General features: G+C 40.2%; 2 protein-coding genes across 3 annotated transcripts; one reads left to right on the top strand and one right to left on the bottom strand.

Annotated features, from left to right (window-relative positions):
- Positions 1 to 95,759: 95,759 nt before the first annotated feature.
- On the top strand, positions 95,760 to 234,086 carry ANO4 (anoctamin 4). 2 transcript variants are annotated; one of them, XM_075080070.1, is made up of 26 exons: positions 95,760 to 95,912; positions 121,063 to 121,199; positions 128,268 to 128,426; positions 155,415 to 155,515; positions 155,770 to 155,871; positions 158,776 to 158,820; positions 164,647 to 164,778; positions 176,838 to 176,944; positions 178,924 to 178,979; positions 179,515 to 179,636; positions 188,460 to 188,594; positions 189,333 to 189,429; positions 189,974 to 190,034; positions 196,102 to 196,184; positions 202,071 to 202,211; positions 204,871 to 205,035; positions 208,662 to 208,698; positions 211,273 to 211,384; positions 212,472 to 212,529; positions 215,214 to 215,311; positions 218,960 to 219,102; positions 220,122 to 220,274; positions 221,928 to 222,075; positions 224,511 to 224,630; positions 227,233 to 227,338; positions 230,115 to 234,086. In XM_075080070.1, the coding sequence occupies exons 1-26, from the start codon at positions 95,843 to 95,845 to the stop codon at positions 230,304 to 230,306; spliced, it is 2,880 nt and encodes a 959-aa protein (XP_074936171.1). In that variant the 5' UTR covers positions 95,760 to 95,842; the 3' UTR covers positions 230,307 to 234,086. The 2 variants fall into 2 exon arrangements, with proteins under 2 accessions (XP_074936171.1, XP_074936160.1); XM_075080059.1 differs by lacking the exons at positions 95,760 to 95,912; positions 121,063 to 121,199; positions 128,268 to 128,426; positions 155,415 to 155,515; positions 155,770 to 155,871 and having other exon boundaries at positions 158,726 to 158,820; positions 230,115 to 230,310; positions 233,420 to 234,086.
- Positions 234,087 to 237,064: 2,978 nt separating this feature from the next.
- Positions 237,065 to 263,962, bottom strand: SLC5A8 (solute carrier family 5 member 8). The gene is made up of 15 exons (XM_075080082.1): positions 263,370 to 263,962; positions 261,193 to 261,258; positions 257,223 to 257,274; positions 255,591 to 255,658; positions 254,642 to 254,796; positions 253,459 to 253,599; positions 248,982 to 249,111; positions 247,344 to 247,432; positions 245,377 to 245,489; positions 243,978 to 244,045; positions 243,575 to 243,661; positions 242,312 to 242,505; positions 241,025 to 241,128; positions 239,222 to 239,307; positions 237,065 to 237,736 (listed from the first exon to the last, which is right to left on the bottom strand). The coding sequence occupies exons 1-15, from the start codon at positions 263,700 to 263,702 to the stop codon at positions 237,605 to 237,607; spliced, it is 1,818 nt and encodes a 605-aa protein (XP_074936183.1). The 5' UTR covers positions 263,703 to 263,962; the 3' UTR covers positions 237,065 to 237,604.
- Between the last annotated feature and the right edge of the window lie 9,450 nt (positions 263,963 to 273,412).

The raw sequence follows: 273,412 nt of genomic DNA, 5'->3' as shown, positions 1-273,412 counted from the left end.
TTTTTTTCTCAAGGTCTATAGCAAACCCCATGTTATCCATTTGTCAGCGCTCACAAGGCTATTTTCTGAACACATTTCTCCTTTTTCTAGATATGAAAACTTAGTTTAGTGGAGAGACCTGGGTGAATTTCATACTGCTGTGAAGACTAATCTTTTATTCTCCACTTCCATAGTAAAAGGTAAAGCTTCTAGGGTTTATTTAACTTTTATTCAGCTAGAATATCCCAGTTACTGATGGGAAGAAAAGGTCTTAGGCTTGTGTGTTTTGGTACTATTAGATGTCAAAGCATTTAAAGGTTTCTTCCTGTGTAGGCTACGGAATGCAGCAAGCCAGTCTCTTCTTGAACTACTTGTCTATTCATTAAAATGCTAATACATATTACCAATAAAATATTGATTAAAAATTTAATACAAATAACTTAAAGGTTCACAACCTGCTGCTGGGAAAGAGAACAGCTAATAACTCCACATCTTTAGTTATATAGACTCCAGACTCTGAATACTTCCTGATAGAGCCTGTCCTTCATTGCCTTTGCCTTACTTGAAGGTACCTAGCAAATACATGGCACATGTAAGGACATGAACAACAGAGAATTAAAATAAAATTAGCAGAATGCTTTTTACTGTTAAATGCTTGAAAAGCCATTGAATTACAGGTGGAGTGATGACAAAAGAACTGAAGAGCTCTGTTCCTGCCTGGGCTCTAGCAAAATGCCTGGGTTTGTACCTGGGACTGTAAATCAGTGAGGGGAAAAATAATTGGGAGGAAGTGGGAGTCAGAGAATATTTCATACCATTTGCAGTGCTGGAGACTTAAGTGGATTTTAGCTCCAACAGAGGAGAGGAGTAAATGGCTTTTAGAGACTCTCATAAGCAGTGATTTTGCTATCTCTGTGAGATATGAAGGATGTGAGTAAGAAGAACTCCATTAGGCTGTGCATTAAGCAGTTTCAGGACAGATGTTTGTAATGATTGTTCTCCTGGGCTTTTTCTGCAGTGAGATTTTTAATGAAGTCACAGTCCCTGGTGTAGATATCAATTATTGTTGTAAATTAAATATTTTTCCCATGCAGTTTGCTCAAACTCTCCCCAGTTACTCTACTATGGTATGTCTATAGCAGGGATTTGGAATGCTCCTACCACATCTTGTGTAACGAAAAAGACTATGAAAAAATATCCATCCTGTCAATTCCACCACTGATATAGTGGACATCCATAACAGTCTACTGTATTGAGCTAACATGAAAAGACTCACCAAGGGTTCTCAATCAAGTTGAAGTCATCTGACAGATAAACACTGAGTCGATCATCTGAAGACCAAGGCTTTTGTTACTGATATACTGACATAGATCCTTCTGTGTGTAAGCAGAGCAAAAAATTTTCTTGTTATTTTCTTTTAGGTGTTTCCAAAACTGCTACTTCAACTCGCTCCTTCCATAGGAAGAGACTCAAAATCCTTAGTGAAGAAGACAAAGACCCTTCCCTCTCCCCTCCCCTCCCCTTCTGAACCCTTTGGCTGCTCTGGCTTTGCCAGGTGGTCTGGACACTGCTCTGCAGTGAGACCTGGTGAAACAACACCTTGTCCTTGATACCCTATTTTGCCTTGAGCTGCATAGATAGCCAGCATGATCTACATCATCTGCTTATGATTTACTCTCTGTCCTGATGTTGGTGCATCCTCCATGCAGAGGAGGACAAGCTGCAATGGTGGAGGCTGGTGCTTGCTTTTTCCCATAGAACTGGGAAATGCACTTGTGGAATCGCCTCTCCACAACAAGTTCCTCAGTGCTTATTGAATCCACCACAAATCAGAAGGAAACTGAATCAGAAAATGGATACTTGGGGTAATTGTTTACACTTCCCATCTGCAGGAAACTAATTTAGCCAGCTAAATTAGTTAGCCAGTTCCTTTGTGCTGTATCTGTACTTAATGGAGCCAGACAAAAGCTCTTATCGAGAATCATTCACAGACCACAGTTATGATCTTACTACAAATTGCTCTTGAGTTGATCCTTGCTCTCTCCATTTATTAGAGAAACTTATGGATACCAGCCATCTAACTCAGCTAACTGAAGTCAGGCAGTAAGAATATGCCCTTCTGCTGTATGTCATATGGTCTGCTGTGTGTCTCTTCTGTGACTAACCCAAAACTCTGTCCTTGGATGTGCATGTGTAGTCTTGACGTGAACCATAGGAAATGTCGTGCATGTCATCAGGTGCAATGTGGCCAGGGTATGCAATAATAATACTTCTCTATTTGTTGCTCAAATATATGCATAAATGGCACTTAGATCTTCAGTAGAAGAAACGTAAATTACTGTGTTTTATTTTTTACTGAAAGTTTGTGTAAATTTCAGTTCTTGTCCAGTTTAGATGGGAAGAAATTAATAACATCTATTGGACATCTGTGTTTCCCTTGAGTATGTATCCAAATGAAAGGCACCTAAAGGATAATTCCATTTCCGTAATGGGGAAAGGGTAGAGTGTTTGCCAAAATGTAAAAGTTACTAGCCACTTCAAATCCCTGTTAATATAGCATGGTCAAGTTGCTCTTTGTATCTGGTTAGGTGTTAGACAGTCTACCAGGTAACACCAGTATTTGAAAGCTGGACAAGGAGATGTTAAGCTCAAAAGCCTGAACTGGGGCATATATGGAGAGTTTAAGGCTAAAAGCGGCTTTTCTGCTTAACCCAAACTTTGAAAAAAGTCCCACGTATGCACTTTCAGGTTTATGCTGTGTGCAAATGTTAAATATGCTTAGCTGGAACAGAGTTTCTTGAAAGTAATTATTGTCATCCCATTTGCCTAAATATATTTTTATACATACCAGAAATATGCAAGACTAAAAAATGCTGATATAGACTTATGTGGGTTTTTTTATTTAAAGCCTAGTACCGTTGGTCTGTTATTGTGAATTTTGTTGCCAAGTTACCTATATGTCACCTATTCCCAAAATGTATCTTTCCAGTGGAAAGAAATACAAAGGTTTATTCAGAACAAATTATTTCAAAGAGGAAACTAAATTTTGAAATGACATTTCTAAACCCCTTCAACTGCTTAAAAGCATCAGAGAATATAGAGAATATATTCTGGTGTAGACATCCCTAGGAAGTATTTCAGGTCAGGTCTGTAAGCAACCTGAGCAGGCAGCAAGGCAAGCTCTGACCCCAGGCATGGTGGTCCTCCTGTTTTTCTCTCCCTCCCTGCATTGCAGAGCTTTTAATTAGCTGCCTGGGACAGACCCTGAGCTGTTACCAGGAGAGTTTTATCTCAGGAGAAAAGGGGTGTCCTTCCTTGCCTGGTCCAGCTATGACCAGCAGTGGCAGACCCTCCCCAGCTTGTTGAGGCCTTTCAGAAGGTTACCCCTCTGTTAGAGGAGTTCAGTGGGATGGTCTGGGAAGGGGTTTTAGGAGCTTCCAGCAAGCTGCGCACCCACAGGTGCGCTTAAGCTTTTGGAGGAAAGCAGCAGGGTGTGTGACTCAGGAGGCCACAGTCTCCCTCCTGTGGCCTTGGCGGCGGAGAGGAGCTGGCTGGGTCCTGACCCTGACTAAATATCAGGCCCAGCTCATCTGTTGGACTTTCTGCCCCCTGCTCTGAATGAGGGCACGTGAGGTGGGAGAGCATCTCAGGGGGTAATGCAGCAGTGAGACTTGTCACCCAAGTCTCTTGGACTCAGCTTTGTTTTGTTGTAGTGTGTACTATGCGGGGGCTTTCTCCCCATATATACACTTCTTTTTAATGTACATTTGGCCCATCCTGCAGCAGCCTCGTGTCCCCATGCAAGGTGTCTGTGTCTGGTTATCCTTTACCACCATGGCTCAGGGAGGGTTTTGCGCCGAGAAAGTGTTAGGTGAATAAACACACGTGTCTTCGCAAATCCTCCCACGCATGTTGGTGCCTTTTTCTGTTCCCTCCCCAAAGGAATTTGGTTCCCTACGGAGCAGCCTGGCTGGAGCAGCAGCCGCATGCACCACGTGAAGAGACAGCAGCTTGTGCTCCACCTCGGCTGCAGGAGGGGAAAGGTGTGCCTAATTGCTAGAATCAAGACTAGCTGGAGAAGTGTGAGAGGAGAGGAAGCAGGGTGGGGAAAAAAAAAGAGCTTTAAATGAGACAACTGAGCCTATAGCACGTGGCCAGCATGTGCCATACAGGCTTCAGGAGGCAGCAGGAGCACATGTGAGAGGCTCCGGCTGGGCAGCAGCAGGGAGGAGAAGAGGCATTGCAGGATGGGGGATTCCCGGACACCAGCAAACAGGAAGGGTTTGCAGGTGCACAAGGCACAGCTGACAGTTCGCTGTCACCCTGCGGCAAACTCAACTTGGAGCCCAGGTAGGGTGAATGCATGGACTGTGCAGGGTGTAATTTATTTTTTTCATCTCTTACATAGCTTTGGCTCATGATATTACGGGCAGAGGCAGGAGTTTACTGATTTATGTGGTTGCTGTATGGCATTACTGCGTTTGTGGGGGAGGAGGAATATTAGGGGATTGTTTTTGAGGATTACTGCTTCAGGAGGGTATACAAAAGTTTAGGTTTTCAGGGAGAATTTTTGGGCATGGTGGCGTCTGTGAGAGAGCAAGCCTGGGGGCAGTCAGGCACAGCAGAGAGAAAACTCAGAGATGCAAATCAACCACTTCACAGAAAACTGCAGAGAGAAAGGGAAACATCTGTAAAAGTCAAGGGACTGCATAAAAAGTGGTTGTCTGATAGGAGAACCTGAGGGACTGGGGTAGCCAGGTTTGTATCCATTTTCAAGCTTTAAGATTTACTCCTCAGGGCATTGCATCTGCAAAGCTCTGAGGGACTATCAAGCCCCTTTCAGCCCTCTTCACTGGGAGAAACCGTTCCAGGATATACAATTTAATTTAATTTCTATATTGCAAATAAAGGGTGTATGCGCTTGTTTTTTTCTGCAAAGCGTACTTGTATCTAAACACCTGGGAAAGTCATTAAGCTTGCGGCAGGAACCCTGTCTGCAGATTCCGAGGTGTCCCTGTGTTTCCAACCACAAGTCCTATTAGGCTGCTAAGCAGCCTCCTTCAGCACGTCTCAGCAACCCTTTCCCTGCCTTGCTGTCGAGAAGCTGTGTTGAAAGCTAGATACTGCTTTCCTTCACTGGTATAATTTTGAAACTCTTGGCACAACTTAAAAAATATATTAACACTGCAGAAGTTTCTTTTTCTTGATACTTTCTTCTGTTTCAGCTGTTGGTTTGCTGTCAGCTGGTAAAGCAAAGCAGGCAGAAACAGCCTGCGCACGTATCTTGTGCAGTCAAGCACATCTGTCTATACTGCTGCAGGGTCAGCCAGCGTTCCTTGCCTTTTGCAATGATCCATGGTGTTGTGCTTACCTTGAAAGATATGCTTTTGAACTCTGACAACTTCTTTAAGTGGCTTTTGCTTTTTTAAGTGCAACATCTTCAGAGCCTTCCACCCCTAAAATACACCCCCCCCCAAAAAAAAAACCAAACCCCACAACAAAAAAAGCCAAAACAAACCCAAAACCGACCAAGCTTCCTGCAACCTCCCCAAGCACAATCGAAACTACTGTTATGGCTTTGCAATTTAATAATTTAAAACTATGACATTTACTTTCTGAGTATCCCAGCTTCTCATACACACACACGCTCTTGTGCTTTCATGGGGGTGTGTGTGTGTGTATATATTAATATCTAAGTATACTTATATGTATCATCAATATGAATGTATTTCTGTATGATTAAGTTTTATTAGGCAATTATTTTAATGTGGCTACAAGAAGTGGTTATGGTGAAAGCTGTTATTAACTGATGGGACTAATGAGATTAAACAAAGTCAAAAACTCGGAGAGCTTGCCTTTACTCAAGAGTTCTGAGTAGTTTATAAATAAAACTTTTTATAGTCTAGCCTACTTTTTCAGTCTGTTTGTATATTATATGCCTACAGCTGCAGTATAAATAAGACAAGCATAAACAAGACAACTAAAAGTCCCTTTGATGTGATGTATCTGTGTTGGGATTTTTTTTCAGAAATTATCAATTCCATGTACTTTTAGATGAATTTATGGAATGTATCTTTATTGGTGAAAGAGAAAATCGATGTCTACCGGAAAAGATACCGGAGAAAGGAATGACTGCAAACGTATTTACAAAATGTGAACATGAAGTAGGATGCTAGAAGTGCTTATGGATTTTTCATTATTATATCAACAGTTAAAACAGCCATAAATTTCATATCCTATATACACACATACATATCAATGCTCTCATTCTTCTAAGAATTCATGATAAAGCAGTTAGGCGCTATGGAATAAATGTAGTCTTTAGTTAGTGGGTGTCTGTATACAAAGAAATCCAAATAACAACTAGGAAAGCTGAATAAAAAGCTGTGTCCTTTTAGGTACAGCCAAATCTACATGTTGCTAGCTCCACGTTCAGTATTATTGATAGGCTCCAATGAGTTGTGTGTTTGCAAGAGAAATATAATAATATATTGGCAGCTAACTCGCTAGAAAATCCATCAATTTTATGTTTCCAAAAAAGCATGAGCCAAAGTTTTGTATAAAGAAAAGGATGAAAGTAAGAAAAATGGGAGCTTGTTGTTAAACGTGATGTCTGCTGCAATACTGGATAGTATTGAACAATATTGTACTACAGTTCACTGAACTTTCTGCAGTACCACCCAGCTCTTTCTCTGGAGTGGACACACTTGAAAGCCCTTGATGTATCTATCTGTCTGTCTAGTGGGTAGCTCAAGTAACTTGGTGCACACATGTTTACTTGAAGAGGCTTATTTCTTAACTCCTAGAGAGTCCTCTTCTGAAAGATGTGATGAACAACTTCTGTTCTGTTATTCCCTTTTAACGGATCTACATGTAAACATCTGCCAATCGTCATGTGCATTTGTCTGATGCTTAGTTACAGTACCTGACAAAATTGCGTTTAGAGCAGCTAAAACGTAATATTACATTAGATACCCTCATATTGCTCTTGCAGAAGTTATGAGCCAGTAGTACGGCTTACCAGTTCCATTCAGGCATAGTCTACCACTAAATACTTTCTTTTCTGTAGAAGAATTCATTATATGATTGTGTCTGAAGTCTGAGTTGTTGCATTGCCTTTCAGTGCTTGACACAGCAGCACTTGTAGTATCAAGTGAGCATTGCCATAATTGCCTGAGGGTGCTTGTAGGACCATCACAGATTTGAAGCATTTGTCTGTATTTGAGAGTCCTGTTTAGTGCATGGGACATTTTGTATTAAGATGCTGCCAGTCTTGCAAATATCAGAAACCTAAGAGTTAAAAAGTAAGATAATACCTGTAGGAGAGACATATAGAAGTCCCCTTGTTTTGCAGTTATAGGTAATGAATGCTCCAAAGGGGCTGTCTTTTTTTTGTTATTGCTGTTTTTGTTTTTTGTTTGGTTTTTTCTTGGGTGGGGGGCGGGGGGAGGGCAGTGGAGGTGATATCACTTACAGCAGAATGATCTCTACAGGGCAGCTGTCCTCCACAGTCTTGTGGCATACTGTCATAGTAAGACCTATTGTTTTGTGTCACAATGTCATATCAGTTAAGCTATTAGTTAGATGCAACATAAGTCTTCAGAAAGTGCAAAAATACTTAAAAAGCACAAAACAAAGAGGAATTTAAAGAAAAACATTAAATAGATTGAAAAAATTCCAGGCCATGGGTGGATAAAAGAAGTGCTGAGGACCATAGCAGAAGAAGAGAGAGTTGCATCGGGGCAGAGTCTGTGCATCTAGCAGCAGAGTGGGCTCTGAAGTGGCAGTGGAATGGCGGTGCCTCCCACTTCCCAATTTCCACTGAGCTCTGAACCTCACGGGGGTAAGAACAATGGCAGAAAGATTTTGATTTACAAAAAAATTGATTTTAAACATTGGCTTTCCAGTCTCACTGAGAAACCTTCAGGTTGTAATGTGTGAGCGAGGCCCTGCAGAAATCTGCGTATAAGCAAGACCACAACAATTATAGGTTCACATTGGAGTTATGATGGCTTATTTCATATTAAATGCTGTCTTGTTCAGTATCACAGAATTACAGGTTGGAAGGGACCTCAGGGATCATCTAGTCCAACCTTTCTAGGAAGAGCACAGTCTAGGCAAGATGGCCCAGCACCCTGTCCAGCCGACTCTTGAAAGTGTCCAATGTGGCCGAGTCAACCACTTCCCTGGGGAGATTATTCCAATGGTTGACTGTCCTCAATGTGAAAAATTTCCCTCTCATATCCAATCGGAATCTCCCCTAGAGCAACTTGTGTCCATTCCCCATTGTCCTCTCCATGTGACTCTAAGGAGAACATGTACTGAAAGTATACTTTCGGCATTAATTACATCAGCATTACTGATAGTGAACCAGAATAAAATACAGCATTCATTTTCAAGGGACAGGCTAACTTAATGATCAAAACATGAATTGATATTACCTTATTATAGCTTCATTCTCCAAAATTGTAAGCTGTTACAATACAAGGGCACAGGTTTTTACTCCTGATGTTTGTTGTCAGGTTCTGATGCTCTTGGCCCTCTTGCGATAGGACTGCTTCGCTGGAAAAATCCATATGTGTATGGGAACCCTCACTTCGCTCTCGCCTTCCCCGAAGATGCCTGGGTTCCTGTATTTCAACGTTTTGCTACACAAAATGAGTTCTCATATCCATTATCCTGTCCAGCTTCACTTTCTATCACTCCAGTGCCTTCTTACAGCAGCAGTAGTCAAGAAACTTTGAGTCAAGACTCTACAGGTAAGTGATTACTTCTTTTTTACATGTCGGAGCTTAGCTTTTTACATGTCAGAGCTTAGTTTAATCACCAGTTTTAGTGCTCAGGTTAAATAGTTTCTGCTGCCAGACTGCTTTGACTGCTCCTAGGGAAGGATTAGACCACAGAAACTTCACAAAAGAACTTATGCTTACGCCAAGTAATCCTTATTCAAATAACTTGCCTCATGGTTTAAAAAATATCAGAAACAAAGACCATCATATTCCCAGCCACAATAATATAATTAGTGTATGTTTGCTTTAAAACTGGTAGACCTACTCTTTGATGAATGTGGATCCATGGTAGCATAGGGAGGCATTTGAGGACAATATCCTTTCTTTTGTGCCTGTCATAAAACTTTGCATGTTGGAGGATATCCTGATATGGCCATCATGTATCCAAAACGGTATGAACACCTGACTAATCACAAAGTAGAATGTACAAGGAGCATCTGGTTACATCCATGGGAATGCATTTGTGCTCCCACCCTGTTAAAAGGTTTATGTCTATCAGAAGCTATCAGAGATAGCAGCACGCTGGTCAGTGAAGAGGGGCTTCCAGACTGGAGTTTGGAGGTCTCTCAGGGTCTGCAGGAAAGGTGATGGCTGATAAAGGGTTGTGGTGGTAGGACAAATCACTTGACCCATAGTCTGCTCCCATTTATATCTGAGAATTTTATGATCACGATGGTGATAGGAAGTGGGTCATGAGCTCAGTGAATTTTCCAGGCTGGTGAATGAGACCCTGATCTGCATGCTTCCTAACTGAACCCCTGTAAAAAGATTTTAACTCGTGCTGCCTTTTTTGTGATGCTAAGTAAGAGAGATTAGCAAGGTTCTGCCTAGGTGCCAGGTAGCAGAAAGGTATATATGGAGAGTGGGGTCTTAGTGGATCCAGTATTGAAAGGGGTAACGCTGGAAAGAGGCTGTTCCAAATACCTAGTTCTGACCTAGTTCTTAAAATGTCTGTAATAATTGCTGACAACGGTGGCTGAATGTAATCTGTAGTAAAAATTATTATCAAATATGTATATTACTGTTATTTGTATAACAGCTTTTTTCATTGTAAGTATTGTAGTACATTAATGTAATTTAGTGTAACTGATGTAGTCATTATTGCATGTTGCCAAAAAATAATGGGCCTGCTGGAATCCAGAAAAAAATGATTTCTCCCTTCCCAGAGAAGATTTCTCATCCTCTGGAGCTGGCTGGGTGCTCATGGCAGCTGAAAATCCCAGGCTCCAACACTTCCAAGTACCATTCCTATTGCCTGCTCTGATGGTGACACTTGCAAATCAGGGGTGTTAGGGCAAATGCTAAACAATTCATGCAAGGTTAAATGTTGTGACTTTCATTCATCATTTTTCTGCTTCCAATTACGAGCAGTGTAAATCTGCACCTCCTGCTCGCATCCCAGAGTTCTTTGTAGGAACTCTGACTGCTGTAAGATCCTTAATATTTTCCCCATATGAGGAGTGACACCTCTGGTTTTAATTGTGAATTTGTTTTGGGATAGTGAGGTGGCAAGTGAACCTTACTGTGAGGTTCACCGGCACCTGCCACCTAGAGGTGATGTTGTGGAGAAGGGGAGAAAGGCTAGTTAAAATAAAATGGTGATAGTATAATAAAACTGTAATAAAACTTGATAAGGAGCTGCTAGCACAGCAGAGAAATTTCCCAGTTCTTAAGTATGGATGCATATAGCCAAAGGTGCCAACATGATATTATATTAGCCAGTCAGATACAAATGCCCAAATTTTGATCTTAATCTAAGAAGCTACAGGATCTTTCAAGAGTTCACAGTGAGATGTTTATGAAAGTACTGCACTGAAGAGTAGCATAGCAGTATGGTGACAGGTCAGCAGAGAAGTGATGTCCCTTTCCAACGGGGCTGGGAAGTCCTGGTGTAAAGCATGATGCAGAGCACAAGAAGATACAATCTTCATCCTGGGGAGTCAATGCCCTAATTTCTATATCCAGTGAAACAACTGGTAATCCATGGGTTTATTTTAAATATAAATGTGTCCTGCAGCAGAGGAGAGGGTACTGCCTGTGAGCAGGGTGGTGTTTCATATATACTGATTAGAAGTGCTGATAATCCATATCACTGGGCCTTATTATAATGCTTCTAATGCAAAGATTTTTAAGTTTTCAAATTGTTTTTTAAATGTTATCAGTTTTCATGACTGAAAAGCTTGTTTGCAGCAAAGATAAACAGCTGTTCAGCAGCATAGAGCACATCTGTGGAAGCTCAGGCAAGAGTACTGCATCAGCTGAAACAGGTGAATTTTTGAAAAGACGGGGTAACTCAGAGATTGATTAATGAGGTAGGGTATATCTTTAAGTTACATCCAGGCTCATTTATGTCCAAGATTACTTGATCAGCTCATTTACAGGATCCTGATATGCAAAAGAATACCGTGCCACAGGCATGCTGTGCTGCTTCTCTCCTGTGAATTTACATTGAACTCTCTGTAATATTTTAATAACAAATTCTTAAAAAACAAACTATACTAAACCACCAGTATATAATGCATACAATACATACATTGTAGTTTCAAAAGAATTCTTTTTTAACTACTGATGGTGGGAAAATTCTGGCTGCTTCCTCCTAAGCAGGGCACGTTTGGGGCCTTGTAATAAGCTGTGCTTGGGGATGTCTGAGCTGAATTTCCATGTTCAAAGCAACAAGATAGTGATGTGGAAAATAAGGTATCGACACAATAAAACTCCATGTATTAGGGTACACAGTATGAAGGAGATAGAACTGCAGCTAGTAGTATTTGGGGAGCCGGTCTTAGTGGGTGCTTTGCATCCTACTTGAAATAGTCTCAGTTTGGTTCTTTTGTGGCTTTGCAGCATTCTGCAGTGCTAGATAATTTACAGAGTAGTGTCAGATTTTGTCCTTGTATATAGGAGTACAATTGACATCAGAATCAATCAATTTCATGTACTCTGGAAGGGGACTATTGAACTTCTAATATTACTTGTGATTTGAAATAATGTTTTTGAGAGGATTGAACTGCTTAATAAAAACCATGCTTCTGTTGAGAATGGGACAAAATGTGAGGCATTATTCTGTACTGCTGTCCTGACCTGGAAGTCTTGTGAGGGAGTACCAGAGAGGAATGTAGTTGTGATAACTCTTTCATAACTACATATCAGTTTTTGAACTGAGTCCTGAAGAGTTCCTGTTGATTAACTTCATCTCCTCTTATGATCATTATCCAATGCTTAATTACACTGAACAATATATACCAGAATATCCAGAAGATTTTGCTAGACAACACCAGCTAGATAGAGAGTAATAGATCTGCACTGAGTAGGAATGAGTCAGGAGCTGAACAATACCTGTCAATTTTGTGTCATCTGCAAATTTTGAAGAAACACAAAATATCAAATTTCATGAAAATATTGACTATAACAAGACCTCTATGTCATCTTGAAATGGATTCCCATTTTTACCAACAATAATCTGAAACTTCTCTTTCAACCACTTCTGACCTGAAATTAGTGCACTTTGATCTAGACTGTATTTCTATTGTTTGTTCATTACAGCGACCTGTCCCCTTGTATGCTAGATCAGCTATTTGGAAAGCAATTGTATTGATTTGCCACGAATTGTTCCTGACAGATCTGTTGGCTCTTCGTTATCATCTTGTTTTCTTTAAGGTGCTTACAGACCACTTGATTTATTGCTTGCTTACTAACTTGTCACCATTTCTTTTCAAATATTGATGTTAGACTGACTGGGCTGTAATTACCTGAAGTACTTTATTTGCCCTTCTCTGCTGTTACGGGACCTTACTCCATCCTTACCTGGATGGAGGCTTCCTTAGAATGTATTTAAGTTCCTAAATCCCAGCAAGGCAACTGAAATGTGAAGTAGGCACGTATGTGTCTTCTAGGTCTGTGCCTGATCCCTGGTGTGTGAATCTATGGAATAGAATTCCTTCAGGAGAACCTGTGCTCCCAGCAGAGACAGGGAAAATGCAGAGTACTGGCATCAGATGGACAGTCTTCAGAGATGCACCTGGGACTGTCTTGTAGTTAGAAACACACACTTCTCAAAAAAATAGTATTCTTAATGATTGTGGTACACAACTTTTTGCAAACATTAGAAAATCTGAAAGAGTGTTCCAGCTTCATTGCTCAAATCTGTTGGAAGTCTGGCTGCAGCTCGAGTCCCCTGTTTTGTTTACGTAAATTCCTGCAATCTCTCAATTTTGCTGGTGCAATCATAGCATCAAACCTTCTCCCTTTGTTTATACACTGCAAGATATTGCCACCTGCTGTGAATGTTATACCTGACATAGGCAAAAATAAAATTATTTTGTTATGTATTTCTTGATTTGTATGTAAGTGCATACTTAAATGGATTATTTGATTCTGCAGCTTCCTTTTTTTTTTCACAGAGTTGTCTTGTCTCATGCAGCTTTTAAGGCTTGTTTTAAATCACACAGTAACAGTAAAAACCTATATAAAGAAATAATCTGCAACATTGACTACTTTTTATTATGGTGTAGTACTCCAGTTAAATTTATTTGATAAGCTGGATGCAAAGGAAGTGAGTGCAATAGATGTAATGTTAGCAGAATTTTGTAAAAGGAATAGTATTGACCTGTCTAGGAAGTTATTTGTTCACCTGGAGAAAAATTACACTTAGAAGAATTATAATGTTAATAAGGAGATGTCTGAGGGGGACACGACAACAGTCTTGGGAGGGGGAGTACTAAATGGGAGGAAGAATAATAGTGGAGTACCAATACTGATTTGGAAACAAGGTTAGTATTTTTATAGATGACTTCTGTCTGGAAAGGATGAGTGCATTGATGAGATGTGCTGATGAGTCTAAGCTCGGAGACATCTTCACTAGAGAGGAGAATCTGAATGCCAGGTAAGAAGATATGGATGGCCTTTGGGAACAGAATAAGGGAAAAGTGATGAAATACAATAGTGCAGGTTTCAAGACTCTGCATAACAGGATTTTTCTTTTCCCCTCTGATGAGCTGGGAGACCTCAGCTGGAAATAGCAGAGGAAGATAAATCCAGCTACTAATCGGAGGTGTGCTGCAGCTGTGAAAAAACAAATGGAAGCCCTGGATGTCTCAGGTGAAATATTTTTGAAGTTTAAAGTTGTTTACCCAAATTGACTGCTTATTTTCAAAAAGGATAGATATGTGCTGGAGCTTAAGCAGAGCAGAACTACCAGAACAATATGGGAGAGGAGAGGTCATCTTATAAGAGGAGAGTAAAAAAAGTGTGCTGTGTTGAGACTAGCAAAACAAAAGCTATTAAAAACAAACAAACTAACAAAAAAACCCCAAACAAAACCAAAAAACCCAAGACAGTAGGTTTCAGTTTCTTTTTTTTTTTTTTTAATAATTTAATGTTTATAAAGGTTGGGAAATAGCCGGTTCTGATCGGTTCACTTATGCTGACCAGCAGCCTTCGGAGTCTGAAGAAACTGCTGAGCAACTCTGGTGTTAGCACTTAGCGTTAACAGGTTCCAGTTGCAAATCTTAATTTGAAGGGTTTATAAACTGCCTATCTCCTGGCGATTGCTTACAAAAGTGAACGCCACAAGATGGTGCTGGCACTCCTTACTGTGGTTGAAAGCATTATCAAAGATGCAGAGCAATATGCAGTGGCCTGGGTGTAACCAGACAAAATTTCCGCGGAGCTCAGTCTGTATTAACCTGCAAACAAGTAACAAAGTCAGTGGCTCGATTCGGTCCACACTTTGAAGTTATGCATTGATTTTTGTTAAGGAGTCCTAATACATGCTCTGTATATTGGAGGGGAAGAGGGAGGTGAAGACAGAAAGAAGGAAATTGGAAAGGTAATGGTTATTTTTGAGGTTGTACCCTCTTTTTTGCTTGGCTTTCAGCTACAAAGGGATTGATGACTTTACAAAATTGAGAAATAGAAGGAAACCACATTTGTGTTATCTCTGATTAGAATCGTCACTTGAATTTCCATGCTCTTTCGCTGCCAAGGGCAAAATCTGCTGTACCTACAGTGTTGCTGACTGCTTGTGCTTCTCCACCTTTTTTCTTTTTATGTTTGCGTCGAGGCAGGGACCATTTTGGGAGGTTTGTTTGGTATTCTCTGTCAATGTCTTAAAAGGGAATGGAGTAGAGATATGTTTCAGCAGTTTATGACTGTCTAATAGAGAGCTCCTAGTAAGGTTAATAAAGAAGAAAAATATAATTTGCAAATATGTTACTTGGGAACTCTGAAGTCAGCTGAACTCGAGAAACAGTGGAGCCCAGCTGACATCTGCATAGACTTATCTCAGTGCCCTGACTGCAAGCAGCTCGCCTTCACTACTGTCCTGTCCGCTAATGCAGGCATTGTGACGCTGTTCATTAATTGGTGTGGCCATGAAGAGGTTTCTCCAGCCACCAGCAGAATCTCTGAGTGTTAGGAATGGCAACTGCTAACTACTTTTATCAAAATCGGGGGTGGGGAGCACAAGTTGTTACAGAATGGTTTTCCTGCAGTGCTGTGTCATCTTTTGCTCCTGAAGTGCAGTGTATGCTTTTTTCCCCTGAATAACATGAGACTAAATGTGTTTAATACTAAACCTGAAATCGCTACAAAGCAAAATGCATTTGATAAGTATGATGAATTAGGATCTTAAAAAGAACATTAAGTATTTTGGTAACATTAGTGTCCTTGCTGACTCTTGGGACAGAGCGTGCTATCAAGTCTATACTTCCAAAGATCTAAATACCTGTATTTAACCCATTTCAAGGCTCTGGCTACCAATAGGATTGCTTTTATGATTCAGAGATGTGTAATATTGGTTACGCAAAATTCTAGCTTACATAACATGCACTGATCATTCTAAAACACTCATGTTTAAAAGGAATTACATAAACACTGTGAAACTTCTGCAGCCTTCAGACCTTATCATAGGATTGGGCCTAGAAGCTGCTGAGCTGCCTAGTTCTAATCCAGAAAGCAATTAAGTGTATGCTTAATTCTGGACTTGAGAGTTGTGCCATTGAAATAAAATTATCTGATTCTCTAATGGTTCTTCCCACTTACCAGTGAGAAACCAAAATTCACCTAAGCACAATGACCTGGTAGTTCCTGTTATAACGCGTATTTAGAGTGATCATGTTCTGGTTGAAGGCATTTAACGCTGGCAATGCTAAATGTGCCTCCTGTAGCGCTGTATCAGTGTGCTCCAATCTTGTCTTTAGAGAGCATCTTTAGACCTGGAAGTCTTTATGGTTGGAAAACCATGAAGAAAATATAATTTTTTTAATGAGCTTTTTCAATCTGATATGGATAATGAAATCTTGGTCCTTTGAAAGAGAAAGGACATGTGTCAGAGTTTCAGATATCAAGCAGGAAGTGTTCATGTGTAGTGCTGTAGTACAGGACTGAGACAGAGAGCAAGAGCCGTATAATTAAAATGGAATGAACTATGAACAATAGCTCCAATAAAGCCCCTATTTATTTCCTTCCTCTGTCTTTAAAGCTTGGTTTAAGATAACTTGTTTTGTTTCCCATCACTCCTCTAATTAAAAGAAGGATAATCATTTTCCAGAAAAAAGCCTGGAGATGCCAATTTGAAAAATGCAATGCGGTCTACTCTTTCACCTACTGTATTTCCTTCTCTTTGCTAATTTTTCCTTGCATTTTTATATTTCTTCCACTTTAGTCAGCCCCCTAATACTAATTGTAGACCTCTAAATATCTCTATTTTCCTTCTCTTTCCTGCCCAGCTCTTTCTCCTGGGTACATACTGTGAATTTTTCTTCCCTTTCCTACATGTTGTCTTGCTTTCCTCATTTATAGAGTTTCCAGGCAAGAGGCACTTCCAGCTGTGTATCTCTGATTGCCCTCAGCCTGCTTCTGCTCAGCTCTGAGGAGCAGATAGCTGGAGGAAGCTCCATGTTGGCTTCCTCCCATGTTGGCTGCTGTAAGAGAAGTGGTTTCCCACCCACTGGCTCACAGGCGAGGCGCTTTGCTTACCTTCAGGAAAATAAAAGGTTAAAAATGAGGCCAATAAGGAGAGCAAACCATGGTGTTGCCTGTGGCTCCCACTTGGGCAGGATAGGTGTCTGTGGGCCCACGGAGGTGGCCCTAATCAGCCAGTCCAAAAGCCTGCCAAGGAGAGAGTGGATCACCACGCTCCAGAGAGCTGGACTGTAGCCAGCTTCCAACTGTGAAACTGTTTCTATAACAGGTAAGCAGGGGGCTTATTTGGCACTTGCTCATCTAGTGTCCAGTAGATTATCTGCTGCTTTGTGCTTGTGTCTGATTGGTTTTAATATTTCTGTGGCATTTATATCTAAGCAGTGTCTTTGGGTTGAGACGTCTGAGAAGTGTTTATTGGGGGGGGGGCAAAAAAACTCAGACAGAATTCCAAAGTCTACTGACTTGATCATAGTTGAATCCTAATTACCAGAGTGCAGGAGCCCCCTTGCTTTGATTTTTAGTTGGAAATTTAGGACTTTGTTTAAGCTCTGTTGGAATCAATGGAAGGACCCACTCAGGCTGCAGTATATGGTAATATAACCCAGGGTGAACAAAACTTTTACTCAAATGCAGTAAAACTTGTTTACACATATTGTAGAACCACCCCCTGCTGCCTTGTGTCAGTTCATGCATTTGCCTTTGGTACTTCTGTGTTTATAGACCAAGCCCTATTTTGCTGTTGTGCAACTGCTGTCTCTCTGCAGAGGCTATGCTTCCTTTTGTCCGTTGTTTCCTACCCCTTTGTTTCATTTCTATCCCTGAAATAAAGCTGCAGAAATCCCCTGAAATGGGCACTTACTCCCTGTTGATTGCATAGAATTACAATATGCACCTATCAGCTCCAGCTCCACTCTGGGGTTACAGAAGTAGTTGCTGCTTTGCAAATGACAGGTTCTCAAAGCCCAGTCATCTTTTGCACATCGAGTGAAAACTGCAAACATACCTCATGCGCAAATACCTACATGTTCCTTTCTTGTTTCTTTTAAATACTTCCCCTGGGTGCTTCTTTCTCCCTTGCCAAAAATACTGCCATTCACATACCTAAAAAACTTCAGTCTTTAAGGTGAAAAATACTGCAGAGTGAAAATAAATTATTGGAGATGAAGTTTGTGGGGGAAGGGAGAGCATCAGTGCAGCTCCATACACAAAGATAAGAATATGCGGCACCTAAAGCTTGGTGAAAACAGGCTTTTTTTTGCCTCTTTCTCTCCATAGGCAGATATTACACTACACTATTCTGTGGATGGTAGGTGAGGGAGGAAGAAAAAGAAAGGTAGAACAATTACCCAACTATTCTGCAAGGTCACAAGGGTAGTGTCTGATAGAGTCAGAGCAGAAGTCAGACCCCTCTAGGTCATCTTCAGGATAGCAGATGAAACAAAAATATTATTTGTTATTAGTAGACCTGATAGATTAGAACCTGTTTTAGTAAACACCCTCTGTTTCATTGGAGTAAAAGGCATCTTTGCCATAAATCATGAGCAAGCAATGAAGACATAACAGTAAAAATTTTTAGCTATATGTTTTGCTGGGTTATATATTAGTCTTGAACTGAGACCACAAGAGGGTAAGGATGAAATTAAATGAGTCATTGTTAAAAACAGGATGTGGATCTGAATTAGATGTTGAGTGTGCTGGGCAGCTGAATAGAGGATGCAGTTTGCTGTGCGGAATAGGCTGTGTCTGCACTATATAAATTTTGAATGCTACATAAACTTGTAGTGATTAGGTTACTGGTGATCTCAGTTGTAAAAACAGCTTGAAAACTGAAATTAGCTGGGAATTGTGTTTATTGTTACAACTGATACTGAGGGGACAAGAAAAGCATCTGACTGGTCTAGTGATAGGTGTTTCCTCCTATGCAAGATCAGGCGCGACACTTTTTAATCTTTCTATATGTTAAGTATCATGAGTGGGAAGTGTCTATGTAAGCTAAGTGGAAATAGCAAAAGTAAAAAGCAGCTATGTTGGTAAATATAGGAAATTATGATCTCAACTCGGTTTTAGGCTATAGTTGGTTAGAATGGGGTTTGTGTCATGGCTAGGTGGATGTGGTGGTTCAGTTTATAGGGTGGGGGAAGAAGTGATCACTTTTAATGGTGATAAAGATGGCAGGAAATTATGATGTCTGGCTATTAATGGGGACAGAATGCTTCAACAAGTGGACTTAGAAGGCTTCTAGTCTGACCCAGCACACCAAATTATAGGTTTTCTGACACAATTCAAAGCTGGAAAATGATGAGCTTGAGCAGTGGTTCACCTGCTTGTCCCTGTCATCCAGATGACTTTACAGAATTATTTGATGTATATTTTCATCAGAGTAGAGTAGCTACTAGTAACTCTGTTGGACAGGTGAGTTTTCATTAGATAAAAAGCAGCATGCATTATGCTGGTGCTGTGTGGGCATCCAAGTCCTCCACTTGGTTTAGATATTGGAGCGCAAAAAAAAAAGCACATTTCTCTAAGCTTATCTTGCATCCTAATTATAGCAATGGGTGGCACTCAAGAACAAGGTCTTCACAAAAACAAAACAGCAGAGGATACTCTGGTCACCGTGGAAACTAGGGTTTTGATGAAGAAGTTGTATATCTGGTAATGCTTTATACTGAGTTCTAATTACAATAAAGATCTGTGTTACTTTTTTCAAATTCTTCCCTTTCCTCTTTTGCTCTCTAGTTTACTTTTTGGATGACAGACAGGAGGAAACTGCAAAATATAGAGATTTGTCTTCAAAGTACAATAAAATACTTATTTCAGCAAAAGAGTAACCCATTTCGCTGAAACAAGGTTTTTATGTAAGGCTAGAACATGCAAATGGAAGCTATACCGAAGGAGTTCAGTGCTTAACAACTCTTTGGACATGCATCAAGTTTAAAGGCCAATTGCTTCAAACAATAAATGGAAAATTCTGTCAATAAAGCCGCGGTTAAAATTGGCCATTTGTAAAAATAATGCCTCTGCATTTGTAAACATCCAGACATCCAGCACAGTCTCATCATCCCAGTGAAGTTATTCATGCATGTTTGCACACTATGGGCTCTTACTCCAGAAACACTATCTTTGTATAACTTACCAACCCTGAATTTTGTGGTATGTTCGAAGTTTTTATTAAAAATATTATTGAAACTCTGTCAGTCCTGAGCTCATTTATATCAATCAGGTAGTAAATATTTGAAAGATGAATGAGAAGAACCATCAGTGGCTGAATAAAGATGGCTTTACGTAAAGATCTGGGCATTGACGGATGTAAGCTTCAGTGAAGCAGCTTCTGAGACGTTTCAGAATAAATCAGATAAACTTATCTTCACAGAAATGGGCCCCTGAAATTCTCATTTAATGGGCTTATGTATGTATGAGAATTGATACAGGACTGAGGTAGTTTCAGTGCATATTTTAAGATGCAGTATTTCCATTGTCTCAGTTTCATGAGCACAGTGATATTGTTCTTGGATCACGAACACACTATTCACTCTTATTTAGAGCAACCTACTAACTGAATATTAAAGTAATAGTAAATCCAACTCAGAAAAAATGTAATTTTTTTTTAACGTAAAATGCACATAAACTTGACTGGTAATATACATGTTTTTTTCTTTAAATAAGGACTCTATTATCAATTATTCTCAATAAATTCTTTAGGAATGTTTATTAAATTTATATCTTAATATAATTTTAATATACTACTATTTTAGTATAGTATTTTCTGATCAGGTGGTACAGTTCTGATCAGCAATATACATCTGACAACGACTCGGTCTTCTTTCACTACTTTGTGTGCATTCAAAGCCTCATCTTCCTCCCTTAACTGTGGAAAGTACTGTAGGATTTTGCCACACTAGTCTTTTGAATTTGAAAGGGTCTGCTGAGGTTCTGTAGAATGAGTTGCCCTGCACAACCTGTAGCTCAAGAGTAATAAACCATGTTTTTACTTTTTATTGATAGAATCCTTTTTTAGCGGAAGACTATAGTACCTTGTTTCATAACTCTTTTAAATACCTGTATGAATCTCAGGCATACACAGAGGAGGGTTTGGCTCAGAGAAAAAAAGCTTCATTTTTTCTTTTTAAGCATACTGTTTAAAATTGGCAACTGAGGAGACATGACATAAAAGGTTGCAAGACTTAATAGACGCTTTTTATTCTTAACATCATTTTACACTGATTTACATTTCATTCTGAAGGAACTTAAAGATGCATTTCACTTTAAGCATGCCAGTTATCTAGAGGTTGCTTGCACACATGATTATTTGTGTATAGGGATATTTCATTTAAAAATATGTTTATACCTCTGACAACAGCTGTGTGATAAACATTCATTTGACACTATAGGTCTTGTGTGTGGCTGTCTTTAAAAAAAAAACAAAGAACAAAAAAAACACACACACACACAAAAAAACCCAAACCACAAATCCAAACACAAACCAAAACGAAAACCTACCAAAAACCAAAGCCCTCTGGCTCTGTATGCAACAGTCATCTTTACAAAAGTATTTGTGTTATTGCATTTAAGATATTTATTTTTGTGTTAAGTTCCTCCTGTTCTTTCAACTTGTTCCTTCCATACAAGTAAAGATACTCGTGCTTTCTACAGTGTATTTGCTTAATAAATTTAGCATTTTCTATGATGGTGACAAATGCATTAATTTAATAAGCTGAGCTAATTTTCTATATTAGTATGCCTTTATGCAGAGCACTTTGGGAAAACTAAAATAGTTAATCAGCGTAAATGTATTAGTAAACCAGTCTGAAAATACTAATATCTGATTATTCGTGCTTACATTGTATAAAGTTATTAGAATAGTTGGGTTTTTTTTCTTTTCTAACCAAATTAAAACATAGGTAAAATTGAGGTCTAGATCTTATGTTAAGCCTTTGAAGGGGCCCTTAATTTTCTTAAATAAGTAAGCCAATTAATCATATGTACTGCTGAGACCATCATGGATGATCTAGCAAAACATTTTAGCTAATATGTGAGTAATCTTTTGACTTCAATGGTGCTTTCCTGTGCTTTAGGATTAATGTTAAAATATTTTGGATGATTAGGTCTTGAATGCTCAGTATCTTGGTTGATGCCCCTCCGGTGAGGACATTTGGTTCTCTGTGTACATGACCTCAGATTGCACCTTTGCTCATTGCAGGGAAACTTGTCAGCCGGAGACTTCCCGGAGGTTTTACTCATGAAAACTGTTTTAGCAGCTTAAGTGAAGAATGAACTTGGTCTGCATTGAAATATAAACAAAGACCTTTACTGGTGCTACAACTGTTCGCTAAGAGGTTGGACCTAATGGTCTCAAAATGCGTTTATTCTTAAGAAACTTTGATATTCTATAATGTTGGGTACCTGCAGAAACACTTGCAGGTATTTAAAAATGATGATGATTGACCTCTACTTTCAGACCTCAGAAGAAGCTTCCCCCACTCCCGCCCCTGCTTCATTTTATTCAATAACAACTTGCAGCTGAGAAACTCTGTGCTTGACCCTGCTGGCAGCCTATGTGTGGAGGGTGGTGTGCTGAGGAAGCTAGCCTGTACAAGAAAAACAAACTTGCCTGAATTGTGATTCAGTGGGACACCTGGAAGGCTCCTTTTGCATGCCAGACCTGTCCCCTCTATTTTTATTCTGCAGTGTGGTCACTGTTGAGGACTGAAAGCAAACAAAAAATGGAAAATTTTGTAAGGTAAGCGTATAACAAATATTCCTGATGGTCTATTTATTAAAAAGTGGGATGGTCCTGAGGGAACTGCAACCACCTGAAAAGTTACCTGAGCTTGGAACAATGTAGTAGAGAGCATGATGGCACTGTGTGATCAGAGATGGTGTAGGGACAGGAGGGGCCTCGATCCTGTGCTTTTGAATCCCAGAGTCTGGGGACGAGACTTGGAAAATGGTAGCCATGGTTATGAAGAGGAATGTGAAGCCAAGGTTGGCTTTCCCGCCTGTTAAGAAAGCAGATGAGAACAGCAGCAACAGAAAGGCAGGAAGGTGCGAATAAACGTGGGTATGAGATCTGGGAGGCTCTGCCTGGGCAGGACGCAAGTGGTTGGTGCACCAGCCCTGGTGCTGCCTGTAGCACTCAGCTCTGAGGGGATAAAATTGCCCCATTTTTCTTTCCCCTACAGCAAAAAAAGGTGCTTCGGGAGTTTCAAGTGACAGCTCAGAGAAGGATCTGTCATCTTGTAAAAGGGGTTTTGATTCTTTCGTTCTCCTCTGCAACTTTGTCATCAAGAACAAGCCTTTGGCTCTGACAGAATAAATTTGTACTGCTTTCACCTTTTCAATCTTGTTATTAAAAATGAATCCCAATGAAACTGGCAAACTTAATGTACGTTACTCCCCCAATTACAGTGAGTATGTATAGGCAGCCACTTGGGAGGTGTAAGAGGAGGGGATGGATGCGTTCTGCCAAGCTGCAAGGGCAGTGTAAGGACTGGTATCATGAGAGACCAAGTTACAGGGAGAAACTTTCCTGTCTGGCATAGATTAGTGTATCCTCACAAGCAGAGGTGGTTAAACTACCTCGGTCCTTCCTTGACCACTTCACATCATGTTTGAGAAATGGTGTTGCAGAAGCTGAAATGGCTTTACTTCCATCATGGGCTGCTGAGAGGCTTTGATTTTTGAATTGAGGAGACACCTGTGCTGCCCTGGCATCTTCAGTGGGATTTGTGGCTTGCAACCCCTTTCTCCCAGAGAAAGTGCTGCCGCTGTGGCAGAAGCAGGGCGGCCACGAGGGAGGAGGAGCAGTAACACTTTGTGAGGAGACCTGTGCCCTGGTGCTGCAGCGACGAAGGTGCCTGGCACCCTACTTCAGCTCACTGCCACATCTGCCTAGACAGAGATGGCAAAAACGTGCCGTTAAACGCGAGTGGGTGTAAGGGTCGCCGCTGCAAGGCTCGTGGTTGTGGTCTCCTGGTCACCTTCCTCACTGACCTGACTCAATGCTGGAGGGCAGTTTTGTAATTGCTTTGGTCAAATTCAGGCTGTGATCAGAAAATGGAGGTGTTTAATCTAGTCAGGAATTTATCACCTGAACTAGCATCTCTGAAAGGGAAACCTGTGATAAATTGGAAGATACTGGGGAGCAAAACCCATCTCACTCTCCTCCAGCCCACTCTGTAGCAGCGGTGATCAGGATAGCATCACCCCGCATTGTCCTGGGGGCACGTGAAAGTGTGAATGTAAGCTGACTTTAACTGTACACCAGGTCTGAGTACCTTTAAACTTAGAAACGTGTTTTTCTGAGTTTATGGCTATGAGACTAACTGTTCTGCTGCTTTATGGAAATGTAACAAAATCTTCCTTTCTGAGCCCCAGGCAATAAAGTGACTAAAATGTGAGGGAGGAAGGTGAAAGGGGGAAAAAAAAGAGAAAGTTTTCTAGTAAGAGTTGATATTACTCATTTGTTTCATTTATTTTCTGCATGTCACAGATTATTTTAGCCAATTGATCAGAGTCTTATTTAGTTTTCCTTATGTGTAGGTGAAAAAATAGCTTTTTTCCTGGCGTATCATTAGTTTTTGCTTTACAGCTACTTATGGTGATAGTTTCTTCTTAAGTCACCTCCTGATGGTCTTTGCTTAGTGTAGAAATTGCCATTAATCTGAATAACAAACAATTACTTCTTCCAGGGCCACACTAGCACTTCAAATCCACAACTGATAAGTATAAGAATGAGGCAAAACAGCAACATTAGAAAATCATTGTTCTGAATCTTTGGCTTTAGGAAACATGGACCATGTCAAAAAGTTGGTCTGGGGAATCTGTTGGTTTTAAGGAGCCTTTCTCACGCTAAGATGGGAAAGAGAACCAGAGCATGTCTGGATACAAAACCTCTTTCTGCTTTCAGGACTGTCTTCAAATAGTGTTTACCTCAGATGGTAATAGTATTTAGGCTGAAAAAATGTAAGTGGAAATGGTGGCTAATACTTCAAATGTGCACTGGTCATTAATTGGTCTTTGGTGGTGTTGGGGAAACTGAGGGTGGATCATGATAAGCAAGAAGTGTTTTAAGTTTGGTTTGTCTTTCTAGCCTCTCTTGCCCAGTTATCTCCTGTACTTTGCACATGACAACCCCCTCACAATAAGCACATGGGGAATACAGGTGAAATTTAGTGAATAATCTTATTTAAGCAGAACTGTTGCAATGTCCGTGCCTTTTTGATTTCGATATTTTCAGACTGGGGCATTTCACTTAGGAAATATTGGTATTTCCAAAAATATTGATCTCTTTGGTGCTTTTTTCCCCCTAGATTTAAAATTTTAGGCCTGTGAGAGATGTCCCCATACTTCCCTGAGTGGTACTGTGTGTCTGAGCAGCAGCTTTATGATTACGTGCAGGACCTGTTGCACTGCAGATCTGGCTTCTTAGTGCCTTGAGGTTATTAATTTCCCACCAGGCTCCCAAGATAGGTGCTGAAGGTGGATGTGCAGAGCACAGGGTCACACTACAAACATGCTCTTTCAAGGTCTCTCCTCCAAAAATGTGTTCTGAAATTTTGAAAACCACTTGTCAAACACCTTCCCCCCCCCCCCCCTTTTTTTTTTTACACCTACATCAAAAAAACCAAACCCACAGAAATTTAGGGGGCTGGGCAGGATCAATACAGGGGTTTCATAAGCCCAGAACTAAATAAAGCACTTCTGCCTGTTTAAGTCAAAGATGGCTTGTGCTGTCCCATAAAAATGGGATCCATAACAATCTTTACTTAATTAAGCCAGAAGAACTCATAAAAATATTGTTGACTCTGGTTTGTAGAAACCCTTTTTTTCTTTTCTCCCCTCTCCCCGCTGGCCCCTCTCCCCTCCCCTTTACCTGCCCAGCTGAATAAACAGTTGCATTGGCATCTTTAGGCTCTTGCTCTTTCGTGACTTCCTGCACTGGAAAGTCGACAATGGTCTAAAAGTATTAAATTCTGTGTTTTGGTTCAAACAGTTTTATATGTCACTGTAGTGTAGAGACGGATGGTCATCAGTCAATACACACAAAATACTGACTCTGTCACAAACAGATATTAAGTTTATTACATTTTGTCCATTATATTAGGTCTTATGTGCCATGTTACACCATTTATTTCTTGGTGGGGAGCCAGTTCTCTTGAGGTCTTTTCAAAAGATCTTTAACAAGGGGATGTGAGTTGCTGTTAAAAGGTTGTTTTGAAATACTGTTGTCAGTGGATGGCAGTATTTATGAATGTGGCCTGGAGTGATGCTTTTAAAAGTATAGTTCCAACCACTTCAGGATTTCTTTTTTCATTTCCTCTTGCTTTTGGTGTTGCAGAGATCCGACAGGAACATTAACAGTGACATTTCTAGAATTTCTTTTTCTTACATTAAAAATCCATTAAAAGATGGAAAACTTGACTAAATCATGAGTCTTTGTGGTTAATTTATGTCTGTTGCTCTTCTAACATTTGAAAGGTTGAGTGTCCAAAACCAGAGCCAGTTTAAATGGTCTGTGCTTCCGAATGTGCTGAAATAATGGACCAATTAAATAGGTAGGAAGTTAATTTAAAAACTACCTTCCCTTTCTGGGAGAACACTTAAAAATAATCCTATTACTATTTCTAAGATGCACTTAAAATATTTCTATAGAAGAAAACCTCCTTTAAACTTCAATAAAGGACTAGGACATGGGGAACTCATCCCAGCCTCAGTAGGCACAGTGACACTTAAAAAGTTGTTATTAGGGTCACTTTCCAGAGTGTGATCAGCCAATTTTTGGAACTACTTGGTGTGGGCCCCTTAATGTGGGGCCTTGCTGGGAGGAAGAACACAGGACAAAATTATCTTCTTTTCTTGATTCTGCCTGAAATACGAGTATTGGAGTAGTGTCTGTGTGGAAGAAACAGATAATCAGTCTCTTTATGATATGCGTGTGTACGTTCATCAGTGGTTATGATTATCAATTATAGTTATTAGTGGTTATCATCAATTTTGCTGCTGTTTCTACTTGAGAGATTTTTTTGGTTGGTGGGTTTTGGGTGGGTTTTTTTGTTTTGTTTTTTTTTTTGAGTTGCAGAGTAATTTCGGTTAGAAGGCATCTTGAGAAATCATCTGTCAAACACCCCACTGAAAACAGACAGCTTAGATCGGTGTAGACCAGTGTAGGTTTTGATTAGTTCAAATTAGGTTCATATCCTTTAATCAAGGAATGGTAAACCTCAAATCAAGAGTTAATAAACCACTTTGTCTCTTCACAGAGATCGTGCATTTTTAGTAACTAGGTCTTATTTCAAATTATTCTTCATCTAAACCTCTTAAAAGTTAGCAGAGAAGGTGCCAAGTGTTTAGATGATCAGCAACACTCTCTACTGTTGTAAACTCTGAAATGCTTGCATGTGTGCACATACGTCTCCTAATTGATAATGGTTTTGTGTTTACTTCATCATGTTGGGGTGTCTGACCCCAAAGGACCTGCCCTCCAAATCTCAGTGGCCTGTCTGTGGAATCAAATGCTTTCTCTGATTTCCCTGTGATATATTCTTAATATTCTGTTTGCAGCTACTCTCACAATCTATTTTGTAAATTGTGCTAGAAGTAGGATGGGATGCAGCTATGAAACTGTATCACAAAACTGTCTGTGTACTGGGTGCAGGGCACAATTTACCAGGTGATGCTCTGCTGGGGCCAGTGTGATATATCTGCCCCTACTGGGTCCTTCCTCTCTGCTTTGGCATTAACTTTAGTTCACTTTTCTGCTTTCATGAAGATGTATGATCAGCAGTTGCACCTCTGGTTTGAGTAATGATCTGGCACAGCTCTAAGCTACCTGCTTTAACAGTGGACTGGAAAGCCCTCATGGGTGTCTGGGTGCTTGTCTGTTCCTGGCATCTGGCCCTATGCTTTCTAGGTGGCATCTCTCCTCATTCCCCTCAGGAGTAGCTCAGTATTGCAGCCCCATCCTGCTCCGTGACCTGATGTAACACGCATGTCTCCTTGCAGCTGAAAAGGTCCTACCACTCCTCTCTGATCCACGATCAAAAATTAAAAAGGCATCTGGGGATCGATATGTGAAGAATATATATATATTTTTTTTTTAACATGGTTTGTTAAAGATTTGTCATGCTGATCCATCACAGCATACTGCCATCTCTGACTTGTTTGCCAACTTTTGGATCTCACCATCTTCTATTGCTGGTAATTCAGTGCTTAAAAACTTTTGTAGAATCCACCCTGTGTTTGAAAGGAGTTTTTTTTTCCTTTTTCTCCACCCTAAATTCCTAGTCTGTTGAAAGAAAAAGTTGTCACAGTCTTTAAAAATGCTCTTTTATTTTCCTCTTTGGGGGGAAGCAGATCTTCTAACTTTTGGCAGTAAAAGATAAGCAAACTTCAGTTTAACCTCCTATTGGACAGATTGCTGTCTCAGTGCTGTGCTTATCCATACTAGGAACTAACCCACAGGTTGAGCTTTGATTATGAGATTATGTCCTTTGTGTAGTCTACATCATCGCTTTCCAATGAATCATTCTGGAAAGGTTTGTCCTGTTTGTCTGTTTCAAATGAACAGCAAACTTTTCTGTTTGCATTGACAGTAAATTACGAAGATGTGTGGCAAAATGACTTCCTGTGCTTCTAAGGAAAAGCCTTAATAATTTTTTTTTTTTAAGCAGATTATCTCCTGTCCATCTGTTCTAGGTTTAGTACAAATAGAAGGATACATGCTTTGTTTAGAAGAGAGGTAATTTTATGGGCTGTCATAAGATTTGTTTTATTGATAGAAGCTTACTTTTATTAGTTAAGGAAATAGGTAGAAATAAATGGAACATTCTGTACCATTAAATTATGATCTGTTAAGAGTGTTTTAACTGCTTCATGTGGTGTGACTCTTGTCTTGATAAGGTCCATGGTAACTTCACATTTATTGCACAAAATAACATTACTATAGAGTTATGCAGTAGTAGCATAATTGACTTTAAAAGGTTTAAAAACGGTTAATTATTAAATAGTTAGTGTGGATTCCCCACTTTAAAAAGCAACATTAAATCAAGACTTCAGTTTGGTGGGGTCTGTATGTTCTTTGCTTATACCCACTAGCTTTGGCTTCAGGCTGCAATTGTTTTTTGTTATAGCTGCCTTGAGGATGCATTAATAAAACCTGTACTTTAAGAAAAATTACCTGTATATAGTTTTCTTGATTTATAGAAAAATCTTATTCTGAGGTTCTGAGTTAAAGACCAAATATGACACTGTAGATAGTGGAACCAGTAATGGTGTGCTTGGTATGAGTTGTATCCCTCAGCTACCCCTGCATGGCTTTGATTTTACTGTCCCCTTTGGGAAGCAGCATGCTCTCACATTGGTGGAAAATGAAATATATTGTAAATTTTTGCTTAAATTTGTCATTTTTGTTGTTGGAGGTAGGGTTTGGGGGTTTTTTGTTGTTATTTCTTTGTTTCTGTTTTTACAAATGTGGGTGCACAAACCTATGCCACCTTCCCACAATGAAGCTATCAGGAACAATTTCTTTTATATGAAAGAGCTATATAGGAAAATTCTCCAAAAGTGAAAAAAATCCCTGTGGGCAGCTTGCTATTATTCCCTAGACAAATTCTTGTAGGAAAGTTTCTAGAATGCAGACATGGTCACTACAGATTTTTCTACCAAACGATGGCTAGGAAACATAGGTTTTGGTTTTTGAGGGTTTTCTGGTTTTTGTTTTGTTTTGTTTTAAATGAACTGCTTTTCTTCAGAGGATTTTGGCCTGATCATTGAAAGGCACATATGTTCTTGTTCTTATAGAATAAGTCTTAGAAACTCTTGAATTAGAATTAGAGGTGCCGTAGTCAGCAGTAGTCATTTCTATCCACACAGTCTTGTCACTTACTTGTACTACTTCCCACCTGCATTCACCTGCATTAGACTTAAATTTATGTTGCAGCAATGAAAATCTCTTGAGTTGATTACTTATTATCTTCTCCTCTATCCGGATATTTTTAGTAGTTTAGAAATGGCTGTATGGATGACTTAAAATTATCCAAGGTAAAAATTATTAGTAGTAATTTTGATTTTGCTTAACCAACATCTTTTTCTCAAAGTCCACCATGTTTCTTAGTTTTCTTTCCATCTGTATGTGTAGTTCAGCCTCCTTTACACAGTGTCAGATGATGCATCAGCAGTATGAATGAAAGCTTGTGAAACCCCCACTTTTCTAGAAAAAAATTTAATAGAATTTCTACATGGATTGATACTGATAATTTCTGTTTCATTGTTAAAAGATTTGAAAACAAGCCATTTTTTTAATAATTAGGAATTGTTTATTTATCTGAAAGTAATTTAAGAATATTTTACTTTTTCCAAGGAAAGGGCATTTTGAAGAGTGAAATCTTGCTAAGAAAAGTATATTCATTATATAACTGAGATTAAAAATTATAAAATAGAAAAAAGTTTTGCTATAGTTACAGCCATATTAATGCGTGGCTGCTATAGTAGAAAATAGGTAAGGTGTCTCTTAAAGCCAGGAAAGCTTTTAAAGTATGTTAGGAATTAAATATTTACTTAAAATGCATTGATCTGTTATAGGCCTATTGTAGAAATAGTAGAATTTCCATAATAATATTAACAGCAGAAATATTCAGTAAATATTTCTGTTCTGCATTTAGGGTAAAAAAATTATATCATAACCTGAAAGACACTAACTCAATAGTTTTCTAACTTAGAAGACACAAATAAAATTATTTTAGAATCAGCAGAAAGATATCTTCTTTTAATATGTTTTAAAATAATTGGTTAAATTCTTACTTGATCTCAAAACAAAATGAAGTCCTGAAAAACTGCAAAAGATAAAAAGAACCCTTGTGATAGGCTAACAGACCAGAAAACATCTTAAACCTACAAAGATGATAACTAAGGAGAGATATTTTTCAGTGCTCAACAGATGAATGTAGAGGTTAAAATTTTGTTTACTGAAAGCACTTCAGTCTAATGAATAATAATAATAGCAAAATGCAAGACCAGGAAGTTGAAGGATGTTCAAACTAGGCAGTACCAAGTACTAATTTTCCTCGGTCACCTTTACCCAGGACAAAGTTATCAGCAACTTCCCTGCTTTTCGTTGTTCTCATCAAGCTCCTCAACACTGGGCTCCAGAGCTGTGCTTGAATGCCTTGGAGAGGTTCACAGGTACTCTGACCAAACAGGGAAGGAAAGTCTTACACATTTCTTACCTTCTTGGTTTTACTATTTCATTCTTGTCTGCTTCATTTAGTTCAGGGTGTGGAAATTTTCTTCTGCATGCAGGAGTCATCCTGGCAGCTTGGAGAAACAAAACACTCGCGCCTAAATTATCCATTGAAAATTTAAACACCTCACCCTGAAATCTATGTTTTATTCCTTTATACTTAATGCTGCTTCTTCCCTCTCCTGTCTGCATCGTGTCCTGTTCATACATTCACCTGTTGATGTACACTGCTGAGCTGGGACCTTCCTAAATCTAAATCTTCCACTTCTTTCTGAGCAGTTGGCAGTTGTTTGAGGCTCCAGGAGCGAGATCGGATCTGTATTAAATTCTGGGTATCACCTTTACCTTCCAGCTCAGGAATGTTGATTTGAACCGTTGTGCCATAAATTATTGGGAGGAATAGAGAGGACAGCTCTGGACCACCTAGTCCTGAGTTCGTTTTGTTTTTTGGAAAAACAGGTACATAGGTAGGATAAAACAAGCCCCAGTTTTGACTGGCAGCATGCTCTTGGCTCTCTCTCACAAAAAAAAAGGTAAGTGATCTTTTTCTCTCATTTAACTAGATGTAGAAGAACATCTGGTATCAGTAATTTTTTTCAGGCAGCATTTGTTTTACTGAAATAGAAGGGAGAATTATCTTTTTAGGGACATATGTGTGTTATTCCCCCCCAATACTCCTAATGCCTGAAATGGTTTGAAAGATAACACTTAAGCAGGTTGCCAGTGTCCCTGGCACATGGCTATGGCCTCACCAACCGCAGTTTGAGGCATATCGAGATGACCATCTGCAAATGAAGGAGGAGAAGAAAAATTAGGTTTCCAAGGGAATTTACTGCCATTCTCTTAGCTGTAATCAAAGCACCGCAAAGAAATTGGGATCTTTTGTTCACCAGAAATATAGAACCCGCACTAAATCCACTCTGAACATCTGTCAGAGACTTCTTCCAAATCCTCAAAGGTGGCCTCAATAGGAGCTTAAGCCTAAATTACTTGATTGTTCAATCCTCTGCTCTTAGCTGAAAGCTTGAATTAATTACTCTATTAGCCTTTCTTCATATCTTTTGGTTCGTTATAGCTGTCGCCAGAAAGCATCTGGATGGCATCACAGCAGCTTTTCTGTGGGTGCAGCCTCTTCTTGCATCTCCCATACTTACGTGGAAGAAGTGGGCGACAGACACCTCCCTGCCTGGTCCCTTCGTTTTTGCAAAGTTCAGATCCAGGTTTCGTTGCTATGAAACTCATTGCAAAATATTCATAGCATTGTCCACTAAATTCTGCCTATGACCTCGCTTGCTTCTCTCCAGAGAGTTGCTTGATTTGGTTGTTTGGTTTTTTCATGCATTCTTATAGGAGAAAAAGGGAATTGAGGGTTCTGTTTACAAGGGATTTGTCTCTAATTTCTCCTTTGTTTATTGCCCAGTCCAGGACCTTGGCTATATAATGTGGGGAATAAAACTATTATTTTTTGGCTGTGGAATGAATATTAAAACACGATCTTAGGGGTCTGTGTGGACAGTCTTTTTCTGTAACGGGTATCTTGAGACACTTTTTGAAGGACTCCCATACTCAGTTGCCTGAAACAGAAACTGCCAACTTCACCAAGCATGTGGTGTGTCAAATAGCAATCCTTCTGCTAGCATTGCAATATGTCTTGAAATCTTACTGCAGTGTTTAAATGTATTTTCCTCTCCTGCTTCCTCCTTTTCTTGTTGTCACTCTTATATTAGCAATATTTTTAATTTTTATTATTTATATGTAGATATATCCCATGTGCATTATGTGTGTATGGTGGTTGCCTTCCTTTTTTATAAATTCTTTTAAGCTGCCCTTCACCTGTGCCTTCTGTTTCTCCTAACAGTGATGTTGTGTTTTTTGAACTAATGGTGTTTATGAAAAGGAAGGAATAAACGTCATGCATGTTCAGTTGATAGCATGAAACAAGTCTATTAAAACCTAAATGAAATGCAGGAAAGTATCGGACCTTCCAGTACCCTGTCCTCTGAGGGGAAACTTTACTTAATCAAAATTATGTTTTTTTTCTTTTTTATGACCAACATGGTATGTCAGCCTGGTGAAGATCACTGCTGCCTGCTAGTGGAATTTGTATGCTTTTGTGCTATATTCACACTTTCAAACATTTCAGAACAGATGAGTTGTATTAAATTGTACTTTAGATCATTAGTCTGCACTTCAGGCCATAGAACCCCTGATTTCATCCCCCATCTGACCCCTGATAGGCCTATGTTGTTACCTGGTATGTTCTGCAAGTACTTGACAGTGATCAGATAATATGGGTACCACTGCTGGGAATGCTTTGAGGTTCGTTTTCCCCGCATTCCCCCCTTACACTATGTAGCCTTTTCATCTTCTGAAATGGGAATGTATGAGGGATGATATTCCTGTTTACTTTGCAATATGGCAGAAATCCAGGCTTGACTATTTTAAAATGTTTTGAAAAGGTAGGCATCTAACTTTGTCTACTGTCAGAGTGTCTGCTCTAAGTAAATGCAAATTTGCATCCTGTATTCAGATCCATTCCACTGTGGACTGCGTTGTGCAGTAGGACCAGAAGAATTTCTCCCCCATAGTCAAATGCAGGTATTTGTATTTTAGAATCAGGAGCGTCCCCTGAAAGTTACAGTCTTTGGCAGCTTTAATGGTGACTGCATCACTTTCCTGTGTGGATTTGTTCGATGGGTTAAATGCCATAGAAAGGTTTGTCTCCAGATCCTGGATATCCTTATTGTGAATGAAGTTGAGGTCTTCTTTTTGTTCTTGGTGGTTTTTTTTGTTTGTTTTGATGTACAATAGTATTATAGATAGCAGCACAAGCATTTAATCCAGTTGTCACCTTGGTGGGCTGGGGAAGAGGGACCATGGCTGTGTATTTTTTTGTGGATCTGGTGCTGTCAGGAGTCTATGATGTAATGTCAAAGCCAGCCCTGGCTGTAGCAAAGCAGTTCACAGCAGAGGGGATGTGCTGTAAAATCTCTTATAGGCTTCCTTCTCCTCCAAAAAGAAACCTTTGAAGAGGAAGCAAAGGTTAATATTTTATATAAAGAAGCTACCAGATAATAGATTGCAAGTTAAATGATGCTGATATTTAAACCTCCAAACTTTTCTTGCTTTTGTACTATTGCACAGATGTAGAAAACAGCCTGTCAGAACAACAACCCAGAAAAGCTTGTCGTTTTCAAGGCACTGCTCCGTGGAGGAGAAGGCGCAGTGCATGAAGACAGTTTGTTTGCATGTGGGTACAGAAAACATTGCTGAGGTTAAGAAGATGATCAGCCTGCCAGTGTTCTCGTGCAAGCCAGGAACTTGCTGGTGGCTGGCGCGCCAGGCTGCCCTGCGTTGGACAGCTGTCACGCTGGCACCGCTCAGTTCCTCTGATTGGGTACTCTCAGCGGCTGATTAAAAATGCTGATGCCGTTTCTGCGCTCCTTTCCACTTGGAGGAGAAATCTCTTTTCCCCACCCCCAAACCCACCTCTAGGATGTAAGTAATGGTGAGAAGATGAAGATGAAAACAGTGCGGTCTGAGTGACTGGAAATACAGCAGTCTGTTTTAGCTGCAGTGTTATGTAGGAGTCGACTTCAGACTTGTTACCTTTTGGTTTTTCAGCACAAACTGCTTGCAGGTTTTGGAAGGCTGTGAAAGGACTTACCATTTGTGTGTTAATGTTTTCTGTGTATCATCGTATTACCTTGTTTTTCCCTGGACAGCTGTGTTCAGAGCTTCATGTGGAAATCTTTCTGTTGAAGAGAGATAAAAAGGATCCTTAATCTGATTCTCTTTGGATCTTTCTATTTTTATGGTAAGTGCCAGCATGTATTGGCTGAGCATAGCTTCTTTGCTGCAGTGCTCGTGCTCTCTCTCGCTCTCGCTCTCTTTCTCCCTCCCTCCCCTTCCCCCATCTGTTTTTCTCCCCCTATATTATTAGATCAGCCCCGTGACCTTCACCTAATATCTAGTCATCATTTTCAGACTCTTCATAGCGGATGTTGGCTAACTAAAATACAAGTTTTCTCTTTATTTTGCTCTTTCCCCTCTCTGACCTGGAGCTCTGAAGTAGTGACTGCAATCTGAGTACTGCCTCTTTGTCCTTGAAACGGGAGGCTTGAGCATTGCTCGGATTGCCCGTGGCAGCAACAGGATAAGGTTCTGGGGAACAGGAATGGCATATTTGGTAAAGGTGACTCATCTCTGTAGGTCTGCACCGCTGTGCTGGAAGGGCACGTAAAGCCCCCTGCTTCACTAGCCATCTGGAAAACTCTGAAGCCCCTCAGTGTTCAAGTGTGGGGCATACATGTGGTTGGGGCGATATTTGCTGTCATTGGCACAGGAAGGACAGGCTCTTTCAGTATTTTCAGTATAAGCCTGTGTCATCAGGTATTTCTAAGTCGGACTTTTTGCATCTTACAAGTGCAGACTGGTTGGGACAAGAAGTTACAGAACAGGCAACCTAATAACCCTCTTCCCTCTCTGGTCTACACAATTGCAAATTCATAGCCTTTTGAAGTGCTTTTACAACTCTGCAGTAGAAAAGAAGTGCATTCAAATGTTTGAAAATCTGTACTTGCTTAATCCGTGCTCTAAGCCATTTTAACAGCTCTGATTTTGTAAATAGGAAAGGTAATTTTTTAGCCCACAGTGAACTGTGCCCGTAGACATCCTTTTTTTTTCCCTAGTTTGTTGCATGAGATTTAAAGTAAATGCAAATATATGATTTCTTATAGATAGATATATGCCTTTGCTTTTGGTATGAGAGAACTACAAAAATATTTATTTTAACTTAAATGTGTTTCATGTTGTGAATCCATTATGTGGATTGACGATGCATAGTCCTTACACACTGCAGGAATAATAAAGACTTTACTAAATCTTCAAAGGTCTGCTGAAGGCATAGATATAACACTGGCTCAAACTCACCACAGGCTGGTCTGCCTTCAGAGCAAGGCAAAGAGGTGATGTGTTCTTATACCTTTGTTTTACTAGGTAGGATAAGAATAAAGCTTTTATTCTGTCTCTGCATTGCCTTTTCTGGGTTTAAGCAAGAGATATGCTGATGTCTGAAAACTGTTTTCTTTGTTTAATGTGTCTTACGTTGTGGCTTAATAAAATTATTTTGTTGGTGGTTTATCCTGTAATTCAGAGGGGTTTGCTTTACATGAGCTGTTTAGTTCAAGAGAGTTTGTGTACCTCCTTCCCCCTCCCAAATGACTAAAAACTTTCAAACGCTGCAGCTATTTTAAGTACCCTTCATTTCTTTTCTGTACTTGGGTGTACCCACCTGGTTGTATTGATAGCGTGTATGCGTGTTTTGGGGAGGAAGCTCAGGGACCAGAGCAGGGTGCTCAGCATTAGGCGATTGCAAGAGGCACTGAGGTACTGGGGGGAGGAGGAGGTTTACACAGATCTGCAGGTAGAGGACTTCATGGTGCAGTGAGCTACCTGCTGCATTGCCTTTGCAAAAAAGCATTAGCAGCCAGCACGTAGCCCAGATGTCAGTGGCCCAAGCCATCTCCCCCATCAGACCATGTGTTTTGGCATCACATTCGCACCCGCTGGTGCGTCTGATCCCAAGACCTGTTTCTCTTCTCACAGACACAGTGAAGGCACACTGCAAACCTGCCTCCCTCCTGTTCTCTGGTAGGGAGCAGGTCTATCCTAGCACCTGAGCAGCTCAATGAACTGTTTAAAACCACTTACATCTGGAGCAGCCCTTACCACTATCTATTGCCAAAAGGCTTTGGCACTATGTCTTGTCTATGAGCAGGTTAATTTTTTAAAATGGGTAATGAAGGTGCCTGAGTTGGTTCTCTCCCGGTTTCAGTAAGGGCTGACACAATGACAGCAGCAAAGAAACTTTTCACTGTGAAATGATACCAGCAGGGGTCTTGTTAGCACACATGGAGAAGTGGTCCTAAGTGCCTGCAGGTTGTGACATTGCCTTGCAGAGACCAGGCTTAGACTTTTCTTGATTAAATACAACAAGTAGTTGTGTGTGTGCATCTGCACGCGGAGCTGTTTACTGTACCATTTTGTTCTATGTAAAATTACCGAAAATTTAAAAAACAAGAGGCTTTGCAAGATGCGTGCACAACCAAAAAAGCTCTGGAGATCACACAGTTAAGTATAGTACAGCGTATTTTTATTTTTAAAATTATTATTATAAAATCAGGTAGTCCTGTGCCTTGAAGTAATGTATGTTCTTACCTCACATTTAATCAAAAGGACTGTTGTCACTCAAAAAATGACTCATGTCTAAGTAAGACTATCTTGCAAAAGCTAATTTTTAACCTAAGTGCATAATCATATGTCTTTTTCAATGAAATTTTAAAAGCCGGAGTGCGTAATGTAATGTGCTTTCTGAATAGCCTTGAGGCAGAAGGAAGGGAGGAAAACCAATAATCCTGAAGTATTTTCTCCAGTTTAAACCACTTGAGCTTGCAATGGGACATTTACACTTGGAACCTGATGTCTATGGACTGCAACTGAGAAGTCTATGCACCTAAAATCCTTGTCAGCACATCCTGTTGCAGGCCAAGGGCTTAAAAAATAAAGATACAATCCTCTGTAAAAGCCTTGAGAGGTAGCGAGGAGAGTGAAATCCCTCAAATAACATGAAACTGAAGCAGGTAGATGTTCTTTGCATTTCTTAGGAATCCTATGAATGCTCTGATAAGGGGAATGCATGCACAGTACTTCCTTGTTTCACAGCATGGTGTCATGTTAATTCCTTTGCAGGGTGGCTGAAGACTGCATAGAAAACAACTGCAGGGGGGAAAAAAAAAAAAAAAACCTCTGTTCCTTAGCCAGCCAAAATCACCCAATGATCTGATGAAGTCACTGCATTATTTTTTTATTCCTGTGTATGTTCAGTATGTGTTCTTCACTTGACTTGTCTGTGGAAGCAAGTTCTTTAAAGCTTTATATTCCACAAATATTAAATCATATACATTTCTTGTGAATATAAAAAGGTATGTTTTTACTGAAAGCTCACTCATTTTTCATGCTGCTTCAGTAGTTTTATGCTTTCTATCTGCTTATATCCTTTCTGACAAAACCTGTGCAGGCAGCTATTGATTATCGCTGGCTGAAGAATCCAGGCAGATTAACCACGGCCCAACTTCCCCCTCTGCCCCAGACTGGAAAGTGATTCTGGGATATGCATGATGCAGAGCTCAAGTCATCAGTACCAGGAGGTGCTCTGGCTAGTGTTTTTTTTTAAAGCTCCTTCTGAAAACTGTTTAGAAATGTTGTCAAAGGTAATGTACTACATCATATTTTTACAAAGCATGTGTAACGATAAGTTACAGTATACATATTGTAGGTAGATATTAAATGTTCTATTGATTGTGGTTTTACCTGGCTGTTTTTTCATACGTGCTGACCCAAGCACAAGCACACACGGATAATCAAAGCTTGACTGCAATTTCTAGGCTTTCCCTGTTATTCATAGTTACCTTTTACAGCTTCCCTGGACACATTCTCTCATTTAGTCTACGGATTTTGTCCAGGATGATTTCAAGGACTTCAGAGTTCTAATGCTGCAAATATTACAAATCTTTCTCTCTGTGCCTGGAGACTGTAACAGGTGAGCTGTCTTCAGTCCAGTTGCTGCTTCTGCAGGTCGTGGATGTCTGGAAGTCCTGTGCGTGAATGCTGTGCTGCATAACTTGTCAGAAGTTTGGTGCTTTTGGGAAGTGTTTGGCAGGGTGTTGGTGCGCTACATGCTTTCTCTCTATCTATGGGGAAGGATTAGCTTTCAGGCATTGTTAAATGGGTTTCCTATTTTCTGTGCATACGCTGCTCTGTCAGTAAGTGCTTGCACTCTACACCTGTCATGTTTTGGGGGGAGTCCTATTTTCTGCATTTGTACAACTGCATAGCCCTTGTGTAGACCTGTCTTATTCTTCATGAAAACTGGCCTTTCAGCTCATGCTGTGCAGATTTGCTCACACACAATTTCTGCATAGGAAATACTGGACAATAAGGTGAGAGGTCTTCTGTACATTGAAGAACTTTCTCCTGCATAATGTAAATCACAATTAAGTTGTTGCAGATTCAATATGGTAATATAGGAGCAGCATTAAGCCTGCTTGCTTTAGGAAATATCAAAGGGCTGAAGCATTCCCGAGAGACCACTCTGTCTCATAGACTACTTTAGCACCTGAACATAAAATGTAATGAGAAATTTTAGAGGTAAAGTGTTTATTTTCAAGTGATTGTGGAAACATTCATAGCTTTTTTTGGTGGAAGGCGTGGAGAGGGCAAAACTCTATCCTAAATTGACTCAATCAACTTTAAGTCATCCTATTCTGATAATCTGAGGTAAATAGAATTGAGAACTTTGCATTGTTTTGTTTGCCATATAAAGTGAAATAATAATCTGGTTAAAAGTTATGGGCTAGTTCCTCAACATCCCAGTGGAAGGGACCTTGGCACTGGGCCAGGTAATGCAAATGTTCAATTTCTAAGAACAACGCCTCTGGACAGGATGAATATCATTAAAACTGCAATTAAATCCCCAAACAGGGAAGCTAATGGCACACAGCTTTCTGCACAATGATAGACTTTACCCAAGGAGAGCACAAGTCTGAGAGTATTTTCAGGAAAGCCTCATGTTTTTAAGAGCTGTGTGTAGATGCTGCTAATGCTGCAAGGCCCATCTCTTAAAATACCTTCCCTTTACCACCTCAGGAGGAGCTGCAGCAAGCACACCTCAAAAAGTGCTTCCAAGTGCAGCCCTGAGAGAAGACTGGTCCCCACCAGATGGTGAAGTTTGAACTTGAATTCAGAGATTTCCGGACTCTCTGTTTACAATCTGACTGTCCAAAGGCAGGCTTGCTGTCCAAGAATTTTATACAATTTGGTGCCTCAAAAGCCCGTACTACCCATGGATAATTTAAAAACAAAACAAAACATAACCCCACAAATTATTCTGAATACACTTCCTGGAATCACTCAGTATGGGTGTTAGCTCTTTGCACTGCTTTTTCCATGTCAGATCTGAGCTAGCAGGTCATCCACACGAGATCAGAGCCACCAGCATATCTGGGCACCAGTCTGGCACCATAAACGCAACCATTTTCAAACAGTCAATATTCAGATGACATCAGCCAGGATTAGAGTCACGTCATGCTGGGCATAAGTGTGCTCTAACGTCCCAGGATGATGAAGGTATTGATGATAATCGTAGGAGATGGGATCCTCATGCTCTCTAGAGGTAGAATAGCAGAAGTTAGTGCTTCTAGAGCATGGTTTGAAACATGTCTAAGATAGATGTCCCAGATCTCCTTTAGGAGCCTATTGCTGTTTGAAATGAAGCTAGGAAAAGTAGGCTTCTGTATAATTTGAGTTGTCCTTATGGTTTTTATCACTATTGCTAGGAGAAGGTTGAAACGATGTCTGTTTCAAGACAGCTTTTTAATTTCATCTATTTGCTCTTGTTTGTAGCCCCTGCAGTACTGACATTAATTTCTTATTTTATATGGTGCTTACAGCCTTCAAATATAGAAAAATGATTATGCTTCCCTTCATTTTTGGAGGAGGAACTTAATTAACAAAAATCACTTGAGAAGAGCAAGACTGAGTCTCCTCTGAGCCAGTTTGCTGTAGGGAAAAGCTAGCCTGGTGATTAGCTGTTTTGAATCACCAGGAGATATATTCCCATTTCAGATAATTTTCTTTGACAAAACTGTTTTTCATTAAAATTAGGCATAATACGTTACCCATGCTGTATTAGACTCCTGGAGACTTTTTCTAAATGAGCTTGGTACTTCTTCGAGAATCACTTCTGATAAAATGCTAGCTGAAGCCCACAGCTTTGTGAAGCCCATTGGTATGTCTCCATGTAAACCAGCAGACACGCAACCTCTGTCATGTTGTTCAGCTATCCACAAGGCTAATTTCAGATATTTTCTTGTTTGTGCTCTGTGTTACTGTCTCTCTCACTGTTTTCCCTTGACACATACATTTTTGCCTTTTCACATATTAATTTGCCTTCATATTTTTCTTAGTTTTGGTTTTCATTTGTTGGTTCTTCTTTGTTCCTCAGAGATGATTATCTGTGTTAGGTTGTTTGTAGTTTGTTTGTTTGTTTTTTTTTTTAAATACTGATTATCCTTTTACTGTTTGCTTTTTTTGGTTTTTTTTTTTTTTTTTTTAATCATACTAGTTGCTGCCCTATAGTGTGTCCAGTCTAGGCAGAGCCCTGGGGAACAGCAAATATTGTCTTTTCTAAATGACAAAGCTTGGGCCACGGTCCCAATATATCGTGAAGCTTGTGTAGAAAAATGGAGAACAGGAGGAAATGATAAGCAGATTTAGCAGGACAAAAGGGCTGGGACCTCAGAACCAAATAAAATGGCAGCCTCATTAGCACGAATACTCTTCTTCTGAATGTGCTAGGAAAGTACTATATTCCATAGTTGTGCAATCTGAGGTCAAAGAACCTTAATGAAGAATTAGGCAGACGATACTGGTCAGAGTTATTTCAAGCTCTCTGCAGTTTCACGCAGGCAACACTGCTTTGGTTTATGCGCAATGTTTTTGAGGTTATTTCCATAAAGATTCTTTATTTTAGATGAGAAGAGGAAAATTAATTAACTTGAAGGCTGCTTTGCCTTCAGGAGAAGGAAAAGAATACCTCTTCTAATTGTTTATTTTCCTTTGTTCCCATAGAAACACCTGTAGCATTTGATTTTCTAACCTATAATGAACTTTTCTAGAAATAGGTGGAGGAAAATTCCTGATCCCACTTAAATGAAATCTAAGGTAGTCAAGTTTCTACCCATGGACTTGTTTTTGGTTTGTGTTGTGCTGAGTGTTGGTAATAATTGTCCTGGTTTTCTCTCTCTGCATCTTTGTGTTGACCACCAGGTCACCTTAAGTGTAAGATGTTATTTCTGACTGTTCACGCTGAAATTGCTGTTGAGCCATAGACAGAATTTCCTTATTTTCCTTGATAACGTAGAATTTGTGTGACGTGAATTTCAGAAATGCCTTGGCAAAAGTTTGGATGAAGTTTACTTAGTTCACATTTCAAATAATGATGGATTCTCAATCATTCTGATTAATATATTATAGTAAAATTCTGGCTATGCAAACAACTTGTGAAGCTTATGTCAACACTCAATGCCCCACGCTGAAGTTGTCACTGCAACTTATTGTTGCACTATTGTCACCAGAATCAGTTTTGCAAACAATCTAGACATTCTTGTGTAAGAAAAATATTACTTTATTTTCCTTTTTTAACTAAAAAGCAGCATTACTCAATCGTTTTTTTATTAGTACGGAGACTTATATGCTGCAATGTAATTTATTTGTGACAAACTTTTAAGCCTGAATTATCCACTTGCTTTCCTTAAAGGTCAATCAGATCAGCATTCAGGTAACTCTTCCTCTGCTGTTTTAATTCTGCCTCTTCTTTTTCAGCTTCTGTCTCTGATGTTATTCCTTCTAATTCTCCATTTTGTTCTTCTGCTGCTTGCTGGACCTCCTGTCCTTTGACTCTTTTACAGGCTCTGTCCATTCACCCTCTAGCATTTCTCTTTCTGCTCCTTCTGTTCTTTACCTGCTCCTCAAGGCTATTTCACATCCCGGTGTTTATTTTTTCCCTCAAGTTCTGAGCTGTGAAAAAATTAACTCAGACCACCGAGTTAAGGTACTTCGGCAGTGCTTGTTGCGCAGGTTAGCGTTCTTTGCAACAGCAATAGCAAATAATGATTTTTTCCATTAATTGTTTGAGAAACAATGCAATGAAGGTGTTAAAACTCACATTATAATGTAGAAATGTATCAGAGCAGACGTGTGGTGTCAGACTTCGATATGATAATCTCATTTCCTGAACTTAAGGTAAAATGTTAGAATGGAAATTTAATATATGTTACAGTGCGGATACTGTATGATAACCTTTTGCTTGTCCTGATGCTTCTCATGTGAGACTCGTTGCTTAATGGTGTCACCTCTGCTCATGAGTTACATTGAGAAGGGAAATAGTGAGGAAGGAGGAGGTAGGCTTAGGATATGTGCTTCGTTTCAGTCCCAAGAGGGAGAAGAGTGAGAAGCAGCGAGATGGATATGGCATAGATTCACTGATTTTTGACGTTTTGCTTCAAGATGAGGTTGTGATGAAAGAAACTTTGCACATCTGGGAATTGCTATGTGCTTTCAGCTACCATGTGATAGCATGGCAATTACTGCACAGAAGCCTGTTCATTGTCAAATATTTAAGTGTCTTGCTCAAGGTCAAACAGAAATTCTATGTCTTAGTTGAACTCAGGACTCCTGAAACCCGTGCCAGCACCCTGCTCATGCCAGTCTAGCCTATTTTTTCCACCAGGACAGTATAGGGGAAAAGGGAATTTCAATACAGATAAACAATGTTCAGATAGGCTAGGTAAAGAAGAAAACTTATAATCTTCTATGTTCTAAACCAGATAAAAGTCCTCAGAGAAATTTTAGCAAAGAAAAATTGCCATATTATTACAGAATGTGGAGTAATAGGATATTTGCCAAATAACTTTGATATCGTTGCGGCTTGTCATTTCTTGTCTAAAATTTCCTAGTTGTCTGCTTTCCAGGGCATAGCATGGTGTCTGGTTAGATTTTGATGTGCTCTGAAGCTCTCACTTGCAGTCTGGTTGCAGTATACTCCGGGCTAAGTAACTTACAATTGACGTGGTGTTTCTGCTTCACTGTTGTCAAACATATGTCCTCTCTGCTTTTTATAGACTCCAGGGTAAAAACATGTTCTGGGGCCACACTGTTAGTGCTTACATCTTTTGAAATGCATTTTTAGAAACATCTGTAAGACTACAGATAGATTTTATACCTTGGGTATGGCTTTGTGAGTACTTCATCGCATTCTTGAGTACTAGCTCTGTGCAATCTAGATATGTTTTATTATGTTAAAAGCATGGGAGGGTGAAGCTTTGAGCATTTAAGAATTAATAAATGCCAGAATCTGGTTAGCTGCATTTATGCATTATCCTGGAGACTTTAGTCGTATGTTCACATGTATTGTTTTTCACTGTGTTCTCTTTGTTTCTTTTTGCTTTCCTTTTTAAGTAGTTTGTTCTGTCTTATAGTTCATAGAGCTGACTCTGCTCTATAGAGATCTATACTCTCAATAGAGTTTATAGATTAAACTGCACTCCAAATAAGAAACAAACAAATATTTCTTGATAGACATATTTTATGGCAATTGCCACAACTTCTGCTAATCTCTAGGTGGCAAATAATTCTCCTCCACAGAAACTATGAGTTGAGATGATACTATTTCCCCAGCTGATGTTGTCTGTTCTTATTACTTTGTAGATAAGGAGCTGAGGCTCAGCATGAAGAGTGAAATGCTCAGTGGTGTAGGGTGCTGAATGTGAAATGCCAAGGGCATGATTTTTAACAAGTCTTGAGCACATTATAGTGTTTTGTATAATCAGAATAAGGTTTGAATTGACATTGACTGTAGCTTTGAATGTGAATGCCGTAAGTTTGATCGTGTGTTGTAAGCTGGGTGCGTGGACAGTGACATACACCCACCGAAGTCACTTCCTTAGCAGCACTGAAGGCAGAGGTGGGTATGCAATCAAGTACCTCCAATTAAAATTCAAATTCTTTAATCCCGAGACCAACGTTTCTATTCATGCAGTTTCAAACTGTATTTCTGCATCTACCTCCCAGTACAGCTTCCCCTCTGTCCTGAGGCTGGGGAGAGGCCTCGTGGCACTGATGGTTATCTCAGAAGTGTGTGTCCCAAGCCCACACCGAGGATAAAAATTCTATGTGGTCAGGAATTCAAACCCATATTGTATTGCATAAGCACAAAAGTGCTGAGCGTATTTTGCAGATGCAGCCTTAATCCTGGCACTTCTTTAGGTCTGATGACTTGATATTGCAAACTCAACAGTCTTCTGATACTTTTATTATATGTCAACACCTAAATATTTTAAAAGATGATATAAATTTCAGAAATTTCATCTTCAGATACTGAGAAAAATGTTGGCTCTATATGTAGGACAGATACTTAAGAACTTAAATTTTCTTCTTGAAAGCTTGAAAAGCTTTGACCTTCTTATTAAGGTTTGAGCATAGTGTGGAGTCAGCCTGGTAGCTGTGGTTGTCTTTCCACAGCTGGTAGTGCAGTCAAAAAGGGGAAGTGCATCTTTTGCTACAAAGCTCCCTAATAATATGTGGAGGGTAGTTTAATGGAAGAAAGTGTCCTGTACTGCAGCATGCCTTTCTACCATGCTATTAGGGTAATTCTTCCTTCTTCACAATGCGGTGTGGCTGGAAGCCATGAGATCCCAGCAGAAGAGAGTGTCTCTGCTCTTTTACTCCTACTGTTGCAGTGACCCCCTTGAGCTATAAGAGGGACAAATGCAGGGGGAAATAATTGTCCTTATTAAAGTGTCCTTGACCACCACAGCATAATGATATTTTCATCCAGTCACCAGGAAGGAACAGGATAGGAACACAGCAGGGCAAGGGCAGGGGGATCTTAGACTATTTGGATGCCAAAATACAATAACCTTAACTGTACATGAGAAACATTCTTTCTGAAGCTTTTTTTGTGAGAATAATTTGGTAAGCCTGCCCTAATGGGATAATGAGCGTCTATCAAATACCAAATCTCTGCTTTATCATACAGAGAATATATTTTTTTGGCACATCAAAGTACGTTCCTTTTTACTTTTGTTATCCTAAGCAACTGAGTATCTTTTGCTTTAGAATTAGATAAACCAAAACTAAACAAGCCACTCAACCGACCAACAGTAAAAACTAGAATCGACTGTTTTGTCCAGAAGATACTTTGCCATGTCTATTGTTGAGAGGCAAAAAATCAAATAGTTTATAACTTTAGGTAATTTTTTTACCACAATGTCTATCTCTCTAGATACAGATAGATAGATGCTGATAGCATAAATCTTCAAATTTTCAGAATTGACTAGTGCTTTTCTGTGGCTAAGATGTTATAAACGAGCTTGAAATATTTAATATTCTCCTTGTGAATTTCAAGCAAAGTTGCTTTTAAATATATTAAAACAGATGTCTCCAGTCAGAAATGGCATTTTAAACTTTGAGGCACCTCTGTTTCTACGTTCATGGCTAGTGATTTTATAGCATATTCACTGATGTGGTTAATATTTGGAAGCTGCTGTTTTAAAAGAAAAATCAATGTTGATTAGCTATTGTGTCAGCACAAATTCTATCCTTACAGTTTCAGTGTTATAAGTAAATCCAATTAAATTGTGAAAATGTTTTCATTCTGCCTTATTAACAAAGTTTTTACTAAAGGGCATAATATAAAGAGTATAACTGCAGTTGGTCAAGTCCAAAAAGCCAAGAAAATCTTCTCCTGTTCTGTTTTAGGTGTCCTCAGTAAAGTGGCTAATACTTTACTCGTGCAACCTTGAAAATAGCACAGGCATTGTCTTGTTCCAGAAGCTCTGCCAGACAGTCTGGCCGGTGAGCCAAGGTTATGGGAATGCAAATTTTGAATCAGCAGTGCCCGCTAAATGCTGCTGGAGTGTGGATGGCAGGAAAATGTCACAGCATGGTGTCCTACATTGTCACCTTTGCTTTGATATCCCATGGCAAGAACAAGAATTGCATTTAATGCATAATCCCAGGAAAGGGCTTGACCCTGTCCCTGCCTGTTGGGCTTCAGGATACACCTTACTCTGACTTCAGCTGAAGGAAAACCATAAGTTAAATTTTCCATGCTTTAAAATAATTTTTTTCAATAACTTTAGATTCTTTCTAGATTGAGATATATCACTGGATATATCATGGGCCTAATATACTCTGAAGCCAAAGACAGAGAGTTGCAGAGCTCAGGAAACAGTGTTAAGGATGTTCCTCCAATTATCATTTATCACTTAAAAATATAACTTCAATGTATAATTTAAATGTTTTTACATGTAATCACACTTATGATTGTGTGCTAAAAATACTGACACTCAGAAGGTGGAGGCAGTCATTTGCATAAATAAAAGCATGGAGAGCAAGATGGTAGGTTTAGTTACTCTACATGGCAGTTTTAAGGCAGTAAGTACCTAATTTTGTGTCAAGGAAATTAAAGACTTACTGATTTCCACTGAAGGATATATAAAATGCTCATTTTCCCACAAAGACCATTTCTTTTCAGCATAAGCAGGCCCTTATTAGTTGATCTAGGAAAAGTCAGGCTTGCAACTTTCAATACCTACACAAAGGGTCACTTCTGTGTTGAATTTCACACTTTGGGAAAGTCTGGAGAAGTTTTTTCCATACTTTTCATATGAAAAGTCTGACACACCACTAATAATATACCCTGTTAACTGTCAGATGCTGAGCACTTTGGTGCAATGTTAATCCTTCTGGGTTTAGCATTGCTATTTTGCTGAGCAAGCTCAAACTGCAAGTGCAATGAAATAATTCAGAGGCAGGTGCTTTCGATAAATGAAGTCATGCAAGAGACATTGCAGAACTTCTGATCTCATATAAGAACATCAGTAGGAATTGATGTAATTGAAAATCTTTGAAAGAGTGAAATAGAACCTAGCACTGCAGTTTGTCAGGAAATCAATTGTAAGTAAAAATGCATGCTTTCCATTTTCATTCTGCTCTTGCACCAGGGTATTGCCTGGCTTAGGCAGAAGCTGCTGTTCAGCTGTAGTTAACAGCATCTCTCTGGTTGGAATTTGCAGCCTGCAGTAATACCTGTCTGCTTGATTTTAGAATAAATTTACAAAGAAGTTTAAAATTCAAAGTCTGAATTGGTGTAATATTTTTTGACTGTAGTCGCATCTTCCTTCATGAACTGGTATCAGTTTTTATAAAGTACATCTTATTATTTCAAAAGTTTTAGTAAATAGTCCATAAAATTAACAGTAGCAGGGAATGAGTGAGAGCAAATTAGGTTTGTTCCAATTCCTGCTTATCACATTAAGTGCATCCTAGTTTCACTCTCGTGCTTAATTTGTCTCCTCTATACAAAGAGAGTACACATCTGAGCAAGAGATTTTTGATTTTTAAAAGCATGTGATGTCTAGCACCTGGGATTGTGGAATCCTGACTGCAGTTGGGAACCAAATGATTTTTTGTGCCCTGTGCAGATTTCTAAGCCCCTAAAAATTTTTAGGCTGTTTTGAGTAACTTCAAAGTCTTGACAGAGAAATCTCCACTGCTTATTGAAATTCCCAAATAATACAAAGGTCAGCACAGCAGCCTGTGCAGTGGGGACAAGGATCGAGTCATTCTATGTCTGGTTTGAACAATGGATGGTTGCCTTAACCAGAAATTCTTTGTGGAGCTGAGATGTGAAATATCTCCTTGTTTCCATGCAAATTTTTGACTAATTATGATTCCTGGTGTTTGAAGAGGAATGACACTGCTAACGCAGTAGAAGTGAATGGCAGTAACAAGTGGAGGTGTGAACAATAAGTAGCAGAGTCAAGAGTTTTCTCAGCACAGTTTGCAATTTGTGAGCAGCAGATGTATTGAGCTCGGAGCTGGATCTTACTGAGGACATTCAAGAAATCAGGTGGGTGGGAAGCAGGCAGATTTTTTTTAATTTCTCTTGCCCATGCTGGAAGGATAACTTATGGCTGTTAATTAGCACTTACTTATGGTCATGACTGGGTCTCAGTCCATAGGTCATTTGGCCTCCTGGAGTCTCTGGGACTCCTCTTGCGTTAAGAAGCAACCCAGCCTCCTGTGCAGCCCCGGAGGCAGGACACTTTCTGATGCATACCAGCATAGTTGGCGTGGAACAGTTACCTGCTGTAGGGAAAGTGCGTAAGGCCAGGAAATTCAGAACTATGCCTTTTTGTGTTTAATTAGGCTTTTATATTCCTCAGGGTTAAAAATAAAATGGGGGAGGGGGAAGTGTTTTTCCCCTCTTCTTCCTTTAGAAAGAAATGTGTTTTGTTTTAAAGGGGAGTTAAAGGTAGAGAACAATGAACTAGGATAGGAAGTATGTTTTAGATGTAACATTTGCACAGAAAAATTAGAGAAGTGTGAATGAGGGTAGGATATAGTTTACTGAAACTTGCATTGTTCACTTCTGTGAAGCTCTAGCTTTAACTTGAGGGACATTTTTCTCTTTCAGAAACATACTCAAGCCAGCACAGAGAAATAGTTACATTATTACAGTCAAATAAATGGTCTGCATCCTCATGTTACAATTACAGAAGACCCATGGGTTTTATGGGTGCTAAATTCTATTTTGAGTTCTAAGGCTAAATTACTAGCAATAACAATGCTTTGCTTCAAGTTTATGGAATGGTCAGCTTAGAAAAGAAAAAAATCAATGCTGTTTAATAATAGTATTATTTCAGGATCATTGGATAGAAAGAGCCCCGAGTTAATAAACAGTTTAATTTGACAGTTAATTTTTAATGCGAGACATTAATTTGCAGACAGAAAAACCTTCTTGATTCTAGCTAGCTGACCCCCTGGAAGGAATTCCCATAGTTGCTTGTGTTATGGTTTCCAGGAGGTTAACATGGGGCAGCGCCTAATTCAGGATTGAAGTGGGAAGTGTTTCTTGCCATGGTTAAATCTGTGAGTAGCCGGGGCCTGCTTGGTTTGTAACAGCGGAGACTCTGAGGAGCCGTTATGAGGACTATAGTGGACGGTGTTTAGGAAACTGCAAACAAATGAAAGAGCTGATTCTACCATGACATGAAACGGAGGATAAAGGTGTCCATGTCTAGAGCTATTGATGCTGACTGGGCTTAGGTGAGACAGTCCTGACATGTTGACAACCCACAGGTGAACCTACGTTAGCATGAGCAAAAGCACCATTCAAACTGGGCAGGCTCAATGCTGATTTGATGCTGTGTAAACCAGCATTCAACTTGTGCAGAATTACTTTGAACAGAATTTAAGTAGTATCATTAGGAGGCTGAGCTTTTTTTTTTTCTTTTTTTTTTTCCCATGGTCATTTTTCAAAATTATCCAAAACAAGGTTCGGATTGTATCTCTTACTTCAGTGTTTTCATTTTTATACTGTCAGTGTGAAAAATAAATATGTGGGGGCAAACCTGACACTAAAAAATTGTGCTAAACAACTGCAATAAAAACCATTTTCTTTCTGTAAACAGCTCGAAGTGACTGGGGGAATTATACAGTGAATTATATAGTGAATGAACTAAACAAGGGAAGAAAAGTGGAAGACAATTGTGCAGTTTTCAAAAATACTGACTTTCCACACCAGGACTTTATCACAATCATAACAAGATACTATAAGGAATACAGAATATAAGTGCCAGTTTCAAGACAAAGGATCTTAGAAATTGTCAAAGTGAATGTTCTTGAAAACTAGGTTAGGTGAGTTTTAGTTGTCTAGCATTTCACGGAGCACTTCTGACAAAAACAGCTTTTTTTCAAACTTCTCTCTTTGACTGTAAGAAATAGTTTGTGATGATCATACTTAAATACAATTCCCATGGATATGATACTGGCTTGCAACTTTTCCAAAGAAGAAGAAAACAAAGTATTGTCATTTAGGCAAGGAATATAGGTAGTGATGAAAGAGTGTTTGAACTGCTTAATGAAACTCCATGTAGGATGTGTCTAGATACATGGGATTTTAGAGGAAATTCCAATACCCACTAGGATGCGATATATGCAGAAATCAAGCAGGCCCAATTGTGGGAACCACAGACAGGTAGTCTCTTCTTCAGGGATTCATCCCTAAGTGTAGCAAGAAATTCATATGATTTGAATCAGTTTCCCTAGAGTTAGTACTGCGTCTTTGGTTTTGAGTAGCTGCAGTGCAAACCGACCAGAACCCTTATCCTGCTCTTGCAACCCAAACCAAGAGGAGCTGCAGGGACACTGCACAGGCAGTCTGCAGGCTAGGTGAGAAAAGCACCGGCTTGGCAGAGGTAGCTTACTGTCTTGTGCTGAGATAATTTATTTGGGTTCTGTTAGCCAGACATAATGAACATAGAGTGTAAATTGCTGTGGGTCTGTAAACTTCACAGAAAACTCGGACAAACCTTTTTCATTAACACCACAGTTATATCAAACAGAATGAAACTGCATCAGTAACAGGATGGGGACAAAACTTTCCTAGTATTTCTGCAGACACAGGAAGATCCTGAATTTTGAAGTATGGGCTTCCTTGGGCTACTTTTAATAGAAAGCAAATATTTTCAACCAAATGCATTGTTAATAGATTTCTTCAGATTGATTTCCCATTACAATGAGATCAGTGTTTTGAACTGTAGTGAACCACTGTGGTTTTTCTTAATTATTTAACCACTCTTTTATTTTAAATATTTATTCTAGAGAGAAACAGAAAATGAGGTAGTGGACTGATCTCAGCACAGTACATCTGAAGGGTGGGGACTTCCTTTCTGATTCTGACAATATTTTTCAGTTTGACTTATGGTCAAATCACTTAGGCCTTGCCGATTACTTTGCTGATTAGGCTCAGTTACAGCCATTGCTGTAACTGCACCAGATCCATATGGGAATGAGCAGCACATACAGGCAAGGTATAGCTTTTCCCTTTCATCTTGTGAGGTCCATCAATGATGCTACACTGATGACTGAAATATAGGCAGCCCTTCATGTATTCTCTTCTTTCATGTGTGTAAAATCCATTTTTGTCTTGTAGGAAAGGTTTGAAAGATGGATTAGCCAAAGTTTGGAAATAGATTATAAATGTATACATTCAAAGTTGCAAGCTTCTATTGAAATATACTTTGGTTCTAAATTAAGGGGAAAATATCACAAGTTTACTTAATTATCTGACTACAGGCACGGTTATCTGTAATAAGTTTACCTGATCAGAATTTAGCACCTGCAGTGGAGTATGGGAATGAGAGTCGGAAGCAGGTCATTGGTGATGAAGTAATATGCAAGCTTGCAGGTTCAGCACTGTGCAGAGTATAATTCTCAAGTTTAAACTGGGGTTTATCACCTCACTTTCAGTGCATTTTTACTTCTGTTTGTGAGTTAGAGAAATGCTCTGCTGTGCTGTCAAACCCATGACGACCAAGAACATACTGAGCTTCTGATAAAATGAAATTGAAGGTCACATCTTCAGATCAGTAGGTTTACCTCTAATCCGGTGTGGTAAACTAAATTGACTGTGTATTTTGCAACAAGAGCAAAAGTTTCAGAAGGGCTGGAGTGTAGTGTCATCCATTGCTACAATAATACACAGTTGAAAGAATCGGGAGGAAAGGCCATAAGATTTCCATGATGTCTTAAAACTAGTGAACCTCCAGGAGAATGAGATTTTGCTTTGTCTTTCAGCTTAATGTCTGAGCTGTTCTGACAAATTCACTCAAAGTCAGGTGCTGTTTATGGCCACGTTGTTGCTAAGATCTCCATCACTACATTATTCTTACTGAGGAGGATATTGAAGGTTGTGTCCTTAACTTACTGTTGTATTCTGAAAAATATATCCAGGGGCATGAGCAAGCAAAATGTCTTTTACAGCTGAAGCCTATTGCTAAAGAGTGAAAAGATTCCCATCTTCTTAAGGAGAAATATTTAAAGTGTTGGTCCAGGTTTTCTCAAGTACCATTCTTTGCTTGGAAGAAGGGTAAAAACAGTTCCCAGTTCTTGCACTGCCCCATCCTGATACCTGACTTAGCAGATGCCTCTTCTTCGTCAGCACCAGTGAACTGCGGGCAAGGATTTCTGCCTTCCGCTGTAACCAGTTGCCCAGACCATGCAGGGCGTAGCGCTGGCTACCTTCCTGCCTGCTGAGCATTCCCCTCCATTGCTGCTGATCTCCATTTGGCAGCTAGGACCAGATTATGTCCTATTTGTACTTTTCAGATGATGCAGAGGGGAAAGAACTGACACTGCGGATTTATGCTTAGTTTGGTCAGGACCATTGGGAAACCTGGCATTTCTGTTCATTGATGCCACTGACGACAGAGGTTTATTCCACAGGAGAGTGCTGCTACCCCAGGGGCTGATCCAAAACATTTCTTATTCATTCCCAAAGTCAATTAAAAAATTAACATTGTGGCTCTTATCAGTGCACACACACAAAAAAATAAAATCTCTTGGAACGCGGTGCAGTTAGCTGCTAGCTGACTTCTCTTTATATGCTTAAAAGGGTAAGCAAAACAAAGGAGCACATTTCCAGCCTCTAGTTGAGTATAAAGCATATGATAAGCTTACGTTTCAATTTTGGATAGAAGTTGGTGGTTATTGCATTCATATTTCTGAAGCCTTCCTGATCAGCAAGGAAACACTGGCAAAATTTCAAAACAAGGTTGCTCCCCTGGGAAATGGTTCCTCTTGTGTCAAATGTCGACAGGGCAGCAAGGAAGGGGAGTTATGGGCAGTAAAATAGGGAGAAATTGGCTCAATTATGCTTTAAATCTTTTTATTCACATTTAGTTGTGGCAAAACACTGTTGTGAAGCTCCAGGAAAAATGGTCTGTGATTTTTATCCTTCTTGGTTACCTCTGCAGGTTTGGATGTTTTAATGTGTTGCCCTAGAGGCAAAGATGGTTGGAGACATTATGGTAGTACCTATGAAAACATCCACAGTGTAAAGACCAGTTTTCTAAGCCAGTTCACATAAGCGAGTAGACCTAACTGAGTAGTTAGCATTTATGGGGACATGTCAACTGGTTTCTGGATATTATTTTTTCCCTCGTTGGGTGTGTGTTGTAGTCTGGCCAAGGCTGGAGGTCACCTTCGTAGTGGTAGATGAGAAATGGACTGGTGGTTTTAACCTGGCTCCAGTCATGTTTAGCACCCATGTGGTCTGCACCAAGAACTCGAGAGCTGCCAGAACACTGACGTGTCTCTTCTAGCTTAGAGGCCATGAACTTGACCATTGGTGCTTATACTGCAGTGCTTAATATGTGACAGCTTTGACATCGCTGGAAATTGCCGACAGGAGGGATGCAGCAGTAAAGTGCCATATATTTCCATCTGGATTGTTTGGCTGCTCAGAAATGCAAGGCAATTGGCTTGGATGGTGCAAGATAACACCAATCCCTTTCACTTCATGAGGTGTTTGAGCCTGTTTGTAAGGTCTGGGAGTAAGTTCTGCAAGCACTTGATAAAGCTTCAATTAAGTGTTCATCTTGCAGCCAAGCACTAAATTACCTGTCTTTCCAGGTCACTAGCTATTTGCTGATTAAGCTCTGCTCTCCATTTTGAAAGGATTGCTGTCATTGAAACAACTGCTGTACCTTCAGGTAGCTGACATAGCACCTTCTCCATCCCTATGCTCTGCTCATCTCCAGGCAGGGAAGCCACAGGAGGTGGAGAGAGAGCAGGAAATATGCTTGTCTGGGACACTGCTGGGAGATGATGATGCATCCTCCTAACTAATTCCCTTCCTGGCTCTTTTAGGCATGGTGACGTCCAAAGAATCACTTCCATATAATAAAACTTGTGCTTGCTGCATAAGTATTGCAGCATGCATCAAAATTTTACGCAGGCATAAATTCAAAAAATCATTTTGCTAAATGAGGGGGCTGCATCCAGCTGTATCCTATCCAGGACAGCTGCAGCTGCACTGGGAGTGCAGAACACACAAGATCAGAAAGAAGGATTCGTGCAGGAGAAGACAGTGAAAAAAGGAGTCAGCACTGCTGGGAAACAAACCATAGACAGAGGGCTGTCCAGTGCAAATAGAATAAAACTGCTGAATAGACAGGAAATATTGTTTCTTTCCTCTAATCCTGCTCATCTTCAGTAGTCCCAAGCACTTCTTAAAGCAATGCCAATTTAATGTATAGCAGTGTAATTACAGAATGTCTCCGTACCCCCAAAAACCAAGGTCCTGATGGAAAACCTGAGATTATCACGTCAGTACTGCAAATTAAGCAAAACTATGAATGATTACAAAATGGAGCAGAAAGTGCTAAATCGCACCATTTCTTCATCTACTGCATTGCATTTGGCGATGGGCTGCTCTTAGTGCTATAGAGAACAATGAAGCTTCCTCATGATACATTTGGTTAATGCCATACTATGATGATACTTGAGAAAATAAGACCCTTTGAGGTAATTAGTTTATTTCTCTGAAGAACAAGGTCTATTTTCCCATGTGACATTGTCAGAACTTGCAAAATTACTAATACTTTGAAGTGATCCAGTGCATGCAGAAATCCTTATGTGCCATTGGCGCTGTCAATGCTTGTTTTTCCCTGAGTCCTGCAGGTTGTCAGTGTAATGAATTTAAAATGAGACAAAACCTCCTTATTGATCCCAGTGGCTTCAAGCAGCAGTTCTTAGTGTCGTCAGAAGTGTAAGAATCGAGGCAGGGATAGGAGAACAAACAACAGAGGATGGCTCATATGAACTGTCCTATATTTGCCTCAGCTGGCAGGACCCCTCTTTTCTGGAGTCTTTGCTCTGAGCTCAGAAGAAAGTGGCTTTCTTTCTCTTCCTTATGCTTCTCCAAGATTTCTGCATGCAGTTCTGAAGAGTCCTGGGACTTTTTCTTCTTGCTACCTTGCACCGAGTTGAAAACGGTACCACCACGCACCCCTGGGCAAGAGGCATGGGGGGATCTCTTCCCCTCTGAAAGCCCAGCTCTGAGGTGGAATGTGGCCCCTTCCACTCCACCAGCCTTGCAGAGAGACAGAAAAAAAGACGAGACAGGAGTTAATGCCTAGGATCTCAGAATAAGCATTTCCAAGCACGGAGTTATTTTAGAAAGAGCTGTTCTCCTTCCGTAGAAGAGCTCCCACGATGTGAGTTTATGAAAAGAAATGATCATCTGAAGTCTGTGGGGCTACTTTGGTAAGTCTTCAGCTGTGAACATTTAGGCTACTCTGCCTATCGATTTTTGTCTAGTAGCTGTTAGACCTGTAGTCAATCTTGCATTAAGTATATTCTGATTGATTCTTCTTGCCATTATTTTTCCTATGTTACTTTATTATTTGAACATCAAAATTTTGAATATAATGCTGTGAACAGAATAAGGTGTTCTGCAGCAAGTAACTTGTAGTCTAATTCAGGCACAGTGACATACAGGCATACATAATATACAGGATAAGGATGCAAATTCAAAGTAATAGAGGTGTCTGGGGAAAAATCAGTGCTGTAGGCTAATTTACTGCTCCTGAAGGGCTACTTGGCTGCAGAACATGGGGAAAATACTGAACAATACAAAAGATGCCTTTTCCCTTCTTCCTCTTCTTTCAAGATGTTCATTCCTAATGTGCTGTCAAACAGAGGGGAAACAGCCAAAGAAAATAGAGAGATAACAAGATAGGGATCCTGTCTATGTTCCTGTTTTCTGAACTGGAACACAGAAGAATGAATTGGAAATTTATTTTTTTTTTTAGTATGCCTTGTGAAATAAAAACTTAGTTAAAAACAAACAAACAAGCAAAACCCCCCAAAAACCCCAAGGTGGACTGAGCCTGGATTACAAACCAGCATTGATGTAATCTGAGCTTTGTTGGCAATGTACTGTGAGCTTTTGAAAATATATTTAGTCTGTTATTTGTCTTTATGTGTACCTGTAAAATTGAGACATTGGCCATTGATTATCTTGGAGAATGTAGCTGCAGACTGATGAGGTACTGAACATTTAAGGTATCAGGGGTACCCAAACTGAATGAATCCAGATTTTAATCTGTTCCCAATCTAGTCTAGTGGAGATCCAGGCAGTTTGTTGCACACATGAGCAAAATGTGGGAAGCAGTGATCCTATCAAATTTGCTGTCAGTCTTTTACTTTGCATTTACACTCTGTCTAAACCTTTATTTTGTGCCGTTTGTGGTTCTTCTGTTTCAGAAGTGGTATCCAACATTAGAGCCAGAGCATAGTCTTTTGGTACCACAAGTGTTTGTGGGTCTAATTCATATTTCATTTAAATGGTCGGCAATGGCAGTGAAGGAATCGTCAAACATACCTTCGTGTACTGAACTCGGCAACACCACATGGCAGTTTTGTCCCTGATACTAATCCTTCAAACTACAGCTGTGTCCGGCAGTGACCAGAAGGTCAGAAGCAGCAGAAGGAACACAGTCCAAACATGCATGGACAGAGAACTTTGCAAACTTGCAGGTGGTGGATGCAAGTGGGTGACACCATCTGCTCCTCTGACGTGCAGTGTGGTCTCAAACCACCAGCTTCTCAGGAAATACACTGGTGTCATGTAAAGAGAATTATTAAATACAGGACAGTGTTTGAAGGGTAACCATCTGAAATGCAAGTTTTGCACACACAGACATACAAACACATGTGTACCTGTGGATTATTTAAACACAGAAGCATAAATTAAGTTAGTTAATTCCAGAGAATTAACTAATTATTTCTAGAGAAATCAAGTGTACTGGTATTTTAGCATTTTGATAATGCTACAAGTGAGACTACACACTGAGAGTCAAGAGGTGTTTTAATTATGTTGGTGAGCCTGCAACTCAGAGCCTTGTGGTAGACGAGCTATTAGCATCACACAGCCTTGAACTTTTTACTTTTCTGAATAGTCTCATTTTCATTCTGCTAGATCTATAGGCTGAAAGTGATAGATTTAAGGAAGCTGGGTGGACAGGTTTTACAGTAGCTGTTCTGGATTGCCTGTAGCCGTCTAGTGTGACCATAGGGGTATCACAGAGGCTGTGTGCATCTAGTAGCATAAGGCTAGTAACTTTTCCATCTCATGTTTCTTTTTTTATGAGGATAAACCTGTTAAAGGCTTTGAGACATTCAGATCCTATGGGGCTGAGCCATATACCACTTTAAGATAGATTAATGCTAGGAACATAAGCACTATATCTTTCTGTGGCATCATTTCATGAGGTTGCAATATTTCTGTATTATGCTTTTTAAAAATATAAATGTAAATTATTAGAAACCCCACAAGACATCTATCATATTCTATGATTCTATGATCTTGTCTATTAATATTTTCTTACGTGTACTTGCCACTTCACATATATCAAGTTGTCAGTGAAGTACTCCCATCTTTCCTCAGGAGTAAGAATGTTTTATGACGCTCTGGTCAACAAAAGCCAGATGCCAAATAGTGATTTGAAAGTATTTCTTTTCTTTTGTACTTCCAGCACAAGTGGCAGCATCACACCATTGCATTTTTCTGTCAATGTATTGGTAAGTATTTTAGCACTGTGAAAACTAGAAATTGAAGAACAAGAGGATAAATGTTTATAAATACCTTTGAAAACAGCAGAGTTGTCTTTCTTTTATTTGATTAAGCCAGCATTTTAGAAGAGCAGAGCTTCCAGGTCTGTACCTTTGGAGATTAAGTAAATCATCTGGTTCTCAAAATAGCTGAGCATTTAGAGGTGTGCACGGAGTCCTGTAAGAGAGCAGGTAACTCTGTACCATGAGCATTTCAGAGACTCAGTCCTGCAGTCTGAAACAGTGCTCTTGGCAAATTGGGGTTGAAAAAACTGTACCCCAAAGTTAACAGATTTTTAAGTGAGAGCAAGGCAACAAACAACCACTGCAGACTCTTTAGCAGCAAAACAAATGCCCATCTGGTTCTTTGCATTGTGTGAGGGGAAACGTGCTGCAATTTTGCGAACAGAACATTTTTATTATTTAATTAGTCTCAAAAGCTAAGTGATTTAACAAAATAAACTGAGTCTATGAAAAAGAAAAAAAAAATTAATAACAGCAGGCCTGGTGCCTAAGGGCCTTACTCATGAATGTGAAGATGACTATTTTGTTACCAGCTGCGTGCTCTGGTAAATAATGGGCTTGAACTTGCAATTCCCTATTCATGTGAATATTTCTTCTATTTTTGTATTAGCCGAGATTACCCATGAGTTTATGAGTTTGCAAGACCAAGCCTGTTTCAAAGGTGAATATGATGGGGGATGGCATCCAGAACCTGGCTGCCTGGCACTACAAAGAGGAGTTCTGGGTTTCTACTTTTTCTTGCAGTGCCTGTCTTGCTGTGAGCCTTGGTCTGCCCTGCTTGGCATGTGAAGGCAATGCTCCTGTGGGGAATTAATATGCTGGAACATGTTACCCAGGGCATTACCAGTCCTGTAGGTTTTAAGCTGAGAGTCAGCTTCTAAGAAAGAAAAATTTGACTTATAAATGTGTATGGAAAGTCCATCAGGCTTGAGGATTATAAGGGCCTTAATGGAAATGGATCATTGTCTTCAATGCAAATACCATGGTCATTGTGAGGAACAGGTTTAGGTACCCACTGTCTAGTTTGCAGCATGTATGGTAAATGCAGTATTCCTCTCCTAGACTAGGAGTCCTTCTGGAAGTATTTTTTCATTTGCTTTGCAACTTTGCTATCAGTTTCATGGATTGGCGTGGCAGATCTGCATCTGAGCTGTTTGCTTATAGTAATGAGTTTGGATGTGCTGAGGTTACTCACCCAAGCAAGTTGTAGATGACAAACAAACAAACAAAAAAAGCACTTTGTTTTCTATATTGGCTGTTCCTGCTGTGAGATGTTGCAGGCCTAGACAAGTTGGAAAATGACTGTTGCTTTTTGGTACTAAATATTCATTATGTACTTCATCCTTGGTCACCCATACTCAAGAGATCTGACCTGTTGCTCAAGACAGATCTCCAAGAACTAGAGATAAAAGCAGTAGTAGCTGGGACAGCATGGGAGAAGTGATTTCCTTAGCCTTCTATAGAAAACTTTCTTAGGACCGCTTTCAGAAAGGCTTGCCTTTTGTACATTAGCATCAAAATTATTTTCAGGTAGTGATCATGAGGGTCCAAGTGTGGCAGCCACTGTCAGTAGTGAACTGTGAGTTAGGTAGTTGCTTGTCCTACTGGTGGAGGTTGCTAGGGGGCTGTTCTCAGCTACCCCCTGAGAGGAGAGCAGCACACTGAACCTTGGGCTGGGCTTAGCAGCTGCTGTTCCTTTTGACTGTGTTTGCGGTGCAAGCACACAACTCGTCTGACAGTACAGACAACATAATTCAGGTGTACAGTTCTTGTCCCTGGGGTTATGGCATGGGTCTGACAAAGTGAGTGCAGGTGGTCCCCACCTCCCCCTGTGAGTTTATTTGCTGTACTGCTCCTAAGTGCCTTTTCAACCTTTGTGGTCTTATAGCAATTTACTTTAGCTAGCTGTTGTATCCAGCAAAAAACTAAGAGAAAATTTGGATGAAGAAAGAAAGGGATGACGTAAAAATTGCAGGCAAGCTACAAATAAGAACAAAGGATACTTTGGATATAATGCATACCCGGTGCAGAAATTTGCAGGGCTGGAAAGGTATCTAGATAGTAATCATGGAGATGCTTAAAATGATGTTATTACAAGTAATTTAGCAGCAACTGCTGGAAGAGCGAGGCTTTCTTAACACAGTAGACATCCTTAGATTTTGATACTGCTTATATTTTTTTCAGTAGAGTATTTTTCATTCCCAAGTGACCCTACTGTATGCCCTAAGCAGACCATGTATTTGTTGCAGGATTGAGGAAAACCAGTGGTAATTTGAATAAATTGGAAACAGAAAACTCTTAAATATCTTCATGTTCTAAATAAATATTTAATCTTTTTGGACATAAAGCAGTGGCACCACAATTCAGCAGAGGTCCCTCTCACCTCTACTCCATAGCAAAACAAATGCTAATGACATGAAGCAGGCTGAAAGACAGTGGAAAGGCAGAGAGTTTAATCAGTATGTTGTTTCTCTGCTCCCCTAATTCCAGCAGCCGGGACTTACCTTGTTACTTCACCCTTTTTGCTGTCAGGGCTTCCTGAAGTGTAACTCCATTTGGCAAGGTAGAATGCTGCTTACTGGGAAAGGCCACAGGTTATCCAGGGAGAACCCAGGGAAAGCTGGCACTGCTGGTGCCTCTCTTACACCCTCTACCAGCTGCTCTTTTAATTTTTTTTCTCTGGTTGTTAAAACTTGTATTGAAAAATCAGGAGCTTCTGCAAATATTTTCTGTGCTTTAAGGAGACCAGATTTCTTACTATTTCTTTGTGCAGGTGTAGCTGTTGAAAAATAACATCCTGTCTCAGAGACTCCTGGTTTTCTCGTACAGTATATATCATCCTGAGTGGAGTGATCATTTTGTCTCTTTTTTGGAAGAAATGTGAATGTGACTAAATGCAGTATTCTTAGGCCATAACGACAGTAACAGTATTGCGTTAAACTACCTGTGTATTTCCTTTCTTGTCTAGCAAGTACATCATTTAATATCACTCATTCTTTTTCCCCATTCACTTTTGGTTTTGCTCCCCTCAGTTCCCATACCAAGGAGTTATCCATGACATTCCGGTTTAATGATCAATATAAGGCATGTAAGGTTCATAATAAGCCGGTCATACTGCAATCCATTAATGAAAATCTTTGACAACAGAGCTGAGTATTGCTGAAGTCTAGTCCTTACCCTGCGAGAACGTTTTCTGTATTTCATTCATGAATTGATACAAAAGAATTTGTTCTCCTAACAGCTGCCCTAAGGATGTATTTGGGAAATATTCACAACTGATTAAATTATTCACTGTGAATACCTGACCAAAATGATTATGGGTTTTTTTCAAAGTCCTGAAAAGTTGTAATCATAGTAGTCATTTTTTCAGTTAAATGGGCTGTGTACTGCAGAGTGCACGTATATCTTCCCAGAAGGAACAAGAATTTATTCCCTCAGGCAGCTTGGCTGTAAATAAATATAAGGTTATATATAACATTGCAGAAGGCAAGCAGAATCCAATTTAGTCAGTGAGGAGTAAAATAAATAAATAGGGAAGACCATTAGCTCTTTGGCAATATATTTGTATAATTTTAAGTTAATATGATGTAATGAGGATGAAAATGGCTTGGGAAGGAAGCTGTGCAAAACCAGGCACTTTCAGCCCACAGAATTAAAATGTCTGATGAAAAAGATTAATGCAAAGTACCAGAGCTAATCCAACATTTACTAGGAAAATTCAGGTCAAACCTGGGATTAGTGCTTTGTGTTCTCTACTGATATCCTTCATGTTTCCCTACTTACCTCCCTCAATCTTTTACAGTTACTTAAGCACCATATTTTTTACATTAAGAAAAAAACCCTATGTCTCTTAGAGTTGCTATCTCTTCTGTTAGCACCAACAGAACAGTGCTAGCCTGGTGCCCTGAAATTTTGGTGGAAATGGCTCCAGATGAGTAAGTGTCAGAGATGGCACTGAACAGCTGTTCTCTGGGTAAAACTCATCTGAACATCTGTGAGTAGTTGGGCTTTTTGTTATCTGATATCTGAGCAGCAGCAGCAAAGCCAGGGCGAAAGAAGATGGCAGATTTTTTGCCAAATGTTTTTACCTCTCCAAAGTTTCTGCTGAAGTGTTTAAGTTATTTTACATACCATTATAGAAATGTTGTGTTCTTAATGTTAATAAGGTCTTAATAATAATTCTGTTGAGCAGCTTTTGCAAATCTTTGCATTGTAGCAAATCTTTGTTTTGCAACAAATGCTTTTTGACAGGGTGTTATGTCCTTGCTGTTTTGATGAAAATTTTTCCATGTTTTGCTAAGATATAAAACCTTATAAAAATATAGACAAAGTGATAAAAATGTGCTTTGAGAAAACAGGGACACAAAGCAAACATTTCAGAGTTTATTTGCCCCAAAATAAATCATAATGTGTAATTTTAGGCTGATTTAAATGATTTGCAAATTTAAGTCAAATTCAGCATTTAGAGCTTCATGAAACATGGGAAGTATTTGAGGAGATGGCAGTCCCTTGTTTTAATAGAAGTGAGGCTCTTCGCCATTGCCTCATTCATTTCAGCATCAGAGTGTTGCTGTGTTATCAAGTGGAATAGAGATAATTTTTAAACCTTCCCCTCCCCAAATTCACAGACTCAGGCACTGATATGAAAAGGTTACATTGGAGGACAAATTGCATATTCAAAGGAGAGCATACCTCTCTCTTTCCCAACACCTACCATGTAAAATTCCAGACTCTCAATATTCTGGCACTTCAGAGGTAAGGGCTATGGCTAAGACTTCAATGTAAATTAAGCAAAGACACCTCTGAGCAAAGCATTACTAAGCCAGGCTAAAATGCCATGATAATGGAAGCTTTGGGTATGAGCAGCCACAACAGCAAAGGAGCAAAACTCAACCCATCAGCCTCGCCAGCCCTGTCTAAAAGCCGTCTGCTGCTTTTCTAGATGTTTCAAACCAAGCAGCCTTCCAGTGCAGAGTCCTAGTAGAAAGGAGTTACATTTTAAGCAACTAGGAGAGAGGTATTTTCAAAGGCAGAAGGAACAGAAAGAGGGGAGGCTGGCTTAAAAAGACCTATTTAGGGTAATGAGAGGGAGAGCACAATACTGGTGAGGTGGCTTGCCTGTTTTACAGTGCAGGCAGAGGAGTTAATTTGACCTTGATGTGTTAAAGAGGAATTATGGTCCATCAAGACAGTACAGGACTGTTTTACTAGGGGAAAAAAAGGGGGGCAAAATCTAGCACCTTTACAGAGGAAGAAAAGATGGAGCCAGGAAATTGTTGACTAGTTAGTTTAACATTAATCCCTGAAAAAAGACTGGGAAAAGCTACTAAGCAAGTAAGCTTTTGATACATATTTAGGAAATAACAAGGAGATGAGCAGCAGCCTTCGGATTATGTCAAGAAGAAATTGTGTGAAAGCCATCTGATTTTCTCCTGTGACAGAGTAACACGTTTTCTGGGTATGGGAGAAATAGTAGTTGACATATTTCTTGGATTCAGTAATGTTTTTTGACAAAGTCTTTCATGATGCTCTCATTTCCAAACTACTGAAGCCTAATACTTGTGAAACTCTTACAGGTGGGTACAATGTTGTTCTGAAAAAAACAGGCACAGGATAGATATTAAACCTGTTATCCTGAAAGGCTGTGTAGTACAGGACTTTTTAGGGAGGTGACCTGGTGTTTGGTACTGTACAGTAACTTTTTACAAATGGGGTGATAGGATATGATATACTCTAAATAAATTTACATATGACACAAACCTGTCAGAAATGCTGCGGTTATGTTGAAGGGCAGGAATCAAACTCAAAATGGTCATGATAAACTGGAGATATGGTCTGGAAAAAAATGGGATGCTATTCAGTTGACATGACCGCATTTAGGCAGAAAAAATCAGTTGCAACTGTGGAGGATAGGGAACAAGAAGTAGCTGTTTTCTGGAAAAAAGATCTGGGGGTGGGCGAGTTACAGTGATATAAAAACTGAGTGTGAGCCAATAATATTGTACTGCTGCAAAACAGGCAACATACTGGCATGTAGGAGGAGGGTAGCAGTCTGGAAGATACCTGGAGAAATTCCCCTTCTGTTGCTGGCACAAGGAAGATCTCAGCTGCAGTATTTTGCCGAGTTTGGGGCAGTACACTTCTAGGAAGAGGTGGAAAAGATGGGGAAAGAAATTTTGGGAGATAGCAGCAAGAGCAGTCAAGACCTGGAAAACAAGGTGTGCAAGAGTACAGCCAAGAAGCTGTTGGTGCTCTGCTGCAGCAGAGAAAAGGTAGAGGGTGCATGTTTGTCACATCAAAGGTGGTGGCAGACAGGAATAGTCTGTTGTCTCTGTCCACAGTGAGTAGATCAAGGAGAAGAGACCTTAACCGGCAGCAAAGAAGCTTTGGACAGTAAGGAGAACTTTCTAATTGTGAGGAGAGCGAGATCCTGGAGGAGGCTGCCTGGGAATGGGGCAGGGTCCTGCGTAATCTCTCCTGGAAGCTTTCCAGGGTGGGTTAAAGTGGCTTGTGTCCTGCATGACTTTGCTCCCAATATAGAAGGTAGAAGAGAGGCTGGGTGACCTCGTGAGCTCCTTTCCACCCTCTTTCCCATGTTGCTGTGACACTTGCCCTGATGAAGCAGAGTTTGCACTTCCCCACAAAGCCAAGTTGCCTGCTGAGCTCTGCAGTGAGACAGCTGAATGCAAGCATCACCCCACTGGGTGCTGTTGGAGGTATTGTGGTACTGTTTTAATGTCATTATAGGCATCACCTGCTCCTATTAAATGAACAAGGTCTCTGAGCATTTTTTGTAGTCCTGCAGAGCAGCTTTACATCAGGCTAGGCCCTGACTTTTTGAATCCAGACAAGTTGACGGGCTCTGAGCTAGGACCACTTTCATGCCTGTGGTCCTTGCGATGCTTTGTGTCTGTTAGGATTAGGACTCTAATTCCTGCTAATGTTTCAGGTTTGCAAGGCTATGTGTGAGACTTCTTTAGGATGTGTGTCTCCAGGTAATACTTTAAAAGAGCACCAGCTACTGTGTAACCTCATTTCACATAATGAGGTTTTTCTTATGTCTTACTTCTTAAATGTCTCTTGCTACATCTGAGAACAGCTGTGGGCTAAGAAATTGTGTCTTCCTGAAGTATTACAGTAGAACATCTCAATGAGAGCTTGGCTGCACCCACTGTCACTTGCACCTTGCTGCTAAACCACTCTACAACAATCTGCTGTTATGTGAGCATCAGTGTTTCAAAAGGGCTTGTATGGTTTAGAGTGGTCAAAATTTCTGAAACTGTTGAAGTATATCATCCAATTAAAGCTCATCACAGCATATCCTCAGTAAAACTGAACAGGTTTAAGCAAAATTATTAGCAATGCTCATGTGCTTTAAACAGGAAGGGGAATGGGTTCTAAGGATGTAAGGTGGTAAACGACAAAAAAACTAGTGCAATGAATTTGTGATAACATTTTAATTCAGAACTGTGCTCACTTGCCATCTCTTCCCATCTCTTCCCTGCCTCCTTCTCCTGTATAAGCTCAGTATCTACTATTAACTCTGGCTTGCTATTGTGAATCTGAAGGAAAGTTTTATAACATGCATAGAATTAGATAAGCAATGCACTGACGCTTTCAAGAACTGTATAGCAGAATCATGCAAGAGGCAATCCAGGTGGTAATTATGTAGTCAAAAATCACTCTAGTCAAATTAAAATGAATCTTCCTCTCTGAGGCAACTGATCACTGAAGAAGGCTCCATTAGTTCATTGTGTTCCAGAGCCCCCAGGTAACAGTATTTTTCACAAGGAAATTTGAACTTTGTTGCAAAGGATTTAGGAATAGTAATTTTTATTCTATTTAGGGTAGGTACAATTGGGCTAGAGAAAAAGATGTGCTCAAGAAGGGATGTCACATAAAAATGATAAATTTTCCCAGATTCTTTAGTACCAAATGAGTGGCTTTTTATTATGTCATTTCAAATCCTACATCTATGAGTCAAAACACTAAAAGACAGAAAAGTTTGGTTTGGTTTTTTTTTTTTAAAGTAATGTCTAAGTTGACTTCAGACAAATAATAACAAAAAAGAGGTTAATGTATAGTAAGACAGCAAATATCTGTGTCTTATGCTGGGAAAACGTGGATTTATTAAGAAAATTTTTGCAACGACAGTTTGGCATTCAGCCAGATCAACCTCGACTTCTACAGTCAAAAGCAAAGATAAATAAGGTGTTTGTATCTGCACTGAGAGTCATGACACACATACTGTGAGATATCACAATATCTTCAAGGGTTTTGCATGTTGTTACCAGGTTCCTTTAAAAAATACTAGGCGAGTGTTCAACTCTTCCATGTGTGTGACTAGTATCACTGATGATGTGGTTGGGGGCTTTGCAGCCCGTATTGCTCTGGTATCACAGCTTTCATGTGATAAAATAAAGCACTGAATGAAAAACATAATGAAACGTAATGCGGACAGATAATGTTCGCCATTGTGGTAGGACAGGAAACAGATAACCATGAGACTGACTGAAGCTTAGTCATTTTATACTGAAATTAGTATTCCTGAGGTCACTTCATTTCCTGGAATTTTAGACCTTTTATCTCATTCACCTCTGATCAATGTATAGATAGATATATGCCCCTCAGCTTATTTTAAAGAAGAAAGCCTTTCCACCTTTATACAAGAAAAATAAGAAATTCATGATGCAGTACAATTGCAAACACAATTAAAAATCATATGCTTTGGGAGTTTGGTATAAACAGAAGATACAAAAGAGCAATCTCTTTTTCATTACTTCCTCACAAAGAAAATGTATTTTGAAAATAAGTAATGAGGTGTCTTTCTCAGCCACGGAATGTAGTAGCCGATTCTTTGGTTGTTTAGTTGCTAATGAGCTCACTGTTAGAAAAGCAGAAGATGGGATTTGGAAATAAATCACAGATAATCTGTGACCATCAAAATAAAAACTGTACTGAGACTGAAAGAGTCACTTTGAAGTAAAAGATATAAAGATTCACCTAGGGTCTGGATTATCAGACCATGCTAATGTTAGATTTGCTGTTGCACTTTTAATGTGCGAATGAAGAGTTGTTGTTATGGAAATGTGGGATCGTGATGAGTTTTCATGGTGGTGCTTTTAAATGTACTCTCTTGTTTTGCATTTTTGGTAGACTGCAATGTTTATCTACATTGTCTGTGGCCCATAGCATTTTTGCTTTCTGCCTTGCAGCATACACTTCATGCGCATCTCTCTTAACCCGACAGGGTAACAGTTGAGTCAAGGCTTCATTTATTGACTTGGCCTGTCCACTTGCCTCCTTGACTTCTCTTAGTCTTTATACTTTTTATTAACGTAGGTGAGCTTACTTAAACGCTGCATATTTTTCTGCCTTGAGTTTGCTTTTTTGCAGTCCGTTGCGCAACAGCTGTGTGTTGAATATACCCGTGTCATTAGAAATGATCTGCTTTGCCAAGTACCGCCCAAGTTAACAGCCTCACGGGTAATCTTCAGCTCTGGTATCCTGTCTAGTTTTGTTTGGAAGTGTTGTTCTACCTTCCTTGTCATTATTCTTGCAAAATTTTTTGAAACAGATTGTCCTGAGGGAATTGTGTGGTATTGCTACATTTTACTGAAGCCTGGAAGATCTTCCTTCTCGCCATACTGTTCCCTAGGGAAATCAGGAATGTTAGTGTCGTTAGATTTAGAATATCATTATGACTGTATTTTGCAGAGATGGCAAGTACAGCTGCTACTGTAATAATACTTATGATGACTGATGACTTGTTAAATATATTTATGTGGGTTTTTTTCAAATGTATGTAAAAATACATACATAGAAATAGAAAGGCAGAAAAATCCTTGTTCTGCACATTCACTTTGGTTTGGTTTCCTGATTAATTTCCTATGGGTAGGACAGAGACTTGCAGCACGTGATTTTTATTATCTAGTAATTTTTTTTTAATGAGCTGGATCTTTATTGCTTTCATTTAAAGAAATGTCAGTAGTGCAAGTTTTGTCTGGAAGCCAGGTATGCAAACCTCTCTAGCTGTTTGAAGATGACTCCTGAATCAAACACATCGTGGTTGGAGTTCCCTGGAGCACCGCAGTCAGGGGAATGTCTGGTAATGGAATTTGCAACATTCTAATATCTTAAATGTTGCTAATTCCAGGAGCAGCTATGAAACATTTTAGTTGGTTTTAAGAGACTTAAATGATTTCTGCCTGAAATGCCAGAGAGTGCTATAGCATTTTGCTGAAAAGTAAGGGAGGTGCAGTCTCAGCCCCTGGGAATGAACTGAACAGAGAAGGTGAGCATGGCGTGGAAGCCATGAATGAAAACTACTGAAATTTGTCTGGCGCCTTGTCAATCCAGAATTGCTTTTCTACAAAAGAGAGATGGTTCACAGTGAAAAGGCAAACCAAAAATACACATTTCCAAGGTAGTTTGGGGCAAAGTAAAAGGTGCAAGGCAGGAGGACATTAGTCATAACTGGATGGCAGAGGCTTTTAACATGCACATGGGGAAGCAGGAAAGAGAGCAGACACTGCAGCTGGGAGACAACATTGACAGTCTCTGTGTAGGGTGAACACCTATGCAGCAACATTTACAGACGGTAAAGAATTATTTAGGTAAGGCAAAACTACAAAACACTCTACAAATCTCTAATGGGACCCAACAAAGTGAAGTTAATGGGCAGCATGATCGTAGATGGAATTCAAAGTAGATAGACCCCAAATTAGGTGAAATAATTTTAATTATTTGTAAGAAGTGATGTGCTAAGTCAACTATAATTCTTTAAAAGTAAAGCAAGTTTAATTTCCTTGGGTTTTAACTTCTTTTGCTTTTTAAATAAGAATTTTAGCCTTACCATGAGGATACTAGAGGAACCTTGGTGTTAAAATCCCAAGTGGAAACTGCTGTTTAAATGAGGAGTCTGCACTGATTTCCGGAAATCTGACCTACTAGAATAACATGCATTAGGCAATACCAAACGCAAGCTGGTATGCAATGTACCCAAATCTGTAGGCCTAAACTGTAAGCTGCTGCAGAATCCACATGCAAAACAAGTATTTAAGTTTGCATTTGTATCTTTCAAAGGGTGTAAGCCATCAGCTAGTAACCAGAATGACAATGTTGGCACCGGAGTCCTAGAGTCCTGCAGCTGGAATCCCCTAAGTGTGTATTATATTAATCCTTATATCTATACCTTTTGTCTGCAGTTATGGAGAAGGTATTCTGGTGGAGAAATTAATTTACTGACTCTAGTTAATAGCCAGACACTGGAAAGATATCACAGTCCATTGTTGGGTTGACCAGTTTGGCAGAGGTTAAACCCCCTTGCTTTCCAACCAACCTGAGATAATTCTGAGAGGTTGAGGGCGACTGGGCTTAACTTCTGATTAACTCCAATGTGTTATCGTGACTAGGTTGCTTTTACATTCTCGGAAACAGAATTAAGACTGAAAACGGAGTCAAGTGCCAAGTCACTTTATTTGGCCAGAAATAGGTACAGGAGAGAAAAGCAAAGAAAGAGAGAGAAAAAAAAAGGTGAAAAAGGGAATGAGAGGGAGAGGGTGGGACTGTTGCGATAGCTATCACCACGGATCTGCGGCAGTCTGTCCGGTCCGGGCGTCCGATGCATCTTTGAAGCCGGTGGAGGGGGTGATGTTCCAGAAAGTGCTGCCTCGTTGTCTCTGCTGTTTCTCCTTTTTTAAGGTTGCTGTCTTGCATAGTCAGTAACTGTTCTGCATACCCCTGCCTCCCACTCGGCGGTGGGGTGCAGGCCTAGTACTGTCACCAGGGGGTGCTTGAAAGTTCTAGAGGGTCCGAGCCCCCCTCCTCCCATATGTTGCCAGTCGGCCTTGGGCCCGGGTGTATGCGTGGAGGATGAGCACTCCGAGATAACGGGGCGCACATTCCTGCCGCATTGACCTTGGTGATGAAACTGTTCCATTCAGCTGTCATAGTGATCAAGCTTTAGTAGTGAAACTTTCCTGCCAACAATGTTGAGACAAGTTTCTAGTCCCTGAAAAAAGAAAATAACAGTGGTCTCTGATCTTTTCTGCTTTTTGCTGTAGTCTGAGGTAGGAATATGGTGTATATGGATTCACTACATAAGGACTTCCCTGCATGTCTGGAAAGCAGGACAGTGCTGACAGTGTGGCTGGAGAACAGACTTCTGTCCTATGTTGTACCATTCCCCGCAGTGCTATTTCCCAGCTGTTAGAGGAGAAGCAGGGGTTTGCTTTCATTAAATACTATACCTAAATACCATTTGGCATACTGGAATATTTGTGAATGACATACAGTTTACCACCTGCTGGAAGAATGTTTCTGAATACTGATTTTAAAATGTAATTAATAGATAGTTTTAGTGGGTGCAATTATATGAAGGTGTTTTTATTTTGTTTGGGAGTAAATTGCTTTTATTATGAAACCTACATTCATGATTTTAGCATTTAAGTGTTGTTTGTACCTCGATGTAAGACTTAAACAGTGGATTAAATCCACAGCATGCTTCAGTGCTACTTTCACAATGACAACTTCATTTCCAGCATAAGCTAAAAACCTTCCTATAATTATGCGATGTCCTGTAAATAAGCCATGTCCAGAAGGCTTTAAAGAATTAAATAACTGAGGCAATATACACTACAGCAAATAGCACTGCAAAGACATTGCACTGCAGTTGAACAGATGAAACTACATGAATTAAAAGATCAATGATAGAGGACATGGAGGAAAGTACCTTTTAAGGGAACTGAAAGGAAGCAGAGAATAAGTGAAGTGGGGAGCTTTTTTTAAAAGAAGGGAAATCTTTGAGTATCAAGATGAGATTGGGTGGGGAAAGGGTGACAGGCTCCCAAGAAGGAGGAGCTGCCAATGAAGCCTAAATATCCCCAGAGGTGATGAAGTACAGGCTGAAATTGAGCAAAGTGAGGGTCTAAGTGCCAGGAGGGCAGGGCTGGCTCCTGGCAGAGGTACCCCAGGCAGCTGCTGAGGGCTGCAGGAGGGAGCAGCCAGCCTTGCTTTTTCTGTGCTTGTGTCAAAGTCCTGGAAGGGCAGCCCATGGGCAAGACAAGGGGATGTTAAGCAGCAGCATTTGAGTTGAGATGTCTTCTCAGAAATGAGGTTGTTACTCCACCTCTTCATCATCTGGGTGGCAGCAGAGTGGCAGACCCCAGCTCTCCCTGTTTTGGGACTCGTTTGGCCCTCCCTTGGCTCAGCCCAAGCTCACATCGGCGATGGCATCAGTCCGGAGCCAGGGCTGCATGACGCTGTCAGCAGCTCATTGCAATGCCTTTGTTTCATGTGATGGTTTGTTTCTTATTGGTAGTGGTCATTGAGCCCACCAGAATGACACTGCCAGCTTCACTTTTTAAACAGTATTACCTGGAACTGGGCTGATTAACAGGAAGTGGCGTCGTTAATAGCTCGAGTAAAGCCTCTTCTGGGAAATGTGGCTACTTGCTACAATGGTCACTTGCCCATCATTTACTACTTTCTTTTTTTTTTCTTGTAAAAACCACAGGTCAACATTATTATACCATTAGCATGAAGCCCAGGTCAGTATGAAACCATAAATGTCTGCATTCAGAGCAAATTACAGTGTGTCAGTGGTGCTGTGTGATCTATTACGACGTGATGTTGCTTATGGTGTAACTCTGCTGAGGAAAAATGACTCTTCAGGATAAAAAATTATTACTGAGTGCTCAGACAAGTGAAATTTTTAACAAAACATGATAATTGTCAGGAATTTTGCTTTAGTTTGAGGTTTCCCTCTATTTGTGGGGAGGGGATCTCCCTCTCTTGGCTTAGAAGGTGGGTGACTTCCATAGGGAGATGTGTGAGACATATTATCAGATATTCACCTTCATCATTGATGCTTCTCTTGTTTCCTAAATAGTTTCGCAGTAAGTTTTCTGTTTCTTGTGATTCCAGGTAAACCCAGTGAAGAGCATGCGGTGAATGAAAACTACATCTGCTCTTAACTTTGCTGCAGTGTTGTGTAGTATTATTAATAATAATTGTAATATTTAATATGAGAGAGGTTTTTCACACTCTCTCTGACATTATACGTTGCAAGTTGTTGGATTAGTGCAAAATTGCCATAGCTCCAGAGCTGCTGGATACATGATTGAAGTTTCAAGCAGATTAGATACTTTTCATTGTATTTGATAATGCATTAGCAAGCATAAAAGTAGGGAAGAAAAACTTATTAAACTTATTAAAACTAGACAGAACTAAGAATGAATAATTACAGAAGTGGAATGCTGAAGGCGAAAAACCCCCACGTTTTGGAAAACTTAAGCTCACTTTTTTTAATAACTTTAATATTCCTTGTATTGAGTGTGTAGAAATAATGTTTTAATCTTTTCCAACAAGGAAAAGGAAACCACTATATTTTGTGAGTCATGTGACAGCATGCATCTGAATTAGTTATCTGCAGGGGTGTTGGAGGTATAGCCACAGTGCTAGCCACGGCTACATATGTTAACTGATCAGTCCTAGCCTGCTTTCTCCATAAGATCTGTTCCTCCCTCCAAGTGTTATGCAGGTTGCTACAGGTTAATGCTTTCATTTTTGTCATTGCAGGGTGGGTTTTGTGGGTTTGGGGTTTTTTTGTCTTTTTTTTTTTTTTTTTTTTTAAACAAATATTTGCTCTTTTGTTGAGGCCAGAGGTTGTTAGTGCTTTGCCTACCAGCCCAGACTATCTGATAGGCTTCAAATCCCTCTAAATAATCTCTCAGTGATCTGTCACTTCTATTTCATCTTTACAGGTGACAGTAAAATTCCTTCTGTCATCTCAGAGTTTCTCTGCCAGGTGACATGGCACTGGGCAGCTTCCCGCTGGCCCACTGTGGGGCTGGATTGCCTGTGTCAGACAAGTTGATGGCTGTCTCTAAGTTTACCTGATGCAGATATGGTACAGCTGCTATGCATCAGGTACAGCTACTGTGCAGCTACTTTGCAGTTGTCTTTGCTTTTGCCTCTGTCATTTTCCTGCACCAGTGGCTGTCTCCCAGTGTTACAGTTGCTAGCTGCTGGTTTTTAAAGTATTGCTTATTCTGTTGTGTGGCTACCTGACAACAGTGCTTGGAGTGGCACATCTCTGTGTAGTGGCCTCTGGCCTTCTCTCTCTTGTTGTAACAGTTCACTTGCCCAACGGGTACTCTCCTGGCTGTTCCTGTGGCATGTGCTTCACAGCTCAGCACTCCACCCTGCCCGCAACCAGTGCTGGGCTGCTGTGTGGTTCCTGGGAGTTTGCAGTGGAGTCATCCAGCTTTAAAAGATCTTGGTTCCTTCCTACTTGCCTTGCCTCTGCTATGAAGCTCTTTTTATTGCTGAATATCCAGGTGAAGATGATGTGTGCATAATTTCTGTTTGGGTTGAACTGTTTTGTTCTAGCATGTTGTATTTTGACTTGTCTTTTGAAGGTAGGATGTTGGATAGTACAACACCCACTTCCGTTTGCATATGATAATGCTAGCCAAAGGATCACAATGCCTTTGCATAGCCCAGGTCTCAGAATTTGGAGGAGTTACCTGCTGTTATTACATGCTTCCTGCCACTGAAAGTGAGGAGACCCTCTCCATTTTCTCGCAGGTTGATGAATCCCCCTTCTGCTCTGTTCCTCAACTTGCACTGTATGACACAGGCATACATCATGCCCCAGGACTGCTAACCTGACATATTACTTTGCTTTTCTCTGTTCTTTCATGTGAAGTGCTATTCAACTCAGGTTGTCATTCCTCAATTCTGCTGGGGCAGAACTGAAGTCCCCTCAGACAAAATCCAGTCTTGAGGGGGGATCTCATCTCTCAGCTGGCATGGAGAGGTGCAGGAGGTACATTTTGCCCCTTGCAATCTGCCTAGTCATGCAGTGTGAATAATTTTTGAGTGCCCATAATAGCTCTTCATTTCCACCATTTTCCCAGATTGCCTTTAGCCTTCAGCAAGGCATCTTAAGTTATTGACAGAGGCTGGAGTCTTTGTCTTCTGTTCCAAGGAACTATTCATGCGTCAATGTAGAAAACATGTGCTGTTTGGTATTTCTACTGGCAACAGTGACCAAGGTGTTTTCAGGCTCTATATAGAGCCTTCTGTATTGTCAAGACTGCTATCACACATGCTGAGCTATTGGCACCATGCTAAGACTACTGTGGTTGACTTCTCTGGCACAGTGGTGCAGCTCTGCCTAGTTTATGGGGGACCTCTTCACTAATATTAATCATAAACTAATATGCCAGGATTACTGCTTTGTTTATTACTTTGCTTACCCAGACAAGTGTCTGGTCCCAGGTCTTGGACCATGCTCACTCTTCACTGGCACATGCTAGCTGCATCGAGCACCCTCAGCATCTGCTAAGCTGTACGAAGGCTATGGAGGTATAACTGATCCTTACTTGAGTCCTTTTGTCTCCTTGGTCTGGGCATTTGCTGGAGGACTCAGCTGGAGTCTTTCAGATATTCTCAGATATTTGATGTTTGATAGAGAGACATATTCCCCCCCGCCCCCCCCCCCGGCTCCTGCCTCGATATTCTGCCCCAAGTACTTGTTAAGAATTGGGTGTAACCGTATCATGTTCCAGGACTGTCTCTACCTCAGCTCTGTTTCTCCTAGAAAAGTGTCCTTGCTGAAGCTTTGACACTTCATTCAGTTTACACTTAACCTCTAGATGCTGGCTGGTGTTTGCAGCAGATCAAAGTCAACAGCAGTTTTGACCTCTCTCTCAAATATACTGAGGAACCTCATCAGGACTTATCCACTTTCTGTGGCGTTGGAGAATGTTGCCCTACGGTAAATGGGGTTTTGTGTCCTTCACAGGTACTAAATAGGAATTATTCCTACTAAATAGTAATTTATATTCAGTGCTTTGATCCATGGTTTTAGGCCCGTGAGGGCTCTCTGCCACAGGGCTTCCTAGGTTGCTAGGATTGTTTCAGTATGCGTGATTGCATTACAGTCAGGCCAGTTACTTTTCGATGACTCCTCTGTGGGTAACACAATCAAGTGTTTCAGGAAGCTTGGGGCTGCACACAGAGAAAAAAGAAGATTTATTGCTTGAGCTGTAAGCATTCAGCACCTTGAGGGCACCGTGTTATCGTCCTCTTCTAATACTGCTCTCAGACCTTGGCTTACACTGCACTTCTGCCATGCAGTGTGGAGGATGTCCCTCATCTTTATTTCTACGAGCTTTGAATGGCAATGTCTGCTCTGTCACAGATATCCTAGGGGCCATATATTTGTGTAGCAGTCACAGATTGCTTCTATGGCATATTAACAGCACTTGGCCACAATTATTCAGTCTAATGGTGCCACTTAGCAGTGCTGCAGGAGATTACATTGCAGCGGCTCCCCCATCCAGCTGGAACTGAATTGGTCATATTGGTCTAATAGCAAAGTTGCAAATTTAGCAGCTGAATTGCTGGCAGCTTGCTCTGGTAGTGCAGGATACTGAGTCATTAAATTTGCTCCATTCAAACAGCAGCTTGCTCTCATCTGGAAATGATGGGGAAGGTACAACTATGGTCTGGATTGGAAGGGGACAGATTGACCAGTCACACTGCCCAGTGTTAATGGGAAAGGCACTGTGGGAAGCGAGGATGCTGTATTTTTCTTCTCCCTTTGCAGGTAAATTCATTCCTCTTTTCTCATGTCTGGGCTCTGTTAGTTTAAGCCTGATCTCCTTGTTCTGTGTTACTAGCACTCATCGTTTTGGTTCAGTCCCAGCGTGGCTCAGTTGGCCTTCCTATCTGGAGGCATCTCTGTGTTTAGATCTGTGTCTATGCAGTGCCTTTTTTGTAAACTGGAAACATCCACAAAAGTTTTGTCTCTAGTTAAATGTTTCCCTTATGTTTCCATGATTACCTATAGCATGGAATTTCCAAGTTCGTAATGAAAGTATCTATTTCTCATGCTGAGTCTTTTCCTCTTTTTGAGAGGAGGGTAAAAGAATCCAGTATCTGCTTTTATTCTCATCCTGTGCAAGATCAAAAATTGTCCAGAACTTTTACCACATATTCAAATGTTTTGGACACTGTACTCAGCAGTTGCATCTTCATTTGCTTCTTACCTTCATTTCCAGGTGAGCAAGCTCCTGGGAGAACCTCAGACAAGTTTTAAGGAGGGAAGGGAGACCACAACACAGTTCTAAGCTGGAGTGTGTCTGCCTGTGGTGGCCCAGGGATCTCTCTGGCTGGTTCTCCAGCCACCTGCCCACAGGTGCCATTTTCCCCTCCCTTATGTGCTAGGAACCCTTGAACTGATTTTTTTTTTTTTTTAAATGTGAGGAGCTAATTGTAACGTATTGGTGAAGTCACAAGGCAAACATCAGCACCTTGAGTGAGGGTGCTGAAGCAGAAGGTTCAGCTAAAACCACAACATTTTCTTTTGGTTTATTTGGTTCTTTTAGCCTTATCTTAGCTGAAGAACACACTTCCAACTCCAGGCAACATTTATGGTATCATGTTCTTTCACAGTTGTGCCCCCTTTGCCGGCAGCATCCTTCACAGTACAGTCATGTATTGCCTGCTTGTTCTGAGTGCTGATACCGTCCTAGTGAAGAACTTAAAGGACAACACTCAGTTTTCATCTACTTTCAAAAACAGACATCAGATACTTAACAGCTTTTATAATCTTCAAGTATTCCCTCTATGTGCCTTTGCCTGTTTGAAGACAATAATGCCAGTTAGATCAAGTTCTAAATTAAAACTTTCTGGACATTATTATTTATAAAACCCAGTACAAATTAATAATAAAGAATACTTACACAGAATGTGTTTGTTCATTTTTAACATGCTTATTGTGTTGCATGCTGCAGCTTGAACAGGTCAGCACTGGTCTTACCCTTTCAATGCACAACAGGTTCACAGCATTGACTGTGAGTGACTGAAATACCTTCCACTTTTTCTTCTGGCTGTTTTTGGTACTAGCTCCATGTCTTGTGGGAGTCCCAGATCTGCAGGTAAGGCCTGATCTTCTTCTCCCTCCTTCACTGCCAGCTAGTGCAGTATGCTGGACCACTAAAGCACTTCAGGGTACTTTGTCTGCAAGTTGTGATTTTGAAGTTGTGCATCATCTGATGCCTGTTGCAGACATGCTGTTGCCTTTCAAATAAAGTGACTGTTACAGACTTTGATGGTCTTTTATTGACTAGTATTTGGACTAGTTCCCACCTTGTTTATATACCTTCTAAGCAGTGGTGTTTCCAAAGCAATTCACAAACACTTCATTTCGGAAGAAACTGTTCTGCAATTTGCTGAAGCTGAGTAAAGGAGAAGCAAGTCATAGCCTAAGGACAATGTTAGTCAAAGGAAATGAAACACAGAGAGAGAAAAGGAAAGAGAAAAGGTACAAAGCATGTGAATGATGCTTCGCTACTGTTCTTAGTTAGCTTAGCTTACTCCTGAACACAAAATTAGTCTCAGCTTCCAAAGACATGTAATGGAGCAATTTAGCTCTGGTTATTCTCAGATTTGTTCTGAGCTAAAGGTGCTGCATGGAAATGTCTAGCAATTCCTCTGCTCCCAGATGTAGTTTGACCTTGTATCTGGAAGCAGCAGGCAAGGGCTGAATGGGGTTTTAGACCACTGAAAAAGGTTTTACAGGAATATTACCAATGCATAATGCCTCTCACCATCTCACCTCAGTCTCTTCCAGTGACATATGGTGCTTTCCAAGTCTGGTATGAACATTCGTATCTTTAAATGAAGATAAATCAAGAACACAGAAGCTGGTCTTTGGCTATGAGTAGCAAAACTGAGCAGTGGTGGAGTCCTTTTTCTCCCTTTTGGCGTTTCTTTCTCACTTCCACAAGTTCTGAGCCCAACAAGGGTACTGTGCGTGTCTGGAGTTTGAAAGCATATGATGATAGCAGCATGGGGTTGCTGATTGTCTCTCTGAAAAGCCCTTCTGGGGCTTCCTGGGACAAATATAATCTTCACCAAGAAGAAAATGGAGACATGTACTTTTTCAGATAAGCAACTTCTGACAATGTGCCACCTCTTGCAGTTTGAAGGAGTTAATATTTCAAATTCCTGCCTGGTTTTCACAGATCTCAACCTTTTTGTTTCTGGAGTTTTGTAGAATTTAGAAGTCCTGCATCTATTAAATCTGTAGTTTCGCTCTGTGGTGGTGTGAATGTGCACTCCTGAAATGACCTTTTGACAACATGTTTGTGGTTGTTTGGGTGGTTTTTTTTCACTGAGCCAAAAGCTGTGTACATGAGTTCATGGCTAGAGTAAAACCTCTTTGATGAAAATCACAGTAGGAAGATAGCACTTGGGGTGGGTTTGTTCTTGTTATGGCTAATCTCCACTCTGCCACCTCTCTTAGGACCGATGCTGGTAAATGCTGGTTTTCTTAACTGACTTAAATAAACTTGAAGACTCCTGGGCTTACTTCCAAAACAGTAGAGGAACACTGGAAACTATCAGTCTCTAAGGAGATTTGGGAAGTCCTAAGGTTGGGTTTCTGGAGTGTGGTTTTTCTCTATAGGTGTTAAAAAACCACCTTACTCAAGACTGAATATGGGGAATAGTTAGCAAATTATCTACTAGCTTTGTCTATAAAAATTAGTGTGTAAAAGAATGAACTTACCTGTTGATGACAGAGATAACAACCTTGAAATTCTTATATCAGTTTAGCTGTTTGCACATTGGACTCCAGTTTTCTCCTTGCTCAGCAAATGGGTTTTTCATGGCTTAAACTCTGTATGCTGCAAAATACAGTTCTGTTGGACTTCTTGTACATGGAAACCAACTGGACTTTCTTTAGGGAGCCAGGAGTTGCTGATAGATGTGATTCTTCCCTGTGAGAGGAGGCAAAAAGGCATGGGGACCAGTAGTTTAGGAGCAGCATTGCTGCTCTAGGGACTGGGGAACAAGAAGATGACTGTTTCCTACCCAGCTTCCGTTGTGTCATAAGTAATAACAGGTAAATACAAAGTGTGTATGGATTTGTTAAACTTTATGGTAATGACAGAGCAGCAGTGGTAACTATTTGTGTGTTCTGCCATTTTTAAATAGGTGATTTTTTTTCATTGTCGTAATGATCTTATCTGTTTAACTTGAAAATAATTTTATATAGCCTAGAATTTCTTACAATTGCCATGACTGATGAGACAGTGGTTCAAGAAAAGACTCTTTCCTGGGTAGTCATTCAAGCTAAAATGGGTGACACCCAGACACTGCACCACAGGAGTCTCAGCATGTTTTTCCTTCTCTCCATTTAAACAGTAGAGCTTTAAGGTCAAGCAAGTCTCTGAAGCAAATTTGATTGATTGTATTAAAATCAACTCTGTCTACGTCAGACATTTTAATTGTGCTTGTACAGATACTGCTGTCTAGTGAGATAAAATATTAAACACATAATGAATAATGCAGCTGTCTCACAGTACTGTGATCTTTATGTGAATAAGGAAGTCATAAATTGCCTGGGTATTGAACTGGCACAACACTTGATATTATTTCTGCAGTGACAGCTTATGCAGTGACAAGTTGCATGATGTAATGTTGAACATTGTATGTTTTTTAGAGAAGAAATGGTACTTTTCCATCTCTCACTGCAGGAACAGAGCTGTGCATTTGTCTGCTCCCTGGCAGCTAACACAGTTTTGTGGAAAGCCAAGGTTTAATGTAGCCCTGTGCAGCGTTGTGCAGAGGACAAGTCAATAGACGGAGAGATCCATGTGAAATTGCATCTTGAGCTGTGAAAAGAAAACTGAAGATGCCTTAGGTAAAGAGCTGTTCATTAATGACCTGTGGCTTCAAGACTCTTTCTTTGTGGATGCAGTTATCTTCTCTTTCCTGCCACGCAATGACACTCTCTCAGCTAACTGCTTTGCTGTTTTTCTCTGCTGAGATCCAGCTACCACTACTACCATTCCCTCCTTACTTTTCCTCCTTCCTTTCACTGGTATAACCTGACCTGCTGGCTGCAGTCAGACCGCTAGATGATGTTGCTTTTGTCCTTCAATTCTTTCTTCCGTGAATATTTTTTTTTAATTTTTAGGTAAAAGCAGGTATTTCCAATATTTTTCTGAAAATATTTCTGTTACTGAAGTTTCAGTTACACAGAGGCTATGTTCCTTAATCTTCAAGGTTAGGATGGGATTTTCATTCCCATTTGCCTTGCTGAGGACTGGGCCCTAGTAAGGAGCATTTCTTCTTTAAAGAAAAAACTTTAAAAGGGGAGAATTTCACTTTTAAAATTAATCACCATGGCAACCCTTACAGTGAATTTCCAAACATAGAAAGTTGCCTTTAAGAAACATGCTCGTCTAAGAGAAAGGTGAGTTTTTACAGCTTCTAACAATGCTCCCAGAGAATATAAGATTTTACAAGAATCAGTTAGAGGGACTTTTATATGCAGAAAGGAAAAGTTATATGATCCTGATGATGGGCTTTTTTAAGGATGCTGCATGCTAACTAATCTCATCATAATGCTGTCTTAAAATAGACTTGGAGAACTATATAGAGCCTGATGGTAATACTTGTGATAAGATATCACTAGATATCATCTAGGTGAATTTATAGTTGACAATTTGCCAATGTTTCCCTCATACTTAAAACATTATTTTTCCTTGTCCTAGTTCTGGGCTGCCTTTTCATGCATATTTAGAATCTTATTGGGGAATACTTTTTTTTAATAAAAAAAAAGTGAGGTAACAGAAGGGGGAGGGGGGCAAACAAGTTGCTCATGCATTAAATGAAGAAAATACCTCAAAGTATTGCAGTTCAGTGAAATGTAACTTTAGTACTCGTTTCTCTGATTTCTCTTAGTACTCAGATGGGTTATTTAATATCCTATTATCTGTGTGTATTAGATCCAAGGAACATGGATTTTTTTTCCCCTGAAATGAGAACTCTGGTGTTACATTCTGAAATCACCAAAATAACATTTTAGAATTAAACTTTCTATGCCCAAAGGAGGTGTGAGGCTGGGAGAAGGAGCTTACAGACGGAGAACCTCAGCCTCAGTGAAGATTTCAGAGGGTGGTAGGGAGGCTGGTGGACTGGCAAGAGACAGCTGCTTTTAATCAAATTGCAAAATTACCATGGAAAAAGTTCTGCTAAAAAATATTCTGGCCAGTCCTACCAAGGTTGAATATGATGATTCAAAAACGTATGAGCATGTGGGGGAATGTTCCCGCACTGCACGTAGGGAGCAGGAGGGCAGGTCAGTAGAGGGCTTTCCTTTTCTCCTTTCGTGCTGTCTGTGATTGTAACTGCGAGGTCTGAGCTGCCCACTGGTGGCTAGCTGAGCCGCACTGCCAATGTCCGGAGCGGGCACGGCACGCTTTGGCTGTACATTCACCACCTGGTCTTGTTTAGCTGTGTGTCCACGGTTCATTTGTATTTCACCGGTCTTGTCCCCAGCTTGGAGAAAGCAAGCTGGTTCTGTTGGAATTAGGGCTGGGTGATGCTGTCAGCACTCCGGAGGTATTTCTCTGTGCAGTGCATATGTGGAAGAAGCAGGGGAAAGTTTCGGAAAGACTTTTAAAAATTTATTTTATTAATGTATCAAGTCATTTAAAGGTGACAGCCTTAAGTTCAATACCTCAGTAGTTCAATTAAAAGTAAACGCAGTTAAAAATAAGCTCAATTACTGAACTATTCATGTTATGTAATATCTTTAGAAAAGTTTAACTTTTAGACCACAGTTAGCAATAAAGTTAGTAACAGTTATCTGAAGCATGTTCTTTTGAGATGTCTCTGCCATCATGCAGGGATATTTTTATTTCATGTGAAATGTGGGTAAAAGATTGCCTTTTATGCTTTTATAATGGAGGATGGGATCAATGTGATCTGAAGGGCTGTTCTTTTCTCTCCTGTGTACAGGGTCCTGTCAAGAACTTTATTTTAAATTCCAAATCAGCTGAAAGCTTGAGAAGGTGTTTGGTCAGCGAGCAGCTCAGCAAGCAGTACATTTAAAAAATACCACTGAGGCATGGGATTGTGTCTGCAAGAAAGCTGATAGCAGGTCATGCCAAGTGGTTGCAAATTGAACAAGGTCTTTCAAAAAAGAAGCGACTGTTGTGAATTACCATGATCAAGTTTCTGAAAAATTGGCTGAAGGATTGAGCTTATGCAGGTTGTCAGATGTTTTCCTTCCCCAGTGCTTCTGATAGATGGGATTATAGCCAGGTTAAAATATTTCTCGTACCATCCATCAGCATGTAGCAAAACCTAGTACCTAGTCTTTTATCTGAGACAGTTGGATTTGGGATTTGCAGCTGTCAGAGGTGCATCTATATTGTCATGTTTTTGCAGACAATACACGTTTACTTCTGTAGAAAAGGTGAATGGTAGACTTTCCCCATCATAAATTACAATTGTAGTTTTAAAATTAAGATAAGTTGTGGCATAGTGTAATAACAGGGGGAGAAAATAACTTTGTTTCATACATTTGTAGTCTCTTGCACTTATATAAATAAGAAAGAAAGCAGTCAGGGAATTATCACTTTGCATGAATTAAGAACATTTATAGTCTTTATGTTCAGTGAATGTGAATTTAGTGTCAGGGAGAATAATCACTGAATTCTAAACTGCAGATATCCACAGAGATTGGATTAAAGTAACTGCTTTGAGATTTTTTTTTTTTAATTGAAGATAATATATAAAACCTTTTGACATACACCATTACATTCTAAGAAAGAAAAAGAGGTTATAGAGCTGATAAGAGCTCCAAATATCTCGAGCACATTTGGACAGCAATTTTTAGAACTTATAATATTTATTTATTATATATATTTAGAACTTCTTATGTATCATCATTGTATTTAGTCTAATATTTAGGTTCTGATGTATTTACCTATAAAATGGATTGTTAACTGGAAAAGCTAAGAAGAAAAATAAAGGGAGGCTCAATATTTTTGGTGATAAACTTTCTGTATCTTGACTGGTTTAGATTTACATTTTAGAAGTCAAGGTGGAGACCCATAATTGAAAAATGCATTATGAGAGGAATAAGTTTGATAGTTGCAAAGGCAGGAGCAAAACCAAAACCCAGCAGTTTATGAAAAAGGGAGAGAGTGTAACAATAATTTTCTTGCCATGGCTTGATCACTGAAGGAGGTATTGTCAGTAGCCATAAAATAAGGATGATGCCCAATTTTCAACAAGGAGAGATGTCACATAAGGAGACTGAAAATGTCATGAACATTATCAGGAATTGAGAGGAAATACTGTCTAACATTATATTCTTATCTAACGTTCAGTTTCCAACAAACCCTCATCTACTCCAATTTTAACTCATCTACTTCTTTCACTCCTAGGCACATAATATACTTTATTGATTGAGGCATTAAAATCATCTTTGGAAATCTATTTCCAGATTGCTGTTCGTGCAATTGTAATTATGACTGCTGTGATCCATTAATAGCCTTTTGTAAGGCAGCTCATATTGCTTTGTAAATGAAGAAAAATGTTTCTAGTTGGTGGTTAACTCCTCATAGAAATTTAACAAAGACATTTTCTCTAAACCCAGCCTTTTCAGGATTTAGGCTTGTGTTCATAAAGGCTTAGAAGGAAGAGATGAGTCCAGTGGGACCCATGGTTTTCAGTGCCATTTTGATTCCGGGGCTTAGATCTAATATGAAGAGGTACACATTGCTTTCTTTCAGGGAGTATATAAGACAGCTTTATGTAGTTATGTGTAACCAGGCATTTACCCAGGGAAACTAGGTGGGTTGATTGGTTGTTTTTTATGTTATTGTGTGGGTTTGGGTGGGGTTTGGGTTTTTTTTTTAAATTTTGTTTTCTTTTGCTTTTTTGTAAAAAAAAAAAAAAAGGGGGGGGGGATTTTGCATTAAAAGGCTTTGATGTTATTTTTTTGTTTGGGTTTTTTTCATTGACTAGGCTGTCCATCAGTATTTGTACTTTTAAGTACCCTACTAATAGACTTTACTATTCTCTTGGTTTCACAATACATTGCTGCTCCTGTATTTGAGTTTTCTCTTTGTGGATGGTGTAACGTCATAGGAGCAGAGCACACAACCATCTTTAATTGTTCAGATGCTGCATATTGCTCAAAACCAGTCCCAGTTAATGATACATTAAGCTCTTCTCAGAATCACTACTAACAAGTTTCAGGATTGTATAGGCAGTTTTGGTCATGAAATTTCAGTTTAGGAATTGTTCATGAAGATTGCATTCTACACATCTGTTAGACTGCATGTTCTTGACTCTGGGAAAAATGGGATCTGTAAACAGAAACAGTCATTCTTCCTTAACTATCTGGTTGTTTTGAATCCTCAAAACACCTGTGGTATTCAGAACAAATTCTGTATCATTCCCAGACTGGAATGTTCTTACAAATAAAACTTTCAGTATATTTGCAACACTTACAAATATTGCAAATATTTGTAAGTTATGTTTATTACGTATATACGGTGTTTTTAATTTTTTTTTTTTACTTTCTGTTCATGGTTTTGAAAATTAATGAACAGTAATGGGACACTGAGTGGCAGAAGTATGAGTGAATAAAGGAAAAGTTTTATAAAAGAGTATTTGTGAAAGTCCTTTCACTGAGAAGGTGTCAATCACAAGAGCTAAATTTAGACACAAGGTTCTTTCTATAATCAAGCTGGTGTACGTGGATTCAGAAAATTTGTGTCTCTTCTGTTCTTCCTCTTAACCTTTAGGAACATCCAACTAACATCCAGTGTTTTATAAATCATAGCTTAAAGTCTGTCTTGCGTACTTTACACATTTTTCTGAATCGCTAATGTATCAGAGAATTTTTTACACATGAAGGAACAGTGGGCCTTGCCCTTGCGCAAGGCTGTTATTTAGTAAATGCGTTAGAGCATGGACTTTCTTTTACAAAAACAAACCTGTATGTCATAGACCTCACATCCTACAATGTAGTTACTGCATTTTTACAGCCTCCTACCATTTTTTCTGATTCTGCTTTGAAGAGCTCAAGAAATTAAAATGGTAGCGATCAGTAGAGCGCTTCTTTCCATCTCTATGTACTATCCTACCAAATTCTGACAATTGTTGTATGATTATTGTTTTCTTTCAGAGTTCATTGGTCTTCTGTCAGAAATACAATCTAGCTCAAAAGTGAAATAAGCAAGACCTGTGCTTTGTTCAATCCAGATCAGCATAAGTTGAGAACAATCAGTTGGATCCCTATGAGAAATGTATCTACAAACATGGCAGGTTTACATATTCCTTTCAATAGCATCTTGTTATTGTTAATTGCCTGGAGTCTTGCCAGAAAGATGAGGTGGCAGATGAACACTGATTTTCACTGGCATCTGCTGCACAGTATAGCTGCTATCTCCTCTGGGGATCACCCTCACTTTATGACCACTTAGGAAGCTTGGCACCATAGGTTTTATTACAACCAAAAGCATTACTTGCCAAGAGAGTGTGCTGGAAATAATGATGCACAAAAGATAGACAAGTAGTACACATGCCTCAAAATGTCTGATACAACTGGCCCTTATGTTAACATATCTTTTCCATGGAAGAGGCTGACATCAGACTTGGGTGTTTCAGCAAGCATGGCTGTGGAGGCTGGTGCTTCTTCCTTGCAAAGCAATGTTTTTCCAGGCTCTGCTAGAGCATACCACAGCAAGTCCACATAGGAGCCCTTTCCCCAGGAGGGGGTGGGAGGCTTCTGGGCCTCCCTCCAGCTGGGCTCCAGCATTAGACCCTTGACATGTGAGGTGCTGGGGTCTAGGATGTGCCTGTGGGTCCCAGGCTGTAGAAAGAGCCTGAATGTGTACAATGGACAGTCGTTTCCTCCTAGGCATTGGACTTGTCCCAGCACGTGACCTGTTTAGTCCAATATGCATACATCCAGATGCATGTTTACTTTAAAAGTATTTTATTCATGCAATATACTTTGCAATATGGGATATAAGATGATTTTTCCCATTTAGGGGAGGGGATAGAAAAAGTAACTTTTGTTGTCTTAGGCCCTGCCCCTGAAGACGTTGGCTGTATAGGGTCTAATGAAAATTAGTATCAAAGTAAAAGTCAATAAAGTTGTCTGCGGGCAGAGAGCGTTTTGACACCAAGCCTGTAAAAGGCCCCACAGTGGGGCACAGGCTGGGGGAAGGCAGGAGCAGACGTTTAACCTGCTGCTGCTTGCGGGTTTTCCTGGGAGCGGGGCCGGGGCTGGCCTGGATGCTGGAGCAGTGGGGGAGAAGTGCTGACAGAGAACGGGTCCCCTGCAACAGGACACAGAAAGACAAAGTTAAAATAAGACCAGTTGCTGTGCTGAAAATCATTACTGTCTGTGCCGTGGAAGCAGACACATTCAGACGTATCCTGAGCTATCTTTTTTTCCCGTCTGTGAAGTCTCCTGGGTTTTTTCTTGTTTCACAGATGATGTCTCGGATTGATTGCGCTATTCTGCATTATAGAGAATATCCGATTAAGTGAGATAAAATGAGACTTGTGGTATTTGAAATGTAGCAGTTGACATTCAGGCAGCACATTAAGGTGTAAAAAAAAAAAAGGAATTCTCTGCTTTGAAATCTACCTACACTGAAAGTATACCTGCATGGCTAGTGTTTTACTTCATTCTTTGGCCAGTAAAAAACATCTGGGACTTGACTTTGTGCTTTGTTTCACGGGGCATTGCAGTTTGCCCTGGCGTTTGTACTATCACTGCTGTGTGAGCAGTTACCTTTTACTGTATGTTATGGGCAAAAGGCTCAAAATCAGACATGAGAATGTCCTTGATTTTGAAAATCAGAGTAATAGCTGGCTGTTAAGAAAGAAAACAAATTTGAGTGCTGTGCTTAACACAAGTGAAAGTAAGTTTTAATTCATCTCGGTGTCCTGAGTCTATTTCTGGCTAGTAAGTGCTGTGCATATAGAATAAATTAAATAAGACACGAGTTACTGTGTAGTTTCTAAACCAGTAAGTGACTCTTCAGAAGACAGATCCAGTTTTCCAATTTTTTTTTTAAATAGATGTAGTCTCAAAGAAAGAAGGGTTGACATGGTGCTATTTATTATTACAGAAACTGATATGAATCTATTGTTTTTTGTATGAACCTACATTCATTCTAGTGCAAGTCTATTCCACTTCCTTATAGAGACAGTGAGTCAAAAGCCAGAACATCCAATCCACAGAAATTCTAATATTCTTTCAATTTTTTTCTCTTTGAATCTCTTTTAAGCACCTTCTGAAGTCACTTTTCAACATAATGCTTAAAATCAGAATTTGCTTCTGGGGAGTTGAAATATTTCATCTTGGTTGGACTTCTTGTTTTCACTATGTTTTGTTTTATTATTTTGATGTGTTTTCTGGTTTTAATTTTTATGTTTTGAATTATTTCTTACTATTTGTATACTACAGTAACATTAGTTGATGATTGGTATTACAGACGGTGTTTCAGTAAGTGAAATGAAAATTCTTTTCTGGCTTGCTCGGAGGCAACTGGAACTATAATTGACAATTTGTGTTCTATTTGATATGTTAGATTACATTTTTTAAAGTGTCAAGTTATTAGAAAGTAAAAAGCCAGGATATTCCAGTCCAGATAAGGTCAAATTTATTTTATAAAGAAAATTTTTAACAGCAACTCTTGACTTCTCTGTCAATTTTTTTTTTCTAACAAATTGACAGTTTTTGATAAAGAAATGTTCTACTGATGTTTTATTAGCCTCAGTTTTTGATGTCTGTTGTGTCTATCAGATTTCAGGAGAAGGTATTCTTTCTCATTCCTATTTACATTCTGGGGTAAGCAAAAAACCTTTTAAATTATTTTTTTTTTCCAAATTACTCTTCAGAATGCATATGGTTCTAATACTATTGAAAGTGCAGTTGTAACAATGAAGTAAACCAAAGCAGATACTAAACCAAAATAGTAAGGCAGTAAACACAACAACAAAAATGCAGACAACCCCAGTAAGTATTCAGTCATCTGGGATGGTCACAGATGACACTGATTGCAGCTTGCTGGGCAAACTGAAGGGGAGCATATATTACACACAGTTAGGTATTTATCCAAGTAGCCTGGGAAAAACAGCAGCATATATACACTCTACAGTATGTTTACTTTTTGTAGAGGGGAACTAAATAATGAATTGTTGGATGGAAATTGAAACACAAGACTTATAAATGAATCAAATTAGAAGTCTTGGGGAAAAAAGTTCCATTTATTTACCCAGGCTCTTAAGACTTGCATAGGCAGCACCTTGCATTTAGCATCATGGTCCTGCAACATGCCCTTGACAATCACTGACAAGTCAACAGCGAACAAAAAGAGCTTTATATTCATTTAGCCAAGCTTTTCTCTTCACTTATGCCTAAGGAAGAGAAGTGGTTTTTCAGACTGTCATGTAGACCATTAACGTAGGACTATTATGACTTTCTCCAAGATGTTTTCATGACTTCATGTTGTTATCCTGGATCTCTGAACACTACAGGAGTTTTTCAGTCATGCTAGATAATCACTGCTGAATGCTAGCTTGTTGTGATTTAATAAACTACCATCGGGGCTATGAAAACAACCTTTGATGGTCAGCCTAAGGTAAGCGTGATCTTTTTATTCATTAGGACTTTGACAGACTTAAATTAACATTGGTTCCAGATACAGTTATACTGCAGGTAATGTAGCCACTTTTGTAGAGGAGAATAAGCTATTCTGGCCTAAAGCACATTTGCAAGTGTAAACCTATGTCCCCCTGGAGTCTATGGCTCTTTAATTGTTAGTTTCTGTTAGTGTGTTCTAGTTCAGACACACCTTTGATCACAGTTCAAAGAGCAGCTCCTAACACCGCCAGTGACTGGCAGGCTCAGGATGATGCTACCCTCCTCCCATTGAAGGAGGGTAATTGAAAAAAAAAAATTGCGATAAGTTGCAGCAATAAGTAATACAGTGTTGTGATATTTGTTTTGCTGATACAAGAGGGGTGAACAGTGATGCACTTACGGAAGTGATAAGCATGAGACCTAGAAAGCAACTGAAGTGGAAAAGATGCAATGTACAAATGAGAGAAATGATGCAGTATCATTGTTTCCTGCAGTCTTTGCTTGACATAGGGACCTCAAGAAGGTGGGTTAGGAGGGAGATCCACGATTCACTGGAAAATAGCCTGAAGAGCTGGCAAATGAGACAGGGAGGGAGAGCCCACCTACAAGTATCTTGGGGCAAATTAAATTACAAGGGGAGGAACAAAACCAGGAACACCATTGTGCCACTGTGTAAATCCTTGTTAAAGGCACAGCCTGAATATTGTGGGCATTTCTGGTGCTACTTCTTGAAAATTTCTTAATGTGCATTTCAGATCTTCATTTCTTGAAAAAGGAAAGGAACAGAGAAGGAGGGAGTGACCAGGGATGATCAGAGGTACACAAGAGCTTATTGGTGAGAAGCAACAGTGTAAACCAGTCTCCTAAGCTTGGGAATGGAAATAACAGAGAGGGAATATGATAGAGCTCTATAGTATCATGAGTGGAATAGAGAGGTAAAGGGAAGTGGTAATTCATGATCTCTCCCAGTACAAAACTTCAGGAATGACATGTTTTGGATTTAAAAAAAAAAATAAAAGAGAGCTATATCTTCACAGGCCGTATATTTCTGCTGTGCGGTTTCTTTCTGTGGAAAATTATGTATGCTAAAAATTTATGTAAATTCGGAAGCCAGCTGGACAAATTTTTTGCTAGAAAATGGGAAAAAAAGTAACATTTAGGGAACAGTTTCTGAAACTACTGTGGGTCTTGAAAATCCCATCATCACTCCAATATTTGTAAGGGAGAGGGGAAAGACCTCAAAAGGCTCTGCAAAGCCTCAGAAAACTGAACACAGTGTTATTAAGTGGCTTTTTCTCCAACCAGTCCAGTTCTAGGGAAGTTCTATAACTAGTAACTTATCTGTTTGCTCGTTTAGAGGTTTGCAGTTGTAGGGTGTTTTTTTACATCCGATAGTCAGAAGTGTTTCAACATTTTCAAAGCTGTATTTGAAGCACAATCTGGGCTTAGATACAATTTCATCAGTCCTTTGTGTTACCAATGGCAAGGGACTTGATGCTGTGTTAGAGAGGTGATATTTAAACTTCTGAATAATGATGTAATCTAATGTGAGAATCCTAATGCTGTTGTAACATTCTTCCCCAAGGTGTAGAGAAAGATAGCCATGCTTTTCTGGATGTATTTTTATCCAAGTAGGGCACAGTGCGGGGAAAAAAGGGAACTGCCTTTAGACTGTGCTTTCAGGCATGTGTACAGGGAGCAGCAGGTGAATTTTTCTCTCATGCTCATTCATTTCCACCTAGGATTCAGAATAAGCAGAAGACTCCATCATGACACCAACCATAGCCGTCTCTCTCCTGAGTCTCAGATGAAACTGGTTTTGCATGAGAAACCTTGTATGTTGCTTGCCCTTTCTGAGCTCCCCCTTACCAATGCTAGCTTCAAAATGTGAAAAAGCTGAAGCTGTCTGCAGAGCAACATTGACTTTAATGGGAAATGTGACAATTCGCACAAGGTGAGGAAAGGGTGCTTAACTTTTTAAGGTGGACAAATTAGCTCACTTTCTCCTTTCCTGGATGTAAAAGTTGAAAGGAACTAAATGTGTAACTTGCCCGTTTAAATACTGCACGTTAAATCCACATTTTCTGCTGTCTTCCAACGTCTTTCCTTATGACCTTGCTTATCTGTGCCTTGATGACCGCAGGGTTTCCAGAGCTGCTTCACTTCTTGTGGCTCTACATGACACTGCAGCGAAGATTTTCTTCCTTACTTCTTGATCTGTGCTCCCCTGCACTTGCTCTACTCTGAAAAAGGCCTTGAAGAACAGGTCTTCCTCGCTCTGCTCCTAAGGCCTCTGCATAGGGCTAAAACAGAATAAAAGACCCACATAAAGAAGAGAAATAGCTGGAGTAATCTGTCTCCAGCCTGAGCACTGACAGTTGGATAATACCAAACCAAAAGGACTGATTGCACCTGCCAGCAGCAGTTTGTTATCCCAGAGAAGGTCTGCAAAGTGGGTCAGGGCACTTGAGGCTAATTAAGCACTGTTAGCTAATGGATTGTTTATAAAGCTTTGTAGCTCTGCATTGCATTATTATTGCTTATTCATGTTCATATTATCTCTAGCTAGAGAAAGACACATCAGGAAGGAACCTATAAATATCAGCTTGTACCCCAAAGTGGTACAGGTTGGAACAGACCTGGTGCTGACCCAAACCTGACAGTGGCTGCAGGGGGGTGCCTACCCAGGTGGAGAGGTGTCTCGCTCCTGGCAGAGTATAATTTGGATACAGTGCCTTGCTGACCCCAGTTCTGGCACCAGAGCCATCTCCACCAGTACCACAGCCACTGCGCTATGCTCAGTTGAATAGGGCAGGCACACTGGATGACGTCCACTTGGGTGCAGGTGTTGCTCTGTGCAGTGGTGTGTGGTGCACAACACCTGCTAGCCAGGGCTAAGGCATGACCAAAGCATATGCCTCATCAGATGCCTTGGCAGAGTGACTTCGGAGCTGCCCAGGATGTGGTCATTCATCACTGTAGCATCTGACAAGCCAACAAAACAGGTATCACCATCACATAAAACTTTGCATGCAGGGACACTGTAGTGCTTTCTACTTTTAGTAATTTCTCCATCTCTTCTCATCTTTATGTTTGATTTTATTGCTTCCTGACTTGGAAGTACTTTAGTACTCCATTTTTAATGTTCTCTATGCAGGTTTTATCTGGAGCATTATAAATTGTTTAGTGTTATAAGCATACTACCACTTCATAAGAGGCAAAATATGCTCAATGTAAAAGAAATGCTGATTTGGAAAAAATTATAATAAAAAGGCATAGCTGGGAGCAACAAAAGTTATCCAGAAGCAGGATAGAGGCTGCTCTTCCCTGCTGGCAAATTACACAGCTGCAGGGGGGTGGTAGGTAGGGAGTGAAGGTGTTTCTTTTACATGAATCTGCAAGCTCAAACAGAGGCATCAGAGAGAACAAAAGGACAGCAAGGAGAGCAGCTCCTCATAGGGACAAGAAGCTTGGATGAGGGAAAAAAGATAGAAATCTAGGTAAGGAAGAGAAAGGCATATGGAGATCTGAAAATACAGAGAAGGAATTTTGCTGCTTGCAGGAAAGGAAAAGAGCCAAGTGATACGTATAAAACTTGAAGGCTCAAATCGCATCCAGCTTCAAAACACTAAACTTCCACTTTTCACCCTTAAATACTTGGTTTGCAGCCAGCCAGGTGCAGGTGGCTGAGTCCTGTCCAGAAACTAGTCCTCCAAAGTGAACAGCTGGCTGTGGCTATTGGCGTAAGCCTTTCATTTGCTTCTGCACTGCAGTCTTGGGTTGAAATGGTGCTCATGATTCATTGTATTAAGCCAGGGGGAGAGGCAGGAGAAACTCCTGTGTTTTGTAGCATATATACTGCCTGTCAGAGCATGCCAGCGTGCTCATACCCGGCTACTGAGGCTGCCAGGCTCACTTAGAAATGACCATGCTGCAGGGACAGGTGCAGTCAGAGGCCACATAGCCAGGCATGCAGTGGGATTTTGGTGTCAGCAACTATATGGCCGAGCCTGAAGGCAGGAGAAAAACTCCACCAAACATAGTTAATTGAAGACCTAGTCTGCAGCGTACTGCTGCAGAGCTTGTCTGTCTTTCTGGATGTCTTGTCTGGGTGTTTTAACGCTGTAATAAGTAATGGATGTCAACTTCAACACCTACTCTTCAGAGGTCTCTGCACTGTTTTCTCACATCTCTGACCCACAAATCCCAGGATTCACTAGCAGAGTGGGTTATTTGCAGTAAGAATAGGAGCAGTTGACTCTTGAGTTTGCTTAGTGCCAATAGTTCATCTCCCATAAGGTTTTTATCTCCCATAAGCCACATGGTCTATTCCCAATAGCTTCTCTACCTCTGATTCCCCCTCCCTTTGTCTCTGCTTTTCTGCATGTTATCTGGGGATGCGTTTTCAACTGCCAGTATCTCTTTTAAAAGGACTTTCGCCCACGTGAAAACAAGGTAATACCGCAGCTTACTGCAATATTACTGTCTTACATTTTTACAGGCATTTACTTCCAGTTTAACAAAAGAAACATACATAGAAAAGCAAGATCTGGTCTTTCTCTGGGAAAAAACTGAAATGGTAATTAAACAAGGACACTTGCGTCTTTGTTCTTTACCTGATTCTTATGAAAATAATGGAAATTCACTCTCCTAGTCAAGAGAATGTCTTAGGTGGAGAAAATAACTGCAGTGGCAAGGTAAGTGTGGTGGAGGACTCTCAAATATATTCAGTATATTAGTGACACACCTTTGGTATACACTATGGTAGTTTTTGAGCACTTTTACGTTTTAAATACGTCCAAGGAATAATCTTTAAAAATTCTAATAATGCTGGCACATTCTTCCTCATGTAGTTTGGTGTTATCATTTTATAGCACCACTTTTTAGTGGAAGAAACAAAAGGTTACATATAACCAGAGTCAAATTGTTGATTGAACATAATTTTGGATGTGATCAATTTGCAAATTTTGCAGTCCTTAGGAGTAATGATTTGGCTGCAGTATCCTTTATTTGGATGACTGAAAATAAGTGCTGCACAAATAGTTTAGGAAGCTGAGTCACAGCTGCACAACGGTTTTTAGACTGTTTTCAGAATGCGAAAAAAAGCAATCTACTTGAACCTCAGAGAAATGTAGCAGTCAGTTTATGTTTGGAACCTGTTCCAAAAATAGATCACTCATTTCATGACCAAATGAAAGCACAGTCTTACTGAGATCCAGCTAGTAAGTATGTGCCCATGCCAGGTTCATGTTTAGTGTTGGTAGAACAACTTACTGACTTCATTGTAAGCTGTTATTTTAAATGATATGACAACCAGTGGTGATGCTAAAAGGAAACAGTTGCTGTTTGTTTTTTAATACCTTAGGGATAATTGCACAATATTTTGAGCATCACAGGGTTCTAGTGACTGCACAAGAAGTAAAGAGCTCATTTTGCAGCTGGGGCTTAGCTTCTCACTGGTTGAAGCCCCTTATGGCTAAGTTACGTGGCTAACGCAGGCAAAGAAATGTGTTGTCCAGGCAAGCTTGTTGTTATTCTGCTCACATGGATTTCTACGCTCCCTTTCCCCAGATGAAACAACTGAATAGGGTGACTGGGATTAGCTGTCTGTGTTGAAGATGTGATTTCAACAGACTTTAGAAACAGCTGCCAGTTGCATTAGCCCTGTAACTGGGAGGTATGTGAGCAGTTGCTGCAGGAGAGTCCTCATCTGTTCACGCTTCTTGCAGGAGATCAGCTCTGGTGAAGTGCAGCAAAGTCAGATAGCAAGTGTGCAAGTGTGCAGCTTCAATTCTGCAGAGCCATCTTAAAGGAAAGTATTTTGCACCAGCCTTTCTTCATGTGTGCAACCCCACTGTTTTCACCATTTGCCTGCAGAAGTGGCAGCTTTCTTCCCTTAGTAGTGTATTTTGGATCTAAGTGTATTAAGACTTCAGAGAGTCAAAACCTCTTCTGTGACCTGGCGGTTCACATACATTGACTTTGAGTGGAACCAGAAAACTAGAGTCATTAAGGCATTCTTGAATGTTTCAGTGCAGGACTCCTTTCACAAAAATGAGCAGTTTAATCAATCATGTCTAATGATTTTGAGTGACTGCAACTTAAAGTGTGCTTACAGTATCCGCATTTCCAGTTTTTAGGGTCTGCTTTTCCATCTGCTTCTCAGTTTGTCCATTTATATCTGGTTAGGTTTTTGTTGTTGTTTTTTTAAACAAAGAGTGGCTGCTGGTAAAAGCAGTGAGTCACAATTCAGTTAAGCGTAAAACAGTAGCAAAGTTATCATCCAGCTTTGTTGCCCAAAAGAGATTGTCTAAAGCTTTTCACCAGGGTATACTGAAAGTAATTCAAATCAAGTTGAAGTAATTGCATCAATGTGAACATCAGGAAGTCAGAATCAGCATTTTTTACTGTAAAAGTATCTCTTTCTAAGAGCGTACAATAGACGCATAGGAACTGTCAACTTTGCTTTTCTCTTTGGAAAAGTAAAGCCTGTTTTTCATCACAATTTCTATTTAAAAATTGGCTATGTGGCAAAGTTGGGAATGTTTGTCAGACAATTTGAAAGACAATTTCCGGTGTTGTAGGCAATGTTTCACAGGACTGGCAAAAGTGGATTTGTTTTTCAAGCTTAAGGTCATGTTATTGTGGCTTGTGGCCTTACATTTTCCCTCAAAACAGACCTTTATTTTTCCCTTAAAAGCTAGTTACTACCTGAAGCATGACACCTTTTCCATATGATGAGACTTCCTAACACTTGTGAATGCTCAGAAGAAAAGATTCCATTATTGCCAAGTTCTAGTCCATCAATCAGAAAACTGTCATTTAATAAACTCTGTGGTAGTTACCTCGTTAATATCGTCCTGTGTGAGCTGTGTGGGTTTTTTGAAGGAATGGAAGATAATTCCTCCTGCAGGCCAGTAATGCAGTAAACCATGACTGTGTATTAATTTAAATATCTATTAGTGTGGCTGACTCTGATGTCTGCAGCACAGCAGCAAAGATGTTCACATTTTTCATATTCATAGAAAATTCATGTTTTTATACTTGGGTTGGAATTTTCTTTTCCCCTCTTCAGGAAAGCTGTTACAGCTCCATTTTAAACTGTGGCAATTTTTGTATTTTAGTTATTCCATGCTGGTCTCTTGTATCTAACAGTACTAATTCTTATTCCTGTCAGGTATAAGTTTATCTATTCATGGGGCTGAAAAGCGTGTGCAAATCTGTCAGAGGAGAACTGCAGCAAGCTACCCAGTGTCACAGCGTCCGCCTGTGGTCGGGCATCCTTCACTCCCACAAGTCAGAAGGTCAATAAAAATGGAAGCCTCATCTTCTGGATCTAGTATTTCAGCAGTCACTGGTGGAAAAGCAAAAACCCATCAGCCAGGTAACGGCTTTGGTTTGACGTCTTTTTCAGTTTCATTTCTTGTGTGATGTGCCATAATGTTGTGAAGCTGGTATTAATAGCATCAGATCATGCTTGCATGGAGGTCAATCTATCGATCGTCAGAGCTGTTGATTGATGTTTTGTCTACGTTGGTGTGTTTTTGTCAGTTATAGAATATAGGAACTTGGGACAGCTGAAAGTGGGAAATAAAAATGTAAGTTTAATCATAAGAAAGCATACAACATGTAGTGCTATCCAAAATATTAATGCAGAGGTATCTTTGGGCTATTGTTTTTTTAATACCGCTCCCCTTATATATGTTTAATTTTGATAAACCCTGAGCTAATGGCAGTGCTCTAGAGGCTACAGGCATCCTCCTTGGAACTAGGTAATTGACACTAGTGTTGGTTTTGAACAAAGGCACAATCCAGGGCGTAGATCAAAGTCTTGCTACTAGAATGCAAACAAAAACTCTAGATCTGAGGGAGATTTTACAACATACGTTAACTGGTTAACAAAATGAAACTTTTTAAAAGAAAGCCAGAATCTCCTGGGAACCATCAAATTCTAATTGACATCATGAGTTCACTCCTTGTTATGTTAATTGCCAGAGCTATTTTAGAAGTATCTTTTCTTATAACAGGGGAGTACATTTGTGCTGGCCATGTTCAGTCATTCTTCACAGTGAAAATTAAACTCCAAATTTCTTCCCTGACTAGAGCAAATTAAGGCTGTCCATGAAGTCAGTTTTGTTGCTTCTGTATTGAAGGGTCTCAATAATCTTCCAGTGTTGCTGCCCAGGAAAGGGCATGGTGCACCCTGTATGCAGCTGGTTGGGTGCTGCGGGGCAGAGTCTATTTGTGTGAGGCAGTTCTGCCTGCAAACCCTCAATAGTGCTTCTATTACACTGCAGATCTAGTAAATGGTTTAATTTTTATAGAAGTTGAAAACTTAGATTATTTATTGTGGGTTGCTATGCAGGTCTATTGCCATGAGTTTCATGCACCCATACTATTTAGTCACCATAATCTTTGTCAACATAGATTAATTAAGAATTTACAGTGACTCACGACTGTGTGCTTTCTTTATTTCAGTTCCTCTGTTCACTTGTTTGTCCTATTTTTTCAGTTTCTATGTTTTTTCTTTGAAGTAAAAAAACTACTACTACAGAAATGTTGATGTTGCTAAAGATGCATAATCATGACTGCAGCATGTTAAAAGGCTGACAAAAAACCCCTGCATCACAGTTTGTGAAAAAAGTATTTTGAACATGCACAATCACTATGTTCATTTTGAGCTGCTACACATCCTACATCTATGTGTTGACAGATATGGCCTGTGCTTTAATACTAAATAATGTACAAGGAACATATGCTGGCTTCTGATTGAGAAAAAGATCCCTTTTCAGGTAGACCCCAGAGGTTTCCTAAAGTGGAGCTCATTAGTGAGCATCATTTGGATGATGATTCTCTGAGGAATTTAGCTTTCAGTACAGTCATATGAAATGAGTTTTGTCTGTCATAGCCTGCTCTTTAGACAATAACAGCATCTGTGATCTACAGAGAACATGCTTGGCAGCTTGGTTCAAGGAGGAATTTAGTATGATGACCTTCACTGAAGTTAAGAATTAAAGTACCCAGAGCCTTAAAGGCTGCAGATTTTTAGAAATAGGTTGTATGACAAGAGTCTTCTCTTAACCAGCTGAGACAGTCATTGTTTCATCTGGAATGAAACAATGTTTTTATTATTTGGGTCTTTTTCATTCTGTATAGGAGTACTAAATTTGTCTCTGTGTGCAGGTTAAATTACAACCATTTGAGCTGCATGTAAGTAGAGTCTAAGAAAGATTATGGTCAGGCAGCAATAGTAATAAAGAGCATTCCTAAGAGAAAATTTTAATTTAAACCTTAAATTATATGTTATTCCTTCTTACTGAGTCACAGATTAACAGCTGTAGCTTCAAAAATAATTAGCCTAATACACTAGTTGACCAATAGCAGTACCTTATCTAAAGCATTATAAACAGAAATAGTTTCGTATTTTAGACAAAAAAATGTTCTGATGTATATTGATTACTCAGGTAGCAGATCTTACACCACCATTTCCAAGCTACCCTCCTGCTATTGCATACGGTAAATTCTTCAGGTTTGTGCTCAGTCTAATTTTAAATATTTCATACAATATGGGTTCTTCCTTCTGTTGGAGTGCTCTTATTGCAATCAAGTAGGTCTCACTGTTGGAGTAGTATACATTATATTCAGTCTGAAATTTTCTTTGTCCAGTTAACAAATGCTCCAAATATGAAGGCAGTCTAGCATAATAGATTGTACAGAAAGTTATTTTGAGGACTTAAAATGGCATTTCTAATTCTTATCAATCAGAGAGGCCAGAACCATGGAAAGAAAAGATCCTTGATAAATGACAGAGGTATAAATGCCTGTATTTTTTCCCCCTAACAGCATACCGCTTCTGTTTTCTGCACACCACTTTGTTTCCTCCGGCCACTTTTCTTCTTTCCAGAATGACACCTTTTATTATTTATCATTACTTCTTTTTTAATTTACAGCTGTTTCCTTTGCCTGAAGTTCATAGGTACCTATGGGCTAAGAGGAACTACAGATACTGTTCAGTGTTACCGCACTCCTTTTCAGCTTGCTTCCCTGCCAGTTTTATTTGTAGCTGACAAGGAGCCTGAGGCTGACTTTTACTGTTACTCTGGGTGTTAGAGTAGCTAGTGAGCAGTAAGCTGTCTGTAATGTGCCTTATTAAAAAAAAAATAAATACAATTTTGTCTTGTGCCAACTGGCAAAGAAGTACTGCTCAGCCACAAGCAGAGAAACTTCTGAGCTTTGATTTTAAGCAGATCAGAAGATATCAAGTAACTGAAAACAAAACACAGAGGAAAATGGAGAAATGAGAGGAAGAAAATGGCTATTAATGGTGAAGTGAAGACTCCCGATACCGGAGTATCTCTTCCTGGACAAGGGAAGCGCTATGGATGACATCTATCTGGACTTCTGTAATGCCTTTGACACGGTCCCCCACAGCATCCTTCTCTCTAAACTGGGAAGGTATGGATTTGGTGGGTGGACTGTTCAGTGGATAAGGAATTGGTTGGATGGTCGCATCCAGAGGGTAGTGGCCAATGGCTCGATGTCCAGATGGAGACCGGTGACAAGTAGTGTCCTTCAAGGGTCCATGCTGGGACCAGTAGTATTGAATATCTTCATCAATGACACAGTGGGATTGAGCATACCCTCAGCAAGTTTGCAGATGACCAAGCTGGGTGGTGCAGTTGACATGCCAGAAGGATGGGACGTCATCCAAAGAGACCTAGACAAGCTGGAGGGGTGGGCCTGTGAGAACCTCATGAGGTTCAGCAAGGCCAAGTGCAAGGTCCTGCACCTGGGTCAGGGCAACCCCAGATATCAATAAAAGCTGGGGAATGAAGAGATTGAGAGCACCCCTGCAGAGAAGGATTTGGGGGTACTGGTGGACGAGAAGTTGGACAAGAGCCTACAATGTGCGCCTGCAGCCCAGAATGCCAACTGTATCTTAGGCTGCATCAAAAGCAGCATGGCCAGCAGGTCAAGAGAGGTGATTCTGCCCCTCTACTCTGCTCTGGTGAGACCCCACCTGGAGTACTGTGTCCAGCTCTGGAGCCCTCAGCACAAGGACATGGAACTGTTGGAAGAGGTCCAGAGGAGGGCCACAAAAATGATCAGAGGGCTGGAAAACCTTTCCTAGGAGGACAGGCTGAGTGTTGTAGCTGTTCAGCCTGGAGAAGAGAAGGCTGCAGGGAGACCTTATTGCAGCCTTATCGTACTTAAAGGGGGACTATAGAAAAGATGGGGGCAACCTCTTCAGCAAGGCCTGTTGTGACAGAACAAGGGGTAATGGTTTGAAACAAAAGGAAGGTAGATTTAGACTGTGTACAAGGAAAAAATAATTTAAAGTGAGGGTGGTGAAACACGGGAACATGTTGCCCAGAGAGGTGGTAGATGCCCAACCCTGGAAACATTCAAGGTCAGGTTGGACGGGGCTCTGAGCAACCTGATCTAGTTGAAGATGTCCCTGCTCAATGCAGGGGGGTTGGACTAGCTGACCCCTAAAGGTCCCTTCCAACACAAACCATTCTATGATTGGCAGGCACACCTGTATGAGAGAAGTTCCTCTTAAAAAGGAGAAAAGCAAAGACATTAAAAACAATCAGATAAGTTTAGAAGCAATGATATTCAGACAAATGTGCATTCCTTCCCAAATCAGGGAGGGACAGTATTTTTAGTTTTGAGAAACCTCTAGTTACCATCTCCCACTTATGTGAACAGTTGTGGTATATTGTGGCTAAGAGGGTACAAGGCAGCTGAAGTACATGGTTCAAAGCACTTGGGACAAACCTTCGGCTGCTGTAAATTGTTATAACTCTCCTGAAGATGGTTTGTGGTCGATGACTCTGTGTTGTGCATAGGAGGCTTATTTTGAAATGGATGGTAATCAGCCTTTAGGTTGTCTGTAAGAGCAGCAGAACTAAGTGCTGAACAAGCCTTAACAAGGAGGTTAAACTGTCCCTCAATGTCAGGGTTAGGCAAGTCTGGGGACAAAAAAAATGCTTTCCTCACTTCTGATGGCATTACACCTTTGCTGTAGAGTAAGTAGGACTTTAGTTTCTGGGTTTCTGCCTGCTCTTTCCATTGATACACTTTATTCCAGGTCAGGACAATGTTACCTTACTTCTTCCTGTTGGTGACAAAGTCCTTTATTCTCAGACTCTGCAGAACTTATCAAACCTAGTTTCTCTAGCAGTCATTACATTTGCTGGCTGTGGAAAAATTGCCTTATTTAATAAGTCTAAGCAGCAGTAAAGCGAATTCTTTCATTGTATGAAACTCTGGAATCTTCCTAGGTCTTTTCCACTTGCAATACTTGCTAACAATTGTTACTCATTCTGTAATAATAGGGATTCAGAGGATCCCCAGCAAGATTTTCTTTCTCTATGACTCCTGTAAAGGCCTCTGGTTAAATTTTAATGTGGTTTGAGTTTTATATAGAAGTGTACATATAATAATGTAGAAATTCATTTATATCACTTGTACAAATAATATCCACAGGCAATCTGCATATCCAACAGGAAGGGTTGTCTCTGAAATAATTTATTTCCAGAATTTAGTAAATATGTAAAAAGTCTTCACTCCAGGAAACATAAAAATATTCCAGAAGTTTTTTCTTTCAAGAGTTTACTGTTTAAAAATGTCTCCTTCAAAGACAAAGAATGGTACATTTTGGTATGGAGATTCCTTACTGCCTGAAATGATATAGGCATATCCATGATGTCTGGAAGAACTTTATGTTCAATGGCAAGGAAGTGCACCTACTAAAAAGGACTGGTTTCTGGCATTACGGTGGAAGTCTAGTGGGATTGGAATTCAGTGAGAATCTTTTTTTGGCAGTCCCTTGCCTTTTATGACAAATAGTATCTGATAGACATGCTAAAAATGTTAAAGGAAGATGTGTTTGCCTTAGGTATGCTTTTCTTTACTTTTGGATTCTCTTTTTTATTGCTCATCAAACTGTAGCATTTTTATTGATGCTTGTAGTTATTCGGCATGAAAATAAGAAAGAAGAGCTAATGGTGTTGGCCAACAGAACAACTGACTTAGGAGGTGAGGAAAAATGCATGGTTCTTGAAACTGTGGCAATCAAAGCTAAAGGGAAAAAGGAAACGTATGTTTAATGAGCTTAGTCACAACTTAATGAACTTTGAATCATCAAGGAAGCTAGAACTGAGTCCTTCAAAAGTGATAATTTGCTGTGCGAAAGATCCTTTTCTCATCACAGAATGTGCACATGCTTGTCAGCATTCACATTTGGTTGTGAATGGTCTTTAGGAGATCCGTGTTAGTTAGATGTGACTTGTTGGTTAAGTCACATTCTCTTTTTCTCTGCTGACTGGCAGGGCGTGTGGCATACATCTCTCTCAGATTAAAAGAATAAACTTCTGCACATAATCCTGCCAGAAAGCTCGGTCATGCAAACGTTTCTTGGCAGCAAACACATGCGTGGTGTGGGAATGGCTGATGTAAACTCACCTGAAAATTTGAATTCACACTGACAGTAATGATGTTATCTTACTTGTTATTAGGGGAGGAGTCTTTTTCAATATGCCTTCTGCTGGACATAGAACTTCCATGTGGAATGAAGCATGGAGAAAGCGAGCAGATTTCAAAGAAGTGTAATATTTCCTTCATTATGCTAATTTTCATGTTACAAAAATATGTTTACAAGAAATGTCCCTATGCAGAAGAGACACTAATGACAAAGATACCAGCCTGCATACTTTATCTACAGCCTGTATTCAATCCAATGCAAGTTTGATACACCAAACAAAATTTCTTCCTTGTCTGTATCTCAAGCGTGAGCTGAAAATACCTCCCTACTGAACAGACACAGTACATTCTCCTGACTGTTCGTGCTCTAGCGCCTCTGCAAAGCTCCTAAGATCACTTTACCTCAGTTACAATGAGGACCTTTTGTCACTGGGCTGAGTGACAGGTCGTCAGATGGTGATTATGCAGTACTTTGAACTTGAGAGCTGAACTAGCTAGCAGATGATGTAGAGCCTGAAATCCTCTATCATTTGCTTAGTCATTCAGCCCATTTCATTCATCGCTTTACTTTTCTAGGGCAAAAGACACTTCTTTGAAAATTTCTGTTCCTAAGCTATAGTCTCCTAAAGTATTCATTCTAGCAGTTTGGAGAACAGTGTTGCAAACAGCATGGTTTTTTTTTTAAAAAAAAAAAGGCTAGATGATAAAGCACTGTTTTTCAATGCTAACTATCTTGTTTAATTTTAAAATATTTAGGCAGAAGTTGCATCCCTCTGTATCAATTTGTGCTGCATGTGACATGCACAAGTACTGATCCTACCTGGGACCTGTGCACACCCTCAGTAAGGGGCTTCAAAATAATATTAATCTTAACTGGTGGCTTTGAGGGTGTTCTACTTCTCTGGGGAGTATGTATTTTTAAACTCATGTGTTTTCAAAGACTTCTTTTTTTCCTTCCTGCTTTGATCAGTCTCCTGTTTGCTGTTATAAAATGATCTTTCATTCACTCTTGCAATCAATTACGTATGGTTACTTTAAAATCAGTACAGCTCACCCTCAGATTTTGACTCCCATAGCTGCTGTTGTCAGTTTACAACATGTAGTCACCTCATGAAGGCTGCAAAGTCCTGCTTTCTGTGGATGTTCTCGATCGTTCCACCCTCAGAGAGTTTCCTTGGAAGGGGAAACCTGTCCAAAACAGAACAGGCAGCCAGATGTGGTTTGGCACCAAACATGGAGTATTGCTGATCCCAAGGCAAGGTTATAATGTTCTGAGACCAGTGTACCATAATTGTATTAAAGCAATTAAGAAAATTCTTGACCACTCTAGCTTTTGCTAAAGAAAATAGACAATATATATAAAATTTTGCAATGTTTCTGAGAAAGGAATGACTCATTTTATTTAAAAAATATCCTTCAGAAGCAATGAGAAGGGCTTTGAATAATCAGTTATTATGTTCCCATAATGCCTGACTGAAAAATGTGACTTTTTCTTAGCTCTGTAGTTCTTGCTTAAAGACACTTAGTATTATGTAAGCTTCTATTTCAATGTAAAATATGTTTCATATGTTCTAAGGAAAGATTCTTGCAGGTAGACTGTCAAAAGATGGAACAAACTAGCTTCTACTTTGGCAGAGATGCTTTTAAGATCAGAAAAGGGATTTGACTGTAACAGGGCTGCATGGCGTTACTCATTTCCACAAAAGGTTTGTTCCAGTCCAAAAGATAGCAAGACCTCTTTCCTAACACCAAGCCTGCTGGTTCATTCTGAAATCTCAGAATTAAGGCAGACCTTTCTTTATAATTAAAAATAAATAAAAAAGGGGGGGTGGAAGTTGCTCCTTTGGTGACACACGTACGTGCATCTAGGCATCAGAACCCACTAGCAATTCCAACCCATGCAATGTACTGTGGTGCCAAAAAAGCCCCCCAGAATTTCATAAAACTCAGTATCACAGCTTACAGCAGGCGTAAGGGCAGCAGCAAAGCAAAGGTGACATCAGTTTTGATCTCTTCCTTGTTCCAGAAGAGAACATCCTTTGGGTCATGCAGACCACTGCCCTTCCCTGTGCCATGAGTGGCTGGATGTCTCAGGAAAGCAGACGTGTTTTCTGTATGCTGGATAACGCCACAGAGGCACAATATTTGCTAGTCACATCCTTGGTGTATGCAGTTCTATACCATGCTGTGCTTCAGAGTTCCAATGGAGTACTAAACTTACGCATTTTTGAGGTCTTCATTACTGGCAGCATTTAGGGTATTTAAAATAGAAAAAGGTAGATAACACTGTAGTTTAATACTTTATTTAGACCTTGTTTTAGGAACACGCCTAGCACAGGAAAGGAATTCAGCACCTGACAGCATAAAGCAATAACCTGCACTTTGATGACACCGGAAGGCTTTTAAAGGTCATCAAAACTGCACATCCTTTCGAGGCCCTTTGTGCTGCCAGAATGCCTCAAAATTATGACCCTTGCTATTCAGATGCTCTCCTATTGCTTGCAAAGGAGACTCTGCTTAATGACATTTGCTGAAAATAATGTACAGGAAGGCATATTTCATGGGTCAACATGATAGCTCTTGTCTGAGATTAAAGAAAGAAAGGCTTTGTGGTAACAGTGAATTTCTGGGCTTCATGGCCCTAGCCTGGACGTCAGGGCTTACAATGACACTGTAACTGAGCAGCAGACCTAACAAAGGCTGGAAACAAGGCAAGTAAAAGGCGGGAGGGAAGAATACGACAGCTACCTGTTAGCTCACAAGTGACAGTGAGTATAAAAGGAACAGATTTGTAGAGGAAAAAGGCGTTGGTAGCCATGAATCATTATCATCTAGATGAAAACTTCCACTCCAGAAGTCTCTAAATCTCTGCAAGCTGGAAGGGACAGACGGGATAGACAGGATGTGCTTGCCCTGTTCATGTTCCCTTTGCCTAAACATCTGCTGTCAGAAATAGGGTCCTGCACTGGGTAGACCTCTGTTTTGCTGTCCTGTCTTTAGGATAAGCATTTTCACATTCCTATGCTATGTTCATTCCTCAGTGGCCTCAGGACAGCTGAAGTTCCCAAAATGGTTTAGCTGCTGGTACTTTCTGCAGGAATGAATTACCAGGATGTGTTTAGACTGTGAAGGCAGCAATAGGCTATGGTATAATGTGAGTCTGTAGAATTGGTTGTTACATTAAAATCCCCCTGGAAGAGACATCTGGTATCTTGTAAAAGCTTTTCTTGATGTCCCATGTTATAATGAAGTAAATCTTTGGTGCCCTGAAGTTATTTGCTAGGTCATGCCTCTTATCGTCATGCAGCTAGTTTTTCTGCTTGTCTCATCAGTAAACTGCTGACTTGAGAAATGGGCAAGCTTTTTGCAATAAACAGTTTATTCAGCAAATGTTTTTTTCCTCTCCTCTTTATGAATTGCCTGCTACCAAATCCTGATATTGTTAAAGGTAGATGGTAACTAAGGGTTGTATCAATCACAAGTAGTTAGATTTTTCAAACATGGACAAATGTTTGAACATATGCAATAGTGGTCTTCGATAGCTGTGTTTTTATATGTGCACTCACAGTATAAGAGGAAAGAGGTAGAACTAAAAGGCAATCATTCCTCCTGTCACCTTTATATAAATAAAAGTAATAGGAAATGGGCTGAATTGTTCAGTCCATTTAGATCTCAGACTTCTTTCTAGATTCTCATTTGCAACATAGAACTGTGCAGAAATGTCTCTGCTTAGCTACACACTGTGGCTTTGTGCCATTTTCAGACTGTCTACTGTGAATTCCTATCTCAGGCATTGTGGCACTTGAAAAGGATAGCTTTGGTCCCAGTAGGAGAGCACACACTTTGGTGCCCTGTCTCTTTGTATTATCAGTGAAAAGAAGTGCTTCTAGGGGGTAATGCCAAAGGCTCATTGTGCAACACTGTTCCTCTACTGATTGTGTAAGGATCTGCACAGGGGCCATGTAGAGCCAGGTAATTGGAAATATTAGGCAAACGAATATGTGACATACTATGCTTGGGGCTTCTGTGTGGACATTTGGGTCCTTTCAACTCTCAGAATATTGAGGCATTTTCTGAGTGTAGATGGGAAATAAAGAAGGAGGCTGTGTGTTTTTGCACAGCAATCCAATGATTTGGGTACTTGTCCAGGTGGGAGACGTGGATTATCAGCTCTCCTCAGCTGTTGTCCTGCTTGAACTTGCTGCTTAAGAGATGCCTCCCTCTTGACGATAAGAGCACAGTGTTGGTGGGTTTGACTGTCCCCATGCCTGCAATTCATACTGGGCAGTGACTGAAATGCAGGAAATTAGAAATGCAAGAATTGAGGGCTAGCAGGACCCTGTCCCCATACTCTAGTGTTCAGGCTATTTTGGCAGCAGAGGAGACTTTCAAGGTATGGCTTTGTACCAAGGGCTATCCATCCATGTTGCCTGTGGAAAAGGCATACACAGCATGACAGTGAGATAGAACAAGTGCTGAACACAGGACTCGCCACTTCTCTGTAGTTAATTGGTTGAGTGGACTTCTCTGTGTCTGATGCCAGCCAGGGTTTAATGGAGGGGGGAATGAACACCATGTGTCTTCCAAATATCTTAGTCTGTGATAAGTTAGTAATATTAGGTGTTTAAAAATCTCCCTTTAGCTACTGCTGCTTCTGGAAGATAAGAAGAGATTTTGTATTAACATAATTAAACATACATCATGTCTTACAGTGTATTGCAATACAAAGGGAAACTATTTTTAAATGGCCTTTCAAAAATAAATCCAGTATTGTTATTCCCATACCCTTGACATGACTATGCACAAAACCATCTATGGCATAGGTTCTTCATGCTAATCAGAATGATTTGGGTTTTGAATTTCTGGTTTGGTTTTTTTTCCCCTAACATTCATTGGACTTTCTTACGGAAAATGAAGTAGCCCTATGTATGTATTCCAATGACTTTCAAAACTACTAATAAGATATTTTTGTGCTTTTACACTCAGATTTTGGTTCTTGGACACTAACATGCAGACACATAATTTTGTCCATAATCAGTGAGACAACCATTAAGATAAATGGTGTTTTCTTCGTAGTGGAAAATTTGATTAGCTCTGCTGAATAGTGACAGAGTATACACTTTTTTTTTTAAGGTAACTGGTAAACCACTTCAGACTATCAAGAGTTATATCCAAGTCCTTATGTATTTATAGACATATATGGTAAACTACCAGGTCAGATGTTTTTCAAATGTCTGTAAATATTTTCACAGGACACCCAATCTTTTCAGTCTTGGAAGCACATCATCTATTAATGCTGATATGAGGGAATGCTTTGGCTTAAATCAGAAGTCTCTAAAGGCCTCTCTTTCAATGTGTATTGTTACTTATTATTTATAATTCTTCCAAAACTGTGGATGTGTTTTGTAGATAGATGGGGGCAAATCCTGTGACATACACAGGTAAAAGTACCTTAACGTAGGGAAAATTGGAGCCTTTAAGATACTCTCAATTTGTCACTACAAGTATATATGTGCTGATACTGCCACGCCATACAGAAGCTACTGCAGGTGTGATAGACAGCTGGTCTTAACCATCATATGTTGCACTATCTTAAATATACAGATATGTCAACAAGTTCTTAGAAACAGAGAATTAAACACATGACTTTTTCTGTCCATATCCCCACTGCCATCTTCAAAAGGAACCTGAGACTGGAAACAAGCATCAATATGAAAGACAAAGGGAACTCGTCACCCCCCATGTCCCGCCCTGCCTTGTAGAAATCTGAAATTGTGTTAAAGGTGTAAGGCAGAGGAAGCTTAGTGCTACTGGTAAGGGGCAAGGACAGAAAGAAAGCGTCTGGGTAATGATCTTGTTCCGGAAAGGAGTCAAGTGTTAGGCTGGTGGGCCAAGGAGTTGCAGGTTGAAAACGAAGCCTTTTCCTTCTGTGTGGGTAAGGGGCAGCTCAAGGTAGGACACAGGATATGTTCTGCATCATGTGTTGAGAAGATACTTGTGAAGAAGTCATGCAACCTTTGCACTGACTTAAGTGAGGCTTTTGATGGGAAACCATGCAGGTCTGAGGGAACTGTCCTCTTGTATGAGTGTATCTGCAGCCACCTTGCTGGTGTGCGGTGGTTCAGCTGGGAGCGAGGCCTCAAGAGTAGAGTTCATATGGGGAGCAAGGACCACAGGAGAAAGGTAAGCATGACTCAGCAGTGTTACTGCCCTGTGCATGGGTGGCTTGCAGATCATCAGTGTTAACCTGACCTCCCAAAAGACCTGCTGACATTTCCAGATATTCTTGTTCTTAAATCCCTGTGAGGAGGGGAAAAATAGGTCTTGAAAAAATGCTGGTATTGCAACTTCGCATCTCTGTTCAAGAGTGAGAAGCCAGTAGAAAATGTACCTGCAGGGGTGATCCTTCACCCCATGTTGACCTGGGGTTGCCTTTAGTGAAAAGGGCACCATGCCCAGCAGCTTTCTGCTTGCTGTAAAGAAGAGGCTCTGGTGAGAAGGAGCAACTTATCTGTAGAAACTACAGGCAGTACTTAATGTAGCAAAACAAAACTGCTCATATCAGAATTATATTTGCTCTTGCTAAATATTGCCCTGTTAGAGATAGATGGCACTGTGATAGGAGCACCTACTCACATGGCATGCTAGTTATTTGCTACTTGTATTTAATGTCCATGCTGAAGCACAACCATTGTGAAAGTACATATTTGCTGCCAAAATTATTTTTTTTAAAAAAATACTAAATCAGTTTACTATACTGATAGAAGGTGCTGGCTACCTGCCTTTTCAGAAAGATCCTTTGAAGCTGTAAATTTTTCTCTACAGAAGCTTCTAGAGCTGTAGACGAAACATTTGTTTTCACTTGTTGAGTTAACTGGAAACAAGGGAGGGCAAAGGAGAGTGACTGTGATTTCAGAAAGCAACTATGTCAAGTATTTCTATTCCAACCAACGAGCAGAATGTAAGTGGTAAAACTCTTGAGAAAGCCCTGGCTGCCTCAGTGAATTACAAAGATCAGCTCTGTTCTGATATGTCCATTCAAAAATATGGAGTAAATATGAACACTTTACTGTGCCTTGAGAAATAGCAGCAATTGTTCCATCAGCTTAATTTTATATTCTTTATTTTTGTGCCAAATACTGAAACAATACACATTTTTCTGTGCACCCAAGTGCTCATGCTCTGTTTTAGACCACAACATGAGGGTATCCAGCTACAAATATGATTTGCACATTGCAGTGCATGTGTAAAAATGTGCAGGCTTTCAAAATCTAGCTCCAGGTGTTTACACTGCAAGAAAATAGGCTTTTGCTTGTAAAGTCTAAAGAGCTGATTGTGATTATTGGCTAGATACTAAATACATGTAACAAGTTCTCATCCAGCAAAGAACCTGAGTATGTTCTTAATTTTAAGCAGACTCAAAATCTCTCTCACTGCAGTGAGAATGACCTTGTTCAACATTAGTGCCTTATTAACTACCTTGCTACATAATTTGCTTATCTGAGACATGTGATCATTTTAATATTTAGAAGTATGTTAAAATTCTGGTTTAGATCAAGCCATCTCATTCAGCTTCTAAAAATGAAATGCCTTTTTGAAATCTCATTTGTGTTTCTAACCTAATTAGTAAAGACCCTTCAAAACAAATAAAGGAAAAAGTATGCTGTTTTATGCACTACTTCACGCATTAATGAGTGAATCAGAGTGAATATCACGAGCTAGTTTAAAATATGAACTCAGTAGAACTAAAACGTCTCAGTAAGTTGAGAAAAATCTCAGACTGATCTTTTAATAAAATCAGATAACATTTGATAAATCTAATATTTACTTCACTTTTATTTGTGTTTACTTCTCATGTTTGTATGGAAAGAGGGTCTTTCCCTCCCAGCCTCCCAGGCAATATCGCTTAGAGTTTACTTAGTGGGACGTGTCACTGATAAAGCATAAATCAGCAGATGCTAAAGCAAGAAGGAAATGATAAAGCCAGGCTAGTGTTCCCTCAATAGCAACAGTGACACCAGATACCATCTTGGTTTGTTGTATTGGAGATCTGTGGTAAGATAAAGAAAATAAATCTCTTTTGAACATTGGATAGAGCTGCTGGACTGAAACCTCTGTCTGCCAACAAATCATCAAACATTAATTTGTCCAGTCCATGACCCAACACACAGGGGTTGTTTCAGCTAAAAAATGCAGTGCTCCCTCCTGCAGCGTGGGTGCTGAGGGAGAGGGAGGAGGGTAGAAGTAAATGTGCCCTGATTCAAGTCTCTCTATTTGATACCATGAAGATCATGGGAGAAGAAACTGTTCCTGCAACAACTTATTTAGAAGCTATGATGTTGGCAGATACATTTCTTTTTCACCTTGTGTTGTTGAAGGCAAGTTTGTGATTAACCATGCATTAAATCACAGATGACTGGTAGAAGATTATGCCTACAATTTTGACTGAAATCAAAGGATGATATTGTTGGTCTGGTACTTGTGCAGTGAGGCCAGATATTAAGGTTACTGTGAATCAGAGAAGCATACGACACTGTCGTTTGTAGATTGCTGGAAGCTCCCTGTACTGCAAATGAGTCAAATGCAGGAGAGGAGATTTGAATGCAGCAAAACTTGTCTTGGCTTTGTAGGCTGTGTTAGGCTGAACAACAGTCAGGTCTAGGCTGGACATTTTCTGACCACTTTCTAGACAGTATTTTTCATTAATTAAAAACTAGCTTTGAAATTGAATATATACCAACACATGAAGCTCCAGCAGCTTCATTTTATTAAGACGCCTGTGATTAGATAGTCCATCTGATATCAGCACCTCAGGACAGTCATTGCTGGCTGGCTGTCACTTCCTCTCTGCCTGGCCCAGTTAGTTCAGGTCTGTTGGAGATGCTGGAGGGATCCTGCTACCTTTGAGCGTCCTGAGGAGCAGTGATTTGGGTTTAACAAGGATGGAGGGCTTTGGGGAGGAGGGGGTATTTTATATTTGTTGGTATTGTCATTATTTTGCTCTAACAAGGGCTGAAATGGAGAAGAAAGGCTGGTGGATTTGAGAATGAAAATAAGTAATTGTATATGTTAGAAGTGGTAGTTGAGTATTTAACACGAAACTGAATTATATCACTTGCAAACCTGCTTTGCTGTCCCGGAGAGCTGAATTGTTGTCCATTGCTTACTTCTCTACCTCCATCCTACTGTTGATATGTCTTTTCCAGCAGCTGCAGTGTTTTTCCTTTGTCTCCAGAATTCTCTTCTGGGGCAAATCCTAGCCTCCCACTTCTGAGGCCATCTGCAGATTTCCCTAGGCTGCTATTATATGAATAATCAGCTGTCTCACTTAAGAAATTCTCTTTGTTCTACATCATTAAATGCTGACTCCTGCTGCTGCTATGACAGATCACTTTACAGGAATCTTCAAGGAGAGTTGTCTCTGATGTTAACAGTGGATCTTTGCTGTGGAACAAAAGAATACTCTGGGAAAAGCATGAGATGGTTTGAGTGTATAATATTTTAACATTGGGAAATAAAAAAGGCTGAAGCTGGTGTATGTATACCCATTTTGAGGTCTGTATTTCCAAAAAGTGAAGGAGGGTCTTTAAAATAGGATTGAGTGATTTGTGCCCAGGAATATAATGCATAGCTTTCGTCAAGGTGGTGGTGAGATATTCAGTTGGCGAGGGGAGGGGGAAGATGCGGTGGACTAGGAAGGAACTCAAAACAAGACCAGCTTGTTATAGGCAGGCTGCAGAAGGAAAATGCTTCCGTCAAAAGCATGAATAATGGCCACTAGTGAAGGCATGGTAATGGACTAAATGACCCGAAGGTTTCTTCTTCTACTATGGCCTTTTTGTTGTGAAGTCCTTTCCTAGATATCTCTCTGACCACTGCAGCTCTCTGCTGACTGTGTATTAATTACACAGTCTCTGTGTTAGAAGAGCATCACTTCTAACAGATGCCCTTGTGAAAGGTCAGGTTTACCGCTACTCTTTAAAACCGGCCATATGCCTGATAGCTCCCTCCTTGTGCCTGGCTGCATCAGAGCACCCTGTAGCCAGCAGCTTGAGCCCGTTTGCCCAGTACCGTTTCCTGTCAACTCTTGACATGCAGCTACCTTTGCATGGAAAGGGTGTGTTTTCAAAACTTCCTCCTTTCTTTGCTCATGTTGAAAGAACACTAAAATGGGCAAACCTTGTTCCTATTTACATGTGCAAATAGAATCATAGAATGGTTTAGGTTGGAAGGGACCTTTAGAGGTCATCTAGTCCAACCCCCCTGCATTGAGCAGGGACATCTTCAACTAGATCAGGTTGCTCAGAGCCCCATCCAACCTGACCTTGAATGTTTCCAGGGTTGGGGCATCTACCACCTCTCTGGGCAACCTGTTCCAGTGTTTCACTACCCTCATAGTAAAAAATATGTTTGCAACTACCTTTAAAGCAGGTTTGCTGTGACCTTCTAGCTTATGTTTTTGTTCTGCTGGGCTTTTAAACAGCAACCATTGCATACCAGTGTGACCCCCTTCGAAATAGACTGCAGTACCAGAGTACTTCCTAGACCATGCCATGCCATCAGCTTGGCATGTGAGAATGTGTGGTGTCCTGTGGCTAAAATATGCTAACTGTGCTCTTTTTGTCCTAATGGTTGTTTTCTGTCTTGAGACTTAATTAATCCTTTGTGTGTTAGTGTGTTTTATTTTAGCCTGGTTGGTCCTGTAGTGCTGTGTCATTTGTAACAATGCGTCTCGTCTGTTTCCACATTTTGGAGTTAGTTTGTAGATGGTATGGTGAGGGGATGCTCGTGGCATGGCAGCACGTATTCACTTGAATGAGGGACTCATCAGTGGTGACTCTGCATCATTCCTGATAGCAGAGAATGTTGTTGTTTCATTCTCTTCAGCTTTAAATCAGTCTATGTTCTATCTAAAGCTGTTTGGTTTGAAATAAAATTGGTTCTGCTGGGGGAAAAAAATGAAATAGCTTTATTCAATGTGTATATTCCCTCACCTGAAAGCCCCTTGGCTGGATTTTCTACTGTACTGTCACAAACCCCATCAATTTCTTGAATTTCTTCAGAAGGAAGAGAGGATTTGCAGGTTAACCAGCTGGAAACGCAAATATGGATAAAACCAGACATACAGAAGACAGATGTGGACTTTTCAGAAATTCTTAATGCAATACAAGAAAGTAAGTTATCCCTTGGATGCCAAATTGTGTTTATGGTAGAAGAATCAAATTGAGATGCATTGAAATTATAACTGAAGGAACATACAAAGTGATGAACTGAATGATAAGTGAGTATGTGTTACTAAAATCTCTGAGAAAGTTCAATGGGTTATTGAAGGCCAGTAAGAAATCTTTTACTATGAGAGAAGTCACAGTAAGATTTGAATTATTACGTGTCTAAGGATTCTAACAGTATATATTTCCTATGTAGAAATCATCAGAAATATTAAGATTCCTGTTGCTTTAATCCATTCTTTACACGCTTGAATGGCTGTGTGAACTAATAATGTCATGCAAATGCTGCAGTCTGGGATTCAAGACTGGATTTGAAGTTCCAACTGTTCCAAAGTGTTGGGGTACATTCACATTTTTGCAGCTGGTAATTTTTGGGGGCAGAAGTGATGAGCTTGTCACAACTGAAGGTTTGTGTATCTTAGGCACTGCATGAAACCATCTCTTTTCACATGTAATGTGCTGTGGACTAAGAATCAACTGGTCCACGCATCTTAAAGGTAACTGTGGAATGATCTCAAGGCTTGTGCTAGAAGAAACACTACCCTTGTTAACAACAGCAGAAGACACCCGTCCTACCCAAAACTGATGCAACTCTGGAATCCAAAAGAATCTGGAATTTCAGTGGGAATTTTCCATAATAGATTGAAAACTCTTATGCAGACTAAGAATCTAAATGCATGGCATTGCTTCCTGGTTTCCCTCTTTTCTGGTTTTATTTTAAACTGAGTGCTTTGTGTAGCAATTTTCTAAAGTGAGAAACAGCAACTTAAATTCTTGAATTATAAAAAATGTCTAAGAATGTGTAAAACCCTGTACTCTTCCTGATTTTTGCAATATGAAAAAGGAACCATACATTGGTAGTGTCAGGTCATTTGGTGGTGGTATTACTTGGGTAGTAGAAGGAAAACCGTCAGGTTAGTATAATTTGAAATTGAGTCACCTCGTTATGTAATCTATAAGTTTAGGGTGAACCTTAAGTTTTGTAACTTAAAAAGCTTTTTACATCAGGAAATCTTAATATGAGATTTTTGGTTTCTCCCCTCTTCTCCACACCCACACAGCCCAGATATAGGCCTGGGGTAGCTGGGATGTAGACTGGAGAGGCTGAAAAGGCACTGTAGTCTTTCAGAGGCTGAATAGGTGAGGTAGATAAACAAAGAAAAGCAAATTCAGGTTGGGAAGAGACCACATTTGAATACAAGAAGCAGTTATCATCTTCTCAATTTCAAGCATATGGCTGAGGAGAATAAAAATGGATGATTTGTTTAAAACTATTAGACGTCAAAATTAGATTTATTAACAGTGTTTGTCCACAGCAGCTTCTGTGTTTAATGTGTCTAAGACTCTACAATGGCCTGTAGTGCTTACGTGCAGAATTTAGCTCTGATGCAGTAGAAATGAGTTTTAAGTCTTTTATAACACTAGTATATTCACATAAAAGTAAATAATGAGATAGTAAATCTTTATCTTCAGTTGCAGCCTGAGAGATTAAAAAAAAAAGTAGCTTTAGAGCAAAATGTTTATTTTAAGTAACTAAAAAAAATAATCTCTGCTGTTGAATGGTCACTCTTGGAAGTCTACCAAACAGAAAGATATACCAGTTAGCTGAAGTTGCACAAGGCACCTCCTGAATAGGGAAATGCTCAGGAAACTCATGTTAGCAAGAAAAAAAATATGTGATCTTTAAAAGCATCATTATGCTATGCCTTTTCAAATTCTTATTAAATTCTAACAACAACTGAGAATAAAAGTAACAATGACTATTCAAGAGCAACCACCCTAGAAAGAATATTTAGGCATGTTTATCCTAATTATTTGATATTCACAACAGACTGCAGGTGACAAGGACTCAAAACAAGTCTTTGCAGAAAATTTCTTGGGTTTTCATACTTGAATTTTTCTGCTTTATGAGTCTCTGCAAAACAGGTGTTTTCTACTCAGGATTTTTATTAAGGGGTATTCTCCAGTATTGGTGCTTTTAAACCAAATAATTTTTTTCCACCCCCATTAACATGTGAAAATGCTCTATAATTATTATAGACATTGCCAGTAAGAATTTTTAAGGAAATTCACTCCTTTGTGTTACTAACAGGCCTAAAAGCTTCCAAAGAGCAGTTTCTGGAATATTGATCTTCAGCTTGCATTATCTAAAGCTAGAGTATACTTGACGGCTTGGTGTGACAAGTGGTAATAAAATGACAATTAAGTAGCAGAAACATGATCTCTGAGCATGTGTCATGGTTTAACCCCAGCCAGCAACCAAGCCCCACACAGCCACTTGCTCACACCCCCCCTGTGGGATGGGGAATAGAATCAGAAGAGTAAAAATGAGAAAACTCATGGGTTGAGACAAAGACAGTTTATAGGTAAAGCAAAAGCTGTACGCAATCAAGCAAAGCAAAATAAGGAATTCATTCACTACTTCCCATGGGCAGGCAGGTGTTCAGCCACCTCCAGGAAAGCAGGGCTCCATCATGCGTAATGGTTACTTGGGAAGACAAACGCCATCACTCCAAATGTTGCTCCCCTTCCTTCTCCTTCCATGCACTTTATGTACTGAGTACAATGTCATATGGTATGGAATATCCGTTTGGTCAGTTGGGGTCAGCTGTGCCAGCTGCGTCCCTTCCCAGATTCTTGTGCACCTCCAGCCCACTCCCTGGTGGCATGGCCAGAGAGGCAGCGTGTAAGCACTGCTCAGCAGTAATGAAAAAAACCCTGTATTATCAACACTGTTTCCAGCACAAATCCAAAGCACAGCCCCATACTACATACTGTCAAGAAAATAAACTCTACCTCAGCCAAAACCAACAGAGCATGCTTCCATGTTGCCACACAAAAACAGTCAAGTCCTATTTTTTTATGAAAATTCTTATTTTTAGGCACCTCAGTTTTTGAGGATCCATCTTCAGAAGGTTAAAGGAGTTATATTATCTTTGAGCCCTATCTAAATCAGCCTCTTGGTCCAAAGTGGCTTGTGGACCCACTGAGATTGTGCACAGATTCTTGCTCAGAATTTCCCAGCATTCAGTTTTGGGGATATTTGGGATAAAAATATTTGTATATCCATAATTTTTTAGCTTCTCAAGGGATTCTGAATTATCAAATCATTTGGGGTTTTCTTCCACAAAATGGAACATGAGGGGGAGAAAAGAGCTTGCATATTTAAGCTGATCTAAAACCAGAGGGGGTGTTCTTAGTATCTCCTGTAGCAACGTAGCAAAGTACTTGCTGCTCTGCATTGCTGTTAAATTTCACTGCTAAAAAGATATGACTATACACCAGCACCAGTCTGTCTCCCAAATAGCATATATATGATAAAACTATAATATAACATCCTGTTAAGGTAATTTGTGGATATGTGCATGTCATGATCCGAAGGTGACAGAAAAGATGGAGCCGTTGTTATGCCTTTAGCAACATTTGGCAGGATAGGTGTTCATGTCCATTGGAGTGGAATGGTTGGGCTAGCTACAGGCAGCAGGAGAGTTGGCTTGTAAGTACCATCACCATTATTAAAGCAAAGCAAACAGGATTTGCTTTTAAAATTATTTATTTAGTTCTGTGGAATAGTATTTTTTTTTTTTTTTAAGTATCCAATGAGACTTGGGCTAGAAGAATGTTCCCAGCAAATGTTAAGGCCCCATGTTTAATTTCAGTGATTGAAATACTAAGAGTGTATTTTCAAAAACATGCACAGCAAGGCAACTGCAGTGTAAAGAGCTCCATTTTCTCACCAGCAGCACACCTTTACTGCAACTGGAGGAAGGAAACAGACAACTGTAGTGCTGATGAGGTAGTTCATCACACCTCTTCACTGCTTATCCTATTTGCTGAAGCTACCAACTAGCATGCCAATTACCTGCATACTTCTGATATAAGCAATTTTTTACTACAGGCAATCTGGGCAGGTCCTGGTAGCTAATTTCACTAACCAGCTGAGATTCACTGCTTCCACATCTTGTAGACACTGCTGAGATGGGCTGGATTTCAGTGACCTTGAAATAAGATTTTTTGCTTCTCACAAGTCCTCAGAATAATCCAGTAATTCTTTGCTTGAAACCCCCAAATACGTTCATTCTCTTACACACCAAGTTGTGGATCTCAAAACACCCACTTAAAACCATCTATTTTGCAACCCAAAGCATTACTGGCACTTCAGGAAGCAGCAATTCTAGTCTCTCAAAGGCCTCATCTTTTATGTGAAGGCAGTCTTAATGGCAGGAAAATGCAAGTTCAAATTCCCTTGAGCATAGCATACAGGCAAAGCTTTTGTTTTTACATCTTTCATTGCCTCTGTCTGGAAGAGATATAGATCTTGCATAATCTTCAGAAAGCTCCACTATTTAATTATTTTTATATTTTCCACAGTTGTTTTCAGACTATATTGAGGTGTTGGTCACATACAGGTTCATGCGTCACTCTCATGAAGGCACTGCGTTGGGTTTCAGTTCAGTGAAGTTCAAAGTCATTCAAAATGTTTTCTGTTTCAGTAGTTCTTTCTGTTGAGTATTCAGATGAATTCTTCTCATATGAACATGTATGCAAAAGCTGGTCATGATCTACATCGAGATTACTACCTGATGAGATGGAATGTTTACAGTCTTGCCCTTTGAAACAGTAACAACAGTGAAGGACAGGTGGTGCGACTGTGCTGTCTTGCGCAGTTCCCCTGTCTTTTATAGGCATCTCTAGTATGATTTCTGTAGACTGAAAAGAATCAAGGTGGCAAATAGTTTTTTAACATTGCTGCTTCATGTGGTACAAATTGGAGTCTGTTTTTTGCCTTCTGAGCCTCCTGGAAACTCTGTAGTTTGTCCTAGGACAAATTGGATGCAGACACAGTGACATGGAGGAGCTGCAGGCTCTCCACATAAACAAAACACCAGGATGCTGTTCACACTCCACTCCTGTCAGTAAGCTCAACTATAACTGAGAACAGGATGGTGTGAAGCCAAGGCCAGTTTTAAAGTGGAAAACTCAATCCTGGATATTTGTCTCTAATGATATCCTGGCACTTTTCGCAAAAGAAGGGTAAGTAAAATAAATGGACTGATAGTAAAACAGCCTTAAAACAGCAAGAGAAACTTAGTATCTGCAAAAAAGAGGATTTCTATCTCTGATATATTCACAGACTATGATGATATGCACACTATAAAAGAAGGTGAAATGGGTGAAGCTATTACTCCCAGTATCTTTGTAAAAGCTGCTTGAGATCCTACAGAACAGAGGATGCTATCTAAAACTGACCAATTATGGTATGAAGTAAGGATTAAATATTGTGTGATTCTAATATTAGGATACAAAGAATAATAGATAGATTAGTCAGTATGCAACTCCAAAACTGCTAAACTTGGAGTAGTTTGTTACCCTAAAAACTGTAAATCTGGCACAGAATTTCTTATCATTATACTGTCTGGATGGAAAAAATGCTGTTAAAAGTATTAAAAACTCTGAATTTCTATTAAAAATTATGTTGCTTAGCTTAGTGCATTAGCTTAGTATCTAGAGTGGATTCATTTGGATGTGAAGACTTTTCTGTTGTTTCAGAAATTTTTAGTGGCTTTATAAGCAAAAATATTGCAATTGAAAATTTAATGCATTTTATGAACCCTGTCCTTATTTTATGCATGAAAATGAAGGAGTCATCCTTGAATATTTTGATAGGGTTTTCTTTTTTACCTATGTACACCTGTGTAGATGCTTCAAAAAGGTATGTACAAAAAGGGAGTAATCTCTTCTCCATGTTCGTGACTGGTTGTTGGGAAAAGAATAATATATTTAAGTGCAACATAGGTGCATATTCAGGACAAATATTAAGAAGAAAACCTTCTTCTGCTTGTGATAGTGAAAAATAGGCCACCTGCAGAGATTGTGGAGCATCGGAGATTTTTTTAAAAAGGTTTCTTAAACTGGGCCATAGCCCCTGAAGAAGGGAAAGGTGAAAAGGAGGTCACAAAATGTTCATGATGCCTGGGAACAGTTAATGGACTTTACTTTCTGGCAGCTATTTGGTCTCTCCACAGTGGGGAAATGGATTTTTTTACACCTACGCCAGGAGTTAGAAATGGAACTAAGTTGCCACCAGCAAGTAGAGATTTTTGGCTGTTCCCTGTTAATATAAATTCTTGTCAACAGGAATTATAACTGGCTGTCATGAAGTCAGGGGAGTTGCAGAGAAGCAAAAAGATCAGGAGGTTATTGCACAACAGAAAAATTATTCCAAAAGTCAGTCAAGTTTGAAAAAGCAGTGTGAGAAATAGTGGGTTAGACAGATTTCTGTCAAGAATGATAGATGTTTGATCCTGCTCTAGTCAGGGGAGGAGGCTCAGTAGCTGACCTCTGGGGGTCCCTTCTAACAGTTATGACTCTACTGTCATAATTCTGGATTTTGCCTTTGAAACATGAGATTGGAGAGATGAAGTCTATCCCCAGTTGAAGCTTCATCCTCAGAAAAGGCATTTTCCTTCCCCCCACCACACATCTCTTCATCACACTTCCACACCACACCTGCAGCATATGGAACGCAAAGATGGACCTTGCTGGCCGCAGCCTGCCCAGTTCACATCTCCCATCCAACAGCCATTCAGTGACCCTTATGTGGGACTATAGACTTGGCACAGCTTCCCATTGCCTCCTTCCTCAGCAGAGCAGGGAATGCCACCTAAAGCTAACGCTGCTCTGATATTGAGTACAGTGCCAGCCTTTAACTCACTCCTCCTAGGGTTGTAGGGTTTTTTTCTGATTAGAATACGATTATCACGTGACATGGTATTGTGTGAAAGGTGGAGGAAATTCAACCCGTTTACTCAAGCAGGTGTCTCCTGTCAGGGCACTGCTGGGGCCCAGGGTTGCCCGTGGCAGGGAGGCTGGGCAGGGCCTGGCAGCCTGGGCCTGTCCCACCATCCCAGCAGCGGGGGGAGGGTGGGGCAACAGGCCCAGGCTGCCAGGCCCTGTCAGGGGTGGGGGGCAGGCCAAGGCCAGTCTGGGATGTCAGCCCACGGGTTGACATCAGGATCAGGCCTGGTGAGGAGAACCAGGGTCAGACACAGCCCCAGGATGGCTGGGCAATGCTTCCCCCTGGTGCTGTCTGGGGGCCTCTCCCCACAGACACTGGAGGGATGGGGCTGCCCTTGACTGTACTGTCTCTGCCTTGGCCCTGAGCCCCACTGCCAGATCCCCAGGGGGGATGTGCTCCAGGCCCTTAAAACTCTTCACTTTTTGTCAGGGTTAGGTTTACTACAGCATCCTGTAGATGTCTGCTATTGCTCTATGCATGACTAAGGGCTGTGCAGTAGGTAGATCTGAAAGTGCCAGCTTTATATGCATCAAAACATGCCAAACTGTGCAAAGACAAACTTCTGCCCACGTTCATTTATTCAATGCCTTTCAAGTGACAGTACTTGTTTGAAGTCTTCTGCCTTTGGCTGCCCCACAGGTTTGTACTTCTAACTTGATACTTTATGTACTAGGTTAAAAAACTGCTTCTTTATGATAAGAAATTTTCAGAGACTGTAGTAATCCAGAAAGCAAGTGTTTAAGCCACTTACCTCAAGAGAAGCCAAAGAAATAGCTAATGTATGATTTATTGTGACAGAAGATCACTTCTTAGTCATCAGAGAGGTATTGTGGTATCCTAAATCTTTATGTGGCTCACCGGTGAAGAAAGCGCTCCTCCAATGTGCATGAGATTTTGAATTTAAGATAGTAGATACTTAAACCAGAACTAAAAAGTGGGATTGTTGTTAATGTGTTATACTCGGTATCTTCATTTGGCTCAACGGTGATTTGAATGTATACTTTTATTTTTGTTTTTAGTAGCTAAGGATGTCAACATTTTTTTTGATGAGTTAGAAGGCGTGAACAGCCCTTCCAAAGACGATGACTCCCTGCTTCACCATGGTAATTTGACCAGTACTTCTGATGATGCCAGCAGGTTGGAAGTTGTAGGAGAGGTAAGAACACACAGAATTATTAATATAATAATTATTCATGCCCATTATAAAGAAGGAGTAAATGTAATTTGAATTCAAATCTCATTCTGTGCAAGACAACAGGTATCTGACATTTGTCATGGGGACTGTTTTCCCATTCCAAGATTATAGTGCTGAAATATAAAATATATCAAGTTAAAATGAGATTTTATTGATTTCATGCACCTCCATTGAAAAGTCTATACGGGTCTTTGTTGTCTGCTTCTGGAAATAATGGAGAAGTTTTCCCTATATTAATCCTTTGGAGGGAGGGAGGGATGGAGGGAGAGAGAGAGGAGAGTTTATCCTAAATCTCTCTGAGAACTATTGGGTATCAGGTATGTGACACATCCCCTTCCGGAAAAGAATAAGTGACCTGAAGGTGCAAAATGGTGATTCAGAGAACATGCCAGGGAGAAATCATTCAGCACATAGCACATTTTAAATTATGTCTTAAGGCAGCAAAGCATCATGGACCCAAGTATGAAAATTTGGGCCTAAATTGCTTTTTGTGCAGAAATGAACATGATACTCTCTAACTTTGCCTCCAACTGCCCTACAACCCATGGATGTTAGGGCTATGTCCTCAGCGAGTGAGGAGACCAGGGACAGGTTTCCTTTCCCCCATCTCAGGAGTGTGTCTGCATCCACACTACTTGCTGGAGTGGTCTGATGTTCCCTGCAAGCTGCGCCTGAGGATTTTTGGCAGAGGTCTGACTGGCACAGAGCAGAATTGGCAAGGAGCATACTAACAACTTTAAAACCATTGAAAACCACAGGATATTGCTGAAGCCTCTGCCCTGACCCTCTTTTGTTTACTAGTTTAGATAAAATTTAGAAGATATAATTAGAGACAATGTCTTTTTCAGGAGCTAGGGGGTTTTGTGGTGCAAATTCTTTTGTGAAACACTGCTGAGGAGAGAGTTGGAGATTCTCCTTGTGCTAGAAATTCAGCCCATAGAGAGCTGCACTCCTGGAATGTTTAGACAGATAATTAAAGCAACAAAATTCAGGGCACCCAGAGATATGTTTGACCTTGCTCACAATTTCACCTTCCCCTTTAGTCATTGCTCTTCCCCAACTACCCATACAACTTGCAAAGGGCCCTCTTTGCCTGCTTGCACTGTAATAAGTTAACCTGACATGATATTCATGTGTTGCATTTTGGGTTCATGTACCATATAGTCACTAACAAAAGGACATGGGTGAAAGGCACATGATCTTTGCATGTTAAAGAGGAAAAGTGAACAGAAAATGGTCAGAAGGACAGAGGATGAGATAGAGCAACATATGCTGCTATTATGGCAAAACTTTTTTTTCCTCTTCTATGTATTCTTTGTTGTTTTTTAAAGGGAAGGGGAAAATGTTTGAGGAATAGTTTCCTAACTGAACAGATTATCTTTTTCTTTTTTTCACATAACCGTAACTGAGGAAAATAGCAATGTAGGTCATGTATATGTATAAAAGGAAAAAACCCAGAAAATTGAAAGTCTAATGGGAGCTGAGGGATGCTGTAGCCTAAAAAAAATCAAGGTACTTGGTCCCTGCTTAATTTCATAAGGAAAAGATACATTGTTTAGATGTTGTATGGTTTTATGGATAAATATGGGAGCTCAACTATACAGTGAACTATAATCTGAAGCTTCAAGCTTCCTTTCACTCTTTCAGTTTAGTAGCTAAGAGAGCCTGTTGGTCCTGCTTAATGCCAGAAATTTTCCTAATATCCAATCTAAACCTCCCCTGGTGCAGCTTGAAGCCATTTCCTCTCATTCTATTGCTAGTGACCTGGGAGAAGAGACCAACACTCACCTCGCTACAACCTCCTTTCAGGTAGTTGTAGAGAGCGATAAGGTCTGTCAGCCTTCTCTTCTCCAGACTAAAGAACCCCAGTTCCCTCAACCTCTCTTCTTAAGACTTGCTCTCTAGACCCTTCATCAGCTTCACTGCCCTTCTTTGGACATGCTCCAGCAACTCGATGTCCTTCTTGTACTGATGGGCCCAAAACTGAACACAATATTCAAGGGGCGGCCCAAGCTTAATGATTCCATGTTTCTATGATCAGGACAGGGGATCTGGCCCCAATGGAAGTCTCTCTGAATGTATTGATGTTTGTTTGCAGTCAAATAATTTAATATGGTTTCTGTCTGAATTCATTAAAATGAATTTACAATCAAAAAAGTTTATAAGAACATAGCAAAGGTTTCTTATCACTTTTGTGTAGCTGACAAGTTAAAATATTGTTTCCTTCAACTGTTAGTTGTTCGTGCTCAACCAAAAGATCCAATGAAGACTTTATGGATGGAGCTTTATCAACAGTTCCTTAACAGATGCAGAGCCAGATTGGGATTCAGCTTGTCCTTTGGCTGGAGATGTTTTGGTTTGGTTTTTTTCTTTTATTTATGTTTCATTCAAACATAGCTACAGTCTAAGCAAATTAAAAATCACATTTCCCTTTGTGTGCATTGATCAAAATACTTTTTACATATGCCAATATAACAAATAGGTATATACTTTACAGTTTAAATCCAGGGACATATTATCACTAAAATATTGTATTACTTCCACTGAAGTTTCATTCTCTGAGGACTGCAGAAACATCAGAAAGAAGGTAAAAATTAAAGGACTATGGTTTAGAAGCTGTACTCTAGTTAGTCATCCATTCTGCCTTTCTTTCTGTGGAGTAATAAATTAGTCTTCTTTATCCAAACAAGGGAGAGTGATGGAGAAGGGACAAAACTTGGTGGCTTCTTAAATGAGCTTATATAGCCCATTCTTGACATTCCAACTAATGTAGGTAGTTTTGAAATTAAAATTGTAGGATTCATTCCTACAGTCCTCACTTTAAGCATCAAACTCTGTGGATATTTGGGGGCAGTGTAATTAACATTGCACTGAATAAAGTTTGTTCTAACAATTTCTTTTATAAATTGGAACTTGCACTGAAGATTATGGCAGAAAGAAAGGTATTCACATTGAAAAATAAGAATTCTGATGTTCTTTATGGTACTTATGGTAGCTTGTACAATTTCAGCTCAGTTTTCTTGTGTGTATTTACCAGAATACAAGCTAACTATGCAGCTTTTTTCCATCAAATACCGGTCTTCTTCAGTGATCAGGATGGATGTGGAAAAAGATTATCTAAGCTTTCAGAGAAAACTACCAATCTGTTACTTCCTAACTTTTGAGCACTTGATTTTGCATCCTAGATAATTTCATTATTAGAAAAGCTCCATGTCATTATATATATATTATGGTGTCAAGAAGAATATATCAACCAGTGAAGATATATGGAGAAATAAAGTTGCAGCTTCCACAAAATTATAATCTAAATGGGCAAAAGTGTATTATGTTAAAAGAACACACAGACAAAATATATTCATTCTTTGATTAGAACTGTGCTTTAAAAACTGGATGGTGCTGGGTTCCTCCTTTTCTGCATAAGTTATCACTTAGTGGTGCAGGTATTAACCCCCTCCACCAGCTCTGAAGTCGCATGAAGGGGACTCTTATTTCAAGTAGTCACAAACAACAGGAAAAGGCGATCTCTTTAGAATTCAAAGATCCTATCTTTATTGAGCATCCATACTGATAATAACCAGGTACAAAAATAACTAGGAATCAAGAAAGAATCTAATCTGTCATTAAATTAGTGAATATTGTAGTCCCTTCTGATCTATTTTTTTAAAGACCTGCAGGTAAAGTTTCAAATTTCCTTGATTTCCCTAACTGCACTTTCATTTAAATGTTCTATTTAAAGTCCCTATAGCTGTTAGGGTTACGAATCCTCTGATTTTGGATAGTGAAACATTTGGGGTAAGCCCTTGAGTCTAAAGCTCTCCTGGCAGGTATGTGTGTATGAGTCATATGTTTATGAACATTGATGGCTCCCAATTGTGGGTCTAAGAATATCAAAACTAGTGCATTCCTTGGGAAACAATTGCTGATTATAGAACTTGAGGTATGCATATTACAAATTAAGCTGCAAAGATAGCCAGAAATGCTAAACTTCTTGCTACAATGAAGTCTTTCCTGTTCTTCCACTTTCTTCCGTCATCCTTTTTCAGCAGAAGGAATGGAGATTTGACATACATGACTAGACCACTTTCCCACCAAAAAGTCAGTCAGACCTGGTTCTAGATATTTTTTTGTAATCAGTTTAGGAAAATGGAATTTTGAAGTCATAACACAGGGGAAGGAGGTGCAGTGTCTGGAGACAGGTCAGCAAAGCTCAAGGTAGAAGAAAAGTCTGTCTAGAGACTGTCTAAACCTGGAATACTGTGGACAATACAAAAGCCCTTCATTTGCTATTTCCTGACACTGCTGGGCCAGCCTATCTCCATATGAAGTTAGATCCTCAGAGTTCTTGTAAGTCCAGGCTTAGTCTATAAAGCTGCCTGATAGGCTATAATACAGTTGGACATGATGATCTGGTGGGTCTTTTCCAACCTTATGATTCTATAACAGAGGGCAACAGAAGGGGTTACTTCTCAGAGGCCATAGCAGTCTAGTACGGTTTATCAGTCTGGATTTGACATACTGTGTTCCTAAAATGAACAGGACCTCCAAGTACAGATAAAGAGAGTTCAAGCTGCCTTTCTGAGCAAAAAATGACAATACTGTTGTTGGGAGTGTCCAAGAGAAAGTAGTTGTCTCAGGAAGTCATATTTATAGGGGAAGAAGCCCTACAAGTCAAATAATTCAGCTAAATCTCATAGACACTCTTTTAAGTAAGGTTCTACATGCACTGGTGAGTCAGTGTAGGGCAAACCAATTTTCTTCAGAGAAAGATGAAGCATAGGAAGCATAAAGGGCAAATCTGTTTTTCCAGCAGAGTCACTACTGCACGCAGAGAAAGATACATTTCTTGTGCTGCACTCTGGATGGGTCCGTGCTAACATTTTAGTTCAGATCAGGAGCATGCATTTGAAGTGAGTCTCTCAATTGCCCCTACCCATGCTTTGCATTCCAGAGCAGTGTTGGATTTCAAACCTGGATTCTTTCTGGATGCAAATAAGTTGTGAGATGTACTCCACTGAGTCTCCTGGACCAGACTAGACTGGGCCCAAAATAAGCCCTCAAGCCTACATAGCATGAACAGCAGGTCCTTAGCACAGGTTGTTTTGCTCTACAGATTCTTTCCTATTCACTGCTTTGCTTGCTAAAATATATGTGGTGACTCTGGGACCCTCAGGACAGGAAGGATGCTCAGCAGAAGGCTTAGAAATCAGAACAGGACCACCAAGTTGGCCCATAGCCTCTAAATCTCCTACTACACCCTTCCTTTATTTAAATAACCTTAAATACCCTTTTGGGGTTTTTTATATCTTCTCAACATAAATATTTTATGGAAAAAAATAAACTGTGCTTCCTGAGCTGTTTTGATATTTAATGCTCTGTGAAAAATACTTCTGATATCCTGATAATATAATTTGTCAGCATGATATGCAGTATAGATATAAATGGTTTTTTACTGTTATTTCCTTAGGGCTTAAATCTTTTTCCTCGCCTTCTTTTTCAGCTCAAAGAACTGTTCCACTATATCAAGTCCGCATTAAGCTGTGTCAGGAGTCAGGCACTGTAATAAAAGAATCTTAGAAAAATTCCCCTTTCTGTCTTCCGTAAACTGGATATGCCAAGGGGATGGGACATTTGGGATGCTTTCACTGGGGTTTGCATTTAATCAAAATGCCTGCTGAGAATCAGGAAGATAGCTTACCCTAAACCCTTTGAATGGGAATATTCTTTTTTTTTTCTTCTGTAAGAATCATTTATCGTATTACTGTGTTCGCTTTTTGCAATTTATATTAAGATGCAGTTCTCCTGTGGAGAAAGTATTTGGAAAATTCCTGACTGTTCCCAGATGTGAAAGGCAAAATTATTTTTTTTTTTCAGAGATTTGATCATGTATTATAGGGCATAGCTATTTCTGGCAAGGAATCATTGAGCAAATTCTGGAAAAACCAGAGAGGAATTAGCCTAACCCTCCCTTCAGCTTGGAGCTGGACTGATCTTGAGGTCCCTGAAGGGCCCTGCTCATTATACTGCCCTGATGGGGTGCTGTTTGTTCTCATATATCATTCACAGTGTACATTTCTTGTGCGAAACGCTCCAGCCCACAAACTGCCACACAATTTCAACTTGTTTGAAAGCAAAAGAAGCTTAACCCCTGGGCAGGACTTGCATTATGTGGAAGTAGTGTTATACTGTGAGGAGGGTCTGTAGAGAGTTTCATCTCATGAATTTCTGAAAAAAGACTAGTATTTTAGTCTTTTAGATCTCAGGAGAGGGACCTGCTTGACCTCTTATTAACAGTGAAATCAAGTTGGTTGTTTCTGTCAGAGCAAACATTTGAACAGGCCTGTTCTTTGCAGGAAATAGCCAAGAAACAGTATTGTGCTTACATAGTGCTAGACCAAAGACCAGGAATTATTTTCAAATAAATCCAGTGGGCTTCTTCAGCTGTTCCTTAAGCCAATGATACTCTGTAGTTAGTGTGATGGGATATGATGAGGTAGGTACAGGACCTTCATATCTTTTCTGTGTCCTGTGAGGCAGAGGTACTATAGTCATCACAAAGCAATGAGAATCTCAGTGCCAGGACTTAGTGTTTCTCACCAGAGTAAATGTTCATACCATTGTTTATTCTTCTCACATGTACAAAAACATTCTACCAGGCTAAGTTCTGAATTTTAAATTTATGCTTCAGTAACACTATTCTCTGCTTTATTTTATATGTAAGAAATTATTCTTAATTTTCTAGAGGATGGTGGGGGGAGTAGGGTTGGCTTGCGTTCTCTGTTCTGTCCTATCCCGTGCCTATATGACCAAACATCTGCCTAAGAAGACTTCCTGGTTTTTAGATGCAGAAGTCTGTACTACTTTCAGATGACCTCAGAGGCACTATATGTGAAGCACCTAAACACTTGAACAGCTTGTTCTGATTCCTTATCTTTCCTGTTGAGTATTACTGAAAACTGCTGATGCAAACATCAGTGCAGCAATTACCAAAGCAAATTAATGTTACTGAAATGCTTGACTTTCTCTTTACAGGAAGTACCTGATAAGAACAAAGCCAATGGACTATATTTTAGAGATGGGAAATGTCGGATTGACTACATCCTGGTATATAGAAAATCTAATCCACAGACAGAAAAGAGGGAAGTATTTGAGAGAAATATCAGAGCAGAAGGTCTTCAAATGGAAAAAGAGGTAAGGCAGCTTTCTTGAAAAAAAATTCCAACAGTTAAAGCTGTGTAGAATCTGAGGGCATGAGTTTTGTTTACTCCGAAACCCCTTTATTCTGTTGTAGCAGTGGAAAAATGCTTTTAAGCATGCATAAATATAGGCTATTTATTGCCAGAGCAGTGGGAAAGCATAGCCTAAAGGAAAATCAGATGCTTGAATTGAAGGCCAAAACAGGCCATTACAGTCATCTTTTTCAACCTTATGCACAAGTAGGCCACAGAATTTCACCCACCGTGCTGTGCAATAGAGAAAACAAGTGCTGGGTTTGGATGGCCTAAATACTACTGAGTGCAATACACATTTCTGCATCTACTTTTCCTTTTGGCTGTCTGCTCCACTTGTTGCTGAGGCTTTTGGTAGTCTTTCCAGAGGCCTAACTAGATGCCTGCCTTCCATTTCCTATCAGTTTAGGCACAGGGACCTGAGCAGTATTTTGGTAGTTTGAAAACAGCCTGAAGTATTTCCTTCTGTCTTAATCCTAAACATGGAAATAATTGGACAGTACATATGAATCATTTATCTCAATGTTATTTCCACCACAGTGTCCTAAAACAGTAAGTCTTTTCTGGACAAGAGTGTAAAAATGAATATAAAGTTTCTAAAAATTTATAGATGTGATAGATAGCATAAGCAAGGCTTAAAGAGACAATATCTCTTTTGCCCAGGCTATGTTCTTTCTTAAACTTTTGGAATTGTGCTTAAACAGGGCTTAAGTATCACTTCCATGCAGAATAGATATTGCTGAATATTTAGCTTTTCTTGTGCTTTATCAGCTCACGCACATGGTAATATGCATTGCTGCGCTGCCACTGATGGAAATGGAGTTTTCAGGTTACGGGTTTTGGTCAATTGTGTAGGTGCTGTGCATTATCTCCCTTTCTTTTGCTGAATTCCTGGTACACGTGTAAATATTCCACCTGTGTACTTGAAAGGCACAATTCTCTGGAGAACACAGAGGAGGAAAAAATAGAAGCTGTTCGTCTCCAGAATAATGAAAAATGTTTCCTTTCTTTAATTGTTTCTGCATGAACACAGTAACTGGTGGATATAAGTTTATAAGAGTATATCACTGGTTACGTCAATCAGTTACTGTAAACTATTCCTTCAAATAACCTAAAAGTTAGCATCTTTAGTGCTGCAGTAGTTGATAGATATTTTCAGTGGCAGCCATTGTTCATTTATTACATGTTTCTTGTAAACATACCACTGTCTGAACACGATAGGGTTGCTGCAGCTGTTCAGCTTCACATCCTAGAATTCTGCCCTGCTTCCACCAAGAGAGACACTGAAGAAGTCCCTACACGGGCAGTGTAGAAAATGAATGTGCAATGAATCCTCCCCATTGATACATCTGCCCAATGGTTTTGAACCAGTATTTTCCTACTTTGTGATTTTTGCAGATTTATTACTATGCTACAGTCAGCACTGAAAGCTATGAAATCACTTTATATTTTAGGTATTATGAAACTTATTGCAACGTTCTGCACAGAAAACATTTTCAAGTTAATGATTTAGGTGCCAACTATAGAGTTTTCTTGTGGCTTTCAAGCTGTTTACTTGGACTTTGCTGCCTGGGCTTCATAAGTGTTTCTGCCCATTTGAGTATTCATTTCAGTTTCTATTATGTTACTGACATGCAGTTTTATTTCTTATTAATCTCATTTGGCCTTGGTGTGACTTCTTCCCAGCACCAGTAATTGTACATTTTCTAAACTCAGAATGATCAAAATGAGGTTGTGTTACATGACTCAGGCCAATGTTTTTAAAATCTAGGGTAGCGATCTTTTTTAACATATGACTCTGACCTAAAATTAAACCCTAGCATGTATATTTTATGATCACATCAGTTTCCATGTTGAGTTAAGTCCTTCAGGAAATAAGTACACTCTTGGTACAGTCCTTCCCTCTCCCTGCAGAGTAACAGCTGTGCTGCATAACACTTAGGTTTACACTAAGCAGTGTGATCACTTAATGCCTACATTATTTCTCATTATTTTTACTTCTCCTTTTGATGAGGCTACACATCATTCTGAGTGTAATTTCTGGAAGATTTTAATAGCAGGCCTGTTTTCTAAGTGTTCGTACATAATATATTGCTTCCACTGGGAAAAGTTTGCTCCCAGATAAAACGAGAGAATTGCCTGTTGCTTTGGCCACAGAACTTATACAAAGGCAACAGCTGGACTGAAAGAAACTTTTTACCTTCCATGTATTTTTTGTAGTTGTTGGTTCATTCTCCTTTGACTACAGGCTGTTCATATATTGACATTGGATTTTGTTCTGTCTTTTTAATGTTAAATCAGTGACAGAAAGAAAAACACACAGGGCTGTTCACACTGCAATTTCAAAACTATATTCCTCAGTAACACTGCAGAGAGAGAAAAATGCACTGCAGTGGCTTGCTGACAAGTGCAGCACAGCAAAATACCCAGGAAATGGTGGGTGCAGGAAGCAAAGTGTTCACTTAACAGCATGAAATGAAAAAGTGAATCTGAAATGAATTAATAAATGTTGAGATAACTTCAGGCACAATGTCAAGACCATGTAGCTGAGAAAGGTCTGAATAGGTAAATGTTTCTGAGTCTAGAAAAAGTTTATAACATTTTGCAGATATCCTCCAACGAATTCACACTCACATTCTTCAGTTATACCACAACACTATGCCATGCAAGTTCTGCCAGGTTTGGTGCTCTGTATATCCAGTAGTAAACAATGAGCGGATCCCAGACCAAGGAACAGACGTTAAATTAGTGAAGGTATGGAAAACAGCTCTGAGAGTGAATGCTAACCGAGTGGATCAGCATAAATAATTTTCTGACCCTTGTCCCTGCTTTTCAGTGTATATTGGGTCTGGATAGGATGACATTGTTGTCCCAGTTCAGCAAAGCTCACACTCAACACATACAATCATGTGCATAGAAGCTGTTAATTGAAAATATAGGTCACTCCAGGAAAAGAGGCTGTATTTATCCTATATTGATTTATCCTTTTTTACAGTGTCTCACAAGTGAGATAAATATGATATCCTGACTCTGGGATTCTTGATGACCTTACTATTTTCATTTTTTAATACTCTTTGAAACAGACATATATTGGGTAAAATGGAGAGAGCATTCTCCAAATGGAGCAAGTTCTCATCAGAGGTGAGGTGCCAATAGCTCTGCTCATTAGTAGGTACTGATAACCTTCTGTAAATATTACACAAGACTCATACCTTCCAGAGGTGACTGGCAAACGGTTAACAGGAGATGGCGTACTACTGTCCTCATTCCGAGGGTATGTTTGATATTTATCCAAAACCAAAATAAACATGAGACTAAGATCAGCCCATTGACAATCAGAAAAAAAATAACTTGTGATCACTTTTATGTAAAGAGAAAGCATAGATAGCACCTGTCATTCCAAATATAGTGTTCATCCTTCTGGGACAAGAAAAACCCAGCATATTTTTTGAAAACCTATCTTTTCAAGAGAGAATGAAGTGTCAGAACTACATTGGGACCATGGTATTTTTCACTAGAATAAAGACCTCTTGGCCAAAATCCAGCTAAGTTCCTTTATCCCAAATCATTCCTGCAGCTTCAACTAATGTATTTTAATCCCTAACCTAAATGGTCAGGTACAACTTAGTTGCTGTAAACAGCGACTACAGTGTGCTGGTACGTGGATACCATATTACAGACATCTTTCAATAAGGTACTTTAAATTATAGAATGCTAATACTATATACTACATAGTATGCTAATAGAGAATGCACAGAGGTAGCCAGCATAACTTGTTCACTTGCAACCTATTTAAGCTGGACTGTAATGCAATGCAAATCCAGGATAGATGTAAGGTAGGTCAAAGAAGTCTATGCTGGATGAACAAACACAGACCACCCTTGGATTTGTAATTTGTAAGAGAGAAGAAGGTCAACTTAGATTTAAGTAAATACCGTGTATCCAAAATGAGTCTAATGTTGGGTAGGATCTGGTCATGTAGCCCTAGGAATTCATTTAGTTTGAACCTGGCATGTTTTGGGTTGTTTGTTTTTTTTTTCTTCTCATGACTGCACTAAACTAATTTATACAGAGTAGTTCTACTACTAAATGTACTTAATAAATTTTACTTAATGATTGTGTCCAAAGTTTTTAATTTATAATTTGTAAGTGGATTTGATACAGTTTATTTGAAAAAGCATTTGGGATGCCAGTAGAAATAGATAGATAGAAATGTAGTAAAGGGGAACTAACCACATAAGTAGTGAAAGTAGTATTCAGGCCCCTTATTTTTTATATTTTGCATATTTATATATACTAATGTTTCAGTATAAAAGCAATGAACTGTTTTAAAGCAATAGAATTCCTTACTGCCTTAAAAAGGAGGTCTCCTCACAGCTACAGGATGGAATATGTTTCAGGAACTAGTTTCAGATATTTTACAAAAAGCAGTCAATCCATTTGGGCTTCTGCCCACACATTGATCTTTGCATCTCCCAAATGAAGGATGTTAGTGTAGTGTACTGGTCCAGTTTTCAGGAACAATCCAAATTGTGTGTGTTTTGTGTTACATGCCCACTTTAAAATTTAAACATTGCCACCATAAGTGTCAAGCTGTCACCGGGGTATCTTTAATTGCATTCACTCCCTGCCTCAAGCAGCAGCTGACATTTCTGGGGCAACATCTGGCAGATGGTATGCAGCTGGTTTATACAATAGGCAGCAGAAATATACAATAGATGTTCTCTGGTGAAAACGCAACAAGACAGGGAAGAAGAGGACAGTATAAGATTCATTTTTGTTGTATGAACAAATATCTACTAGCAGGTATAAATTACTCTGAAAGTTATGTTAATCTGAGTCTGAAAGTTATGCTTTGAGATCTTTTTCAGAGGTTGATGCAATATAATTACAGGATGATATTATTTCATGACTTTTCAAGTTTGCAAGCAGATGTAGATAGGTTCATGGTGAGGCAGCATGAAGCAGTTTCTCTTAATGTGGCTGTAACTTTGCACTAATGGGGCAGGACTTTAGAGGCTAGAAACATGTATTCAGTAAGAGACTTATATTTAGCAGCAACTTTGAGCCTGGTTTAAAATGATGAATGTTGAGAGAAATTACAGATGACAGAAGGAGCACACAATATAGTATCTCTGTGACTCTTGGCTCATCCCTGAGTGTAAAACCAAAATAGACTTTTGACTGTGTCAAAGTGAGGTAGAAGTTAGAAATAAAGAATGACTATGAAAGAAAACAAGAGCTTCAAAGACTGAAACTTTAAATATAGTTGTGCTCAGAAAGTGATGATGTGAAAAAGAGATGTTATAATCAACAGCTATTCCTCCTGAGCGTAGTCAAATATTATCATCTATCTTTCTGGCAAAAATGACATCTACTACTTTTTGTTGTTGTTGTTAGTACTGCAGAGCCAAAACAGTTATGTGAGACTGATCTGCTTTTTTCTGGTTTGTGCGTCATTGCTGCAATTGTTCATGAAAGTCCTGTTACATAAACGTTATTGCTGATTGTGATTCATGGGCAGAAAAGAATTAAGCTGACTTCCAGGCCCGAAGTGGCGTTTGCAGATCTGAGTGAGGAAAGGTGTTTTATAAACTTAGCTTATGTAATTTGTTTCTCTGAGAAGCAGTGCACAGTAAAATCTCCATGCCTTTGGAATGACTCTAAGTTTCTTTTTGTTATAACTTCAGTTTATTCAGTTATTGAAAGAACAGTAACTTGTTTGTAACTTAGTGCTGCTATAGATGTTAATTTAATCAACCAGGTATGCAGCTTATAACAGAGCACTCAGCCTATGGCCCTATAACTATGTGCAGCTTGCCAGGAGAGTTTCAGTGGTGGTCAGGAGCTGGCTGCAGGTCAGCTGGGAATGTTTTCCTGGCTGCTGTTTTCTTTTGGTGCTTGTATCCCTTCTCTGTGATGTTGACCTTTATTTGCACATACCAAACCCTCCTATCCACTAGAGAAAAAGGTGGCTAGGGAAAGCTTCCACCACCAAAATTGCATCTGCTGTCCTCCAAGGTTCTTTTTACAGAGAGGAATATATCTGTGTGTATGCACTGTGTGGCAATATATGTCCTGCTGCTAGGAAGCACCAGGACAACGGTGCATGTGATGATCATCTGTACTGTGCAGGCATTGTAGGTCCGGCCATGTGGAGGATGTCACCTATGGCTGAAAGGCTTCCCTTTAGGACAAACAATATAGCTGCCCACCTAGAAAAATTAGGGTTGCTGACCTAATGAGTTTCTTAATTCCAACACAGTTCATATCTTCCTTTTCTGTTCTATAATAATGTGTGACTCCTTTAATTGCAGTGGGGCAGATTATTGGCTGTCACCTTATCATTTAAGTCAACAGCTCAATGGCAGTTTATGCTAGCTGGGGGATCTGTCTTTTACATGTTAATGCATTTTAAATTACATCATTCTGTATTTGTAACAATTTACACATCCTGTCTTTCCTTGCCGATTTAATTTTAAACCACATTCAAGGACAGTTTCAAGAAGAAAGGAAATCAAATTCTTTCCTGTTCTTTCTTTTTTAATAGTGATGGAGGACCCTCCAGTTACTGTCATCACATACTTAACCCATGTACATATACACGTATACACTCATGTATACACACAGCAGAAACAAGGATAGTCAATATCTTTCTCAAGGTAATGAAAAATACTACGTAGATGTTCCTTCCTTTGACATAAGGGAGAGAACTTTGCTTTCATGCTAGAGCTGCAATAAGTAAAATAGTAAGACATGAGTAACAGTGGCATGCATCTCCCCTTGTCTGAGTAACTAGTGTTTGGACAAAGCTAGGCCTTCTTGGTCATTGGAGAAGATCACATGCAGTTCAATATTAATCTACTGCTGTAACTAATATAAAGCATTCAGTAGTTTCCATGTACTCTAGTAAGTTGTTTCAGTCTCTCACTTTTCTGATCCTATTATTCAATATGTAAATATCTACAGCTAATGAACTTACAGTACAAATTATGCGGCCTGCAGGAGCTGTGGTTTCACGAACAGCATAATATCCCATTATTAGCAGATGCAGTTTGTTATTTAATGTTTAAGCACTGTGTCTGATTGTATCCACAAATCGCAGATGGAGACATCAAAGTGACATAAACTATGCCTGCAAAAAGAGAACCAGACTCAAATGCAACCCCACCACATGCATTATAAGTGAAAGTGCTTCCAGCTATTTAATTTAAAACATTGGTCTGTTCATTTCATCCAAATTCAGCCCGAACAAGTTAAAAACAGACTGGTCTTCCAAAGATTTATTGCTAGTTTATTATCTAATGCAAATAGCAAGTAGAGTCTCTTTTTGGCAGTGTTTTACAGAAACATGTATAGGTATGAACGGAAAAATATCCTTTTCCAGAATGTGCTCTGTACCAAAAAGCATCACCACTAAACAGAAAAGGAGTTTCCAGCTACCTGGGCTTTGGAGGGAAAATGTTTTAGCTTTCAGATACTATGTCCACTGTACAGCACAGTGGCAATTCAGAAGAGAAATTTGAGAAATTTGAGGAGGTACATGGAAGTCTGGATGGATAGAGTCTGAACTTGAATTTCAGTGTGCATTTCTTAGAAGTAACCTTCTTGATTGTCTGAGGGAGCCAAGAAGTGAATATGTTTCTGAGTTAACAAATTCCAGCCTTTAACAGGACTTTGTAAAGCTAGTAGACTAAGAAACTGTTGCTGAAAAAATTATCTACCTTTGAAAAGGTATGGATTTTTCATGGAGTATGGAGGTGATATAGAAAATACATAGACAATTAAAAAAGGATAAAAGGGGCCCTGAGATACTTCTTTTCCTTCAGGAACATTGAGTAGGATTTTTTTGTCAAAGAGTTTCCTGTCATCAGTCTTCACAAGTCAGAATGTCAAAAACCTTTTGAAGGACACCAGGTTCATGGAAAAAAACAGACAGATGAAAGATTAACAAAAACAGTGAAGATTACGTACAAGATGTCCCTTATATGTCAAAAGTCACCTTTCCCTTTACAATAATTGGTATTACACTGCAGTTATTTTTGAGGTGTTGTTTGCCTGCCAGTGGCATCAGGAACAAGTGTAACTCACAATGCTACAATCACTTAATGCACAGTGAGAGTTTTCATTGCCCAAAGGTGACGTGACTGGGTTGCCGCAGCACTCCCATATACTACTGGCTTAATAAGCATAAATCTAGAGCTATCTGTAGTGAACAGAAAGACAGAGTATATGGAAACACCAGCAGTACATTTTACATTCTCATTTCATGTTCATGATTTTGATGTTGAACTTGTTTTGAAAAGATGGCATTGTGTTTACAGCATTGCGATCTGAACAAATAGTATTGATTTCAAGTGGCCACAGTACCTTCTTGGTCTAGGAGACATTTGCATCTTCCCTTGCAGCATGAAGTGGTATGGGGCTGCCGTCCCTGGAAGTAGTCCCGGGAGAGAAGCGTGAATCTGGAAGGGACAATTCTGTTTTTCACCCGCTTTTGGCACTGGAGGTCCTCTCATCGGCCGATTACTTTCTTTGTTATACCAGGTTAATTTGGTCATGGAGTGAATGGAGCACTGGTGCTGTGTGCCTTGCATTAACTGTATTTTAACTGTGGTAAGAGCCTCACAAAATAGAGCTAGTCAAATCAGCTCAGTGCTCGGACTTCATTGAAAAAGATGTTTCAGTTTATGGCTCTCTGGGCCCAAATGAAATCCAGCATTATACACTGCATATTTAGGTATTTGTTTCTTGCTGCTTCAGAGTGATAATGAAGTGATGTTGTATATGAAGTTTAATACAGCCTGACCTAAGGAAAAAATGTTCCTGAGATAGCCACATTGACTGAAACCTCTGAAAACCAATTAGTCATGTCCCTCTCTTTAAAGTTGTATCTGTTTTAAAAAACTCTCTTCTGTGCATAAATATCTTTCATATTCATATATGAAAGCTTATAAACAATCTCTAAAGGTGCCTTGTAGGCAAAGCAGTGTAAAGACCCATTTCTTTCCTCTTGGAGGTTTTCATGGTACAGTACTTACAACTTTTCTTAGATACAGCTTGTTTTTCTTAATAGACTCAAATAGATCTTTCCATTTATAAGAAATAAGATTGACTCCCCTTTCTGACGTCTCCACTGTCAAGCCCTAACACAAGAATTTTGTGCTTACTTTTTTTAACAACCATCTCCTAAACCTTTTTAAAATTCCAAACCTTCCATAAAGAAGAAAACCTTGACAGTGAGAATGTAGATAGGAGAACAACAAAATGGAGACATGGAAATCGGGGAACCATGACTCTATACTTCGTCTTGCAATATGCAAAATTCATATTTTTAAGACTGGTAGATTTGGAGACATTTGCCCTTTGTTTCCACTGCGGTTTTCTGACCTTCCCCTTTCAGGTTAGTTTATAAATGTCATGTTTTGAAAAACTGCCATTGTAGGCTAGTAATAATGGTAGAATATTGAGGGATTTTCACATTCACATACTTCTATATATAAGAAGTAGAAGTATATAGTTTTCTTATATCTTTCTGTGTCTCTGTAATATCATATCTAACATTGAATATACATGATTTCCGTATGTATAAAATTTAAGGGTTTGAATTTAGGTATAGACAGGTTTTAAAATGAAATTGTTTGGAAAATGATCTCCTATAATAAGCTGTTACAACTCATCCATCTAATTTTAGTGTATTTTTTCCACATTTTAGTTTATTTGGCTTAGTTTCAGAAGCAGAAATTGTTTTTTGAAAGAAGTGTATCAACAAGTTTATTTGCTTGACTGGTAGTTGCTAAATTTCAATTAATATATTTTTCTACACTTTAAACATTCTTCTCTTTTCTTCTTTTTTTGCTGAGGAAAATTGCATGAAGATTTTTTAATCAATCTACTAAAACCTCTTTTATTCAGGTCATTCCCTTTAAAATGTCCATTTAAATGAGATACTGATAACATTCTCGTGATTCCACTAGTTGTACAAATCTGATATTCTCAACTACCAAATGTCAATAAAAATGAAGTTCTGTAATGTAATTTTTCATTTCTTTAAAATAGAAGCTATAAAGAAGTTATCCACATCTAGAAGACATGTTTATATGTGTCACTTCTTCTGACTTGTTTGTAATGCAAGCATATAAAATAATTTTTGATATAGGCTTCACTTTGATGGTCTGAAGAGGATTTATCACCTCTGGAGTGTACAAATTAGGTCTGAAAGCCACTTCACCAGGTAACACCAAGCATGCTCCAGTTCAGGATCCTGCATATTACTAGGGAGTGAAAAGCAAAAGAAAGCTTTTCTTTTTTTCCTTTGTTGAAATTCATTTTGTTAAAAAGGAATGTATAAATTTTCTGTGGAGACCAGAAGAATCACATGGAAGATACTTGATTTGCTAATAATACTGAGCACTTGTCAACTGGCTCAAAGCCAAAAGGTGCTCTTTGTAAAGGCTTTTCTTAGAATTGTTTTCTTCACCAGGTCCATTTCTTTAGAATTTTTCCCCTTCCAGTGTATGCAGTGAAATCACCATCTCTTAAGTTTGTTAACAAATCAGAAAGTACTCTTGCCTAGTCCAGATGACTGGCTTTTACCCTGCCCTTTTATAGAATCATAGGATAATTTGGGTTGAAAAAGACCTCAAGAGGTCTGTAGTTCAACCTCTTGCTCAAAACAGGGTCAGCTATAAAATCAAGACTATGCTGTTCAGGACTTTCATGTGCCTTTTTCCAGGTGGATGCACCTATTCATTTTTTATGTCTGTTTCTGGGGTTTTTTTGGTCTTTCAATTCCATAAAGGAGGCCAGCTACTTTTTACATTTATCTTAAATGAAAGGCAGATGTTACACTCAGTTTTAATATGGGTTAGCCTAACCTCCAGTAATTCCAACAACTCAGAGTTCTACTGCACTGCTCTTTATATATTCTTTTCCACTCAGAAACTTGTCTCTCCATACCTAGACTTCTGTGCCTTTCATTGCCTTGTAAGTTAGTAATCTGAACTGTGACCTCATTTTCTGGAGAACCTGGAGAAGCTCAGGCATTCTTACTGTCATAGGAGTGCCCATGGGAAGGTCATCTTCCTGAAGTAAAACTGTCACCAATGCTAGGTCAGGATGGCCATGGCTTTTTTCTTCTATGTCTGTAGTTCAGTGCAGGCTACAGCCTAGCCCTTCATCTTCAGAGTTCTTGAGTTTGTACTGTGAGCGCTATTGCTATTGGAAACCGTGGCTTTCTGAAACAGTATTGGATTAAACAATGTCCTGAAAGAGCAGTTGAGTGGATGGGAGCTGTAGTATGTAGAACATTCAGGGTCAACAGTCTTGTGCAAATTTATGGATTTTTATCAGTAGCTTCATAAATTCACAGGAAAGAAGAATACAAGTAATAAAATAAAGAAATTACTGGTCAAAATCAAGAGGCCTTTTAAAGTGCGAAGGATGCTAGTGGGAGGCTTTGGTATTTGCAGGTCTGTACTTCCCTGTGTATTTTCTGTGGGCAGAATGAATAATGTGGGATGGGGGAAGTGGATGACAGCCAAGGCCTTGTCAAAAGTTCTGAATCACTTGCTGTCACTGTGGTGTCCCAGACAGCTAAGCAGTGAACTAGAACCACCAGTGAAGGTGCAGTTGTAGGAAGTAATGCGTCTGCACCGGTGCAGAAGTTGGGGTGGGTGGTGAGCACAGTTACAGGAGTCCAGGAAAAATAAGGGCTGTACCGCAGAGTCCCAAGAGGGAGAAGAACCATCTTATTGACCGTAGCTGTTTGCAATGCAGATACCTGGCTGGGGAGGAGCAAGCCCTTCTGGGCAGCAGTTCATCTCAGTCTGCAGAAAACAGAACAAATGAATTGTACCCTGAAGTGCTTGACCCTCTCCATTGCAGACATCTAAACATAGTTGCCCTGAATCACACCTGTGACATCTGCTCCTTGGTACTAAACCTTCAGGCAGCTTCTCAGGATCAGTGGGCTTAAAGCCATGATAGTGCCCGTGTTTTGATACAAATATAGCAGCCTGCCAGTGTCCAGCAGGGGAAACTAGGTCAGATATATGGCACACACCGTATCTATAAACTACTAAAGATATGCTTTTTTGTTTGTCGTGTGCCCAAGTGATACTTATAGACACAGAGGAGTAGATCTGTAGATGGCAGGATCAGCCCCAATACTGGCAGAGTGTAAAGCAAACAGCTAACAGAATTATATGGCAATTGTAAAGTTTAATTCTAAAAACCCCAAGCTATGGAATAGATTAAGGCTTCTGCAGATTTTCCATTCTTTGACATCTTCTGTTCTTTGCTGTGAATTGATGAGTGCTTGCTATGTCAATTTACATTTTCATCTTGGCCTGAAGGTGAGCACATTGGAATTTTGGGAAAGGGGGAGAAAGATGGTGGGCAGAAAGCATTTAGAGGAAGCTAGTATCAAGATGTGGAGGCATATCCACGTTAAATCATGGCAGATAAGTAAGAAAAGAATCCTTCTCACTGTATAACTCCTCCTATAAAAACCTGAGTGTAAAATGTCTTTAGAAATTCAACACAAGCCTCATCTTTTGTATGTATGGAGGATGACTTAACAGAAGGCAGGGGAAGAGAAAGGCAAGGAAATAATAGTCATTAATATAGATTAGACTCAGCAAACAGGGAAACATTTTGAAAATGTGAAAACATTTCATTTAAACAGAGTCCAAATTAAATGCCTAATATTAAATGCCATGCTATTTGATAAGATCTTAGCTTTACAAAAGAGAAAACAGAAAGGAAAAAAAAAGAAAATGTGTGATTATATAATCCAGTAATACACCAAAACATGCTATTTTGTGTGGACAATATTTAAACTTAAATACATTTGAAATGTTTCATGTGTTTACCTACAAATTTTAGAAATCTTGTTCAATTTGATTAATTTTTGTGTAATTTATTCAGTTTGATGTAGAAACAAAATGCATTTCTCTCTTAAACAACAGAGCTGATCACTGAAATGTTCATATAGGACTAACTATATCTCACTAACAAAAGTTTTTATTTGCTGATTCTTTTTAAATTTTATTTCATAGACTACATGTAAGGCATCAAGCATATTTTCCATCAGATACTGCGTAACATAAAACAAAACCTCATTTCCTAAACTTGTTACTAGATTCCTGATGCAGAAATGCTGAATGTGGCCTTTGCAGTCAGATTCACTGCACAGGTGTTTTACTTCCTGTGACTACAGAAAAGTAAAATTAGATTAATAGCCTAGGACACGGTGCCAGGCTCACGATTTGGTTCAGATCTCATCAGAACATACATGGAAGTGAATTAACTACTTGCACTCATATTTCTTATCCAACGTTCAGATATTTTCACAGTCAGATCCTAAAAATTTGCAGTGGGAACATTAATATGGTTCAGGTTTTCTTGAATTTGTATTTTCTAGGAAGTGCATATGTGTCTCCCTAAATGCCTGACAAACATTCTCCCTCATTCTATCAGTAAAGCCCCGGAGCACTGTCAACAAACTATTACCAATATCCAAAAGCACTCATCTGTTTCATCCTGTTATTCTTGAGTATATACCCTCTTGTAAATTGAATTGTTCTGAGTTAAGAGTATGTCTTTAACAAAGGAAAGACATGCTTCTAATGCCCTTAACCATTTAATTTTGACCTTGAAGTCTATAGAACCTGAAGAACTCAGAAATTCATTTTAAGTAAAATAATGATATATTCCACACTAAGTGCTGCATATGAATACTGTTCAAAATATCCTAAAATTATCTCTGAAGGAAATTGGATGGGTTTGGAGAAATTTACTGTTTAAATACCATTTTTGCCTGAATCATCTTCAATTCTTATCAAATATCTCTTTATTTCTTAATTGATTTTAGTATGGTGAAAGCAAAACAAGGAGGGTGGGGCAGGTGGATGATGGTTTTAGTTTTCCCAAAGTCAGGAACCATATATTCATTGCTGCCTTCTTGCCAGAGATCATCACAGTGTCATCCACATGGAGAGCATGATATAGGGCTTCTCTTTTTATTCCAGATTAGACACTGTCAGACCCTCATATCATCCTTACAGCCCCACATCCCAGCTCCTGGAAGTCCTAGGCTGGTGCTAGACTGGATCTGTGGACCCACTTTAGTTTCACCTGTTGTCTTTGAGATGGTGCTATGCCTTGGTCTTTTCAGATTCACCTGTGGTTCACATAAACAACAAAAAGGTTTAATGTGCAAACAAGTCTTATTTTAGGAAAAGATTAAGTACCAGAACTAAAGAACAAAACATAGCAAACACTTTTATCTTATACTTAATACTTAAAGCTCTCCCTGCTCGAGCCACTGTCTCAGCCACACTGGAGGAACTAAGGAAGTTTTGTCTGTCTTGCTTCTCCTGCTCCAAGTCTCCCAAGACTGACTTGATCTGTGGAGCATTTTGAGATTGCTTCTTAACCCTGGCTTTTCCCCAGGGTCAAACGCCCCATCTTATTTCAAACATGTTCACATCTCTCTTCTAGATCCTATCCCCTAGTAGGAATGCCAGAGATTTATGCCAAATATGCCAATAATGTCTCAGTACCCAGTCCTGCTTTTTAGTGTTCTGACCCCACTTTGGAAGCTTCTTTAAATTTCCCTTGCCAATGTAGTCCCTAATTATTAAAGCAGTCCTAACACTGTTGGCCTTCTAGGCTTCTTATAGAAGCCAGATACAAGGGGTAGTTGTGTTGAGCATAGGACTACTCTTCCAGATGTGTTGTTTAAAAAGAAGTGACGCCATTATTTGCTCTCTGAACTGCCCCATTTTCTTTTTCTAATATTTGCTATGCTTATTTTTCATAGTGCGTTGTCTCTCAAAATGAAATGCTCTGTTTCCTTGATCTTGTATTATGACATCCTTCAGGGCAGAGTGAAGGTGAGCTGTGCCAAATAAGCAAGGTTTGATTTTATAATGTTTTACAACTACTTGATTAGCTTGCAAGTCCTAATAGAGGAGACTGGGAGGGTGTGGGGGCCTCAAGAGGCTAAAGTACCTCCCACAGCTCCAAGGGCAGGCCAACTACATGCTGCCAACTGTTTATCCAGTTTTTTTCCTAAATGCCAGAAGCCTCCCTTGCCAGATCACTCTAATGTTTCAGTATTGTTCAGCTTGATTTTTTAACATATCTGACCTAAATCTCCTTTGCTACAATTTAATTCTGTTATTCCTTGCCTGATTCAGCAGCAACATGGAGAGCAGTTCATTCCCTTCTTATCCACAACTGCTTGTTACTTAAGATGTTACTGTGTTATCTGCTTAGCATTTTCTTCTGCAATTTAAATCACCCTGGCTCTTTCATTTTCGTCTAGGTCAAATTTCCTAAAACCCTTGATCAATCTCATTGTCCTGCTCTGATCTTTCTTTAATTAATCCATATCTTTCTTACTTGGGCTGGACTTTACTCCCTGCTGAATAGCCATGCAAAATGAACGACCAGGGAAATTTGAGCCCTACACGCTCTTAATTTGATATTCTTTTCCTCTTCATATACTTACCTTACTCTTGCTTCTGTTGCTAACTTCACTTCTTGATCCTAACAGTGACATTTTGTGTGTTCATCTTTTCTACGTTTTATACCTTTCAGGCTCCTCACTATCTCTGCCTTCTGTGCTACAATAGCATGTTTGTCAGACCTAGAGAGTCATATGAGAGAAGCCATTTCCTTAAGCACAGAGCATGATTCCCCCCCTGCCCCCTCTTTTTCTTTGCTCTTCATTATATATAAAAAAATTTCATACGCTGACGTAAATTCATCACTTTAGGCTCTTCGTGACATTTCTAATATTAGACCTTCTATTTTCTTGCCAGTGTTACTGTCACTGCACTTTCCACCAACCATGTACAGTGGTGGTGATTGCTCAGTTGTTATCCAGAGCTCTTTCCTTATTAGTATTTTGATACTTTCCTGTTAACCTTTCATGTTCTAAAGGAGACATGGCATCTGTGCTGGATGGGCCCTTTATGTAAATGCTGTCAGAAACAAAATCGTTGTCAAAACTTTCAATTTGCTCCCATTTTGTGCTTAAATGCCATCTGGGCAAATCACAAATTTCCACATTCTTCTTCCCATGGTAGTTTGTGGAATTTTGTATGCATTTATTTTATATAAGGTTCCTCTCCCTCAAACGTTAAGAGGACTTCCTTTTACTTCCTCAAATTGAAATTGTTAAAAATACAGATATGTGTAATTTGTTGTACTCCAGAGGTTGTCATTGGCAGAGGTCTGATGTTGGAAATACCTCCATCATACGTCACACATAGTCAGAGAATGATGTGTAGGACTAGTTGCCTTCTGTGGTCGTGTGAGGGAACCTGGTGAGAGAAAAGTGACGTTGACTGATGTGGAGGAGACAAGCAAGCATGAGAAAGATGGGATTCTGGAAGAGGAAACAAATATATCAGTGGGAGATGTTTGTCAGTTGTGTGTTTGTTTGTGTAAGACAAAGGTGGAGAAGGACATTACACCTGAGGGTGCTGTGTGTACAGCAGAACGAACTACAGTGACTCTATAAAGTTGCATCAAGTGGTGCAAAGCACGTTTTTACACTACATTTCTTGGACATGCTAGGTGTTATATTTTAAATATTTGGCAGGAACTACAGCCTGCAGTGTATGAACAATTATAATTCCCTAAGTGGTGGCTTGCTGAGAAAGCGTTCTGCAGTTTGGATAATTTTTTCCTATTGTCTAGTGATGTAACACTAATGGAATATGTTTAGAATATGTTTTCCAATATTCATTGAGCCCAAACTGTTTTGTTTTTAATCAAATTCCTTTCAAGAAAATGATTGAATTATAAGTTATAGAGTCCTTGATGCATGAGCCATATTGATTTTTTTTTTTCAGAAATCGTCTAATGGAATTATAATTTTCCTGTCAGGAAATCTTTGTAATAGAAGAAAACATCTATAATACTGCATCTATGCATCTACAAAGTGTATAGAAAAATTGGTATTGTTAAGTGCAGTGAGATTTTATCTTATTTTTCTTTTTGTGTTGCATTTTTACACTCCCCGTATAAGAGAAAGAAACAGACTGCTCTAATTATGCCAGCTATACTAGTTCCAGAGGTATGAGAGGTGAGAATTTCAATTTTACTCCAAAGTTTTACAGTGAATAAAAGTATCTGAATAGTACTACAGAGCTAAAAAACACTCTGGTGACTTCTGTTCCATCTTTAGACTGTGAATTCTCTGCTGCAGCTCTTAGAGACACAGCCTCTCTATAGAAAGTGGGCAAAATAAGAAATTCTAGAAACGTTTACACCTAGTGTAATTTCTGTCAATAGATAACAAAGATGTTTGCACTTTCCTAAGCTGAAGAAATCTGCCTTTTGCTAACTTGGGGACTTCTTTAAAAGAATGAATATTTCTACATCTTTAGAGAAAGATAATATTGTCTGTTAAGAAAAGATCTTCATTGCAGTTGATTTCCATGGTGCAAGCAAATTTGGCGAGGGGGATTCTTGTTTCACAGCATCATACAGACCTCAAATGTCAATATTATCCAGCAAACAATTTTAGGATTAGTTCCATCACTTTGCAACATACACAATCAGATCAAAACTAACATTACCTTATTTGGTAGTGATATTGGCCTTGAAAGAAAAGATGACTTGCTTGTTTTCTGTAACTCCTCTAATTTAAACTTCATGTAAGCTCTGAACTAGGAGAGCAAATTATCTTTGTCCTCTGACACATTTGTCCGATCCATTAAAATATTGAGCTCCATCTGGTGCTGCTTTGCTCTTCTGTGTCATACAGGAGGTGTTTTCATCCAGCACCTTATGTCACTAGGCACACTGGGAACGGCAATAATTGATCAATAGTGGAGCTTGTGTTTAGGTGTCTGCCTTGTCAGTGTGTTTGCCATGAATGGAAGTTGCTTTATAACAACAAATTAGAATAGTCCAAAGCAAAATCATAGTTTACCCTTGTCATACATGGACCTTGTTTCATTTAAAGCACATCTAGCACATGAAGGGATTTGTACAGAGATGCACAAAGGATCCAACATTCTCCCTTCTTAGTTTAGAGATACTATTATGTAGTTCAATTTTATCTTGTCTCCAGTTAAATACTAATTATGCCACCTTTGCTTAAGAAACTTTTATTTTTCTTCTATTTCTGATATACATTTTTTAACATCAGATGATCTAGTTAAATACATAAGTCAAACTACTCTGAGCTTAGCTGAATAGAGACAGATGAAAAATCATGTAGACCATCAACTATCAGGAATTTCCTTTCTGCTCTAGACCATAACTTTTCTTTTCATGATCAGCCTGAAACTGTGACTTTGTGAAGCCAGTACATTAAGATGGTTTTGCCTTTCTTTTGTTGTTATGGATATTTAATTTTTTTGTGTGTGAAGTCTTACACAGTCTGACCATGGTTTGGGATTTGGAAAAAAGGTAAATCTACCTAATTATATTAATCTGAATTGTGAGCTGAACAGTGGTAATCAAGCTTATTCTTGCCATCATACTTTGCTTTCGAAAGCACTTTCAAGTAGCAATGGTGTCATACCTGGAGAGATGGCTGCTCTACCATATGCTTTGGCAGATTTCCAAAACTTCCCTTTTAAAATTTTGTTTACATTTTTAAAATGCATCAGATCACTTGAGAATCTTTAGTAAGACTACACAGTGTAGGTGCCCAGAAATTCACTATGGCCATCTTATTAAAGCAATATAACAACTCTTTGTGTAATGGAGAAGAGGAAAGGGAAAATGGCTCACTCACATCTGCCTACAAATAAGCCAGACAGAAGAGTTTTGCAGCAATGAGTTGAACAATGTGAAATGAATTATCAGAAGACAGCTCCTCAAACACTTTCCAGTTCTAATAATCTTAGCAGTAAGATAAATAAAGCACAGAAAACTCAGATGTGAGCCAAGGGAACAGGCGTTTGAGTTGCCCAGACTCTCAGACTACATGGGGAACTACAGCTGGTAGAGCTGTGATTTACTTTCTTCACATGCATCTTTCCCCTTCGTCTAACTGGGTCTTGTGTTTTCTTTGGTGCCTTTCCTTTCCTGGAAAATGGGGACTTGCATTAAGTTTGAGAAGGTGCTGTGACAGTGGTCTTCTGTGACTTCCCTGCAAAGCAGAGCAAAATATGTGTCCTGCACAACCAGGTATGGTGCAGAGACCCCCCAGGTGTTGCCGAGTGAATTAGCTTGGGAATTGCAGGTATTATAAGTCACATCAGCATGGGATAGCACTCAACATAATCAGCCATGCTAGCATGCACATGCACTAACCCCGCAGGTCCCTATGTAGCCAGGGCCAACACCTCTGCCTGTAATTCTTCACGTTGTGGATGTGTAGCTGACTTAAAGAACTCAGGGGTTCATTGTGCCATGTGGACTGAACTAAAGCCTCTCCCTGATAGTATCATTTGGAGTAGGCTCTTCTTCAGCTATGGTCATGTTGAGTTCACTGGCATCTCTCTTTAGAAAGAATTTTGCACTACGCTGTCAAATATAGAGGTATACAGAGCTACAGGACAGTTCACTGCATCCTAGAAAGCGCTGACACTGAAAAGACTTTGAAGTCTAGGTTGATAGTCATATTTCTTGTCTTCCTTCCTTGAGTCTTGAGGAACAAGACTCTGAAGAAGGAGTTGGACAGTCAAATAGCTTCATCTTGCTGGAGCATAGGCAGGTGCTCAGAACCTGGGCTGCTGCAAACATTTCTGTGTCCACATAGGAGGTTTGTGGTGGCCTTTCTGTCCAGAGATGCTGTGGTGCCCAGAGAGGTTGTGAGGTCTCCATCCATAGAGATATTCAAGATGCCACAAACCACTCTAGTTGTCCCTGCTTTGAGCAGGGGTTTGGACTAGATGACCTCTGGATGTCCCTTCCAACCTCTATTATTCTATGATGCTATGATAAGCAGCTTGTTCAGTTCCTCTAGATTATTTGTATGCAAAAGCTATAATGCCTGCCTGCATGTTTTGTGTGTTTGATTGATTATTAAGTTTTTGAAATTAACTGTTGGACAAAAAATAAATTGCCTTTTTCTTTGCCAGAGCAATGGCTTTCTAGCAAGCCTCTAAGAGCAAACATGAATATTTAATAGACAATTCATTAAATGTGAGTATTTTCTACTTCAAAAATTATTAATGAGACATAAATCTGTACTGGAAAAATATTGGTTTCATATTTTACACTTGGGATAAATCACAAAGGAAGTTGCCTTATAAAATGTAGTTCAATTGTATGATATATTTTTAAAGGCCTGTGATGCCAAAAGTAAAATATTGTACATAAAAGACCTTTTTTGGCCCATAGTACAGTCAAAAATGTTTGATGATCTCAAATATCATTGTATAAAATATTAACATTTTCAATCTAAAATTGCCTAATATCTGATGCCTCATGTAGAGAGACTTAATGTCAAATAATGTGTTCATAAGTAAAAATACATTTTCTGCTCAGAGGTTTTAGCTGTCTGCATTTTTAAATCTGGAAGTAATTAATTTCACAAGTTTATACTATCTTCCAGTCCAGAGGAATTAAAAGACGAATCCTATCTGTTTGTCAGATGAAATTCATATGATTAGCTATTTTAATTGTCACAGAAATCTAAACCAGGTGGGTCAAACCTGTATTCATTCAGTATTTACTAATGCGATTATCAAGAAACATTTTATCAATGCTTCACATTCCCATCAACCTCTTCCATTAAGATGGTCATGCTGCAGCCATTTCTAATGCTTTTCTCTAGGAAGTCGAGTCCAAGTCAGAGGATATTTTTTCCATGGTAGATTTAGTAAATCTAAGTTACCTTACTGTGAGATCCATCCTGTCCATCACAAGTGAATTCAGATGACTTAAGTTACAATTAAAGGCATCCTTTCTCATGTTGTTTCTATCTCAGAGGAATTTGTATCTCTCTATTGCAGACTGTAAGCTCATCATTGCACAGTAAACTTGAGCAATGAGGTAGTTTCTGCATTTTACTTCTACTCAAATAACCTACCTTGTTCTTTAAGTTGCTCTCCCACTCTCACATTTTTGAGTACATGAAAGGACATTTGCAAACATTTCCCCTTGTTACTAACTCTGTTCTATTCCAGCATTGAGATCCTGTCAGCTGCTGCCAGAAATTAAGCACTGTAACAATGACACCTGCTCTGAGCTGGATTAGATGACACATTGCCTGAATGCTGGCAATAGCCAGACACCTGCCAGCATTACTAACTCCACTGGAGCTGAACCTTTGGAAGTGTTTTGCAAAGAAAGATAAAGTCTTACCCCATCATCAAATTTTGTCGTGAGATTTAATATAAAAATAATTTTCAGTTGTAATCATGTGGCTCTGTCTTATCAAGTTATTCTATATTTTAAATGACAGCATCCTCACGTCAAAACTGTTTGATTAGCAGCTTCCTATTTATTAGTTAGGGCTTTCTTTTTTTACTCTTATTTTCATCCTTACTGCTTTTGTTCTACAGTTTAAGTCAAAAGCTTCTTAAAATCCTAATTGAAATCTGAGCAGTATCTTCTCCTTTTTCACTAAACCTGTACTTTGATCTAAGGTATACATGTGGAAGATATTGGCCCCATTATTTACTAGATTTCTCTGATCCATGAACATGGAGGTTAATGCTTGTGAGTATGTAATATTTTCCCTGACACTGGACATATATTGACAGTATCTAAGTAATTACCCAGTGGTAGCGTATGCACTTTTGAAAAGTATTGGCAGTATATTACTGCTGCTTTTCCGGTTCTGTGGAAGTACCCTTGTGAATTTACATTTACTTCTGTTTCACAGAGGAAGAATGGTTTAATCAACTAAAATTTGCTGGGGTTTGTTTTTCCACTTAATTCACTCCACATGGAAAATCAATCTCTGAGGTTAATGTAACAGAGTAATTCTCAAAAACAGTGAAACCTGTAGCAGTTACTATTTACTACTCTGCACTCAGATGTCGCATGGAGCTTGATTATAGCAAGAATTGTAACTAGAGGAAGGATGTTGATTTTCTCTCCTTTTCTGGCTTTTCCTTCATTATGGCCTTCTCAGAAATAAGCTATGCTTGCCAGAAGTTAAAGCACTGTTCCCATTCTAGCTTTTTAACTTGCCTTGCAGTGTCTTGCTAAAGGAAGCAACTTTAATTCTGGTTCCTGGATCTGTTTCAAAATCTTATTTATGTCCTTTTATGAGGAAAGCTTTAAAAGTTGAGGAGAGTCCCAGTCTTGAGTATTTTTCTCTTAAATGATGAAAGGAAAAACACTTTAATGTAAATTCTGATTTCTTTTCCTTATTGATATACGCATACGTAAATGAGAGCATTGGGTTTTTGCAGTTGCCTGCCTAGTAGCCTCAAGGCAATTAAACAACTACACTATTCAGCTGGAGGCTCTGTAATTTTATCCGTCTTCAAGGTTATATGCTGTGAATCTATTTTTTCAACTTTCTTAACTTTTAGGCTCAATAAATGCTTGTATTGAGGTGAGCCCTACAGTTGTTTTTATCTTAAAATTACTTGACAATATTATTGATAAAGAACCAAAAAAAAGTCTTTGTTGGAGGAGAATGTTCAAGAGGGTATTCAACAAAAGACAGTAATCTCCAGCCTTGATCCTGGAAGACAGCCTGCAAATAGAGCAAAAAGTAGGCTTTTCAAGAGACGTTCAATGTCAGCATAACTTTGCTTCCATTCAGACTGACAATGATAACTTCAGAAGGAGCAGAGTCAGGTCAGTAATGAATATATGTATTTAAATCCTGCCATCAAAAGGAGTTAGAATGCCTGCAGGAGTACATGTGAGATTAGTAGTCAGGACTTAAACAGCAGTTAACACCACTCTGTGTGCTTTCAGAAGAAGAAAAAGAACCTGCCCTTTACAAATTTTCCTTGGCCTAACTGATGACTGTAACTCACCAAAGCAGGTGCTTATGCTTTTGGAGTTATGTAAATGGCCCCTGCTTTACCCTCTTTCCTTATATAGTGATACTGGAGAAGAAGATGGTGCTTAGTTTTTAAGCATGTTTGTGGTTGACTTGTTTTCTTTGGAAATACAATGTCTGTATAAACTTAATGGTAAAAGAAAAAGGTGGTCTTGACAGAAGGGCAGGTCTATAATATGTGGGCCTATGGTACTGCCTGTATTCTGGGATCGGCAGCGATGATATGGTACCAAAGTGATTTCTCAGTGAAGCCAGAAAGTTTGTTAATTAATGAATATCTCTGATACAGAGATAAGAGCTATAGATACTTGTGTTCATCAAATACTGATCTAATATTTTCAGGAATTACAGAATATGATTTCCAGCTGGAAAAGGGGGTTGGGGAGTGGAAAGAAGGAGGAGAGAAGAATTACAGCTTGTGAAAAATAGTAGATTAATGGCATTGAAGACTGAAACTCATTGTATGATTAGCTATCTGTAATCCAGACTCTGGTGATCTGAATTCTGCCATACCAACCTGTTTTGAAGATCAGAGTTCAGTTAAACTAAATACACCTTGCTAGCGCTTCTCAATCAGAATAATTTTGAAAAGGTTCTTGTAAGAAACAAGTTATTTTATAAAGAATTATGTCTTTGCACTGAATATTTTGAATTTTCATTAATTTTCATGTCTAGAAACTTGTGGTTTTAAATCAACATTTCTCTGGAGGAGAGTCAGTTCTTCCGTAGGAAATATTCTTTTCTCCAACCAGTTCCAGAAAGTGGGTTGCCCAGAGGCTGTGAAATGTCTGCCTGTGGAGGTATTCAGGACTTAATGGGACAAGCCCCGAAACAACCTGATCTAAGTTGGCCCTGCTTTAGTTAGAGAGTTAGCCGAGATGACCCTGGAGGTCCCTTCCAACCTAAGTCAGTCTGCAATTCTCTGATTCTGATAAGTCTTTTGTCACACTGGGTTTGCCCTACTCTGAAGACCAAAAAGAATGTTATTACTGACCAGAAGAAAATCTGTTTTGCTACAGGTATTCCTCCTGAAGACATCAGTTTGAAACAACCAATTTATTTGAACATTGGTGGCCTGGCAACTATCATATGGTGATAACTCTATAGGCTTCGGTGCTGCAGGTCAATTCCAGACACTTATTCCATTTTTGTGTTTGCAAAGTCTTTTATCCAATTTTCTGTCTCCTTGATTTCTCTGTTTTTCTTTCTTCATCATCTAGACATCACTTTCTCGCAGATTGCTTATGGCAGTAGCCATCTTATTTAAATTTCCAAGGGGAGTAATGTTACATTGATTTTTTGTTTGCATGTTCCCATAATGTGAAATTGAGTTTACTTTTCCAAACCATTTAATGAACCAAGCTTCAGAAGTCAATTACAAAAGAAGAATGTTCCTCTCCTCTCAATGAAACATTTAGAAGCTGAAGGATTCTGTGTCTAAATACTAATCTAGCAGAGAGTTTAGCAGATTCTATTCACTAAAGTATTTTTGTAACTAAGATCGTGCTCTTGATATTTTTTTTCAGGTATTTTGATTAGCTATTTTCTCCTCGGATTAAGAGTGTGTGACATTTCATTCTATTACTCCTCCATCTGGATTTATTCTTCTCTTTCCAATCTTGTTTTTCTCAGGCTTTCTCAGTGTTTTCCTTTATGAACACTTAACATGAGCAAACCCAAGAGAAATGGATTTCCATATTAATAATTTAGCATTATTACCTCCTTCTTCTGAAAATAACTGAACCTCCCAAATGTATTTTGGTTAGATCTTCTGTTGACAAAGCTGGTAAAATAACATTAGAAGATATTGAGTAAAATATATTCTTTAAACATCTGTATTTACATTTGTGATAACTATTCAGAAGTTTTTTATGTTTCTGTGTGAAAACATGTAACACATGACAAGTCAAATTCAGATTAAGACAGTGGTCACTTGTGAAACAGCACGTCCACAAGTCATGTTACTGTGGCTGCCATATCTAGCATGGATTAAACTACAATGTGCTGGGAAATACCTATAAGCATCCTGTTTAACAGCCATCACTAAATTTACAGGCTGTTTTTAATACATTTCCTCAATTTCACAAATTTTATTGGTATGTCAGGACCATAATTTCCTTTTGTATATTGGGCTTGTTAGATGGTTCTTTTGAGTTTTGTTTTTAATCCAAGATGTTTATGTCAAAATTGCCAGTCCACTGCTGACTTAACCTCATCTTTAAAAGAGTATTTTGCAGAAAAATTTTAGAGTAGCAGTACTTAATCTTGGCTTTGTAGTATCTAATTGCAGAAGTTTCATGGGAAAATAAAAGATGATTTATGAAATATACCGATAAAGAAAAACATCATTAGAGGCCTCATTTAGAATCCATAAAAGTCAATGGAAAGAGTACAACTGAACCAACTGAATTAATTGTCTCTGAAGCAAGTCTCTTGGGGACATTTTGTTGCTGTTAATATCATTTCATATTGAAATATTTTTCAAAAAGTCATCAACAAAAGAACAGCAAGATTTTTCTCCAAAGTTTTTAATACCAGAAAGTCATGCGTTGCATTATGTGATAAATCCGTTTTTTCATGCAGCCCAATAGTACTTTGGGTACTAATACTTCTCTGCGTCCATTTCTGAGGATTCCAATATTCTATTTGTTTAAAAAAATGTTAACTCTGTAGTGACTGTGTTGGGGCTTTTTTTTTTTGCCTTTTTTTTTTTCCTGTGCTAAAGGAAATTATATATATGTATCTTAGCTGTTGGAGCTTTCATTCCTACCACTTCACAAACTAGTAATAATGTCCTAGCTACTCTAAGGACATGAACATGCTATAGCAGTTTCAATAGTTTCAGCATCAGGATAGCGGAGGGAAGAATCAAATAGGCATCAAAAGTACAAATGTCAGCCTCCCACCTATATAGTCACTTTAGCTTCCAGGTAAACAATACTAGATTTAAGAGCTCCCAGTAAGTTGTATTAAACAAGAATTAATGTGAGAAACACTGAATATAGTGGAATGTCTAAAAAATTAGGAAATCATCCCTAAAGCCAACTAACAATTTTCTTGCCTGGTTTTCTGAGTCTCACTTTCCTTTTCTCGTACCCTGTACACCTTTACCCATTTTCTGGGTTGTCTCTGTTAATGTGATCCATTTAGTTTTCTAAAGCTGTATTGTATGCAATTTTATGAGAATTTAATTAATCTCCATTAGAATTTGAACAATTCATTTTCCAATATTAACATGTGGCTGTCCGCATTGTTACCTCGACTTCAGCTGACTCTACTATAGCTTTCCTGTAAAGTATTACTTCTACTTCTGAGTACAAACAGAGCTAAAATTCTCCCCTTCTCTTTACTGCATATTCTTTGTTCTTTGCCAGACAGCCTTCTCTTAGGTAATAGACATTCTGGTGCAAATACCCTATGTAAAGCTCTCTCCGTGCTACATACAACCCATAAAAAAGAAGATGGGAGCACTGCAAAGGGATCTTGCTGGCACAGTTGTGGCCCTTGACCTTCCTGAATGTCAAATCTTGAGACTGCACTGTAATACAAACTTTTCTTGATTGCCAGATATGTCTCCACCCACCTGCACTTCGGTGTGAGTGGTGAAAACCAGGTCAATTGGCAGAATCAGATCCTGTCTTGCCATTTTGCTTTTAGCTGAAGTTCAGGACCAAGCTTCCAGACCCAGATTTACCCACCAGCCTTATTCCCACCCCACACGTGGGTAAATAACAACAGCCTCCCTTCCACGTCCTCCTTTCCATGTGAAGGAAACACATTTGCAAGCCAGAAGGGAGTCACTCACAGCATGGCTTTCAGAAAACCAGAAGGAAAATAAGTTGACAAAATACTGATAGAACTACATGTGCTTGAGGAAGAATCAGGAAGAGGGAGGAGTGGCACAAGACCAGAAAAATAGATGTTGACCACTGACCACAGTTTCCTCCTTTTTTACTTGAAAAAGTAAGCCCTGGTGGCTGTTCTGTTTTTCTTTTGCAGTCATCTCTAACAAACAGCGACATCATCTTTGTGAAGTTGCATGCCCCTTGGGAGGTCCTGGGCAAATATGCTGAACTAATGAATGTAAGAATGCCTTTCAGGTAGGTGTAGTTGTATTTTGTCTCAACCTCCAAAGTCACACTATACTGTAAAGCTAATGTAATAATAATACCACAATGCACTGGGAAAAGCTCTTCTATAAAATACCACACATCTTTAGAAAATATAAATGGAGTACCTTAGATACCATATCCATTGCCGTTTTTGTTAATGCCTGCAATTTCAGTACAATGCTGGTTTGAAATTAAGGTGAGCTGTAGCAGTGCAGCTGTTTTCATGGGTATTCTATCCTTAGGCCCTTTAACCCCTTCAATGCTGGAGCCCCCTGCATACTTGTGCGCTGCTGTTTTTTAAATGGACATTTCATTGAAATCAATGGGAGGTCAAGAAGATCCAGGTACGTAAGGCAGCACAGAAAGTGCATGTCTGTTGGACGTATCTGGTATGTTCAGCACCTGTAAATTGCTTATATAGTGTGTAATTATGGAAATACAGATTATAAATAAGTATCCCACCTAATACGAGAAAAATTCAGACTATAAAATGTTTTTTTTCTGTGGAGCAAATAAGGAACTTATATTAAATGCTACTGATAACCAAATTAATTCCACATTGCCATTCATATTATTTTTATTATCTATTTAATATTATTTGCATGTCGGGCTATAAAATTTTCTATGTAAAATATTGATTTTACTCCGCTGGTTATCAGAACTGTTAAAATAGCGTAAAGATTCCACTGGAAATGACCAAAGCCAATGAACTGAGAGGTCTTGATTCTTCTTTCAGTTAGCAGGGTTTATAGATGCATAACTCCATTGATTTTAATGGAATTATTCCTGAGCAAGAAAAGGATCAGACCCAGAATATGCAACTAGTGAGTTGGTGTCCTTTGTAGGATTTCTATTCCTGTTTTCTTCTTACTTAAGGATGAAAAATGCCTCTGAATTGAGACAAGCTGTAGCAGTACAGAACTTGGTAGGAAAAAGGGATATGAATTAAGGACAAAATTGCAGGTTTATTCTGTATGTATATTGGTTTTCGTTTTCACAACAAATCTTCAACTGTTGTTTCTTGTGCTTTTAGTGATAGAGAGAAAAATATAAAAGCTATCACAAGTCATTGCAAGATATGAATATTCTTTTAACAAAGTGTTCTAGCCATGGAAAAAAATGGGCTGGGCCAAAAGCATACCTCCTTTGACTTATGTGGCATTCCTTGAGATGAACCTGCCCCACTAGGGGAGGATAAGGTCTCATGATTAAGAAATACACCAGGAACTCAGATTTTAGTCACCGTAAGCAACTTGTTCTTTCCTGATCTGAAGTCCCTTTTTCCCCTGAAATCTATCTTTCGGCAGACAGCAAAGTAGGTGCCATATGGATTATACAGAAAGCGTCAAAAATACTAAAGTTTTCTTGACTTGCTTCAGGACTATGGCTTCATTCTTTCCACATCCACACAGAGAGAATTATTACAGTATTGTTAAGAGGAAATCATGGTGATTTACTAACGTCTGCTGGGCAGGCATTTAAATTTTATTTTAAAAGCAACAGTACTGTTTACCATTTAAAAACAAGGGGACCAACATTTTACAAAATGTCCACTAACCTAGACTGCCTGTTTCCAGGTGCCCTTGTCTGACCCCTTGTTTTAAGGGCTGCTGATTGCTTGCACCTCCCAATATTTTAGGTTGGAATTGTCCAAGCTCCACACATCAGCGAATAAAACCCTTGCTGTTTCAAAGCAGGGGTGCCAAAACAGTGGATACCTCTGAATATTTGAAGCAAAACCAAGAAGTGGATGGCATCTTCAGAAACACTTATCTTTGACCCTTCTCTGCTCCTGCTGAGTACAGCAAGATAACACTATCTTGTGGATGAGTTGGCCAAAGGAGGCCGGCCAACATGAAACTGTTTTGAAAATTTCACTTCACCAGCACAATATAGACACTGATAACAAAAACAATGTCAAAATATTACATGTTATTTAAATTCTAAGTTCTGAAAATTAACCTGGAATTCTAACCAGGTTTTTTTCTATAGTTTATAAAGCATTAGTGCTGTCTTATTTTAGAAAGGTCCCGATCATGCTTGCTTTTGGAACTTGCCTTGGGGCAAGTTCCTTCTAACCATATTTCTATGGTACATTTAATATACACAAATATTCAGAATGAAAAGTATGATATGAGCCCTTCATTTTCCAGAAGTGGTACGGTTCAGCGTTACACCATGGAACCTCTCAGAATATACAGAAACCACCTTGAGTTAACGATGACCTCCAGCGAATGACAAAGTCAGCCTCTGGAGGAGGAAACTGGAGTTCAGGCAGGCACCCAAATCTTCCAGTAAGGAGTATAAGCCCCAACCGTAGACGTGAAAGCCCTCAGATTTTCTTAACTCTCGTGAAGATGTGATCTTTCTGCTGAAGATGATTGGTTAAATCCTGGAAGCTGTGGTGTTATAGACACGTACGAGGAGAACAAGAGCTGCCAGCAGCAGGTGGGGCAGGAGGTAGACTCCCGTTCTGGATCTACACAGGATGGTTATGGTACCACTCCACTTGCCCACCCCAGGCGATGTGAGCCCTACAGGGCTGGTCAGGAAGAAAGCCAAAAGTGTGGTCAGCAAGTGTCTGCTCATGCACCCTTGTCTGTTCACTGGTTCTCCACATGCACTCCCACACAGCTTATTGCACTGACAACAGAAATCAGCCGTGCCTGTATAAGGGGCAGAGGGAGTGGTTGCATATTTGGTGGGGTTTGCTGAGCACATGTGCAGTTGCTTACCTAGCCTAGCCTGTTTCAAGGGCTGTTACTCCAACAGCAAGCACTGGTCCCGGTTGGTGTTGCATGTGCTATGGCATATTGCAGCATCAGGCCCCACTGTCCTGGCTTTTCTAAGTGATTCCCCTGGTGTTTCACCAAATGCAGTTTTAATAATTAACTAGTGGATGTGACATAATTTATCCATATTTGGCCTATAAAATTCCTATGCAGGCCTATAAAATTCCTGCAACGGTTTGTGGTCTTCTCTGAAATAGAAACATCTTTGGGTCCCTGTCTTTCATGCATGACAAATAGCAGAAAAAGAGAAGACAATGGGAAAACCATGACCTTGCAATTCAAATGCCACCAGAGTCTGTGTGGCTTCCTGTGACAGTTCTGTTAATCTCTCTTTTAGTCTCTTCCTCCACCTCTTACAGGCTTCTGTCTTCAATCTCCTTTCCTTCCTTGCTAGTTCATACTGTAACTGACGATGGGTTTTCTTCTCGACTGGCTTCATTTTTGCTGTTCTTCCAGGAGAAAAATCTATTACCTGCACCGCCGATACAAGTTCATGAATAGGTGAGTACAGTTTTTATGCCAGTCCAGTTTATGTTCATTCGGACCCAATAACAAAAATAATGGTTAAGGTCAAGCTGGAAGGAAAAATTTATTAGCTGTGTATGTAGGAAGGATGGAAGGAATCGTTACAGACTAGGACATCTGCAAAAACACATACAGAAGTTATGTTTTTAAGGCATCTGCCATGTGAAAGTGTTGCCTTTTTTAGGAATAAGGAAATATTTTTCAACTGATGGAGTCTTTTAAAGAGTAAGTGTGTTACTGCAAACACTGTATCTCTTTCTTTTCATGTAGCTCATTAGGGAGTATTTTTGGGGTTAAAATACCACAGTTATGGCTTTTTTTTGTTTGTTTCCATGCACCTTCCTTACTTGTAGTAGTGATGGTATTATTGATTTATTGCTTCCTCTGTAGGGATGCTTAGTACTTTGTTGGTAGATAGGAAAGCAATGAACCAAGTTCATCTCTGGTGTAACATTATTGAGCTTGAGAGATGAGTATTTTTCAAGAAACTCTGAAGTGCTTTCACTCAATTATTAAATATCTTTAAGGTTGTGCTCCATGCCTGTTTTATGCCTGACTTAATGCAATGAAAAAGTTCCAATGCTGCAGTTTGCATTTTCTTTTTGATATATTGCACAATCAAATGCAAATGTCTCCAAAAAGCCTAAAAAATACACAGGCTTGGCAAAGACCAGATCATATGTTAGCATTTAATGCCACAGTGCTGTTGATGGAGTTTTCAAAAGGGTCTAGCATTTGATTCACTGTCTCACTCTGAGGTCAGTGGAAAAACTCCCATGAACCTCTGAGAGAGAAGAATTAGCTTGGAAATACCTGCATTTTGGAGTAAAGAGCTGTATCACTCTGCAGATAAGGTCAGTAGATGAACATTCATGGGAAATATATCACATATTATCACTGTGCTGTATGAGCATATTAAAAAGTAGTTTGTATATTCAATTGCATCACACTGTGCTGGTGACTTGAAAGTACCAGCACCGATCTCACATTATCATATTTTCTTCTTTATATTAGTAAGGGCTCTTACTAATGGGCTCTCTGTGGAGTTCAGACATTTTAACAAGTTGACACAGGCTAATAGATGCACACAGTTCTAAAGCTTGTTGATGCTTCCTACTTTCCATCCTCACCTTACAATAAATACTATAGTGCCTGTTTACTTTGTAATTTGTCTTGATTTTAATTAAGACATGGCTGCTTTGAATAAAGCAATAGATTAAGAGGAAGGAGTAGGTTAAGATTCTAGCATTTATATGTGGTGTATGAAATTTTGATTTACATTAATTTCCTTAAAAGTCAGGATGCGATTTGAAGTCAGTATGGGAAGAGTTATGATCCTTTTCTGGTATTTTAGTTCCTGAGTAATGATGACACTTGACTAAACTCAATTTTTATGTTCAGGTCTATAAATAGCTACTTGGGGTGGAAAAGCTATAACTGAATAGTCCCAGTGGAAAAAATAAAACATTTACACCTTTATTTTCATTTATGTGAAACTCAGATATACAGCTTCAATAAAAGCATCTATTTCCTCTACTCCTAGTTCAGTGAAGATTACAAATAACTGAAGCTTTGGTCCATTTTTCTGAGCTAAGTCAAACATTATATTGACATTCAGGCAAAATTTATTTTGAAGAGGACTTTTGTTACAAGGTAAAGCCCAGAGCAAGTCACTTGCAACTTGTCAAACTGACTTGAATTTTCTCTCTGAAAAATTGTCATGATCCCAAAATTTCAAATAACAAAACTCCTCTCATATATTCTAGAGGAATGGAGGGGTATCAGGCACCTTTACAGTACCTAGAACTCTACCTGTATTGTGGCTAAAAACTAAACTAAGACAATATCTAGCACTACAATATGTGTTAAGGTCTATCAAAGCTGAGCCAGAAATAAAAACCCGTCTTGATTAAAAACATATTTTTGTTAACTTCCTCCTCCCATTGAAAATAATTATTCTACCCCACTTCCTAGTGAGAAACCAGTTTCTTTGAAATTATATGAGAAATCCTTTGTGTGTGTTAAGCACAATCCTAGTCCCCTTTTCTTCAGAAGGACAATACTGCATAAAGACTAGACCTGGAGAGCACGGCAGGATTGAAGTGGAAGAGATTCTGTCTTTGAGACACTGTGTGAATTAAGAAAGTTAATTTTTTCCATGTGAGGGTAAAAAGTGTTTTTAAAGAAGGAATTTAGGAAGGATAGTATCATCAGATCTTCCACTCTCCTCTTTCATTGTGGCTAACTCTACAGTGCCTCATCACTGCATGCACTCTATTGTTCTTGTGTAGGTTGCTCTGCTTTCCAAACACTGTTTCCCTATTCAGCTGGTCTATAAGCTTCTCCGTAAGGGAAAGTGAGGCATGGGTTAGCCTTGAAGAAGCAGTAAAACATGGTAGATTTTTAACACTGTGTGTCTGTGTTTGTTAGCACCAACACCACTCTTTCAGCTTTTTTTTTTTTTTTGAGAGAGAGATGCTCCTGTAGCGTATAAAGCCTACAGTGCTTGCTGCTGGCACTGTTGGAGTGTCCCGGAGGCAATTTAAGAGTTTGGTCAATTTTCTTTTCCAAGGAGATAACTAGGGTTTTTTCCCTAGGGATGGCTTTGTTGTATTGTATGTTCTGGGCCTTGCAGAAAGGCTTTGCAAGCTTTTCAGACCTGTTTGCCAGCAGGGAAGGAGCAGGCTCACTGAGCATGCCAAGTAATCTGAGCCTTGGGAATGGCAAACCAGTCATATTCTGGGTACACTCAGTAAGAAGCCAGCACGAATAATGCATTGCTCTTAAGTGGGGAAAGCACTCTGTGTGTGCTGTGTGTGCATGCATGGTGTGATAAACCTGCAGCACACATATCTCAAATGTGCACATTGACTTGCAGGATGAGTGGAAAACAGATTGCAGATTAGGAAGACTGTTAATAGCTTAGAGAATAATGACTTTTGTCAACGAATAAGCATGGAATGGGGTATTTAGAAAACCTGCCTGATTCCTCTTCCCTTTTCCATATCCAGAATCACTAAGGCTGCTGAATATACAGTAATGCAGAGCTTGTGGCCTTTACGGGGGGAAAAGTGGAGGCCGAGAGAGAGGGAATCGCCCTGGAGATAACTTACTTTTCCCTTGTCATTCCTATCAGTGTCTGCACAGACTAGCTCAAGGCTGTCAGGCCGGATGCTGCAACTGGAGAGTTACAGTTGGTCAGGCCCTTTACAATGCTGGGATCTGACATCTCGCCTGCACTCAGACACAGACATTTGCAAACTACCTCTTCCTGCAATCTGAACTGCTGGGCCAGTGCAAACACTGCCCATAAAGAGATTATGCTTAATTTAGTATAAGTCTTATGTTATGTTCACATACACATTCCAGTTCTTCCAAACAGTCCTGATGGTAAATTTGCCCCCCACCATGCTATTCCCAGAATGGGAATACACAAATGGTACCAAAACAAGTCAAGCTAATTTGTATGCAATTTTTAAATGTGCCCATGTTTAAAGATTCACATTAGCTTTCTTATCCAGGATAAAAACACCTGATGGGAGAATGTTGAATATTCCAGGAAATATTATATGTATTGTAAATGAAACTATGTAATAATTTCATGTCACTTTCCCACACACTCAGCTGCTTGGGTATAGATTGCCTTCACAGAATCACAGAATGGTAGGGTTTGGAAAGGACCTCGGAGATCATCTTGTCCAACCTCCCTGCTTGAGCAGGGACACCTAGAGCAGGGGGCACAGGAACGCATCCAGGTGGGTTTTGAATGACTCCAGGGAAGGAGACTCCACAACCTCCCTGGGCAGCCCATTCCACTGCTCTGTAACCCTCACAGGAAAGAAGGTTTTTTGCATATTGAGGTGGAACTTCCTGTGTTCCAGCTTGTGCCCACTGCCCCTCGTCCTCTCATTGGGCACCACTAGGAATACTCTGGCCCAACCTCTTGACACCCACCCTTCAGAAATCTATAAGTATTGATGAGATCCCCTGTCATTATTCTCTTCTCCAGGCTGAACAAACCCAAGTCTCTCAGCCTTTCCTCATAAGGGAGATGCTCCAGTCCCCTGATCATCTTGGTAGCTCTCCACTGGACTTGATCAAGCAGTTCCCTGTCCTTCTTAAACTGGGGGCCCAGAACTGGACATAGTACTCCAAATGTGGTCTCAGAAGGGCTGAGCAGAGGGGGAGGATAACCTCTCTCCATCTGCTGGCCACACTCCTTTTTATACACCCCAGCATACCGTTGGCCTTCTTGGCCACAAGGGCATAGTGCTGGCTCAGGGCCAGCTTGCTGTCTACCAGCACTCCCAGGTCCTTCTCAACAGAGCCACTTCCCAGTAGTTCAGCCCCCGTCCTGTACTGGTGCATGGGGTTGTTCCTCCCCAGGTGCAGGACCTTGTACTTGCTCTTGTTGAATTTCATGAGGTTCTCCTCAGCCCAGCTCTCCAGCCTGTCCAGGTCTCGCTGAATGGCAGCACAGCCTTCTGGTGTATCAGCCACTCCTCCCATCAGGTATCATCAGTGAACTTGCTGAAGTTACACTCTGTCCCTGCATCCAGGTCACTGATGGACATGTTGAACAGGACTGGACCCAGCACAGACCCCTGGGGAACACCACTAGTTACCAGCCTCCAATCAGACTCTGCCCTGTTGATCGCAACCCTCTGAGTTCTGTTGTTAAGCCAGTTCTCAATCCACCTCACTGTCCAATCATCTAACCCACCCTCAAAGTGACTGCACAGAGCTCACAGCATTTGCTGGACATAGAGTTATTGCACTGACTTCTGTCAAAAGAAAAGAAACAAATACATTTCCAGTCCTTGAACTTTATCCAGAACTGGACCTAAATTTCAGAGGATGTTGATTCATGCCCTTTTAGCTCCAGTTTTGAAAGATTCATCCACTGACTGAAGTATGTGCATAGTCCATAATTTACAGTATATGATTTTTGCAGGAAGGGATCACTGATTAGGACTTGAAGGTGTTAGGAACTTCTGAGAGAGTAGGGCTATTGGCCAGACATATCTCATCTTTCTTATGTATTTTTCATAATAACATTTTAGTTTGGATTTGATTTTGGTTTATATTATCTTCTCCAATCAGCTCTGATTCTTCCCTTTGCCTTCATTTTGGTGCGCATCTTTGCGTAAGTGCACTTGCAGTAAAATCTGCCCTTTCTCCAGCTTGATCTTAGTTTTCTTTCACCTTCTAAATATAAGAATCTGTGTAGCAGTCACCTATTAATTTATACACTGAGTATTCTAGTTTCATGGAGGTTGTAGTATTACAAGACACTACAACTGAACCAAATGAGCAAAGTAGCCTATTTCTTATTGCATCAATTTTGAGCTAAGAATCTGTACCAAGAGCAGTAAAGGGATGCAACGTGCTGGGGTTTAGTTGCCAGAGGTCTCTGTCACAGTCTCTGATGTTCTAATGTTTATATGTCCAAAGTCTAATGTGTCAATTAAGCCTGAAATTTAAACTAACTCAACAGCTGAGAAATAGAGGTTTATAGAGTATTCAAGATCTTACTGGTCTGATAAGATTTATAGCAGCATGTACCATCAGCATTGTTTTTCTGTTGAGACAAAATAAGAAGCTCTCTGCTGAAAGCTGGTTATTAATAATCAAGTTCAGCATGTGTAATTTGGTCTGCCTCAAAAAAGTCAAAAGACATTGCATCTTTTCTAGTTGTAAATATTAAGTGGCCTAGTTTGCCAACACGTGTTCTTCGTAAGTGCTCTGTAATGTAATGAAAAAAACAGTATCTCAAATGCTCACACTTTTCATGTGCTGCAGGATCGAGAAACAAATAAGCAGGTTTCGAGGATGGTTACCTAAAAAGCCAATGAAACTGGACAAGGAGACACTGCCAGATCTGGAGGAGAATGACTGCTATACTGCTCCATTCAGCCAACAAAGGATCCATCAGTGAGTATTTTATTATATCTTAATTACAAGATGAAAACTTTTCCTTCTGGATTCACCCTGGAAAAAATTGATTTCTTAGTTCATGTCTTAAAGACTAGTGCCTTCAAATTAGTTCTTTGCCACAAAAAAAGGGAGAGATAGAGAGTCCCGAGAGAGCATAAAGACTGTCTACATTTCTAATAATTAAAGGTCCAGCTCAAAGCTAAAGGAAATCAATTGAGAAGTTCCTTTTAATTTGCTGGAATTTCAATTACACCCCTAACAGAGTCAAATGGCTAATTCTATCTCAGGTCAGAATTGTAGTTGTTCTTGGTTACTTAAAGATGTGATTAAAACTCCTTTTCAGCTTTTCTGTGTTTAGCATAATCAAAGTTAAGTCCTTTTAACATTGATGATCGAAATAAATTGATACTGTGTTTCATTCCTAGTTACAATTGTAGAAGAAATAGAACTCTAAGAAAGCAAAGAATGTCATTTTGTTTGTATTTCTCTGTCTTTAATGGAAGCAAAATTGCTTGCAAAATGCCAGTGGTAAGACCTATCAGTGACGCTTGTCCAAGCGTACAAATGGCACCAGTGTTGCACCAATGTCACTAGAGAAATCATTGGACTACTAAAAGCCTTTATTCACTTGCAAAATGCAAAACCCCATGTGACATTCTGATCCCATGTTGACCTTCACAGCTGTCAAATTTTGGAGGAAGAGGATGTCTTATGGGTAGTTACAGTGTTTGAGGTATGGGAAAGAATCATTAACTAATTGAGAACAAAATCACAAAGAATAGGCAGCACTGACCAGGGTACTAACAGGAGACACTGAATGAATTATAGGCAGTGTAAAAATCTGAAATACATGACCTTATTCGGGGAGAAGCCAAACCTAAGTTGATGTAATGCTCTTAAATGCCTCACTTTGAATGGACAATTTTCTAGGGACTGGATTTATTAGCTGCAATAGGAATGAATAACATGGATCTCCTCTGCCATAACACCCTCTGCTATTATGGGTAGCAGAATGAAGCCTCCATAATCCTAGGGAAAATGGCTACCAGCCTGCTTAGACACACACAAATCTACAGGGCTGTATGGGATCCACCCAAGGGAGCTGGTGGAAATATTCAGCAAGCCACTGTTCATCATTTATCAGCAGTCCTGTCTAACCGGGAAGGTCCCAGTTGACTGGAGGTTAGCAAATGTGACACCCATCAACAAGAAGGGCCAGAAGGGGGATCCGGGGAACTACAGGTCTGTCAGCCTGACCTTGGTGCTGGGGAGGGTTATGGAGCAGATCACCTTGATGCCATCACGCGGCACGTACAGGATAACCAGGCGGTCAGGCCCAGTCAGCATGGGTCCTGATTGACTAACCCAATTGATTGATTGAAATGACTAACTAATTGACTAACCTGATTGATTGAAAGGCAGGTCCTGATTGACTAACCCAACCTCCTCCTATGACAAGGTGACCCACTTAGCAAATGAGGGAAAGGCTGTGCATGTTGTCTACCTAGACTTTAGTAACACCTTTGACACCATTTCCCGCAGCATTCTCCTGCAGAAACAGGCAGCTCATGGCTTGGACAGGTATACTCTTTGCTGGGTAAGAAACTGGCTGGATGTCCAGGCCCAAAGAGCTGTGGTGAATGGAGTTAAAACCAGTTTGCGGCTCATCACAAGTGGTGTTCCCCAGGGCTTACTGTTGAGGACAGTTCTGTTTAATATCTTTACCAATGATCTGAATGAGGGGATTGAGAGCACCCTCAGTAAGACTGCAGACAACACCTAGTTGGGAGGGTACGTTGATCTGCTTGAGGGTAGAAAGGCTCTTCAGAGGGATCTGGACAGGCTGGATCAATGGGCTGAGGCCAATTGTATGAGATGCAACAAGGCTAAGTATCAGGTCCTGCACCTGGGTCACAACAAGCCCATGCAACACTACAGGCTTGTGGAAGAGTGGCTGGAAAGCTGCCTTGCATAAAAGGACCTGGGAGCATGTTGGTCAGCAGGACTAGGGAAGTGTTTGTCCCTTTATGCTCAGCACTGGTGAGGCCTCACTTTGATCACTGTGTTCAGTTTTTGGCCCCTCACTTCAAGAAAGCCATTGAGGTGCTGGAGCGCGTCCAAAGAAGAGCAACAAAGCTGGTAAAGTGTCTAGAGAGCAAGTCTTATGAGGAGCAGCTGAGGGAACTGGGGTTTTTTAGTCTGGAGCACAGAGGGCTGACAGGAGACCTTATCACTCTCCAACTACCTGAAAGGAGGTTGTAGTGAGGTGAGGGTTGGTCTCTTCTCCCAAGTGGTGAGTGATAGGATGAGAGGAAACAACCTCAAACTGTGTGAGGGAAGGTTTAGATTGGATATTAAGAAAAGTTTCTTCACTGAAAAGGTTGTCAGGCATTGGCACAGGCTGCCCAGGGAAGTGGGTGAGTCAGCACCCCTGGAGGTATTTAGAAGATGAGTAGACGTGGCGCTTGGGGACATGGTTTTGGGACAGTGGACTTGGCAGTACTAGGTTTACGGTTGGACATGATGATCTGAAGGGTCTTTTCCAACCTAAATAATTCTATGATTCTGTGATTCAGCAGAAAAACAAAACCAGGTACATAACTCCAGGGAAATTTCAGTAGAAGTCGTCTCCTATCACCGACCACCAGCCAGAGTTATCTCCACTAAATATCTGTGCCCTGATTAGACTTCAGGTTCAGACTACAGAGTCTTATGATACTTGAGCAAAAAGATGGGTCAGTTATTGTGCCCTGCAAGAAGAAGTAGTAGTACAAATTATTTTGAGAACAGACCAGTGATAATAAAAAATTAATAAATTGGTGGATGTCTAGGTTGATATTTATTAATAGTCATATTAACTAAACTTCCCTTAAAATTACAGCATGTAAGAAAGGGTTGTTTGGGTTTTTTTGTCTGGAGGAGACTTGGCATACAAACCAGAATATTTTTTTCATTCTTCTGCCTTGCTCATGTTTGTGTTGGTAAACTGGCAGCAGGGTGGTATTAAATACTGTGTTAGTTTCATTAACAATCCTGCTGTTGTTTGGCACTTCTTTTATATCATTTCAGACTTTGAAGCTCTGATCCCCAGCAGGCCTGACATTTTCTGTTTTGCTTTCCGTGTAGTCTTCCATTCCTTTTGTGTAGTCTTCCATTCCTTTTGTGTGGGGACTGATAAAATGCTTGCTGAGCTGGCCTCCTTCTCCCAAAAGGTGCTGGCTCTGACAGGATTCTTGTGTTCCTGTCATGCTCCAGCCTGTTGGCTGTGTCTGTCTTATTCTGCTTCACTAAAATTTTGAAATATAATGACTTGTTCAATATTCATCTAAGTGAGTTGCATGTAAACATTTCAGTTGTTCCAAGAATTTCAGGGTATGTTGGTAAGCAGAGCATTTCAGGAACATCTTTAGTACGTGCTTTTAATCTTTGACTGTGGAGTGTGGGTGTCAAATAATTGGAAAAGTAGAGTTAAAAAGAATAATTTTATTAGTATCAGTCAACAGTCAAGGAGTGTACTCTGTTGGAGTTCACTTACCTTGTACAAATTGCTGCTTACTTTGTGCAAATTGCTGGTTCTTCCAAAATATACATAAACATTCTGTTGAAAGAGCTGTATATAATGAACCAGTAGTGAAGATGCCTTCCTATCCCCAAACATGGGGAAAGTATGAGTAGAAGTGGATTTTTTAATTTATGTTTACCACAACACATATTAACTGACATAGAAATTACTGTGACTGGCACCTTCATTTGCCTGAGTCATTTGTGCCAGATGAGGGTTTGATCACTAAGGAAATTATTTCTCTTTCACCTCTACCCACTGCTAAGTGTAGTAACCTTCACAAGGGCAGCACTGATAATTGTCACCCACTCAGATCAGTAACAGAGACGCTACGAAGTTGAGAAAATCCTGCCTCCATATTAGATGAAAGTTTCAGTTTTCAGTTGTCACTGTTGCATTACATAAGCTTTTGCTTGGTTTTTAACAAATAAGAAGTTACTAATTGAATGTAAAAAAATTTTTAAACCTTTTTAGGTTTAAAAGCTTCAAGGCTTTTATTTAAATTTCTAACCCAGAGCCCCACAATACTGTTTTAGGAATGTGTAGATAAATAGATACTGAAATTCTTTAGCTGCAGAAATAAAGAATTGCCACCTACAATAATTTAGCTTGCAGTTTGTCAGTGGTAAGAAAAGTCCATACATTCTCATATTTGGTGTAGTTAAGGTTTTGCTAGAGTGCTTTTACTGTTGCCATTACAATGCAATTATAATGGAGTCTACATAATTTTCATGGACAGTTACTTGTGGAGTTCACATTGTCTTCAACAAGTACATTATCCTGTAGGCTAGAATAACAGTGACTGTCTCTTGCCTACTCTTGGGCTTTTAGATGTGACCCTGCATCCCTTTCCACCACACACTTGTGCCAAAACTGATTCAGACAAAACATGCACTGGGCAGGGGGGTGGGGAGGGGGGTGGGGGGGCGCCAGGGGGTCCCAGTAACGCATTAATGCTCTGCTGGCTAACTTTGGTGTTGTTCGAGACTTTTCATCCACCATAGGGCCATTTTTTGAAGAAGGAAAATGTTAGTAGCATGTTGAACTCTTGAAGTCCCCAGAGAATGGGGAATAAATGCAAGGCTTTCAGACCCTCTGCACTGTGTTCAGGTGGCAGCTGAAAAATGTCACCAGCGTCTGCTTTTCCTTTATATCAGACCTTATGAACAGATTCTGAGTTTCAAGTTTATAGTAAAAGAGATAACATTTTCTTGCAAATCTGGAATCCTGAATGAGAAGAAGAGATGAGTGGAAAGTACATTAAACTGTCCTTTCAGAAACAGCCCCAGGAGCTTAAAGCATATAATCAATCTTTTAATTACACTGATGATGATTTTTCTGGATATCGTACAAGTATTTCTGGAGAGCAAGATAGGTACTTTTGCCAGTTGAACATATCTTGGATTTCTGTGTTGTCATAAATCAATGTTTATCTAAGACATGCTGAACAATTGCTTAATGGCCATGTAGTATATAATTCACAGATACAACCATCTTGGAAGCGTAACTCTCCTTATCCTGATTTTTCAGATAAGATCTCCATGTCTTCACTGTAGGTTTTACCACATACCATAGCTGGAGGTTGCAGAATTCTTCCCTCTCTCCTGGTTTTATGTGCCTTTACTTTTCTAAAATATTATTCCTTAAATATTTATATGAGCTTGTCCATGTTTGATGTTCATCTAGAAATTGTGATATTGCAATTTAGGTCTGGAATTCCTTATTTCTTCCTTTCTTCATAACCCCAGACATTTTTCACCTCAGCGAAGAACAGGCAATTTATCTTTTTTGAGCCACAGTTTGCACATCTAGGTCTCCAGTCTGATACAGATGATGTTTGAAACATGACATGAGTATGCTCTTCATCTGTGATAGCTCCTTTTAGAAACATGGAATGACAGATAACTGACAGTACTTACAATGCTGAGTCTGGGAAGGAAAATAGTTAAGACCAAAACCAGCAAATCCTGATCAGGCCTTTTTTCAATAGGAATTATATTTTTGAAGGGAAATAATAGCTTTCAGAAGAAACAAAATTTGTGTTAAGAGACACAGCTAACCATCTGCCCACCTTCCAAAACAGGCAAAGAAGAAAACTGCAAGAATCACATTTGTAAGCCTATAACTTTTGCAGTGTGACTTAACGTTTTCTTTTAATGGAATTATGACGTACATTATAGGGTGTATCACAAAATTGTCAGTACAAGAGAAGACCTAAATTTGTCTTATTTCCTAAGTATAAGGAAATATCTTTTTGGAGGAAACAAGCTTTGCCTGGCTGAGGCAAGCATTTTTTTGGAATTGAGTGAATACAAAATTATAATTGTCAGGATAGACTTTTGAGTAGTATCTCTCTTCTGCAGCCACAGCGTGGGAAGGGCTTTGTTTATGTCAAAGCATTTCTTCTGAAAATTATCAGCTACAAGAATGCATGCTGCACAATATGTGAAAAATGTTTTCCATCGGATACGATGATAATTAGTTATTTTTCTACTACATGTTAGTTATTTTATGTAGTGAGCTGCTAGTCAACTGGGAATAGTAACAGTAGCAATTAGCTGCAATTTCTTAGATAGCTGTATACTAGCTAGGAAAATGCTTTTAATTGCTATTTAGAGATTTCAAACCTTATATCAGGAGCTATTTTCTCCGGTATTTTTTTCTGTCCAAACATGCTAAACTCTCTGGTTAAATATTAATCTAATATATAAATTAAAAAAAAAAAAACCACTTAAAAATAAATATTTATTCCTTCAGTGAAAATCAGATAAAAATTTACACAGTTAGGAGGAGTAGGACAATATCTGGATCAATTAAACAAAACTGGCCCTTTATACCAAAGGTTAATGGACTTATTCTCATTTGTATTATGTCCCCTTGTGGTAAATTCTGTATCTTTGTCAGTTTTCCAAGATATGTATCTCTCAGGGTGGAGTTACATTTTAAGCTTTCTCTGATGCTCAGATCAGCCCTAAAAAATTCCATCTCCACGAAGATGATCTGTGCCTATGTCACCCTGAGATGCCTCACCCCAAGATCAGGGAGCTGCTACCACTGGAGACAACGCACAGGGCTGAATGGGCACATTTACTTGTTTTGAACCAGAAGAGTCATTCTTGTGTTTATATTCATCTACAGTATAATAACTATACATTTGCAAATGGCTCTTTATAAGCAGGGAATCACAGTTCTGTAAGATTCCTGCTCTTAAACAAATCTTTGTGCAACGAAACTTGGAAATGCCCTGTAATGGGTTTTTTAAATCCTCTCTGATTCTGGAAGTTTTAATTGCCTGGCAAACTGAATGAAACAGGGTATCCCTGAAAAATATATAAAGCTTATTCTATCTCAGCTTAATATTCCTGAGTGAACAAATTTAAATTAAAAAGTGATTTGGGTGGCAGGGTGATTTGCGGAGAAGGGCAGAGGAAGGTGGATGAGAGATTCAGCACTTTCATGACTCTCTATTTTACTTTAGCAGTTTTGAGGCTGTGATGTGCCAAATCTGAAACAGACAAAGCCACTAATACATTCTTAATCCCAGTGTGATCCTGTTTTAGGCACACAATGTGAAAAATTCCTGATAACCATTGATAAATATTTTCTTTTAGATAAAAAAGTCAGCTGCAGCCTTAAAAGTCAGGCAAAATGAAGATAAATAGAAAGTGAGAATATACCCATTTTCAAACAAATAAACTACAGGGATGTATAGTAGTAATCTCACCGGAATATTGCAGGCTCATCTTGTTGCTGCTACTACAGCTGATGATCTGCTTTCTCTGATGTTAAATGAGGTTAAAACCTGCTATTGCCTCAGTCAACAACAGCTAGCTACTGCCAGTGGTTTACCTGGGAGTGCAGAGGGTTGGGCATTTCTCCTGCGCTAAAGAATACACACCTCATATAGTGATTACTGCTACAGACAACATCTGTGCTTTTAGTTTGAACTGCTGCCAGCAATAGACATTTGCTTGAAACATACCGTTTTGTATGGTGAGTGTCAGACATAGAATATTTCAGTGTCTGGGGATCCTGTGGAGCAAAGATGCACATTGATACGTGCATGTATACATCCTGACTTTGTAGCTTTGTAACCAGACCATGGGTGTTCAGCTTTCAGCTTGTGTATCTTATCAGTACAGCACAAAATAGCCTTTTCCTGCCTTTTGCTTCTCCAAAATAAATTGAAAAGTAAAACCATTTTTATTTCAAATGGGTGTTAGACAAAGATTTAAGAGCTAAATTTAGCCCTAAAGGGTTTGTACAACCCACAAAGTTACCAAAGAGAATGTTTGAACAGGAATTCATTGGCGGTTTGTTCATGGTTGAATTTGCATTCATTCGAGGGCCTTCTTTAGATGACAGTTTTACTGTGCTTTGTTATCCATGGAAAGATACTTTGAATCTCCAGTTCAGAGTCTAATTAAGAAAGCTACAAATATAATTTCAAAGCAATTAACCTTCACGGACTCTTCATGTTGCTTACAGTATGAATGTAAGAGCAATATTTCCACAATGACATTTTTAAAAGGGACTTTAATTAAGGATCAACTCTGGAACCTTTCCTGCCAGAAGCTCTCTCATTATCTTCACTGGGATTTTCCTTCTGAGTAAGGACAGCTCACACAAATAAGACTTACAGGACCAGGCTAATGGTTATAACTGTTGTGGAACAAATTACTGGCTTTATTATCTACCTATACGTTAACTTCACAGGTAATAAAAATAATAGTGTATTAATCCTTAGTTATTTTTTATCTTACAAATGAGGTGATAAAGCAATCAAAACATTCAACTGAACTGTCTCCTAAATAAAGCCTGAACCCTTACTGAGCCTGAAAACAAGCTGTATTGCTCTTAAGAATAGTCAAGCCCTTGTGCATATTGAAATTCTAGCAAGGGCAGCAGAAACAGAACAGCTGAGGAAACTGTTCCATCTGAAAGCAACAAGGGTTAAAAAGCTCTCTAGAAAGCCTATGCTTTGTGCAGCTTATAGCTCAGTAATGTTTGATGAATCCTAGTTTGGAAAAGTCTTCAGCTCTGGCCCCTGCAAATGGAAATTTGAAGGATGAGATTCTGCACACACTGAGAAAGTCTTTCTCCTCTGAATTCCTCATTGGATGCTGTAGACCACGAAGTAGCCTTAATGGCTATTCTGTGAATATGGATTTACCACCCACATTCAGAAAGAAGACAACCTGGAGCACAAAATTTTTGGAGGAAGAAATGCCCTTGAAGAGTGGGAGAGAAGGTAGAGAGGGAGACGACCTTCACTGAACTGTATGATTCCCACCTGACAAGAGCAACTCCTGTGATTCTGGAGGTAAATTGAAACCTCCCTGGCATTGTCCTAATTTATGTGAACCTCTAACTGGGATGTTGTAACACATAGTTACAACTACTTGAGATATTGTCAACTTTTCAATGCCTCACACGTGTGTCTGCCTATTTTTGTTTCCCATGCCAGAGCTCTCAACCTCCTTCGTTATGGTGAGTGTTACTGCTCTTTCTGGGGCTACTTTACAGACAGTTTCACAGAAATGATCTGAGTATTTGAGTTAAGCAAAAGAAAAAAAATCCTGTGATTTTTATATTTAAAAATAGGTGAGGATTATTTTTAGCCTTTACCACATGTGATTCCATCCCAAAACATTGATATTGTTAGGGATAGTCCAAGACATCCAGAGGACTCATTTTGGCACTCCTTTTTCACCTTTGGTGAACTCTAGCATCTCTTCTGCATCCAAAACACTGAAGGACATGTTCTTGGCCTACATGGTGAGTTTTCTCTCTCCTCTGCCCCTCCTGCCCTCAGATGCCTTTTATTGGCACAAGGATGGGCAGGGCAGAACCCCTGCAGCTTTCATATTCACATGTGTTTTAGGACTGCTTCAGCTAGTTCTGGAATAGGCAGAGTTCTTCATGGCAGTTGTTGTACTGAGGTGTTGACATCTTCACAGACACAAAATGTTCGATTTTTTTCCCCTTTTTTTCATTCATGACTGATGAAAATAGAAGTGACTAAATTCAGAAAAACTATTAACATACTTGTCCAAAAAAGTTGTTGAAATAACTACCTGTAGTTGTAATATGACATAGTCATGATAACAGATGAGCAAAATAACCTTATATCAAAAGGAGAGTAGATTAACATTATTGGTGTTACTTGGATCAATGTTGCTGGTTTCCAATATGAGGTGATTCAGTTCCAAATTGAATCCTGCAAGAAGTCCTAGCTAAGTCAGAATGAAAATTACTGTGTTGTTCAGATTTCCTAAGTTGTCTTCACATTTCTTTTTCAATATGGTCTGGGAGGTGAGATCTTGGAGAGGAAGGTCAGACATTAAAAGAAAATTAAACATAGTGGGAAAAACACTAACTGTTCATTTCTGGTTTACTACTGTCTTTTAATCTGTTTCTGCTGCTACTAAAATGGCCCAATACAGAGCTCCAGCTTCAGCTGGCAATAATGCTGAACTATCTGCTTCAGAGTTTGAATTGTTTTTTTAACTAAATTCCTAAAGTATTAATTTTATCTGATTTCCCATTTGTCAAAGTCCTTCTAATAATTATTATTTTACATACTGATTACTTTCAACTAAATTTGGTACAGGTGTAACTGTCTCGAGGATAAGTACAGCCTTATTTACTTTGTGAGTATCGGCAGCTTGAAATGGAATAGAGGCCCAAAACTGTGCCTGTACAGAAAAGGCAGCAGCCAGTGCACACCAATTGTATATGCTGTTCAGTAGCAGCCCATTGGTAAATCATCACGCACATAGTGGTCAGCCAATATGCAAAAATCAAATTACTTTCAATAGGTACTGTAGGGCATGTGTAGGGGTGTGGGAATAGTAGGGGTGTGGGAGGAAGCCAGAAGTACAGTACTGAGTAGATTGTGGACATCGAAATGACCTGTGAGTATCTGGGGTGGAGTGGGAAAGGAGGCATGAGATGGTAACCTCTAGAAAACCAGGTTTCATTAATTATGGTGCTCTTGGAGCAACTTGTCTTTAATAATTTTACTTTGGGGGTTTTTTATAATCTGCCTTTGAAGCTGAACATAAGGAGCTTATAGATTGTCTTGTAGGGAAAATTTGGCAGAGAATTTTGATAATAAAGAGATAGCATACGGAGTCCCCGAAGTCCAGACTCCTTGGACTCCTTGCCTGGTTTTCCAAACGACTGTGGAGGTGCAAAGCCATGTATGATTTTCCGTGGGCAAAGATTCATTCTGAAAAAATGGGTTTTCATTTGGGTAAAGTTACCTGAGGGGAAAACTGAGCAGTACACCCCGTGTTGTGCAGAAGAGAAGGTGACATAAATCCATGCTGAGTTCCCTATCAAGATGATCTCTGTTACAGTCAGATTTGTCTAGTGTGTAGTCCTACAGGCTGGTCTCTCTATGACATCTCAATGATTTTACCATTTTATTTATCAGTTTATTCAATTCCCTAGCTCTCCACCAACACAGAGGAGGAAAAATATCTTACCTCCTAGACAAAGTATTTTAAAATATTTTAGCCCTTCTGTTCACTCAATTACTAAGGACCGCATTTTAAAAAATATTTAATTTCCTCAATATATGCACAGGTCTACGTAATCAGAGACTCCATCCACTTATCTGCTTAATCAAGTGTCTAAATGACTTTCACAGTCTATCCTGAAGCCCTACATACCTCAAGCAATTGTAAGAATTCTTTAGCAGTATTTAACTGACAAGTTGAAATGATATTTCTAAACACTTATGTTTGCATTTTTTCAGTGATTATGATGATATGCGAAAATATCTTGTTTTCCTTGAGTATGTATATTGGAATTAAGAAATCTATATAAAATATATTATGCCAGCCAATATAATCAATACAGTATGTTTTGTGGCTTTTTTTTTTTTAATTTCTTGGACTCATCACAATTTTGTCTAAACCATTGAACCTGCATTCATACATGACTCCATAAGTACCTTCCGAAAGCTAATTTTCTACTCTATTTTAGCTTCTAGGACCAAACATAGAAGTATATAATATTTTCCATTTCTAACATAGTATTTGATTTTCAGTAAGAGTGGTTTACCAAGTAGATGTTTCCATCTGACTCTTAATGATAAAGCATAATAAAGAAGCCTGAAATAGAAATCAAATGGGTATTTCTACAGCTGCACTTAAAAATCTTACTCTTTTGCAAATTTTTGTGCAAGTATTTTGTAGTTTTCAGTGAATTATCTAAAAGTGATGCTTGTCATAATGAATGCTTAAACATCTCTGATCTTTCTCCAGACTTCACCATGTAATTCTTTGTTAGGGAATGAATACTGTTACTGACATCATCTCATCCGGTGAATCATCTCACTTAATCTGGCACCCTTTAATCTTCCTCGCACTTGCTCACATACTGTAGATTTTGAGTATGGTATAGAGAGTAATGGAACTCAGTATGTGTTTTAAACATGCTACTATGTATTCCTGAGATGTCCTTTGTTTGTATTTTTATATAGCTTCATCATACACAACAAAGATACTTTCTTCAATAATGCTACGAGAAGTAGAATTGTACACCATATCTTACAAAGAGTGAAATATGAAGAAGGGAAAAACAAAATTGGTAAGTGCTGACCAACATGCTTTTAAACATGGGTGCTAAGTCCACCAAAAAAAGCGGAGAAGTCTGCCTGGGCTCGTAACAGACTCTTTCTTCTGCTTCCTTTTTAACACTTTTGAGCCATTTACATCTTACTCACTGCTGTTGTAGGGGCTTTGCCTGGAAGACCTGATAATTTCCCTGTAATATCAGGCTGCTTTCACAGGCATATATGTCACCACATGGGATTATCACCTCTGCAAGGAAAGAAACTGACTTAAGCAAGAAATAGGTACAGATTAAGGACCCTGGAAAAGCAAATAGACTCATGCAGAAAAGCTTCTACTCCTTCATAAAAATGTATTTAGAAGTATGGCAAGATTTGCGCTGCTGTACATCTCAGCCTGCAGAGCTTCTCCCTGGGTACCTGTCCACCCCCAAGGGAGGTGGAAGGTTCTGTATCTCTGTAGCTGCTGTAGGTCAAAAAGGAGTTCACCAATGACATTCTCAGTGCAAAGGATGCCATGCATAACTATGGCATCACTTTAAAGTAGTGGGTGGAATGGATCTTTGGAGCGGCACATATCCAGATCCAGGAGAGCAGGTGGTGAGAGAGGAAGTCTGGAGTACAAAACAGTGTGCCTCTTCTGTCCTGTGACACAGAGCATGTGCTGCTTGTGTACCACATAGAGACTGGGGCATCATAAATGGAAAGGCAGCCTATGTCATAGGCATATGTCTGCGGCCTATGTCATTTCCCTGCTGTTTAAACCCCGTCCTTCCTCTAGAGGTATAGAAACATCCCAGAACTTCACTTCTTTCTTCCTCAGCTCCTGGGATGAGGGCAGCAATAGCTCTGAGCAATGACAGTAAGCAGAGGGGAGAGAAGAAAGGGAAGAATTCATGTGGTGCATGCAGCCATTGCATCTAGCACACACACTTGCAGTCCCTGCCTGCCTCAAGATCCGAAGCTCCCTCATATACCTACTTGTGTTGTACCTACCATGAACACAACCTTGTGTTGATCACTAGGCAGAGCAAAGCCTGGCTCAGCTGTACAGGTTTTGCTTTTCTGACAGAGACTTTGGAAGAAAGCATATTCTGCCAAGCAAATAATAACGCAATCACTAAAAGCCTATTTATGTTGAACTAATACTTCTCATTGCTGTGTTCTTGCTGCTATCATTCTCCTGTGAATTAGGAAAAGAATCAAGATTCTTTGTCTCTTGGTCAATGGGGTTCAAATGCTTTCAGGTTGTTAGTGCCAGTGTTAAGTTTTGCATTGCCTGATAGTTGTTCAGTCCTATTTGGTGACTTTCCAAGTGAAAAATGCCCACATCTCAGCAATCATTCATTATTTTTCTCGAGGTTCTCATTTAAGAGGGACACGGCCTGACTGAGTGGGGTATATGATTACGTTTTTTGTGCCAAATAGCAATAATTTTGGTTCAGGTTCAAGTATATTTTCTGGTCTTGTACTACTGCAGCCTGTCTTGTTCCTGTCCTACCTGTTCATCCAGCAGCTTTTATAAGACATAAACTGAACATATTTTAAACATTGTTATCATATGGAAATTAAAAGTTTCACTTGCTTTACTGGCCTGCAGTTCAAAAATGTAAAGATCTTCCCTGAAGTGTTCATCTCCCAGGAAATACAGCCTTTCATCTAGATAGCTTCCTTAGACCATAATGGGGCCAAACTTCAGTCCTGGTGTGAGGTCCCTGATTTCACTGAAGTTATGCTAAAGATGGATTTGGCAAATGAATCTTTAAACCTCCAGCATAATAAATGATAGATTATGATTAATATTTGAACAAGTCTTTGCTTGTATTATCCCTTAGTTCATCAAAATCAATAAAAGATTAATTTTTTTACATGTATCTTTTACTGTCAATGGGCTTCAAACTTCATTTAGCCAGCTGATTATGAAAATATGTTTTGCTTTTTACTTAGCAGTTTTTCTGGTCCTATTGGTAAATAATTGGATACTTTTGATTCTTAGGTCTGAATCGATTGCTCAGTAATGGCTCCTATGAAGCTGCATTTCCTCTTCATGAGGTATTTTTCTCATTTTTTTTTTCTTTTTGAACAGACATTTCCCACAAAATGAATTCTTAATTATGTAATCGTTTATTCTCAATCTTATTAACATTATTATTCTCTTCTGCAGTCTGCATCTGCCTCTGATCTCCCTTCCATTTAGTAATTCTTTTTTCTTGGGGAAAAAAAAAGGGATTTTTCTGGCAAAAAGAGATGAGTCAGGAGAGTTGTTCTGGATCTGTTCTGTAAAAAGTATTTGGGTTTGATAAATTGGTATGTTTTCAGAGGGAAAAAATATTATGCTGTGGTTTTCTCTATGAGATTCTCCAGTTTATAGCCTTTGACTTGAACACCATTTATCATAAATTTCTTAGGAAAAATAATCTCAAATATTACTGAGGCAAGAGGAAATTGGCCTTTTAATATCATATTTAGCTTTTTGTGCACAAGTATGGAGTTTGCATAAATTCTCATCCATACTGCTAGTGAGAGAGATTTCTTAGATATTCTTTTTTCCTGCTGCTGTTCATTAATGTCCAGATTTGTATTTTAGGGAAGTTACAGAAGTAAGAATTCGATAAGAACCCATGGGGCAGAAAACCACAGACATCTGCTCTATGAGTGCTGGGCTTCCTGGGGAGTGTGGTATAAATACCAACCGCTGGACCTCGTGAGGTAAGATCTTCCTGCTTTTAGTGTGTCACATTATAGGTGCTTTGGGCATAGGTTATCTCTTTTCTGACAAAACCATGAAAAGCCCAGTTAATTCCTGTGGTTTTTAAAAAACTGATCCTGAGGACATGGCAATCCATTTCATTCATGGTGCCACTACATTCAAAGAAATATCTGTAGAGGAGCTTGTAGGAGGAACTGAAAGTGAAAGTTGTTTCCCTCTAGAGTGTCCTGACACCGTAACTTCTAATGAAGGTTTTACAGAACATTTAAGAGAGAAAAAAAAAGGAAAAGAGAAATCTGTGGAGGCTGGATAGACTTGGTTGCATGTTTATCCACTAGAGGAGTTCTTCTTCCTCCTCAGAGCACGGCTTTGGTGAAAAACAGGCTTTTATTGACTAGATCATCTTCTTTTTTCCCAAAAAGCAACCACAGAAGAAGCCCTGAGTGAAGTTTAATAATTCTTACAAATTGCACGGGGCAGAGCTCACAGTCACTGAGTGTGCTACTGTGTTTAGCAGCACTAGCAGTAGATGGGTGGAAGTCTCTCCTGTACCACCTCCCTGAAACTCAGCCCAGCCACATCGCCACAGTCTGGATTTGTATTCATCTGGGAAGTAGCCTGCAAAGAAGGAACACTGAGAAAGCTGAGATATGACTCCAAATTCTTAGAGCCCTTTTAAATAATATTTTCAAATAGGCTTGCGTGTGCTAATAGAGGATTACATATTTTTTATGCATATATAGAAAGCCAGAGCCTTTACTGATCGTGTTGGCAGAACTATTATTAGGCATTAATGGACTTTTTCTACTTGAAGAGAGGAATATGAAGCTACAAGAGCCTATTAATAAAGTCTTTAGAAGCATTGGATTCACTGAAGGTATTGATGCGTTGACCATTGAGAAGGGTCATACAGAGCATGCAATTGGTCCAGCATATTAATTTCCCCTTTTATAAGTCCTGTAACTGATAGAAACCTTTACTTTTATTGATTCTCAAAACTGTTTCCAGTTAGAAAGATTTGGAGAGGATGGCCCTAGAGACAGCTGGGGTTATTGATTTAGGCCATATAAAACCTATCCATTTCATAAAACAGGAGGTGTTCAATTTCCTTGGAGAAAAAAAGTTCAGAGAGAAATACAATAGAAAAAATTTACTGAGTCATGCAATTTTAAAAAATGCTTTATAAAACAAATTGATGTATTTGTATCTCATAATTTAATCCTGAAAGTTTATTATTTCTTTTTTTATATATTGGCCTGGACAGAAATATGGAATTTTTCTCAAATTACGCTATGGAAACTGCTGATTTACTGAGGAGCCAACAGTTATACTTAACTTTTTAAATTTTAATTTCCCAGTATACAATAAGATATTAATGTCACAGTATAAACAACTTATCTCTGTAATGTTTTTTAATCATTTGTCCATGATGGTCAAGGCTACTACTCTTCATCAACATTTCTTGTTTGTGGAAGTTCTGTTGAGCCTATATCTGGGTTTTGGTTTAATTTGGTTTATGAACAGGGACAATCAGGCATCTAGAAGGCTTTTAAGTATGCAAATAAATGGTAACTGAATGAGCAATGTTAGACACATGATTGTTCTGGACCTTGGTGGCTGCCTTCTTCAGTAGCCTGAGTTTGATGTTTAAGATTTTGTAAGATGCCTTAGCTTTCCGTCAGAAAGTGACATCTACAGATGTTTCCACACCTATTTTACAAAAGAAAAAACCCAATCAACATAGCAGACCCCCTGGCTGAGGTCATGGGCATTCTGTGGTGGTTCAGTTTAGGTGCTCACCCAGAGAGGAGGGGAGCAGGGGGAGCTGTGAGGCTCCCTGAGCTTTCACAGCAGCATGAGTCTCTGTAGCCATCAAGTGCAGCAGGGTTCAAAGATGCAGCCCCAGCCCAGCCTGCCCTTTCCTGCCTGGAGCGTACCCATGTCTGGAATGAATACACTGAAGGAGGGGAGGGGTGACAAGGAAGGGGAGGGAGTGCCTTTTTCTTCTCACTTTACAGGCACTAGATTTCCTTAACCTCTGTCAAATCTTTCCTGTCTACTGCCACCCTCAGCAGCTCACGTGTCTAGTGAGCTGGAAATTTTTCCTTGAAGAGCTGACAACACCAGCAAGACCTGTTATTCATTTCACTCGGAAGTATCTCAGCGTGCATACTTTAAACAGAAGCTTTTTTAGTGCCAGTTCTGCAGCAGAAGCAACTTTTTTATGTTTCCCATGCCAACAGCTATACCCAGGGGTGTACTTGAAGGGAGTAGTGTTGCCATCTGTACAAAAGGAGTGAATGGATGTAAATTCTTCCAAAAACATCTGACCAGAACTTGCTGCTGCTAGCTGACATTCCCCTTTACTATATGATTTAGAAAGGCTAAGGGGTAAATTAGATGTAGATAATATAATTACCTCATCAATAGATATGATACTTCCACCTTAAAGTCAAGTTGCCACAATGGTAAATGAAATTGTTCATACTTTGGTACTGTTTTGTTTTTTCCTTAGCTGTTAAAAATGAGATCTCACATCTCCAGTGCTGTCAGTTTGGTGTCTCACAGATTTCATTTCATCAGCTGGCTGTTATGGAGATACTAGTCATTAGAAATAAATGAGAAAAAGTCATTTGAGGGGAATTGCATGATTCTGCTTTCACTCCGCTTTGAAACACGTGGCAGTATGAAGGCACAGATTTGGCACAACTACAAAGGCACTTTTATTAATCAACAGATGTGGTACCATGATTTTAATTACATTTCTGTTGGAATTTAGGATCCATAGTTACTTTACAAGAATAATTTAAAATCCTTAGAATTGACAGCTATTGGAAAGAGGCAGGACTTAACTGTATTTATATGCTCTGGGGTCATGTAAATCAATGGAAACAGTTGCAGTGGTGGCTTTGGATCACTTCCTTCACACTTCTGTGCATAGCTGCTTTCCTCTAGGTTGTGCACAAATTGCTCCTGCTGCTGTTTGCACATGTTATTTACAGGACAAAAAGGGAGGGAGAAAACTAAATATATAAAGTGTTTGTAAAACTGCCTAAATGAACCTGAAAGCAAAAGTAATGCCTGAGTAATTTGCTGTTACTCCATGTTTACATTAAATTACTTTATTGCAAGCTGACAACTCCCCTTCAATCTCCTGTCAAGCCTTCCTCCCCACCCCATTGCTCCTGACATGAGAGCTTCATGTGTCCAAAAGACATGTTGGAAAGCTCTAGCTCCCTCACAACTTGTTTCTGTGATATAAAAAAGTTCTATATAGGATTTCTTTCTGACCTGCAAAAGGCTTAATGAAGATAGATAGGTTCTTGGCTTGAGTTCAAACCTGTCTGTATTCTAGCTCCTTGACTTCCTTCTAGCCATCCTGAGAGCAAACGATTATATAATGGAGGTCATCAAACACCAAGGAATCCAGTATCACATTTAATGGTTCCAAAATCAGACTCTGTAGCTTAACACGTTTGAAAAATGTGCCTATTCATGAATCCTGAGATTGAAATCTTGGCCCAGTTAAGTCAGTGATAGTTCTACCATTGGATTGGAGTGAGGGGAGAGACAATTCACTGTTAAGGTAGGTGATATTGGAGGGCTAGTATACTCGCTAGTATATAGCTGAGAAACAGAAATTACTTTCTTATTAATATTCTAATGGTACAGCATATATCACACACAGAATCACATAGAATCATATAGGTTGGAAAAGACTTTAAGGTCATGGAGTCCAACCATAAATCTAACACTGCTAGTTCACCACTAACCCATGTCCCTAAGTACCACATACAAATGTCTCTTAAATACCTCCAGGGATGGTGACTCTACCATTTCCCTGGGCAGCCTGTGCCAATGCCTGACAACCTTTTCAGTGAAGAAACTTTTCCTAATATCCAATCTAAACCTTCCCTCACACAGTTTGAGGTTGTTTCCTCTCATCCTATCACTCACCACTTGGGAGAAGAGACCAACCCTCACCTCACTACAACCTCCTTTCAGGTAGTTGGAGAGTGATAAGGTCTCCTGTCAGCCCTCTGTGCTCCAGACTAAAAAACCCCAGTTCCCTCAGCTGCTCCTCATAAGACTTGCTCTCTAGACACTTTACCAGCTTTGTTGCTCTTCTTTGGACGCGCTCCAGCACCTCAATGGCTTTCTTGAAGTGAGGGGCCAAAAACTGAACACAGTGATCAAAGTGAGGCCTCACCAGTGCTGAGCATAAAGGGACAAACACTTCCCTAGTCCTGCTGACCAACATGCTCCCAGGTCCTTTTATGCAAGGCAGCTTTCCAGCCACTCTTCCACAAGCCTGTAGTGTTGCATGGGCTTGTTGTGACCCAGGTGCAGGACCTGATACTTAGCCTTGTTGCATCTCATACAATTGGCCTCAGCCCATTGATCCAGCCTGTCCAGATCCCTCTGAAGAGCCTTTCTACCCTCAAGCAGATCAACGTACCCTCCCAACTAGGTGTTGTCTGCAGTCTTACTGAGGGTGCTCTCAATCCCCTCATTCAGATCATTGGTAAAGATATTAAACAGAACTGGCCTCAACAGTAAGCCCTGGGGAACACCACTTGTGATGAGCCGCAAACTGGTTTTAACTCCATTCACCGCAGCTCTTTGGGCCTGGACATCCAGCCAGTTTCTTACCCAGCAAAGAGTATACCTGTCCAAGCCATGAGCTGCCTGTTTCTGCAGGAGAATGCTGCGGGAAATGGTGTCAAAGGTGTTACTAAAGTCTAGGTAGACAACATGCACAGCCTTTCCCTCATTTGCTAAGTGGGTCACCTTGTCATAGGAGGAGGTTGGGTTAGTCAATCAGGACCTGCCTTTCAATCAATCAGGTTAGTCAATTAGTTAGTCATTTCAATCAATCAATTGGGTTAGTCAATCAGGACCCATGCTGACTGGGCCTGACCGCCTGGTTATCCTGTACGTGCCGCGTGATGGCATCAAGGTGATCTGCTCCATAACCCTCCCCAGCACCAAGGTCAGGCTGACAGACCTGTAGTTCCCCGGATCCCCCTTCTGGCCCTTCTTGTTGATGGGTGTCACATTTGCTAACCTCCAGTCAACTGGGACCTTCCCGGTTAGACAGGACTGCTGATAAATGATGAACAGTGGCTTGGTGAGCACTTCTGCCAGTTCCTTCAGTACTCTCAGGTGGATGTCATCCTGCCCATAGATCTGTGTCTGTCTAAGTTGTCTATCAGGTTGCTAACCATTTAGCCTAAGTTTATGGGTGCTCAATTATGTTCCCCATCCCTGTCTTCCAGCCCAGGGGCTGGGTACCCAGAGAATGACTGGTCATACTATTAGAGACTGAGGTAAAGAAGGTATTAAGTACCTCAGCCTTTTCCTTATCCTTTATCATTATGTTTTCTCTCACATCTAATAAAGGCTGGAGACTCTCCTTAGCCCTCTTTTTGCTGCTAATATATTTATAGAAGTTTTTTTTTTTATTTTACGGCAGTAGCCAGATTAAGCTCTAGCTGGGCCTTAGCCCTTCCAATATTCTCCCTGCATAACCTTGCTACACCTTTGTAGTCCTCCTGACTTGCCTGCCTTTTCTTCCAAAAGTCATAAACTCTCCTTTTTTTTCTGAGTTCCAGCCAAAGCGCTCTGTTTAGCCAGGCTGGTCTTCCTCCCCGCCAGCTTGTCTTTCAGCACATGGGGACAGCCTGCTCATGTGCCTTTAAGACTTCCTCCTTTAAGAATATCCAGCCTTTCTGGAATCCTTTGCCATTCAGGACTGTCTCCTAGGGGACTCTGTCAATCAGTCTCCTAAACAGGCCAAAGTCTGTCCTCCAGAAGTCCAACGTGGCAGTTCTTCTGAACCCTCTCCTTACTTCTTTGAGAACCAAAAGCTCTATCATTTCATGATTGCTATGCCCAAGATGGCCTCCAACCATCACATCACCCACAAGTCCTTCTCTGTTCATGAACAACAGGTCCAGCAGGGCGCCTTCCCTAGTTGCCTCACTAATCAGCTGTGTCAGGAAGTTATCTTCCACACACTCCAGAAACCTCCCAGATTGTTTCCTATATATGAGGATAGGAGAGATGGATTATTCTGTTAGGTGCTTGGGGGGGGTTCATGTCTCTGCTTTTTAGTTTAGCTGTGGAGGAAATCTTCTGTGGGAGAACCATCAAAGACACAAAGCATTTTTTTCTATTTTTATTAACAATCTGAAAAATTGGTTGGTAATAAATTAGCAAAGTTAACAGAGATGCAAATGTTATCAAGGCTGGAAAATTTCAGAGGGGCCTTCAATGAGCAGAGTGATAACAGGTGGAATTTACGTATAAGTAACACACAGTGATGCACCCTAGAAAAAAAATCCCTGGAATTCTTCATGTACATTGCTTAGTTCTGGCTAAAGTGCAGGTAAGAGAACTGCCATCACTGTGGAGAGCTATATGAAACTTCTGTTCTATATAGTGACAGAGAAGAAAGAACAAGTTTCTTCTACATATTTGGTGCAACTTGAAGGGAAAGAGCAGCAAAAGTGTCTCTAAACCATTTTAATCTCCTAAGGGTCACGATGGTCCAGGCTAACCAATTATGGATTGGAATAAATGTGGAACTGCTCTGAATGTGGCACCTAGGAAGATCTCTAAGGACCTTGTAACTGCCGTAGTTTTTCTACAGCACTCAACCTAGTGGTATCTGAGCAGAGACTTACAGAAAAAGTAAGCTAACTACAGGGCCAGAAGAAATCAAATATTAACTTGATCCTGATGCAAATTACAATAGTACAGCCTGTGGAATACCAGCTGTGAAGTAAAGGGCAATAGTGGAAGATGGAGGCTGTTTGTCCATATTTAAACCTGTATGTGTCAAAGTAATGTCAACATCCTGCACCTATTTTTAAAACCAGGCTCACAAATGGCCTCAGATGCCTGTTCTTTACATTGCAGAGATTTGGGTTGCTCCTCATCAAGTCCGTTCTTCTTTATGCACACAATAAACCTTGCTTGGGTCGTCATCTAGGATGAAGCTGTTTGATCTCTAGATCAAAAAAGTGCACCATTAGATGGAAAGACTCAACAGGATAGGAAATGAAGTTTGCCTGAATGTTTGTCACTGGGGGGTGGAACGAGGAAGCATTCATCCTTGAATTAGGGAATGAAATAAAATAATAAATCTTGATGAATGTTAGGTTTACTTCACTACTTTGAACTATGTACATGGAGAAAAATAGGTCATAGATATTTCGTGGAAGTAAGCTCAAAATGTGAGCTTGCTTTTCTAGTGGAGCAGGCACAGCTTGACATTCTAGGTGTCAGTAAAATAATTAGGCCAAGCAGTTCACTAACACTCTTAAGTCAGGGCTCAGAAAGTAGTTTCCAGTGTGTCTTTTTACAGCCAGACCTGCTGCCCTTGTCAGAACTGAGCTTGTTACCATTAGTTTACCAGCTCTTTAGCCTGTGAATTTGAGTCTCCGTTGAGTGGCAGAAGAATAAAAACACATGACAATATTTGGCTTCTCACACAGTGCTGGTAAACTCAAATAATAATAATCAGTGTAGGTCAGTATGATTCAGAAGAGCATGAGCTCAAGCCAGGCAGATATTGCTTTTGCTGGAAATTTTTTATATTCATTTGAAAACTGTTTATTTTGTCCATTCCAGATGAAGTGTTTCTTTCTCTTCTCCACTTTCTCCAGCCCTGGACCCCATCATGGGTCTTCTCCTCCTCACTGAGACAGTTTGACCAAAGATGTTTTCTGGTAGCATAAAGGAGCCAGCAGTGCTGGCTCACTGCATTCTTTGTCTCTGGACAGATCTGAAGTTTCATCATTAGTGTGGTTTCCATCAGCAGCTATTCTCAAATTCATTTGATATGCAAGTTAAGTTGCCTGCAAAGTCTCTGAAGTGCAAGAATATCATCCTGCCTCATTCTTTAAAACTAACCTTGCAAATAATCTCCTAAAATCTTCATTGTAATCATAACTGCATATTGATTTGTAAAGCATCCTAATCTGATCCTCAGCCTACCGTGCACAAGACCATCAAACACAGGACAATGCATGCAGCCTGCTCCTATGCTAATGAGTTCAACAGGCTTTTTGTGTGCTTGATGTATTCTTTCACACATAAATAAAGGTTTGGTTGTGTTTGGGAGGAGGGAAAATGCTGATGAATATGGAGCAAATAGGAGCTTCCTGGCCACTTTGCTGTTAGTCTTGAAGCAATATAGCTAACAAATTAGGATTAATTCAGACTACTTTCCTCAAATCAGTGCAAGACAATACGTAAAGACCTTACTTGTGCTTTACTTTCCACCTCTGGTAGAATCGTGAGATTAGTTTTCCAGGAAGTGAGCTAAGAGAAGAAATAAGCAAATGAAAATAAACTGGCTAGAGGAATAACCTCTGGTTAATTAATTTCTTAGAAATAATTTGGACCCAAATCATTGTTGCTGTTATACCAGTTTTAAGGATGAAACTGATTTCAGTGCAATTATTTGGGAAGTACAGTTACACAGCTAAAAGGCAAAGAAAGCCATCCATTTTCCAAACACAAAGAATTAGCTTTTTAAAATGAACTCAGCATTTCCTTTCTAAGGTCTCCACTCATCTCACTGTAAACTGTGGTTAGTGATTTTTTAAATTCATTTTTTAAGTTCATTTATGAGGCAGGTCCCTGTGTGGATTTAGAAGCCTAGTTGCAGGCTTTTTCTTCAGGAAATTCTGACTTTGCTCTCTGATCTACTCTTCAGCTATGATAGAAATATTTATTTTCTTTCAACAAGCAAGATGAAGCAGATTTATTTTAATTAGCAGGTAACTTCACTGTGTTGTGTTTTAAAACAGACGGTACTTTGGTGAGAAAATCGGACTGTACTTTGCCTGGTTAGGCTGGTACACAGGGATGCTCTTCCCAGCTGCCTTCATTGGATTGTTTGTCTTTTTGTATGGAGTCACCACTTTGAACCACTGCCAAGTCAGGTAATGTGGGTACTTTTATAAGGGAAATTACAGCTGTGGGTTATTATGAATAATTTAAGAGATTTTCATATGAATTGTTAATTATTTCATTTTGAACTGTTGAATGAATACTCAGGAAAAAACTGTTCTTGGTTCTCATAAGGTACCCAGTATCAGGCTTCCCTTGGTTTGTACTCCTGAATTGGGATAGAATGCAATGTTTCCTGCCCAGGTCCAGTTGATGATGGTGCTGGCAACTCAGCATGAAGTAGGGAACAGTAGGGCTGCTTCATTACCATTGTAACAGGCCAGCAGAAAAGTGGCCTCTTCAAGGCCTTTCCCAAAGATCCACCACAGGGAGGCATTCTTCAGATGAAGAACCCCCTGGACCTTCTGCTGAGTGCTGCACCTCTACGTTCTTGCACACTTAAGCCACAAGAATAGGTCAAACTCAACTTTATTTGCAATTGTCCTCACACTTCTCATACCAAAGGTCACTTCTGACTCAAGAAGCTGGAAATGGTTAATAGATACTGCTAGGCTGGCCCTGAAGAACAGTCCTCTGCAGTTATGACTGTGAACTCTGAAGTCTTAGTCAACAAATATTAATTATACACATGCAGTTATGAACATCTTGGCTTCAGTTACAGAACCAGTATTGTTCAATAAGTGACTGAATATTAGTGAAACTTATCAATCCATTTTCAGACTGATTGTTTTGCATCAAACTATTAATTTTTACCATTTATATTTTTCCAGTAAAGAAGTCTGCCAAGCTACAGATATCATAATGTGTCCTATATGTGATAAATACTGTCCCTTCATGAGGTTGTCAGACAGCTGCGTTTATGCCAAGGTACATTTTAAACTATGCAAATAGAAATGCTTTCATGGTAAAAGCATTAATTTTGCCTTTTGTATTTGTCTTTAGTGAGCTTAGGTAAATAAAATCTTGAAAGGACAGATTAAGTTCAACAATATGAATATTCATTGTCTTTTACCAGGACTTAGTCTGGGTTGTGAAACACTTGGATATAATTTGCACTTACAGATTCACCAGTCCCTGAGGTTGTGTCCTAGGTGCATTTGCTGTGGTGCCCTTGGCATCAACCTTTATTTTATGATCCATCCTGGCTCAATAAAATGGTACCTGGCTCAATAAAATGAAGGCTTTGGGTCTGAAGTGATGCTCACACCTAGTGTCGGCAGAGGTCAGTCCCAGGCCAAGCCAGCAAATAGTCCTGTGAATTGACAGGTGCATTTCGTACATCAAGGGAAGGATCCTGAGGATTGTCAGGCCAGCTGCATTCATGATCATGCATACATTAATTTCATTAGGTGAAAATAGAAAATAAAGCCTTATTATCATAAACTGATCACGCTATTCATATATCCCTCAGGTAACCCACCTTTTTGACAATGGAGCTACTGTCTTTTTTGCTGTTTTCATGGCGGTGTGGGGTAAGTTTTGTTTTGCTGTTAAGGAATTGCACAATCTTTTTCTTAAAGATTGCAATGCAACATAGGCCTTTGTAATTTCCAGCACACTTTTTTTCAGACACTGAGAAAAACAACATAGGTTTGATTCTTTTCTGTTTCTGCAAAAGGAAGATGGAAGTGATTGAAATCAGTTTTTTATGTGATAATAATTTTAATTAAATAAAAACATGAATGCAGTATGTAGTGTATATGTAGATAGTAATATTCTGGTGGTTTTTGTAATTGTTTTTCAATCTGTTGGCACTGAGGCCTTTTCTCTGTTATTGTTCAGGGCTTCTCTTAGCTTAGGGCAGCTCAGTTTAGTATCTGTACTAAAATGAATTAATGTATTGTTTTTCCCACCTTGCAGAAAGGCAGTAAAGCTTAAATACATGTAAGCTGGTTGTAATTAAAGCAAAACTCTGATGAAATAAATGGAAGATTTATTTGAATGACAAATTGTTCCAAGAGTGGTCTAACTGTTGCCATGGAGGCTGAATTTTGCCTATAGGACAGTTCTATTTCTGGCTGAACTGTTTTTCCTACTGTGGTCTTGGAGGCAGAATTGAAGGCAAGAGGAAACAATAATTTCTGGCAGCATAAAAAGTCTTTCAAACACGCCCTGAGCATGCCCAGGCTATTTGCTGCTACCATGCCACTCTGAGAGAAGGTAAACACCTTTAGAAAATGGCTCAATGAGGTGCCTTAAATATGGCATCCATCTCACAGCTCTGGGTGCTTGAGCTACCCTGATTTAGCCATTGTTGTCCTGTTCCTACTCACACATCTCCAACTGCTTTGGAACTGTGTCCAAGTAACTCTTACAATCTCCGTTTTAAACTGCAAATCTCTTTACTGAGCCACAAGAGTTATCCAGGAGGCAACATCAGAGCCATCAGGATAACAGAGATTAGCCTACCAGTCTGTCTCAGTTCCTTCCTCCAAAACTATGTTTTTGTCTCAGTTAACTAATAAAATTAGGTCATACAAATCAAGCCTATTTATGCTATTTCATGTAATATTGACAGTATTAAAACACCACAAATTACATTAGGGAAAAAATCCACAGATCGTGCAGATTTTTTGTTTCTCCTTGGTAATTCAGCTTTCATTTAGAGCTACACCAGAGCTGAGAATCACCAAAAATTTCTAAGTCTTAAAGATTTTTTTAGATATTTACTCAGCTTTTATAACCTCTTTCTCTATGTGCTTACTGAAGCTGAGTATTTCCAAGACAGTTTAGAGGCAGAGGCTTCCATCTCAGCTAGGAAAATTGATGGGTTAACATTGTTGAACATTTATGTCACTGTTCCTAACTGCTGGTGAGCATGTCTTTGGAGGGCAGCTTTTTGCACCAGTGCTTTTGTTCCTCCTTAACAGTAATACTGCTTTCAGGAAACAGCTGTTCTCACAGCATTGCACCTGTATCTTAGCACTGCCCAGAACCAGGGCTGTAGGAAAAGCAGCTTTAGGTAAGGGGAGTCCCTCACTCAGGTAACCATGCCTGGTTCTTCCTCGTGGTTGCTGCCTGAGAGAAGGGTGAGCAGGCCGAGCATGCCTGCCTACAAAATGTTGTAGATCTTCTGTCTTTCTTGTCCCTAGTTGACAGGAGCTGCACCTCACTTTGGTTAGTGTCTCCGTCCTTCCCCTTCTTCAGCATTGCTGCCAGACTCCCAGACCCAATTCCCTCTGGGGATATCTCCCACCAGACTGCCAGGACTAGGAAATGCACTGCCCACCCATGCATCTCCAGCACCTAAGCCCACAGACTGATAAGAAAAAATACAATAAATGCTTCCCTTTGGATGATTTGGCTAGTGCAGAAGAGACTGTAGGAGAGTGGCTGGGGTGAGAGCTTTCCCCACAACTTTTGTCTGCTTACTGTACACGTGAGCTTGCTGCCAAGAGGGATGTAAGGGCAGCAACCTGAAAGAGGTTGTGAGTGTAGGGTAATGGTTTGGGGAATGAGCTCATCCTATGGCTCCACCCAAACCACAGTTTCTTAAATAAGACTTTTCTGAGACCACAGTGAAATTGTGGAGATATTTTCCATGCATTTAGGGTTAAACAACATTAGAACAAGGAAAGACACACTTCCCAGGGATTTTCTGGTACTGTATGAGCTGGCTTTCCGCCTGTCTTAAATGGATTTTCAGTCTGCAGTAGGCCTATTGGCAGCTGCGGGCATTACCATCATCTCAGTAAATCGTAGGGGAAGAGAAGAAACAATGATAGCAGTTTGATTGCAGAAATGTTTTTTCTGTCAGCATGAAACAACTGGCAAGTGCATGGCAGATGGGCTGTGTAAAGTTCAGCCTTCTACATGATCCAGTTTGACAGACACTAGCATATAAAATAATGATGGCAGTGCTTTTAAAAAAAGAGAATGAAAGCAAAAAAAAAAAAAAAAGGCAGCTAGAATTGTGTTACGTCTTTAGCCTGAGCTTAGCCACTGTCTTATTATCTAAAGTACCTTCTTCACTGTCTTTAGATCCATTAGTGAACTCCCATCTTGTGGGAGAAGCCTCAGCCACTTGCTTTTCAGAACTGCGTGTGGTCACTTTGGGCCTGACCTGAAGAGGTCATCTGTATTGTGGTTTCCTACCACAATTTTTTACTCTAAAGACATCTTTAATTGATGAACAAAGTGGGTTGCTCACTTTTTAAACAGAAATAAAATGCTTCTCCAAACTGCTGTGGCCAGTCTGGGAAGAGGAATTACCATGACAAGTATCAGTATGGGCTGCTTGACTGATGCAGCAGCAATGCAGCTGGCTGTAGGACTCTGAAGCACAGGAACCCATCTTTTATAATGGTTCATTGTGGGATAAGTGGGTCCCATCAAAGTATGGTTGGAATTGTCAAGAGCACCAGAGGAGATATTGGAATAGAAACACAGTTTTCCTCAAAAAATATATTGACCCATCATCTCACTCACTGTATTTCTGCCCTGTTTAAGCAAAGTTCTATATAAGAAGTGAAAGTAATTGATATAATAGGAGAAAAGATTGATACTTACTAAAGCATACCCAAAAGATTTAAGACAACTTTCATTTTAAACTGATGTAGCAAAGGACAAAAGATAGTCTCCCTTCAGAATCCTGAAGGAATTCACTGGTAGTTTGTACAAGCTTTTCTGTATTGGAGCATCTGTTGAAAGGAAAAATGCTGTGGTTTATAGGAAAGAGTAAGTCCCTATAAACAAAATACTTTTTTTTTATTGGTGAACAGATTGTTGTTGATGATCACTGAGATGTCATCATCTCAGAAGCTGGAAAAGAATTTTTCCTTTTGAGAATCTCTAGTCTTGATGATATTTTCCAGATGTTTAAAACTTTCAAAAAGAGGGAAGCAATAGCATTTTTTGTGTTTCTGTACTAGGGGAAACACCTACACTTTGCCCTTTATGTAGGCCTTGAGATATGTTGAGCATGATGAAAAGGCAGATCCCATTTCTAGGAAAAACTCTTTTTTTACTGCCTTAATTGGATTCCTACCAAAGACAGAAAATGAGAGAGAGATGTTCATTCCGAAAAAAATGTTGACATTTAAAGTGCAGAAAAACGTTATTCTCAGGAAAAAAAAAAAAAAAAAAAAACAGGTAAATTTGACAATTAGTTGACTCCCAGCAGGTTGCTGTGAAGCCAGATGGAATTGTAGCTCTTGCTTTCCCAGATGAAGTGCTGGGAAAAGCTAGTGCAAATATATCACTGTCTAGATGTTTCCTGAAGCTCAGTAGCAAAGTTACTAGATAAGATCATAACTTGTTTCAAAAGCATCTGAGGAAATTATGTTAAGACAGCTGTTTGTACAAGTAGGTGTTGAGGACCGAGCTGCAAGGTTGCGCTCTGAATCAGGGCAAGTATAGAAAAAGCTAGGAAAAGACCTGAGAGTTAAGGCCAATGAGAAATTCAAAATTCCAAGCAGGATTTTTGGAGAATTCTCAGCACCTGCTTTAAATATACCAATTGGAAAATGGGAGAATGATAAACACAACTGTGTCCTGTTGAGTTGTCAAAGTCAGAAAAGAATGCTGAAGTGTGATATAGGGTATCAGTGATTACTTGACTAGAAAGAAAGCAGAGAAATTTCAAAACACAATACTTTTTAGAAGACCTCAGTAGTACAGTGAATCAATCAAAGATGGTTATTTATAGCACATTTTAAAATATCTAGCAAGGGAAAAGCGCATACTGACCTGGATAGAGGGAGAAAAGTGTAGCACAGTAAAAGCTAAAACAGCACTGTGCAGATCATCCTATTTGCTACTTAATGATTTGAAAATAGATTTCTAAAGAAGCTTCAGGAACTGCACATACTTACTGTGACAGGTGCTAAATATACTAAATATAATATGTATAGATTCCTCACTCCAGGTGTGTGAAAAACAAGAAAGAAAAGACATACGGTTCAGCACAGACATTTCTGAAAGGTTCATGCCTGTGGACTCATATGCCCACTCGAGTCCTGCTTCCAGCTGCTTTTTGGAATGGAAACGGAGTGGTAGTAATCAATCAGGCTTGTTTCTCTCAGGTCTGCAAAAAGTGCAGGGCTACTTGTTTAGCCTGTACAAAATAATTCAATATGAGCTGATAGGAGAGAAGCAGCTCCACCAAAAGAGAAGTCAAGGAAAGAACAATGTGGTGGTTCAGCAGCAGCAGAGCCTCGTTAGCACTTACTAGTTTTGTTGATCCCAACCAATCATATGCAATTATTACAAAAAGCCATAGAAACATTAGGCTCAGGAGATTGAGTTTACTTTCTTAGTTAGGTAAAATCAAAGCAGCTGGTTACCTGGTTTGACATAACTCCAGTTTTCATAAAAAGGATGACATGATATAAGAAAATGCCTCCAAACCAAATAGCTGCCTCCTGAAACATGGTTTAGACATCTTCTTACCTTATTTGCTCGCAGTGTTTGTTTTCTAAGTATATCTTAGCTGCATTGGCTAATACATTAAAATGTAATCATTCTTACTGACTAAAAATTCACTTTCACCGAACTGATGCCAGTGCTTAGGATCATGTCACATCATTATCAATATGGTGCAGTAGGGCAGATAGTCCATTAAGGAGATACTTTTAGGACTGGATGTGGAACATATTGCCAGGCTATTGTGACACTGTTGCAACTGATACTCTGCTAGCTCATGAACAAAGAGTTTTATGTTCTCTGTGGTTATCAGCCTGATGCTTTTCAGTGAGCAATAAAGGGAAAAGCCAAACCTCACAGTGGGAGAGGAAGTCTTTCTATGGATTTGTGTTGACTTCAGGCAGCTTCTATATTCTTTTAACAGAACAAATTAAAAAAAACCTGTAACCATAAACAGGCTCAGTATTAATCTCCAGAATATGAAAATATTATTCTATGACTGAGTGCTTCCTTGATTATTCTTTCCATCACAAAATGGAAGCATAGTCAGGTATAGGAATTTTAAACTATCTTGAACTCCGTCAATAAGGGCTGTACAGCACAGAATGTTTAACTGTCAGATATTAATGCCACACCACATATACGCAGTCATGTAGTGTAAAAGAAATCGTCTGGATTAGAAAGGTGCAAGACAAAAGTTCCCATTTCTTCAGTAGTACTCTACAGATTTGCACATGCACTGGAATGTGCTTCCTCTTGGTTCTGGTTTCTGTGCATTGTAAATGGTCTTCAAAGAGGGAAAGTTACTGCTTTATCTACAATATCCCCAAGAAACCTTTAGCTTCATCAGAAATCTGCTATATCTAGTAATGATGACTCACAGGAACAATTTTATTCTTTGAGAGTCCTCCCTTGGTTGGTTAGAATTAAACATTCTCATTTAGCACTAAATGAATTCTCTAAAGCCTCAATCATACTTGAAGCAAGCAAAGTAATCCTTAGAAAGCAATGCTTTTTGAAAGCAGTTTTTATCATCAGCATGATTTGCTGTTCAGAGGAACCTATTTATGCAAAGAAATTAAAATAATATAACATCTTCATTCAACAGTTCTGTGATAGTAGTTAACATTTTCTTGACTTAAAAACAATTTTGTATTTTATTTCTTTTTGCTCCAGCAACTGTTTTCCTGGAGTTTTGGAAAAGAAGGCGAGCAGTAATTGCTTATGACTGGGACCTGATAGACTGGGAAGAAGAAGAGGTTTGTATGAAAAATTGTACTCCTTAATCTTTAATACAAAAAGATTTGGTTAAAATTGTAAGCATGTTTGTCTTTCAGATTTATTTTCAATTCATTCTTCAACCTTCATAAACTAGGAGAGAAGCATTTTTCTCCTCAGATGTTTCCTCTGGCCTGTGAAGAAATTTTCCCCAGACCAAACTGTCCTCTCTTTCTACACATTTGTAAATCTAAATTAATTTCAACACATCAGGGGCTGTTCTTGTGGGAGATTTCAGGAAAATAAAATGCACTTTAGGGGAAGCTAACAAACATTGCTTTTGAATCCAAGGGAATTCTTGACAGCCAGGGTACCATGAATTTTGGCAAATGAGCTCTTGTCTATTCTTTTAGATAACCACTAAGAATATTGGTGGAGAGAAAGCGTTGTGAGGCTTGTACCAGCTTCTGAACATTCAGGTGCTGGTTGCCTAAGTATACAGTGCTGCGGAGAGACTGAGGGAGGTGAACCAACTCAAAAGATTTAATTCATCCTCTCTTGGTAGAGGAAATCCCCCTGGGGAGGAAACTAAACAGCAAAAAATAGCCTTAACCTTTTTTGGTGGCAGTTACCAGAAAGAAACAGCATGCTCTTGGGACTGAGACCGGAGGTCTAAGTGGAGTTAGAAGGTTGTATTATGCAGGAGAAAAGCAAGGTTCAGTGGATGAGGCAGAAAAAGTGCTCCTCCAATGGGATTTGGGTATACAGGTGTCCATACAGTCCGCTCTCCTTCCTCTCCAGGGACTCTCCTGAAGCACTTGGAGGGACTGTAAGAGGCCGCTGTAGTGGTCTCAGTGTAGTTGTACTTATATATTGCTGCCTCTGTGGAATAATTTATTTTTCATTAATCTTGCCAGCAGGGAAAAACAGTCTTCTGAGTTATGGGGTTTTTGTCTCTATGAGGCAATGTAGTTCAATAAGGCCATGAAACAGTAGGAATTTTTAAAAAATCATTAATGACTAAGAAAATAATCCAAGAACATAAAAGGAAATAACTTACACAACTGGAAATTGGTTTCTTTATAGCAACAGGAGCATCATTATTTGTGCACATATGCTCTCAGTTGTTGGTGATACTTCAGGACCGTTGTCATATATTTAGAAAATGCTTGAATACTGATTTAACTCCCCGGAGATTAGCAGCCTGCTCTTGCCAATGCTGACAAGTCACAGAGAGACCACACTGAGAGAGTCCTGCCTGAGGTCCAAATATTGGTCAGGATCAGTGATCAAGTCCCCTCATGACAGTTGCAAAAAAGCCACTGCTGCTGCTGACAGCTAAGGCAAAAGACAGATGTACCAAATCACAATTTCCAAGCCTGGACTATAGCTCAGTATCTCCAGAATGAGAATAGCCTTTAAACTAACAAAATATACAAGTAAGTACAGTATGAGGCCCTTTTTATGTTTTTCCCAGGAAGCCTGGCCTTATAGATGTTTATAGTTTGGGATGTTGTATCTCTGCACCTTTCACCATTTAACCTACCTGGATTTGGGATTATGCTGATTTATAAAGCCATCTACCCGAATCTTCTGCAATCAGTTCGTTTACAAATATTGAATTTCCTGGTAAGGTTGTCCTTACTCAGTGATTTCTGGCTGGTGTAGTAATGCTTGGAGGAATCTTTTGCTCAGGTGTAAGCACACCAGTTCCAAGGCCATTCAGGACCACTCCCTATTCTGTTTCCCTCTCCTCTTTATTCACATGCCCAAACTGCTTACAACTTTGCAGCTACTGCTGAAAATGTGTGTCCTCTTGCAGAGCGTGGAGGAAAGCATTCCCATGGAAGAGTCACTCTCCTCTTTTTAAGCTTTTTTTGGAAGAGCATTACCATGCCTATGCAGCTAAGCCTTTAGATGGAATAAACACTGAAAAGACAGAAGAAAGTAGAGTTACTAGATTTTTTTCCCTTCCAGTCAGAAAGCCTGAAAGAGCTTCTGGTAGTTGAAACTATCCTCATAGAAATATGATGTGTTTATTTTATGATGCCTGTCAAATAAGGTTATTTTTTATAAGAGATGCTTATGTTCCACTGGCAGATTATTTCAGTTTGGCCCGCAGGATAACATATGCATGTTGGCAATTTTCAGAGGATACCTGCTCCCTGTTGATGGGCAGCTGGTCTTTTATTCTCACACTAGGCTTTTTCCAATGAGCTCTGTCAACAAGAACCCAGTCAGGTGCCCTTGGGCTGTGGTGAGTGGACCTGCTCCAGAGCTATTCATTGCGCCTTCTTACAGTTCTGCAGGGAGTTTTATATGTCTCTGCAGCAGCAGATAGCAGTCTTTTCAGAAGCAGTCTCCCAGATGGTACCTTTCTCTCTCAAATTAGAGGTTAAAGACGCCAATAGGAACTCAACTGGCTGCTGCTCAAAGATTTATGTGATCAGTCATCAGAGCATGGGTATCTCATTGGCATTTGAGGTATCAGTTCCTCCTTTGTTCAGTGTTCAGTGGGATCTCAAGAGTAGGAGCTGATTGCCTCCCAGAGGCATCTTCTCTGAAGATGCTACAGCTGCCAGTGCCCATACCTACTGCACAACTCAAGCACGTCCTTGCTTTAAGGTCAGCTCTGCAGACCACTGCCTCTTCTTCTTGAGCATTGAATGCTGCATTTTCCCATTGGCACTGGAGTCTTTGCAGGACTTTGCCTCTGAGACACAGTTTGGAAGCAGGTGTTCCAGGTGAAAAAGTGTTGAGATCACTTCCATGTTCTGTGATTCAAAGTCCACCTCTTCACTTTGCCATTGCCTTCAGCTGCAAGCAGGATGACATGCAAACCACAGGCTTTACAAGGAGGCTTACTTCTGGGGATGCTATCATTTCCCCAGTGATCAAGATGCAGATTTCAACCTTTTCTACATCTGGGCTATAGAGGACAACATACACTTGGACTAGGAAGAATAGACCTGCAAGAATTCACCTGTTGAAGCACTCAGAAATCTAGTGAACAAAAAGGATATATTTCACAAAGAGATTTAAAGTAGCTCTTCTACTGCACAAAGATCTGTCTTAAGGTAATGTGCATTAATCCATATTTCATACTCCAGAAACCAGTATGGTTTCTCCTGTGAGTAAAGAATTGGAGTGATCCATGTTTGAGGAGCAGGAAGGAAGGAGAATGCTCTGTTTTATGTAGATTGAAAAAGAAACATCCTGTGGAGCTTGATCATGAAGTTGTACATGTCAGTGAGATGTCAGTGAGAATTTTGTCTCCATAAGGTGAAAAGTTTTCTCCTAAAAGTGCTGCTTTCTAATAAAATCACTGCTTATTAAATTTCCTCCCTACATTCCATTCAGTTATCACTGGACAAAATCAGCCAATTTCTTTTATTAGCTATTTCAAAGAAATCAGCTGAAGAGTTTTAATGACCATTTTAAGTCACAAGCTTTTGTTAATGAAGATTGTTATTTTTATTAACATTATCTGCTATGTCTAGCTTTTGATTTCTTTAATTTTCAATGTCAAACTGAAAAGTAAGGTTTTGCTACAGAGGGAAATTTATTAACTCCTACCAAGAATAGATTGAAAAAAAAACCCATTTATAAGGCTTCCTAACACTGCGTTATCACTTTTCTGTTCTAAATGAAGAGACAAAGAAATGAAACAATAAAGATGAAGGGAAGGAGAATTACATTTTTTCAGATATGCAACCTTGTGAATTCCTTACCACTTTAGATTTTCACCCAAGGAAGGCATGAGGCATCCCCTGCAGTGTCCAGGTCCTCCAGCCTGGGGACATGGGCTGAATGTGTTCTGGCTCTTTGAACCTTGCATATCTGGATTTTTCTTTTCTTGTAAATGAGGTGCAAGGTGGGAGACATGGAGAGTCACTGGGTCTTGGCTGGGTATGCGACAAGAAACCAACTGCGCAGAGTTCCTGGCACTCCCAGCTGAAATATGGCTTCTGTTGCTATTTGCAGCGTACCTTTTTCTTCAGTGTCACTTTCTTTATATCATTAACCTCAGCCAGATACAGTACTGTTTACTTCCTGCCCCAAGCTGTGCTCAGCACTGCTGATTGTCATTAAACAGGTATGAAGATTCATGCCAGAGTTTCAGTTTTCTGTGGAGATGTATCTGCAAAAATGGCATTTGCATTATCTGAATTGACTGGAGATCATAAGAGATACCTAGATTCATGGACAGGCAGATATGATGTATTCCCTATAGTGCAGATTGTAAAAGATCATTAAACCTTGGCTTAGAGAGAGCTGCAGAGAAGAAGAGATTTCTTGTGTGTGTCTGGGTAAGTCAGCTGGCAGAGCCCTTGCACAATCTACAGGGTGCAATTCTCAAGCACCCTTGCTTCAGTGCTATCACGCTCTGTCCTTTTGCATGTCCCCAGGCACACAGGAATACTAGTTGCACTGTTTCTCTTGCTAGATTGTGGTCTGCTCAGCAGCCTTCAGCCCTGTTATGGCAGGAACAGCTTGAGTAAGGTAGAATAAGAGCAAGGTGTTGCCCTGCCTCCACAAAAACACGCTTAGCCTTTGTGCATAGCTAAGGTAGAGCTGGTTCCCTCAAGCACGTAATTAGTTACACAAGCATTGCAGCTGAGCGTACATGCCTCTCAACTTTTTTAATACCACATTACCAGCTTACTGCTTGAATTTGGAAGTTAACTGTATTGAGAAAGTGCATTCAAAATCTGAGACAATGAGATGTGTCTTTTTTTTTTCCCCAGGGGAATTTTATATAAAGGATGTAGGATTTTAGGATATCTTATTTTTAGTCACATTCTAAAGACTTGTATGAGCAGTTAACATTCACCTATTTCAATGCAGTCATTTAAGGGCCAGTCATTTACAACTTTCAGTCAGTTCAGTTAAAAGCAGTTGAAGGGTTAGAAGTAACTGAAATTGGTAAGCTGGGTTCTTGGCTGTTACAAAGAAACGCAGAGGCCATGTGGAAATGCTGCAAAGACAGTCCCAGTCCATAGCTGCCTTTGTGCTCCCTTGTAGGCAGCTGTAGTACGGGCCAGTTCTCCAGCATGCATCAAAGCATTGTAAAACTTGATCTAATGTGTATGGACTGCCAGCAGCTGTGAGAGTCCATCTTTGCAGCCTGGTGCTTCCTCTCATCTCTGACAGCATCCCCAATGTCAGACTTGGGTGAGGTGGCACAGGACACGCAGCTGTTGGTGAACCTCCCGGATGGCAGGGCAGTGGTTTTCTGCTGCAGCTGAAATCCACGAGGTCTTACCTGACCTAAGGGTGACCCCTATCTTCTGACAAGGCTGTAAACAGATGAAACCAAGCCTCTCCCCAAGAAATCCCCAGGTTTCATATCAGAAGAGAGTTTTTATGGCACCGCAGGACTTGGCATTTCTGCTGCTGAAAGCTGTTCCTGCTAATAATATTGTCCAAGTTAGGAAGGAATTGAGCAATATTAGATGTCATGGCTCTTTCTTCAAAGGCTGAGAAATTTCTGCTGATAATGGGAAGGTAACCAATTACATAGCAACTGCAAGTGGGTTTGGAAAAAGGAGGGGTTTTTTTTTTCTTTCTTTTTACTTTGTTGTAGAATTCTAGTATCAATAGGATAATACCAGGCTGGAAAACTCTATGGTATCACCTTAAAATGATTTGGCTTACAGTCATATCGTTTGAAAGAGTATTGTTTAGATGAGTAGCTAATTGGGCAGTTTACTAAATACTTCCAAAATGGTTTTATGGGTACAGTGATTTATTCTAGTTCTCAAAAAGGAGACCTGATTTCTCAGCTCATCTTTTATAGTAGCTGTGCCAGCTGCTGAATTCCAAGATGTAGTTCCCAGTAACAGTGATCTGATAAATGATCTGAAGTTTCCTACAGAATTTTTCCTAGCTGTGCTGTATGTGAACATTGTCTGTCTGTTCTTCAGGAGGAAATACGTCCACAGTTTGAAGCCAAGTACTCCAAGAAAGAACGAATGAACCCCATATCCGGGAAGCCAGAGCCCTATCAAGCATTTGCAGATAAATGCAGCAGACTCATTGTTTCTGCATCTGGAATATTTTTTATGGTTTGAAAACTTTTATTTATTTACCAATTGAAAAAATACAAGATAACATAATCACTGCTGAGAAAGTATGAAGATATTGGATATAACTGCTTGAAAGTAAAATGAGTTCTAGCATGTTTACTGCAGACTGAAAATCTGTGCACAGCAAATAGCTTGACTTTCTGTAAAGTCCTACACTAGTTTACTCTTCACCAAGTCTCACAAACAGTTAAGTCCTTCCTTCAAGGCTATACACATAAGGCTATATGTAGTGACACATCCCAGAATAGCGGTGCTACCACATCAAGGCACCAGCTTCAGCTGACTGAATTAGCTCATTGATTTCCTTGCCTCCCCTGTGTGGACAGCGCAGAGTTATGGGGAGAGATGTCATGGACGAGGCAGTTGTTCTTTGTAGACTCTACAGAGAACCTAACCAAGGTGCCTGGAGCACTTAATTATGTTAATATGCCCTAGTTTTTCAGCACTGAGGAGGTAAGGAAAGAGGGTTCACACTCCTAGTGCAACTGAAATGGAGAAACTGATGTTCCTTGACTAAAGTGAGGCATCTCACCCCCTTCCAAAGTGAAAAACTAAATGCAGCAGCAAAATCTCTCCTAACAGAGAGCTGCATGCGTTTCTGCTGAAATGTCCCCATCCTCTAACCTCACTGAATCTGTTATTCACTGTTACTCACATGACAACAGCAGTAGTAGGGCTGATCTTGAAAACACAGCTGGCATCAGCTCCGACCCTTGTGAAATCTATTAGGGCTTTTCCCAGAGGCTACAAAAATTTATATTTGTATACCTTCAGGAGCTGTGGAGAGCCAGGTGGGTGAGCTAGCCCAGCAACTTTGTGTTTGAATGAGATGGGAGGGAATAGGGCAGAGAGTTTGTAAGAAACTGATGGCTTCAAAATTGTCCAAAGCAATATTGGACAAGAAAGGCAAGAGCATTATCGAGATGAATCGTGCTCTGGTATGTCAGGTGGATGGACAGAGACACAGAGAAACAGTGAACATGAGAAGGCAGTGTACTGTCTGATTCAGTCCTTGAAGACACTTATATCTGCTCAGGACTGCAGTCTCTGCTCAGAATTGATCATACACCTGAAACATTTTGTGCTTTCCCTACATTTTTTTTTCTTGAAGGGGGGACAGTTTTCTCTCCCTACCATTTCCAAAGGCAGTCATTAATCTTCTTAGTCTAGTGATAGATCTTGCTCGAAGTCTCAGAGAGAGTAACCTTGCTCTGAATTGCATGCACCACAAATTGTCCCCATAACAGTCCTTGAAACAAGATGAGGATTATTTTCACTGAAGATATTTTTATTGCTGGCATAGTGTGAACTTCCGATGACATAGAAAAACTATGAATTTTCCCCCATTTCGGTAAAAATATTCCTTAAAAATTATAGCTTTAAGCACAGGAAATATATGCATATCAAAAATTGGAGTTAGAGCAGTTCTCAAAATTTCACAGCATTGACTCTCACAATGCAGTTACTAATACTGCCTGAACCAGGTTTGTGATTCCCTGTTAACAAAGGAAGGTGGTCCTTCTTCCTCTCAACACTATGCAGGGAATCCAGAGGCAATCCTCTAGCTCAGTAGCTTCATAATATTTCTATGTGCTGCACTGTGGTAGCAGAGAATCTAATAAACCAGCCCTTCACATTCACACACCTAACTTTTTCATCTGTACCAGGATTATGTCAATCAGTTCAGTAACTAATAAAATATGAAAACAGCATGATTAGCATTCAGTGCTTTCAAAGACATTTTGCCCATTCAGTCATTTTAGATATGCTTCAATTTTGATAGGGTTAGGTTGTCTTTACATAACCTTGGAATACACCTATCTTTTGCAAATAATCATCTGTCTTCTACTGAAGAAACTCTCTCTCCTTATCTAATAAGGTTCTGTGTCAGAGCTTCTATGAGTTGCACATGCTAATTCCCAACTCTTTGTCCTTTAGGTGGCTTGCTAAACTGTGACAAATTGGCTACGATGGAAAACAGTTGTCATTTAGTGCTCAACTGCTGCATATGGAACACCAAGTGATTTAGAATCCTGGCTTAGCTACATGGCTTTCATGTTATAACCATCACATTTGCTGAAAGTTTCATCAGAGAAGAAATTACAGGGGCAATTGAATTTGTTACCTTCCCTAGATAGAATCTTTCCAGAACCGTAGGAAGAAACAGCTTGCTAGGGTAGCTCGCCAGGATTGCTGTTAAGGCAGTACTTACAAATTGATACATTTTTTCCTGTAAGTGTGAAGTCCATCAACGCACAAAATTCATCCCAAATATGACACCATCAAACTGGGACATCAGCCTGAGACTAGTCTTTGCACATGGCGGAACATACATGTAAGGAAAATTTCTAATTCCCAGAGCTGGCAACACCGTTTCCCACATACATTCTAAGGAAGAGATACATTTCAAGAAAATGTTTAAAACTAAAAATTATTTTAATATGATTTCAAAGATATTTTGCATTTTGGAAAATAGGGCTTCACAATAAGAATATTCATGTTGAAACCTATCTCTGGAAACAAAATGAATGTATTTTTCAAGTCTTCATTGTTTTCGTTTTCAGAGTTTCAGGGAGAAGTTAACTCCTGTTCTATTGAAAATTTTCAGGTTCTTCTCTCTGATTTATTCTTCCCTTAGATCTGTGTGGTGATTGCTGCTGTTTTTGGCATTGTTATTTACCGTGTTGTGACTGTCAGCACTTTTGCTGCCTTTAAGTGGGCTTTAATCAGGAATAACTCTCAGGTTGCAACTACAGGGACTGCAGTGTGCATCAACTTTTGCATCATCATGCTACTGAATGTGGTGAGTAAAACTAACATATCCAGAGTTATACCCAAGCCATCAGATCAGTAGATATCTGAGTCTGCAGACCACTGAATACTTTTGGTTCCTTTTTCAGCAGGAATGGAGTGCCATGCTAAGCCAGACATGGCATTATTGTTTATGGACATCTTTCACTATTTATGTAAAGTGCAATTCCAAACCCAAAATATTATGTAAATGAGTTTGAATGTTCTAAAAAATATTTTAGGGAGACACATCCATACCCCTGTTTTATCCTCTGGCTCTTTTTTTCCTTTCATATGTTTGCAGGATTCAGCCATTTCATTAATATTCTGCTTTTTAATTAGTGTTTTGATGTTATTTTTTAAATACAGTGGCCAAGCTTAATTCTTATTTATACTAGTTTCAGTAATTCCAGCTTCAGTTTTCACAGTACTTTACCATTGAGGATATGCATATACAGACACAATGTCCAAATGAAGGAGAACTCCTTTGGGCTGAAGACTTCAAGATGCTTGAGCAATCATGACTTGTTGCGTGAACTACCGATGGCCTTTGCCAGAGTACACCAGAGACACGGTCTGAGTGCATTGTAGGGGGACTGGCCGAGGTCAGGTTATTGTTATGAACTGGTTTGGAACCAGACTTGGGACAAAGACAAAAATGGAATTCCTATGTGGTAATAGCCCCAGTAAGACAGTATAACATAGATTAGGTGGGGAATGAGTTTCATCCCTCCGTTGAGATGCAGGTACTTCTGCATATTGCTGTGATAGTAACGTGTCTTCTATTAGTTGCTCTTGGCAAGAGGTGTATGGCCTTTTATTGTCAGGTTTTTGTCAACTGACATTATAAGAATGCATTTTAAGGGGGAGGAGGTGTATCAGAGGGATCAGCCTACAAACCATCCAGGTACTGGAGCCAGGGGGGAGTATCTCTACCCACTCAGCAGCGAGCATCTTCTGCAAAAAGCATGTTAGGCTTTGCTGCAGAAGATATGCTGGTTTACTTCCTAGGGGAAGTAGAAGATACTATTTCAGGCCTGCATGTTCCAAGTGCTGGCTTGGAGACTTCTTTCTTCCCTGTGCAATACCCAAACATTTCCATCATGTAAAAATTAATTTTAACAGACCCTGGTTTATATAGCAGGAAATTCCAAGAGGCTTTGCTGTAGGACTTCACCTCTCCCTTTGGCATAGGCAAGACTGGATTGGTGACTAGGACAGTGTGTCAAGAACTGTTGACTTTCCTACGTTTTCCTTAGAGTGGGGCTATAGGCTGAGAAAGGGCAGAAAGAAGAGGTGGAAGCCATTATTCTCTCTGAATTTGTACTGAAGGCTTTCTTCTCCATGTTATCTTTTATTAACTTTTTGTTGTCTGCAGCTTCTGGAGGTTTTCTTTAATCCACCTAGAGCACACAATAGCATAGAAGAAATAAAAGAAAACTATATATATCTAAGTCAGTAAAACATCCATTTCCAAGCTCTCGGTATAAGTCATTATATATGCAGTGAAGCAGCACAAAGAAATACTGCACAAACAAAATTATTTGGTTTTCAAATAGTTTTACAGCTTAAAGAAATTTTTAAAATAATGGAAGATGGCTTGAAGGTGCCTTTTGAGAAACTTTGTTTTGCTTCCTAAAATACATCAAATAAATAGAGCACTGCAAAGATGGATTTCTTAAGCCTTATACTCATTACCATGCAATAAACACCCCAGCCATAGATCTGGATATAGAGCATGGAAACAAAAGATCCCCAAAATATGAAACTGCATGAGCTTTTCAGAAGAAGGACTTAAGAACATAATCTCTCACTTCCCATGATGGATTAATGTGGTTTACTGAAGGACAGTAGTGGGATTTCTTTTGGAAAAAAAAAATTCCCCAGGAGCAATTCAGGTAATTGAATCCTCTACAAACTGTGACTCAAGAAAAGTAGCAGGAGAGCAAGCAAAGATACAGTAATAAAACCAGAATGGACCAAGATGTATCTAACAGTAGGGAATTTACTGCTAGGAATCCTGGAATACTGTCGGTGATTCTGATATGAGTTGACAACCTCTCTAAGCATCAGGGGGAAGGTCTAGACCACAAGTAACTTCTAGAATGGATGCTCTGAGAGCTAGGTGCATACACTGACACATCCATCATGACAAAACAAAATGACTTGCAAGTATAATGTCTCCCAGATAAGCCTGCAGCCTGACCTGGGAACATTCATTAGCTTTACCTAGGTTAATAAAACCTGTTAATTCCAGTGATACTGCCCATAGAAAATATGATCACAGGACAGAATATGATCCTAAACAAGGCCCCTTGGGACTAGTAGTGATAAACTGCAGTAGCAGATAATTCGATCCAAACATTGTTAACAGAATCTCTAACACAGCCTTACTGTTCCAGGAGGAATAGCAACAAAATACAGTTTTGATACCCTCTTCTGCAGAGCAATGTACATTTATAAAATAGCATGCTCCCCGCTGGGATCAAGATATAAACCACCCAGACATTTAGCAGTTTCACAGTTGCCCTTAGGAGTCGCTTTTAAACCTAGAAGAAACCACCTTTTTCATTACTTGAAACAAAACTGTGTACTCCAAAGGCAGCAAAAAGCTATTCTATGCAAGAAGTGGTTGTTAACGTGGATGAGATAATTCAGGATGACTTCAGTTCTTGAGCAGGCAGTTTGATCTGTAAATTGTATACAACTCAATTTAAGCAAAAGTTTATAAGGATAACTGCAAATGAAAAGAAACATTGCTGATATGCACTTTAGGAATAAGTGAGTACTTGAGCCTGAAATATGAGGAGCTCTGTATCCCTGTAGGCATCAGTGAGAGTGAAGGACATACAGCGTTTTGTGGGAACAGGCTCCAAACTCATTTAAAACATGCAAATCAGGGAATTAATTTACACTAATACTGATGTTGGTGGCAATGTACTTTACAGGTTCAAAATCCCTTTGCAAATACTAATTATGAAAACCCTCCAAGTCAGTTTTTGTAAGCTTTATGAAGTTATCGGTCTCCCAGAGAGTTTGAGAGCATCTGCTAAGCGCCGAAAGTACCACTTAAGATTTAGAACAATGTCACTGACTCAGAGTAAGAAATGTGTCTGGTGGGGGGGATTACTAAAGACTTTCTCTGAAGCAACCCTGTTTCCCCAGTGTGTTTCCTTTCAGCACCAAAACAATCCCAAACAAAATCAAAAAGCCCAAAATATCCAACATATCAGAGCATGCTCTTACTAGGGTGATTTTTTTGTGACATAAATGTACCATAAGTAACTAAAACAAAAATCCCAGTTGTGCTATTTTTCTGCTTTCTCTTTTTGGAAAAGCTATCTGGCCCTTTTTCACTGCGTATGTGGCGTATGTGGCTGCGACAGTGACAGCATTTTTTTCTCTGCATATTGTGGATTAAAAGAGCTGAGTATAAGCTTTAAAAATATTACTGTCCCTTGTTTGATTATATCTCTATTGTATTATTACTGTATAGTTTTATTACTGCCATTATCAGAACATCACAGAGACCATCTAGATGTCAGATTTAATATGGAAGAGCAGTTACTCTACTTAGGAAGCAGTTCTATATTTTTGAGCTGGTCACATATCTAAGAGGCTGTTTCTTCTCTGTTACAGCTGTATGAAAAGGTTGCTCTTTTCCTGACAAATTTAGGTAAGCAATGTTATATACAAAGTTGAATGATATTGTACTAATTTTTTTGGTCCCTATACTCTGATAGCATTCAAACAGTCTGTAAAAATACGAAAAATCCTGATTAAATTGCAATCTATAGTAATTAATGTTTTTCTTAGGTTTATAATAAAGGAGTATATAAACTAAGCTATAGCACTATTCAATCAGTGGTGACAATGATCACCCACCTGCCATGCTTGGTTCTTGCTCCAACCCCTAACCTTGTAAGAACTTTAAAAATTGTTACTTTGCAGGAAAAAGCATATGTTTTCAGAGAGACTGAGCACTCTCAACCCCCAGGTTTTGTGAAGACCTGGAAAAGGGGGAATTGCTTCTGGAAGACAAATTTATAGCTTGAAACTAAGGTGCTTATTGACTATCAAACATATGCCTTTAAGAGGGGCAATAATTTGGAAGGAAAATAACTAGGAGACTCGTCAAGTCTACCAACACCTAAACTCTAATGGTGTTCTAAGTCTCTGTAATCTTTTCAGCTCACCCATAAAGGTGATCTTTGTTAGAGTAAAGACAACATGTTTTCTAAGGACAGCTTGTACTGCCACTGGGATAGCAATAGGCTATCACTCATATGTCCGTGGCTCAGGCAGAGGCTCTGGGGATCCTGATCATGCTGGAAGATTGCAGTAGCTAGTGGCAATTGGCAAGGGCTCCTTAGCCTTTGAGAGTCTTGCTGAAGGCCTATTAAGTGAACCATATTATGGCATCTGTAAAAATGGTTTGAGGATATTATTTTGAGCTTCTGCATACCTTCGTACAGTAAGGTATTTTGGATGAGGAGGACAGATTTTGGTGTTTGCTCAGAGGAAACACACAGCTGATTTTAGGTAGTGTCAGGGCTTTTCTACATCTGGGAAGTCATAGGTGATGTATTCAAAGCACGTCTGTGTAAAATAGCATTTTATTCTGTTGTTTCTTATTAGACTGAGAGTCCTCATTTTTATGCTGTAAATTTAAAATATTTTTGCCATCCTGTATCCATGGAAAAGATACCTACTAGTTATAGTTGAGAAATATGACTTTCAAGTATGTGATTTGCACAGGCTATGCCCTTTTATTCCCTGTGACACCCTGAGGACAGTAAGATATGGTCTAGAGACCTTGAAGCTTGATTACTTTCTGCCAGGTTATCACCAAGGTAGGTCTGCATCTTGTAGCTTGGGCAGAAAACACCTGTATTAAAACTCAGTGGGTCAAACTGTTCTGACGGTGTTCAGACTGTTTTGTGGTTTTTACTCTGATGGCCTAAGTAGCTGATTTGGTTTGAATGATCTTTATCAGTGTAATAAGCTCAGAGTAGGATTGGCAGCAAACTACATTCAGGTTGTCCTTCTTCAGCCTTTATATGACCTTTTTCAGAGCGCACGTCCATGCTCCTCCAGAGCATTGCCATTGTCTCTGACAGGCATATAAGCAAAGCTTCAGCTGCAGCAGCCTTGTTAAAGTCAAACTTGTCCTTCCCACAGATTGGCATCAAAAATCCACTATATTTTATTTCTTTCTGCTTAGCTAAATATGTATGTACTGGCACACATGCAAACTTGGGTTTCTTGACAGGCATTTCCAAATCATTAACACAGTTGTTGATTTATGGTCTGTTTTATGGTTTTATTGATGCACCTATTTGAAATTTCCTCATAGGTAGGGCAGGTCTAATTAAAGAGAATCTATTTTATTGTTGTTGTTTCTGTATTTTCAGTACTTTACGGGAGGGTCCTTTGGAAGTAGTATGTCATGATACCATTATGATACTCAGAATCACCATTGGTACCTCCCTTTCTCCTCTGATTACTCCTGTTCACAGCAATGGTTGACTAATAACAAGCTCCTGCCAACTGGAATTAGGGCACTAGTGTGTTGGCATAGAAGTTGTTTTGTTAACTTCTGTCTTGATATCTCATTAGATGGAGATTAAGGGCCTACCTGAAGGGAGGAATATGCCTTCCCCTTTCCCATTTTCCTTACCCCATCCATTGCAAAACATTTTTTCTCAGACTTTTGTAATGAGCTCCATGGGACAAGGAAAAGGAGTAATGCAGTGGCACTCCACTGATACCTCTGTAGAGCCCTTAGGTGCCAACACTGTTGGCAAATCCATGAAACAGAATTACAAGGAAGATTTGCTTCAGTTCAGTGTGACATCTCTAGCAAAAAGGCACTTACATACCTTGTAGTGGGGTGCTTTCTGGCAATGTCATTATGGTAGGTTCCAGAAAAGGAAACAAGATAAAAGCCTGAGCCTGTAAAGCACGCAGGAATCCAGGAGAGAGGTTTAATATATACATTATCTCAACCGCTTTCTTAGAGTCTCCTGGGAATATACATGTCCAAATATCAGAAGAGATTTCTAAGTCTTTAGAAGCTCACTTGCTGTGTGCTGCTTTTGGATACAATTTCTTCTGTCATCTCATATTTTGAAATCAGCGGGCTAATTTACAAATACATTGCCAGCTGTGATACATGTGTGCAGCCTTTGTGCCAAGGGAAATTGTTAATCTGATTTAACCTCTGAAGCTCTGCTCTCTTTCTTCACAGAGCAGCCTCGTACTGAATCCGAGTGGGAGAACAGCTTCACCCTGAAAATGTTTCTTTTTCAGTTTGTAAATTTGAACAGCTCTACCTTTTATATAGCATTCTTCCTTGGAAGGTAGGATTGATGTCTGCACCCTCATATGTGTAAAATGAAGTAGAGAGAAGAAATAAAATTGTCTGTAATGAAACAAAATGGGACCATATTATCACACAGCTCAAAATGCAAATTCCCTACTAGCAGAGCAGGACAGATTGCACGCTTTTTTACCCTGTCAAAAGCCCAGAAACAGACATAGTTTTCTTTTTCTAGCAACACATTGGCTCAATGCTAAGTTTTAACAGTTTCACTACTGGGAGCTGATGCGTCCCACAATACTATACATGCAGGTCACTTCACTCTGTCTTTATGTGTGTAATTTGTACAGCTAGTAAATAACTTAACACTGTATCTTTTTCTTTCAGAATAGAATAGAATAGAATAGAATAGAATAGAATAGAATAGAATAGAATAGAATAGAATAGAATAGAATAGAATAGTTCTGTTGGAAGGAACCTACAACTATCATCTAGTCCAACTACCTGAATACTTTGCTGCTTCTGTTGTATGATTTGGACTATTAAGAGTGAATTATGAACTCTCAGTTGGGATTTATCCACAGAAAATGAAATATATATATATATCAGTATGTCTCTTTCTGCAAGTCCTCTAAAAGCAAAAGAAGAGCCTTTGAGTAGAGAAGGCTTGAGTAGAAGAATCCATCAGTATGGTTTATTTGCATGTGGGAAGTTGTGGGAATCATTTTGGGAGAAAACATGGAGGAATAGTAAGAAAATTATGTTTTCCTAATGAAAACTAGTATTTTCACTGATTTCACAGACAGGCAGATATCACAGCCCACATTATCGTGTACGGAAATGGACTGGCAGTTGAAAGCCATTTTCCAAACTGACATGAACAGTTTTATTCAGATTTTCTCTCTTGTCTGCATATGCTGAATATCCAACAGCAGGGTGTTTGGTATTGAAATAAAACTGGAAGTAAAAATATACTTAGCCCTTCATAGAAATTATGCCAGCAATCCCCCAAAACTTTTTGCAGCATAACAACTTTTGTAATTATATCAGTCACACTAAGACAACATTAGATTAAAACAACAGTGTGAGTTTACACAACATATTTGATGTATATTCCTGTGTTAAAGATTTACAGGACACCCTGGTGCCTACTTAAGGCTGATAAACCGGTGGAGACTGGAGGAGGTGAGTGTTTGCTAACTACACACTAATTCAGCTGCTGCCCACAGATGCACTGAATGCAAGCAGAGGCAGACATATAACTCTGTCTAGGTATTTTTGAGCGTATTACTGAGTTTTCAGTTGCTGTCTAACTCCACACTACTAACACTATTATCTGCTACAAAAACATCTATATATTGATACATATGCCCTTTTCAATGCTAGCAGTTTTAGTGTTTGCATGACATTTGGATAGTGGTATCAAATGGTTTAAACATTACTCACATTTTTACATTGGAAATATTTCATCCTTGAAATGAATCAAAGTCAGATATGAATCTGACAACTTTTTGCTTCTAAAAAAATCTTTTCTTCTCAGCTTTTCTAGCCTGGCTGACCAGGGAGCTAAAATAATAAAATAATTACTTAAAAATCCAGACATATAAAATGTACTTGAAAATTGACCAAAACACCTGAACACATTTCCCAAAAGAGCTACTGGCACAATGTTCCATGTCTATAAAAACAAACAGATATGGAGATCAATGAGAGGTTGGCTTTGCAAGTCACTCAAGGACCAACCCCATTGTTTTGACAAATACATTCAGGACTCAGAAACCATTTGACAGTTATTCGAGGTGAACAGCAGCAATTTCTGGATCAGCCATGTAGCTTCCAGTGCTGCTATTTGCACACCAGAATCCCATGGTTTCTTTCCTGCTTCACACCTGAATAACTGAAACACCTTTGCAAATACATGACAAATGGCAAGCGGAAAGAAAATGCATGTCTTACACTGCCGACATGAATTTACAAACCCTTCCAGATATCTAAATATTTTCGTTAATAGAGGTCATCCAAACACCAACAAAAAAAAAGGAATGATTTGAAAAGGCCATCCTAATTTTGAAGTAGTGAATGCTGTACATTCAAGGAAAGAAGAATTGATAAATGGGCAGACAGAAATTCACTGAACATCCCTCTAAAGCCTGAGAGGGACCAAGCTTCCTGCTGCCAAGAGAGGACAGTTCTGCTCTGCCTTTGACTTCCCCCAGAAGTTTGCTCCTTCCTCTGCACTGGCCCTGGCTTGTCCAACCCTTTAAGGAGCCTATTCAGTTCCCTGTATCAACAGGAAATGCTTCCTTTTTCTGGGTGAATTAGTTTTTTGATGAGTTACTGTGCTGAATCGTCTCACAGAGGCATCAGAGAACAGGGAAAGAACCTCACTTGCAGGAGCAGGGATGGGAGGAACAAAGAACCAGGTTTGGGAGGGAAGTGCAGCAGCGAGGTGTTACAGGTTGGGTCAGTTGCTGGTGGAAGCTACTATTAGTAGTCCCTACTATTTTGCTTTTCTCATAGAAAAAAGTCTAATTATAAAAGAAATGTCTAACAAAAAAATTCTCAACTTTATTGACTGTGTTAGGTCTTATTAGAAACATAATGTAGAATATAATGCCCAGATACCCTTCCAATAGCCCTCTCTTCATCTCTTGGATGAAGCCAAGTGTAAGACATTTAATAACATGATATATTCTGGTCCAGTGTCTGTGGGCATATTCAGACCACAATGTACAAAGTGCATTAGTGATGTTATGGTTGTAACATCACTTCTACTTCATTAATACTGCACCTACCTCTCTGAGGTTATATTGGCTTGTGTGGCTGATTCCTAAAAACAGAAGGATGATGATTTAATAATATATTAGAAAAGTTGTTTAAAAAAAAAAGAAATTATCCGCCACCGTTAATCTAAAGAGAAATTGAACGAGGTCAAGAGAAACCTCAGCAGGGACCCTGGTTCTGAGCACTGTATGATGCAGTATGTATAAGAAATTCATATCACATTTGGTTATAGATCATAACTAACATAAAATGTTTTCTCTGTAAAAGCTAAAGAGAAATAGTTCCAGTTCTATGACAGTGATCTGTTTGACTTATCCATAATACCCAGGATCTAACAGTATAGCTCAGACCTCCACTGTTTGGATCTGCAAAGTCAATTGTGCAAAATGCTGTTTGAAAGCAAGAAGTTTTTGGCCCTTTTCTGTTTCTTCCAATACTATGTGAAAAAATGTGGAATTACTTAAATTTGTACTAGCTGAGCATCTCTCCCAAAAGCAGCACCACTTCTTCAAGGCCTGGAGCCACTGCTAAAGCAAACAAGCACTCAGCAAAACACTGAGAACTGTTATTCGACAGTTAAGAGGTTTTTAGTTCTTCTAGAAGATAATAGCTTTGCACAGTCCACTCAGTCATACACATTAAGTAGTACTCAATAGACAGTATGAGGTCTATCCTTTAGGCATATAATGTATGTCTGTGCAGCCAGGAGGAATTTTCTTTTCATTCTTTGACTCGAGGCACAGTCACCCTCCCCAGAAATTCTTGAAATCAGTGAAGAAACTTGTTAGTCTTTGCCTCTGCCCCACCCACAGTTGCACAAAATATTAGCATCACTAACGTGAGAACTGCTTTAGCTTCAGCTTATTCTGACTACTGCAGAGAATTAGATTATATGCTTAAAAAGCTCATGGTATGATACATTCTCATATGCTCCCATAAGTTGATATTTTCAAAAAAGTTAAAAAGAATGGTATTTAATTTCCTTTAGTAAATTATCTAATATCCATTTACAGTCTTTAAGAATTACCTAAAAACTCAGAATCGTTTCTGTTTAATCTTTTTTTTCTTTTGTATTTATTTTGTAGTGCCACCCTAGTGGATGCCTTATTGATCTCTGTATGCAAATGGGTATTATAATGGTGCTAAAGCAGACTTGGAATAACTTCATGGAACTAGGCTACCCGTAAGTAAATATAATGCCTATGGTTCCATAGGTCACAGAATAATATTATGTTTTCCTTATGACCAGTTACATAAAAGCAAGATGCAGTAGTCATTACAATAGAAAATCCCCCCTAGGATGTAAAAATTCTTACTATAGGTTTTCAGATGTATAGAGATAGATGGTGTTTGGGTTTTTTTCACATTGAACATAGTTTGCAAAAGTGAAAGTGTAATATAAATATTAACAAATAAATAATATGTGGGAAGTACTTGATTCCATTACATTGTATTCCCTGTTTTAAAACTCCTTAAAAACAACTGTAGGACTGCTATATTCCTTACACAGGAAATAGTATATATATCATTTTTTAGCTATGCCAGTAAGTTCTAAATTGGATTTCTCCTTGCTGGGTGATAAAAGATGCCTGAAAAGGCAGGTATGAGCTGGAAGAAATGCACTGCTGGCATGCACACTCTCAGAGACAGACAAATGTACTGACTGGTATATAAGCAAGTTCTCTAGTGATCTTCAAGATATTATGGAGCTGTCCCCTAGCTAAAAAGATTGATGATTATTCATTTCCTATTGGTTCATTTCTTATTGATTAGTATTTAATGAGCATGTTTAATATGATTAATATAGACAGTTAATGCTAGAGACACTGTGGCAGGTCATCAAGGGAAATTAGCAAGTGTGAAAATATAAGAGAGAGAGCTGACATTGTCAGAAAGTTTGCCCTTGCAAAGTTCAGAGGAATATGCTTCTCTGCAGGATCCACAGCAGCTAGTGCAGAGTTTGTCCCCTGAACTGCAGAAACATGTTGCTGAAGCAATTTCAGACAGCCTCAGTGCTGATCACATCTAGTGGTAATGAGAATGGCGTAAATTATATAAATGCACAGAGTAATTGGCAATCAAGGTACTCAAAGCTCGCTATCTCTCCCTCTTCCCTGGTTTGCGCCTAGCGCTAGCTGCCAGGATTTTGCAGCTGTTAGAGCTGGAGGAATTAGCCAGGGTGGGGAGGAGGGAAAAGCAGCAGCAGTATTGATCCTTCTCTTTCCACTCCCTGCCTCTTTTGTCAGTTTCCATTAGATCTTTCTGCTACCTAATAATAGGGATTTCAAAACCTAATAAAGAGCATGGAAGGGGATTAAAGGTGGCAGAAAGATGTACGAGGAGATTGTTTAAAAACAAGTGATTTAACAGGAATAAACTTCTTCAGGTGAAGTCAGGCTATTCATTTTAGAGTCACAATGAAAATCACAACAGTCACAACAATGTGAGATGCATCACGTTATTCTGATGAGAGATGTATTTGCTTTCCAGACCTTTCAGTCCACCTTCTAGCCCTGAAGTGCTACAGGCAAGTGCATTTCCTTTTTGTGTGAAAAAAAAATATAATTTCTGCTAAGAGCATGATCGGAGCCAACACCATGTGGATGGCCAGAGGATTTGGAGGCAATCCTACAGTCTGTAGTAGAACATCACTGCACCTCCACCTGTGTGCCAGCTACTGTCTGCCGAGACCCAGGCTGAGCCAGCACTCAGCAGCCAAAGCTGATAGCAGAGAATATTTCCCCATAAGACAGCCTTAGGAGAGGAGCACCAGCAGCCTGTTTTAGAGAGTGGTTTTTGCACCATTTCAGGGTGGCAGCCCAACTCCGGTGCAGGCATATGCTCCCACAGGGACAGCAAAGACACGTGGGGCAAGTCAGAAATGCCACTGGGTGTTCCTTGGTGACGGGAATCCCAGGACCTGCTGTCACGTTTCTCACTGATACATGTGGCATTGGCCTCTCTTCTGAAATTTCTGCCTGAGACTTAAAAATTAGGTTTCAAAAATAGCAAAGAGCCGCCCTAGGGTGTGTGCTAGAGCATTGATTGTTCAGTGGTTACATTTTTAGTACAAATACTGGTATGTCAGAATGATGCTTCTCCTTCACAGAAACTCCACCTTGAAACGTCTGAAAGTGCACATCAGTTCTCCTCTCCTGCATAGATACATTTGCAATAACTAAGTATGAATTGTTACTTCATTTGGATGTGGAAAACTGCAATTTCAAGTTGATGTTTTTCTTGGAAGAACATACATCTATATCAAAACCACATTATGCCGCGTCGCTCAAACATAAATCAGAAAGTGACATCTCTCTGAATTTTACAAGGAGTCTTAGATAATTAATAACACTGGTTATGGGTTTCCCCTCTCACAAAGAAGGAATTTAACCAGGATCTGTCTCAGCATATTGGTCTCCCACCTACCTCACCCCTCCTGCCTTTGCACGAATTCAGTTCTCAGCCCTCTCACTTTCTCACGGGCAGGACATGAGAGGCAAAGTCCCAAAGGGTGCTGTGGACTGCAAAGATGTGCCCTTACCTGTCCCACAGTTCATCAGTCACAACCATGGCCATTCACAGGAAAGGCCTTTTAGGCTTTTTACATACTAGTGACTGGCTGCAAGCTGCTAAAACCAAATATTTTAATAATTTCTCATACTTCCAAATTTTGCCTTGAGGTCCATGTGGGTACTTCCCAATTTTTAAATTGCATTTCTAAGCTCTAGATGTTAATGCCCTGCACTCAGTTGCACTTACACTTTTTTAAGGAAGGCAGGACAAGCTATAACCTCTCTGGTCAATGGCCTGAACGGAAAAACAATCTCTAACCCTTAAGAAAACATGCAATTGGCCAAACCCTTAGCCAAATCCAATGGCCATTTGCCTATCATTAACAGACCAGACCAGGCCAATGTGAAGGCAAGAAGTAAAGCACAGTCATGGAAAGGATTGAATTATTTGGGTGAGCCATCCCCTTCTATCTTGCTGAGAAGAAGGGGTCAACCACAACTTCGGAGAAAATCTTTGTCAACCTTTTTTTTTGCTCTCTATACTACCTGTAACTCATGTCCTTTGCTGGCAAACCTGTGCAACTCCCCGATCTGGAGAGGCAAAGGTGTTTATTTCAGATGTGAGCACTCATTTCTCCTCTGGGTCGGTGCCTGTCATGGTGCCCCTACACAACCATTTCTTCAGGAACAATATTTTCCCCTGAAGTCCAGTACAGCTCCCCCATTTCTTGAGATGAAGACAGCTCTCATGTCAGGCATTCATCTTTCAGTCACCACCTGTTGTTGGTAGTCCCCACACTTCTTTCTGCCTTTTGTTCCTCTGAATGTTTGGCTGCGGACACCATTCAAGGTTGCTTTTTCCCTTCCAGAATTGCCCCAGGGACTGTCACCCTGCACACTGTAGAGCCCTGTAGAGATGCCAGCACACACACAGGAAAGGACTATGCAGTATTAGCACTCTATTTACTGATTTCTCAATTAGAGCTCAACTATCTCCACACAGCATTGCATTCTGCCCTATAAACAGACCCTGAAGTGATTTGTCATTCTGTGTAGAGAAAAAGAAGGTAAATAAATAATGAAAATATGTCAAAATCCCTCCACCACTTTAACAATATCTAGGCTTGGATTACAGCCCACCAGCCGTATCTGTTTTCATGCCGTGTCATCAACCACATGTATTACTAATGCTCTATTTTCCTGTGCACTGGGAAATTAATTTTGCAAGGTATGTTGTGCAGACTTAGCTTCTTCCAAGTTTGTGTTAAATAGCCACTAATATTATTTACCTTGTTTCTTTAATTTATTTGAAAATGTAGGCTAATTCAAAATTGGTGGACCAGGAGAAAACTGCGACAAGAGTATGGCACACAGAGAAAAACAAGCTTCCCACAGTGGGAAAAGGACTACAATCTGCAACCTATGAATGCTTATGGACTCTTTGATGAATACCTAGAAATGAGTATGGCACTGACCTTTGTTCTCTCTCTTTCACTAGATTATCATTTTGTTGCTTTTTGTTGATGTGGGCTGGTGTACTCTTTTAATTATTGCTGTATGAAGCTAAAGAGGCTGCAAAACGGTTTTCATTCCCACAGGTCAGGTGAGGAATGGGCGTGAGTTTGTAAGAACCAAACCAAACCAATGTAGCTAACCACACTGCTGCTGGTTTGCTAACCTCGCATCCATAAAACACTTCTCATTCTGGCTTTGTGTGGGGAAGGCTGTTTTCCAAACCAGAGCCCACCTCTTTGCCTGCATATATTTCTGAAGAACTTTGCTGTTATTTATTAAAGGAAGTTCCCTTGGGCTTTTATTTGTAAACTGCGTGGTACAGACCTGCATGCTTGCTTATGTTTAAATCCACCATTATTTACTACCTCACTTTTACAAAGTAGCTTGCTGCCAAAAATCATTGCTCTATCAGAGGAGAGGGGAGGATAACTGCTCAAAGAAATGTTAAAGAACAAGAACTTTTGCCCTGTGTGACTGAACTGCTTATGTTATAATTGGGGTTTTTTTCTCCCTCACATAATTCTTTTCAAATTGTTGGGAAATTTGGCAGCCTGAAAACCTGCCTCTAGAAACTTACACAAAATTTGAAACTGCTGCCCATCTGCACTATAAAAAGGAATGTATTATGCCCTAATCTTTGCAGATATTGAGAGATCCTAGTTGATGCTGGAGTAAAAATGTCCCTTTATATAAGCACAATTCATCCACCTCCAAATTTTGCTCCAAATTACAAAATCTAGATGTTGCTGTCCATCCCAGGGATAGACATGCATTTGTTCATGTCATCCTTGCACTGAACTTTTGGCAAGGAATTGCTGTATAAGTGTCACTAAACTATTGTATGGTATGGCACAAGAAATGTTTGTATATTTATACATAGTATTCATATGCATATATTATTTTGGTATCTTAGACCCTGGGGTTAGATCTTAACAATTATACCGTGATCTTTCCTTTTTTTCCTAGTTCTTCAGTTTGGGTTCACAACCATTTTTGTGGCAGCTTTTCCACTGGCACCGCTTCTGGCCTTACTTAACAATATTATTGAAATTCGGCTTGATGCATACAAATTTGTTACCCAGTGGAGAAGACCTTTAGCTTCAAGAGCCAAAGATATAGGTGAGCTCTTTGTATGTGTTTCTGTGTGTGTTTTATTCTTAAGGCAAAGTGTTGACCACTTCAAGTAAGAGCAGATTAAGGTATTTTCAGTCATCTTCGCCATTAACAACACACGATTTGATCCAAAAAACTTCATATATCTGATCCCAATCTACTTATGCAATTAATAGTCTATATGGGAAAATGTCTTTTAATGATTTTCTGGGTAACTTAACAGCCAAGGTATTTTAATGAAGTGATCAGGGTTCTCTGCAGTTTTTTCCTCCTGCTTCTCTGTTAGAATATAATAACCAGACAGAGCAGCTGAAACATGAAAGTCAAGTTAAAGTGGCCACTATCCTGTAAGGGACTTGTGTGTTTTATATTTACCTGGCCAAAATCAAGCTCCCCTGTGACTCAGGGGCTATGCCCACTGGGTCCCTGCCAGGTCAGACAGGGTGTATCTAGATCCCAAGAGACAACGTGCTCTCAGCGAGGCACATCTACATTGCTAAACACAGGGTTCACATAACTTTGAGGTCACCCAGCCACACACTACTGCAAGGGCTCTCCGAACATATTTTGACTTTAAATCTCTTCTGTCCTTGCAGTGTGCAAAAGCAGAACACCTTTAGGAAGGATTCTGTGAAACAAAGTCATCTGCCCAACGCTGAATCCCTGGTGTATTTTGAGGGGTAAATAGGACACCTTGCTGCCCACCTGCATTGCAAAAACCAGTAGCCAGCACCATGAAATGTCAGAAGCTCAGGCTTTGTGCTCTCAGAATGGTCTACCATGTGCCTAAAGTCTGTGTCTGAGTAAAGCTTTGTATGTGGACAGCATGGATCTATGAGTTTAGGTACAAGCCTGGACATCAGCCAGTACACAGCATACACTGCAGGAATAATTCCTGAAAAAACAACTATATAACATAATAAAGGCACAGAAAAATTGATTATTTTTTTCAGGCCGATTCAGGTGTGATTTCTCAAAATAAGTTGCATTCACTCACCAGTCAGCAAAGTTTTTAGGGGCAGCTTGATGCCTTATTAACATCAACGGTATGTCTAACCTTCCTTTGGTGTGGTTCTCAGTGATGGTCCTCATGACCAGAGTTGCTGTGTGCTGGTACCACAAGATCTGTCAGACAGTTGAGAATGGGCCAAAAAGCCCAGGTGATGCCTAGGGGCTGTGTGCCATTGTATAGCATTAGCATGCTGTGAAGACTTTGGTGCAAATAGGTATGTGCTGACCAACTGTGCACGAGTTAGTTACACACAAGGCCCCAGTGACAGGCAGATCATGGATTGCATGTATTAATGGCTGCCCTGGCAGACCCTCCTCACCATAAGCAGGGAGACTTGCAGCGTTTCTGAAAACTGCCTTCAGGGTTATGTGGCTTGGTGGAGCCAAGGCCTCTGTGAGCAATTCTGCAGCTTCGTTGAGATTATTTGCAGGATAAACAAAATTCCCACCCAGTGGGAACAGAAATCTTGTCCACTGAGGACCCGCTGTTCAATAAGAAAAGTTATTTTTACTCAGTGACTTTCAGATAGAAACTCAGATAAAAAGACCTTGAGTGGTGGGGACAACTGCTTCGGAGGATGCAGTATCTATCTCAGGCACCTTGGTTCTTGTTTTTCCTGGAGCTCACATACTCTTCTTGTTGAACAGGAATCTGGTATGGGATCCTGGAAGGCATTGGAATTCTTTCTGTTATCACAAACGCATTTGTTATAGCTGTGACATCAGATTTCATCCCTCGCCTTGTTTATGCTTACAAATATGGACCTTGTGCTGGCCAAGGAGAAGCTGGACAAAAGTAAGGTTTTCTCTGGGAAAAAGAGATGCACATGAAAATCACTTACTACTTGAATAGATACAGCAGTACTGGCTATGTATCTTCTGATTCCACTAACCCAAATTTATTTTTTGTGCTTAGGTAACAGATATCAGCCACAGATATTGATGCTTTGTATATTCACAGAAGGGGTTGCTGAGTGACTATAATTTATGATGTTAATTTAAGGAAAACGTGGCAGAGCTGTTACAGAGATTTGGTGTGTGTAACAGTATGCTGCACAAGCTGCACTTCACAGCTGGTGTACATGGATATAACCCTCTTCATTCTGAAGCAATGCTGATATTTATCAGTTACAGATTTAATGATCATTTTAAACTTATTCACTAGGTTTTTTTCCCTGATGTAGTATTCAGCATGTATTGCTCAAAAAAAAGTAGTGTCTAACAAGAGGAAGCAATTCCCAACTAATAAATCAAGATGTACTTACAGAGCAAAGTAATTTGTTTTTCTTCTAAAACTAGAGTCCTTAGATTAAATCTTTCAGGAGACGTTTGTGAACTGAATCCCTACTGTCTAAGTGGATTTTCTTTCAGTGTTGCTAAACACTGAGATTATATTAACGTGTGCACACTACCAGGAAGTATGAGTATAGCTACTACATGGCAACTTGTAAAATTTAGGCTGCTGGATGCAGGGAAGGTCACTGAATCCAGCTGAACACCAACAGACACAGTTTGCAAATGATCTCCTAGCAGCTCTGTTAGCAAGGACCCTACTGTTCAAAAAGGGCCAAGCGAAACAGTAGACGGTGACAGAGAGCTCACATTCTGCTATCAGATTGATTTTTATTCCCTGCTACAGAAAGCAGGTTCTTCTGTGGCTGCTTTTTTGCCATCTTTTGGTTATCAATACTGTTTAATCATACCGATGGAAGAAGGGCAGCTGGTGTGGCAGCTCCTGATTAGCAGTGTTAACTTGCTGTCCTGCAAGGAGTTTGGCATTTTATTGGTGCCAGGAGAAATGTTGCTTTTATTTTCATGAAGAGTTAAAGTCCCTTCATGGGTACAGTGTTTGGTCTGGTGCCAGTCATTCCTGCGCATGTGCCTCTGCTTGTGCCATTATGAAGATCCACAGGACATCGAGGCACTGACAGCAACTTTCCTTGCTACTGATTTTCTCAAGACCACCGTGCATGAAAAAACACCTTTAGAAATATTATTCTTATGAAGACTCAAATATGACTCACTGGCTTTGAAACTAGTTCTGCACAGGTGAAGTAGCTTGGCCCACAGAGGAAGCTCTTATCTTCTCTTCACCAACCTCTTGTACAGTGTGTTCACACTTCTGCTGCTTTTCTGAGTGAATTTCTAGATGAAACCATCAGATAGTAATAATTTGAAGGAGCCAACTTGGATAAACACTATTTTTGTCAGCATTCTGGATATTGTTATTATTAAGTACTGTTGCAAAAACAGGAAGCTGTTCAAAAATCCACAGGAATATTGAATTTTCTCAGATTAAGGAGTCAAGAATATCTGCTATTGGGTAACTTAAATGAGAGAGGTGCTTTTTCCTTTCAAAAAACATCTGTCGGTATTAGAGCCATATGACACCCAGTATTACTAGAAAAATATTGTCATTAAATTAAGTTCCTAATCCAATCAGTATGGAGATTTTGAGACAAAGATGGTGTTTAAATGTAATTTCTCAAAGACTTTTTTTTTTTTTAAAAAAAAAACAAAACACAAACCAAAAACCCACCAACCAACCAAACGAACCCTTACTGAGCATTATAGCCTACACCAAGCTGATCAGTGTGGCTAGTTTTAACCTGTGCTTGGGCAGTACAGAGTGAGCAGCACAATACACTTGCCACATCTCTCCTCAGCTTTGTTAACACCAAACTTGAGCCTTCCTGTGACTCCTGCAGCCTTTTGTCTGCCAATGTACATTCTCATACTCAGTCTTCTCCAAACTCTGCCTGACCCTCCCAGTGCTCAGCCACCCTGGGTTCTTTTGGTACTGAGTTCCTCTGATAAACTGGACATTTTGTAAAAAGCTGTTTTAAGTGTATAGCCTTTCCATCTCATTTAATGTTCCTTTGCACTAGTACCACAAGGGTAACACTGGGAATATTCTCCTTATCTTCCTAGTGCTGCTCATTATTTTCTTTAGCTCCATTGTGTCACCTTTTAGGTGACTTTTCTTTTCAAAAGCAACCAGCCCCAGTCTTCACCATTTCTTCTCCCATAGAAATCTACCATTGCTTCACTTTTATTGTCCATCCGACCTACCCGAGCATTTCTTTTACATTGCCACAACATCCCTTTCAAATATTAATAAGGATCATGGTTATACTGTGGATTTCATGAAACCCAGAGAACGTCCTCTGGGGTACAACAGTTAATGGAAAAACCTTGCTGTGTCCTGACTACAGGATTTTTTCCCCCTAGGTGTATGGTTGGCTACGTTAATGCCAGTTTGTCAGTATTTCTGGTGTCTGACTTTGAAAACCGTTCAGAGCCAACATCAAATGGAAGTGAATTCTCTGGTTCACCATTAAAATATTGCAGGTAAGTATCCAATCAAAATAGCTTTAAGACATTGCAATGGAGAAGCATTATGATAAATTTGGGGGTGGAACTCTTATGAGGAGCGGCTGAGGGAACTGGGGTTGTTTAGTTTGGAGAAGAGGAGGCTGACGGGAGACCCTATCACTCTCTACAACTACCTGAAAGGAGGTTGTAGTGAGTCAGGGGTCAGTCTCTTCTCCCTAGTAACAAGCAATAGGACGAGAGGAAATGGCCTCAAGCTGCACCAGGGGAAGGATAGGTTGGGTATTAGGAAAAACTTCTTCACCGAAAGGGTTGTCAGGCATCGGAACAGGCTGCCCAGGGAGGTGGTGGAGTCTCCATCCTTGGAGGTATTTAAAAGAAGGGTAGATGTGGTGCTTGAGGATATGGTTTAGTGGTGGACTTGGCAGTGATAGGTTAGTGGTTGGACTCGATGATCTTAAGGGTCTTTTCCAACCTTAACGATTCTATGATTCTATGATTCTATAATTCATGAGTGCCTAAAGAACAAAACATACTCTGTGGTACAGCAAAAGTCAGTGATACTTTGTGATGTTGTGGCATTTTTATTAATAAGAAGGAGGTTGAGTGGTATAGTGTAATGAACTGGGGGGTGGCATTAATGCTTTTGTTTAACTAACTGATATTTAACACTGTTGCAACTTATTTGGTAGAAAGAATATCCCAATGTTGAAGCCATATATAACATTTTATATGGCGCAGAACCACTCTGAGAATACTCCATCCACATTGTTTGCCATAGCACCATTTAATAACGTTTTGTAATTCTGATCATTCTCTTCCCACTCTAATTCCTTTCTTCCCTAACTTAAGCAAGAGGCTGCTGCTACTTAAAGCCAATGGTTGAAATCCCATCAACAAAAAAGTTGTCCCCTCAATATCCCATAAAGAGAACATTAAAATTGGTGCCATATATCTTCAGAAGATAAATCTGTTCTTCTGGGGGACACTGAATTGTCTACCTACCCTTGAAAGAATGTCTTACTTTCTTTAGCTGAGTTTATCAGCTACTTAACCTGAATTCTGCTAAAAAATCAGTCATTTTAATTGTACCTCAGGCCAGATATTGATAGTGAGATAAGGAAACATTATGTATAGGCATTTTTCCAGGAAGGCAGGCTGTCTGAACAAAAAACAGTGGCCATATTCAGTTAACTTCTCTGCTCGTCTGGAGCCCAGATGGTGCCGTGCTATTCTGGTTGTTTATAAAAGATTTCCCCATTTCTTCACGTGTAGTGCTTGCTTCCTAGAAAGTACAAAAAGGAGGCTTACTCTACTGACTTGGCACTTGGTCCAGGGACTTCTGTTTTCAGTATGTTTAGAATATTATAAAATTATGAAGTCAGAATGCTGCTTGCAGAAGGGAAGATCATCTCAGTTTTAGGAGCTTGCACCAGAGATACTACAATTTAAGAGAGGCCTTTTGCTGACTAAGATGTCAAGACACAGTTTATTTCATTTTGTGTAGCACACTCTGCAATCTAAGAAGATGAACCTTCAGGGAGAAATAAAGATTATTGTAGAGATGAAATAACTGTTAATTTTCTTTCCTCATCTGAGTTTTCTTCAGTTTCTTAAAACTAACTTAGAGATCAAGCTTAAGTATATTACTTAGTATGGTATTTTCAATATTTTTTATAATGGGTTTTCTGTCCCATCTAGGAAACAGATTAAGGGGAAAACAATTTTTACACTACTTTTAAATTAAGTTTCTGCAATAGTATTTTGGAATTAACATACTGCTAGTAGAAATGGACTCCAGAATGCCTGAATTAAACAGATTCATGATTTGTTAATGTAATGTTTGAGTCTTCCTGGATCCAGCTTTCCCACCAGATATCTCTATTTACATTATTGAGACCCGAAGTCTTTAAAGAAACATTCTGTGAGACGAGATCCTAGATCCCTTTCTTACACAGCCCTTGCCCTGTTGATATACCAAGAAGTGCAGTTCTGGCTCCACTAAAGTCAAGATGATTCACACTTTATACCAGGTTTGGCCAGCTAATTAACCAAGGGCCAGATGAAGCCCACGAGGCAGTTTTATATGGATTTTGCAATGGCTGTCAGGCTGACAAAATTGGGGACATTTGTAGTTTTAAAATGAACTTGTAGTGGGAAGAAAGTGGCCCTCAAAACAGCAGAGCATCCCACCCTGCTCCATGTTCTGAGGAGATGCCTGCAAAGCACACGTTGCACTGCCAAGGGAGGTGCTGTAGGGTCAAACTGCTGGTGCTGAGCACCCAGTATCCTCTGTATTTGCTTCAGCAGTTTTGCTTCAATCAGACACTGGCCTGGTCCTTTGCGCTGAACTTCCATTAGCAGCTGAAGCACAAAATGCACTCCTGGAGTGCATCTTACCATTAGGATTCATCTGAAAGTAAACCCATTTGGGTGAACCAAAGCATGGCAAGTGGAGGTGATCAGGACACTTGCTTCAGAAGCATGCACCTGATCTGAAATAAAACACTAGTGTAAGCCCAGCCTAAGAAAATGCAATGATCAAGAGGTTTTGGTTTTGCCTTCCTCCCAGGCAGCAGGGCAGGAACTTGCTAACTACCGTACTCTGCTTGTCTTCCAGGTACAGGGACTACCGAGACCCTCCTCACTCTCCAGTGCCGTATGGTTACACACTGCAGTTCTGGCATGTCTTAGCAGCACGGTTGGCTTTCATTATTGTATTTGAGGTCAGTGACCATTCAGGTAGCAAAACAAAAACAATGAAATGAAACAAATTTCCCTTTGAAGCTTTTTCATTGGGCTGATCTATGATGGCTGCTGTTGAGATTTTTGTATTAGTTTCTGCTATTTGTATCGTGCTTTGTATTCTCAGATCTGTTTTCTGAATAGTCACAGGTATTTAGGTTCCAACAAAAAGAGGAATGCAGCACTTTGAAAGCTATAACAGTGGCTTGCAAAGAGGGGAAATAAATGAAACTTTCCTTTCTGAGGTCTGGCATTTGTAACCTGTCTAGGCTGGGAAGCCGTATGCTGACTAGTGTGTGAGGAAGGGGTGAAGGACCATAAGGAGAAAAGATGAAATGTGAACAACTGAAAAATGAAGATTGTTTAAGTTACAATATTTACACATCTAGCTTTTGTCACTATTTTTTTAATACCATTCATTTCCCCAGAATGATTAGCATCACAAAGATGATGATGATGGATTCAATACCTTTGCCAATGTTCATAATATTAGTACTTACTGTCAGTATTTCAAAATCTTTAAGACAAAGCAGAGAAGAAAATACCAACTTAACACGACTGGTATTCCCATGCTGATTTTGAAAAAGAGAGACAGGACAGTAGACAAATAGGATGAGATAATTTACAAAACAAAATGCACTTCTTAAGGCCTGAATTTCAGGTGCCTGAATATCCCTGCCAGAAACCAGGGGCTCAACATCTCTCCTGCATAAGCAGTTTCAAATGCCTTTTACACTGTGAAGAAGCCAAACAGGAAACAAATTACTTTTAAAAACTCTTTACTCAAACCTCTGCTCTGAAATTGTAGCAACAGGGCATCCAACACAGATATGGAAGCTGTAATCACCATAAATTATTGGCATAATGTTCATGAGCACATACTGCATTTCTGACTCACATACTGTGTGAATCAATTCTGGACTAAGCTTTCGAAGCACCTCTTTAGATCACAGAACAAAAGCGTTTGAATTAGAGGAAAGGTGAAGGGGAAACATTTTCTAGATTGTTTCTTGTGTAGGGATGTCTTGGCGGCTCAATAGAAGCCTGAGGTCTGGAGCGAATTCCCCCCGACTCTCATTTTCAGCCCTTCCCTGATGAAGAGGGAATATGGCACTGCAGGCTGGGGGTCTGTCCTTCCTCTACACTTCGCTAACTTGTTAGAGGTTGGTTGTAAGGAGATTGGCTCTTCCATCTCTGCCACACTCAGGGAAATGTTAAGGGAAAGAAAGGAAGATTTGATAGAGGCCTGCTGGGCTTGATCTCTTCTTTGTTTCTTGAGCTGTCAGTGCTGAGAGCCAGGGTATCTGTCTCCAAAGAGGACTACAAGGCTGACCTTGGTAGATCAGCCTAAGCAGTTTTAAGATTGAAGAGAGCCTGGCTTCTTGATACACACTTGGCATAAAGGCAGCACAGCATAAGGGCAAAGATAACTGAGTTAAGAAAAATCAGCTCTGCTCAAGTCCCAGTGCCCAGCCAAATTTGCAACCTGCTGTGGAATAGCTTTTTTTGTGTCTGCCCAATACTTGCATGAGAGATTTGACTTTGCTTTGCCCCAGCCAAAGCCATAGGCTGGCTCATAGCTGTCTCCCTCAACAGGGGCCACTCTGTCTATTGGTGCTCTAAACTGTTTCCCTAACTATATCTATGAAATCAAAAAGGTCATTGCAGCAGAAACCGTGACTGTCTTTGTGGAAAACAGTAATGGGTGTATTGTGATTGCTACAGCAATTACAGTAAAAGATTGCACTAAGAGATAAGTGACTCAAGGTAGGTTTTTTCGTAAATTAAGTAACTACCTAAACTCAGGCACCTTTTTGGTACTGTGGGTGTGGTTATTTTGGCTATCTTGACCTCTCTCAAAAACAAAACAAAAGTATGTCCTATCACTGCAAAAGGAATTATTTGTCCAGGCTAAACTGACAGAAGAAGCTTTTTCTTTTTTTAGGTTTGGCAAAAAAACAGCAATGAAAGTATTGCATGTTTATTGCTCATGAGGGAAGAATACATGGGAAAACACGTCACTTTTCAGTGGCTTTCAAAGGAAGGGTTCTGCTTGGAGAAGAAGAAATAGCTTCATTTCTCCAATCTAGAGTGAGTGTCCTTTCTGAGATGGAGGATTTTTCCGTTTCTCTGCTCCTTCTCTCAAGTGGAGTGAGGAATTCTTCAAGCAGCATCTTTGATCAAACAAAAAAGGACACTCAAGCAAGCCTTTCCCATCACACTCAAGCTTTGCTGAGGCATTCCTAAAGCAGGAGGGACAAAGGATCAGTTACCTTGTGAACACTGTGATGTTTAGTAAATGGGTGTATGGCTTTGGATGAGAGACACAGTAAAAGAAAAAAATGTTTTGTTTTGCATAGATAATTCATTGGTTCGATCACTTCTGGCAACAGGAAAGTATTATATCATTTGATCCTCCTCTTCCTGCAGAGCAATCCACTAATACCAGGCCCTACCTAAACAACCTTGCAGCAACTCAGGACCTCAAGGGTTTGAACACACAGGTGATACAATAGTTCTGAGGCCTTGTTTGAACCCAGCTGCTCATAACCTTTGCTGCGATCCATAGGCCGCTGACTTTGGCTGGCGCTTTTGTGGGGAAAAATTTCTCAGTTTGGTTTCTTCAAATTTTGTAATGGATTTAGTTCTAACACAGCATCTTTTTGTGAACTGGCAGGAGAGGGTTTTCAGAAGATATGGAACGTACTTCTTTTCTTCCTAAGATTTTAAGTTTTCAACCCTTTTTTGTTTTCACAGCACCTTGTCTTTTGCATAAAGCACCTGATTTCCTACTTAATCCCAGATCTCCCAAAAGATCTGAGAGATCGGATGAGGAGAGAAAAGTACCTGATTCAGGAAATGATGTATGAAGCTGAACTGGAACGTCTGCAGAAAGAGCGGAAGGAAAGGAAGAAGAACGGAAAATCTTATCACAATGAGTGGCCGTGATGGGGTGAGGAGGAAACTGCTTAAAAGAAGATAGGAATTCTGTTTATAAAAATTTCCTGGTTTTCTACAATGGAGAGTGCACCGAAAGAAATAGCACATCAATGTTGTGTGCACATAGCACATGCGTGCCCATGTTTAATAGGGTGCATATTGTCATAAGCCTTTTGAAATTAGAGGTCTTGCAATGCTTAGTCTTCTCCAGAGCTAACGTCAGCATGAGCAGATCAGACCAATGCTTAAATCTCTGCACTCTTTCCAGGAAGCCCCAGGCCCTGACTTAAATTCAAGGCCCTGAACTTCAAAACAGTTATATATCTTACAGTGCATTACAGAACTCAGAGATCTTATGGCTGGTTCTCATGGCCAAGTTGCTACTTCGTAACTAGTGACTGCGCGTTGGCAACATGGCAGTGCTTGTCCACGTGTGTGGCCACGACCTGCAGCATATGCATGGCAATGTTGCACTCTTCCACAGTGGACTAAGCTGTGTTAGCTTGTATTTACCATGAGTTAAGGTCACATATGTGGACCATTTCCATTACTCCAACAATACTGAAGTATTTTTAGGAGGAGGTGCTTGATCATGAGTCTAATCAACTGGTCTAACAATGCTGAAAAATTTAGGTGTGCAGAAGCACTGATGGATAAACAAGCATCTAAATGTGGCCAGAGGTACCTAACTGTAGGGTCATTTATTTGGAAATGACGCTGTGAAAAGTTGTTAATATGTTTTAAAGATTTGAACAGTGCCTTTTCAGCTATAGGACTGTCTGGTCTCTGAAGGAAACAAATCAGGCTAGGTCATCTTGCCCAGAATGGCCCGTGTACTTGTATTGCAAGATCACATTGAGGCCTTGTCAGGAATTAGGGTATATGATACACATAACAGAAGACAGACTGTGTCTTAAAGACCTCTCTGAATAAGTAAAACAAAAAACCAACAGATGAAGAAGGTCAGCAGAGCAAAAGAACACAGGCATCCAGAATCTCTACACTTGTAACATTTTCTTTGTTCATCCTTCCATATTCTATGAAGGAGAGGAGGGGAAAAATAAAGCAACAGACTATAGTATGAAATAGCTTGAAATCCTTCAGGCAGAGCAATTCTACATAGGCTGCAGAATTAGATTTGGGTGAAATGGGCTACTGTCTATGTCCTGTTATAAATCCTTTAGCATTAAGAAATTAAAAATTTCCCAGATCGTTAACCCAAAATAGTGGAGTTGTAGGTCTGAAGACTGCAGAATTGTTGGATGGAGCAACATGAATCAAAATGCTGTGTTATGAAAGCTCTATCACCTCTTGTCTCGAAGTGATAACCCTGCAATTCTTGCAGAACATGCAGTGGCATAATCAGCCACAACACAAAGAAGGAACTTCAAAAGCCAAGATGGTAAGAAGCCAAGTGGAAGCAAGCCTATGTCCTATGAGGATACAGCCAGGTACAGACACTGGAGCTGATCCATTTGCTTACCCTCTTCCAAATAACTGGAGGTCCATAAAAATCATAGTTTTCTCAGAGACCTTAAAGAATTGTGACCTTGTTAGTTTGAAGATATTTAAGAGGGAGGAAAATTCAGCAAGTTGTTTCTACAAGTCCTCCTGGAAATCATTCGATAGAAGGACTAGAATTTGCCCTTCTGGACAGATCACACGATGCAAGACCCTATGGATGGATGCCTCAAGCTCCACAGGACATCAGGACCACTTGCGCCAAGAACCCATATTGCCAAATTAGATCTATTAACTTCTTTCCACTGCAGCAGAGAACTGTGCTATTTCCATGCAGAGGGAAGGTTTTAATGGAAGATAATACGGCTTGAGGAAGGAGAGGGGTGGAAGAAAATGTATGCACCTTCATCTCTGTAGTGACTGCCTGCCTACACTTTGCTTCCTTGCAGCAAGGAACCTCCTCCGGTAGTGACCCATCAACCTGCATGAAGAGGATAAATAGCACAGCAGCTCCCATTTATCAGGTGCTCCTTGCCCAAGCCTGAAGGTCCCATGAGGCAACATAAGCACTGAAGGAATTTCAGGATTAATCTGCTCTCTGTTGACTCAGTGCCAAACTAAGTGGGGAACATGACTAGCGGTTGTGGGGTGTATTCCTGCCTAATGAGGAAGTGAACTTGATCATCTTTGCTTCAGCTTACAGCAGTTGTGGACACATCCCATGTGGGCAGTGGAGAAACGGGGGTATTTCTGTCTCTGTAAATAGGAGGTGGGGATTAAGCGAAGTCATCCTCCGATACACCCATGCCAGATGGGTTAGTATTTACCATCCACCACGTACAGGTCTGTATTGCACTGGCAGGCTGCGGGCTCTCAGGCAAAATCACATTCAGACCAAATTCACACGAGCAATTGGATTAGTTTGCATACCCTCTGTTTAATATCTAAAACAACAGATGACAAGAGCTTAGTAACTGTTGGCTAAGTAGTAAAGTGAGACATGAGTCATGCATAAAATCAGTGTCACCTGTGAATGTGAACCTTTGCAAACTCCTGCAGTAAGATATAGCTTTGTCAATGTAGATCTCAATAACTTCTGAGAACTGAACTGAAACCTGGTAGAATATAAACTGACTTCCACTCCAGAGGAACCACCGCAATATAATGTGCCAAAACAAATCAAGCGCAGCAGAAATACAATAGATAATAATTGCTTTTGAGACTAGTTTTCAACATAGCTACATTATGATGAATTTTCATGACAACGCATTGCTACAAGTTGTGTCCTGTTCTGCTCTGAATGAGAACACGAGCTGGCCGCTTACCGAGCTTGTGCTGCGCGTGATGCTGAAAGGGGCTCTGACCTCCCTGGCAGATCCTGAGTACATTTCTGTCGCTTAACATTAACCAGTCAGCCCACTGAGGTTTCTGTGCTGCTGGTCTGCTGAACAGATTTCCCTCGAGTCCTTCAGATCCTTCAGATCTATATAGTGGAACACTCGGGAAAGATGACCCCTTTTTATTTCGTTTATTAATTAGGAAAATAAATAATATAAATAATGGGCTGATAATAAAAAGTGGAATTTTGATGGTCTCTAGATAGCAAATTTATGCCATTCCCTTCTTCCTGATCTCATGATGGGTTTTGTTTAAACCTCCAGGTGACCGTCCTATATGTTGTTTACTTATTCCAGCTCCACAAGAGCACTACCTTCAAGGGAATGCGAAAAAAAAAAAAAAAGCAACCTCAATGCATGCCACTGACATTTTACAAAGCAAGCAGGACAGCACACATCAAAGGATATACTGTGAAATCATCTTGCAATCAGCGTAGGATTGATCTCCATAGACCACTCATGACAGCAAGCACGTACTTCATGAGCAGTTACACACCAGTTTTTAAAACCAAGGAAAAAAAATATTGTATATTGGGACTGTTTTTCAGCCTGTTTGCTACGTTTTTTGCATTCTGTCCCATGTTGGTTTTACGGAACTTAGAATAAAAAATACAAATTAACAACCTGGATACTTTGAAAGAAGAAAATCCTAGGCACAGAACATCATCTGCATTCAAGCCACCAAATACTACAACAGGATCCGTGTTTACAAATCAGTTCTTTTTTATTTTAAATCTTTCTGAGGGGAGTTATGTTATTTACCATATATATAATATATATAAAGTATATATAGAGATTGTTTATTTGTAAATAGAAAAATCCTATGGAGAAGAATGTCAAGTTTTCACACTTTAAAAAAAAAATCATCAACATAAAGCCATGTTTAATGCTTGTATAATGTGATGCAATAAACTTTAAAATAAATTATGCATATGAAATATTTGCTGTTTGGTGTTCATGAGCTATTTTCTGTTTCCCTTATTTGTTCAGCAAGCACGCAGACTGGTCAGGTGGAAGCAAATTTGAAAACAGACCAAAAAGGGCCCAAAATCTGTCACTACTTTCTCTCTCTGGATCTTTTGTGTATTCACATAGTCAAATATTCCTCCTGTTGTGGTTTTAAGGTTTTTTCTTAATGTTCCTACTTGTTTTGTCTCTTGGTCTGCCAGACACTGCATGTAATTTGGACAGTGTGAAGTGCTCCCACTCCCATGGAATTAATCGCCTTTGAGCATCCCGCATTTCTTTGTCGGGTGAGCTTTTAACCAGGAGAGATGAAGGATGTGGGCACACGAGTGTGATGCAGACACCAAGAATTATGTTGCTGCTTTTACACAGACAAGGCCCTGGCTGAGAGTCCAACTAGGAGAGGACAGTATATGATCCCAGAGAAAACATTATTCAAAATTAAGTAATTGTTTTAATTAGTGATGCCGATTTAAAAAAAAATAGAAGCATATAGAAAAAAGTAAAGCAGAAGGAGTCACTTTGTAGCTCTGCAGCAATCATGGGAGGTTAGTTAGCAAGAAATGGGGTAGTCGCAGGGGTTATCTGCAAAGCTTAAGGACGATTGTCTCTAAACCACTAACAGCAAGATATTCTCCCCAGTGAGAGCTCACCTTGATGTTGTGACTGTGGACCAATAGATATCACCTGGCCCAAACTTTCCCTTCATACCAAAATTAGACTTAAATGACTGCTCAGTGCTCAAACAGTGACATCAAGCAATAAGTGAAGCTCAGTTGGTCATTTACATGTGAATTCTAAGCACTGAGAAAACAACTCTGTGGTGCTATATTTTTTAGCTATGATAACTGGGAAGATTAGTCTTCACTCCAGGAACAAAACAAGTAGAAACCACAGAACATCAGGCAATTTAAGGCAGTATCAATTACAGCACAAACAGCGATCTCAGCAGAGTGATGCAACGAAGGCTGGGCTGATGCCGTTTAACACAGCGATGATTGGTCACCCTCCCGAGAAGCACATTCAGATGAGAGATCAGCATGTTTATTGGGAGGGCTGTAGCCATATCAGCAGGCTCACAGGTCAAGGGCTTCCTACAGGCTTCTGTCCTCTCAGTCCACAGCTTACTCTGTGCCATAAAGCACAGGTACTCAGAGGTACACTGGTCCTCTTCATTTCAGCACCCTGCAGCAGCATGGAGATACCAGTACTTACCCTTTTCCAGATCTGTGGGCTGGAAGCACCTGGTAAGTACAAATTATTATATTCCAAGGCTCAAGAACTATTCTGTAGCACAAAATGCAGTATCTATTCTGTGTCACGAAGACAAGGCACAAGGTTGAATGGGCTGCACTTATCTTCTGAGACTTGAGAAGCCTAGCCAGCTCATTCAGCCAGCGGACTAGTTGTCTCAGAATGAGTAGGACAGTCCCAGAACAAAGACCCCTGTCCGGCATCCCAGACGACTGTATTCAGGATGTTATTGTTTGTCTCAGATATATGGACAGAAGATATAACTCATGGGATCTATCCTGCTTGCTCACAGCCCTTCCATGCAGTGGCTCTAGGCACTTTGCTGGTCACAGAGCTGCAGCGGAGGAATGGGAGACAAGGGGCTGGCCCTAAATGCTGCATTGGGTCACACAAACCACTGCTTCAGGGGGCAAAGGGGACACCTGCCACCATCACGTAGTTTTGCACTGGTCAGCCGATGGAGACATGCCCCTGGTGGCAACCTGTACAGCGCCCGTCTGGCCTGCGCTCCTCTGGCAGAGGTCTGCTCCTTGGAACCCACTTTTGCCTCTTAATGTTTTCTGATCCTGCCAGTTCATCTTATGCAGTAGATCATCAAGTGCCCTCTGTCACAGGGGCATGGAATAAATTCATTTAGGTGCTAAAGGGCCCCAGTCAAGGTAGATAAACTAGCACTGTGTTGTATTCCAAGTTACAGCAGCTAAGCACCTGGCACAAATGCAGCATAACTTTTAGAAAGCATTTAAGACACGCAATTTTTCATCTGATTCCATCTGACTTCATCTGATTCTCAAGCATGACTGCTTTATAAGCTTCACAGCTCAACTTCCCTGCAATGGCTTTTATTTTCCAGCTTGATTCTGCTGCTATAGAAGAGTTTTAAATACCCATGCATATCCAGAGCAAAAAGACTGCAGTACAAAAACAACACAGTGGTTCAGAGTCTGTTCCCTGCTGCTCCATAAAAGCACACAGGAGAAGGACGCAATGGGGGTTTTCACCCTCCCAAACCACAAGTTCAGTGCCTGGCCTGGAGTGGATGTGCTGTTTTCAGCTTCTCTTGGCAGCCCAGCCAGAGGACGGGCCGTCTCATGCCCTGCAGCCCTGGAGAAGCCTTCACTAAATGACAGCCTCTGCAATCCCTTCCCCATCCTGGGGGACTGAGCAGTGGGTCTACCTGCTGGCCAAAACATGTGGCGTGCTCGTGTCTGACATGGTCCGACCTTGAACGTGAATCCCCACAGTGACAACAGGGACTGCATGAACGCAAATGGCTACATGAGGTTTCAGCTCACAGCTCCGCAGCTAGCACAGTGGCAACTGCAGATGCAGCCCTCCCTCTTGTCCCAGACAGCAGCGAGGGCCCTCCTCTTGCATTATCATCTCTGCTGCACTACACCCAGCCCAGTCCGAGAGCAGCCCTAGGCCAGCACGCTGGGAATGAAGTAGAAGACTACTGTGGTTCTGCTATATGGCATTGAATAAAAAGCCCAAATAGCTCATTTCTTTCACAAGGACCAGCTCTGTAAGGGTGAGACAAGGCAGAAAAGGGAGACGGGGTGTGAAGGTAAGGATATTACCGACTCTTGCCTCTGCCTGTCACCAAAGGCACTCTCATAGCTTCCAGCAGCGAGCACCGAGGAAATGCGGGTAAGCAGGGAACAAGTAGCTTAATAAAAACAAACATATGACAAAACCAGCAAAATAAATACGCTCTTAGGATCAGTTCTACAAAGGAAACAGATGGCACTAAATACACCTCCTGCACTAAAAAAAGACCTGCTGTTTCTTGCAATCTGATAAGGTCCCACAGCCCTAATCTTGTCATACTTTCAATGCCTTAAAAGAGAAAAGAAAAAAATAAACCAGAAAAGCAACCATGTCTGGGGGGAAAAGTGCTCTTACCAAACAAAAAATTTACTCTGAGAGTGAACTGAGATTGAAAGCTGATATTTTCCAGGAGGATCAAGAATATCAGGCAACTATTTCACACAGAAACATTGCCTTAAGCCCTGTCACCAAGATCCAGATCGAGAGAGAGTGAGCAAGTGCAAGAAAGACCTGATTCCTTTCTTGACTAACGTCGAGGTCATGCAAGGGTGACAGTGCAACAAAGCTAAGCAGACGCCTGCCCATGACCCCAGCAGGGCTGGTAACTGACCCGACACAGAAACGTCAACAGTGCTTTACATGAACAAAACTGTCCTTGAGGGCTGACATGGCCCCACATCATATATGAAGGCCATTGACTTTGTTCTCATTGCTTGCAACATCCATTTCAATGTGGCTGAAAGCAGGGTTGTCAGTTCCTTCATCTGCCATGGTGAACGGCTTATGGCTCAACACTTCAACTTTCTCTGGCTAGAAAACAAAAGACAAAAGCCATGCTGTGAAGTGGAAGAAACAGTCTTCCTCTCTTTGACCTGCATGCAAGTGGAGTCAGCCCTGACATACAGGATGCCTTGCAGGAAAACACGTCTTGGTTGCTGACAGAGCGTATTCATTGCTGGTATTTTTCTAGGGGCAGGGGAAGTTTCTTATTGCATAAGGTACTAATTGTGTAAAATGCTCTTGTCACATAAAATCTTCTTGTCCTGCAAAGTGTCTATAAAGTATTTTGGGGTGTGCAAAGTTCTAATTGCTGTTTTCATGTCTAGTGATCTGTCACCACCAGGTCCCTGAGCTATTGACTCCCAACCCTGGGTCCTTGCCCCATCTTTGACACGAAGAGCAGATTAACACACATCATTGCTTTGATGTTCTGTCTCTGTTAAGCATAATGAGATGTTGAGCTCTTCACGTGCAGGAAGTTGCTCAGTCCCCCCTAATTTTTTTTTCCTCAACAACTTTCTGCATTATTTGTGATGCCAACCACATGTTATCCAGCTCCCAACTGTATAACCAGGCAGACACTCGTTTCTGAATCTGGGCAGAAAATAGTATGGCTGTGGACATTAGCTTCCATGTGCATGGTTTGTTTTTTTTTCCAAAAGACTTCAGGGATTAAATTCCTACATAATGAAAACAGATATTGGCCCATTACGGAGAGTGAATGACAATAGCTGGCTAGCTGGTCTCCAGTCCTGACATGGTCAAATAGCATTACAACGGTATCGTAAAAAGCTCTTTCTCTCCCTGGTGTTCATATCCAGAAGCTGAAATCCATGAGATCATACTAAAAGCAGTTGTCTTCATTGGGGAGAAGCATTTTGCAATTTCAAAGATATGATCACTCGAAAAACACTGAGCAAAGCTGAGCTTGAATGTTCAGCATCCTGATGATACTGATTGAAAAAAGATCTATAGTTTTATTTGAAAAGAAGAAAAAAACCCACAAATTTCCCCTACATTCTCCCTGCTGATGGATGTTATTAGCCAATAATATCTCCCCTTTTCTTATACCTTAGGGAGAGAGCTAGGAAACAGATACACTGAATAGAAATGTTTTATCTCAAACACTAGCCAAGGTTGCAAAAAAATCCAGACATTAGAGAACACATGTTTACAAACAAAGGAAGCTTTGCTGAATCTAAAGCATGTATTGGGCAGGCTTCCAAGAGACTAGTGAGGGAGTATTTTCACAGAAACCAGGAGAACAACTGTCCCTTGTCTCAGCTGCTGCTCTGTTGTTCACTGAAGTCAAGCTATGGCCAAGCATAGCTTCCCTTCCTATGCCAGCTGCTTTACTGCCGCCTGCCTTGTGCTCTGCTACTGCCTTAAAGCAGATAATCATGAGGCAACATCAGGTGCTACCCAACCTGGTGGGAAAAAATAAGCCAGGGACTGTTTGCCTTTGTCCCCAGGAGGAAGGATTGATTTAAATCAGAGATGCGTAATTACACTTACTCTCTCAGATTTAATCCAGGAGAAGTTGGACAGGAAATCTTCCTTGGTCAGAAGGAATTTACGATCTGTCTTCTGCTTTAGTCCTCCTGCAAAATAGGCAGGTTTCAATCAGCCCGGTTTCCATGTGCCAAGTGTGCGTCAGAGCCCAGCTATGGGTGCCAGGCCAGGTGAGCAGGACAGAGTCATGCAGCAAAAGCCATCGAGCAATCACAGGCCTTAAGGATCATTTCTTTACAACAATGCACATGCTGCACCTCTCAAAATATAAAGTGATCCTTAAGCTTTACTTGAAGTGCCTTAGCTAGTTCCCAGAGTTTCCTAGATTCTCCTCAGATTTCTTATTGCATAAAAACCACTGAGACAATAATTAGGATGACCACTGTACAATATTCTCTGGGATCACTCTGCCAGTCCAGGAGCTGTGGTACCAAGCGCTGCCCTGGAGCCTGAGCCCCAGTGCTCAGCTCCCTGCCAGCAAGACTCCTGTCTCCAGAGTCACCAGCAATTTTTATAGTGAGTTATTTAAGGGCAGCCCCAAGGTGGAGGGATGAGGATTAATGGGATGTTTGGGTATTTTTAAGGCATGGAAGATTAACTAGTCTTGTGTGGGAACATGTGTGGGAAAGAAAGGAGATGCAGGTGCTGGGAATTAGCTCTGATATCCACCTGAGGCTTAAATGGCATCTTGCCCTGCAAAAAGTAGGGTGATATTGTGGTTGGGTCAGTTCTTTAGGGGTTTCTTTTTCTTGGGCTGACCATCTCATCTAGATTTACTGAGTTGCTTAACTTTCAGGCTTTGTTTTGTGGCCTGTGGATGACCTGATCCCAACCTGGTAAGAGGCAAAATTTGTCTTCAAGCATCACTATAGCAACAGGAAGACCTTATGATGGGAAGAAAAGGGGGAGCAAATCTGCTAGAAACTGACAAGGAAAAGAAAATGGTAGAAGTGTAACTAGTGCTTATTAGATGCAGGGCACAGGGAAGCTAACAGAAGTGAGTTTGTCTGCTGGATTTGGAGTTTCACAGTCCTGAAGTAGGTCAGACTAATAGGTCTGAAATCTAACAGCCTCAAAGATGAGGGCTGTCATATAGAGAAAGCTGGACATATAGAGAAAGTTATGAGAGCAGCTGCTTTTGTGCTGTTTCTGCCATGCGTGAGGTGGGTGACAGGTACACTTTGTATCTCCCCTAGATGCAAAAGTAGTGAGGTCCTGGGCTGGAAGTGAAGTCTCTGCTCTTATCTGTGGGGTGCTGCTTTTTGCCCGTTGCACAAATAGTACAGGGAAACTGAGAAAGATGCTAATGTAGCCATGTGCAGGGTCTGCGGCTCTTGGGTACGTGGTTGGGGAATGTGGTGAACAGCAGGCACTGTACACATGCAGACAATAACCCTTGAGTGCTCTGAACTCACTCAAAGTAAAACTGCTTTTGTCCTCTAGAAACATGGGTGTATCTCCTTGCGTGGAGCTGTTGCCATGTTCACGGACAATCCTGAAACCTCCAGCCCCTGCTGGCATCTAACAAAACAGAAAGACAGATGACATATTTTTTTGCCCTTCAGGTTAAAAAACTGCTGAAACTTCTTTCTCCTTAGAAATTTGAAGTAACCTTTGCTGCGAGCAGAGATGAGGAGTGAGATGCAGGAGGGCTGAGGGGAGGAGGTGAGCGTTAGGACGGTAACCTTTATACAGCATTTGCAATAGGGTCACTGACACTTCCTGTGGCAATGACAGCTCTCTGCTTGGTCATCTTAGTTTGAAAGAGATCTAAAACACATTAAATCACAGCTCCAGTACTAGTACCTGTTAGGAGGCTGATAATTATTCCCACAACCACAGTTATAAGTGTCCCAAGTGTGCTGAAGTAAAGATAAGACAAGGAATACCAGTTGTCTGCCAGGGCAGGCCTGAAAGAGAGCAGAAAAAAAGTGTTAATCTCTGCTTTCATATTCCAAGTGGCTTGAAAACGTCTGTTTCCACACAGAGTATAAATACAGAGTTACTTCTGAACCAAGTGACCTGGTACTCTTGAACTACCTCTGCACAATAAAATGTGCACTGAAAATCTGTTAAAATTGGCAGGACAGGTTCCTTCACAGGGGAGGAGACTGGTCAGTACAGTGAGGCAATGCACAGGACAGAGCAGGTAAAACAGGACTGTCCTGTCTCTGCTAAGAATCTAGTGCAGAGATGAGCACTTCTCCTATCCAGATGAAGGGATAACCTCTTTAGAAGAAGGGACATTATTTAAAGGAGGGGACAAAAAAAACAAAAAAAAAAAAGAAGGAAATCAACCATGTGCAGCTCTAAACAGCCAGGAAAAACAGGGCAACTGTCATACCTCCGGTTACACCTTATTTTGTTCTCCCTGACAATGTGCGCTGTTGGAACAGTTCCTTCCTCGCTGGAGGCCTCGTGTGAGATGTGTAGTATGTGAAACTGCGTGTTGGGCACCGTGAGTGTACGAGGCTCTCTGTTGCTGATTGTACAATGCTCTGAGGTGTAAGGATTGGGAATCCCTAGAAATGTGTTTGTTCAGCTTCTGTTCCTGCCGTTCCCTATATTGTCTTTCCTAACTGTTAAACTTAATTGTGGTTGCCCAATGTAAGATGGATGGTGGTTGCAGAGGGGAGAAAACTCCTTATATTTTGCCCATTACATGGTTTATGCCCTCTTCTGAATTTCCTGAACAGAAATATTTCTGCACAGGCAAGCTGTTCTAGGTGGAGCTGTTAAACTGGCAAATTGCCTAGTACTTTAATTCATGTGACAGGCTGCAAAAGTTATTCCAATAAGTATAAATGTTATGCCTTCTTTAACACTCTGGTTCTGGGTAAGGCCTTTAGACTCAACTATTGAAATGGAGCTTTTCAGATCAACAGGAAGATTCACTTTGACTTCTGTTCTGGGACAACTCGATCAAACTTCACTCTGACAGGGGGAAAAAAAAACAGAGAAAACTGCTTCATCTTAAAGAGCCTGGTAAGTAAACCAGGTATGGATGGTTATAGTAACCCAGGTGCTAGACAGATGCTTGTGTTGCTTTGAAACAAATACATGCTTTGTTGATTGCATGATGAACTTGTATACCTGTCTGCCATTGGTGTAAAGACGACTGTTGTTAATGGATTTTCTGTTGATGTCAAATTTCCTGAGGTTATATTACAGCCTTCAGTTGAGAGATATAGTGGCTTGGTCCTCTCTGGGAGTGGAGGATAAATCTGAGATCCGATTCCAACCCAAAGTGAAACAACAAAGCCACTGATGAGGCCCACAAATGCACCCTGCAAAACAGAAAACAAAACTTGGAATTACACGAAAAGCAAAAGGATATTTGAAAAAAAAACGAATAACAACAACAAAACCAACCAAAAAAACAAACAAACACCACCAAACCAAACCCAACACCTAGATGAGCAAGAAATAGTGAAGGTAATCCTAACTGTAGGCTCCATAGCAAAAATGAAATATACAGTTAGGGAGAGCTGGGGAGTTTACTTAATTCCCCTTTTGAGAAACACAGTGTTTATTCATAGCTCCCGAGCACACCTCTTTTTATTCTGCCACTAGGCCTTTATAATCAAAGGACAGCTTTGGCCTGCATGGTATATGGGAAAATACTGCTTTATTTGAGGTCCTTCTTGAACAAATACAGAAGCAATTTTTCCTTTTCTCATGTGATATGTTTTTGCAAAAGTCTCTTCTGCTTCAGGATGGAGTGGGGTGGCTAACAGCTAGTGATTTTTTTCGTATATACATAAAATTTGCAACTGCAAAGAGGTAAAGGTTAGTGATTAGTGAACTTTACTAAACAGCAATCCTGTCAGACTAACCCACGGACCATATTCCCAAAGTCTGTCAAATCCATTTTTTTTATGGAATAGCTTTTTCCTCTGGAAATTATAATTTCACAATACTGAAGTGCTCTGAGAACACCCCAATTCACTCTGTAAGTGCTTGGGCCCTGTTTTCCCACCCTGGGCCCCTTTTGCTCAGACAGGCCAGCATCTTCTGAGTCTACTGGTTGTTTAGCTACATCTCAAGACATGTTGTTCTCTGCTTCTAAAACTGTTTTTCCATAAACCTTTGCAAAGTTTATTTTTATTCAGGTTTTTTTCCCCTCTCTGGTCATGTAAGTCTCTTCATGGGATGGAAATTTAAGTTCCTATATAGCACCGTTCATTTCCTTGGGATAAGGATGAAAGGGAGCAAGGGGAAATGTCCTCGTGGAAAGTATCAAAGACACCTCCCTTGCTGCACAACACAAAATTACGGGGGTGGGGTGGGAGGGAGGGGATATGCCCCAAATTATTGATGAATTTTGGATGAGAAGCGCTTTAAATTTATACTTACAATTCCATTTGCAAAGGAGCAGAGGATTCCCAAGGAAAACAGTCCTAAAAGGGGGCCACCGACCATGCCAAAAATGCTGAGTGCTGCCTGGGGAAGGAAGAGAGTCTGCTATAAGGTGCTATGCAAGAAAGTTAAAGCCTCCAACATGGTGAGAAGGGAAGATGTTGAGAAGGAAATTAGGAGTTTAACTGGTGTGAACTCAGCTGGCAGGACTTGGTATATAGTCATATAAATATATCTATATATGCAAGTGCTTAGAACAGAGGCTGAGCCATGGGCTGGTTGAGGTCAGTACCCAACAAAGAATAAAAACTAATCTCATAATGGTATCCAGCAATTATTTTCTTGCATAATTCTTTCTGGGTCATTCAACAAGGGCATGAAAAAGTACTCTGGCACCTACCTGCAACAAGGCTCCCAAGAGAGATGCCAGTGCAGCCATAGCGATGCAGACTGCACCATAAAACAGGCCTGTGTGGGAAAGGCAGAATGATGAGTAAACCTGCCAAGGTCTGAAAATCACTAATGGAAATGTTTCCATCTGTCCCAGCATGGCTCCTGACTTCTCCAAAACACACCTGCTGGCATCTGGGTTTTTGCTAAGAGAGCCTGAATTGGCCAAAAGATCACGTTATCTATTTATATTAAAAGGAGATCATGCAAACTTGAGAAAATCCTCTTTCTGTACATTATTAAAGACTAGTTAATAAATGGCAGTCATATGGATTAGCCATAGTGGCAATACCACATGTATCATTGGTATTTCTCAGCTAATCTTCTGTGTCAAAGTCTTTATTTTAAGGGAATAATTTTTGCTTCTCAGTCCAAAGTCTTTGGTGCAAGAAAGTAAATGCTGGCAGATTACTGGGAACTGGCGCCATGATAAAGAACATCCCAGGTCATCGCGATGTAGTGTCTCTTCCCAGGACCCATAACACCAGCTTATTTGCTTTTTCCACTTCCATCCCTGTTGAGTTTTACTGCAGAAGCAATAGGTTAATCCCACTGTTTAATGCGATATGTCAGGCAACTCATGATAAGACCAACAACAATTTTGGCATAAACATTGTTTGCAATAATGTTTAAGAAACTGCTCTCAGGTGAAAATAGTTAAGACTTGTCATCTGCCACCAGTCTGCTGTGCTCACTACTATGGGCTATGGCACCACGTTGGAACTGTGGTTTTTCCACGCTCACTACAAACACTGTTTTGGGTTACCCCTGCAGCTGGTCACAGACAGTGCCACCAGCACAGGTGGCAATTGCACTTCAGAGATTTAAACCATCTGCTCAGCCTAGTTCTCACCCTCTTCTTTGAGCTACAATATAGAGAGATGCTAAACAGACTGAGGGTCTCAAGTGTATATCAGAGATGACGTGAAGTTTCTCATTCTCTGGCATGTTATTGGGACACAATGCTATTGCTTGCGTATCACGTAGTTCAAAAGGTTTCTTCAAAATTGTTTCCTATGCTTCTCATTTTTGACAGATGAAAGAAAAATAACAGCTGTTTCCATCTGAGACTTTTGGCTTTGTAGTATTGCAGATCAATATTGAATACAGATGCAGTGCATCTTTCCTGCTTAAAGATGGCATCTTTTTTTCCTTATGCTCCCTTGAAATAGCTTTTCCCCCAATCTGTGTAAAATCTACTGAGCTGATCTTGTCTCCCCCTATTATTGCTCCAGGGTAGTGCTGTTGGTGTGAATGCAGTTACTCCTGACTTACACTGCCATAAGCGAAATCTGAATCAAGCCCTCACTTTGTAAAGCAAAAGCGGAAAAGATATTTTCCAGACATACTCATCCCCATGGAAATCCATGACAACTTCTTTTCAGAGAGGGATTTGAAGTACGGCCTAATGAGGTCTTCAACAGTCACGGCAGCCAGAGCATTGATGCTGGAGGACACTGTACTACAGAAGGCAAGATTTACACAATTTTTTTATCTTGGAAGCTGAAATCATAGATAACAGACGGGTTACTGGCAGAAAGAAAATGCCACTGCCTAGAACAGTGTCAGAAAACTAAGATATCTGCTGTATTGGTTGAAGTAACTTATTATTCCAGGTGATGCAGTTAATAGCTTACAAAAATTGTTTAAAGTAATTGCTCTTAGTGAAGATATGGCAAATATTTATGGAAAGATGGGCCTGGAGTAGTCAATTAAAACACCTATTGCATGTGGCTCAGCTGTTAACACTACTGGTAGCCATGATAGCTTCACAAATTAGCCACAGAGTATATATCTGGGTAGGTAAAATTCCTACACGCATGTCACTAGTTACTTTGAATGCTCCTCCTCTCAGAGGAGGATTCAAATAATCTGCTCTGCGCTGGTGCGGCCTCACCTCGAGTGCTGTGTGCAGTTTTGGGCACCACAGTACATTAAGGATATAAAGCTACTAGAGAGTGTCCAGAGGAGGGCCATGAAGTTGGCAAAGGGTTTAGAGGAGAAACTGTACGAGGAGCGGCTAAAGTAACTTGATTTGTTCAGCCTAGAGGAGAGGAGACTAAAGGGAGACCTCATTGTGGCCTGCAGCTTCCTCACAAGGGAAGGAGGAGGCGCAGGTGCTGATCTCTTATCTCTGGCAACCAATGATAGGACCCAAGGAAATGGCAGGAAGATGGGCCAGGGGAAGTTTAGGTTGGATATTAGGAAAAGGTTCTTCACCCAGAGGGTGGTGGAGCACTGGAACAGGCTTCCTGGGGAGGCAGTCATGGCGCCAAGCCTGGCAATATTCAAGAAGCACTTGGACAACACCCTCAGAGATATGGTATAAATTTGGGGTTGTCCTGTGCAGGGACAGGAGTTGGACTCGATGATCCTTGTGGGTCCCTTCCAACTCAGGACATTCTATGATCCTATGATAATCTAATTTTACTCATCTAAAAATTAGGTATCTAGTCTGAACTGAACTACTCCAGGCTCTCTATGGAGTCAAAGAAACCAGCACTCCTGTGGCACAAAGCCAGTCAGGTGATCTTGTGTCTATGTGTACCTTGCTCTCACAAGCCACCAGCTTTTCCTCAGCATGTGAAAAATAAATAACCTGGCTGTTTCCTCTATTTATGTAGCTACAAGTACTCAGAACAAAAAAAATTATTGTAGTGTCACATTCTTAAGTTTCCTCATTTTTATCTGCTTACTATTGTTCAGAGCCTTCCTCGAGAGAGGCTATGTTTCCTAAAAGATGGTCCTTGGGAGAGCTGAACAAAACACTCCCCACCATGGGATAGAAGGGGATTGATTTGTCTCCTTCAGTAAAAATATACAGTGATAGTTGTTTTCACAGGGTTCATTCAAGAGAATTGGAAGTCCAGAAACTCCTTTGTAAACAAGACTCTAAAGATCAGGGATGAGGAAAGGAAGATGGCTTTAAAGTTATGCAGGTTTGAAACTGGAAAATTAAAGATAAGCAGTAGGAAATCCCCCCAAATTGTAGCTATTTATAACACTTAAAAACTGCTATAGCAGAGGGGCTTTAACAGCACAGAGAGGAGGATTTGTTAGTGCTGTACATCACATGTGGCTAGCTGGTGCCTCACACTGTTAGCAGGGAACTCCAAACAGCTTTGACTCTTAGGACGTCAGATTGCCCCTGCTGGAAACTATGGATTTTTAAGCTGCATCATCAAAAAGCATGTAGTGCTTTCTTAGTGAACAAAAAATAGCTAGACAAAGAAATGAAAAGCAGAAGTTTTAGTGTAAATGCACTTTAGTTCTAACGAAAAATAAAAAGACACTAGGTTCCAAATTATTAAATTACCTTAATGTTCCACTGTAGGCACTAGCCACAAAAAGTCCTGGCACTCCTGGAAAATCGTGGAGAATATCCAGCACTAGGTATGGCATTAGCTGAAAAATTCAGAGAGTCAGAAATATTACTATCTTGCCCTACTTTTTCTTTTTTTCACTGTATTATTTTTGTTACAGCCTTCTCACTGGCATCCTGCCCAGCTCTTCTAATTTTGAATGTCCCATCTTGCACTATTTATTGGTTTTCTACAGGGAAAACCAATTCTGAAACATCCACTCAAGGTACAGCGAGGTCCATTCAGACCACCCAGCTGAGATGAGCCTATAGCCATGCTGTCAGGCTTGCTTTCCAGTGACAATGGTATAGGAAACCAGCACTGGGCAGCAGATAGTCTGTATTGTACATCACTCTTTTGGGCTTCGGTGCCACAGTAGATACTTATGTCTGCTGTTGACTCCACAAAAAGGTTTTTAGATACAGTCCAATAACGTCAGGGTACCTGAGGAAAACGTCCATATGGAAAATGTGTGCCATTTGTTGGCCTTTAGGAGACCTGAGTGCTGGAAAGAGATACAGATGTCAAAATTTTCTTCCTGGGAACCAGGTTTCCACAGACAAGTTAGTCCTTTCAGTATTTTGCTTCCAGTTTCCACCTGGCAGGAATGACTTAACTACCTTTGGGTTTCCACCTTGGCTTTCCATATCTCATCTTATTCTACCCTAAAAGACCAGGTGGTCCTGCCTCAGGTACTTTGTTGTCTGTGGTCTCCTCCTGGCTTTCCAGCTATTGTCCGTAAGGAGTTATCCAGAGCCTACAATTATCCCAGGCATAAACATAAAAAAAAAAGACTTGTGTGATTTCCTTGGGCCCTGACTCCGGTAAGACCACGGGCTCCCAGACCTCTTGTTTCCCAGGTAAATATCCTGCTCCGGGCCTATTTAGGAAGAAGCTTGCCTGTGGGTTACAAGGTGGTTTCTCCGCAGCATGGTATGATGCTGTTTTATTGCCAGCTCTCCTCCAAAGGAGGGAAGGATTCACCATCACTAGTGAAGAATTGTCTGCTGGTAGCCTTCCAGGCATATGCTTCAGGCACGATTACGTTTCGAGTCTGAAAAGGCTTTTGCCCACCTTGGCACAGAGCGGTTTAGGTCAAGCAGCTCACGAGGGCCTGCAGTCACTCACACAGGCCCCGCTTGTTTCAGCTATCCCCAGCAGCAGCCTCCTGCCCTCACTTTGAAGCAGTTTCATGCAATGCTGGCACTCCCAGGCCCGTTTGCGGTGAAAAACCCAAACACCTGCAGAGGAGGTCGGACTGAGTGCCCTCCACATCGCTGCTCTCCTTGCTGTCCTCCTTACCTGGTGCTGAGAGACCTGCAGCTCTGGGACAGCTCAGGGACACTGGGACCGAACAGTGCCGAGGACAGGTCTGCAGCTTTTCCCACGGTATTCCTTCCTGCCATGGTCTCAGCTTAATCCCTCAGTGTTACACTCAGCTGATACGGGCATGTCATTATTCCCAACCCCCTGGCTCTCGAACCCCCCCATCCCACATCTAGTTATTGTGGCTGCAGAGGAAGGCAATCTAGTTATTATGGCTGCATTGAGGCCACTTTCTCACCACCTTCCCCTGAAATGTGGGGCCCTACCTGGTCGAGCGCCGACACCTGCTTTGCCGTCCAAGGGTCGCAGTCCCTGTAGATGGAGTAGAGGGCCAGGCCACATAGCGTCGCACAGGCCAGTATCGCCCAGAGGCCCACCAGGTTGATGTAGAGGGACCTGCACCAACAAGCACGGAAACACCGTGTTAGAGCTCTACGTCCTGCAAGACCCAACTGGGGCCAAGCGAGCAAGCACCCATGCCAGCCCTGAGGAGACCTCCTGGCCAGTGGCTGCCCACCGGAAAGGGAGTCACGATACAGCTCCCAGCATTTCACCCGGTTTGAGATCATGTTTATAAACATATGAATTACACTTCTGGTTTTGGTGGTATGGTCTGAGTGCCCGTCCCCTGACAAGGTCTGCTTGGGAGATGATGGGAGTGATATGGAAATCCCCATGTTTCATCATGTGCGTGAGTTTTACATTGCAGGCAGCTGGCAAGATGATGCTCTTCCCCCCTTGCCACACCCCATGGTAAAGACAAACCCCGGACAGATTTGTAAGGCGGGGTGCCCCAGATCAAAGTGTTGGGCACCTTTTAGTCAGCACCAGCACCCCTTTGCCTATGGAGCTGCAGTGCTGTGCTTACACAATGCTGAATTTGCCCTTGTAAAGCAACAAATCCCTCATTTCCTCCTGGGACAGTCTTCATGGGAGGCAGCAACAAGGCACTGGGACCTAGTCTGGAGCCACCTAAAGCTGTCAGTTCCAGAGAGTAGAGGGTTGCCACCGACCCCAAGCCTTCTCCCCTAGTAACTAAACAACTTGGAGCCCGTTATGGTCCAGTAACCCCATCGCCTCCCCATGTCCTGATGGGAGCTTCAGCTAACACTGAGAGCAGAAATGCGTTTTCATCAGGCGTTAATGCTATTTTTGCCACGCACAACAGGCAGCCTCTATTGGCAGTGAAAAACAAATTGTTCTCCTTGCTGAGGGAGGGTTTTTCCCTTCCATCTAAGTATGTGACCTTCTCAAATGTTTCTCAGCTCTTGATGACTCCTGGGTCACAAAGTTTGTCTCACCTAGGGTGGTCAGTTCAAGCAAATGCACCCACCAGGAGCTTGGCCTTGCAAAACAGCGTTCCTTTCCAGCAGTTGCCTCCCTGTTATCTGTGTACCATCTGCCGATAGTGATTTAATTGCCCAACAGATCACATACCATGGATCTGTGCCAACTGCCAAGACCTCCACTGGGAGGACCATTGGTTTCTGTGCAAATATATCCATGCCTGCAATGCTTCAGGAGGCCTTTTAGTGCTTTCAGGTCCCTAGAAGGTAACTGAAAGCAGTTGGACTGCTCTAGAGGACCATCAGGATGAATGAAGAAGTAAACCTAACTTTATAGGCCTTGTTAGGTATTGAAATGGACATTTTCAGAAAGGCGTAATGTATATTAATTAGTTGAACTATCAGTTTTATGCCACAGCAAAAATTATTCTCAAGTGCAATGTAAACTCTTAAAAAAGACATATACAAATAAAAGCTGATTTACATATAGTAGGGGAAACTGCATAGTAGGGGAAACTCAAATACAAATGCTTTGTATTTGCAATTGGGGTGGGCTAAACACAGAACTAGCAGCACTTTAAAATTCTCTCTAGACTAATTTAGTAAAATATGAAGTAGTCCTCTTCTTACAGATGCTTACATACTGGTTGGATGTCCTGCATTCATTTAGCTGAAGCTGTTCCTGCATCACAATAATCTACCTTGACATAAGATTATTTAGCACAAAATTTAGCCAATGAGTTATATCAATCCAAATCTTTTTAACAGTATCGGCCTATAGTCTGTAGTAAAGGTTAGAAAGTCAAGAGAAACATACGGAAGCAAAAGGAATTGTTTGTCTGAATCCAAAAATTCTTCTTTTTAAAATGCATCAGTGTTTGACAGTGAAAAGAAAGCTTGTTTTTTTTTCTTCTCATTTACATCCCAGCTCATGGTACACCCTATGACTAAGCATTGGAGTATAATAATTGTAGCTCTATTGGAGGGCGGTGTTCCATTAATTCTGGGTGAGTAACATGGGGTGGAGTTTGGAGGAAGTAGGCACAGTAACTGCACAACGCTTATTTTCGGTTGTTTGTTTCAGGCTGGCTCTAAGATTTTAGCACTGAAACATGTCAGATTATGACCTTGAAAGGAAAATAGAGAAAAATGTGTTAGTAGCCCATATTGTTTGAAAATGTAGCTGTCCTGCTCTGAGTGACTGTTATCATCCAGATATGAGCATTAAATTCAATTTGCCTAGTTACTGTTTGAGGATGACAGTATGTGCTCCTACCTACTGGTGTGTTTCTTAAATGGGTGAAATCCTTTCCCAAAGCCTGAGAAAATTCCTGCCCTTGTGCCACTGTTAAAGGCCTTCCCAAAAGCTGCAAGTTGGGAACTGTGAAAGAATTATTTTCTCAGCTCTGATTTATTATTATGCTGTCTCTTATAAAGCCTCACAGCAAATGCCACAGGGGTACAAAACATGATTACTTTGACCTGATAGTATTTTACACTTCTATGTACAGGTTAAACGGCAATAAGAGGTTCAGGCCACCAATGTAACTTGCCAGATGTGTCTAATTACATTTGCAAATTAACTAGATAGTCATCACAGAATGGCAGTGTTTATAGTTGTGACAAGCTGCAACCATTATACAAAATTATTTCTCCATGCAGGGGAAATTCCCTGCCACAAGCAAGACACAAGCAAGATGCCATGGAGTCCAACGACTCGCGGCAACTGGAGAGGACAGCACTGATTATGGCTGTGCCACCACTAATACGGTATGAGCTGTAAATCCCATCCAAACCCCTCAGGAACCAGATAGCCTCCAGCCCTGGTCAAAGCTGTTGCAACAGCGCAGAAAATCTGCCCAGCAGCTGCCACGGTACAGGTTCCCCTTGGCAACTCTGCTTCTGGGATGCCCTGGAGGTGTCCCTCCTTACAGAGAGTGAAGGGAGGGTGCAAGAAAAGAGCACAGCCCTAGGTGGAGCAGGTGCTCAGGAAGAACAGTCTCACAGGCACACAATTCTGGCACAATGTATGTGGCTGCTTTCCCATATGCAATCATGCCAAGCAGCATTACAGGTGTGGGATGCACCTCCTCCCTTTACAGTGCCAAGAACCTGGAACACCATCACGTGCCAGAGATTATGGAGAAGCCACATGGTGTGTTGGAGGTGTGGCTCATGATGAGCATCAGCTCATTCCTGTCTGCAGCGCAAATGACTGAAAAGTAGATTTTTCATCACTGCCATAAACAAAATATTTCAGTTCTAAACTGTGCATGATTTTGTGGGTATTCTTCTGACTTTATGAAGTGAAAGCCTTCATAATACTCCTTCTCCGTATGTCAATGTATTACAGAATTTATAGACACTAATAATATGCATTTTTATGTTTCTCCTGTAAATAGACTTTATGACCTCACTAATAATTCTTAAGTCCTGAGTCATGAATTACTGGAATGATTCTAATGATAAATTAAGATAATAGAGTTAGAGAATCTATTCTAGAGTAAAGGCTGATCAGAGATGTTTAAACTCAAAACGGAACTCACTGCCAGTTTCCATAGTGAATTTCTGAAGAAAAAATCTATTATTATTATTATTATGAAAACAAAATATATGATTCCTCAGCAATTTTAGCAAGATTTATGAGGAGAGGTTGAGGGAACTGGCGTTGTTTAGTCTGGAGAAGAGGAGGCTGAGGGGAGACTTTACCTCTCTCTACCACTACCTGAAAGGAGGTTGCAGTGAGGTGGGTGTTGGTCTCTTCTCCCAGGTTACTAGTGATAGGACAGAGGAAACGGCTTCAAGGTGCGTCAGGGGAGGTTTAGATTGGATATTAGGAAAAATTTCTTCACTGAAAGAGTGGTCAGGCATTGGAACAGGCTGCCCAAAGAGGTGGTAGATTCGCCATCCCTGGAGGTATTTAAAAGACCTGTACATGCGGCACTTCAGCGCATGGTTTAGGAGACATGGTGGTGCTGGGTTGATGGTTGGACTTGATGATCCTACCTTTTCCAACCTTAATGATTCTATGATTCTGTGATTTTTCTCATGCATATACTCATTGGCATGGAAAACTTTTAGTCTTGTCTTATGCAAAATTCCCACACAATGATTTAGGTTTAGTAAAGTAGCAATTCAAGACGCTGTCTTGATATGGCTTCAGCATAAGTACCATATTATTTGGTCTTCAGGCTGCATATAAACTTAATGCATCTATGTGTATACAAAAATACTGGCACACTGAAACATTCTGGTACAAAGTTCGGTGTTACAGCAATTACATGTAATTCAAATGCCAGTATTTATTGTGCTGATTTGTTTTCTACCTAGCCCACAAAACAGAAAGAAAAATGGGTTTTATATAGACAAAAAAACATTTCTTTAGAAAAAAAATCTCCCTTATAAAGAACAGTCACTGCCAAATTCAGGCATTAAGAGTTACTTTAGGCAGACTTACATTTTTGCATGGAACCTGCTTTTGCATGCAATGTATCTCTGTACTTGAGACTGGTTGACCCCATATATGCCAGTCCACGTGAAGGTCCCACCTATAACAATCGTCCAGAAGGTATGCCTTTGCAGAGGGTTGGGATTAAAGCTACAACAAGAGGGAAAAGAGAAAACAAATTCAGGATATGAAAATCTTTTCATTATGAGAAGATATTAACGGCTAGGAGAAAACTTTCCTCATACTTGTTCTAATACAAACTCTCTTAATTTGGCCAGATTTTGAACATTCAGATACATGAAATCTGAACTCAAGGAAAGCAAATTTAAAACTCAGAGCTGAAATCCTGATCTAGTTAAGCACTCCCATACGTCCAAAGATTAAGTTTAACTAATTTATTTACCTATAAACTACAGTCTTATATAAAACTGTATGATGCCTGTGACTGTTGTGATAAAATGGTGTTCCAGTAAAAAGTCCAGTACGTCTGCTTATCTAGAGGGACATCAGTCTGACACCAATATAGAGGTGTGTTTGCCTTTATACAGAACAGCTGGATGAGTATTGCAAACTGATAAACAAAAGGAAAAAGGTAATACTTGTCATGCTAAACTTCCACTAATACCACTTGGCAAAGTTTCTCATCAAAAGCACAATAACTTTTTTTTTTAACTTGAAGTGGTATTTGATTCAACATTGTCAGAATGAATGCAAAATGGTATTTTTAGGCTATGATTAGTTTCAATAATGGAGCGTAAAATACTATTAGAACTACTTTTAATTTTTCTTTCAGGGAAAAGGAAAACTTCTCCCTTTTTCAGGCTAGACAATACCTATTATTTTACCAGGTCTTTTGATTCAGCAGCTGAAATGCCAAATCAGCTGTTTGCAAATTATGAGCATAAATACTAGTGTTCTCTCCTATTCACCATTTACTTTCAGTGGAATCCAAAATGTATCCTTAAAGCAGCTCCTTGACAAAGTAAAAAGGTTTTGCTCTTTACAGGATTTTGCATAGTGTAAAACCTAAAAAAAACTCGCTCAAACTAGGTACGCTTGTTTAAAAATATATAAAAATTGGGTCACAACTCCTCCCCTCCTCCTCCTTCAGTAGCAATTTAATTTCACAGTTAGTCACACGGGCTCTATTTGTAGGAATAAAGAGGCACGTCATCTGCAAGTACAAACTCACTCCCAGAAGTTTAATCTTCCTCCATAGTAAGAATCATTTACAATGCGTCCAATTCCCTCCTGAACCACCACAGCTCGTATAATCACAGACGAAAATCCAGCGACCATGATTCCAACCTGGAAAACATCTGTCCACACCACTGCCTTCAGACCACCCTGTATGAGGAACAGCATATATCAGGTACAACATGGCAGCAGCACTCTTGCTTTGCGCTCATATTCAACTAAGCAAAATGTTACTATCTGTATTATGCATACGTGTTTCATCTTCTTTAATAGAAATAATTCTGTACTGGATTGTTTAGGAATTGCAACCTGGAACCTATTCAGGACATCCCGGCCCTTTTTTGAAGTGTACTAGATTTTACTTGGGCCATACACATAGCTTAATCCAGTATTTCCTTCATCGCATAACCTGATCCAGAAGTTTGTATCAAAACATAAATTGGCAGACAGTGCTCGTCTTTCTTACACATATACAGTACCACTCACTCCAGAAGGCATACCATTCATGTAAATAAAAACAAACATTACTTAATCCAACATATACAAATTAATTTGTCACTGAGGTTCCGCTTAATAATTTCTAGACGCTTGGTCAATTAACACTAATCTAAAGACCAATTCGTTCACGTGCTTGACAAATTACAAAGCTAAACCCTACTAGATAAGAATAAAAATCACAGAAGGATTTTTAGGAAGGGAAATCTATGTTTTTGCTGTTCTTTCAGCAGCAATAGAAATTTGAATGTATCAAACCAGAAAAGGTTTGAGTCACACCATGGCTATCTTTGCATCCAGAGAAGCCCCTGGGTGAAACGGCTACAGCTACACTGTGAAATGTACTCTCATGGGGTAACCCGCCTTTTAGGCTACTTTCCAATAAACTCCATATATTATGTGAATGGTGAAGGAACAGAGATTTTTCCTCAGCTGGAGGACCCACGTACCAGCGTGCAGTAGAAAGTGCAGACCACGCCAGTCGCCACCACTGCACCCCACAAGTCGAAGCCAGTGACTGAAAAAGAGGGAAATGGTACCAGTGTGAATGAGGCACTGGGGACAAAAAAAGGAGGGGTGATATTTCACTCCCAACCTGGTTGTTTTAAAAAACTAGAAATAAGTTAAATGGAAAGGTAGGAGGCAATAAAAAATGGCAATGAAAAGATTTGTGTGTCTAAACCAGGCAATTCGCCCTAACCAAATTCTAAAAACAACACAGCTGCTACAGACATTGGGAACTGCTAAAAAGTTAGAGATATTTCAGGATCTAAGAAGCTATTTGCCTTTAACGTGAATACTGCCAAACAACATATCCAATGTGTTTGTAGGCCCCAACTCAGGAAGGTTTTAAAATACATGTCCGTTCTTTGAAGTGCCTGGGTAGTCCCACAGAGTCCTTAGGCAGGGATTTACGCAGGTAAACAGCATGGGGATGCGCCATGGAGACAAGGTGGTTCAAGCATGGTCTGGAAGAACTGTGCCAGACTAAAAGCCTTTCTTTTATTCTTCTTCCTTTTAGGGAAACATGATAGTATGTCTACTCTAGACAACGGTGGGCTGTGGTTGGCGTACAAGCTGTAGCTGCCTCACCTTGGCACGCTCACGTGCTGCCAGGCAGGACGCTGGGGGCTCCCTGACAGATAGCTCAGGCTAATTAGAAACACTGCAACAAAACTAATGAAAGTCATTGCTTCTAGTTGGGACCCAGCTAGGTCATAGCTTGGTTTAGTGTGCGTTTGCAGGACAAATATAATCATCAAGACATAAAACCTGTGGGACTTGCACACCGAAGAGGCCAATGCAGACAGTGCTGGGTTTTTTCCTTCCTTTTTGTTCAATGAACAAGCCAAAAAAAAAACAGCAAACAGAACTGTGATTTTCATTCTAGCCAAAATGATTAATTTTTATATGCACTTTGTGATTGCCTTTTCTTGCCGAGTACACAAATGAATTGTGTCAGATTAAAAGTTTCGTTTGGTTTCACATGAGAGCTTTTTTCCCCGTTAAAAATATATGTGGCTCATTTTCAAAGCAAAGAGTCATTTTGAAGAAGAAAATTGAAATATTTCATTTTGTAAGTACCCCAACAAACACCTTAAGCTGAAGATCTCTGCTGTTGATTTGGTTTTCCAAGCAAAATCATAGGCCGAGTTAAACAGTTCCAGGACGCCCAAAACCATATTTACAGAAATTACGCCTCACTCTCCTCTTGAAGAAGAGCACTTAACCAGCGGAATTAAATGTGTGCTTAGTCTCTGCATTGCCTTCAAAATTTACTTAAGTCTTCTTAACTTTTTTGAATGCAGCCATGAACTAAGGATATTGCACGAGAAGTAGAGTAAATGAGAGCAGATTTTCCTCTCGAGGCTCTTCTGTGAATCCTTACAGGGACAAGCGACAAGGATTACAAATGGCAGGCCTTCTATCAGAGTTGCCATCAGGATCAACAGAAATCTTAGAAGACCTCACAGTCAAGCCTTCACCTGTATCTTTAGGTATGCATTGCCAAAAAAAATCATACCAGTACTATATGTATTAAAAATTCTAACAGTAGAACAGTTGCAGTATACTCATCTTACCTTGATTTAGTGCTAAAGCTGGAGCATAAATGACAATACCAGTGTATAAAGTCTAGAAGGGGAAAAAAGATACAAGATCAAAATAAATGTAAATTCCTGGAAAGGTTTCTTTCCAAGCATTTATGCAGTCTATATATCCTAAATTCATAAGTGTTGAGAAATAATTCCAATTGTTAGAAGATGAATGTCTGAGACTAACCAGCACTGCAGTCTTACGGCCTAGTGTTCTTAAAGCAAATACCAGGGACTCTTGACTGAATAGCAAATCACTCTTCAGCTTCTCCTGGCTTTTATAATGAAGTTATTTTATTGCTTCAAAACTGCAGTCATATGGCAGAAACAAGAGCAAGGAAGTTGATGAGGTTTACACACAGTTTGCCAAGGAATCTATTAAAATTTATTTTCTCAATCTTGGGATCAATATGCCTCTCAGTATGCAACGATAATGAAGGTAAGTAACAACAAAAAAGTACAGCATTAGTTAGTCATTATGGATAGCATTCTAAGCAATTACACTTCTGTAAGATGAAGCCATGCATGATTATCAGCACATTTGTATTTTCAACCAATACAGTAGATATAGACAAAGCAAGGGGCTACTCCATCTATTTCTGAGGGCACAAAGAGATTCATACACTGATATCCTCTATAATTTCTTTGTTTATATATTTAAATCCTATTTGCTTCTTTATCACTGTTATTACTGCCTTATACTACTAGGAGAAGTTCAGCTGTGACATGTTTCAGGGGAATACAGCTTGCAATGAGCAGATGACTTCTATGCAGGTCAGTGGTCTTGATCCAAAGGGACTAAATCACAATCAGGTCCTGAGCTGACTTGCGTCAGCTTTCCATGACTGAACTCTTCTGACTCCCTGATTTACAGGGGTGGGACTTCAGCATGGAAAAGCAGCAGAACCAGATGCCATCCAGCATTCAGCAAGCCTTTGCCCTTCCTGCGAGTGTGAAGTCCGCCCTAGGCACAGGTGGAGCAGGATGGCTAACCTCTGGATTACTCGCTGTGGCTTTTGAGCAGGTCAAATCCAGACCCTGCGGTGGAGCTCTGCCACATGGCCAGTGGTGATGCTGGGGAGACAGCCAAGAGGTAACTGGAGTGGTAATCCAGGTGTGGAAGGAAATGAGTATGGAGGGGCTGCTGCACCCAGCATGACCAAATTGCCCTGGCCCTTTTCTGTGCACCTGCTACAAGCACATGCCAGAAAGGATGGTGGGGCCACTGGGGAAATAGTGATTCCTACCTGTGTACTACTCCACACACGCATGTGCGCATGTTTGTTTCTCTCTGTGACGTAAGCCCTCTCTAGGTTTTCATATATAGGTGATATGCAAAGAAAGCTGCTGGTCCTGACCAGCCCCTGGTGAATGCCGCCTCAGCACCAGGTGCATCACTTTACAGCCAACAACTACTGACATTTGTCAAGCCCTGACAATGCTTGAGTTGCTGACCATGCAGTGGTTGTCAGTGTGGGCTGCTGAATCATAGAACGGTTTGGGTGGGAAGGGACCTTTTAAAGATCATCTAGTCTAACCTCCCTGCCATGGACAGGGACATCCTCCACTAGATCAGGTTGCTCAAAGCCTCATCCAACTTGACTTTTAACACTTCCAGGGATGGCGCTTCCACAGCTTCTCTGGCCACCTGTTCCAGTGTCTCACCACCCTCATCATAAAAAAAATTCTTTCTTGTATCCAACCTAAATCTGCCCTCTTTCACTTTAAAATCGTTGCCCCTTGTGCTGTCACTACAGGCCTTGTAAAATGTCTCTCTCCATCTTTCTTACAAGCCCCCTTTAATTATTGGAAGGCCACAATAAGATCTCTGTACAGCCTTCTTTCCTCCAGGCTGAACAACCCCAACTCTCTCAGCTTTTCTTCATGGGAGAGGTGTTCCAGCTCTCTGATAATTTTCGTGGCCCTCCCCTGGATCCACTCTAGCAGGTGACGGGTCCATGACCTTCTTGTACAGGGCACCCCAGAGCTGGATGCAGTACTTCAGGTGTGGTCTCATCAGAGTGGAGTAGAAAGGGAAAATTGCCTCCCTTGACCTGCTGGCCACACTTCTTTTTATGCAGCCCAGGATACGATTGCCTTTTTAGGATGCAAGTGCGCATTGCTAGCTCATATCCAACTTTTCATCCATGAGTACCCCCAACTCCTTCTCTGCAGGGCTGCTCTCAATAAGTTCATCCCCAGTATGTACTGATATTGGGAATTGCCCTGATCCAGGTGCAGGAACTTGCACTCGGCCTTGTTGAACTGCATGAGGTTCACATGGGCCCATTTCTCAAGCCTGTCAATGTCCCTCTGGACAGCTGCACCACTGCACCACTCAGCTTGGTGTCATCCGCAAACTTGCTGAGGGTGCACTCAGTCCCACTATCTGTGTCATTAATGAAGGTATTAAACAGTACTGGTCCCAGTACAGACCCTTGAGGGACACCACTCGCTACTGGCTTCCATTGGGACAGTGAGTCACTGACAGCAACTCTTTGTATGCAGCCATTCAGCCAATGCCTTATTCCTCTAATAGTACATCGATTATATCCATATCTTTCCAATCCTGCACATTCAGGGAGTCAGCATGAGAAAGTGGCTTTCTCATATGGAACAAACAAGTGCCAGCAGCTTTGAATCATCAGAAACTGAAATTTGTCACAAGTATGATCATATTTTTGTGTAAATTAAAACAGGACTGACGATACAACCTTTCTACTTCTTCAGTGGTTTTTCAGGTTGTATTACTACATATTCTTTTATTTTTCTTATTTTAAACACATGCCAATATTCACTGAACAGTTAAAATTACACCATTAAAATCTTCAGAAGTGTTCCTTTCTGCACTATTCTTGTCATTATTCAAGTTAAGTTGTTAGCACTTGGCACAGAAAGACGCCTATAGATCTTTAGTTAATTTCCTTGGGCACATATTTAAGTTGTATAGCAGTATTTTTCTGATCTTTGCAAGCAAAGATTACGCTTGGCTTGTTCCAACTTAGGCAATTATGATGTCTTCATATATGCTGGTGAAACAGTATCCCATGGGCTTGTGTATCTATAAATGCCAGCTAAGAAGCTCTTTTCAAATAAGTAATTACCACTGCAATGATCACCACCTTATAGGTGCAAGTGTGATTGTCCTGTAACTCATGGTGTGTCTTAAAAACACTAGAAGGGAAAAAAGCAAGCATGTAACTTGAAAAGCTTTCTGATTGTATATTCATTCTTGCTTTGAACTCCCCAAGAAGTCCACTTCAAAATTGTGAAAAGAACACATTTTTGTTTCTGGTGCATTTGGCACATGCTCGCTATGCATTTAAAAGCTTTGGTCTCATACTGACTCACTGAATGGGCTGGATACAGCAAACTGCACCAACAATAACTGCAGGGACTGCTTTAGTTTAACATTCCCCAAGGCAGTAATGTGCCACTTCTCAGTTTACAGGCACCCAGGGTTTCTTCCGTGGTGGCGGTACAAACCCTTGTGCAGCAAATGACAGCTCCTGACAGCTTGTTTTGTCACCTTTCACAGACCCTTGAGAATTAGTCAGACTCCCAGAATCCATGGACCAGTGGATGGAAACTGCCGCTGAAGATAATTGGGGCATGTTTACATTTTGAACCCCTCGTGGGTTTCTCGAGCAGGCAGGCGAACCACTGCTCTACACGCTGCTACCCTGCAGTTAGGGTTGCTCGTCTCTTGGCATGGTGCTGATGCCAAGTGACTGCTCTGGGTGCTCAACGATGCATGCAGAGACCCAAGGGGCAGGTAGCCCAGCATCTGCTCCCCCACCTCATTGCTTTGGAGCAGAAGGAGCTTTGTTTCTCCCACTCCCAGCCACCCATGCACTGTGGCAACCTCATCAACCATTCGGAGAAAACATCCAGTGACACTAAGCTGAAGAATCCTGGTGGCTACAAAGACCACAGAACAGCTTTGAGGTTTACTTGCCGTTTGTATAATGAAGAGGAACGTTCCACAGAGGCGCAGGTATTTATTAAATCGAAGCTCTAAATACTGCAAAAGAGGAGAAAAACCCCAAATGTTTATATTGAAACTTGGCACTAGATAGGACTAGAGTGAAGCAATGAGCAATACAAAAAGGGCATAGTGTTGTTTTTACATTTTTATGAATGGCCAAAACTCCTAGAATTGCATTGACTGGTATCTCTTTCAACTTGATTTAATATTTCTTTACAGACCTCACCACTGGATAATGACACATGAGCAAGTGAAGTAGACATAAGCTAGTCAGTATATGACAGAGTGTGCAGAATGGAACCTGGTGCTACTCAGCCGCCTCAAGGCATTCTCAATAGAGCTGTGCACTGTGGCTGGCAAAGACCAGCATGTATTATCACAGAATCATTGAATATCCTGAGTTGGAAGGGACCCACAAGGATCAAGTCTTACTCTTGACTCTACACAGGGCAACCTAAAAGTTCAGAGTGACGTACCAGCAAACAACAGAACCCCCTTGCATTGTGAAATCAGAGAGAAAAAGAAAACATTATGGCTATTCCTAACCCTTAGTCGATTTGGTAACTGGCATTACATGTGTCCATCTGTACTGTTGTGAGAGAGAGCAGGTTTTCAATGGTCAGTGGCCTCCTCCCATGGTTGTCTTACCTTCTGCACTGCCCACAGGAGCTTGCCATATTCTACCAGTAAATGCAAATCTAGACTTTTGCAAAACAGGAACCCTCACTTTTCTATCTAGCCTGGGACAGCACAACCTCTGAATGGGTTTGTCATGCTGTAGGGCAGATTTTTTCCCACCATCTGTCCTAACAACCCTCTAGTGTGTGTAGTTGCACAAAAGAGATCTCATCGGCCTGCCAATCTGTTCAGTTGACAAACACTGAACTATCTCAAAGTGCTCACAAGTGAACCGAGCATTTAAAATGTAATCTGTGAGCATGTCCACACAAGGAAGCAGTGCTGAACCCCTGAAAAGACACAAAAAAAGTTGTTTAATCTCTGAACTCTGTCCACAATTAGAATATCCTTTATAGGTGCATTTAGATCTTTTATAGGGTCTTTTATAGGTGCATTTATACTCCAAGATTCACAGTAAGTTTCCAGTCAGAACAATAAATGTTCATTTAAAAGGGCCCTATTGTCATAAGTGACAGTCCAAAGATTAGTGGTTTAAAACACACTGGAAATGACCAGACATTTCTGTTGGTGAATTCTTATCTAAATCTTTCAACAGAAACCTTGTTTTCAGCCTCCAGGGGTGCAACGCCCCTGTTCAGTGTAATAAAATGCAAAAGACCAAGGTAGCTAGCCAAGGACTTTCACCTTTTCCCAATATCATCTATGAAAAGGGCAATTTGCCTCCAAATCTGCAGTTAGAACTGTCTCCATGCAGGAAGATAAACAGGTTGCACAGACCTCCTAAATCCTGATCACATGCTTCCTCACCCCAAAACAGTCAGACCCGACATGTGATGTGTCCCACCACCCCAGATGTCTCTGCACTGCTGGCTATAGCTTTAACCTACATGCTGAGCTGAAGACCAGCTCAGCCATATTTTGGTGGAAGTAATAAAACTCCTGCAGACACAGAGAATTGCTGACCTCTCTGTAGAAGCATGATGGAGAAGACATTCACTGGTGTGAACAGCCTCAGGTGGAGAGGGCGTCTCTCCAAAACCTCTAGGAACAGCATAAACATATGCTCTGCCAGAGGGGGACTTTTGCGACAGCACCTGAGCTTAGAAACCTAACTGGAGGGAGCATGATTTGAGAACTTTGGTTTCTATGTTAGATGCTCTTGCACGCTGCTTTTGGTATATTAATTACACATCAGTAACCACATGTTACCAACCAAGGTGCAGGAGGATTAATCCACCTGCTGTACTGACTGTTTGGAGTGAGGAAACAGATCTGGCATGGAGCACAGCTCCTGAGCCAAGACAGCAGGGCTGAGCATCTCCTCTCTGCGGAGGCAGTGTGGGAAAACTTGAGGACAGAGCGGGTTGCAACCTGCCCTTGGGAGTGTGGCGATATGGTGGACAGCACAGATTGCAGAGGGATTTGGGGGAACAGAATGAGGGGAAACAAGTGGAAAGAAGGCACGAGAAGCCCCCCAGCTCCCTGAAGGCTGTGGAAAGGCACCTTACCTCATATGTGCTGGTAACGCCCAGCTTGTAGAAGACAGGCAGGAAGATCTCGGCACTGCACAGCACCACCAGACCGTACGTGATGGCAAAGATGCAGAAGATGGCACCGTATCGGTAGATCTCAGCAGGGGTGCCCAGCACAGTGACAGCTGACATGAAGCTGGCGGTGAGGGAGAGCGCGACGGGGAGGGCGCTCATGCTGCGTCCCCCCATGAGGAAGTCCTTGGATGTCTTCTGTCCCCCTCCTGCAAAGGCGTAGTAGACCCCGATGACGGCCGAGACCAGCAGCATGACTGCAAAGACCACATAGTCCCAGACGGTGAAGCGCCCCATGGTACCTTGGGGCCAAGGATTTGCCCCAAAATCAGAGGGGCAGCTGGTGCAGGCAGAAGAGGATGGGGATGGGTGCCCGGGGGGATGGCGCGGTGTGGTGCGGTGTGGTGCGGGGTGGTGTGCAGTGGTGTGGTGCGGTGCGCCCCGCCGGGGCAGGTGCGGAGCGGTGCGGTGTGGAGCGATGCGCCCCGCGCAGGTCTCCGCCCGTGTCCGTGGGACGGGCGCGGGTGGCTGCGCCGGGGGCAGCGGTGAGAGTGCGGGAGCCGGGAGGGCGGGCGGCCCTTATACGGCGGCGGTGCCCGCTCCTCCCCGCGGCGGTGGGCGCCCCCGCGGAGCGGGAAGGGGCGGCGATCCCGGCGGCGCGGCCCCGGCCGGGCCATCCCGGGCTATTGCGGCCCGCCCCCGGGCCTCCGGGCCCTGCGAGGCTGGCGGGATGACCGTGCTGCAGAGCCCCGCCTGAACGGGGTTACACCACCACCAAGGGTCGTGGCCCAGGGGTTTGGAAGGAAGCCAATTCACCCGACAGTTCCCTAGGACAGTATTTCCTACCCTTCTTAGTTAGCACATGCTACCATCGCCCCAAATAATGAAGGTGAAAATACGTTTTGATATATACATTCCTACGTGTTGAGTAATCTGGAAGATATCTCACTGAACCAGATATCGTAGCCATTTGCCCAGGTGAGTTACCGAACAGCTGCAGTTACATGACAGGGAAGCCCCGCTACCTGCGCTGTGCTCACGGAAGTTTTGCTAACACTCCTCAACTAACCGCAGGTTCAGGAGTCAAAGTGCACAGCAGTATCACGGATGGATGTTCACGTCTTACCCACATCGGAATGCATCAAAAATACCTATAGGATTTCAAGGCCATGGATGTCAAGCACTGGAGATGTGCCTGTTTCTACAGCTAGCACATCCGTGACTAACCCAGCAAATACTACAGCTGGCCACTTTGCCGTATGTTCGCAACCCTTATTTGGGATTAAGATGTAAGGAGCTCAAGCTGACTAAGGTGCACCCAACAGCAGCACAGCTGCACACAGCACACCTTGCAGCGGGGCTCAGTAGGTTTGCATGGAGGCTTTCCAGCTTGAACTGTGCATTGGCAAAGTGCTACAGGTAAATAAGTCTCCTTCCTGCCCAGCCTTTCCTGGCTCTTATCCACAGATGGATTTGCTGGAAGCCGTCTTTGCTGTAGGTGCTCTGGGTTCAGCACAAGACACTCTGACCTGCCTGCATCTGACCAATTTGAGACACGGTTTTCAGAACCCTTCTGTATCTTAGACAGAAATGATTGACCAGACACCTGACAGCCAAACTCAGCTCATGGAGCACTTCTGTCTCTGTGGGAGCTCTGGATTTGGCAGGCCATTTGAAGGTATTTCTAAGTGGGAAGGAGGAGGTGTAAGTGGAAGTCCGGTCTGGCAGGATTACTAAATTGAGCTGTGAAATCATGCCTGTGTTGGTCTGGCCTCTAGATGCCCATCAGGAGTACAAATGTCCCTGAAAATACAGAAGCTGGCCACTGTGGTACAAGTGGCATGTCGTCATCTTACCACACCAGGTTAGGGCGTCAGTCTTTCTGGCCTAATTACTCTTTAATTACTTATACAATGAGTAACAGCTTCCATATGTCCTTCTGAGGAAGAGCAAAGAAACTTATTCTGTACCCCTACCAATTAGGCTATGGAGCTATCGATTATCTGAGGTGGTTGCCCTAATTTGCTATTGGCTTTTGACCACATGAAAGATGAGAAACCCTTCCAAAAAATCTTCAGCCAAAACCAGCACCTTTCCATGCAGTGCAATGAACTGGTGTTGTCCAGCAAAAAAATACGTGCTGTCAAAAAACATGACCCACTTTGTCATGAGAAGGGCATAAGCAGCCTCCTGCCCAGACCCACAGCTCGTGCTGCTCAGAACTCCATGCCCGGTGTCACTTGTTTGTACCCTTTCAGGTATTATGTTGCTCAAACCATTCAAACAATAACATGCATTTAAAGTATTAACTACACAGGAATAATTTGGTTTTGGTTCTGCTTCTTTATCATTTTTGACATAATGTAAACACAGCAAGTGATAACATGTACTGGAAAACAAATCATGCTTCTTAACTGAAACACAAACAGCTATGAGGAAATGCACGTCACTCTGGTTTCAGGTGGCATCTGATTCTTTTTACAGCAGTGTTAAGCAAATCGTCTTTCAAATGTCATCATAACCGATATGGCAAGAAAGTCTGGATCCTCCCATTCAGGTGTTTCCGTCCTAGGAACCAGCAGTGAATCTGTATGATGCCCATGTCCTAAATCACAGTAAGGGGACCTGGAGAACAAGGCAAAATGTTTTTTCTTCCGGATTTTTCACACACAAAATCAAATTAGCTCCATGAACCTGTTGGAATTGTGCTGTGTAACAGAGACAGAACTGCAGGTGTTTGCTTTTTCTCATTACTACAATAGGTATTTAAATGTCTTCCAAACCCAGGGAGCATATTTAATTGTTTTCTTGTTGCACCTTGTCCCATCTCCATCGGGTCTTACATGGTCCCTCATCTCACTGCCTATGTGGCTCTATCCTTGTGAGATCCACTGGCATCAGTGGGATTTGGTGTTTAATAGCAGAAGTGTAAGATTCACATCTCTCCAGCGCTCTCAAGTTAAAAAGGCCATGAATCTGCCTAAATAAACCCCAGACTGCCCTATGGGATCCAAATAGTTCCTTTCTCATGCTGGTATTGGGCTCATTTCCATCACTGGACACCTCTGTGAGGTGTAACTGGAAGTGTCGGTATCACTTGGAAGGACAGTCCCTCCCTGCTCCTTTCCGTGTGGATGGGCCACAGCACTGGGAGTTCAGTGTGATGGGTTTCCCTTTATAGATAAGAGACAAACCAGATATCAAGCCCTGCACTTGGAGACATGCTGCCCACCTCTCCTAATTAAGATGTGGAAATATGCTTTGAGGGGTTCTCCTGCTTGTAGGCAAATGTGGGCATGGGCAAAAGCAACTGGAAGTGAGGAGGAAGAGCACTGGAGGCCCAGTGAACACTGCTTGGCAGTGCTGCAAGACCCTTTGCAATCTCCCCTGGCAGCCTGGGAGCTCTTGGACTTTTGGCGGTTCCTTGCCTGAGCATGCAGTTTCAGACTGTGTGGGGCTCAGCTGTACCTACACCAGCTGAGCTGAGTTTGCACATGAAGAGTAGTTCATGCTCAGTGGTACTTCTGTGTAGTGCTGGGACCAGGTTCGGAAGTCTGAGCTCTGTTTTCTTCTGCTTACACAGGGAAAGGTTTGGAAACCTTGCCAGAGAATAGCTGGCCATTGGTAAAAACAAACAAAACAATTTCAAAACAAAATCTGCAAAACCTAATTTTTGGCCTTTTTTGTACTGTTTGGCCCTTTCTGGGAACAGTGTTATGATTTGTCATTTTGAAAAACTTTATCTTTGTTTGGATGATTTACTTAGGAAATTAGGGGCGTGGGATCTGTGTGTATACATATATGTATGCATGTGGAAGGTGTTTGCCCTCTATTCACTAACCATTGAGCATCGTGACCAAATTTACAGAGGGGTAGAGGCCTCGGAGATTTTAAGGCACTACTAGTTTCACAAAAGTAGATGGGCAAAAAAGAGGGATCCTGTAAATGTTCTTGTTGAAGGGAAGACTGCAGCAGGAGCTGAACCTCTATTAGATAACAGTGAAACCATACGAGAGAAAGACCTTAAAAAAGCTGCAGGTGTGGTTTCTTAAATACACAAGCCAACCAACCCAAAGGCACAGCTGTGGGGATCCAGGTTCCATTTACTCCTCTGCACACTTCCTGCACAGCATCACATATCACTTTGAAAATCCTGCTCAGATTTTGCTGTAATGGAAGCTCATTGTTGATGGTGTTCTATATTTCTGTAGATCTATTAGTGTTTGGCTCCATCCTAACCTCTCCTGTTTGCTGTGGTTGCCCACACACTGCTGTTTTGAATTGCTGGGCTTGGTATAGCTAGTTACCTGACTACCATCACTATTGACTTTGCTCCCTCTGGTTTAATGCTACCTTAAACAAATCTTCCACAGTATTTTTTAATGATGTTCTTAGCTGTCCATTCAATTTATTTTGTGTGTGTGTGTGTGAGTGTGTCAGTTCTTCTTCTGCTAATAGCGTTTGGACATGACATGCAAGGGTATTCAGAAGAGCAGCAGCATCACCAATATTCCTTCTAAAATTTGGATGAGTTCTTTAGAAATAGTCACATGGCACCTGTATTCTGAGCACTGGGATTTTCTTCTACAGAGATGCCCTGCAACTGCCACCTCTTTATTTCCAAGAATATCACTAGAGTACATCTCCAAGCATACTTTTAGAAACTTCTTTCCAGCTCATTGGATTTTTAGTGCCCAAAGCACAGAATGGTATGTTTAGAAGCCCCTTTTGCACAGACTGCGTGCTGTTTGTGGGCAACAGCAAGAATGTGATGCAATCTGCAAGTGTCTTATGCCTTAAAACACCACCATAAACATAACAAGTTAAATATTTCAAGAAACATCATTCCCTAATTCTATGCCTGTAGCATTTCCAATCCTCATCCTATCCAAATCCTAAATTTGCATGGGCATAGGTTTGCAAAAGGTCTTTGCTTAAGACCCTAATCATGGGAAAACTTTCAGGGTAACAACTTGTTTGCTTGAAGTGCTTGTCATCTCATGCTTAGTTCATTTGGGACACAAAGAGACATGGAGTTACTTCCAGAGAAAGACATCACTGGGAGGAAAAGAGCCAGAGAGATGCATAAAAACCATGGGAATCAATCACGTTTCTATTGACATTTTGAATGAAACCTCCTTGGCTGTTTGTTTTTTCTATTTTTGCATTCCACAGAAATTTGAACGAATGCAATTTGCGAGCAAAATGATTTAAATGTGAGTACTTAATGGGCTTGATAAGGAAACTTGTGTAACCCCCTAATATCAACACACCTTTTAAAATCAATAGTCACTGCCTCAGGATTGAAAGAAGTACTTAAGTTAGCCTTGAATGCTGAACATTTAAATCTGAATTATTTGGAACCTACAATTTATTTTCTGGAGAATTCTGCTCTTCCATTTAAAAGGACAGATTTCAAAATGTATTTAAGGACTGTCCGCACAGGGAGATGTGGCACGCATAATTATTTGCTCAAGAGAATAATTAATATGGGAATAAAATTGTGATGCAGATTTCACTTCTTTAACTGAAAAGGATAAATAAGTTACATGCTTGAACTTTAATCTCATGGCTTTGGGATCTTTTGTTTATTTAAGGTGTTCAATTTTGCATCAACAGAATTACAATTCAACTAGTTTGCTTGCTCACAGTTAATGTATGAGGAAGGGTTGTCAAATGTTCACCAGAATGATCAACGAAAAAATGATTTTTTTCTGAGTAAATCTTTTCTGAACTTCCTTATTTTATCTTTGTTGTTTTCTCTTTTCCCACTACCTGCTATCCAAACTATACCTGTCCACATGTTCTAGTTGGTGTTATTTTGAGATGCGTTTGCTTTAGGTGCACAGTGTTGGTTATGCAGCTTGGCTCCCTATGTTTCCTCCTCTCTAACTGAAGGAGAGAGACAGGCTCTTTAGAAAGAAACTTTGCTGCCTTTATATGCTCCCTGGAGGAGCCCGTCTTTTTCCATTATCTACAGAGGAAGCCTCTGGAAAAGAGCCTGCTAACTCTGGCACTGAAAAATAATCTGAAAAATGTTCCCTGCCACTGCCCCAGCGCCCTAAGTAGCTCTTTTTTATTATTATTTTGGTTTATTCTTCCATTCATATTCCAGAGTGTCTATCACCAGTTCTGACATCTCCCGTGTTATCTGCCTCCCATCCTTTTTTGTAATTCGTACTGCTAAATCTCTTGTGCTCCCTGACTCCTTTCATCCCCCTCACTCCTTATATTAAGAATTTTTCTCTTTCTCCTCCTTCCCACATTCCTTCTGCCTGAACCCCTTCTTTTCTGGACCCTCAGTCCAAGAAGCGTTTCCCCCCAAATTGCTGTTTGCTATTCAGTTTGTTCTTCCATTTTTCGAGTGTCTCTATGAGCTGACTGCCTTGCCTCTCTTTTAAACCCTTTTCTGATCCTCTCAGGTCCCTCTTCTGCTCTCTGTCAAGGCTGCCCACGCTGGAGATCACACAGACGCATGCATTGCTTGGAAACGTTTGAAGGCAGTTATGCATACTTGCACCAGCTCTATATGTTTAACTGGTTTGCTTGTCAGACGTCCTCAAAGCTACACTCATCACCAAAAGGAGATAAGAAAGGAGATTTTTCCCTCAGGTCCAACTGTCTTCAGCTGCTGGCTTTGGTTTGGTTTCTTCTGTTTTATTCTATAACATGAGACTCATTGCACCTATTTCTGATGATACCTGTACATTTCAAATAGCAAATCCCTGGTTTTTTGGAGAGCAGAAACACTTCCAGTATCCTTGGTCCCTCCCAATATGCTGCTGGGACACATCATAGTTTTTGTAGCCTCTTGGACCGCAGTCTTATGGCTGTTGCAGGATGCTGGGCAGTGGTGGGTCGTCGGTGGTGGGTGGGGGACAGTGAGCACGCGTTATGTGGATTTTCATGACCAAACTCCATGGGAGGGGGACTTTACCAATCCAGGTACACTGTGACTCTTGCAGTGAATGTCTATATTATCATAGTGTATTGGCATCTAGTGTTAGCATGCACTCAGATATGTTACTGAGGGGGTTTTGATGAAAATATGGATTGTGGGCTAAGGCAAAGGGGAAGAAATGATAACTTTAATAAGCATTTTTGAAGATGCAAAAAAGAATGGTGCAGATCCAGCATTATAAAGGCCCCACACGTTCTGCAGCGTCAGGTTAATATCTATAATGGAAATGCCATGTGATAGTGTCAGCAATTTGCAAACTCAGTAGATGCTGTGATGCCCAAGGAAGCACAGAGGTAGAAATGGCAGTCAAGGAGCAGCACTTTGGCCACACCTGGTTTTAAGGGAATCCATCCCTTGCCACAGCAGATGCTAATGCACAGTAGCACTAGCTGATCACCATTTTAAGGGGGTTTATTTCATCTCAGTTCAAAACAGGCACTGGTGGAGCACCTGTTAACTCATCTATGTGTCACCCTGTAAGTACGCATCTCCTTCCACTGGCTACGAATGCCAGGTCAAATATAGTCCTCCGTGCCGCAGGTGGCTACAGCCAGAGAGGTGAACTGCACCCCTGTGGTAAGTGCCTGTCCAGTACAAGCAACGAGGACTTCACCTGCTTCAGTGTCTTTTTTTTTTTTTAACATACTTGGAGGTTGATGCTCTTTTTTTTCTTTGTTTCTGAAGTCTCAGTCTCCATCTGGATATCTTTTGCACAGGGATCTGTTATTTCAGTACGTTGGTTGTATCTGTTTTAATGGCTCCTATTTGATATGATCATAATTCAAACCCACAAGTCAGTATTAGAAGCAGCACCAGGGTCCAAAATCTTATTTAAGTTTTGTGGAAAGAAAGGACAGCCCTGGTTTTTTCCATGTCATTATCTCTACAGTCAGAGCATTGATAAAATTTTGCATCTCTTCCTCCAGAGAGAATTGTTTTCCAAGCAAAGTACAGTTGTATCTCCTTGTAAGGTTTTTATCAGAGAGAGGGACTCATTGACTAGCAGAAACTTGGGATGCTAGGAGTTAAGAATACACACCTAAGGTGTCCCTAAAATTCCTACTACAGTATGAATAGGGACATTGTCTGCAAGCAGAGTTGACTCTGGTGGCAAATCCTTCTTCAGGCAACACAGTTTTGGAAACGAACCAAAGAATCTAGTCATGGGTTTTTTTCTGGTTTATCTAGACCAATGCTGGAACATTCTCCTGACCATCTATGATTTAGCAGCCAGTACCACCAGCTGATGACACAGTGGAAGTAGCAAGAAGGGCTGCTTTGTCTCTCAATATTGCGTAAGTTCTTCCACTTTTCTAAGCTACCCACAAATACTTCATCAAGCAGTACACACCAAAATTAGACTGCTTCATAACAGTCTCAGCTTAAGGGTATGTATCCATTTAAATGTTTTTTCCCTAAAGGGCTCTGCTGTGCTGAGATTATTAGACATTTTCTTGAGAGTTTCAGCTTTTATACACTATGTCTCTTGGATCTGTGAGACCAGGAATGGTTAAGTGAGGTACTGTCTCTGTTGGAACCTGAGAACAAAGTTAGAGCTGCATGAATATTAGGACAGCTCAAGCTCCAAATAAGAAAAAAAATTTACAAATTCATTAGCCAAAACCTAAATTTTGGATCTATCTTGTATGAACCAGATGGATGCAGAGACATGAAGAATTGTGTCAATTGCTTTGTATGTTACCTTCTATTCAATGGCAGGAACATCCATTCCTTTCAGTAACAGAATGCTGAGCCTGGCCTTATTTGCCCGCGAATGCCACGCACAACTGACTTTGCAAGTTTGAAGGCAGAAATTATTTGAGAAAGGAAATATCCTTGACCCCATCTTTCTATGATTTTGTCTTTTATACTCATGATGAGCTTCTCAACATCACTACGAGAAATTGCAGCTTTGGGTTATTGATTTAGTTTTCCTCAGCGGCCTGTTACTGAGAAAGGGACCGATAAAGACAGAGCAGAAGAGGACAAAAAAGAGAAGGAAAACTGTATATAGGAGATGGCAATGATTTTGAGGGAAGCATTCCCTTGTGTGCACCTTTTTCTAAGAGATTTTTACCATTTTCCATCTTCCCTTTTTTGGAAGGTTTAACTTTAGCTTAAAACTTAGAGTTGTGATCCCTCAGCCCCAATTTGTCATCTTACACTGTCATTTCAAGCTTCCAAACAGACAAGAAGGTTCTGGGTGAGTGGAAGGAGAGATTTGGGAGCCTAGCTTCATATTCACTGCTAAAGGCTTTATGCTTTGCTCCTGGACATGCCAAACAGCCAGGTTTTGGGACAGTTGTCAGAAATCTGAGTTAGACTGTAATCAGACATTTAGTAGTCCCAGACGGCTGACACCCAGCCTGAAATCCAGATGGTCTCTGCCAAATCCAGATGCCCCTCATTCTAGTGCTGAAGATGAAATACAGGAGAGAATTTGCATCCCTTTTGGGGGACAAGACTCCATCCTCCCCATTCATTTTCCTTTCCATGCCCCCTGCTTCCTCTGTGGGTCCTCATCCTCCTCCTGCTGCCTCTGTTGCTGTTGCTTTGGACAAGGCCAAAGCCAATTCTCCTGCTTCCAGTGGCAGAGACATGGGATGAAGAACAGCAGCAGTGTCACCACTGCAATCCCTTCTTGTCTCAGGACCATCTGTGTAAATGCTGCCTGTGCAGAATTCAGACCCTTTTTCTTTCGCTGGAAAGATCAAACTCTACAACTTTCTTCCATGCCACAAGAGAAACAAGGTGTGGCTTCCTACTGAGCAGGAACCTTGGAATACTACCAGTTGGCAGGAACAAAAATTGTGCCAGGGATTCCCTTAATGAATAATTGGTGTGGATGATCCCTGTGCTCTGGCACTACTCAGTTTGCTTCTAGAGATGGAGCTAGTACAGCCCACCTGCTCCAGCTCTGCAGCAGGACCCTGTCTTGCAATAGAGGAGCCACTTGACCTAGATGTCTTGAGGGGCTGAATCAGGTTGTCAGTGTCCCTTTCCATGAGAGAAGTCCCAAAGTTCAGGATATTTCAGGCATGAATGC

This window comes from Phalacrocorax aristotelis, chromosome 1 (genome assembly GCF_949628215.1).
Source record: "Phalacrocorax aristotelis chromosome 1, bGulAri2.1, whole genome shotgun sequence".
Classification (NCBI taxonomy): Eukaryota; Metazoa; Chordata; class Aves; order Suliformes; family Phalacrocoracidae; genus Phalacrocorax; species Phalacrocorax aristotelis.
Note: the sequence above shows the minus strand (reverse complement) of the source record. Positions and strands in the feature narration are given on the sequence as shown.

Excerpts from the sequence above, each read along its gene's own strand:
- ANO4 (XM_075080070.1), top strand. The coding sequence starts at position 95,843 with ATGGAAGCCTCATCTTCTGGATCTAGTATTTCAGCAGTCACTGGTGGA. Across the intron at positions 176,945-178,923 it reads AGAAGGGAAAAACAAAATTG|GTCTGAATCGATTGCTCAGT; the intron begins GTAAGTGCTGAC and ends TTTGATTCTTAG. Across the intron at positions 224,631-227,232 it reads TCACCATTAAAATATTGCAG|GTACAGGGACTACCGAGACC; the intron begins GTAAGTATCCAA and ends CTTGTCTTCCAG.
- SLC5A8 (XM_075080082.1), bottom strand. The coding sequence starts at position 263,702 with ATGGGGCGCTTCACCGTCTGGGACTATGTGGTCTTTGCAGTCATGCTG. Across the intron at positions 249,112-253,458 it reads AGCAGGTTCCATGCAAAAAT|GTCCCTCTACATCAACCTGG; the intron begins GTAAGTCTGCCT and ends TTGTTGGTGCAG. Across the intron at positions 243,662-243,977 it reads TCTTGGGAGCCTTGTTGCAG|GCAGCACTCAGCATTTTTGG; the intron begins GTAGGTGCCAGA and ends TTCCTTCCCCAG.